Source organism: Tenrec ecaudatus, chromosome 11 (assembly GCF_050624435.1).
Source record: "Tenrec ecaudatus isolate mTenEca1 chromosome 11, mTenEca1.hap1, whole genome shotgun sequence".
NCBI classification, from domain to species: Eukaryota; Metazoa; Chordata; class Mammalia; order Afrosoricida; family Tenrecidae; genus Tenrec; species Tenrec ecaudatus.
In genome coordinates, this window is record NC_134540.1 from 143,939,474 (window position 1) to 144,227,831 (window position 288,358).

Genomic DNA, 288,358 nt, shown 5'->3' on the forward strand with positions numbered 1-288,358 from the left:
CAGTTTTCCCTCATAGCAACATCCTATAAAACAAGGAAAGATTCTCCAGTCCTGTGCACGCCTCACAATTGTTTTTTATCATGCTGAGTTTCTAAAATTTAAGATACTTAATTTCACCTCTTCACTTTTTAAAGAATGACCCGCATGTATTTCTCACTTTTTTTCTGCTCCAGATAATTGTTGCACATATACTTGTACCTATTTTGCTATTTAAGATTTATATTGTCATTTTAGAAGTAGTTCATACGCCACAATTTTATATTCCAAACTCAATGTTCAATATTCATTAAGCCCATCCCCTTGTTTCCATTTTTCTTCTTTGGTTTTCAAGGTGAACATTTGCTTTTGAGTTATCAGATACCCCAATTATTATTTCCTAAAGCAAATGTTCTAGATGGTGCTATCAATAAATTTTTGGATGGCTAAGTGCCAGGTCTACGGTTCAAAGCCAGCAATGACCTTCAAGAAAAAAGATGAGACTCTTTGATTCTGTAAGTATTTACAGCTTTGGAAACCCTATGTAAGATAAATATATTTACTTGATGGCAAAATCATTATTATTAAAATATTTATAAATAAATTAATAACACTATTTATTAAAAGTATTTCCCCTGGCAAAACTGTTAAGTGTTCAGCTGCTAAACCAAAGGTCTGAAGTTCAAATCCACTCTACATCTGAGACAGGAAAGAAAGTCTGCTCCTATGATTGGTGTTGTGTTGTTGGTAGGTGTCATTGAGTTGGTTCTGAGTTATAACTAAATAGTGTTTCAGGAAGCACCATTCAGACAATTTGTCTCTATGTCTGAAATCATTGTTGCTGTCTTTACTGGTAATTTTCAACTTTGCTAAGTGCAATCTTCTGCAGAGATTGTGCTTCATAAAGGTACATCCAAAACAGGTGAAATATAGTCGTCTGCTCCTTGCTTCTATGGACATTCTGGCAGTATATCTTCTGCGATAGTTTATTGTGCCAGCCTGGTCGATAAACACAAGTAGGATTACATTGAAGGGCAGAGGGATAAATGTTTCGGTGAGCCTCACCTTGCTTGTTATGTGCCTCAGTTTAAAGGGGTACACTACCTGTGGGATGCCTAGCCTGTAGACTGTGTCACTGTAAGTTGAGGTCCCTCCAATCCCATAGGATTGGAATGTTCATCTCTGGAGCTGGGGACCGACAGTTGGTGACAGTTGGTGACCTGCCTTGCTGTTTGCTGCCTGGGTATATATAGCCCAGCTCTCTCTACAGAAAGGGACTGGCAACTGGCGGCTCTCAAGCCTTAAAGGACTGCTAGTGTCTCACTGCTTTATAATTTAACTGTTAATTTCTTGTATCATCTATCTGTATATAATTTAACAGTTAATTTCTTGTATTATATATCTATCTTTATAAATATATTTATATATAATTACTAGCAATCTGGTTTGTCTCTCTAGAGAACCCTGTCCAACACATATTCCAAGAGAGGTTCATTCATTTTTCTGACACTCCTTAATAGATATTAAATTCTTTTTCAACAGCTTAATCCAAATTGATGTTCCAAACTCAATGTCAAGTTTCCACATGCATATGATGTGTTTAAAAATACTAAAGTGAGATACACCGTAGTCTTCAATGTTATATATATCTTTGCTTTCCCACACTGTAGAGAGATATTTTATACCACATTGCCCACCTCATTTCCTTATTTGATTTTTTGGAATGCTACGTCCATGGGCATTGTGTTATTTTGGCTTGGCTAGAGAAACAAATCCGGGAACATTCATATGTGTCTAAGAAAACTCTTTACAATAAGATAATTGCATATTAAGAAAACATAGCAGCTCAGTCCAGATCAAGTCCATATGTACAATATTAGTCCATATATCTGATACTAGTCCATAAATCCCTCTTGAAACTCACTGCACCACTAGCAATGATGCTGAATGCAAGAATATCACAGGCCAGTGGGTAGAAAGTCTTGTGGATCCAGTGGTGGTGGAAGCATCTCCAGGGCTCAAGCTGCCTTCAGTATGGTTCCATGTTGCTTGTCAACAGGAATGTCAAGCAGAGTGTGTGAGCCACCTCTAGGGGGAAAGAGAGGAAGTTCCCAGAATCTTCATGAGGGGATCACACCCACAAGGAGGCATCATCAGGCTGTGACCTAATTGACAGATTATATTCCACCCTTTCACTCTATATATCAAGTTGAAATGAAATTATGTAACAGCCACAGGCATTGATTATGGACCTGGATAAAATCAAATCCTTGCCGATTTCATTCCCCCCCCCCCTCTCTGTTTACATGATGTTGTTTATCAATTCACTTGTGAGCACTTTTGTTTTCTTTGAGTTACCACTCTATGGTCGTTACATAATATGTTGTCAATTTGGAACTTCAGAGGAGTAAGAGTGAAGGGAGGGAGTCTGGTCTGTCAATCGGGTCATAGCCAATGAGGTCTCCGTCTTGTCATGTCCTCTCCAAAGAATTCTGGGAACTCTAGTATTTCCTCCTGGAAGGCAGGAGACATCCTCTTTCTTGACTCTCTCCCTGGGAGACATTGGAGCCGACAAAACCCATGGAACTATGCTAGTGCCCTGAGCTGGGAAAGCCACATGGACTTACCCTGATGCAGCCCTGGGTGCTGGAGAAGCCACGTGGAGACCCCTGCCAGTCCTGAGATGCTTACAACACCACTGGACCCAGAAGATTTCCATCCCACTGGCTTGTGATCTTCCTGCACTTGGTGTCATTGTATGTGTTTTGTGAACCAGAAAATGACTTTATAGATTGGTGTCAGATATATGGGCTAATATTAGATTTATGGACTTGATCTGGACTGGGCTGGGATGTTTCCTCCATATTTAACTGCTCTTGTATATAAGCCTCTTGCTTATATACATATGAGTTTCCATGGATTTGTTTCTCTAGCCCACCTAGACTAATTCACACTCATATTAAATCTTATAGTATTCAATTTTAATCACTAAGTACATTGTCCAAGCAATCTATTAATGAATCTTCTTTCAATCCTGAAACAATATTCTTCTTAATAAAGCCCATTTTCTAAAATTATTTGTTTAACACTCAGGTAAAATACATATATCAAAATAATAAAACCTAGCACACACCTTTTCAGATTTTCAACTAGACTTTATCCCCCTTGTTCTATATACACATAAATGCTCATTCTTCTTAATACTTTGATCTGATACAAATATTCAAAAGTCTTTGTATCATAAATAAAACATAAATAAAAAATGTTGTTCTATATTTATCTTCAGTCAACATCCAGATAATATCAACAATAATAGTGCTCACTCCACACCCTATTTTTTGTCTGTTTTGAATTTTAGGCAGGTCTGAATTAATGTAATACTGCAAACATTTTAAAATTATCTTCAGCAAAATTTTACTTGATTGTGATATTAACGGTACTAGTGCATAATTTCCATATTCTCATTGCTTTTCTTTGAAATGAGCATAAATATGAACCTCTGAACACTTCCAGTATTACATCTATTTGTTGAAGCATTTCAAATGACATCCTTTCAGTTGCTTGAGAATTATTTTTCTTTAATGTATTTGGTATAGATTCGACTTTTTCTTTCAGTACGATCAGTTCTGGATAATATGTGATCACTTCAAGTGGTAGAATAGTGGCCAATTTTTGGTAAGATGACTATGTGTACGCCTTGCATTTTCCTTAGACGTTACCTGCATTTTCAAAATTTTAGTCATAGAATGCTTAAATATTTCAATTTGATATTTAGATATTTTTTCAATCCTTTCAGCTTGAGAAATACTGAGCATAAGGTTACAATTTAGAAAACAGAAAAAACTAGGGGGCGTTCGACCATGCCACCCCACAACCACATGCGACTTGTTTAGAGTAACTAAATCGTATTTGATTGTAGCTGTCCAATTCATACTTACAGGGCTAGATATTTAACTAATTTGCCTTGTCTCCATTTTTAAATTGGATTCTTCTTTTAACCCAATTGTTTATCTGTTTTCATGTAGATAATCACCTGAAGTATTTTGTAATTCTTGTTTGTCAGTTCAAGTGAAAGATCACTCACTTCAACACACACACACACACACAAATTGTTTTCTTGCATATAATTAAAATTATCCTTAAACACTTCGAAACAAAAACGGGAATTTAGGTGAAATGAAGCTGCTAAACATTGTGTTGATCTCTATAGAGAACTATAATTTTGGAAGAAATGTGTCTCTGCCAATCACAGCAGCCAAACCTGACCTAAGGTTGCATTCATGTTCGCTTTTAAACAGGAAAATCCATTTGTCACCTACAGGCAAATAATAATTTTCTTAGTTTTTTCTTTACATGGAGCATTATCTAAAGTATAATGAATTATGTAATTTGTAAATGATACTAGATTTGCATCATTTAAACAAACCTATCCTATAATTGCTGATAATAACTTCTATCTATAGTATTGTTTGTCCAAAATTTGGGTTTTTATTGACTGCATCTTTTTATTATTTATTTATTAGTCTTTTATTATTTCTAAATCCATTGTGTATGTTTCAAGCTTTAAAAATCTTAGAGTCAAATCAATATACACATTGTGGGTTCTAAGGAAATATACACAAAAGGCTGAATTTGAAATGCAAGACATTTGGGGGGAGGGGACAAAGAAGCTCCTAGCTAACATAAAAGAATGAGAAAGCAGGTGTAAGTAGGGGGAGGTTTCTAAGAAGACAAAGAAGGAAGAAAGAAGCATAGATCACAGAAAGTCTATGATTGCAATGTAACTTTTAGGGTGTTTAGGAAGATGAATGAATGACCAAACCCAAATCCATTTCAACAGATGACTTAGCGCTAGTACCAAGATCATTCGTTTTAATTGCCCTTATTAACCCAGGAAAGCGTAGTCTGTGCATGACTGCTGCAGTGGACTCTTAAAGCTATCAGTTCAAATTGTTCCACCAGCCAGCTTCTCTGGTGAAATAAGGTATCTGTGTTGCAGGCCAAGGTCTTTGACATAAAACATTTTAGAAATTCTTCCATATTATGGATTTATTATGTGGTTTTCAAGAAGAGCATAGTAGTTAATATTTATAGCTTTTATTCTATGTGTAAGGAGTTTCAATATATTAAATAGTAAATCTGTCCAAGATGAACATATTTTAGTTGATTTGTTATCAATTACCATGAAATTTATATATACATATATATGGAAATTTAGTCTTCTAAGTTAATTAATTCCAACAAGGTTTATTCTCTTTATTAAGACCTGGCTTTCATGTGTAGACTCTGATCAGAAATAATACCAAGAAATGAGAAAATATCTATTGATGTTTTTTTCTAATTGGAAACAAGTGAAACACGGGTAACAGCATTTATGGAAGGGAATGCTAAATTAATTGAATATTGTTGAAATTCTTTTTTTCCTATCTATTCTAATTCAAACACTGAGCAAGCATCTCTTTTTATATATTTCTCTCTGAATATTCATTGCATATTTGCACATGTTGTTAAAACATAAAGATGTTTAAATAGTTTCAAAGTTAAGGCATATAATTGTTTCTATTTATTTATACTTCACACAAAATGTTATCTCATTTTCAGTAAAGTATATCTATATCTCATTTTCAATATGTATATCTATTTTTTAACTTGTGACAATTTAAGAAGCATGAGTTGCTGCTGGTAAGTTGCTGATAGGAAGTTAAGAAGCTGTTTCTATTTTTCTTTTGTACTTATTAACTGCTGAGCTTGTGCTCTGTCCTTTCTTTATTGTTGTCCTACTTGACAGTCACATAGTTTGACCCATGTATAAAATATATGTTCACACACCCAAAAGTATAGCTTCATATCCAAATTAATGCAAAGCTTTCTCAGGATCATTTCCCAATGCATGTTCTCTGATTCATAGCACTTAGCCTGGAAAAGAAAACCCACAATGCTGTCAAGTAACACTTTATGTAAATAAATAAATAACAAACAGTTAAAACAATAAAACTTAAAATCATGATTCACTAATTTGATTTTCAAGTAATTATTTAGTTATATTAAATATAAAGATATTATATCAATATATAGTATAGTCTTAGGGAAAACCTAAATTTGATTTGAAGGAGTGAACTATATCTTTGGAAAATACTATTTCCTCCAGTTTATTGCAGTATTGAAGACACACATATGGATCCTAAAGCTGCTTTTTCACTCAATTCGCTTATGACTTTGTTTACTATCTTCATGCCTCTGCACCCCCTCAGTAAAATGCCAGAGAAGGTAGAAATGTGTGCCTTTAAAGTTTTCCATACAATATAGTTGCATATGCCTACGTATTTTCCTCTGAAATATTAACTACATTATTCCCATTTTAGCTTAGATGAACGAAATGATGAAAAAAGTCTTAATTTTCAAAATTTCAAAGAAACATAATAGTTTAATGACTAAATTTAATGTACTTCTTTAATTTTTAAAAATAAATCTACTTTCTGAATTTGATGTGGTCTACTCATAAGCCTATCTGCTTATTGAATGTTCAGAAAATAGGGAAAAGTTTCAAGTTACTTCTGAAGATATGCTTGATAATTAGGTGATGAAGAAAGATACCATGAGTAAATTTCTACACAATTCTTATGTAAAACCCAAAGTTTATATTTTAATTTATATTTTATAGGTGAGCAACCTGCTTGCTGTCAACTGAAATGGAATAGACCTTACACCATGTTCCTCATAAATGTCTTCATAGAAGTTAACCAGCTGTTATTCTGTGAGTATACACTGATGTTATTGGAAGCATTTTTATGGTCAAGATAAAAGAAAACAATAGAGCACAGTTAAATGTACTTATTTGTCATTTATAATAAGGAAATGTTAATCCAACAAGATATTACCATAAGCAGAGCTCAAAAACATAATAAAAATATATAGTTCAATAATGTAATCTATCTCTAAAAGAGCTAAGAAAAAAATCAGAGAAAAGAAAATGTATAAAATGCAGAGCGTTTGAGCAGTAGAACTAAAATTATTCATGAGGTGATCAAATACATAAATTACTATGGAAACACAAAAATAAAACAGCAATTAAATATCACTGCTGTAGGGGTGCTCAATTGAGATTTCTTATGAGCTGACATACCTATTCCGTAGCTTGAGGTTGCAACGAGGAATCAGTGATTGGCTATGCAAATGCCAAGGTTCTAGCTCTTTTTCTAGTTTGATCCCAAGTTCAAGAACTCCACCTAGAATACACTCGATGGCAATAATCCCTTTGGTACATCCCTCAATCACTTTCTTTGAGATGTTTTTCCTCAGTGTATTATTCAAGAAATCTCATAAATGGTATTCTCCATTTTATCACTAAAGTACCATTATTAGGGTGACCCTGTGATACATTTTTAATGTGATTTTGGAACTATATGTCTTGCTGTCTGCTCCATCCATCGCAGTACGATTGTTAAAATGTTTACCAGTAGAAGGCAAAACACTGGCTGATAAAATATCTCTGAGATTGGATAGATTGGGGGCATTAAACTTATAATGTCAATAATTGGTGGCTGTGTTGGAAGATATTTGATCCAGATAAAGAAAATGCCTGACTCAATTGACTAATAATCAATGAAAGGGGGAAATACAAGATCTATCTTTCACTACACATTTGAATATAATTCACACATGTTCTTGGCTACTGCATGAAAACAAACAAATAAAACATTGTACAACTTACATGTTAATGTTTTAAAGTATCACCACAAGCATATTGAATATCCAGATTTCTGAGAATATTCTGTCACTGGTGTCATTTGTCTTTTTTAACACGATGGAGACTTTGCACAATGGCTTTTCTTACTTCCCTCAAAGACCTTGAGCTAGTTTGGATCCTTAGTTGTTTTCATAAAACTTGGCAGCTCCCATCTTCATCTAGGTTGCTTTTTTAATCTCTCTTTTATCTCAAAAAGATTATGACTCAATAACATTTGACATGAATCCACTTCTGTTATCTCACATAGATCATCAATTCTTAAATAATATTATAATTGCCACCATTAGTGGTAAAAACACATGTTTTTAGGATTCACTAATAAAGAAATCAAGAATAATTTAAGACAAGTTCTATTCTTGTATTTTAGAATCAGCTCATGGGATATATGTTAGTTTTTATCTTTCCAGTTACAATGCCAATATTATTTATTTCATGATAATTTTGAAAATTTCAAACATTATCATTATAAATAATTATTTTGTAATAATAGATTATAACTCAGACTTATCACTATTATTTCTGAAAGAAAATTATGTTAAATAAAGATGCTTCATATTTTTTCCGGATAGGTTTATAAGTGTGCCAACCTATCAAATCTTCAGAATTTATCATTCAAAAATTATAATTCTAAAATATTCAGAGTACAATCAAAATAATATAATAGTATTAGAATTTAAGGAATCAGGTAAAATGGAAAAAAATTAGTGTTCAAACTCTTGTGATTCTTACTGGCATCTATCTCATCTACCAGGACTGCATTCCATATTTTATAGGGACAGACACCAAAGGACATACTCTGCGATTGCCCACTTTAGGTGACAGATATATACAGACTTAACCATATTTTTCCAGAATTTTTATGAACAAGGTATCCCACTTTCATTTCTACATGTTCTGTTTATTTTTTCTAACTCAAATTTGGCTTCTGAAAGAAGACTTTGTGTTGTGTAAAAAGAGGAGGAGTCTTATATTGAACACATAAAACATCATTACATGACATTTAATTATAGAGAAAAAGATATGTGCTCTTTACTTTCCATTCTGTCACTGTCTAAGTTACAAGCATCAGGTGTAACTTCATTTAAAAGAGAAATAATACCTTATTGGAAAGGGATATATTAACAATTTTAAAAACTGTTTTTTAACTGTATACTATTGCTCCTTGACACAAATTAATCATGTTAGGAGATTTTGAATATATATATATATATGTAAAGAAATTAGATAAGATGAACTTAACACATTCCTTAAAAACTTTCAAGTCATTTAATAAATCTCAATGACTTTTTAAATAGTGCATAGTTGTTTTTAAATAAAATAAGTTGTATTTTAAAGAAAACATACATTTGTTCATATGTTAATTTGAATAGGTATATAAGAAACATCCATAAATCTGGTGTTAAGGGGAAAAAAAGAAGACTTAGAAAAACTTCTGATCCTTCCCTGGGAAAATGGTAGCGATAGGGGGGCAGCTGTCTACAGTTCCCTTTGAGTGGTTGCCAGATCTGCAGGGGAGGGAAACAATTGGAGGAATTTGGACCTTCCTTGGTCTTGCAATGTCCAGGTTTTTAGCGGTTTCCCCACAGATGGCTGAGCTGTGCTTACCATGACACATGTCCTCCTAGGTTTCCCTTCTCCAGAGACATGTGCACGATGGTACTATTGCCTCCCAGCACCTTGAACACCCAGACAGGGCTCCCTGGTTCTCTGCAGCCCCAGAAATCTCTGCACCTTTCTTTCTTGCTGGTCACCTCACCCACCCACCCACCCACCCACCCACACTATTGCCCATTATGCCTAAATCCCTTGAGAGGCTCCAAACCCCTTTGCCCAGAGTCTCTGGGCTCAAACACTACCAGGAGCTGCTTCCTGGGAATTCTGCTCTCATTCCCTCCTCTCTCCCAGCAGTCGCCTAAGCCCAAGCACTGACAATGGCTGCTTTCTGGTTTTTCTGTGTCTGCTCCCTGCCCAACACCTACCCTTTACCAGGGTCACCAGAGCTAAGTGCTACTGGGACCACTTCCTGCCCTTTCTTTGCCAGCTCCCTCCTCCTCCTCCTCCCTCTATTGCCAGAGCCCAAGCACAACTGACAGGCACTTCTTGGGTTTCTCAAGCCTGCCATCCACTCTCTGGTCTTTCTCACAGCCCTTGGTTCTTTCCATGCCTACCAGCTACTTCTCAGGCTCCCTGTACCACCAACTCCTTCCTGCACTAACAGGCTGCTCCTTAGGCAGCCCCCTATACCCACCAGCCATTTCCCTACACCAGAAAGCTGCTTCCCAGGCCCCCCCACACAAGCTGGCAGATGTCCATGTCTCCAGAACACTTGGGCTCCCCATGCCATCAGGCCTCTTTCTACACCCACGGTCCGCATCCCTGGCCCACACATACCCACAGAGCATTCCGGTGCCCACCAGCTGCTTTTGGGCTCTCTATGACCATTGGCTTCTTCATGCCCCCACTGGTTGCGTTCCAGGTCCCCACACAACCCTCCACAATGTCCAATGTCCATCTGACATGTCCCAGACTCCCCATGTCTATGTGTAGTGTTTCACACTATCATCTGCTTCCCAGGTGCCCCACATCCACTGGCCCTTTCCCATACACACAAGCCCCCACCTTTTTTCCCCACATAAACCTGTCACTTCTGTGCCTGCTAGCTACTCCACACATTCACTAAAACTGCAAGTTGTTTCATACACACACGGGCCATTTCCTGAGCTTTTGGCAACTTCCTGAGTCCCATAGCCACTCTGGCCACATCCTGTACTTGACGGCTGCTCACCAGAACCCCAGGCTTGCAAGCATTGCCTGAGCCCACTGGCTACTTCCCACACATGCCACCCACTTCTCAGGATTCCCGCGCACACCAACCATTGCCCGACTCTCCCCTCACCTGCCAGCTGCTACCTGCAGGAGCCCCCATATGAGGAGAAGGCCGAGGATAGGCTGTCACTGTAGGGTATCACAAGGATAGCTGGGTGGATTTCTTAAGGCCTTGCATGCTGGAGATCACTGTGCCTAATTCACCTGAAACCACTGAGGATAATCCCATTGTAGTGCTCCCATATGTAACCCACCCATCCCCCATCCAACAGCAAGGGTCTAGCTAGGTCCTCCAAGTAGCTAACCCCAGATTTCTAGGGTGAGAGTTACTTCCCTATCTGTGAAACCAAGCAGACCAATTCAGGGCCTATAGAAGCAAATCTCAGACTCTGGGCACCTAGGGATTCTTCCAAACTTTCCACCCAGATTCTTGCCAAGATGGAATGCAGAAGAACCATGCTGAGGTTCCCCCCCCCCCCCCAGCCCCTATCCTATGCCCCTCTCTGGATGCTGTGGTGGCCCACCATATACCAACCAGGCTAATCAGGGGACATAGAAATATGACGCTGACTCAGAACATGAAGGGATTGTGGCTCAAGGATGTGGCTGGCTCTCCACATAGATAACCCAGCTTTGTAGAGTGAGAGTCAGCCCCTAAGGAGACAGAGACTCAACTTGAACAATCAGCAAACCTGGCTTCATATAGTTGCTAGACCTATTCTTATTAACTTTTGAAAAAGAAAACACAGGGTTAACTTCCCCATCACAGGGATTGGGAGTCAGCATGTTAGGGTGATTTGGAGACTTTCCTCATTTCTGGTGAGGTAGACAGCGAACGTGGGGTCTACTGATGCTACCCAGACCACTGTCTGATCAGAATCCCCTCCTCCCTGGGCACCCACTACAATAGCCTGCCTTAGGATCATATATAAGGAGTAGAGAATTCAGAGTTGTGTAGCAAGTTATTATAAATGGGTCTCCTGTTATAAACACAAATAATTAAAGGACTGTACTCTCAATTTCATGATTTACTGGGTTGATAAGGGACTACGGTAGATTTAATATACCCTTCACACACCACAACCACCACAACATCTAGAACCAGCTTCCTGCACCTGTACAATACCTATTCTCCAGCAACTTAACAACCAAATACATATACCCCATACCCCTCTGCATCCATGTCCCTTGACTAGCTCCCTCCCCCACCGTGGTCCATGAACATGTTTGCCTGGGTACAGATGGCCTGCCCAGTGTGTCCCTTGCTGCTCATGACCAGCCTTGTGCTGCTATATGCAACCAGTGCCTTTAACCGGGGTGCACACATGTCCCTGTTTTCTGCTCCTCCTGCAGTGGCCCATGAATTCCTGGCCCAACTGCATGTTTTGGACTGCCCATGGCCACCCTTGTAACTTGCAATCAGTCTGACACTGCTGCTTATGATCAGCACCTGTGACCACCTTGTGTGTAAGTTCTCAGAATAGCGCTCTCCCACCCATGGGACAGGAACTGTGTGTGTTTGTTGTTGGCCAGCCCAGCACCACATTTGTTGCCTGCATCTGCCCTGTCCATGCTACCTGAGAGAGTGAGCCATACTGTCCTCCAAATAGATATTCCTAGCTGCATAGGGAGTGTAAATCACAGTGAAATAGAGACCAGCTCAAAAATCCAGCACAGCAGGATCCAAGTTGTCCTTAGTACTTTTCTTACTAGCTTCAGAGAAAGAAAACAGGGCCCCAGGATTCCCGGGGAAACATCACCGAGCTCCACAGAATTTACATGCAGACAACAACTCACCTCAGCAGCCACTACAAGAAAGCAAGAGAAGCAAAGCACAATGTTGCAGGAGGATATGCACCTAGTGGTGTACGTAGGAGAAGCCGACTTAGAAGCACCACAGAAAGAAATCTTCAGAATGTTCCTTAGGGTCATACAGGATATGAAGAAATCTGGACAGACAAAGGATGAAATAATAGAGAGGATAGAAATACCCAAGTTAAGGGACAATGCAGCAGAAACAAAGAAGATGGCAAACACCCTCACTAATGATTTGGAAGCAGAGAACCATATAAGCAATCTCGAAAACACCCTAGAAGAATTCAGTAAACATGAACGACAAACAGTATAATTAAAGAAACTGAAGAAAACCTGAAACAATAAGTCATGCTACCCTAAATAAACAAAATAAAACAGTGTCATATTAATTTTTGCTCCCAAAGATGAGGTAGGTCTTATTTTCAGGAAATATCTTATTTTTTCCATGAAGAAAAATACAGTACATATTTATTGTTTTATTAAAAGCGACCTCACACTTCCTGTCTGCTCTGGCTACGTTGTGGCCAACAGTGAGCTGGCGGTGGCACTTGCCGCTACAGTCCAGAGTCCAGAGTTACGGTAGCTTTGTGGGGGCTTATTTTCTGGGTGGTCTTATTTTCACGGGTATGCCTTATATTTCAGCAGGAGGCAAAGCTGTAAGTAGGTCTTATTTTTGGGTGCAGTTTTACTTTTAGGGAAACAGGGTATGAAGAGAAACAATATTTGAATAATTGGGATAGCAGAGCAAGATGTAACAAAGAAATCGATGGCTAAAAGAGCAAGGGCATTCCTGGAAGAAAACTTCCCCAATGTAATAAAGGATGACCCGGCAGTCACTAGGAAGCAGAGAGGACACCAGCTGGACTGAATGCCAACAAGAACATACCAAAACATACAGTAATCAAATTATCCAACATTGAGGAAAAGGACAAAGTCATTAAGTGGAGCTAGAGAGGGGAAAAAAAGCAGGGTAATCAGATAAGAATATTCTCAGATTTATCAGCAGAAACTAAGAAAGAGGAGACAATGGAGTAGAATGTCCTGAAGTTGAAAGATAATAACTATAATCTGGAAAGCCTTCATCCTGCCAAATTCTATCAAAATATAAGTTCAGTTTTTTCTGATAAGGAAAAAAAAAGGATCTAGCACTACAAAAATCATTCTTCAACTCCCTTTGGACAGAAGACCAACATCCACAGAATACAAATATAAAACCATCACATAATTTAACACCACCACACTGAAAATAATCCATAAAACCTCTTTGACCCAACAGAGAATAAACAAGAGTGAATCACCAACTAGTACTTAACACACAGCTAAGGAATAAATAAGCAAATGTCTAACGCAAAAAGTACAAAATGTCAGCAAACTATCCAGATATGAATATACCATATATACTCGAATATAAGGCAACCTGAGTATTAGGCTAGTACCTAATTATTACCTGGGAAACCAGAAAAACTGATAAGCCTAGAGTGGAAAATTCAGAAGATCTTGGTGATTTTCAATAATCAAAACAAATGAAAATAAAATTACTAAAAATTGAGACATCATGGGGTAATGCATTTAAATATTTATTTAAAATAAAAACATAAATAAAAGGACAAGTCAGTTAACATTAGCGAACCAACACAGTAAGTGAAAATAGGTTCAACAAAAACAATAAGCTATCAACAATGATACCTTAAGAGTACTATTCCCTGAGTTCAATCAGCAACCAAGCTAAAATGTAAAGAGTTAAAATCCTTCCAAACTGGATTCATCATCATCATCCGTATCCCAATGCAGAGCTTCAGCTGGTGTGAGGTCATCATAGACGCTGTCCTCATTGAGGTGCTCTCATCACCATCACTGCTTTCATTTTCATACAGAGCGCAGTCTTCGCTGCCATCCATCCATTACTAATACTACATTTCTGGAAGGCATGTCACGCCATGTCTTCTGGAATGTCTTCCCATACATCTTGAACCCACTTTGCTATTAATTCTATGTAGGCTTCATGAGATTTCCTCCTTTTGTTAGTTGGGCTTGACCAGATGGCATCCATTCATGCCATATCCTTCACACACAGTCTTTAAAGGGCTTATTCAAAGATACATCCAAAGGCTGAAGTACAGAAGTAAGCCCACCTGAAATAACGGCTAAGGAAACTTTACTAGATTTTGCCAATGTTTTTATGTTATCTGATAGGTGAGTTCTGAACACATCCCAAACAAGAAACGATGGTTTTTTCTTTAAGGTTGCTCCTGGTCGTCGCTTCCAAATTTCTTCCAGCCATTTTTTTGTTCTGTCTTCATCCATCCAGCCTTTGACATGTGTACGCACTGTAATTCTTAGTTGGAAATTGATCTTTTTAGGCAAGGTATTTCTTTTAAAAATAATGAGAGGATGCAGCTTAGTTCCATTAGCCAAACATGATAGAACAACTGTAAAGTGTTTTTTATTTTCATTTCCTGTGGTTTTGAGAAAAATGTTTTTTCTTGCCATAGTTCTGTTGCTTGGAAGATCAAAAGTCATGGCAGTTTCATCCATATTCCCAATATCTGTCAGGTCATAATTATAAATCCTTTTTTGTTTTATAATAAATGACTGGAATGACATAATATTTTCATCAAGGTCTTGTCGCAATTTCTGGGAAATCTTAGTTCTTTGTCTCAAACATAGTAGGCCAAACCTATTCATGAAGCGGGTACACCATCCTGCTGTTGCAGCAAATTTTTCAATGCCTGGTGCTTTATATTTGTCATCCTTAACCATTTGTAGAGCGCATATATGGATTCTTATGTGTGTTAAGCAGCAATCATTTTGACGACACTCCATAGCCCATTTATGCAATTCACTCTCTAGATCCCCATAAAAAGACATTAAACCATGGCGAACTTTTTTAGCTTTTGGAATCTGTTCCAAGTCAACCTTCAACCTTCAATTTCTGCCACTCCCTCACTCACTTTTCTTCAACACGGAATTCCCTGCTTGCAATACTATTATTGCTCTCTTCTGCTCTTGACACAACCTTCATTTTGAAACCAGCTTCATATGACTGGCGTTTTTGTTTTGGTTAAAGAGTATCCATTAATAGGATAAAAAAACAAAATTGAAAAAGAGCTTTCAAAAAAAAGAGAGAAAAAGAACTTTCATGGCAATGCCCCTCCACACACACCCCTCTTCCCTCAACGCCCCCCCCCCCCCGATGTGCTAGTCAGGAGGAGGGGGAGGAGTCCGTGCCGCTTGGGGATGCAGGATGTGAATTAACACAGAGACCACAGGGGAGAGATGGAGTGCAGCCACAGACACATCCTTAGCAGTTCAGCTGCCGGCATAAGTAAATCACTGTGGGTGCTTCTGCCAATTGAAGCCGTCCACCTCATAGGATGGCTATGATTGGTTAGATGTGAGTAAACAAGCATTCGAAGTCCTGCAGTGTCAGTGGGGTTTTTACTGAACAGCAGAAAAACGTCAATCACCTGTGAGATAATGGGTGCTTGTCCCGTTACCTCAGAGGTGGAGGCGGGGGCGGTGGGGGGGGGGGACCAGCAAGATGTTACACCTTGCTGGGGTACCACTGACCCGTGTATAACCCAACCCCAGTTCTTCAGCACATTTTTTGTGCTGAAAAACTCAACTTATACACAAGTATATATGCTAATTACTCTGCATGTTAATCGTCTCAACTTACCTAGAAAAGATTCACAGACTGGATTAAGAATGAAATCCCCATCAAGCTGTTGTCTATAAGAAACATACCTCAAGCTCACACACAAAAACAGGTTGAGTACCACCAGATGTAGAAAATTTAACAAGTGAATGGCAATCTAAAAAAGTAGGAGTTGCAAATCTAATATCTGACAAAATTGTTCTCAAGGGACTAAAAAGATCATTATGGGCACTGTATAATGCTTAAGGGATCAGTAGATCAAGAGACAGTGAACTTAATAAACGTATACAAGCCCTATAAGAGACCAGTGAAATTTATCAAACAAATCCTTCAAAAAATGACAAATGAACTCACAGGTTTCACAATCATGGTGGGAGGCTTCAATATACTACACTCCAAGAAATATTAGTGGGAAAGAAGCTCAACAAAAAGGTTACAAAACTCAATACTGCAATCAGACAACTGGACCTGGTAGATATACTCAGAGCTCTCTACCCAAAAAACGACAAATTTTTATTCAAACCACATGGTAACACACAAGTCATGCTTAAGTAAAGAAAGATCAAGTCAAGCTTGAGAAAGAGATCACATAGGTTTCCTCTCCGATCACTCCATCATAAAGATGAAAATCAACTAGAGAAAGAACAAAACAAGTGCCAGTATATGAAAGCTAAATAACTTACTTCTTAAAAAGGATTGGGCATTTGCTCAAATTAGAGATGAAATTAGGAAGTTTCTAGAGACAAATGAGAACGAAAATACAATATAATAAAAACTATGAGCTATAGCAAAAGCAAATCAAAAGATGCTTGTCAGTAATAAAGGCACATATGAAGAAGGAAGAGAGACGTATGGCTGAAATCCTATCACAAAACCTCAACAGCTGGAGTAGCATTTTCTATTAGCTGAAGAACAGAAATTATAAAAATTAGGTGAGAGGTACATTATTGAGAAAAAAAAAACAAGCTGAAAAAAATCAACTCAATAAAAAGCTGGTTCTTCAAAAGGATCAACAGAATTGACAAACTGCTAGCAAACCTACCAAAGTATAGGAAGTAGCAAACATCAGTATCCAGAGAGGTGAAACAGGAAATTACAATGAACCTCAATGAAATTAAAAGACTAATTACACAAACTTAGGAAGGACTCTGGTCCAATGAATTCAACATTGTGGAAGACATGGCCAAATTCTTCGGGGGGTGGGGTGGGAGGGAAGCCCAAATTCTTTGGGGGGGGAGGAGGCTCCCCCATGGAAGTCAGCTAATCTGGTGTAAATTTTAGAGGATTTCGAGTGAAGGAGTGGAGTCTAGTCTGTCAATCGGTTCATAGCCAATGAGGCTTCTATGTGGGCATGGTCTTCTCCTGAGAATTTTGGGAAATTCCATCTTGGAGGTGGAAGACACCTCTCTCTCTCTCTCTCTCTCTCTCTCTCTTTCTCTCCCTCTCTCTCTGTGACTTCCTGGGACACACTGCAGAAGACAAGCCACATGGATGCAACCGGACCTCTGAACCGGAGATACCATGTAAAGACTCCTGCCAGCACTGAGATGCTTACAACACTCTGGACCCAAAGACTTTCTACCCAGTGGCTTGTGATCGCCCTTCATTTGGCTTCATAGCATGCTGTTTTGTGAGTCTGAAGAGGGCTTTATAGATTGGTATCAGAAGTATGGACTAATATCAGATTTATGGCCTTGGACTGGACTGGGTTGTGATGTTTTCTTAATGTACAATTGCAATTATATATAAAACTCTTTCCTGCACACATGTGAGTTTCTATGTATTTGTTTCTCTAGTGTACTTGAACTTATACCCTCCCCAAATGATCTCATATGGATGAAAAGAACTTGAACAGACCCATAGCAAAAGAAGAAATAGATAAGATTATCAAGGAACTATCAAGTAAAAAAAAAAAAAAGCCCCTCCCCAGATAGCTTCACAGGAGAGTTCTCCTGAGACAATATGACACCAATCATACACAATCTCTTCTAGACTTAGAAAAGACTGGTAAACTCCCTAATACATTCTCTCAAGCTAATAAACCCATTAAAAAGGTGGGAAAGGTTCCCAGAAGAATAGAGAAACACACACCTCTATCTCTAATGAACATAGATGTAAAAATCCATAACAAAATCTTGGCCAATAGAATACTTGAATACCATGTATAAAAATAAATAAATAATCCATCAAGATCAAGTGGGATTCATACCAGAAATGCAGGGATGATTCAATTTCTAAAAAGCCATCAACATTACCCATCACTTAGACAAGAAAAAGGACAAGAACCACATGATGATATTAATAGATGCAGAGAATGCATTTGAAAATATTCAAAACCCATTCCTAATGAAGACACTCAAGAAGATAGGATAGATGGAAATTAGCTAATACAATAGATGAGTGGGATCTACAAAAGATAAAACACTTGCTTATAGAGAAAGATTTAATCAAGGGAGTTAAAAAAAGAGAGTCCACAGCATGGAGAAAGATATTTAGTAATGACATATCAGATGAAGTGTTTATTACTAAACTCTAAAGAATCCTACAAGGTTATAAGAAAAAAGATGAATAGCCACTGAGGAGGTGGGCACAGACTTGAATAGAAGATTCACAAAGGAGGAAACACAAATGGCCAGTAAGCATATGAGAAAATGCTCCCAATCATTAGCCATCTAGAAAATGCAAACCAAAGCTACAATTAGATGCCATCTAACACCCATAAAGATAGCCCAATTAAAAAAAAAAAAAGGAAGGGATAGAGGTGGGAGGGACTTTGGTGAGATAAGAACGCTCATTCACTGCTGGTGATCATGCAAATACCTACAGCCATTGTGGAACCAAGGAATTCAACTACTTGGCATATACTCAGAAGAAATAAAGAAGAGACCATGGCCAGACATCTCTCTAATGTACATTGCTATGCACTTCACAGTCTCAAAATATTGGAACCAACCTACTGTATATACTCACGTATAAGCCGACCCAAATATCTGCCGAGGCACCTAATTTTACCACAAAAACGGCATTAAAAATGTGCTTAACAAACTTGGCTTATACCCTAGTCTATATAGTAAATGTCCATCAATAGATGGATGGGTAAAAAAATGAGGAGCTGATATCAAGTTTTCAAGTAGAAAGCAAATGTTTTGAGAATGATGATGGCAACAAATGAACATGGGTATATGTATGGATTGTGATAAGAATTGTATGAGCCCCCAATAAAATGATTAATTTAAAAAAAAAGAAAAAGAGAAAGTAAAAAAATAAGCCCTGGTATGTACACAAAATGGATTACTACACATCCCTAAAAAATAGTGATGAAACTATGAAATCTCATTTCATGAAAAAGAGTTGGAGGATATTTTGCTGAGTGAAGTTAACCGAGCACAACATGCAAAGTACAACATAAATCTACTGAGGTAAGTTCAAACTGTAGAAAAGGTACAAGGGTCAATGCACACAACACACAATTCCCAGGCAGGGACCAATATTCTGGCATGAGCCAGACCAAGTCCAATGATTTCATACGTCATAAAAAAAAAAAGATGAAAATAGCACCTGTGCTGAACGGCATCTTCTCCTCCCCCCAACCTCCCCCCAGCCCCATATGCCTTTCAGGGCCACAGACAGGTAGGGTAAGAAAAATGACAGCAATGGGGGCCTGGGCACTAATCAAAGCAACGGAAGGGTACTGTTTATATCTCCACAGGAAAGATGGAGTGAGAGTAGACCTCATGCCAATCCTTGAGGCAGTTCATTTGCAGAAATGACTGAAGGGTTGTCCCCAGCTCAAGATATCATGTCCTCTCCCAAGATGATAGTGTTGCAGAGGACAGCCCTGAAGATACAGCTCTGGGAGAGTGGTCGATCTGACCTGCACACATGGGGACAAATCAAGCAAAACAGATCAGTGATGGTAGCAAAGCCATGAAGTCCCCAATGTATCCCCATCGTCAACTTCTGAGTGCGGGGCAGCACTTGGCACTCTATCCAAACTGGTTGGGGATTACTCCTAGGGGGCAAACTGAATGTTTAAGGTGTAACTGGAGGGACACGAGACTGCTCCATCCTTGAGTGCAGGAATAGCAAGATGAATGTTGAGGATGCTTGCCTCCTTTTGGAGAGGAAGAAAGATGATGGTGCCCAGCAATTACAAGTTATAGCATCTGCGGCCTTAAAAGCTTTTAGTCAAGCAAGCTGCCCTTTAGCAGAGAACAACAAAGCCCACATGGAAGAAGCATACCAAACTCTGTGATCATAAGGTGTTGACATGGAGAGGTAGCAGAAATTAAAACACAGCAACCAAATCTATGTGAAGGGGTGTGGATGTAGTGGATACCCAAAATGCACCTGTAAGATTATGGGAAAATTCCTCTCCAAAGGGCCATATGGAAGGGATGATAAATCCATGGTGTGGTATAGCAATGATGAACCATATAACTATCCTCTAGCTCTCTAATATCCCCTCCCTTGACTATTAGGGTTTTATTTGCTTTACCTCATTAATCATGCTAGACTTGTGTGTCTTCACTTGTGGATTTAAGAGTGTCCAGTACATTAAATCCAAGATAAATAACCTTCAGAAACAGTAACAGTAATAATGATTCCCGGAGGGTACAGAAAGAGGGAGTGGGAGGGGAAGGGCAGCATAGGGAGCTGATAGCATTGAGGACTGCACAATCCCACTGGAAGGGATGGAACAACAGAATTGTATGAAAATGAATATAGTGGATTGTTTAAGATATGGAAAAAACAAGCAAACCCCAAAAACTATTATTGAAAAAAAATATGGGCTCTTGGTGGGTAGGCTGTGGGGGAAGAGGATAAAGGGAAGCTGATATCATGGAGTTCAAGAAGAAAGAAAACATTTTTAAACTGATGGTGGTAGCAATTTTTCAATACTGCTTGTTGTGCTTGAACTATGGAATGTTATGATATCTGTAAGAGTACTCAATAAAATGATTAAAATGAAAAATAATACCTTCAAGGCACATATATATAAACAAAGAAATACATAAACAAAAAATTATGTTATCAGATAATGTGATCAAATACTAGAGGGCTAAATTAGCATGACTTAAATTAAAAATAAAATTTGAGTATATATTTCTTTCCAAAATCAACTTATTTTTCATATCTATGATGATATCCATCTATAATTTGAACATTAGCAAAATGTGATTGCATTTCTAACAACTAAAAGGAGTTTATTCCAGAGCCAAGTCAATGATCCTGAAAATAGCTTTACACCAATAGCTTCTAATTGAAACTTAAGAGAATAACTTTAATTTTGCCAGCTGTTCTTAATGGAATAGAGTCTGAATGAAAACACAAAGTAGCATGTAGAGATTTAGAAACACATGGAATATGTGGTCAAGAATGATCTTAAAACAACAAACTTTTAAAATCAAAACCAATTTTTTAAAATACTAGTAGGTATCAGTATTTCTTTATGTAAGGATATTTTTTAAAATAACAGGAAGGCTTTAAGAACATAAATGTTTATAAATGAATATTTAGATAATTAAGAATAGTTAAAAGTAGCATATTGCATTTATCTTTTTATTGATACTATTTATGAATAAAATTCTCTATTGATACTGTTAATAAAACATGACCCAGAGGCTACCATAATATAGAATCAAGTTATAACTTTTCATAAAAATCTATATTAAGGCATTTTGCTACATACTTAAATCTGCTCCAAATATGGAAAAAATAAATATTATTGAATATTTAACTAAGAGATTTACTTTATAATTTCTGGGAACCATCAGTCCTGTTGTTATTTCCTCCAGATTGTTTATCCTGCCTATCTTACATATATACACCTGCAGAGATAATAATATGCACAAGAAACAAGACAACGAAAAAAAGCCATAAAACAAAACAATAACAGAAAACCAACAACAAAAAGGGAAATCCTGTAAATATTTCAAGGTCTGTTTAAAAATTCCATAATAAATAGTGATTTTTATTTGCCAAAACCAATGGCCAGTTTTCAGCCCTTATATTTCTAACCTCTAAACCTCATTCATCACTTTCTGCCGTTGGCTCCTGAGACTTAGTCATACTCATCTCTGATTAAAAGGACTCATTTCTTTCACCAGTCTTTCACTGGGTCCTGCTATGTTGTTCAACTGCCATGTTTTAGTTTGCTTCGTTTTGATTCTGAACCTTCAGTCCCAGGGACTCATTTTCTCCAGGTTTTGGTTATGACTAGGACATTTTATTAACTTAAAACCCTGTATGTTCTAGTATTAGGAGGAATATATTTGGAGCCAAGGTAAACATATAGTATAGAAATATGTTTTGTCATATCTCTATAGATCCATGTTTATTTTTTACATTCTTCATCTCAAACTTATCCAGGCTTGACAGTGGGAACTGCTCTAATTGAATTAAGACACCTAATTACAATGGCACTAATTGGGCCATACAATTGGGCCCAAAATGGGTCAAGCAGCAGCATTTGATTGACATAGACAAGATGGTTGTGATTACCATAATGAATAATTGACTTATTCATTATTAGTAATTAGAATAGCCTGGCCCATAAGGACTTAAAGCATTGGCTGAATGTCTCTAAAATTGAAACAGATATTGATTTTTATAAGTAGAATAATTCTAGATCAGATGAAAGGCAGGTTAACTCAAATCACTAGATGGGAGAATCATAATGATTCAATCAGTTCCTGAACAGTAACCAATTACAGCCCCGCAACCTATTAAATGAAGAAAGAGCATGGTCCCTTTGAGGAAGGAATGCACAACACCAGCAGAATTGTAGACTGTTTACCTGTCTCCTAGATCCAAAGGGATCTGTGACTGCGATAGTTTATTGTGCCAGCCTGGCCGATAAACACAAGAAGGATTAACTGAAGGGCAGAGGGATAAATGGCTCGGTGAGCCTCGCCTTGCTTGTTCTGTGCCTCAAATTAAAGGGGTATACTACCTGTAGGATGCCTAGCCTGTGGACTGTGTCGTTATAAGTTGAGGTCCCTTTAAGCCCACACGATTGGAATGTTCATCTCTGGAGCTGGGGACCGACAATTGATGACAGTTGGGGACTTGCCTTGCTCTTGCTGCCTATATATATAGCCCAGCTCTCTCTACAGGAAGGGACTGGCAACTGGTGGCTCTCAAGCCTTAAAGGACTGCTAGTGTCTCACTGCTTTATAATTTAACTGTTAATTTCTTATATTATCTATCTGTATATAATTTAACAGTTCATTTCTTGTATTATATAGCTATCTTTATAAATATATTTATATAAAATTACTAGCAATCTGGTTTGTCTCTCTAGAGAACCCTGTCCAACACAGTGACCTTTCCCAAGAATGACTGCTCATTAGAGGAAAACAGGTAATCGGACTCTTAGTTATCACTTGATACTATATGAGAATTGATACTAAGCCCAATAGTCCAAACTATTTTAAGGCTCACCAGTCAACATGGAGCCTAATTTATTAGTGAAATCTTAGTTCAGATTCATATTTAATGGGTCCTTGAATCCATCTTTTAGTAATTTCCCCCGTTCTAGAATGTATACTGGGAAGAAACATACTCAACAACTAACTGGCGAGATCCCCACATTTGATCCCTAACATGTGTGATAAGGGTGAGGTAAGTGTAGCACAAGGGGTGGGGGAGCATTAAAATTACATCTGCCTATGAAAATAGTGATCTGTATTTCTAAAGGGCTTGCATGGTTTCAGTGATTAGTGCTAGGAAGAAGGGGGAAGCAATATCCCCATCTAACTCATCCATGTGGCCTGCGTAACAAGGTGATGGCTCTAGGAGAATGACAGTGGATTATCATAAATGTATCCAGATGGTGACTCCAACTGCAACTGCTGTTTCAGAGATGGTTTAATTTCTTCTTTTTTTCCAACAGTTTTATTGGCACACAATTTACATATCATACAATTGAATAATTCAGTTGTTCAATCATCTCAAGGTGAATTGTATAATGAGCACAGCATCTCTCTTAGAACATTCACCCCACCCCATCCCCCAGTGATTAGTTTTCCTTCATTTTATATAATTTTGGTGGGATCTGGAATGGTATTGCATTTGTAAATCTCTATGAGCAGTACTGGCACTTTCCCAATGTTCAGTTCTTGTATCTATGGGCCTGGTACATTCTGCCAATGACTCAGGTCTCTCTTTGTCTCTGACAGTCATATTGTGAAGTATCTTTTGCACCGGACTTTTATTTCTCTGGTCAGCTTTAATCCTATGTATTTAGCCTTTCTTTGGCTAATGTAAATTTTATTGTTTCATGGTGGCTTTTTCCCCTCTCTGTTAGTGTAATGGAATTTCACTGATTTCTATATGTTGACCGGATACATAACCACTTTACTGAAACTTTCAATTTGTTCTAGTAATTTTCTGCTAGTTTATAGGATTATCTGGGCATAATATAATTTGCAAATAAATATAGTCTTAGTTCCTATTTGAAATTTGCATATTTTCATCTGCCTATTATTCTGACTTTGACAACAATATTAAATAGGAGTTTTGATGAAAGGTATCCTTCTCTGGTTACTCTTTGGTTCAGTCTCTCTCCATTGAGCCAAAGTTCCAACTTCTATATTTTGATTTTCATCTAGGCACTATCTTGTCCTCCCTCTTTTTTTTGTTCTATCTTTGTAACTCATCACAGATAAATTCACCAATTTCATGTGCTAAATGGTATCTGCATGTTGACAAAATATAATATTCTAAATCAAGAAAAACTCCTCTTGAAATTCCGATTTCTAAGTTGTTCATTTATCTACAGCACATATTCAGTATTCAACATTTGATTTTCCTATGTACTTTTGGATCAGCCAATCCTGTTTTAATCATGCTGCAACTGTGTATCAAAATATTCAAGTTAGTGTCATTAGAATATTTCTGGACATCTTTCATTATATTCATAATTGAACACATGTTTGAAGTGTGGCATGATGTTCTGCTCCGGTTTAAAGTTTGAGACATTAATGACATGCCCTAATGGCACTCATTCTTCCAGGCAGATGCATAGTAAGCACATATTATCCAATATCTTTTGCTAAGTACAAATTAAGTCAATGCACATTATTTATTAAGAAAGAAACACACAAAAAATCAAACACAACACATAAAGCAAAAAAGGTCTCCAAATAAATTAAAGAAAGCAATAGAGTACTTGGGGTACATGCAATGACACAAAAATAAATCATAGGTTTTATTTTTACCTCGTTATATGAAGAAGAATGCAACATTGGAACGAGAGGAAGGCTTATTAATAACCTTATTGACAAACTGTACTATGCATATGACACAACCTTCCTTGCTGTAAGGGGGAAGAACTTGAAGCATTTGCCAATGGAGATCAAGATGGCAACCTTAATTGTGGATTATGACTCAATGTAAAGAAGACCAAAATCTTCACAAATGGACCAATAGGTGACATCATGATGAATGGAAAAAGCTTGAAATGCAAGGATTTTTTTTTGCATGTGTCCTTGAATCCACTTCAATGTTCTTGGAAGTGACAGTCAGCAGATCAAAAGAAATGTTACATCAGGAAAATTTGCTGAACAAGACTTCTCTAAAGGATTGAAATGCCAGGATATTACTTTGAGGTCTAAGGCGAGCCATGGCATTTTCCATTACCTCGTATGCATGTGAAATATGGACATTAGTAAAGAATGACCGAAGAACAAACAGTGCATTTGAATTGTGCTACTGGATAGTAAAACTTAGAGGCAAGAATGGCTGAACTTCCTCTTATGTACTTTGGACTTGTTTCTGAGGAGAGACCCGTCCCGGGAAAGGACATCATGCTCACCAGAGTTGAGGAGAAGTGAGAAAGAGGAGGGCTCTCAACAAGACGGACCGACACAGGGGCTACAACACTGGATTCAAGCACAGGAACCTGTGTGTATGGGGCAGAAAGTGAGGTCTTCTGTTCTGTCATGCATGGAATCGCCTCTGTCTGAACTGGCTTGATGGCCAGTAGAAATATTTTGTATTTTACATCTTTAATTTTTATGAATTTAAATAATAAAGACACAATTTGTGAAATAGTAGTTTTACCTGACTTTAAAAAATTGTAAAAAGAATATACAAATCCCTAAAATGTGTATTAATTAGTAAAAGTATTTGTACGAGCAACTGTGAGCATTAAAACCCGTGTCCAATTCCACAACTGACATTGATCTTAAGTAAGCTCATTCTTTTCTTCCTTTAAAAAGACAACAACCTAAAAGTGAAAACAAAAGCAAAAAAGCAACAACAACAACAAATTGCATCCTGTTTCTTAAACAAACTCAGGGGCATGAGAATGGAATTATGTGCTTCATTTCATCTCCTTTTACATTCTTTCCCATTCTGTCCCTTCCTATTTTCTTTTTTATCACTTTGTTTGAAAGTGCCACCTGGTGCCAGAAAAGGCCTGATAAAATACGTGAGAGGACACGTTTTCTATTGCCTTTTTGGAAAGATTTCTCATCTAATCATGAGTCAATATGAGTACATAAGATCCTGTGCCTCTTCTCCTTATTTAATAAAAAAACAACCTTATATTAAACTAAGAAAAAATATCAACTCAAAATAATTTGTCAAAAAATGTGTGTTTGTGTTTAATGAGCAAAACTTACATTTGAATCCATAGGCTTTTTTCATTCAAGTAAGCATGAATGAAATTGCACATATCTAGCTCAGGCCCTCATGTATTAGGATCATTTTTGTTTTAGAAAGATCATTTTAGGACTAATTTCTTTGCAGTCAGGGAAACACATCCTCAGTCTTTTCTTTTCATGATTCGAAATCTAAATCCACTCATGCTCTGAAAGTTCTTTACCAATATGCGATGTGTTGGAGGAGTTATAGACCAGGCAGGATGGCAGGGGGGAGGTGAGTCCTCATTGGGTACTGTTTTCTATTCGACAAGAGGCCTTGGTCGCCCATATTTTATGCTCTTCTATTTCCCTTGCCACGATCCTGTAACCCGTGACAGGAGCTCAGCCTGTGGCACGCAGCGTCTACTGAAAATCAGGTGCTGAAGGAACTCAGCATGTTTTCAATTTTGGCTGTCAACAACAGCGGTAAGCAAAAAGAACAGTGACAGCGTAGCGGCATAGCAAACCATCTGGAATGTTACTTGTTCCCTTTCTATGTGCTCCCAGATGAAGTTGTTAAATTCTTGTCAGTGGAAATGCCATTGTTTCTCACACAAGAGGCTCATGTCACAAAGTGTGTGAATACGATAAATAATTATTCTCAGGGCATCTGTATCACTCATGATAATGTTAACAGTTAACTGATTGCATGATGGAGCATTTGTGTGTTCCACAGTTTATAATTTTTTCTTCCATAAAAATCACATTTGATGATATTTTATTTATGATTTTCTGGGCATTTGACATGCACTCTCTGAAATTCTTCATATATCGCCCCTTTTCAGACTCTGAGGCTCTGCTAAGGAAGTCTTCTCTCCCCGAGATGTCGCTTTTCGGAGAATTAATTTGTACAAAGTTTCCCTAACAAGAACTAGAAGGCATTAAGTTGAATAGGTTGCTAGATAAGAAATGACCTTGCCTACTAGATTACATTGACCTTGAGCACAGCACTTCCACTTGAGTGCCGGCCTGATATACAAACTACATTCACAAATACTTGCTATATGAGATTGAGAAGACTTGTTTTAAAAGAAGGATATTTTTTACTAGAGAATTAAATCTACCTCATGAGTGAGATCTCTTTTTAATGTTAGTTCATATTTTCTCTCTCATAATCTTCAAAATCAGTTGAAATTATTTCAAAATCAGTTGAAGCTTATGTATTTATTGTTTCCGAAGTGCTCATAAACCACTTTTATTCCCTGTATCCTTTGAGAAAATCTGTCAGGATTATCTCTTCAATCCTAAGAAACCTTCAGAACTGCTTTCTGGATATTATTGGCAAATGCAAGATTCAGTCCTGGTTATGATTTGTTCCATAAAATGATTTTTTTTTAATCTTGTTTAAAGAACCAATGGAAAGAGCTGCTCCCTGAGTTATCACTTTCCCACACACTTTTGGCCCTCACTGTTCCAAAGCATACTGACTCCAAGAAGTTTATTTCAAATTTCAAATACCTAAGCATGTGACAGGAGTCCTGGTGGTATGCAGTTACATGACAGGCTGTGATCCACAAGGCAGCAGTTCAAAACCACCATCAGCTCTGCAGGAGAAAGATGGGGCTTTGTACTCCCATGAACAGTTACAGTCTCAGAAACCCACACCCCGGTCACTATGAGTCAGCATTGACTGCATGGTAGAGAGTTTGTTTTGGAAACATGCTATCTCAACATCTCTTTCTAGTACACCAGTGATAATTCTATGATCTTCATCCAGCAAATTTCTGGTCTTCTACCAAAAGTTCCTCATTCACTGAAGTTGAGAATCTTCCCTGCCTTACCCTGCCCTCCACCCAAACACACATATTTTGTTTTGTTTTCTTGGTAGAGGTAAAAGAAACTTATTAGGCATGTGTTGTAAGAGAAACAGGTGGGAAATGGGCGGAGACACCATGAACGTTAAGTTACCTAATCCAAAGAGCAATTAAAGATCATTTATATAGAAAGTTGGTGATGGTTTCATCTTTCAAGACAAGCTAAACACAAAAACTAATTTCAACATTCTTTGTTAAAAGCTTTTTGTAGGATAGATGACCAGGAGGAGTCTTTTGTTGATGATCACCAGGTCAGAAATTAGGGAGGGGGTAATAAGGAGATAGCTCTCTTCTATTATCATGTCTTATTCGGAGTTTTAAGCCATGCCTCCTTTTTCTTTGCGAATGTTTTTGCTTCGTGTCACTGTCTTTCCTATAGAAAAATTGCTCACCAATACCTTCCTGGATCACCAGGAGACTGCTCAGGGCTATTGCCCTTCCTTATCTCCTTGCAGCTTCACCTTGGCTGTTTGAAGGTCAGAAGTGAATGTGGGGTGCTTAAGACAGCATTACATCTATTTCAAAGTTTATGACGAAACTCAGGCTCTAGATGAAATGAGTTTGGTTTTAGAGCAAATGCATTCCCTCCTCTTGACCAGAGATGGAAGGTAGCACATTAATAATAAAACCGTGGTTTACAGGCTCCTAGATAGCATTCATAGCAGGCACTTTAACCTTGTGATGCAGAGTTTACATTAGATACCATCCGTTTCTTTACCAGGACTTAAACCTGAATGAGGTTTCCATCAAGCCTTGTAGCAGTGTTGATCAGAGCCAAGGCAGATTACTTTGGTCCAAACCATTTTCTTTCCTCTACCATGTGTGAGATCATTGGGATCTCCCCGACTTTCCTTAAAGTTCTTGATTGAGGGATCAGGTATCAGTCGTCAAAGAACAAAAAATCATATCATTGTGTTCCCACATTCCCAATATGATCACTGAAGACAAATGTGTGCTTAAGCAAATGTAGCAAAGAAAGCTGATGGCGCTCGACTATCAAAAGATATAGTGTTTGGGGTCTTAAAGGTTTGCAGGTAAACAAGCAGCTATCTAGCAGAGAAGCAACAAAGCCCACATGGAAGAAACACACCAGCCTGTGTGACCATGAGATGTTGAAGGGATCAGATATCAGGCACCAAAGAAGAAAAAAAATGATATTATTGTAAATGAGGGTGAGTGCAGAGTGAAGACCCAAAGCCTATCTGTACATAACTGAACACCCCTTACAGAAGGGTCTCTGGGAGGAGACTAAGCCAGTCAGGGTGCAGGGTAGCAACAATGAAACATACAACTTTCCTCTAATTCTTAAATGCTTCCTCCCTCCCACTGTCATAATCCCAATTCTACCTTACAAATCAGGCTAGACCAGAGGATGTACACTGGCACAGATAGGAACTGGAAACAGGGAATCCAGGACGGATGATCCTTTCAGGACCAGTGGTGAGAGTGGCGATACTGTGAGGGTGGATGGAAGGTGTGGAAAAAAGGAGGAATTGATGTCAAGGATCTACATATAAACTCCTCTCTTGGGGATGGACAACAGAAAAGTGGGTGAAAGGAGAAGTCAGACAGTGTAAAATATGAAAAATAATAATACTTTATAAATTATCAAGGTCTCATGGGGGTTGGAGAGAGGGGGAAAATGAGGAGCTGATACCAAGGGCTCAAGTAGAAAGCAAATATTTTGAAAATGATGATCTCAACAGATGTACAAATGTGCTTTACACAATGGGTGGATGTATGGAATGTGATAAGAGTTGTATGAGTCTTCAAATACAATGACTAAAAAAAAAGAAGAAAATTTTCATCTCTAACGATTTTCTTATGCCTGTCCAAAAGTTTATCTTCATATTCCAATAAATTCATGAGATGTAGTTAATTTCTTACATCTTCTAGCTATAGTCATCCTTTTGTGATTTCTTATAAAGTCTACTCACTACATCTATGTTACATCTACATTTTGGAAAGAGTTATCTGTTACAGGATTAAAATAGGATACATTTAGATCTCCAGCCTCACTGGATGGTGTGACTCAAGTCACTACCCTTTGTTTCTTTGGAGTTTTGTTCTGCAAATGACAAAAAAACCTACAGTTGTCAAAGACTTCTTTGTGAACTTCCCTTCTCAATTGCGAATGCACAGAAAGCAAGTACAAACACCATTCCAATGTCAATTCCCACTCAAAAAGACCACAGGTCCAAGACTCTGAGCCATCATGATATGACTTCCTATGGCCTGTCTAAACAAGTGAACCTTGTTTTCAGTTGTATCTGTTTTTCCTTAAAGGACTTCAGGTTCTCAGGACATGAATGCAGCTGTCATCTGGCCTAGTTCTACATTTGCACAGCCTTGTTGATGAGGAAAACACTCCAGATGACTCTGAAACTTCATATTTGGAGTTTATCAAGCTCCACAAGCCCTGGTGATATATTAATTATGCATTGGACTGCTATCTGCTAGACCAGCCATTGAAAACCATCAGCCACTATGTGGGAGAAAGAAAGGGTTCTATTCCCATAATAAGTTACAGTGGGTTTCTGACCCATTTGGTTGCTATATATTGGCAGGGACTCATTGCAGTGAGTTTAACAACTACATAAGCCATTTCCTGAAAGCTACAAGATTTCTGCTAGACATTATCAGGGATTTCAGGACCCTGGGAAGTAAATGAATATATAGTAAAGGAAGGAGTGGTGGTTGGCACCAGGGATAATTTAGTGAAATAAACATTTTAATATAGTTAGACATTTGGGTTCTCTTTAATCTCCACCTCATTGGGACTCTCAAACCTCAAGAACAATCTCACTGCTATCAAGGGCATTTTCACAGGATAATATGACCCTTGTGGGTTTCCCAGGCTGTAAATCTTTCGGAGAGTAGAAAACTTCACCTTTCTCTTACAACATGACGAAGGGCGTTCCAACCGCTGATTTTGTGGAGAGCAGCCCAATTTGTAACTCATTAGGCCACCAGGACTATCTTATATTGAAAGATATCTGGGGGAAATATATATATATATAATTTTTCAGCAGACATTAGAAGTGGTATTTGTAGCAAGGCTCCAGACTTATGAGTGTATTGGATTGTGAGAGAAAGAAGAAAAGAGCTTGAGATGTTAAACTTTTGATTGCTAGATGGTTATTTTGGTTGTTCTTCTCTGTAAGGTTGTAAAAGAATGTAAGAAATGTTCGATTGCAGCTGAGGGGAGAAAAGATACTTTAAAATGGCCTGGGGCAAAATCTAGGCTGATTAAACAAGAACATTCAAACAAAACTCACAAGCAAGTCTATGCTGAGTCGTAGCAGTGCTATAGGCAGTGCAGGGCTGCCCTAGTGGATTTCTGAGACATTCTCTCTTCACAGGAATAGAAAGCCCCAGTTTTTCTCCCAGGGATGGGAGATCCTAAGAAAACAAGAAGGTAGCCAGAAAGGCAGAACATACTGCATAAGCTCAGCTAGACAGAGGTCTAGGGCCATATGTCTATGAATGGACCCAAAATGCCAAACTCAGAGTGACACGCTGTGGGTTTCTGAGCCTGTAAGTGTTCATTGAAATAGAAAGCCCATTCTTTCTCCCATGGAGCACCTGATGGTTTTGAATTGCCAACCAACTGCAGCCCACTCAGAACCATTACATCTCTTGGGATCCTTTGCTTATTAATAGTATAGTTTACTGCAAAAGAGATAAGATTGAACTTGAGTGTTTTAGGAAGGATTATGTATTTAGGATTATATGTTTAACTGGCTGTACTATTGGATATTTGTTTCCTCTACCTCATGTTGTAAATCCAACATAAATGTGTTATATAAATGGATATTGCCGGTTATAACTAGAGAAAGCGTGTATGCAAGCCTTACATTTATGCATGATTGAGTTTGTTAAAGGGGGAATTAGAAATTTCCTAGAAGAAATAGATTCTGTTTTATGCCAAAGCAGAGTATGGGGACTTAGGTTGACCTGTCACACCTAGAACTTTTAGTATCAGGGTATCTGCATTGGAAAACACTTGACAGATCCATCCAGCTTTGCATGGAGAACAAGAAACTTTTGAAGAAGAGCTCTGCAGATAAGCAAATGATTGTTTTGTTTTATTGAATTGTGAGCAAATGTTGGTTTGAGTTTGAAGGTATCTTTGCAAGAAATGTCCGTAGGTCTGGAAGTCACATTGAGCCAGAGAGAAGCTTGTTGTCCCTGCTGTGGTGAGCATGTCCCTACACTTATTGAGTGGAAGTGGGGTAAACACAGCCTTGTAGAAACTGCTTCACAAAAGCTTGAAATGTGAGGGTGTGGGTGGGGAGTGGTGTGGAGAGGGATTACTAGTAGGGAGTTTAAATAATTGTGCAAATCTCTGGTGATTCGGCTGAGGAGAGTGTGATGGGGCCAGCCTGCCTGAAGTTTAGGGAGGTGTGTGTGAACTTTCAATCTTGCTGCTAGCTTGGTTGGCTCTGTCTGAGTTGACCTGAGCCTGATTGAAGAGACAGACATTTTCAATGTGAGCTAGTGTACATTACAAAAATTCTTAAGGCTTGCTCTAGACTGAACTATACTTACAGAGACTCAAAACAACAATTGAATTTAAAATTTCTTCACATTACAGAACACCCTTCTCTAGTTCCAAGTCTCTTTGTTGACCTTTACGAGTATTTTCTGGTTGAGTATGATGGGGTGCCATGCCCTGGCCCCAAAGTCCATTTTTGGTATTCCTTGGGGCCGTCATTGCTTTACTCCCCTTGCTGCCCTGTTGCACACCCTTAGTGTTTCTCCCTAGTGTAGTGGAGTCAGACTGGGCACTGTGTCTCCAGTGTTGTCACCCTTAGTGCTATGGGTCAGTGAGGGACATCATTTCTTGTGGTGGGACCAGCCCTATGGTCCTATCTGTGCATTGGCTGCTCTGAACAGGGATATTTTCCTTGAGCATGGTGGGCCAGGATATGTTGCAGCGGGGAGGGTGTCCAAGCAGTTGGGGCAGAGCCTGGCCCACAGACCTCTATTGGTTTGTTGCTTCATGGCAGTATGTTGTATTCAAGTCTTGGCACACATGCTTGCGGTCTGGTCCCTTTCTCCCTCTCCTGCGGAGATATAAACAATACCCTCCCCTTGGGTGGTTAGTGCCCTGTTCCCCTGCTCCCTACACATGTCTTTTCTTTTTTACTTTTCTTTCTTTTCCCTCCCTTTTTAGTTGGCTGCCATATGTATCCTATCCCTGGTTTGGGTCTGGCTCCTGCCATGGTACCTGGACCTCACCCCAGGAATGCATGTATGTAGTAGCTTTTCCCTTATTCCCTTTTTGCATTTTTTAAGCTTACTTCAGCTGACTCATGCTGTACTTGTCTTATTAAAAAAGGTGCACCTTTCTTCTCAGAGTACTGAGACAGGTAATTTCTTAAAGAATTATAAATGCATGAAGTGGTGGGTTTAATACTCTTATATGTGTACTTAGTCTCAGAACTTGTGTTACAGAGAGGATGTCCACTGAACCACTTTCCTCTTTGTGACTAAATGGCCAGATCGCTGCCAGGCTGGCTTCTAGCAGCAAGCGGCCTTGAATATCCTACACACACCCGCAGAGCTGACCAGAGCTGGCTATGTAACCTGTCAGCAACTTTGTAAGCTTTTTTTTTTTTTCTTTCTTTTACTCACAGCCCGTTTTGTTCATGACCCGTTTTGTACATGGCCCATTTGGCTCAGTGCCTATTTTGTTCTCACCCACCGCTCTGCACCCGGCACAAATACACCCGGAACCAGGAAAACCCCTTACATTCCAGTAACCCGGACATACCTGTCCATATATAAGCACCACCCCTGTAGCCTGCAGTGCGACTCCCCCGCCCAGACACTGTAGACCGTGGGACTTCTCCCAGGCTGGGTTTTTCTCCCCAATAAAGCCAGTTCGCTCTAATTCAACTGATTTGGTCGCTGGCGTCTCTTGATTTCCTTACAGTGATGTGCATTGGGAAGAAAGTATCTGAGAAAATATTGATGGAATTATATGGTTCAGGTGTGAGTAGTAAAATTTTTAATTATAGAAGATATAACTGAAAAAGAGGAAATTAATTCTCCCTGTACATAGGAGACGATAGTTAGAAGAGCTAGAGGATGACTTGTGAAGAAATTCCTTGATATGGCTCTTCTCTCTAGTCTTCCTAACTTTCAAAATTGGACCCTAATGGGGTCCAAAACCAAGCCAAGTTCATAGTCATCAGATCCTTTCAGAGTCATAACAACTCTATAGGCAAAGTAGAACTTCCCCCTGCGGATTTCCAAGGCCGCAAATCTTTACAGGAGCGGAAAACCTCACCTTTCTCCTGTGCAGTAGTTTGTGGGCTTGAAATATTGACCTTACAGGTAGCATTCCAAAGAATAGCTCACTGTGCCGCTGCAGAGCAAGAGAAGATCACTGTGTGAAGTGGGAGGATCAGCAGAGGTCAGCAGCATCCAAGGCCATGAAATTTGATGTAGTGGCTGGCTTCCCATCCCATAGATGGAGAATAGCTGAGTAACTCTGGGCAGGATTCTGGCTTGAACAGTTGGTTGTGTTTTGGGCAACTATTAGCACTTAAGGAGCATTTACTAGCCTAAGAGGGGTACCTTTTAGGCTTTTAACAATAGTCTAAGTTAAGGGGTTATGTGGCTGAGAGACTGAAGACCAAAGAAAGAATGAAGAACAGAACGAGGTATGGCTAAAAACAAACAAACAAAAAATCTAGGACTGTATGCCTAGGGTTTTCTGATCCTAACTTGTAATAATCTTCAATCTTCCTAATAAACCCTCATCATTATAAGGCTTATCTGTGGTGAGTTCTGTGTGACCATTATAATTAATTATGGAAACCAGCAGAGAAGTTGAATGCCATGGAAAGAATGCTTGGTGTCAGAAAGGGTTAAAGAAGGGGGGGGTTGGAAGCATGCTTGACATCTGCCTTGTAGTGATTGACCTTGGGCTATTGATTCTTCTTCATCCTGAAACTGGAGCTCAGATGTGATTACTGTCTATCATTTCTTCAATTTTACTACTTAAGAAATAAAAAGTTCCATGATCAATTTTAATATTTAGCTATCCTGTGTATGATCTGAGATTCAGTCCAATAAGAAAAGTGAGAACATACACTATTGTAAGGATTATGCAAAAAGGATTAAAAAAGTTCCTGGAAAATGGAATTAAATGATCATTTTTTTCATTAATACTTTGAAGTCCCTATTTGTGGAAGACGGCAAGACACATTTTCTAAGGCTGTTTCCTTTTCATCTAATTCTGAATTGTGATGTATTTAATGTACAGAGTCAAGAAGAGAAATTAAATGCAATGTGGAAGAACAACTTCTGGTGGCCCCATACATACAGAATTGAATCGCTCCAGGGGGATTTAAAGGCTATATATACACTGTCTAAAGCAGATGACCACGCATGTCTTCTGAGGTGCCCCTGATTAAGTTTGAACTACCAGTTTTTCAGTTACTGGTTGGAAATGGGAGCATTTAGGTTAGCCAGGAACTGCTTTGGAACAGTACGCATAGTACCAAGGGGCATTTTACAAGGTCACTGTTCATAGCACTTCATGTGCTGTTCTGATTCAACAGTGCACACTTTTCTGGAAAAGCAGTTAGGGTTAGAATAATTATTTAATGACCTTTTAAATCATCCAATATTATTCTCAAATGTATCTGTGTCTGCAGAGGTTAATAGGTAACTAATTTAGATCTGTGGTAGGAAGCATCGTGCCTACGTTTTTCAAAAGCTTGCTACTGACACTGATTTCTGTGATCCTTTTAGAAAAATGTGCTTTTTTATTTACTGTTTTAAAAAATAGCAGCAGTTCTAATGAATTTCATTTTGGCTTTGATTCTACAATAATCCTTAATCCTTAATTCAAGGTCCCGATGTGAAGGTGGTGCAAGTTTCTAAATCAATATATTACAGTTATATGATTCAGAACTAGTACAATAAGCTCCAGTGAGTTCTAGATACAGCCTGGGCCAATTGTGAAGTAAGGTTAGCAAAATCTTCATTATGAGGAGTGATCCTACTCTGATTGGTGAACCACAAAAACATATCAAGTCTTATGGAGATAGCAGTCATTCAGAGAAAGTATTCAATTCACAAAATTCTACTGATTTATCCTTCTCTAATTCAGAATTTTACCTTGAAGAACGACTTCAGATACTTTTTGGAAAGGCAGGAAGGCATATAGACTTCAGATCTGTGAACTGTCTGTGGTAGTTACATAATCTAGTGTTAATTTGAAGATTAAGAGTGGAGGGGTGGAGTTTAGGCTGTTAATCAGGCTATGACCAATGAGATCTCTGTGTGGGTATTGTCTTCCCCAAATGATTCTGGGAATTGCTGAATTTTCGTCCTTGGAGGTGGAAGACTCTTGGCTCACACCCTGGGAGACATAGCAGCTGACAAGACAAAAGAACCCACCGTGTCGCAGCCCTGGGTGCTGGAGAAGCCATGCAGAGACCCCTGTTAGCGCTGAGATGCTTCCAATGCCACTGGATCCAAAGACTTTCTACCCACTGGCCTGTGATCTTCTATATTTGGTGTCATTGCATGTGTTTGGTGAGTCTGAAGAGGACTGTAGAGATCGCTATCAGACATATGGGCTAATATCCAACTTATGGACTTGATCTGGGCTGGGATATTTTCTCAATATTCAATTGCTCTTATATATAAATCTCTTTCTTATACACACTGTGTGTCCATGGATTTGTTTCTCTGGTCTACCCAGAATAACATACTGTAATAATTAGAGAGCTGATTGAGGAAGCCTGGTGGCATATTGGTAATGCCCAGGGCTGCCAATCTCACGCAGTTTGAAATCACCAGCTGTTCCACAGAAGAAAGACAAGCATTTCCACTCCCATCAAGACTTAGAATCACTGAAACCCACAGGGGCAGTTCCAACTCTTCTATATGGTTGCTATGAGTTGGAATTGACTCAACAACAATGAGTATAACACTATCTACTTAGGTAACTGAAGTCATTGCTTTTATGTTGACCTGAATATGGTCCACTTATTAAAAAAAATAGAGAAGGTTCATATAAAAGCTATTATGTTCTTCCTTTACTGCTGCCAATAGCTCTCGTGTTTGTTCTGACTCATGGGGACCTTATGTATGTCAGAGTAGAACTAGGTTCCATCAGGTTTATGATGACTGGATTTTCAAAGTAGATCTACAAGTCCTTTTTGAGAGTTACTTCTAGACAGACTCAACCCTCTCAACTTTTCTCTGTTGTCAAGATTGTCAACTTTCTGAAATTCTGAAAGACGCCCCCTCCTGTTCTAGAATCTCATAATCAATGACTTACCACCCACGATATCTGTGATTAGATTATTCTACCTTCTTGACTCTGAAATCCTTCCAGGACTCACACTCACTCTGTGTTTGGGGATTGAATGTGGTCACTTGGCTTTGTCAACATAGGTTTAGGAAGCAAGTTCATTAACGGATTAACCGGCCTATTGAGAACAACCATGCAGATTTTACAAGATGCTTGTGAACTCTTATTAAATACATTTCTCATAGCTGTAGGGTAGATGGAGAACTTTTAAAACAGCTTTATTGACATATAATTCATGTATCATATAGTTCAGTTATATTCATATTTTAAAAGACTGGTGCAATCATCACCACAATTAATTTTAAAATATTTTTTCATTTTTGTGCTCATTATTATTACCTCTAGCCTCCTCTGACATGAACTGAAGAAATGATTAACTTAATTATTCTCTCTATAGATTTCTCTTTTGGGGACTTCACATAAAAATCAGAAAATAGAAAAGAAAAGAAATCACAGAAAAAACTCAATTCAAAAGGACAGAACATAATACTAAGTCAAAGGGAAAAATGAATGAATAAATGATGTTAAAATTAACCTAATTAACCATAATCAAACTCATTGCCATTGAGTTGATGCCAACTCACAGTGGTGCTATAGGACAGGATAGCACTGGCCCTGTGATATTCTGAGACCCTAACTCTTTACCAGAGTAGAAAGCTGTATCTCTTGGAGCAACCTCGCAGATCACAGTCCAACTCATAAACACTCAGCCAGCAGGGCTGGGTCTACATTAATTCACCGTCTCCTGCCGTCTATCTGAGGGCAACACTACTCACATTCTTGGTCAATCATCACAGACATTCAATGGAAGCTTAAGGCCCATGTGAACCTTGCAAATGGATTTGGGGCTTTCACTGTCATTTATAGTCTTCTGCAAATCAAGTGCTCAGAATGTAAGCTCCTTCATGATTGGATTCTTTTTTTAATTTGTAATCCTTGGATCACACCAGCTGGTCTGCTGTTTCTGTGTTGACTTAACTGACACCTACCTCTCTTAGATGGCTGCTTGTTTTAGAGTAAGTCTATAACGTCCCAGATATTATTCTTTCTAGTAGCCAGGCACCCTCTGATTTCTATATCATACTTTGTTATTGCACCCATATCTTCAGAGATGCCTTCTTGAGGGCAAGCATTGTGTAGAGAAATGTGAAAAAAAAAAACAACCACAAAAAACAACCAAAAGATAAACAATTGTTTCTCAATCAGGGCTATGATTATGCTCAAGATCAATATATACATCTATATATCCCCCTGGTCCCCTTTAGAAACATCACTGTCATTTTATTAGGCAACATTGAAGTCATCCCATGGGGCAGATAGTAATTAAATTGACAGTATCATCAATGTAGCCAATGGTATATACATTATACTAGTGCTGAGAAAAGAAGTCTACACCTGTATAGGACTTCTTTGAGCACGATACAGGGTTTTTTGACTTGTGCACAATAAAATCTGTAGTGAATGGAAATGATATAAACCTATAATGAAGGTTGCAGAGAGGGTTAAAATTTCAATAATCCTCATTCTCAAAGGCAGAATTATGATTGCTGGACAAAGACAGGTCATAAAAAATCAAAAAGAGTATGAAAAAAGCAAATATATAGTAGGCTGGCATTGCTATTTTGGGGCACCCACAAGGTAAGAGAATTGAGCCCAAAGCCCCATGATTATGAATCCATAATTTTGGGGTAGTACTCCTATGCTTCTTCTCACCCTGGGGCACTTAAACCTTAAGACCAAAAGTGTATTTCAGTTCTTTAACAACAACACAATCTGTTGAACTTTTGTTTAAGGTAAATACCAGTCTGCTTAGGAAGGTTTCCCAATAAGATCCTCTGGTGTGGCCTCTGAAGGATGTTGTGTCACTCATATGGACAGAAGATATGGCCTGTGTCACAAAGAACTGTATAGAAATTGGGTAAAGAGTGCCCAATTAGGAGCCTTATACAGGGCATTCTCTCCAATTGGGGGTCTATATATTAATGTTAAGTGCTTCATTTTGATATTTTAAATGGCAGGCACCTGGTTTATCCACCAACAGAGGTGAATCACAATCACCTTTTCTGAGGCAGATATTCTTCCTACCCCCACCTCTGGACTTGACTTTCCTTCAAGGTGCAATGAACATCCATGTTGGAGCATCTGTGGATTTGTAATGTCTGTAGGAAAATGCTATAAGGTAGAAACTGGTTGGTCTTCTCCCTTTCCCCACAACATGAAAACTGACTCCAACTGAGGCGAAGCTTCCTCTTTGGAAGTGATTTTAAAGATGTACAAATAAGCGATTTACGATGTATGACAGAGAACTGCTGGAGTTTCAGGCTGCATTCAGAAGAGGACATGGAACAGGGAATATCATTGCTGATGGCCGATGGATCTTGGCTCAAAGCAGAGGAGAACAGAAGGACATGTACTTGTGTTTTATTGACTAGGAAAAGGCATTGGACTGTGTGTACAATAATAATCTACAGATACACTTGAGAAAAACTGGAATTCCAGAACCCATCATTGTACTCCTGCAGAACTTTTAAATGGACCAAGAGGCAGTTGTGTGAAGAGCAAAAAGGGATGCTGCATGGTCTTAAAATCAGGACAGATGTGTATCCTCTCACCATACTTTTACTTCCTATGTTGCCTTATTTTATTTGGTGGGATGTGTATGTACTGCATTAGGGCCCAATGTTTGTCCCATTTTTTTAATTGATGATATTGAACATTCTTAGAGCCCTGGCATTTACATTAGGTCCATGATTGATTTTGAGTTTGTGTGTTTGTTTGTTTGTTTGTATGTGAGGTGATGCCTGGGTCCCGTTTCATTCTTGTGCAAATGGAGACCCAATTTTGCCAGACGATTTGTTGAAGAGGCTGTCCTTTCCCTTCATCATGAATCAGCTGTCGGTTGGTAGGTTCATTTAAGAGTTTCTTAGTCTCTTCCATTGGTCTGTGTATCCGTCATTGCATTGGTGTTAGACTCTTTCGACAGATGTCACTATGTAATAGGCTTTTAGAGTACGAATTTTGGTGCCATTTTGTTCTTTTTTATCAGGATTTCTTTGCTTATTCTAGATCTCTTGTTCTTCAGAACTCATTGACAATGCGTTTCTCCATTTATTTAAAGAATAGTTAGAATTTAGATAGAAATTATATTGTATTCACGGATAGCTTTGAGTAGTGTTCATATTTCCACAGTAGCAAGTATTGCTATCAAGAACACCAACACAACTGTAATTTTTGTTTTGGGGTGTCTTGTTGAACTCCTGGAATGTATGTCCCTGGTATTTCAAAGATCAGCAGATAAACCATAGGGAACATGTTTCAGAGGAGTTTTCAGACTAAGACTAGACCACGAAGTGGGAGTAATCTGCCCACTTCAAAGGAAGTAGTCACTGGGAAGCTTATGGATAGCAGGGAAACATTGTCAGGTTTTGATGGCCTAACAAATGGAAACAGAGCATTGTCAGAGATAGTTATGAAGAATGGCACCGCGTGGGGCGCCAAGTTCCCAAACTGAGTGAGCAGGTCCTACTTTCTGAGAGTTGACCATGGTAACTTGAATGGAGTAAGGCCTCTGCTAGTAAAGCCTTTGGGATTTACACTTTATAATAGGATGGAACTCAAAATGAGAAGGAAAGAAAACCCCAAACAGCTGAAAATATTGATTCATAATTGGAAATTGGAATAGAAAATATGAATCTATGAAAATTGGAAGTCATAAAAAATAAAAAGGAATATACAAATATCAATGTCCTAGGCATTGTTGAGTAGAAAAAGCGGAGAATTGGCCATTTCGAATCAGGAAATCATATGGTTTACTGATCGCAAAAGTACACAGTAAGAAGAATGAGGTCACATTATCATCACAAAGGTTACTTCTGGGTCTATCCTTAAAGACAATACTGTTTAGCATAGGATTATACCAATTCACCTTCAAGGAAAATTTTCAAATTAAAATTTATACACCAATCACAAAAGCTATTTTTGAAAAAAAAAATCAGATTTCTACCATGGTAGAATCAGTCAGATGTTGATCAAACTTGTGATAAAAATTAATTGATAATTAGTGAAAATTCAAATGCAAAAATTGGAAATGAAGGTAAAAGAACAGTGGTTGGAAATATGGTCTTGGTGACAGAAAGGAAGCTGGAGCTTGCAAAACAGAATTATACAGGATCAACGACTTCTTTGTGGCAACTATCTTTTTACAACAGCACCCATGGCAAATATACACATAAATCAATTTGACCAAATATATGGGAAGCAAGGATGAGAAACTTGTTACTAGCAGCGTAAACCAGTCCAGGAACTGACTGTTGAGTAGACCAGCAATTGCTCATATGTAACTTCAGATTGAAAATGAAGAAAAATGAAAACAAGTCTGCCAAAGTCAAAATATTTCCTGGAGTCTATCCTACCTAAATTTTGAGAACATCTTAAAAACAGATTTTGCATTATACCCTATTATTAGGGGAAAAAAAAGCTCATGGAGGACATAACAAGAGCATCATTCATGAAAAAATCATTTGGACAAGGAAAGACAAGAGAGAAAAGATCAAAGTGGAGGTCAGAGACTATAAAACTTTCTTAACCTGAGATTAGCTAAACCAAGTGGAAGAAACAGTGGCATCAGAGAGGGTACAGACATTTTCAAAGGGCAGGTCAAGATTACAAACTAAAATATGACGCTGAAATGTTCAAGGACCTAATATAAGAAAAATCACAAAGGAAGGAGATTATATCTTAAGCAGAAAGAACTCAAAAAAAAAATCCCAGCCTCATGTTGCAATACTGAAATATTCTATGGACAAAACTTTGAATGATGCAGGAAGCATCAACAGAATGTGAAAGGATCAAACAATCACTGTACCAAAAATAACAAGTCAACATTCAAACATTTTGGGGGTAGCACATAAATGATTTCATGTAGTCCATGAAACAATGGTACAAAAAAGAAGTTAATGCATTGATAGCTTTAACAAAAACAAGGCTCTCAGGCCAAGATGGGTAGACTTCTCATGTACTTTGGAGATATTGTCATGAGAGACCAATCCCTGGAGAAGCCCACCATGCTTGATAAAGTAGAGGGGCAGCAAAAAGGAGGAACACCCTTAATAAGATAGATTGACACCGTGGCTGCAATAATAATAACAATCCCAATAACAACTATCATGAGGATGTGCAGAAGTGGGCAGTGTTTTATTCTGTTGCCGATAGTGTTTTTATGAATTGGAAAGGACAAAACAGTATCTAACAGCAACAGGATATCCGCACACTAGTGCCTGCTATATTTGTGTCCTCTAAGATCTTTTTTTCTGATCCTTTGCTGTATAAAACATTAGATCTTCATGGATACACAGTCCCATGGGATGATGTCTCACACTCCTTTCTTCTAAGGAGCATTCTAGTTGTTCTTCCAAGACAAATTAGTTAATTTCTCTGGTAATCTGATATATTCAATAGTAGTAAACAATATACTAATTAAAGGAATAAATCCTTCAGTCCTCCTTATTCATTATCTAACTTCCTTACATAAGAGGTCATTGAAAATAATATATCCTGGGTCATACTCATTGTGGCATCATTCCAGTTTAATACCTTAAAAAGTTTAATTTACATTAGCATGCGTAGGACTGTAACACTTATGCTCATTACCTGTGGCTTGCTTTCCACTGTAGTTAATCTACTGGCAGCCACGCAGCCCTTCAAACAGTCGAGATAGCGTCAGTGTGCGTGAAGGACGGACAGCAGTGCTAAACCGCTGAGATAAGAGTGAGACTCATGCAAGAAAAAAATCAGAAGAAAAGTACTGAGGACACAGTGAAGCCCCGTGGGAAGCATGATAACTTAACTCCCTGTAGATAAGAAGTAACACAGTACAGCATCCCGCGCAGTAGTGCTGGTGTCTGTGATGGAACAACTCAATTTGAGCCAAAAACCATGCTGTGAGAGAAGAAAAGTGTTGTTAAAAAAATGGTACTGTGAACCATGATCAGAGTGACTATTAAGCTTCCAGTTTTACTCTACTGCTCTTTTTCTCTTTCTAGACAGGGGATTCTGTATCTTATTGATCTTTTAAATTTATGTTTGTTCCATTGATTTTTTCTCTTACTTTTTTATCCTTTTTATCTCCTTACCTGATATTTACTATATCTTTTTTTCTAGCGTAATCACCAGGCATCTTCATTTATGGATTGAAACGTGCTTAGCTTGTATTTTCAGCATTTAAAAATAAGTATTTCTCTTACACACTTAGTTACATTGAAAAATTTCTAATAAAAATAAAGCATTTTATTATCTTTCAGTTAATCACACTTAAAATTTTATTTTTAATTCTTCTTTGAAATATGAATTACTTATAACTCTAGGTTTAAATCCCAATTGTTTGTAGAATTTTCATGTGTCATATTTTTACTATTGCTCAATGTTTCTGATCAGAGGATATGCCACTTATGAAATGCATTCATTTAAATAAGCTGCCCTCTTAAATGTCTTGAATCATATTTTATGACCTCTCGTGATGAGGCTTGTAGAGTTACGAAGAGTTGGTGTCTGTATTTTTAGTTAGCTTTGTTGAGTGCCATTGATTCAATCTGAACTCATAGTACCTCTTTAGAGCAGAATGGAAATCCCTTCTATGACTCTAAGGCTGTCATCTCTATGTAAGCAAACTGCCACCTGTCTTGCCAGGGAAGCAGTTGATGGGTTCAAACTGTTGATTTTGGGGGTGCAGGTTGTCAAGTAGATGAACTTGGTCTATACTATACATATTTTACTTATTTTTTTCTCTTCACAGGTTTTAACAATTAGAGAATCCCCAAGTATCATTCTGTCTTGTTTGCTTTTCTTTTCTATTGATTTTTTTTGCTGAATGTATTTTGAAGTGATGAATAGATACTATTATTTTAATGAACTGCTCATGTATATTCCTTGAAATACTCCTTGCCCTGAAGTCTTCAGGCATCATTTTGAAAACTTATTCCTGTTTGTATATGCTCTCCTTTTCCATGCTTCTCGTTTCTATATAAACAATTATATTTACCTTGTAATTGAAGTATTTAAGTCATTTATAATGTAAATACATAGCTCAAAAACCACCCATTTTATACTTTTTAAAATTTTAGTCTTTCATCATTTTCTCTGTTTCCTTGACCTATGTAGATTTTTAACGTACTTTTGATTTAATATTCCATTCTATCTCTCCTGTTATTTTATGCATAGTGGTAAAACCATTCTCAGTTGGCTGCTAGGTAAGGTTAGTCGCTTAAATCCATCCATGGACATTATGGAAAAAGATTTAACAATCTATTTCTGAAAAGATTGTAGGCAAGAAACCTTATGAAACCATTCTACGCTGTACCACAGGGAGACTTCGGGGCCTAGAACTGAATTAAGGAAAGGAGTGTTTGGATGTTGGTTGATTCTGATAGTATCATTAGCTATTTGGGATATAGAGCATTATATCACTACACTTCCTAAAATTTACTATGTCTATTTTTAATTAACATCGTATACCTAACAATATCTTATCATTTTACATTTAAATATGTAACAACAGTATTCTATTCTTTCCCATACTCAAAAAAAATTCACGACCATAGAGTCAGTTCTGACCTACAGCAACCCTGCATCATATATATGATTTTATGGGTGATAAGTTATAAAATGTCATATTTTTAATGGCAAATTTCTTTAAAAAATTTAAATATAGAGACAATTTTATAGTTACATATTCACATTTCTATTTATTCTGCATATATTACAGTTTTAACTCATATTATTTCATTGTACCTTCATAATTTCCCTTTAACATTTTAGATAGTAAAATTCTTATAGAAACAATTTTCTAGATTTTTTTTCTTATTTTTCTTTCTGAAATGTATTTTTCTGAATATAGAATTATAAGTTGACATATTCTACAACAATCATTGGTATTCATCACTTTTAGTCTGAGAAATCTATGTATTGTTTGTTCTAAGTCTATTCTTCCTGGAATTTGAGTCTTGATTATTATTTAAATAAATATGGAAAATATTCAACATTTTTTCTCAAAAAAATTACCCCTTGTATTTTTTTCTGTACTTCACTTACGCAAAGTATAAGTAACACTTTTGCTCTTTAGGTTCCAGTTCTTTGATGCATGAATTTACTCCAAATAAAACGTATTTAAACATATCTGAAAGTAGTGAATGGCTGAAAGCAAGTTCGTCAGTACTACCCTTCTGCATCTCATTAGTTTGCCTTCAAACTTTTCGTACCATGGAAAGTTGAATTCAACGAATGAAGAAACGATGTCTGGAGTTCAGAAACTGGCAGAAGTCAGCAGAGTCACCATTGATGTGCTAGCCACTGTAGTTAGGGACTCAAATAGTGAAGCATTTTTATTTTCAAGATGCATTACCGTCTCAGCAAACTTTTAGCATAATAGGTGCCAAGGGAGTTGTCAAAGATGAGCTAGCTTAAATTGTGGGTTTTTCCATCAGCTTTTAAAGCAAGATAAAAACTAATGAAGACACATTCGTGGAAAGAGGAGATCTTGAATTTAAAAATATGGCCCATTATATCAAGGTTCAATCAAAGCAGTTGCTTCAAAGGGAATCTACTAGGCCAGTTAAATTCAATACAGAAAAGTTGAGATTTCGAATGTATAATTCTAATACATTTTCCCAAAGGTCCCAGGTCCATCATGGAAGATTATCATGAAAAAGTTTTAAGAAAATTGAAAACTATATTGATGTGGAAAAGACAGGAACATTGAGCTGAGGAATTTGTTTCCCAATCATCATGCTCTTTCCCATCTGTTAAAGGTAGCTGTCCTGTGATGATATCATCGGGAAACCTCCCTATTTATCCTGTATCCCTAACCTTGTAATTTTACACTTTGTTTTGTTCTTCAAACTAACAGAATATTAAAAAAAGGATAATTGGCATTCTTCAAATATTCCCAAACTATTATTTGTCATGGTATAAGTCAAAGAGGGAAGAATTATTTGGGGGACGGGTTCGAGAGATAGAAACACTTTATTTCAAAGTGTGTAGACCTAGATAGAAGAAATATCAAGATAGGATAGCCTCACATTATTTTTTTGTTCAACAAAGGTTTGTTTGCTTTTATAGGAATAATATTCTGCTTACTCTCCTGTTGACGGATGTGTGTTTCATCAATTTTCTGAGTCTTTGTTCTTCTTTTCATCTAGTTTGTGGGGCTCGAGTTTATATCGTTTCATTGTCTAAGTCTTCAAATTCACACACCTTGACTTCCAGGGTTCCTAATATTCCCTTATGCAAAGTGGCTGCCTTTATGTCTGTCACGTTGTGTTTTATCTTGATAGATGTTACATTTAACATGTTTTATTTATCTCCTTATTAGACTGTTGAGCATATGAGTAATAATTACATTATAGTCCTTGTTTGCTACTTTCATCATTATTTTCATACTCGATTCTCTTGCTTTTGCTAATATTTTCCCCTGGACAACAGTCATGCATTCATGCTTTCCTGCAAGTTTTTTTTTCAAGTTTCCAATGGATATTTGTCATTAAATGTTACATCTTTGTATTTCAGGATGCCTTCTTTCTTTCTTTTTGTTAAACATATTTTTGTGGTGAGAGTTTACATAGCAAATTAGGATCCCATTACACAATTTATATACATAGTGTTCAATGACATTGGCTACACGGTTGTGTTTTATTAACATTCTTTTGTTATATAATTAACCTTTGCAATGGCAAACATTTAAGGAACTTCCATAACAGCTTAATGTTTTAAAAACGATTGTTTGAAGATTATTTGGTTAAGCACAAAGTTTATTTTTATAGAGTTACTAAATCTCTCCTACTAAAATTTGATTGTTCTCGTGTTTCCTGAATAAGCAAGGCTTCAGTGAGTTCTCTATACTTTGTTCAGAACTCCAATATTGTCCTAACCTCTGTGACCTGTTAGAATTGTGTACAGCTGCCCGGTTTTGGTTATTTGCTCAACCTAATGGAGTCTTTCTTTACACAATCGTGACTCAATAGTCAGCCGACAATTCAGTGAGAGCCATAGTAGATGTCTGTAGCTTACACTGCATATTTGTCTTTCTGTTCATTTGGCCTGACAGCTCAGGCTTATCAGCTTCTCAACACTCAGCTTTGACTACATTTTGTCAATTGTTTTTGTAGTTATATACTGTAATGTGTTATATGCATTTTGTCTGAAATCTGAGACTACTGTTGGGCTCAACTTTTCTCTTAACCTTCTTTTGTCATCAACCAACCGTTTTCAATGAAAACTGTTATTTTATCTAAATTTTTAATCTAAAAAGTAAGACTTCTATATCAGATTCTATTTATATCATTAATATTTTCTCTTGACTATATATACAGATAGATAAATGTGTATTGCATTCCATTATATATCAGTTTATGATACGGTGGTAGCTTATGTGGTGCTGTGTTGCTCTCAAATCTATCACTTGTATCTCAAATACCAGAAGCTTATCCAGAGCTGATAGATATCAGCATTATTTTCAGACAAGAAAGACCAGCAAGAAAGATCTGATGATCCACTTTCAAATATTAAACAATGGACACGTTTTTGGACCACAGTAGTATTGTCTAGTTCTCTAACTTCATATAGTCTCAGCAGAGATGAAGAACTGTAGGAAGATATCATGCTTATGAAATTAGAGGAATAGTCAGGATGAGGATGACCCATGAAAAATATTAGGATAATAACTGCTATAACAGACTCAATGGTGCTGGCATTCATAAAGGTGAGATAGAACCAGTCATCATTATGTTAGATAGTGCATAAAGTCAACATTAATTGGAATCAACTTGATGGCAGCTATCTATCATCTATCTGTTAGTCTAAATGTTACTATCGCATCAGTTAAATATAATCATGACTGCCAAGATGAATTCTAACTACTGATGATACTAGCAATTATTAGTTCACAAATTACATAAAAGGATATACATGTAATGGCCTAGCTAACCGTAATCTAAAGGGATGTTTTGTATTATTTTAAAAAATGCAAGATTATACAAAGTCTATGAGGAATACATTTTATTTGTGCAAACATAAATGGAGTGCGTGTACAGCATAAGCTTCTAGCAGTTTCTTGTACATAGGGTACATAAGAAGGAGTGTGGATTTTTATTATGAGTGGGGCAGAAAGAGGTAGAACAAAAGCAGATGGAAAGGAAACAAAAATCAGAAGAAACTATTGAAAAAAAGAGCTATCTTAATCATGTAACTAATTTCATAAAGTTTCAGCCATAATCTTTTCCTTGAATATTGTAAAAGCATCATTATATGTAAATATATTTAAACATAATTTATTAGTGTGACTGTTCATAAAGGTGAGAATTTAAATTAAACCTTATAAATATATTAAACTAAGTTTTATATAAAAGCCAGAATATGCAAATAATACTCAATAGTGTCTTTTTCAATTTTGGAAATATTTGAAAGAGAAGAGATACTGGTTTTAAAATATTATAGCCCATAGTATTTAGTTAATATTATGACTCCAGACAACCTATTGTGTCTATATGCCTATTAATTTTAAAATGTGCTTGCAATACTTGCAGTGAATGCAACTGAAAGTATTTCAGCTTATAAATGGAATTTGTAACTGCCTTCATCTAAAATACTGAATTTCCATTTTGGAAGCATCATAAAGCATGAAATTTCTCTGTTTTCCAGAGTGCATTAAAAATGTATTTAAGAGAATGATATCTTATGTATTTAATTAATAATCCAAAAGGGCATAGCTTTATGATTTCTTTTTTGGGGAGGAATAAAAAAATAAGAATAAAAAATAGTATATCTATCATTTTACAAAATAGTTATTTTATAGTTGTGTGTATCTTATTAAGAATAATCTGTTCTAAGACACATCATTCTTAGCTTTGTACTGCAATATGAATGTGAAACTGGAAGAGTCTCCTAACTTCCTGTTTTAATGCCCCCCCAATGCTTATCTAATAGAGGCATCTGTGGAAACTTACACATGTCTAATTCTGTCACCACCCAGTAGATGAGTAAAGCAAAATAACTAATTAAGGATTATTCTTTATGTTCAGTCATGAAAATTAAAATATTCCTCTCATTAAAAAATCACAATTTTATTTTAATATTGCAAGGAATTTTGGGGCGTGAAACAGAACCAAAGATCCAATCGGCAAAATTTAGAAGCAGGCTTTATTGGGAGGCTTGCGGGTGGATTCAGCAACTCAAGGAATTGAGCTATTGAAATTGCACTTTTGGGAAATTTAGGCTGTGGTTTTTAAACCCCTGCTGGCAGGCACGGCTGGGAAGGGTCCAAGCTGGGGAGGATCTGTGCACACAGGTGCTTCAGAAGGGAGAAGGTCTTTGACCTTATCTATATGCCAAGGATGGCTAGAGTGGAGTGTGCATATCTTCAGAAAACATTCTGGCTCCAGGAGGAGCCGGCTCCAGGAATTTGATGGTTGAGCAGGGGAGGGGGAGATCAGTGAGAGAAGGAGGTCAGTGAAAGGGAGGTCTATGAGAGGTGAATTCTGAGAGCCAAGCTGAAGGCACTGGATTCAAAATGGAGTCCCTTTTGCCAAGACCAGGCAAATATCACTTGGTGAATAAAAATTGTCAAATCCTTATAGTGTTAAGCTTCCTTTTCAAGTATATTTGTACAAATAAATTAAAATAACAGATATACTAATTTTGTACATAAGTTCAATATAATACCTTTACTATCTTTGTGTAACTGAACTACTGATTAATTAAAATATACTTTTGAATAATAGCAGATATTTGGTTCTGCTGAAATTTACCTTTGCTTTTTATGGAGACAGTTCCTTCATTCAGTCAGTCACTCAGTCTCAGAGTCATGTAGTGAACACTTACTCTTTCACAGTAAATCATGAACTGTAACAAAATTCATTGTGGAGACACGTAATTCTCAAGGGATGTAGCATTTAATTGCTTGAAAACAAGCATTGGATCATGCAATAATGTATAACTTTAGAAAATTACTGTGAACTTTCAAAACAAATTGTGTGAAGAAATGTCAAATAACTGTTAACCAAAATAATCTTGATTAATAAGATCATTGTTAATTGAAATGAGGTTAGAATGGTTCCTGAAAGATATAAGTTAGAGCTTGAATGAAACAGGTGAAATGTTAAAAGAGAAGTTATTAAAAAAAACACAAACGAGGGCAAACCTAATTACTCAATAGTCCAAATAACAGTTAAACAAAATCTTATTGCTATGAATCAATTTAATGATTTATTTATTACTCACTGTGTTCTGTTCAAATGGCCCCAGTAACAGTGGATTAAGAATTAAATTGCTAATTGCAAGTTTTGTTTGGAGATTTAAGCCATCAGCCACTTGAGGGGAAAAGATGAATCTGTCTACTCCCACAATGCTCTGCGGTATCCGAAAAGTCAAGGTGCGGATCTGTTTCCCTGAGAACCTGCTCCGTGGCAAAGAGGTGTGGTCCATTGCTTAGTCACCTGTCACGGAATGACAATTAAAATCAAAACACGTTCAACCGTGCCATGAGTTTCTTTGCAATTTCATTATTATTTACTCATTTATAGTAGTTTTATTGGCATATTGTTCATATATCATGCAATTTAATTATTCAGTCTTAAGAAGATGTGTGCCATCATGACCGCAATCAAATACAAAACATTATATTTTTTTTAACATTTTATTAGGGGCTCATACAACTCTTATCACAATCAATACATATACACACATCAATTGTATAAAGCACATCTGTACATTCTTTGCCCTAATCATTTTCAAAGCATTTGCTCTCCACTTAAGCTCTTTGCATCAAGTCCTCTTTTTCTCCCTCCCTCCCTGCTCCCCCTCCCTCATGAGCCCTTGATACTTTATAGATTATTATCTTGTCATATCTTTTCAGTTGTCCTTCCCCCAGACATTATTTTCTTATATTCGTTGTTGTTAACCTCCAATTTCTACCCATCCTCCCTTCCCATACCATTCTCCCACTACTACCTCTACATATCTACCCATCCTTGATTTCATATACAGAGTATCATACAAAGCAAACAGTAATCATAAAACAAACTAGCAAAGCAAACAAAAATCAATGATTAGACAAAGCATAGAAAAAGATTAATCAAAGAGAAATAAAAAAATTGAAAACTAAAACAACTTTAAAATGCATCAAAGGGGAGATCAAGGGATAGAGTGTTATATTTTGTCTTAACTAAATCTGCCAAAAATGACTGTAGAGTGCTGTCTCTCTTTAGGAGTGCACAGCATTGCGCTGTATGTATAGACTCAAATTTCTTTTTCCGTTCTTCTGTTGGGCATTGAGGTAGTCTTCTTCTTCAGTGCTGTAATGAACATGATGTTGACTGACATGTGAGAACACTGTGCCAAGGAAAGAAGCAAGGTGCGGGTGGGGTGTTGTGGGGAGGTGTTTGGGGAGATAAGGATTTGCAATCCAAAGGGAACAGACTTTGGAAGTTTCCAGGACCAGCATTAAAGGACATAGGGGAGGGGAGGTAAAGCAATAGAGTAGGCAATGGTGTTAACTTGGGTGAAATGCAGGATGGTGGCTCACAAGGAGGAGAAGAGAAACCCAACAGTGAGGGAGGGGTAAACTATTGAGAGGTTTGACTGGTGTTTTTAATGGTTGATTGCAAAATTGATGATCTGAAATATAAGCCCCACTAATTTACAATAAAAAAGTAATGAAAGTTTTCATTTCTACATGAAGCCTACTGTCTAGATAGGAGGTCAGAGAAAATCTAGCCAAAGTTATGTTGGTTGTTGTGGTAACTACATAATTTTATGTCAACTTGAAGTTGTTTAAAAGTGTAGGGGTGCCATTCATCCTGTTAATCAAATCACAGCCTCCTCGTACCTCCTTCTAAGGGTGGCCTTCTCATAAGGAAGGGCCCAGAAAGCATCCTTCTCTCTCTGGCTTCATTTTCCTACTTGCTGAACCTAAAAGCTGTGGGAGTCGGCCATCTTTTTCACTAGCTTTGCACCTACAAGAAGATTGTCATATTTCTGTATTCTGCAGCATTGCATGTAACTGTGTGATGTGTTCTTGACATATATTTACCTCTTGATATAAAGCTTTTTCTTACACATATATGAGTGTCGCTGGATTTGTTTCTCTATTAAACAGCCTAACAAATGTATATTCAGTCACAAGATAATAATAATAAATAAAAATTCAGTAAATGAGTAGGCATTCACCAGAGAATGAAGCAAGGTGTGACCTACAGAGTACAGGAAAGCAGAAAATGCTCTCAGGGGGATGCAAAAGCATCCACACTTTCAGAAGGAATTTATGGACTCTTTTAAGGTGTGGAGTAAAGGATCCCTGATGGTGTGGGGGTTACCCATTGGGTGGCGATACACATGATTAGCAGTTTGAGCCCCCCAACAGCCCCCAAGGAGAAAGACTGGGCCCTCAACAGTGTCAGAAACCCACAGGAAGTCACTATATTCAGCAATGACTGTTTAGCTCTGAGTTTTGGGGGTTTGGGGGAGAGAATTAAAAATTCTGTGGTCATTGGATGTGAAGGTCTAAGCAAAGGTGAAAGGTCTCAGTTAGAGGTGAATCATGAAGACTGGAAACAAAGGGGATAAAATGTTTGAAGACATGTTCTGATCATAGGCACATCTTTTCTGTTGAGGACTCAGAATAGCAGTGGACAATAACTAAACAAATACACATGGTTGCATAAGGGTTCAGTTACTAAGCAAAATAATGATTATTAAAACCCATGCAAAAGCTCCTTGGAGAAAGGAGATGTTTCTCAAAGGTCAGTGCTACACAAAACCTTTACACTATAGTCCTACTCTGTCACTCATGGGCTTTCTGTGAGTCAACACATGCACTCATCCGCGCCTGCGTTGCCGTGGTGTTCCAATGGCGCTTCCTTGAAGGATACTGGAATTTAATTTTATATAATCTCTTATGTTGTAATATATTATTCTTAAATTTTTAATCATTAAAAAGGTAAAAAAAAAGTTTAACTTGTATAGAAATATGACTTGGGCCAGATCTGAATCAGAGTCATATCCAATGATCTCTGATCCAGAGTTGTCAATAAAGACTTTTTAAATGATATCTTAATTTGCCATTCAAGGGAAGTAAAGTTGCTTAATGTAGCTCTCTCTATTATTTGTAACTCCCACGCATTGAGTAGGTTGTTGTCCTTAGATGCCTTCAACTTGGTTCTGATTCATAGCAACACTACGTACAGTGGAATGAAACACTGCCACACACTTACCCAATGCAATGCATCCGTTGACCTGACCGATGCTTTCATGCACATTGATCGCAGACCTAATCAAGGTGAAATCTTTAACAATTTCTATCTTTACTCCAATTATGACGATGCTACCTATTGGTCCAGTTTTAAGAATTTCAGTTTTCTCCTCATTGACTTATAATCTATACTGATGGCTGGGATTCTTTATCTTAATCACAAGTGCTTCAAGTCCTCCTGTTTTTTCATCAAGCAAGATTCTGCCAACTGTGTTTGAAAGATTGTTAATAAGCCTTCCTCCCATTTCAATGTTTCTTCACGCTGTCTAGTGTGTTAGGCCAGGTAAACTAGGGAAACTAATCCTGGGACACACATATATGTATAAGGAACAGCTTTATATAACAAAGTAATTGATATTAAGAACACATCCAACTCCAGGCCATATGAAGTCCTTACATCTGATATTAGCCCATATAGCTTGTATTCGTCCATCAATTACTCTTCAGACTCATGCAGCATGTACAATGATGCCAAATTTAAAAAGGCCACAGTCAAGTGGGTGATCAGTCTTTGGTATTCAGTGGCAGTGGAAGCATCTCAGTTCTGGTTTGATGTTCATCCAGCTCTCAAAGTGTGTCCTTTCAACAGGAAGGTGAAGCAGAGAGATAAAGGAAGTTCCCAGAATCCTCCTGAGAAGGCCAAGACCACTAGGAGGCATCATCAGGCTATAAACTGATTGACAGGCTAGAGTCCAACTCTATATTTATTTATCAAGTTCACATGAAATTATGTAACTACCCCATCCAGCTTCTCTGATTCTCTGCTTAGCATACAAGTTGAATAAGTATGGTGAGAGGTTTGAACCCTGAAACACAACTTTCTTGATTTTAAAACCTTATTCTGTTCCCACAACTGCTTCTTGATCCATGTGGATGTTCTAAATGAGCACAATGAAGTGTTCTATAATTCCCATTCTCATTGTCTGTTATAATCCCCACAGTTGGACAGTTTTGCATAGTCACTAAAACACAAGTAACATCTTTCTAGTACTCTGCTTTCAGTCAAGACCCATCTGAGGTCAACAACAATATCTTTTGTTTCAAATCCTCTTCTGAATCTGACCTCCATTTCTGGTATCAAGAACAGCATATGTGAATAAAGCAAAGCATTTTTAAAAAGGAGAGAATGTATATATTTTAAGAATGTCAATACATTTTAAGTATTTCAGAAGAGACTGCAACTTTTTCATATTAGTAGAGTTTGTTAAGTAAATTGAGAAAGGATGAAACTGAAGAGCCGTCAATGTACTGTTGCAACCATTCGTGGATGCTCTTCAGTACAAACTTACTTGCATGTGATATTTATGAAATTGTACTATACTTTGCACATTCTTTGGGGCCTCCTTTCTTTGATATGGATACAAATAGAGATCTCTTCCACACAGTTGACCACAAAGCTATATTCAAAATTTCTTGGCCTAGGTGAGTGAGCGCCTACAGCAGTGGTTTTCAACCTTCCTGATATAGTTCCTCATGTTGTCGTGACACCCCATACATAAAATTGTTTTTGTTGCTACTTCATAACTGTAATTTCGCTACTGTTATGAATCAGGAAACCCATGTGAAAGGGTCCTCCGACCCTCAAAGGGGTCAGCAGCATAATTTTACTTGCATATGATATTAATAATAGTGTTCAAAAAGTTCTGCACACTGTTTAGCCTCTTTTCTTTTGATTGGGCACACATTTGGATGCCATGCCAGTACAGCAGCTGGCCATCTTCATTATTGTTTAGCAAACATGAATAAACTCTTCTAGCATTTCATTCATTTGTTCAAACATCTTAATTGATTGTTAATGAATGGAGCTTTCTTTTCACCAAGCCTTCAATGAAGCTTGTATTTCCTATAATAACACTAGTTCTTGAATGCATGCTACCTCTAGACAAGTTTGAATGCCAGTAAATATCACTGATACACTGGCTTTATATGCTTTCTGCTTTGAATGCTTCTTGAGTCATTCAATTTTACGTCCATAAAATTATTCTACATTGCAACTTGAAGCTTAACTTTTTACTTCAGTTATTCAATTTAGAGAAACACCGAAAATATTCTTTTTTGGTTAGTTCAGCTATAATATGTACTTTATAACTTTTCCATTCATTTTTATCTCTTCTGATATCCATTTTTGGTCTTTAGTTACCTTTCTATCTGTTTTACCGATCATTTGCTCTCTTCATATGTGTATGATATCATCCCAGTGTCTCATTACTATTCAATGTAAAAAGTGAATTCTTGAGGTGGTTTTTAAATTCAACTGGGATAAATTCAAAGTAATAATTAGACTCTCCTTGACTTGTTTTAATTTGTTTCAGCGTCAACTCAGCCTTGCATATGAGCAATTGAGGGTTTGTTCCTTAGTGAACCACTGGTCTTGCTTTGGCTGATGCTTTTGGACTTTTCCCTCACCTCTTCACAGAGATATTGTCCCTTTGGTTTTCATGTATTCCTTTGATGATGTCTGTATGTATATTTTCTCTTTATGTTGTTGAAAAAAAGGATATTGACAATGAAGAAGTAACTCCTCTTGCAAAGTTCTATCTTGCCATGTCCAGCTTGGTTTCTACCAGAAGGCTATATTTTCCAAATACAGATCTTTCTTTCTGTTTCAGAAATTCACATTCCATTGTAAGTACTTATCATTGAATCTTCATAACATATTTGATCATTTTCATTAGCAGAAATAGGGAGAGAGCTTGCATTTCTTAATAACTGAATTCAATGTTAGGGGAATAAATTTGAGTAATTGTTGTATTAACTTCCACGGGTATAGGCATTATCCTAGCACAGAAGAATGGTACCGCAAGATTGATCTTTTAGAACAATGAGGTCAAATATACCAATTGTGAAGATGGCACAGATCTGGGTGGGCAATGCTTCATTCTTTCATTAATAGGCTCACTATGACCCTGACCCAAAAAAGCACCCCCAAGCAAATAAAACATTTATTTAATGATATTTCTCTTATATAATTAATGTGTGTGCGTGTGTGTGTGTATGTATTTAAACTAACTACGATGATTTCCAAACCTGGAAGAGCAACCGGATGAGGCTTCTGGGGATTGATTTTCGGGAAAAGGATGGGGACTGGATGGAGAGGGGGCTTCATAAAAAGGAGTGCAGTTTCAGTGGGGGTGGGTGGTGGTGGTGATGGGGTGCCAGGGAAAGGCAAAGTAGGAGTCTTGAGAGAGAGGAACTGATAGAGGAAGAGGAGAAGGATGGGTGGAGTTGTCTGACCTTGCATTCAGTCCCCTTCTCCATTCTTTCACGCTTCCTCCTGTTTTTAAAGAGCAGGGTGGGAGAGGGGTTTGGGGTGGGTTAAGTGGGAGAGGGAGCTGCCGTTGAATGAACATCTTGGTACTTCGTGAATGAGGGGTCCCCATACCATTTTGAATTGATCTCTGACTTTAGGGTGAGCCCCAACCCAGCTGCTTACAATCATTTCTTGGTGATGCCATCTGGCTTCTGCTTCTCCAGGATCAGCCATTTGTCCACCCCGCAGAGGACCCAGGAGTCAATGGAGATGAGGTTGGAAGCCAGAGAGAGGACCATATTTTATTATTTTTAGCCTTTGACTACACTCATTTTTATCAGGATTGATATATAATTTTATGCCATAGACATATAATTTTATATAATTGACATATATATTTATTTTAACAGTATTGACATACAATTCACAAATCATACAACTCAATAGTTCAGTCATATTAAAGCGAGTTGTGTAATCAACACCATAGTCAATTTTATAACACACTCTTCTTTCTGTATCATTATTATAAGTTCTCCATTCTCCTTTCCCCCACCACCCCTGTCAGACCTCCAAGAACTCATGAAAGGAGTGACTATATTATAGATACACCCATCCTGGATGTCACATAAAGAAAAGCAGACAAAATAAAACAACGATAATGAAGGAAAACCTCAATGAGAAGAAAGCAGAAAATAATTAAAAGCGAGAGTAAATCTAAAATGGATCAAAGGGGGGGGATGATATGATAAAGTGTTAATTTTTATACAAATTGCATCTGCAATAATCCACTTTCCAGTGCACTCTGCATGATAGCAAGACTATTCATACCCCTGATCTATGGTCAGTGGGGTTTAACTAGAATCTTCACCCATCTGTGGATCCTGCAAATGTATTTTGGGCTTCCACAAAAAAATAATCTGTAAAAAACAATCATGTTTTAATTTGCTAAGCATACTTTCAGTTTGAATCTATTTGTTTAGTGTAATTATTAATAATAATTTTTCTGATTGAATATTATATAAACATATTGATTATGAGAAGCAAAGCTTTCTACAATATGTTTTAATCATTATTTTGAAAACTTGTTTATTATGTTGAACATTGTTTCCTTAGCTCTCAAACTTCATTAGCAAATGTATTAAAGAGGAAATATTTTCATAACTAAATGTATAAACTGCTTAGAATTGTAGCTGTACTTTCCTTAAATCCTCATCATATATTTATTGACATTATTATCCCCAAAATCACATCACATTATTTAAACAATTTATTGATAGATATTTTTCATTTAACTTATCTTAATTTGTTAATATGCTAACACATAGTTTGTAACACACAAATGAAACTCAGGTATTAAAAATCCTATATCAGTTCAAAATACCAACCTTTAAAAACTGTCAGAAGACTGCTTCCCTGTATTTGGTAAAACAACAATAGTGATGATTAAAAAATGCCAAAGAGCCAGATTTCAGTGAGCTGTTGACTAGGCCTCAAAAGAGGAGGAAAGATTTCTATAGAGTCATCCTGATCATGTTCCACCATTCTTGGCCTTTTGATTACAAGATTCAGTCAAATTTTACTGGTATCACATACATAAAAAATATTGTAATGACATAAATGTTTCTCCAATGTACACTATTATTACAACCACTTTAAATAGTGAGACTTGTTTGTCAATTGAGAGACACATATTCCCATTCTGTTGAGTCTGACAAAGAAAACCATCCTCTATATTACTACCATGTTACATTACAACAGGTACTTTCTAAAGGAGTTCCAATAACTGTTAAATATTACTAAGCATTTTAATTGAAAAAATAAACAATATGACATTGAAGATGTTCTATACTTAGAAAGCATGTATTTCACCAGCTGAACAAGAGTTGTCACCACTACTCAAATGCAGACTCTCTCGTAGGAGCCAAATTGTGTTTCTGGAACGGTTGCTACTATGGGTGTCATGATCCCCATTTAGTCTTCAATGTCAAATTTAAATTTATTGAAAGCATTACCAAATAAAATCGAGCATTTCAAGTGAATATTATTAAACTCTTGGACGAATATGAAACCCATTATTATTATTATTATTATTAAATTAGTTTAAATAATTTGGCTTTTTTGCCAGAAAAAAAAATTTTACAATGCACCCAAACAAAGGTATGAATCAAAACCTTAATTTTTAATAGATGGATATAAACTCCTTGATAATTTGCTTGATCATTTATTTCTTAAGTACACATAATTTTGTTTAAAATGCACACACATATACAACAGGCACCTATCTTTGTAATTCTGTTTATTAAAAAGCATATAATATAGTGAGTTCATATATATAGGATGCTGCTGTTAGATGCCACTGAGTGAATTCTGACTTATAGCAACTCTGTGTACAACAGAACTAATCACTGCCTGGTTCTGTGCCTATGGTTGAAGCCACTGCATCAGTCCTTCTTGTTTAGAGTCTCCCTCTCTTTTGCTGTCCCTTCTACCAAACATTATATTCTTCTCCAGGAACTGAGCTCTCCAGATATCATGTCCAAAGTATATGGGGCAATGTCTCCTCTCTGTTTGCCCTTTGGCAGGCTGTGGTACCTTAAATATTATTCTCCAGCACCATTTTGCAAATTTGGTCTTCCATAAACATTGTCCAACTTTGACATGCATATGAGGTAATTGAAGACATCATTGGCTTAAGTCAGGTGCACTTTAGTCCTCAAAGTGTTAACCCTGCTGTTCAACACTTCGAAACGGTTTTGTGCAGTAGATTTAGCCAATGCTAATCATCCTTTGATTTATTGACTGCTGCTTTCTTGAGAATTGATTATGGATTCACTTTATTAATCATGGATTCAATCAAGATGAAATCCCTGACAGATTTAATAATTTCTTAATATAGCATGATGTTATCTATCCGTTCAGTTGTGAGGATTTGGGTTTTCTTTACATTAAGTAGGCTACAGTCTGGATTGAAGGCTGCAATCCTTGATCTTCATTAGCAAGTGCTTCAAATCCTCCTCGTTTAAGGTAATTAAGGTTGTGTAATCAGCAGTCGATGATTATGAATAGCCCTTCAATTTGGTTGCCTTGTTCTTCTTCATATAGTCTAGCTTCTTTGGTCATTTGCTCAGTATACAGATTCAATAAGTATAATTGGAGGATACTACCCAGACACAAAAGTTTCCTGATTTTCATACATGTAGTATGCCCTTGTTCTATTTGCACAACTGTCTCTTGATCCATGTACAAGCTAGAGATAATTTTCCTGTGATAGGTTACATGATTTGTGTGTTGTCAATAATTCTTTTCTTTAAGGATAAGCAAAAATCAAAGCAAAAAACAATTGTGTTCCATCTCTGAATGATACAGCTCTACAAAAGGTAATACACGAACCCCATTCAGTTTCCAAAGTTATAATATATATAGAAGGCAGTTACATCTTTTTCCCATAGGGTAGCTGATTGGTTTCAATTACCAAACTCCTGTGTAGCAGGCCAGTGTGTAACTACTGAACTACCAGGATTAATGTTTTTTTGAGGATAGAGGAGAACTTTATCTAACGAAATACCAATCCAAGCACAAACACTTGCAAAGCACGGGATTTTTTTTTTTTTACATTTTATTAGGGGCTCATACAACTCTTATCACAATCCATACATATACATACATCAATTGTATAAAGCACATCCGTACATTCTTTGCCCTAATCATTTTCTTTCTTTCTTTTTCTTTTTTTTTTTAAATCTTTTTATTGGGGCTCATAAGGCTCTTATCACAATCTGTGTATACATCAAATGAGCAAAGCACCCTTATACATTCGTTGCACTCATCACTCTCATAATTCACCTTCCACTTGGGTTCCTAGAATCATCTCGGTTTCCCTTTTTTTCCCCCATCCCCCTCCTTCCCCAATCCCACCCCTGGTCCCTTGATAGTTTATAAATAATTATTATATCTTATCTTACACTCCCGGGCGTCTCCCCTCACCCGCCTCCCCCTTGACAATCTCCCAGAGAGGAGGTTACACATAGATCTCCGAGATCGGTTCTCCCTTTCTACATGCCCTTCCCTCCTGGTGTCACCTCTCCCACCGCTGGTGTTGAAGGGTTTGTCTGTCCTAGATTCCCTGTGCCTCCAGATCCCCACTGCACCGCTGTACAACCTCTGGTACAACCAGGTCCGCAAGGCAAGGTAGGATTGGGGTCATGATGATTGGGAGGGGAGGAAGTGTTCAGGAACTAGAGGAAGGTTTTGAGTTTCATTGTTGTTACACTGAACCCTGTGTGGCTCATCTCCTCCTCACAACCCCTCTGGAAGGGGTGTTCAGCTCTCTACAGGTGGGCATTGGGTCCCCATCATGCACTCCCCCTCTTTCACGGTGATGTGATTCTCACCACCACCCCACCTTTGATGTTGGAGACCTGGTCTCCTCTGTCCTTCATGGTCACCTATGTTGGTGTGCTGCTTCCGTGTGGGCTCGGTTGCTTCTGGGCTAGATGGCCGCTTCTTTGCTTTCAAGCCTTTAAGTCCTCAGACGCTATATCTCTCAGTAGCCGGGCACCATCCGCCTTCTTCACCACACTTGCTTATGCACACTTTCGTCTTCAGCCATTATGTGAGGAAGGTGATCACACAATGATTGTTTTTGTTCCTTTGTATCTGCTACATGGTCCATTCAACACCTTGTGTTCGCTTAGGCCGTGTGCTTCTTCTCTGTGGGCTTTGTTGCTTCTGAGCTAGATGGCCGCTTACTTGCCTTCAAGCCTTTAAGACTCCAGACGCTATACCTTTTCTTGATAGCCGGGCACCATCAGCTTTCTTCACCACATTTGCTTACACACACAGTTGTCTTCAGTGATCATGTCGGGAAGATGGGTATCCTGCAATGGCTGCTTAGCAGGGCGAGGTGCTATTGTATTGGGGGATTATGCATGAGGAGGCCCAATGTCCATCTGCTACCCTACTACTGAACCTATAAATATATGCATATAAATCAATTGCCCCCATAAACATAAATATATTTACATATGTACATGTCTGTATTTAGGCTTCTCTATATGCACTTTGAAGCACGGGATTATTTAAGTCAGCTCTTCCAGCCAAAGTCTTGTAGTTCCCAGCAAATGACCTCTTTTCTGCACAGGTCTGCATAAAAAAACGGGAGGAACAAACTGATAGGATTTACCTAGATAAATCAAGTGGCCAGGATTAAATGTGATTGTCATTTTACTGGGTATAAAATGAGCCCTCCGAGAAGGGAAGTGGGTAAATCAAGCTGCCAGTAATATCAGCAAGATCTTAGGAGCACTGGTCACATAGTTGTTCTGTATCAGGACTGTTAACCCAAGGTCAACAGTTCAAAACTACCTGTGTTCTTTGGAGTATAAGTGAGGCTTTCTACTATCTTAAGGAGTTACAATCTCAGAAACCCATCAGTTTTAACCTACCCTATGGGATACTGTGTGGTACTATATTATAGTGTACATCCCTTACGCTTTGACTCAGCAATGACTCAAAGGCAGTGATTTAATTTACTTATTTTTGTTATTTGAAACAGGTCGCCCCTTCACTTTAGTTAAATCATATCAATAGAAATCACCATTTTTCTCTTTTCAATAAGATATTTTAAATTGTCCTAATATATTTCATATACAAAGGCATGCCAAAACTATGCTACAGAATTATGTGTTAGTCTTGGTTCTGACCCATGGGACCTATGTACAACAGGGCTCAGTACTCGCCAGTTATAATTGGAGTTATGTTTGAGATCTTTGATGTACTCATTGTGTCAATCCATCTCACTGGGTTTTTTCCTCCTTTTCTCTCTACCACGTGTAATGCGCTTTTTAAGGTATCAGTCTTTCCTGACAGTATGTCCCAAATACCTGAAACGAATATTGCCATCCTGGATTCTAAGGCGCATTCTGACTACACTACATGCCAGCTAGATTTGTTTGGTCTTCAGGCTGTTCATGGTGTTTTCCATATTCTTTGCCAACACTCTAATTCAATGCAGGAGCTCATCTAGACCCTTCTTTATTTATTCTCTAGGCTTCACTTTACATATGAAGGAATTGAAAATGTCATGGCTTTGATAAAAATTTCTTAGTATTTTGCTGGGTCTCTTTTTTTCAGAATGAACACAAATAGGGATCTCTTCCACCTAGTTGGCTAGGTGGTTTAGCTAAGCAGCTGTCTTCCAAATGTATTGGCCTAGGCTAGTGAATGTTTCTAGCAGACCATCCATTTGATGAAACATTTCCATTGATAATTTGTCAATTCCTAAGACTTATTTTTCCCTGTTTTTTCAGTGCATCTTGGACCTCTTCCATCATTACTATTGGTTCTTGATTATGTCATTCACCTTGAAGTGTTTGACCATCAATAAATTATTTTTTGCCCAGTAACGCTATGTATTCTTTCCACCTTTTTTGGAATATTCCTGCATCATCACCATGTTGCCCTTAGAATACATCACTATGGCAACATGAGGCTTAATTTTCTTTGTTCAGTTATTTCAGCTTTAGCTCTGCATGTTCTTCCTTTCTTGGCTTTCCAATTCCAGACATTTATTATCATAGTCTATGTTGTCTTCTTGATATACCTCTTGATTTTTCTATATTCATCATTTCTCCCTTTTACTCTATATTCAAGAACAAGTTTCAGATTATCTCCTGGCATCCACTTTGGTATATTCTTTCTTTCCTATCTCTTCCCCATCTTTTATTTTCTGGACTTCTTGATGTCATCTGACAGTGCATCAGGTGTGGGATTTATGGGGTAAAGATAGCCTTTGCTATTTTGGAAAGTAAACAGGTATATTGTTGTGATGGGAAAAAAATCCCAGGGCCCAACTTTGATGTACTTTTCCTTACTAATACAATTTACAGTTTTCTTAAAATGTCTTAATTGTACTGAGCTATATTCTTTGAAAAGACTATTACTCCTGTGAGATCCTCAAATGGTCACCATAACCTCTGATCTAACATCTCTGCCTGAACTGAACCAAGAAGATATCTTTGGAATACATTTCTTGATTTTTTGAAATTATAGCAGGTTTTTTGACAAAAAATTCAATGCCATACAATTTGATTATTTAAATATTTTAAAGTGTTGTGTGATCAGCACTAACACTTTATACATTTTCTTCACTCTTATAGTCATTATTAGCTCTCTAAGTCCTTCAATCTCCCCTACCATCACCCTATAAAAACTATTCATCCAATTACTGTCTCTAGATTTACCTCTCCTGCATTTCATATAAAGAAGGACATAAAACAAACTCCACAAACAATTTGACAACCACCACAGAAGAGAAAACACAGAAAACTCTCCATCCAACAAAGCAGAAAACAATAAAACCTAGAACAATTTAAAATGGGTAAAAGAGAAAGCAAAGGACAATGTGCTAAAGTTTATGGTAACCATATCATCATTAATCCACTTCCCAGTGTACTCTGTGCCAGGGCGAAGCTATCCACATGCCTGGTCCTTGGTCAGAGGCATTCACCTGAGCCTTTATCCGCGTTGGAGCTCTGCAAATGGGGTCTTACTCTCCTCCCTAGCCTTCTCAAACCAGAAATGAACCTATTATTCTAATTAGACCTTTTTTCTTTAAAGCCACACTAATGAGACTAAGAGAAGTGTACTGCTGAAAGAAAGCTTGTCTGTAGTCATCCATTGATCGCAGAGATATGATAACACGTTTGTTTGCAATAAACACATAATCACAGGAACTGGACTTCTACTAGCAATACTTTTCACTAGCCTTCAAATGTCTATGCTTTATGCCTAGAGCATTGTATGGCTTAAAATGTTGATTCATATGCATTCATGTGTATGTGCACACCTATATTATGTGCGGTTATATGTGTCTTATGTTTCTCCTACTAAAAGGTAAAATGCCCATGAGGAATTGTCTGTCTGTCCTACTCACTATCGAATCTTTACTAGCCAGAATAGTGCCTGGAAAATCATGTGTTTAGTGAATATTGCTTCAACAAATAAGCAACACATTGAATACATTTGTATCTAAAACACATTGCTCAAAAGGGGTGAATGTGGTTGATATCACCTCCTGATTCATAAGATGATGCTGATTATTCACTGATGCTTATTTGTATGAACAATTTAACTAATGTTGTCGACAGATGTGATCTGACTACTTGTGAAAAGTACCTTTTCTATTAAAATATTAATCACTGTAAAATATTTCTGTAATCTATAGTTGGTGACATAGAATTCATATAGCTAAGTAGAATGTTGCATAATATATTTATAGAGAAAATATAAATATCTTTCACTATGATGAACATGCTATAAAGGATATAAAAGTTCTTTTGCCAAAATAGATGGCTTCCTAGATCTCTTGTCATTGAATAGCAGTAGCAAATACTGACACTTCCTGTTCAAAATTTAGTTATTCCTCTCATTTCTCAATACAAGAATACACCAAAAATGTCCAAAATGCCCTTCATGAGGCATGGAGGGCTGTTCTGTCCCAAAATAAATTTGAATGATGATTAACTGAATTTAGTAAATGTCTGATTATCTTAATGAGAGCCACTCAGATCAAATTACATGAACTCACCCAATAGTCAGATTATCAATAGGTTAGTTAGACTGAGTATATGTTTCATAGAAGCAAATGTGGAGAAGAAAGCTGATGGTGCCCAGCTATCAAAAGAGATAGTGTCTGGGGTCTTAAAGGTAAACAAGTGGCCATCTAGCTCAGAAGCAACAAAGCCCATATGGAAGAAGCACACCAGCTTGTGTGATCACTAGGTGTGGAAGGGATTGGGTATAAGGCATCATCAAAAAAAAAATCTTACTATAGTGAATGAAGGGGGAAGTGCAGTGTGGAGACCCAAAGCCCATTTGTCAGCCACTGGAGATCCCCTCACAGAGGGGTCTAGGTGAGGCAATGACTCAGTCATGGTGTGATGTAGCACCGATGAAGAATACAGCTATCCCCCAGTTCCTAAATGCTTCCTCCCCCTCTCCCCCACAACTACCATGATCCAAATTCTACCTTGAAAGTCTGGATAGAGTAGAAGATGTACACTGGTACAGATAGGAGCTGGAGGCACAGGGAATCCAGGGCGGGTGATACCTTCAGGACCAGGGGTGTGAGGGGCGATACTGGGAGTGTAGAGGGTGAGTGGGTTGGAAAGAGGGAACCGATTACAAGGATCTACATGTAACCTCCTCCCTGGGGGATGGACTACAGAAAAGGAGGTAAAGGGGGACATTGGACAGGGAAAGATATGACAAAATAATTATTTATAAATTATTGAGGGCACATGAGGGAGGGGAGAGAAGGGTGGGAGGGGAAAAAAGAGGACTTGATGCAAAGGTCTTAAGTGGAGAGCAAATGCTTTGAAAATGATGAGGGCAAAGAAATTAAAGATGTGATTTATACAGTTGATGTATGTATGGATTGTGATAAGAGTTGTATGAGCCCTTAATACAATGTTTAAAAAAATTAATAAATTTCTGAAACATAGCAAGATCTTTTTTATTTATACCAATATAAACTTATGTGTGTCTGTGTGATTATGTGTGCACACAAGTATATGAATATCAATCTATATACATATAAAAGAGTAAATCATGCATTTATTTGATGACTATAAAAGCATCACCAATTTTTTTCAAGTTCTAAGTTATATTAAATAATCATAACACTCATTACTCTGATTATAGTTCCACTAAATCTTTTTTGTTGTTTTGTTGCCAAATTAACCTCCATGGCTTAATCTAGGGTAATCATGATAAGATAATGATTAATTAATACCAAAAAAGAGAAAAACATTCATTTTTAATCATGAACTATATATTTTTGATGTCAAGCAACATATACCAAAAGTAAACTTTTGAGAGATGCTTACAAATCAATATAAAATAATTTGAAAGTAATAGGCTAGCCTTGAAGAATAAGCAACTCCTGAAAACTGTTACGACACAAGGGTGAGGTAGTCAGTTTATTGTGCCAACCTGGCCGATAAAGACATGTGGGTCTAATTGAAGGGCAGAGGGATAAATGGCTCAGAGAGTCTCACCTTTTTAGCCTTCGGGTCTCTTGCTTTATGATGGTCAGACCAGGGTGCAGCTGCTTTAGCCAGTCCCCTGCTTCAGCTGGCAAGACTCATTTCCTGAAAGACATCCTCAAGGAAAAGCCACATGGACCTACCCCGATGCAGCCCTGGATGCTGGAGACCCCTGCCAGTACTGAGATGCTTACACACATTCACTGATTCAGCTTTCCCCCTACAACCGGTATCATTGCATGTGCTTTGTAAGATGGAGGAGGACTTTGTGTCGAACATATGGGTTAATGGTACTTGTAGGCTTGGGCAGTACTGGGTTGAGATATTTTCTTGATGTGCACTTACCCTTTATAAAACTCTCTCTTATACATATGAGTTTCTGTGGATTTGCTTCTCTAAACTACCCAGACTAATACAAAGGGGGTAATCCTCCCCCCCCCAACAAAAAAAAAAAACTCAAAACCAAACAACAGCAAAATAATGGGAAAGAGTTCCTCTGGACAGAACTTTCCTAGTATGTATTTTTCCCTCTAGGTGAGTATCAGGGAACTTGCTCCAGCTGCACTCAGTAGTGTTGTCCGGGAAGGTGCTCTTTGATCACAGTGAAATTTTTTTGTAAAAGTAGTTTCACTCGAACTTTGTGTGTGTGTATGTGTGTGTGATGGCTGATTTAAGAAACAAGCGTGTGTCTGGGAAATTTTTTTCTTGCTTGGGAGAAATTCTTCAGAAATATTTGTGATGTTCACACAGCTTTCAAGGACATTGCCATGCAAAAAACTCAAGTGTAGGAGTGGTTTTCTTGTTTAAACAAAGTGAAATGTCGATTGATGACAAACCTCATTCTTTCTGAACAGATGAAAATGTCAACTACTAGTGCATTAGGAGTTCATTACACCAAGTGAGATTGCTAACCAAACTTTATATTTAGAGTTTCTGAAAGGATTGCACAGTTGAATGTGACCGAAAAGGCCTTATTTGTGGCAGAGATTGGTCTGGTTTTGCTATCACAACAATGCACCTGTTCACATCTTTGTGGCCATTTTGGGTAAACAAAAGTCCCACATGTTGCTTCTGTCCCTTGCACCTTACTCACCCAGCCTCACTCCATGTTACTTCCTTTTGTTTCTGAGAATGAAAAGGGACATGAAAAGGCAGCAATTTGATAACATAGAAGAGGTGAAGAAAAAAATGAGGGAGGTGCTGTCAGCCTTCCAAAGAGATGGCTTTGAAAATTGTGTCCAAGAATGGAATTGCAGATTTGACAATTATATTAAGTGTATTAGAGTATTTTGAATGTGATAAAGTTATTTTGTTAAAAATTAAATATATAGCTTTTGGGGGAAAATAACGAAAAGTAATTCTTTTTTTGGGGGGGTATCCTTATATTTCTCTGATTAGTAAGCAGGTCACTTGAATAGCAGGGGAAAAAAATTAAAACACAAAGCAAAGAAGCAACAACAACAACAACAAAAAACACGGTAGTAATGTTTTTTTGTCACCATGGAAGATGGATTTTGTTTTTTTTCCTACTAGTTTATTTGGAATCCTCCTGTTAATAGCACATAATTTGTATAGAATTGACTCGACTTTGGCTTTTTGTCTAATGCATCAGGTTAGATTTCAGTTCATTTGCAATGGTGATTTCTACACAAGTGTGTGATAGCTAGGTTTATTGTGCCAGCCTGGCAGATAGAAACATGTGGTAGTAACGTCCTGCCATCCTTTGCAGACAACTACTCCCCTTTTAACAACAGCTGTTGGCCTGTTACTGGGTCTTAGTGGAGATTTAACACCTCACCATGGGCCAACAAGTCACCATGAGGACTGAGCTGCCCATCGTGGTATTTTCTGACTCACAGGATCTGAATTTGGATGTGCACAATGGAAGTGGTATATACAAGATCGTGCTAGAGCAGGACCTGAAGGGACAAGTAAGCTCCATGAAGTAGTGGCCCAAATGCCCACAGTCTTTACTCCTGTCACAGTCACTTCCTTCTCCCAGTCTGCATCTATGGCCTCCTGGGGAGTCCCTTAGGATAATTTAATTGAAGAACAAAAGAGCCATCTTTGGTTTATTGATGCCTCTGTTCCTTTTGCAGTTGCCTCTTGTAAGTGGACAGCAGCAGCACTACAGCCCCTTTCTGGGATCTCCCTAAAGGACAGTGGTGAAGGGAAGTCTTCCCAATGGGCAGAACTTTGAGCAGTGCACCTGGCTGTTCAGTTTTCCTGGAAGGAGAAATGGCCAAATGTGAGACTGATGCATGGGCTGTGGCTTGGCTGGACGGTCAGGGAAATGAAAAGAACATGATTGGAAAATTGGTGACAAGGAGGTGTGGGGAAGAGCTATGTGGATAGACCTCTCTGAATGGGCCAAGAAAGTAAAGACACTCATGTCTCAAGTGAACACTCACCAGAGGGTTACCTCTGAAGAGGAGGACTTTAGCAAGCAAGTGGCTAAGATGGCACACACTGCGTCTTTGCTCTTTCCCTCCTGACATTGCCCAATGGGCACATGCACAAAGTGAACATGGTGACATTGATGGAACTTATGCGTGGGCGCAGCAACATGGACGGCCACTCATCAAGGCTGACCTGGTCATTGACACTGCTGAGTGCTCCATCTGCTAGCAGCAGAAGCCAACATTGAGTCCAAACTATGGGATCATTCCTCGGGGAGATCAACCAGCAACCTCGTGGCAGGTTGATTACATAGGACCATTTCCGTCATGGAGGGGACACCTACTCTGGATATGGATTTGGCTTCCCTGCGCGTGAAGCTTCTGCCAAAACTACTATTCGTGGACTTACAGAATGCCTCATCCACCAGCATGGCATCCCACGTAGCATTGCTTCAGATCAAGGAACTCACTTCACAGCAAATACAGTGCGGCAATGGACCCATGCCCATGGAGTCTACTGCTTGTATCATATTCCTCATATTCCTGAAGCACGTGCCTTGATAGGATGATGGAATGGCTCCTAGAGACACAAGCATAAGCTATGTGGCAACAACTTGCGGGGCTGGGGCAATGTTCTCCAGGAGGTTGTATACGCCCTAAACCAGTGGCCAATATATGGTGCTGTGTCTCCAATAGCCAGAATTCAAGGGTCCAGGAACCAAGGGGTAGAAGCTGGAGTGGCACCACTCACTATTACTCTTAGTGATCCGCTTGCAGCATTTTGCTTCCTGTCCCAGCAACCCTGTGTTCCTCAGGCCTGGAGGTCCTGGTCCTGAAGGAAGGGACTCTCCCCCTGAAAATAGCACAGATTCCACTGAACTGGCAGCTGAGAATGCTCCCTGGCCACTTTGGGCTTCTCAGGCCTTTGGATCAACAGGTCAGGAAGTGTGTCACTACACTGAGTAGTATGATTGAGCCTGATTACCAAGAAGAAATCGGATTGGTGCTACATAATGGAGGTAAAGAAGAATGTCTGGAATCCAGGAGATCTCCTACACCATCTCTTAGTGCTACCGTGCCCTGTGATTTAAGTAAATGGTAAGTTATAGCAACCCAATCCTGACAGGACCTCTAATGACCCAGACCTCTCAGGAATGAAGGTCTTCCTCACCCAACCAGGCAAAAAACCACAGCCCATTGAGGTAATGGCCAAAGGCAGAGCTAATACAGATGGGTAGTAGAAGAAAGTCATTGTACTTGTCAGTTATGACCACGTGATCAAAAGTGAGGTCTGTTATTGCTAGTTTATCTTCTTTATATGTGCTTCTTGAATATATTTCTTTTGTCCATGTATGATATACCAGATGCAATTAGATCTAGTGTGTTTTCATTTATATGCATGATAGATGTATGATTAAGTGGGTGATTTCATTGTTTGGAAATTATATATGGCTAAAGAATTCTGTACAGGTGCTAAGTTGGCAAGGGGTAAATTGTGATAGTTTATTGTGCCAACCTCACCAGTCAGAAAATGTGAGATTGATCATGCTGCAATTTGATTGAAGGGCAAAGAGATAAATGGTTTGGCAAGACCTGCCCCTGACTCTCTTGCTCTCTAGTAATCACACCAGTCCAAGGCTGCTTTAACTAATTTTCTGCTTCAACTTGTGAGTTGCATGACCTGTGGGACAAACCAACCCATGGATCGTGTCTCTAGAGCTTGAGGTTCCTTGGAAACCTGCTTTTCCATGCTGCTGGTATACATTGCTTGAGCTTGAGGCTGGTGGATCCTGTCATATTGCATTGCTTGAGTTCAATATCCCCTTAGGTCCTGCTTTGCTAAGCTCCTGAGCTGCTGACTGCTGATGATCTGCCCAGCTGTGTGCAACCTGTGGCCAGACTCTGCCTGCATTTTGAGGGACAACTCATCCGTCTGCTTCCTTGACCTTGGACCTGGCAGCCCTCATGAGTTGACAAATTTCCATATTAACTGTTCCACAGAAGTGAGTTTAACTTAGCCCTCTGTACTGCTGTGTGGACTAATATTCCTCCATGTTGTTATTTTCCTTTATGCTGTATAAATCACCCTCTTGTATATATATTTACTCGTAAGTGCCCTGGTTTTGTTTCTCTAGAGAACCTTGCCGAACATTAAGTACCATATATATTCGAGTATAAGCTGACCCGAATATCAGCTGAGGCACTTAATTTAACCCTCCAAACTGCATAAAACTGTGCTGAACAACTTGGCCAATACACGAGTATATACAATAGCGCAAGGCACATTTCTGCATCAGGAATCCAGCTTCATCTCAGAGAACCATGGAATTAAATCATAAGGAGTAGCACTCCATATAAAGAATGGGGCATTTGTTCACCGCTGGATGTTTATATGGGGCTCACGTGAGGTATATTTGATATCAAAACAGTGTTTACAAAAGGGGAACAATCCTCCTTGTATGATGGCTTTTAAAAATGAATGTAAAATTCTTGACTATTATTATCATTTCACTCTTTCAATAGTGAATCCAGTGCCAGTCTAATAAGTAATAGAATTTTGTCTCTATCCAGGTCTCTGTGACATTAAGAAATTATTCTTTGTTGTTGTTTTTCACAAGCACACCATACTTCCATAAACTCACTTATAATATATGGTCTGATAAAACATTATTGAAAGATTTTTTATCATAGCTTCATGGAGGAAATATCATGATTTTTTTGGTAATATCACAGTTTTAAAATTAGTTTAAAAAATTTAATGTGTCCTATTATAAATACAAGCCTTGCTCAGTTAGGTTGTTTTGATGTTACAAATGAAATGCTTTTTGTAGGTTTTTATTTAAAGGTCTTTGTGCTTTGATTTTTTTGAAAAGAATAAAAAAGTTTAATTTCTTTGCTTTACAGGCAAGACTAAATACACTTTTTCTTAAGCTTGATATCTACTTATATCCCACTTGATATCGTACCCATCTCAAAACTATTCTGCGGAATTAAAAAATATTGAGAGATATGGTACCTTGTTTTAGGATAAAAACATCTTGTTTTGAAACAATTACAACCTAAGAAGTATTGCTGAAATTAGCACATTTAGGGTCGAACTACAAACTAGCCGTGCATGACAAGGATGTTGTGCCACCGTCCTAGAAAGAGTGAAGTGGATTAGAGTGGAGAGCAGGGGAGGTCTATACAGCTCAGAAGACATCCCGACCTTAGTTATCCTTATTGGCGATTCTAACTTATAAAACGAAAATGTTCTTAACTTTTCCAAGTTCTAACCTTTCAGTGCATTTCCAGTGTATGATTAGAGCTGAAAAGAAATGTGATTTAAACTTTTCCCAGGGCTCTTTAATTATTGAAAACTGGTGGGTTACTTAATTATGACTCTTAGAAACAATGTAAATGAGGAAGGAAAGATGCTTTGTTTCAAATAGCCCCTGACAAAATTTTTCAAGGTTATTTTTCATCTTCTCAAAGCTGTCAGTGATTTTATTTTAACAAATGGGATTCTCTTTGGCTTGGAGTTGATTCTGACTCTTAACACCTCAAAAGGGGTTGCAAAGTTATAGATTTTTATGGAAGCATGTAGCCTCATCTTTTCCATAGGAGTGACTGGTGAATTTATATCATTAACTTTTCCATTTGCAGTCTGAAATTTACTCAATAGCACCAACAGAGTGCCTTAAATAGGATAGTAGACATTTATAAAATGAGGTGTTTACAAATGGAATAGTTGACATTTATTAAATAAGCTTTTACTTTAAGACAAATGGAAGAAAGAATGAAGTCAAAGAGCTGAATAGAAAATTTCAAAGCGCAGCTCAAGAAGACAGAGCCAATATTTTAATGAAATGTACAAAGGCCTAGGATTAGAAAACTGAAGGGGAAGAACCTACAGAGCATATCATATGTTACCCAGAAACAACTAAAGAAAAGATTCAAGTCATAAGTTGTAATATTGAAGGATTATATTGGCAAACATTGAATGATGCCGGAAGCATAAAAAGCAGATGTAATATACAGAGTCACTATTCCAGAAAGAACTAGCTGGCATTCCATCATTTCAAGAGGTAGCATATGACCAAGAATCAATAATACTGAATGAAGAAGTTTAGACTGCATTGAAAGGATGAGCTAAAATCAAGGCTCCAGGAGGTGAGGGAATATTAATTGATATGCCTAAGAAGCTGCTTAAGCACTGGAAACACTTTTCTCAGCCAGGAACCCTGGAAGACAGCTACTTGGTCAACTGACTGGAAGAGATCCATATTTGTACCCTTTCCAAAGAATTTGACCCAACAGAATGCTCAAATTATAGTACTATATCATTCATATCCAAAGCAAGTAAAATTTTGCTAAATACCAAACAACAACAGCTGCAGCAGTACATTGACAGGAGGATGCTGTTGCGGTTCAGGCAGGATTCTCAGAAGAGGATTTGGAACAAAGAATAGCATTGCTTATGTCAAATGGTTCTTAGCAAAGACCAGAGAGTTCTAGAAAGATGTTTATTTGTGTTTTATTGATTTTGCAAAGACATTCAATTCAATTGAATGGGAATTTCAGAATATTGATGGTGTTCCCACAGAGATTTATCGAGAGCTCAAGAGGCAGTTGTGGTAACAGAACAAGGGAATACAGATTGCATGATTTAAAATCAGGAAAGATGTGTCAGGGCTGTATCCTCTCTCCATATTTATTCAATCTGTATGCTCAGTAGATCATCAGAGAAGCTGGATTCTATGAAGAACAATGTGGCCTCAAGTTTGGAAGAGGACTTATTAACAGCCTGTGGAAGGCAGATTATACAGCCTTTCTTGGTGAAAATGAAGCCTTGAAGCACTGGCTGATGGATAACAAGATTGCAGCCTTCAGTACGGATTACAACTCAATTTAAACACTGTCTCTCATTGACATTTTTTTGTTTATATTGTTTTACATTATGATTATATTATTGCCAGGTTGTTTAACATTATAGTAAGTTTTTAGATTTGTAAGTTTGAGGCTTCTTTTGTTTTTTGTTTTTTTCCCACACCTTGGTAGTACAATGATTATCTGGGGTCTTTTCTTTCCATATAAAGTTGGTGGTAAGTTTTTCTATGTTCTTAAAAACTGATGTGCAATTGCATTTTGTCCTACAATACTCATCCCAGTATTCTAATAAAGTAATTCTAATTATATATAAATATATATGGAGAGAGAGAAATAAGGATTATCACTGACATCATAGGACACTGAATTTTATTCACATTTTTCTTATAATGACAATGTATCCTTTTTCTGCTTACAAGAAGAGAAATTCATGAGCTGCACCATTGAGTGGAAACAATCAACATATTTTTGTTCTGCTCTGTAATTGTATGGCAATATATCTGAAGGGTGTGAAAAAATAATGTTCTTTGTTGTATTACATTTTGATCTAATATTTATATAACACATAGGTAAATATAATGGTGTTTTTATATGTGTTATCTCTATACCACAGCCTTAAAATGATGCTGTGTACCCAAGCTATTAGGGCTTAAAGGATTTAGATGTATTGCCATTTAAAATAACATTTTAAAACAAGTCAGCTTGCAAATAAGAATAGTGAGATATGTGTGCACATGCATCCAAATATTCTTATAACTAACAAAACATTATTTTAAGTTTAATAACTTTCCACACAATGTTAATTTTCTATCCAATTCAATTATTACATAATCAGTTGTATTAAAACACAAACAATTAATAACACCAAGAAGCTTAAATGTTTGGGAAGGTTTTAATTTTCTGGTATCCATATTAAACGTTTACAATATTGGTAAGATATCCTTGCAGGATATAAAAGTTAAAAATTTAAAATAAGGAAGTCATTTGTAGTGACTAGTCAAGTAGGGGTTAGAACAAATATTCAGTCTTCTGCCAGCCAAAGTCTGTATTAGTGCAGGTAGATAAGAAGCTCTGACCCTCTAAAGGCAGATGCTTTGGTTGAATGGTTTTGCGCTTCGTTTATCATAACAGTGGGTGATAAGGCTAATAAGAAGTTGTGCACGGCTAATGGCACCGATAAGAAAAGACAGGACATTACTCTTGAGCAAATCCAGATATGATCAAATACTGGACTGGCTGACTGTTTCCTGGTGAAGTGTCCGTTTTGAGCACACCCAAAAAAACAAACTTACAATGTAGAATATACCTTTGGGGAAAAGTAACTTGAAAACCTCTAGTGCTTAATTGAAAATTTTTAGAGACAGCATTTTTATGATTCCATTTTTGGTAATAAGTGTTTTTGTTAATATGTCAGCATGCGACTTTTGAGCAGTTTGCATCCATTTGCTCTTACAAGGAGCTCAGCATTGATGAGTGGACATTAGAAAGCACCCAGCTCTGCAATGTGAACTGAGTAAGAAGCAGGAAAAAGAAAATGCTGGCTGAGACAAAGAATCACTCACTTCCATCACAGAGGAGATAATGTTTGGGTTGGTATTGGTAGGTAAGGAAACATATCCAGAAGAGAGTAGAGAAAAAGCAAAGACACAAGAAATGTTATGATATTAAAAAAACCCAAAACTCTGCATATTATAGTTTACAGAAATAAAAGTCTAGTAATGGGGTTGGCAGTGATAACTTATTGATTACTAGCATTGCAGTAAATGTTGAAAAATGATTTTACTCCAGAATTTGGCTTTCTGCTCCCAAATCTGGAAATCATCATCATCTGACCAGCCTTATAAGATTATTAAAGTTTCAGAATCCAAGGTCTATCTTTGCTACGTGAATTCTGAAAGTTGGGTTGCCTCAAAGATGAGCACTTCAATACAGCCTTGGACCTGATGTCCAATGAAGTTTTAGATCCATTTCCAATCAATGACTCCAATGTAAGAAGTGTAAACTCCAGGTGTTGCTCAATGTAGTAGAGTTAGAAGAATGTATTTTCATTCTTTTTAGTTATTATTTACAAGAAAGGAGACCTCAAGACAGAAACAGATACAGAGAATTTTTTATTGTTGTTGCTATGTGTTTTTTGTTTGGGGTTTTTTTGTGTGTGTGGTGTGTGTCCAGGAAGATAGTATCTTTATTTAGCACATAAGTAACAGTATGGCAATTTACTTCCATGCGTTGTGATTCATTTCATTTAGGTATGCTGCTTTTTAATATGCAATTTTTAAAAGTCATTTTATTGGGGGCTCATACAACTCTTATCACAATCCATACATCCTTCATTGTGTCAAGCACTTTTGTACATTTGTTTCCCTCATCATTCTCAAAACATTTGCTTTCTACTTGAGCCCTTGGTATCAGTTCCTCATTTGTCCCCTCCCTCCCTGCTACCCCTTTCCCCATGAACCCTTGATAAGTGATAAATTATTATTATTTTGTCATATCTTACACCATGTGACATCTCCCTTCACCCACTTCTCCCCTCTCTGTCCCCCAGGGAGGTGGTTATATGTAGATCCTTGTAAGCTGTTCCCTCTTTATCCCGCACCTTCCCTCCACTCTCCCAGTATCGCCACTCTCACCACTGGTTCTGAAGGGATCATCTGTGCTGGCTTACCTGTGTTTCCAGTTCCTATCTGTACGACTGTACGTCCTTCAGTCCAGTCAGATTTGTAAGGTAGAATTGGGATCATGATAGTGGGGGGAAGATCAATTTATGAAAAATTTGACCATATTTTAATTAAATGTAATTCAAATATATACATATATACTATTTCAAACTATAGTTTTTTTATTAATCATTTTATTTGGGGGGTCTCACAAATCTAATAGCAAGCCATCATTCAATTTTATTAAGCACACTTGTGCATATGTTGGTATCAGCATTGCCAAAACATATTCTTTCTACATCTTGGTTTCAGCCCCTCTTTTCCCCTTTAACTCCCTTTGCTCCACTATCCTCCCACCTCCTGAATTATTGAGCAGTTACATATTATTGTTTTTATTTTGTATCTTAAACAATCAGTTGTCCCCTTCACCCACATGTCTGATTATCATCCCCCTGAAGCCGGGGTTGAGGGGGTGCTAGGGGTTTTATAGCCAACCTTGTGATCTGTGCCTCCTTTCTCCCTCTCCCCTTCCAAATTTTCACCCTCCCCTTACCATCATGGTAGCACTACTCCCACTTCTGTTCTGAGGGGTTTATCTGTCCTGGATGCCATGTGTCAAGAGCTCTTATATGCACCAATGTGTGTATTCCAGTCTATCCAGATTTGTACGGGAGAATTGGGTCATGATAGTGGGAGTGAGGAACTAGAGGAACGTTGTGTTTCTTTGGTGATATACTGCACCCTGGTTGAATTACCCTTGTTCACATCAATATAATAGTTTGTTTTGGATCTTTTGATACTTGATACATGGGCTGGTCTTTACCTTATGACCACACAGGCCTTATGATCACACAGGCTACTGCGTTTCTTCCATGTGGGCTTTCTTGCTTACTTGCTAGATGGCCATTTGTTTAACTTCAAGCCTTTAAGACAGTGGTTTCCAATCTTCCTAATGCTGCGACCCTTTAATACAGTTCCTAATGTTGTGGTGACACCCCAACCATATAATTTTTGTCACTACTTTATAACTGCAGTTTTACTAATGTTATGAATTGGGCGACCCCTGTGAATGGGTCATTCAACTCCCCAAAGAGGTCCTGACCCACAGGTTGAGAACTGCTTCTTTTTTTTGAGACCTGCTTCTTTAAGACATCAGATGCTATATATGTTAATAGCTGGGCACTGTTGTCTTTCTACACCATATTTGCGTATGCATCATTTTGTCTCCAGCGATCATGTCGGGAAGGTGAATATCAAACAGTGGCAGGTTAATAGAACAATGTTTTCTTGTGTTTCAAACTCTAATTTTTTGTGAATTAAGTTTCAGCTCTAGAAATTATTGAAATGAATATCAAAAGACAAACTAACAATAATTCAAATAACTAAATGAATACTTGACAATAAGGCAAACATGTTTATATGATTAGTGCATATTTAGGGATTGAATTGATAGAATTGCCTAATCACTTAATTAGAAAATACTTTGGATTACCAGGACTTTCTTTGTACACATATCACATTTCAGTCAGAAGGAAGATGGCTTAGGGAAGGACTGTAGAAAGTACAATTTTAAATTTTAAATTTTAACTTAAATAATATTCTCCCATTAGCTGTAATACTTATCAGTATACTTCTTAAAAACCACTGAAGCCATCATTAAATCTGTGTGATCACATACTCAATGACTGCTCGCTTATATTTCTGTACATTCCCGTTCATACCGGCACAGTAATAAACATTGCATTCTTATTTTTAAAACTAAAATAAAAGGAATAAATAATGATGAAATACAGTAATTAACATACTCAGGAATGATAATGCAATCTATTCAAGCTTAAGTATTCATTTGGTGTGGAGTAGCCAACATTACTTACAATGTACAAACAACAGGCTATACAAAATGATTAAAGTGGCCTTCCAAGCACAGAATTTGAAAGGACGAGAAAAATTCAAAGGAAAAAAAATCTTTTTACAAAATGCTTGAAGACCCCGTCATGCTTACGTTCATCAGAAGACTTCTCCAACACAGTAAAAAGAACCCACATACTGGAAATGAATATTATTTCCTACAGCATATCAGCAAGGATGTAATAGCTAAACGTTATTGAAAATGGTAACATGTCAGTATCAAATAGAAAACCAATTCAATTGGAAAATAGTCAAAATGATAAAGACACTTCACCAAGGAGGCCTTCCGGTGGTTACAAAACAGATGAATACCTGCTCCTGATCTACAGCCAGTAGAGAGAGGAAATCAAAGCTAAAATAAAATGCCGCCTATTCCTGATGAGAGTGACCTGGGATTAAAAAGTAATGCAGCTTACCGAATACTGGTGCAACTGTGAGTAGACTCAAACTGTGATGCCGGCCTTGTTGTGAACGCCAGATGATACCGTCGCTTTAAGAACCTAGAAAGAGCAGGCCAACAATCACACTTCAAGGCATATTAAAGAAAATTCCAAATCATAGCAATCATCTAGGACACAGTGGAACTACCTTGCGGATTTCTGAAACAGTAAATCTGAATGAGAGTATAAAGTCCTCCCCCCACTCCCCCAAACACCTGGTGCTCTCAAACTGTTGACTTTGTGTAACTACTATGCTCCTAAACAATGAGAATTCATCGTGGTAACTGGAATAGACATTTGCACATCTATGTTCATTACGGAATTACTAACATTAGCAAAAAGATTTTAAAGAGCCTAACCTATTAATGGGGGGATAAATGGTGTACCATTGCTATGCAGGAAAAATCAAGGAAAAAGCTTTACTTACAAAAGAAACAGACTTAGTTACCATGGGTGGGAAAGTAAAATAAGGGGATTGATGAGTTACAAGGTAAATAGTGTTAATTGGATAAAGTGTTATCACACTGGAGTGAGAAGTAGAGGGAAAAAACGGAGTGGGAGGGACAGGGCCACGTATTGGGATGTTTGATAAATGGTTTAAATTGTTGAATACACAATGATGATCTGAAATATAACCCCCCATCTAATTCACATAATAAGTAAAGTTCATAGAAAAGAAGATGGATATCAGAATAGCCTTTGAAGCTTTTCCTTGAACATAAAATAGCTAAAGTGAAAAGGAAAAAGACTAAGTAAAATGGCTGAACCGAAGGTTTCAAAATGTGGCTTAAGAAGATAAATTACTTTAGTGAAATGTGCGAAGATCTGGAATTAGAAAAACCAAAAGTAACATTTGGCATCGCTTAAGCTGAAATAAGTCCAGAAAAACTCAAGCCTTTGTCTTCAAACAACCAGCCATCTAAGTGAGACATCAACCAAGCCCACATAGAAGAAGCACATCAGCCTATGTGTTGCAAGAATCCTAAACAATAACATTGAAACCCTGAGAAGAGAATAATAGTTCCAGAGATAAGATTGTGAACACCCAGTTTGCAGAAGGCGATGGATGACAGTGAAAGCCCAGTCCAGGTAGAGTGCACACAAGGATGAAGCCTACCGGGATCTCTTCTGACCCCAGACTATGGTTGTGAATAACCTTGCAGTCACATAGAGCGCACTGGAAACTGCATGATTGCAGATGCAATTAAGTTAAACACCAACACTCCATCATATCATCTTTCTTTTACCCCATTTTAAATTTGCACTCGTTTTAATATTTATTATATGTCTCTCAAATTTTTTTTCTCTCTGTTTTGCTTTTGTATTATCCTTGCTGTTGTTTGGTGGCTGTTGTTTGCATATCTTTCTGGCGATGAAATCCACGATTGCTAAAGGCAGAGAGATATTGACTGAGTGATGGTTTCCTGGGGCTTATGGCACTAGAGGTTAGGGTGAAATGGGGAGCTGAGAACAATGAATACGAGAAAGAAGAGAATGTTCTGAAATCAATTGTGGAGATCACTGTACAACTCTTCTGAATATAATTGCACTCTTGAGCGGTATGATGTGTGAATTATATACCAATAATTCCTTTAAAATCAATCCTGGAGTTCCAGCAGTGAGAAATTATTTTTAGCAAAATACTGAACAACGGGGGAAGTATCACCAGAAGAGGAAAATATTTAAAGCCACTGTACAAAAAAGGAATTGACTGATGTTCAGCACTTGTAAGAGGTAGCATGTGATTGAGAACTGATGGTATTGAAATAAGAAGTCCTGTCTTCTATGGAATCATTGGTGCAAAAGAGAAACCCCAGACCAAACTATGATAGAATAGCACCCAGATTTGATGAAACAGCAACTGAAATGTTTCAGTGAATGATGCTATTGTGGAGATACTAATTTCTCTATGCCAAGAATTTTGAAAGACAACTTGGCCAATGAAAAGAAGAGTTCTACAGATGGGCTTTGAGTCCCCACTCTGCCCTCCCCCTCATTCATAATGATACTATTTTTTGTCCTGATAATGCCTGATACCTGATCCCATTGACAGCTCCTGTTTGCACAGGCTAGTGTACTTTTTCCATATGGGCTTTGTTGCCATCTGTAGGCAATTGGACATCCCCTTACAGAACGGTCTCAGGGGAGATAAGCCAGTCAGGGTGCGGTGTAACAATGATGAAACATACAACTTTCATTTCATCTTCCTAAATGCTTCATACCCCCACCCACCCACTTTCATGATCCCAATTCTACCTTACAAATCCGGCTAGACCAGAGGATGCACACTGGTACAGATAGGAACTGGAAACATAGGGAATCCAGGGCCAATGATCCCTTTAGGACCAGTGGTGAGAGTGGCGATACCAGGAGGGTGGAGGGAAGGTGGGGTGGAAATGGGGAACCTCTTAAAAGTATATACATATAACCTCCTCCCTGGGGGATGGACAACAGAAAAGTGGATGAAGGGAGACATCAGACAGTGAAAGATATGACAAAATAATAATTTATAAATTATCAAGGGTTCACGGGGTGTGTGTGGAGGGAGGTGTAAGATGAGGTGCTGATACTAGGGGCTTAAGTGGAAAGCAAATATTTTGAGAATGATGAGGGCAATGAGTGTACAAATGTATTTTACACAATTGATGTATGTATGGATTGTGATGAGAGTTGTATGAGCCACTAATAAAATGATTTTAAGAAAAGAAAAGAAGAGATCTATATTTTTAATGAAATGTATTTGAATATATTGTATAGATTATTGAACAATATTGTTAATATCACATGCAAGTAAAATTTTGCTGAAAACATTTCAAAAGTATTTGGAATAGAAAATCAACAGGGAACTATCAGTAATTCAAACAGTATTAAGAAGAAAATTTGGACCACGTTATATTATCACTGATATCAGAAAAATCTTGTTTAAGAATGTATGGATGGTGATAAGAGTTGTATGAGTCCCTAATAAAATGTAAAAAAAGAAAAGAGGAGAAAAAAATGATTAGGGCAAAAACTGTACAGATGTGCTTTATACAATTGATGTATGTATATGTATGAACTGTGATAAGAATTGTATGAGCCCCAATAAATTGTTAAAAAAAGAATAGAGATTTCTAGAGTAATGATTCCCTGTGCTTTATTGACTGTGCAAGACATTTGATGGTATGAGCCAAAACAAACAGTAATATTGTGAAGATGGCATTGCTAAGAATGAGAGTTACTGAACATTTGCTTATGCTCATGTAGAATTCGTACATAGATCAATAGACATTAGCACAAATCAAACAAGGGAAGCACGACATGGGTTAACATCATAAAAGTTATACATATTTTAAACCTGATTGTGTCATTCTGTATGCTGAGAAAATAATCTGCAAATTTGGATGTCTACGTTGGAAGAAGTAGAGGTAGAATAGTCCTTAGAATCTAGGATAGTGAGACTTTGACTTGCAAACTTTGGGCATGTTTACAGAATGGACTATTCACTGGAAGAGAATATCATGTTGTTAAAGTAGAGGGCCAGTTGGAAAGAGTAGATCCTTAGCAGGATACACTGACACAGTGGCTATAACAAGGGGCGTAAACATGGCGGCGACTGTAAAGATGGTGCAGGTCTGCATTTTCTTCTCTTCTACATGTGAGAACTGAATGGCACCCAACACTACCACCTATTACTTGATGATTTATTGGAATCCCATTATAGTTATAATATGTGGGGTATACAGCTTTTAATGTATTTTATTAAGATTAGTTAAGTGTCTTATTCTTGGTACCCTGGAGAAGCAATATTAGGGATATATACATATCACTAATTTTTTCTTGTTTTTAGTCATTTTATTAGGGGCTCATACAATTATCATAGCTCATACATGCATCAATTATTAAAAGCACATTTGTAGATTCATTGCCCTCATCATTCTCCAAACATTTTCTGTCAACTGAAGCCCCCTGGCATCTGGTAATTTTTTTCTAAGAACTTTTTGAAGTCCGTGTGTGTGTGTGTGTGTGTGTGTGTGTGTGTGACTGACTTCTAGAAACTTCTTAGAAAAATATCATTACCTTTTAATTATATCTGTCAGCAAAACCCCTTGGGTATAGAGAGATTTGATTCTAGGGACTGGTGGGAGATGGACAATCTAGGGTAGGCTGGCAGATCTAAAACTAGCAAGTCAGAGGAAAGCTGGAAAATTTTACATGTTCACATACCCTGTGGGGTACCAGCCCCTACAATCAAATGGGTCCAAAGAGCGGTTGTGTAATTGAGGGGTAAAATTAAAGAGACATCAGACAAGATAAGGCATGCAATTTCTTACCTATGGGACGGCCATGCTCTCAGCAGCCAAGTCCACGTGGAGAGAGAGAATATATTTGTAACCAAGGCTTATATATTATTGGGGGAACACGAGCCCCCCTGAATACAAGTAACCACATATATAATAGGAAAGGAATGTACAATTGGCATACACACAACAGAAAAGGGACAAGCTAGTGGTGTACAAGCAGTAGGAAGGGGAAGTACTGGGGGTATATATATGACAAGATGGTAGACTCTAGAGTCAAGCTGGCAGCCTTCCCTTGGTCTGCCCTGAGTTGCCTTGAACTTATCTTTGGGCTTTTGTTCAGGGGAAAAGTTCACTACACGTATTAGCAGGGAGTGGGCCCTACCTGGTGTTGGACAGATTATAGGGTCTGATTGCTCTAGATGGATGATAACCATCAGGTAGATAACTTCTAAGCAGTTGACCTCCAAGTATATAGTCATTGAACATGTGTTAGCAAGCAGGTTTGGCATATAATATGGGGGTGAGGGGAATAACCTTTCTGTATCCAACAATGCCCCAAATTAGAGGTTTCAAAATGGGAAGTGAGGTAGTTAGTTTATTGTGCCAACCTGACTGGAAAACACAAGTGGGATTCACTGAAGGGCAGAGAGATAAATGGCTTGGCGAGCCTCATCTTTCTTGTCTCTTGCTCTTTGATTATCAGACCAGTGTGCTGCTGCTTTGCTTGTTCTGTCCCTCAATTTGCAAACTACACTACCTGTGGGACCCCGAATCCATGGACTATGTTGATGTAATTTGAGGTTCCTTCAAGACCTGCTTCACCACACCACCATTGGAATTTACATCTCTTGAACTGGGGACTGTCGGACCCTGTCATCTGGCTGACTGTAGGTGACCTGCCTTGCTGTTTGGTGCCTGAGATGCTCTACAGAGGACTACCTGGCAGCCCTCAAGACTTGAAGGACTACCAGTGTCTCACAACTCTCTCATGGGAGTGAGTTGCACTGAGCCATTTATATTGCTTTATAAATTAATTAACCATTTATTTCTTATGTTATATCTATATCTATCTATTTGTCTATCTATCTATATTATTATCACTCTGGTTTTGTTTATCTAGGGAACCCTGTCTAACGCAAGAAGAGTACAGGATTTTGAGAGTGAGCTTTTCTCTGGCACCTTTTTATATAATCAAGGCAGCTACACCCCAAGGAAATGCCCCCATCTACTGATTAACTGATCACATCCAATCATTTCTTGTAAACTGATTGGAGTGTACTGCTAAATGGAAGAGGACGGACTAGTGTCTACCAAACCTCTGTGATTATGGCAAAACTACATCATATTGGCCATCACAACAGGTAAGTAACAGTTATAAAATGTAAAAAATATTTCCTAAACTAACATGGTTTCTCATATCTACCCTTTTTTCATCATTATAACATATAACTAGGACCAAATGAGGAAAATGACATATATTGCAATATACATTCAAAAGTATTTCAAGACTTGATCATTTCAGCTTATTTGAATAATCTATAAATTATATTCAGCTTATTATACAGTTATACTATTAACATTATTTCCTAGGAACATTAAGTACCATGGAATTAGTAATCAAGTGATTCAGTTGAGGTTTATTTTTAAAATATGAATTAATTAATATCAATAAAATATCTATTATCTGCTATTACTACTCCTTTATAAAGGGTATGGGGTCTCTCCAAAAAACTTTTAAATATTGAAAAAAAATCTAGCAAAGTTATCCCACCTTCTAAATCTGTCTTTGTTATGGTGAACTAGGCTCATGAGAGAAATAGCAGGTTTCAGGAACAAGACAGGGAAGCAAAATTTGAGCCTGAAACATCTTCTGTACCAGAAAGTAATGAAATATTTTAAAATATGATTTTATTTATTCATAGATCATCTCTAGAAAATTGATTATTCTCATTGAAAATATTAAGGTTCAATTGTTTTTTTTCTAATGACTAAAAGAAATCTGTTCAATTTTAAAATTGATTTCTTCCCCTAATCACTTACTTATTCAGAAAATGTAACAAATTTTGTGTGTGGGTGTGCCAGGAATGACAGTATACTTTGAAACATATATAGCTATCGAAAGTAAGATTGCTTTTGAGATATTTAGAAGTAATTGATTTATTTTGTAAGTTCTTATATCACTGTGGAAGCTTCAGCTCCTGGATAAGACACAGACTAACAATAATACTAGGATGCCACAAAGTACTGTTGGATACTTAATGGAACGCGTGTGGGTGTTTTTACCTTGAGTTTTTAATACACACAAGGTTATTTTATTAAATGACATATCATGTATCAAACAAACTTAATACATTTTATATAGGCTTAAATAAATCACTACAAAAATCACAAAAAGGAAACTCCAAAGTAACAAAGTAGTACATTATTATTTCAGTTTTAATTGAAATCTAAGGCTATTGGAAATATCTTGTATTTAGGAACACAGCGTAGTTATGTCTTAGGGGAAGGGTACCCATTAGTAAGCACTATGATTGATTGATGATTTTAAAATAGTTCTGTAGCCAAAAGGCTTACTGATAAGTTTTCCTATTAGAGATTAAAAATGATATTTACATTCATTAAGCAAATAAGATACAAAATTCTTACCCCTTAATACATAAAATATTACCTGAAAGAATATATAGATTGATATTTTAAAATTTTATAGTTCTGAATATATGCTCCATTTAAAACAATCTAGCTGATACCAAAACCAACTCCAATTATTTCAAACTATGTACATAAAACATCATTCTCTACAAATCATTGAAATATTGTCTTTCTTACTAACTAAACGTTAATTATGCTAATTTAGCACTGATGTAGGATTGATTCTTATGAGCATAAAAATATTAGCAGCATAGCTTATGAGAGATAGTTGACTATTTCCCGAGGCTTTCTGAGGATTGTTGTTATTTTTTGAGTCCAGCATCCACATCTGAGACTTAACTTCCTCACCCACAGGACTGAATATTGACTCACCCATTTATATCACAGGTTCCAAACCACAGACTGGTTTTAGGGTGGACATGGACCCATGCTAGGGCAATCAGATTGTCTGTCTTAGAACCACACAATTGGGAAAAATAACTTTCTTTTTTAGTTTACTTGGATTAAAGACTAGGGAAGTCAGAAATGGTGATTTGTCATATTTCAAAGATGAAGGAAATAAAATTCAGAATACAGAGAGTCATGAAGTAGACACATACATTATAGTTGTGAGTTCACATAAATGAAAAGAAAACCAATTCAAGTTGAGAAAGACTCCCATGTTCCTGAAAACCAACTACTTCCTGAACATGTTGCTGTCCTGCTATATCAGTCCATATGCATCCTGCCAGTACTTGCTGGTCCTAACTTAATGCTGAAATGTTATGTCAATTACCTATTTTGCTTTTAGTATTTTTCTCAAATGATTTGCATGGAACAAAGCATGTTGGATATTTAATCAGAAATTAATAAATGATAAAGTGCGTTGCTATCTAGTAATAAGGAATCCTTAAATAATTGTTATATTATAAATACAAGCAATAATTGATTATAGTTTGCTCATTGAGTCAAATTGCATGGTTTGATTGATCTAAAAATCACATTTAATATTACTTAATTTATAAATGATCTGGTTTGAATCAAAGGATCCCTGAGTGCATAGTATGTTCTCATTGATTAGCAATTTAATACTACTGAAGTTCAGAGGGACAAAAACAAGTCATTCTACTTCTGTAAAGAGTTAAAGTCTTAAAACTCAAAAGGGACGCTCTTCCCTGTCTTATAGGAGCAGAATCAAATAGATGGCAGTGAGTGATTTCTTTTATTTATTTATTTAAATTAATGAATATTTTTATTGGGGCTCATACAACTCCTATCACAATCCATACATACATCAATTGCGCAAAGCACCCTTATACATTCATTTCACTCGTCATTCTCAAAATTCATCTTCCACTTGGGTTCCTGGAATCAGCTCATTTTCCCTCCCCCCCCCTTCCTCTCTCTCCCTGCTCCCCCATTCCCCCTGGTCCCTTAATAGTTTACAAATAATTCTTATATCTTATCTTACACTGCCCGGCGTCTCCCCTCACCCACCCTCCCATTGCCCTTCTCCCAGAGAGGAGGTCACTCATAGATCTCCAAGATCGGTTCTCCCTTTCTACACCCCCTTCTCTCCCAGTGTCGCCACTCCTACCACTGGTGTTGAAGGGTTCATCCGCCCTAGATTCCCTGTGTCTCCAGATCTCTACTGCATCGCTGTACATCCTCTGGTATAACCAGGTTCGCAAGGTAGAATTGGGGTCATGATAATTGGGAGGGAGGAGGCGTTCAGGAACTAGAGGAAGGTTTTGAGTTTCCTTGTTGCTACACTGAACCCTGAGTGGCCCATCTCCTCCCCACCACCCCTCTGGAAGGGATGTCCAGCTGTCTACAGACTGGCATTGGGTCCCCATCATGTACTCCCCCTCATTCACAGTGATGTGATTCCTACCACCCCCCACCCGCATTTATTGTTTGAGACCTGGCCTCTTCTGCCCTTCATGATCACCCATGTTGGTGTGCTGCTTCCGTGTGGGCTTTGTTGCTTCTGGGCTAGATGGCCGCTTGTTTGCTTTCATGCCTTTAAGTCCCCAGATGCTATATCTCTCAGTAGCTGGGCACCATCAGCGTTCTTCACCACACTTGCTTATGCACACCTTCGTCTTCAGCGATTATGCGAGGAAGTTGATCACACAATGATTGTTTTTGTTCCTTGGTGTCTGCTACATGGTCCATTCAACACCTTGTATTCTCTTAGGCCATGTGCTTCTTCTCTGTGGGATTTGTTGCTTCTGAGCTAGATGGCTGCTTGTTTGCCTTCAAGCCTTTAAGACCCCAGACGCTATATCTTTTTTATAGCTGGGCACCATCAGCTTTCTTCACCACATTTGCTTACACACATGTCTGTCTTCAGTGATCATGTCGGGAAGGTGGGTATCATGCAATGACCGTTTAGCAAGGCGAGGTGCTATTGTATTGGGGAAGTATGCACATGATAAGGCCCATGAGTGAGTGACTTCTAATCACAGATTAGACCACTAAATTCCATAGCTACAAACACATTTGTTAAAAATCAAAGAAAATATACTGGTATCTTAATGAAATTCTATTATGTGACAGCAATAAATTAGAAAATTTCTCTGGTATTGAAATAAGTTTGAATATACATTAACACAATATTATATATATATGTATGTATATATACTCATGATTATATTTATTAAATGTGGTGCATGATCTATAATTTTTATTTTAATATTTGAATGAAGATTTCTTTCTTTAAAAAAACTAATAAAAACTTGCTTGAATAATTTATTCACACTTTGTTTCTTAAGCACACAGTTTTGTTTTTAATACTTTTATTGGAGGTAGTTAGATCGCTTATCAAAATCCATACACTCCTCCAGTGTGTCAAGCACATTTGCACACATGCTGCCATGATCATTTTCAAAGCATCCTCTTCCCACTTGAGCCCGTGATATCTGCTCCCCATTTCCCCCCCTTCTTCCTCCCTCATGAACCCTTGGTAAGTTATATATATAATAATATATATTTTTTTTTTTCATATCTTACATCATCCTCTGTCTCCCCTCATGCATACAGTTTTGATTAATATTCTCTTTCCATTAATGCTATATCCTCATTAAAAAATCCATTAAGTCCTTATGATAGTTGTTTTAGAGATAGCCTCTAATATGTCAGAGTTTTAAATAATAAATTCATATGATGAGATTTTAATGTGCAATTTAATAAGTTAATAATATTTGAGAAAAAAGGTATTGCTTCTCAGCTCAATCAATACAAAGTTTGTTTTATGCTTAGTTAATAGTTTTACTATTCCCAATCTCTCATGAATATTCTAAGTGTTCTTCAAAAAAGGGAACATCTTAATTTAGTGTAATGTCTTTGCTGAAAAAATTAAGTATTCATGGCCAATTACCTTAGTTAAAAATATGGCTTTCCGTAGTTTCGAAGTTCTATCTCTATGTTAAATGTGACAATGATAACTTTTTTTTAATTCCCCAGGAAATTCCATCGCTTTTAAAATGAAAAACTTTGTATAACCCTCTTTCATAATTATAAAGAAGGTGATATTTCAAAGATGCCAAGAGGAGCACAATCTGTGAGTGATCAGCAATTAGCTTGACAATTTGGAAACAGTAGGGTATTTTCAATTCCTAATATACTTGTAAATACAGTACAATGAATAAGGACAATTGAAGCAGAATTGATGGATCTGAATTTTGGTGTTGGTGAATACGGACAGTATCATGGATTGCTAGATGGACAGCAGAAAGAAGTACGGCTAGAATGCGCCTTATAATGAGGATGAGATTTTGTCTACCATATCTGGGACCAGTCATCAAGAGAGACCAGCCCATGCAAAAAGGTATCATGCTCGGTAAAAGATAGATCATTAAAAAGAGGAAGACTTTTGCTAAGATAGATTGTCGCAGTGAATACAACAATGGGTTCAAACATAATACTTGTGCAGATAGAACAGGACAGGGCAGTGATTTGTCCTGTCCGACATAGATAGGCTCATGATGAGTAAGAACTGACTCATTGTCACAAAACACCAGCACCATGTAGACTTGTAGGCCTGCCACAAACTGTTTGTAGGCATTGGTTTCTTTATCTGCAAAATAAAGTAACCTTTCCAGAATAAAAATCTATTTTGTCATGTAGTTGATTCCATTTAAAATATATGTTACAAATACACATATAATCCATTAATGTTTTGTCTTAATTTTTTGGAAGTCATCATCAAACACCTGCTTGCATTTTATGGTAAAATTGAAATATATTTGAATTAAATATCCAATGTGTATGTAAATGAGAATTCAAAAGGACATTTTAATATTGGCATAATAAAAAATCCAACTGAGTTTTAAGACTTGGTTGATTTTTATCATGAAAAATATTTTATCGCGAAAGAAAAAGTGAGGATTGAACCAGGCTGGGGGATTAAGGGAGACAATATATCAATGTTTTGGTTATACAAGTGTTCAGTAAATATTTGTTTTTCCAAGTATTAACAAGAGTATGAAATTTTTTTTTTCTACGCCAGAACCCAAGAGCAAGGAGACAGCACCGCTAGAGTACAGGAGGAGCCCAGCACGACCGAGGTGTGCTCTGCGCTATGACGTAACCAGGTTTTCTAGCTCTCCCCGGACTAAGAAAGACACACGCGATGGCAGGCATTATGAGGCGAGTGTTGTGTTTATTATTATTACTAGTGTTAGTTTAACTTCTTAATTTTAAATAATGCCAGATATACGGAAGATTGTAAAAATAGGTAACTAAACACAACCAAACTCAATTCCATACGGTTGAGGCTGTCTTATAGAATAGGGTAGAACGACCCAGTGGTTACCAAGACTGAACATCTTTACAGGAGTAGAATGCTTCATCTTCGGAGGCTGCAAGTGGCTGGTGGTTTCCAAAGACTGACCTTGCAATTAACAGCCCAATGTATAGCCCACACCTTTACATCATCCACCTAGTTTAAATTAACATCTTTCAGAGCCATACTACATTGAATAAAACTAAGATATAATGTTCTTATGAGAAAGAATCTGGGCTAATCGTTGAACTGAAAGTTTAGTAATTTGGAACTATCAGCGGCTTGGAAACCTATGAAGTAGTTATCCTCTGTCCTGCGGGCTCTTCAGGACTCTGAATCAACACGATAGCAGTAGGTCACGTACAACATTTTGATGATTCAGGATTTTTCCACATTGGCCTATTTCTGTTCCAGGATATAATTCAAAATAGTGTGTGGCTGTTAATTTTATTTGTAAAATTGGCTAAGTTACCATGTCCCGTTATAGGATCAACCAATAATATGATGAATGTAATGAAATAGTGTAATAGGATTAAATCAGTTGGCTTTAAGCCTATACCCCTATTAGTTTCAATGTTCATAGTAATATATTTCACTTCCCCTGTATGGCGTGGTGGTTTCATTCTAATCTTTAGCTCCTGATTATTTCTCACTTGCCTGATCCCCATTATACATGTTTTTTTCTTTACTGATTCACACTTTCAACACCAGTCTTTACTTAAAACAGTTTCAGCGTTATTAAACCGCTTTTGAGAAACAAATGAACTAAATACAGAATCAACTCTTGTACCATCTTTCTCTTTATAAAACATTATGTCATGAAAAACCTTTGAAAAGGTATTAAGTCAACGCTTTTTTGCCCACTCACTTTGGTAATATAACATACTTTGTTAACTTAGCTAAATTCATTTGTCACAATCCTCATTTCCTCCAGACAGCTGCAGAGATGAGGGCTGGATTTTTAAATTCTGTACATATTCAATTTCACTTACATGATATTCAGTTCTACATAGAGCTTCATGCTGTTAGTTGATATGCCTTTGGGGATCTCCTGCAAAGAGTCAATGGTCAGACTTGTGGGAACTTTTGGTGGCAATGAGAACCGTTATGAGGTTATTCTGTAATCAACGGATGAAATGAAAGCTACTGTGACAATAAGATAATGATCAAGGACCTTTTGACTTAGGGTTGATTTGTGATATATTTGAAAAGGAGAGCTAATATTTCTGCTAATACATAGGATGTCGAATGTGAGGTACGTAACACAGTGTCTAAACATTTCCTCCGTGGGTATTTGTTCTTCAAGGTACTTTTCTAAAGAAAGAATACCAATAGTTAGTTTTGCAGTTCATTTTTATTTCAAGAATTGCTATATATTTCTTAATGTACAGTATAAAAGATGAACCGGCCTGAAATAAAATTCATTTGATAAATTTTATATCAGTCACAACATTTCTATAAAGGCACTCTTTGCACCTTGCTACTATAGAAATAGAAAGCAAAATAAATTTGCCATCTCTATTGTGAGAGAACATAAAATGTGCTACAATATTTTAAAAAATAATGCAAAGACACTTTTAGAAGACAATTATGTACTCCAACGACTAAATGTTATTACAGAGATCTATTATTCCTTTTCTTTTTAAACAAAGTTTAATCAGGAAGTATGTCATTTGAGTTAATAATTTCTACTTCCACATTTATAAATATAAGGTCAATATTATTAGAGGTACATTTGTTATTTAAGTAATCTTCATTCCTCAGTCTCTAGGAAGCTACCATCATTTTCCTATTAACTTATTATCTGTAACTATTCATCTGTACAGTTGATAGCAAACTTTAAGATAGGAATCTCACAAATCATCCCTCATCTTTTATTTACCTATTATAAAATAAATTTTATATCTATTCATATTAATTTTATTGTACTATTATGATTGAAAACATTTTTTATTTTTAGCATTTTATTGACACCAATCAATTTAATTTACAGAAGAAATAACAGGTGATTATTTTTAAAAGAAGCTACCAAGCTTCAATTTTTACCAGCTTTGAAACTGCCTAAACTGCATGCTTTCGATTTTTAAATGTTTTGGATCTGTTTTAAAAATGCACTAGTGATAGGTAATTTTTTTTTGTCTACTTGGTCCGGTCAGAATTCAAACTAGTTTGGCAGGTGAAGCCTCCCCCATGTTGTGATCCAACATAATGTCAAGAGCTCCATAACTGCACATACGTTGACAAGGAAATACAGCTGTAGCAGGAGCAGGTCAGAAAGTAGCTCTTTACTCAGGTTATCACTCTGCTGAAATTAAAAGGAAGTTTCCTTTTTGGTGGGTCCGTGTGAGAAGGGTTCTTTCTCTCTCTTCTTGCTGATCTGAAACCTGCATCTGGCCGTAGATCCACCCCATTTTCTGCTGGTCCTAGGAATCATCAGAAGCCTGCTGCACGGTCTGTTAATCTTGGATGCATTGTACTCTGGAGCCATGAATTTGATGCATGAATCAGGAAAGCCACTAACTTAACATCAGATCCACAAACTTGAACCATACTGAAACTAACCAATTCCATGAAGGTGTGAGCCACTTTCCAGATACAAAATACCTTTAAATAAATAGATTCATATATACACAAACATAAATATATATTTACCTATGCTGTAAAATGTAGTTCCACCATATCATTAAGAGTTGTTCAATATTCAGCACAATCAATTTTAGAACATTTTCTTTTCCCTATGCTCATGGTTGCCTATGAAATTATTTTTTTCAATTTTGGCAAACAGATACACTACAAAAGTTTACCAATTCAACAATTTCTACATGCATAATCTAATGTCATTGATTATACTCTTTGTGTTGTACAACTATTACTATTATCACTCTGTAAATTGTTCTACCACCATTAAAACAAACTTCATGCTCACCAAGCAAAATTTCTTCCTTGCTCAACCACGGTAACCATTGTTCAACTTTGGTTTCTTTCTCTTTTTTCAAGTAGTAGTTGTCTTTATAATATTCATATATCAATACACTTTCATATTTAAACTGCTTGTTAAAAGACCTGTATGGACATCATCACAACCAGTGTTATTTGCCCTAATCATTTTCAAAGCATTTGTTCTCTACTTAAGCCCTTTGCATCAAGTCCTCTTTTTTCCCCTCCCTCCCTGCCTCCCCCTCCCTCATGAGCCCTTGATAATTTATAAATTATTATTTTGTCATATCTTGCCCTGTCCAACGTCTCCCTTCACCCCCTTTTCTGTTGCCCATCCCCCGGGGAGGAGATCACATGTATATCCTTGTAATTGGTTCACTCTTTCCAACCCACTCACCCTCTACCCTCCCAGTATCGCCCCTCACACCCCTGGTCCTGAAGGTATCATCCACCCTGGAATCCCTGTGCCTCTAGCTCCTATCTGAACCAGTGTACAAACTCTGTTCTATCCAGACTTGCAAGGTAGAATTTGGATCATGGTATTGGGGGGTCTGGGGAGCGGTGGGAGGAAGCATCTAGGAACTGGAGGAAAGCTGTATTCTTCATCGGTGCTACGTCACACCCTGAATGACTCATCTCCTCATCTAGACCCCTCTGTGAGGGGATCTCCAGTGGCCGACAAATGGGCTTTTGGTCTCCACTCTGTACTTCCCCCTTCATTCAATATGGTATATATATATATTTTTTTTTTCATGATGCCTTATACCTGATCCCTTAGACATCTCATGATCGCACAGGCTGGTGTGCTTCTTCCATGTGGGCTTTGTTGCTTCTGAGCTAGAGGACCACTTGTTCACTTTCAAGCCGTTAAGACCCCAGGCACTATCTCTTTTGATAGCTGTACACCATCAGCTTTCTTCTCCACATCTGCTTATGCACCCATTTGTCCTCAGTGGTCGTATCATGGAGGTGTGCAGCCAATGATATGATTTTTTTGTTCTTTGATGCCTGATAACTGATCCCTTCTAAACCATGTGATCACACAGGCTGTTGTGTTCTTCCATGTGAGGTTTGTTGCTTCTGAGCTAGATGGCCACTTGTTTATCTTCAAGCTTTTAAGACCCCGGACGCTATCTCTTTTGATAGCCGGGCACCATCAGCTTTCTTCACCACATTTGCTTGTTCACCCTCTTTTGCTTCAGCCATTGTGTCAGGAGGGTGAGCATCATAGAATGCCAATTTAATAGAAGAACGTGTTCATGCATGGAGGGAGTGCTTGAGTAGAGGCCCAAAGTCCTTCTGCCACCTTAATACTAAACCTATAAATATAGGCTCACTCATATGGAAGGTCTGTTGATCTCACCCAGCCCGTGTCAATGTTGTATAGCATCAAGTGGATGGTCTTCTCCCTTTCCCCACTCCTTGAAGGAGTGATCCCAAACAAAGTGAGTGCTCCTCTTTTGAGGTGGTTCTTGCCACGAAGCACAACTTCAGTCAATCTTTCAGTGAGTTTAGTTTTGGGGGTTATTATCATTACAATTATAACTTTACATATGTAATGGTTTTCTTATGTATCGGAGGTACCGTTTAATGACGTATGGATAGAAACTCATTTCGTTTCCAAGCTAACCAATGTGTATCTATTACTCATGAATATTCCATGGCTGTCCCATTCATTAACCTATTAAAATTTTCACAATAAAAATGCATGATTACGATATCACACATGAAATAAAAATATATATATACAACACTTTATGTTAGGCAATCACTACATTAAATAAAATGTCAGCCAGCATCACAAACTTCTGATTTCAGAGGTATGCATTTTTAACTGAACCACTAATGTGTCCATGTGGAAACCGATTAGTATATTTGGAATGATTTACAAAGTATGAAAATGTTCAGGCTAAAGAGAGCAGTTTTAGAGTGATAGGGATTTTTAAGGAGGGGAATGATGCAAAAGCATACCGCCCAACAATGGGAAGGGGTCCCATCAAAACACAGCGTCTGCCTTGTCATTCTTCTTAGAATTACAGATTACGTAAAAATGATGTAGGAGGAAGTAACAGAGAAGCCAGGCCATTCGGAAGTTGAATTGGACTTGAAATTAAACACGTGTCATTGCTGTGCTAGCAGATCTGTTTGAACTGAACTCATCTTACAATTCAAGCCAATTCAAAACTGTCAGACTCTGAACCTGTTCTGTCATGCACACTTAGAATTCTAGGTGTTATACCAGGATAATGAAGAATCACTCCCTGTTCCCTGAGACCTTATCTTGTTAGAAACTATTGTAAGAAAGAAGGATAGCAAAATAAGAAAGCACTGAAATGAGAGCAATACACTAGGATTCAAAATGTAGTTGATATTTTGGAGAAGGAGGAAGATTGTCAAACTCAATAGAGAAGTCATAGGGAGGTGCCAGGAACAGGTTGCACATGTGTTGAATTTTGAATTAGGGACAGGAAGCTTAGAGGATTGATTGTGTAACAGGTGTCTTTGTGTAGCAATTAAAATGAAATAAACCAACATCAGGTTTGTCAGAGGCAGTCACAACTCAGGCATTTCATGATAGTCAATATTATGATCCCCAAAACAGTCATTGCCATCGAGTAGAGGCTGACGCATCGTGACCCTGAAGGGAAGGTTAGAAGCGCAGCTGTGGGTTTCTCAGACAGGAAATCTTTATGGAACTATGCGGCTTCATCTTTCTGCTCAGGGGTAGTAGCCTGCGGTGAATCCACTTAGACACTATAACCCTGCTCATACATAAACAAACCTGCATCCATGATCATCATATTTAACTTTTGGCAACCTTTTGGGATGGACTAGACTTGCTCCTTAAGATTTCTGAGACTGTCTATCTCTATGGATGCTCTTGGCCTCAACTTTTCCCCATACCGTGGTTAGGGGATTCAAACTTCTGACTTTTGGGTTAGTAGCCCAGTACTTAAACCACTGTGCCACCAGTGCTTGTATCTTAGCATATGCATCTGGGTAGTACTCAATGGCAATATTGAAAGGTATTAAATGAAGGAATAAGGCTGTCTGTGGATTACCGAATTCACATTATCTAACGAGTGTTTTTTTTCATTAGCCATAATATTCAAGTCCATGTGAAGCCGAAGGGAAAAAGAACAAAATGGTAGAGCCTGTTTGAAGAATTGTCCCACAGGGTTTCCAAGGCTGTGAACTTTTATGAAAGCATACGGCTGTCTTTCTTCTGAGTAGCAGCTTATAGGTTCAAACCGAGGACATGCTGCTTAGCAGCTTAACTCTTAACCACTTCACCACCAACATTCTTAGAAGTCGCTGAATGCTATTATATTGGGTACTCCTTGTGATTTCATTCCTATCTACTACCTACAAAAAGTTTCTATTTAAACAAGTTTTATTAAAACATTTGATGATGTACGAAATGCATTTCCTTACAAACGAGTGCTAGGTCCTTTTGCAAATAGACTAGATGTACTGCATGTAAATATTAAAGGAGAAACCTGCTTGTTTGTTTTAGGCACTTGCCTAATTTTGTTTCTTTGTCTCTGGAGTTCTGACCCAGATTCAAATTTTTAATTATTTTCTTCCTAATAATTTATATTCTGTTTATACACTAAAGGGACACCCTTTTAAAAAAGATATGCTATTGTGAAGTGAAAAGAAAATATTGACCATATCTTCATTGTTTCATGTTCTATCCAACAATCTATACATCCGAGATGAGCACAGCAGACCAGATGCCTGGCACAGTGGTATTACATTTTAAGGAAAGAAACATAAAATGATGTTGTTATTCCTACATAAATACAGAGGACTTAAATGTTAAGAAGGAGATATTAAAATGATGTGATAGAGAATGAGGAGGAGGATGCCGTCTCTAGGCAAAAACCTGTAATGGCATTCAGGTGGGTTGACTAGAGAAATAAATACAGTGATATTCATATATGTGTAAGAAAGAACTTCATATCAAGAAGTAATGATATATTAAGAAAATATCTCAACCCAATCCAACTTAAGTCCATAAGTCCGATAAGACTCCATAGTCCCTCTTCAGATTCATGCGATCACATGCACTGATGCAGAATGCAGGGAGATCACAGGCGGGTGGGTGCAGTCACGTGGATGCAAAGTAAGTGGACCTGTGGCAGGACTTGAGCAGCTCCCAGGGTAGCCAGAGAGCAGAAAGGTGAAGAGCAAGAAAGAGAATAGTCCCCAGGGTCCTTTTTGTAAGAGCAGGAGGCCCCGCCATGGATACAGAGTCAGGCTGTGTGCTGATTGGCCACACCCCCAAGGATCCAGCATCAAACTGTGACCTGATTGTCAGGGTTGACTGCACCCTTACCTAGGATTTATCTAATTGACCTAAAATCATCTATTGGCCACCTTTTAAGCTTAGATTTGAACTCACCCTGGTGGGTAAACTTTTAGGAAACAATAGACAAGCCTATAGGATGAACCATAACACTAGAGATCTTTCTTTCGGTTTCCCAATTCACATTCCAATAGTAACTAATTACCAATGAATCTTCATAACATATTTGATCATAATTAATTTGCAACAATCCACTTTCCCCTGCACTCTGCATGAGAGCACGACTATTCATATCCCTGATCTATGGTCAGTGAGGTTTTACTAGAACCTTAATCCATGTGTGGATCCTGCAAATGTATTTTGGGCTTCCACAAGATAAAAAAATAATCTGTAAAAAGCAACCATATTTTAATCTGCCAAGAATAATTCCACTTTGAGTCTATTTGTTTAGTGCAATTATTATTAATAATATTTTCCTGATTTAATATTATATAAACACATTGGTTATGAGAAACAAAACTTTCTACAATTTTTTTCATCATTTTGCAAAGTTGTTCATTATGTTGAACATTATTTCCTTAGCATTCACATCTCTCAAACTTCATTAGCAAATGTTTTAAAGATGAAGCAAGATTCAATCAAATTATACTGGTATCACACACATCAAAAAGTATTGTAATAACATAAAGGTTTCTCCACTGTGCAATAGTATTACAACCACTTTATATGATGAGAAATGTTTGTCACTTGAGAGACACATCCACTTTCTGATGAGTCTGACAAAGAAAACCATCCTTAATGAGAGGAGCGTGTGATGGGGACCCAATGCTCATCTGTAGACAAATGGACATCCCTTGCAAAGGTGTACAGTGGGGAGGAGATGAGTCACTCAGGGTTAAGTGTAGCAATAATGAAACTCACAACCTTCCTCTAATTCTTAAATGCTTCCTCCCCTCAACTATCATGATCCCAATTCTACCTTGCAAACCTGGTTAGATCAGAGGTTGCACAGCAGTACAGATGGGAACTGGAAACACAGGGAATCTAGGACAGATGAACACCTCAGGACCAATGGTGAGTGTGGTGATACCTGAAGGGAAGAGGGGGTAGAGAGGGGAAACTGATCACAAGGATCTACATATAACTTCCTCTCTGGGGGTTGGGCAACAGAAAAGTGGGTGAAGTGAGATGCTGGGCAGTGTAAGATAAGATAAAATAATAATTTATAAATTATTAAGGGTTCATGAGGGAGGGGCGCAAGGAAGGAGGGGGAAGAGAAAAAGGAAATTGAGCTGATTCCAGGAACGCAAGTGGAAAGCGAATGTTGAGAATGATGAGGGCAACGGATGTATAAGGGTGCTTTACACAATTGATGTATGTATGGATTGTGATAAGAGTTGTCTGAGCCCCAATAAAATGATTTAAAAAAAAGAAAATCATCCTTTATATTACTACCATGATAAATTACAACTGGTACTTTCTAAAGGAGTTCCAATAACTGTTAAATATTACTAAGCATTTTAATTGAAAAAATAAACAATATGACATTGAAGATGTTATATACTTAGAAAGCATGTATTTCACCAGCTGAACAAGAGATGTCACCAATACTCAAATGCAGACTCTCTCATAGGAGCCAAATTGTGTTTCTTGAACGGTTGCTACTATGGGTGTCATGATCCCCATTTAGTCCTCAATGTCAAATTTAAATTTATTGAAAGCATTACCAAATAAAATCGAGTTTCACGTGAATATTATTAAACTCTTGGACCAATATGAAACCATTTATTATTATTATTAAAGTAGCTTAAATAATTTGGCTCAGTTGCCAGAAAAAATAATTCTACAATGTACCAATAAAATATGAATCAAAACCAATTTTCTCTGAAGACTTCACCCAATTTGGAATTAAAAAAAATTTAGAAGGAAAACATTAAAGTAAGTTAATAACATATTTATGACTGATAAACTTGTAAAGTAACCAGCATATTTAGAAAATAAAGTAATTTAATCAAAATGTATTTTCAAATAATATTTGCAAAGTTGAGAATGTTAATAGTAATTTGTAATAATCAAATACTAGTCCTGTGTTACTCATTAATTTGCTTTCTTTAATTGTCTTCATATTTAATATCTTCAGAAAAATATATGATTAAAATAATAAAAATCTTTGAACATTTAATTATTGAATTTTACTCACAGTGTATATTCTGTGAGTTCAAAAATCAGTTTTAAGCAAAATTAAAAGATGTTATTCATTCTTTTAAATTATGCCATCTTCAGCCAAAGGCACTGTAACAAAATTTTATAATTATACATTTAAAATTCAAAATTTCCAAAACAACTATTTTTCTGTATTATCAATACAGCTAGGATGTCTAAAAAAGAACACCTCAATTTTTTCTTACAGAGATAACTTAAAAATTGTCCTTTTTTTCTAACTACAAATAATTTTTCATTTTAAAATATCAGAAATGCCTTTTTTTGAAAATAATCAAAGCTGTCAATTGCCATAGTTGTCCATCTGTATAAATGTTAAATTGAAAAAAATTGCATGATAAATTTACATCAATAAAAAATCATAATTCAATAAAATGTGAACATAAATTTTATTCTTCCCAAATATTCTCTTAGTATAAATTAGAAAGTATTGCTAGTAGAGTTCTAATTCATACATATATGAGTTTTTCTAAACAAAATCTTAGAAAATAAGTCTCAGAAAGTGGTGGATGGCTACAAACAAGTTCTCTTAGTAATACACTTTTTTTTATGGAAGACTGGTGGTCGAGTGGGTTAATTGATGGGCTGCTAACTGCAAGGTCAACAGTTTGAAACCAACATCTGCTCTGTGGATGGAGAGACTTTGTCTTACTTACATTGGACATGTTTTCAAGAGAGATCAGTCCGAGAAGGATATCATGTTCAAAGTAGAGGGTAAGCGAATGAGAGGAATATCGAGGAATATCCCCAACAAAATAGAACAGCACCGTGGCTGCAAAAATGAGCTCAAGCCTCAGAACGTGAGAATTGTGAGGACGGCATAGGGCACAGCCGTGCTTTGATCGCTTGTGCACAGAGCTATGCTGGCTTGGAACTGACTGTACGGCACCTAAAAACAACAGCAGAAGTATTACAGTCTCAGAAACCCACATGGCCCTCTCTACCTAGTTCTATAGAGTCACTATAAATCAAAATCAACTCAATGGCAATGCATTTGAGTTTAAGTTTTGGTCGCATTCTAAAACATTCGCTGGCATGGAGCCAATGTCGACTCCTTATGGTCCTTTCATTCTTTAGGGCAATAGAAAGCCTCCTCTTTCTCCCACCAAAAGGCTGGTGACTTTGAACTGATGACACTGTGCTAAACAGCACAACACATTACCTGCTACCACCAAAGCTCTTAAAATCTCTATTCAAACAATCAAAAGCGATCAGTCAATGCCAACTCATGGTGACCCTGTAAGACAGGGTCCAACTACCCCGTGGCTTTCCACCAGGGAAGTGGAAAATCAAGGCTTGTTTCCAGAGAAGCTGGTGATTTCAAATTGGTGACCTTTTGGTTAGCAGCCCAACCATGCCAACATGGCTCTCTTAGGATGCCTTAAAAAAAAAAAAAAAAAGGTGGAATCAAAACTGGCGCCACCTAGAGTACATGCTGGGCAATTAAATTTAAGACAGAGACAGAAGCTCAAAAGGTAATGGCAAATGTTTTACTTTACTTCAAAAAGGTCATATTGATAAGTTCCCTTGAAGGACACAGGGTAAATATGGGATATAATTTTGAATAATTTTTAAGAAAATAGAAAGATGCTTGGTGAAAAATAGACCAGGAAAATTATGACAAGTAATTATTACACACTACATAAGGTCTTTTGATTTTTTTTTTTGGTGGGGGGACAGGGAGGGAATTTTTCTCTGAGTCCTAAATCCCTCACCTACACCTTTTTTTGTTCCCAAATTCAAAGAATATTTAAAAGGAAGACAAATTGAATCCCGTGTAGATGCCAAAGCTGCCATTTAGGCAGTGTAAATAAAAGAATATAGAATTCTTTAAGGAAGGGTTAAAAGGTTGGAAACACTACTTTGAAAATTGTACAGAAGAGGGATATCTTGAAAATCAATAGCTTCATATTTTGACCTTTTCTTTGAGAACAATCTCTATGTTTTTTACCTTACCCTCCTATGTGCATTAGAGAGACCAGTTTGATTCCCGAAAAATAGACAAAAGCAAAATGATGGGGGAAAATATAGATCAGCATTTGGCTCATCTTAATATACTTCGTGGAACATTCTCTTTCCCTTCTTCCTGAATTCAAGCAAGAGCTGGTCACAAGACAGTGGCTGGCCCTCTGCTCAACCATATCTTTTGTAATTACAGTTTAATAAGTCTTGCTATTTCCAGCTTCCAAAGGAATTACAGATCAATGTTCACTTTTAAGAAATTCTTAACAGAAGTTAATTCACTGTCTCATCTCTTCCTGGGCCCTCCTGTAAGGGGATGTCCAACTGTCTACAGATGTGCTTTGGGTCTCCATTCCACCTCCTGATCACACATACTGGTGTGCTTCTTCCATGTGGACTTTGATGCTTCTCTGCTAGATGACCACTTGTTTATCTTCAAACTTTTAAGACCCCAAACACTATATCATTTGATAGCAGGCACCATTAGCTTTCTTCACCATATTTGCTTATGCCCCCATTTTGTCCTCAGCAATTTTGTCAGAAAGGTGAGCATCATGGAATGCCAGGTTATTAAAAAAAAGTGTTCTTGCGTTTAGGGAGTACTTGAGTGGAGATCCAATCCCATCTGTTACCTTAATAGTAAATCTATAAACATATGTACATAGATCGATTTCCTTATTGTCACATATAAATATATTTAGAGTTAGCCTATCTTTCATAGGCTTGTGGTCTGACAATGCCTTTTATTCCTTAGTAATGAAGATTCTATATAGCTGCCCCCAAACCCACCCCTCCACCCACCCCATGCCAAACAAAACATCGGTCGGTTTCCTTGAACACTTGCTAAGGAATAAAAACATCAGCCTTCAGAGTCAACAAACTCAGCCACCAATTTATCAGTTTCATCTTTATTTGCACTAGCCCCTTCCTGATGCCTCACCACACTACGCTTGCCTGTTCTTTTTCGGACTGCTTCCAACCAGTCATGGCGGCCTTTGAACACTGCTGGCTGCTCAGCACAAACTCCCACAGAATCTTTCATTCCATCACTGTGGGGGCTGTTAGCCTTCTCCCATCTCACCGTCGCCATCGAGCTGTTTCTGATGTATCCAAATCAACAGTCACTTTCCAACCTCTTCCATGGCCTGGGTTCTTGGTTTCGTGGTTAACAATTTCACACCTTTTGCTCCATCAGCCACTGGAATCTCATTTTTTCTCCCACAAAAATATTGATAATGTCGACAGCCACAAATCAGACAAGTGGGACCTGATTCCAACTTCCAGATGATTTCTCTCTTCCCTCGGAGCTTTACTGCTGGTAGCGCTAACGTGCTTTGGAGCCTTTGTTGCGATGTTTTCAGCTTTAAAAATGCACAATGATGAATGTTTTAATGCTGCTGAGGGACTCACTCTGGGCCCGTACAGGCTTTTCCTGGTAGGATTCTTATTTCCTCTATCAAGCAAAGTTATAACCACCGAGCTGTTTTTTTTTTCCAAACTTGGTTGCTCCAGTAGTGGACAATTCAAGCTTGGCGTCACTCTACAAAGAAGGTATCACAACCATCGCTTGTGTATTAGCTGCTAACTACAAGATTAGGAATTCTAATTCACCAGCCACCTGCAAAGATCTCTAGTGTCAAAAAGAATCTGCTGATAATCGTGGGTGGTATAATCGTGTGGCTATCAGTCACTATTACATTATTACAAAAATAGTTCCCAGATTCTTCCTTGTATATTACTTGACAATCTATTGGATCTTGTTTGTTTTGGCAGTCATTATCTATGACAGGTACAATTTATTTTTCATTTACCAAAATCAGTGTATAGAGAATTTAAAATAGTTTAATATCAGGAATTGGTGCATAGTATTCCTATTTCTTTTCTAGTATTTTCAAAATTAATGACCAAAGGAGTAGAAATTACATGAATAGAAAGCCAATTATTTCTACTCCGTGGGTCTTTAAAGACATGGAGAAAGGAAGGTTGCAAGATGTTTATTTCCTCATGTTGCAAAACTTAAAATTAGGAGAAACAACAGCAGTAAACATACATTAATAATCAGAACATGGACAATATAAATCCAGGAAGACTGGAAATCATCAAAAATGAAATAGAACGCACAAAGATCAAAAACCTAGTAATAACTGAACTAAAATGGAGTGATGTTGCCATTTTGAATTAGATAACCATATTGGGTACTGTGTTGGGTCAGAGCATAGGCTTGTTAACACAATAAATTCAGACTTCCAGCCCCTAAAATTATGAAATAACCAATTCCAGATCTTAGTATATATCAATTTAATAAAATAGTATGATATATAGCACATAAAAGGTATATGTGTTATTATATGTTGCATCTGATAAGTTATTATTAATGTAGAATACTTGCATGCTAAATATAGCATAAAGCATACTAATTTTTCAAACCGACAAAATATAAAATAAAACAACAGTGTAATGACCTCTCTGGGCCCTATATTGCTCCTTTGGGCTATTTCTATTCTGGCCACAGAACAAATGGCTCTTAATGTAATTATGTGCAAAGGAAGGATGAAAAACAGTGGAGCATTGCAATGATTTTACCTTTAATGACTTTGACACACAACAGCTTTTGTCATATAGATGATGCTGAGCTGTACAATTAACTTTACCTAATGAATTTGGCCTTTGTCTTTGGTTCCCAGGAAATAATCTTTAAATCCTGGGGATTATCTAAGTGAGAGAATGCGTTTCTTACTAATGAGATGATTCAAAGTTTAAATTTTATTCGAGTTAATCTGGAAGGGAGCTGGACGCAGAATTCAATGATATGAGCATTATTCCATCTTTAATACCTATGTAATGAAAACAATCACAAACTCTGGACACTGAAGCTGGTGTGGACCTTCTGGCTGGTGAAAGACATCAGTGTAATCATGCATCTTTGAAAACCTTCCAGGCCTCATCCAAATTTATTCTCTTCAACTGATTATATAGTTTATTCATTTTTAAGAATAAAATGTAATCATTAGGACAGCTGTTCCCTAAGGTATATGATTTATTTCAGTGACATCATATCTGAGTAGCAGTGGTAAGTACAAAGTTTGTAGTCAAGAGTTTAGTTCTCTGGACCCCCTGATCCCATGGCACCTATCTGAAATCTTAGGCAGACTTAACATTTGAAAAAAAATTGCACTCCCTTTCATTTGAGAGGTTTAAATGCACTCTCTGTGGTGAGTGGAAAAAATAAAAGAAGAGAAATCGCACTAGGAAATGAGATGCAGCAGTCTTACTCTATCTTAACTGGATACAATGAGTCAGAATGGACTCAGTGGCAATGGTAAGTCACAGTACAATCAACAGAAGATATTTAAATAAACCATTAGAAATACTTTTATCTACAGAAGATAAATATAAATTGTGTAGGTCCATTAAATATAAGATTACTACGGTGATAAACATTTCACTAAAATAAACATCTAAAGTCCCACTTCTTTTTTCTAATAATCCATAAGATCTAGTAGGTAGGATTAAAGGAATACTTAATAGGTATACAATTTATAAATATGGTTATTTGTCACTACAGGATAATATTATGTTGATTTTATGAAAGCATTTGCATATCTATCTATAGTGATTTGCTTTTGTGATAGTCAGGTTTATTGTGCTAAACTGGCCAATAGGAACCAGTGGGATTAATCAAGCCACAATTTGATTGGAGGGCACAGAGGTAAATGGCTCTGCAAGGCCAGAGTGTGCTGCTGCTTTAGCTAGTTTTCTGCCTCAACCTGGGAGCTACAGTACTATGGGGCAAGCCAGCCCATGAACCATGTGGCTAGAGCTTGAGGCTACTTTGAGACCTGTTTCACCGTGCTCCTGGTATATACATAGCTTGAGCTTGAGGCTGGTGAATCCTGTCGCTTTGCATTGCTTGTGTTCATACCATCCAGGCCAGCTTCACTAAGCTCCAGAGTTACTGACTGATGGTGACCCACCCTGCTGTTTGCTGCTGTGGACAGAGGCTGTTTACCTTGCCCAAGGGAGGACTCCACTGTATGTTTCATTGACCTTGGACCCGGCAGCCCACATAAGTTGAAGACTTCCATTATATTAACTCTTCCATGGAAGTGAGTTGAACTGATCCATCCTCATTTTGTTTCTATAGAGAACACTGCTTAACACAATATTTATCTTCAGATTTATAATATTTTGTTATATTATTTTGGTCTTCGCTAAAATGTGCTAGAAGAAATGCATGTGCATTTTATTACAAAATATAATGGGAAATTAAACTCAAAATGTGTAAATAAACATTCTAGGGAACCAATAACATTGCTTCTTAAAATAGAGACCATCCATTCATAAACCCCTCATAAGGCCATTTATTGTTACTTGAAATGAATATTGTTTACTGTTACAAAAAATCTTAACAGTTTTGAAGTGAGTAATATTTGTTAAACAGCATTAAGTTTAAGAACTGCTTACTTTATGACATTTGACTTATATAATTTAATAAAGTAATACGACAACATTATGCTGGGTATATTTCATAAAAATTAAGCTATAACTTAAATCCAGATATTGTAAAAGACACCATTCTTCGGATCCCTGATTAGGCAGTGTGCCTAGCTCCTACCAAAGAGCCAATAAATTGAAAAACCAGAAATTGTGTGGAAGAAAGGCACAGCACTCTGTTTCTGTAAAGGATGAAGTCTTGACAATTCTATTGGGAAGTTCTACTCTGTGTCATATAGTTGCTATGAGTCACAAACAAATCAAAGGCAAAAGTTATTCCTGATTTAAGAATTACAACTCAAAATTGGAAGCAATATACAAATCCCTTGAAAACTAACAGTGAATCTTATTTCATTGGTGAAGTTCTTCAAGGAAGGCAGTTTCATTGGGATAATAAGACTTTCTTTTTATGCAAGAAGCCAAGAAAGTTTAATGGTAATTTTTCATGAAATAATAAATTAATGCAATCTCAAAATCTTCCTTACAAATTATTTTAGTAACTTATAATTTTCACAGATAAAAATGAAAATATTTTGTTCTACTAGATAAATTAAGGCATGTACTTCTTTTACTGAAGTTTGTGAAACATTTAAAGTCAACAAACCTAAATTACATGTCTACATGTATATATTCCTAAATATAAACTGTATACTATAGATAAAGCAAATTCTTACTAACATATTGAATGATCTAACTATTTAAGATGTATTAGAAGATGTAGCAAAGAAATTAATAGCTTTACATAAAGGTGTCACAATATGTAATTTCACTGATAAAATTTATAACAAGCTGGTTAATATAAGTGTAATATAGTTATCTGTTAAATTATTATTATCTTACTGTAGATTCAAAATTAATAGTTTACTTAACATGCTTATCTTCCCCAAAGGTCAAGTGGTAGACAGTCACTCACTCACTCACTCACTCACTCACTCACTCACTCACTCACTCACTGCCATTGAGTCAACTCACTGCCATTGAGTCAATTCTAACTAAAAGAGACTATAGGACAGAGTCAAACTGCCTCTGTGGGTTTCTGAGACTGTAACCCTTTATGAAAATTGAAAGCCTCCCTTTCGCCGTGTGGAGCAGCTGGTGATTTTAAACCACTGACCTTGCATTCTCCAGCCTACAATATGTAGCAACTATGCTACCAGGACTCCAAGTAGACAGTCTTGTATCAGTTATTTAGAAACACAGCATGAGTAAAGCTTATATATGTATATATACTAAGACATTTATATTTTAAAAAATGGTTTACAGAATTGTAGAAATGTAGAAAAATTTAAATTCAAGCAGATTCTATACCATAAGTCAGATGTTAGGTAGGTATCTTCACTCTCATAATTTCTTTGATTGATGTCTCCAAGATCAGCAAGAAGCTCACAGGTCGGTGATATTGAAGCAAATAAATCTAAGTTTAGCAGGTCAGACTTGTAGCTCCAGACAGAAATGAATCCAAGGTCAGATGGCAAGTTGTTGACAATTCCCAAGATTGGCAGGCAATATGGTTGGTAGTTAGTTCAGAGGCCAATAAGCCAGATGCAAAATTCAGACCAGCAAGTTTTTCCACAGAATCCACTTTATTGGAAACAGACCACATTCCTAAAGCAGTTAGCTGCATGAGAATTAGGACCTGAGGAAGGATGGTCCCCTCTACCCTAATCTTATCCCAATATGGAGGCTTAAAATTGATCCATTGTGATTACATCATATTATTTCAGGCCATTGGGGATTACTCTGAAACTACTGAGGACCCTGGCCTCTTCAAGTTCACATAACTATCACAGAGACCAAAAACAGAGGACTAGGTTACAGCCCCACTATTTCAATTCGCACAATAGATATTTGTGCTTACAGCACAAGGGCATACTACATGATTTAAGATCGGCATAGTTGTGCATCAGGTCTGCAGATCCTGAGATATTCTTATCCTGAGATATAGATATTGATATCCTGAGATAGGCAGATGACAAAATCTAGCTTGCTGAAAGTGAGGTGGACGTGAATTTACTGATGAAGCTCAAGGATTGCAGACTTCAGTACGCATTGCAATTCAATGTAAAGGACCCAAATCCTCACAACTGGACCATTATGTAGCCTATGATAATTGGGGGAGAGATTGAAGTATAAAAGATTTTTACTTGCGAGGAACCACAATCACTGTTCATGGAAGCAACGGTCGAGAGATCAAAAGAAGCACTGTATTCATTCAGTGAATCTGCTGCAAAAGACCTCCTTAGAGTGTTGAAAAGAAAGGATGTTACTTTGAAAACTCACATGTGCCTTTCCTAAACCATGATATTTTCAATCACCTCAGATGAATGTGAAAGCTGGGCATTTGGTAGTTATATAATCTGGTGTCAATTTGGTACTTGGGAGGATTAAGAGTGAAGTCATGGAGTCTAGTCTGTCAATTTGGATCATAGCCAATGAGGCCTCTGTGTGGGCATGGCCTTCTCCTGAGGATTCTGCGATATCCGGTATTTCCTCCTTGGAGGTGGGAGATGCCTCTGTCTCTCTGCTCACTCCCTGGGAGACATTGCAACTGACAAAACCCATGGAACTAAGCTGGTGTCCTGAGCTGAGTAGCCACATGGACCTACCCTGATGTAACCAGACCTCTGAAGCTAAAGAGGCCACGCAGAGAGCCCTGCCAGCGCTGAGATGCTTACATTACCACTGGATTAAAAAAATTTCTACCCCAGCAGTTCTCACCTCTGGGTCCTCACCCCTTTGAGTCACCCAGGGGTCACCCGGTTCATAACAGTAGCAAAATTATAGTTATAAAATAGCAACGAAAATAATTTTATGGTTGGGGTTAACCACAACATGTGGAACTGTATTAAAGGGTCTCATCATTAGGAAGGTGAGAATCACTGTTCTCCCCACTGGCCAGTGATTGTCCAGCATTCGGCATCATGGCATGTGTTTCATGAGACTGAAGAGGACTTTGTAGATTGGTATCAGACATATGGGCTAATTTTGGAATTATGGGGTTGGACAGGACTCAGTTGGGATGCTTTCTTAATATACAATTACGCTTTACGTAAAGCTATTTCTTATACACAGATGAGTTTGTATGGATTTGTTTCTCTAGTCTACCTGGACTAAGACAGGCATTGAATAAGGAATACTGAATAAGAATCGATGTATTTTCATTTTGCTGCTGGCACAAAATACTGAAAGTTCCAAGGATTGCCAAAAGGACAAACAGATGTCTTGTGGAAGAAATACAGCCTGAGTGTGTCTTAGAGGCGGTCATAGGGAGACTTTGTATTACATACTTCGGACATGGTGTCAGGTGAGTTCAGTCTCTGGAGAAGCTAAAGTGAAGGGGCAGCAAAAGAAGAAGGCCGTCAATGAGATGGATTGACACAGTGTTTGCAACAATGGGCTTAAGTCTAGGAAAAGAGAGGATGGCACAGGAGTGGGCAGTGATTCTTTCTGTTGTTCGTAGGGTTGCGATGGGTGAGGACTGACTCAATGCCACCTAACAACAGCAATAACAACTCTGAGTCTCTCCCTCTACACAAGTAGGGGAACGCATCACCTTCATGAGACCATTTTTACTGAGAATGCTGTAGTGGGTCTTGTGGTTCACATACTCCTGCATGGACCGGAGTCAGTCTTGCTTAGCACCTGAAGGTGACCAGACGTCTGATTCTTAAATGTCTCATTTCTAATTCAGAACACTATAAATGACAGTTCAAATAAAGTTTGGTTTTTACAGACTACCTTGAATGTTGCCTTTAATTTTTATTGAAAATGATCCTATTAAGATCACAGATTTACTTTAATAAAATATGCAAATGTTATGCTCACATATCAGGCACATATAATGTTTGTAAAGTTGTGTTAAAAGAATGTGGACATTTTTATTTATTCCTATGAGCAGCTGTTAAGCTTACCTCCATATTTCATGGAACCATATAAAAAACACACTCAAATACTTTGAGTTCACTTTTACACACCAGGGTAATTATTTACTTAATAATATAATACACACCAGTTAATAATAAAATAAACCATCCACTAAGTTTTCTATCTTCTACTGCTATCATACTTAATTTTTGGTATATTATTCAATTTTAAACCATGCAACACAAATTTGGCTAACATAGTGATACCTGAAAATAATTTATTTTGAATAATTATACAAAACTGATCATATATAATAGAGAAATATACCAATGTGAAAGAATATAATAGCATTCTTCTTATTGTGAAATAGGTTGCTATCTGTGAAGGAAAAATGTGTCTTTCTTTCTTTCTCTTAAATATAATGAGTTCTATTCAGTGCTATGAGTTTCCCTACCACAGAACAGAATTTCAGAAAATATTCTCTGAATGCATCTTCTTATTGATCTGTGCTGTAACTTATTTTTATGATATTAAGAGAGTCACTTTTCTTCTTTTAACACAGTGCTGATAGGTCACAAGTGTACACATTTTCATGTTCATTCCTGACTGTTCCTGACCAAGACTAGATTTTCTGCTCCCATAAACAGTTAGTCTCAAAACCCACCAGGGTCCCTATTAGTCCACATTGACTCAATAGCAGTAATTTGTGGGGTTTTTTTGTTGACTTTTCTTTCCCCCATTTTTCTTTTGTTTTTGTAGTGTATAATTTATACAGAGGAACACACACTACATTAGTTGCAAGGCTATCATGCTAGAATAGTGATATTTTTCTAGGAAACACCATGTTCCTTTTATTTTCCCTTGGCTCCTCCCACCTCACCCTTCTGCATGCACCTCATCACACTCTTGAAAGTAGGTTCCTTTGATGTTAAAGCTACTTTAAAAAAATTTTTAAATAATACTGGTGTCATGGAATGTTTTCCTTTGTGAGACTGTGTCTTCCAATATTGTCCATATCTTAAGGTGTTTGACAGTACCATCAGTTTGTTTTTATAATCTTGGAGAGGAGGAGGCCTAATATTCCAGTTAGTGAGATGCTGGCTGTGTTTTTATATGTGTCCTTGATTATCTTGGCCAATGTGCCTTCCATTTCTATTTTATTAAGTATTTTTTATGAATAAGCGAAGTTAAATTATATCAAATGTCTTTTTAGCATCGATTGAAATAGTTTGCTTATATGGTGGATTATATTAATTGTTTTTGTTGTTTATTTTCAAATATTGAACCATAGTTACATAACAAATCCCACTTGAGCATATGTATTTTAATACTTTGTTTAATTTTTATATTGTATAACTACAATTTTGATGAAAATGTTGGTGTCTATATTAATAATGGAAATTAGTCTACAATTTTCAATAATGGTGATGTCTTTACTTGGCTTAGCTGTCAGGCCTAAACTTGCTTCATAAAATGATTTGAGGAGTATCTTATCCTTTTCTATATTCTGAAATAGTTTGTGTGAGATTGGAATTATTTTTTCTACGTGCCAGGTCAAATTCCCTAACAAAACCATTTGGTCTTAGGTTTTAGGATGTGGAGAATTTTTTTTAAATTATCAGATCTATTCCTTGTGTTATAAATCTGTGAATGTTTGCTATGATAATCTGTGTTATTTAGGTAAGTTTTTTGTTTTCAGGAATTTGTCACAATCTCTAGGTTTTCAATTATTTTGGAATAATTTTTTATATTGTATAATTATCTTTTTTGTGATCTCTTGTGATGTTCCCCATCTTGTTTCTTACAACAAATATTTGCTTTTTCTTCTTCTTTCTCTCTTCTTAGTTTCCAGGCATTTATCAATTTTGTTAATCCTTTGACAAACCAACTTCTTTGCTTTTGGCTTTTTTAATTATTCTGATTTATCTCTTATAATTTTTACTTCTATTTTCTGAGGGTTTGTTTTGTTGGTCTTATTCTAATTTTTGTAAGTTTTGTGTTAAGTTTTCTATTTCAATTCTGTTTTTTTTGGTGTGTACACTTATTGTTTTAAATTTCTCTCTGAGAGCTCTTTTGTTGCATCCCAGATATTTTGGTGTGTTTTATATCTCTTATAATTTGTTTCAAGAACTTTTTAATTATGCTTTTTATTTATTCAACTTCTCAGTGGTTCCAATGGTTTTTAAATGAAGTGTTGTTTCATTCCATGTAATTTCTTTTTATGGAAGGGGTGGTCTTCTTATTGATTTATAATTTTATAGCATTTTTATACCAAAGGATGGTTTATCATATGTTTATTTTTTAAACTTATTGATGCTTGTTTTTTAATCTAACCTATGATCAATTCTGGAGTATATTCCATATGCTTAGGAAAAAAATTCATCTTGTATTTTGTGCTATTGTTTGGTGAATTTCTGTCTATGTCTTATAGATCAATTGTGTTGTTCAGTTCTTCTGAATTCTTTTGATTTTCTTTCTAATTCTTTTCATCTATTTTTCTCCAAAATAATATAATAGGGTCTCCTTGTATTATTGTCCATTTGGCTCATCAATTATTTAAGTATTTGATTAATGTATTTTAGGATATTTTATAGGGTTCTCTATGTTTTTTATAGCTGTTTCTTCTATTTATTTTAGTTACGTCTTTTTGTTCAATTGCAGGTTATATCATTATATAATGGTCTTATTTGCCTCTCAGGATGGCTTTTAAATTGATATTTATTTTATCAGATATTAATGTTGCTATTCCTGCTTTTGCTGACTACAATTAGCTTTATATATTTTTCTTTCTTTCTTTTTTTAGTGTGTTTCCTGTCTTTATATCTTTTAAGAAGCATATTTTATAATTATTTTGATAGATATTAATATTGCTATTCCTATGTTTCTTGGACTACTATTAGGTTAATATTTTTTCATTTTTTATTTATTTAAATTTGCTCTTTATAATTATGATGGTTAATGATTATGCCAACTAGACATTCTTGGCTAGGGTCGTAGTCAAACCTGTCAAGTTGTAGGTGGACGCCAATTCCTTTATGTTATAGGCCTTTTGTATAAACAGCAAGATGAACAGCGATAATTTCTCTCTGCCACTTCAGTTCCTCCTCACTGGGACTCTGTGTCTTCCTCCAGGGGAGCACTCTATGGACTGTCCACAGTGCTCTGTCATGTGCCTGCTAACCTTGAATCCATGTGACTCTGCATAAACTGGACTGTGACCTTTCTACTTCCAATTTCTACTTTTTACATCACTGGTCTGCAGTGATATACATAATTCTGAATCAGGACTTATACAGTAGTAACTGAATTATAGTTTTGAATTGAGCTGGGCTGAGAGGCTTCTTGATATATAATTACTTCTGGATATGAAGTTCTTCGTATACATAGATAGGTGTCACTGGATTTCTTTCTCTAGACAAACAAGCGTAACATAATAATTTTCTATTCTGCTTTCCTTTTTAAAATTATTTTTCTTGAAACCTTTCCTCTGCCTTTTTATTTTTTATCTTGATATTTACCAAGGTTTTATAATTTTCCACTGTTTATTTTGTTGAGATTTTGCATTTTTAAAATAAAGTCTCTTATTTTTTCTTTCTAATTTGAAGATAGTTTGCTGTCTCTTTCAAACAATATCTTTTCTACTCCTGTATTCTATCTTTACTCTATTCCTTATATAATATTAATTGCTGTCATCATTTAGAATTTTATCTACAATTACTGATTTTTGAATTCTGTATATACTCAAATATAAACCAACCTGAGTATAAGCCGAGGTACCTAATTATTACCTGGGAAACCAGAAAAACTGATTGACTTGAGTATAAGCCTTGGGTGGGAAATGTAGGATGTGAATTAACACAGAGACCAGAGGGGAGAGACAGAGTACAGTCACAGACACATCCTTACCAGTTCAGCTGCCCGTGTAAGTGAATCACTACAGGTGCTTCTGCTAATTGGAGCCATCCAGGTCATAGGACAGCTCTGATTGGTTAGATGTGAGTAAACAAACATTCAAAGCTCTGCAGCGTCAGAGGGGCTTTGAATGAACAGCAGAGGAATGGCAATCACCCAAGAGATGTTACACCTCGCTGGGGTACCACTGACCCGTGTATAAGCCGAACCGCAGTTTTCAAAACATTTTTTGTGCTCAAAAACCTGGCTTATACATGAATATATATGGTGTATGGTTTTGTTACACTTTGTGTATTGCTTAAATGAGATATTTTCTCAATAATAATGTTCTGTATGATAAGTGTAGGCTGTTGGCTGATCTTGATGTTAACTCTCTTTCCAAGGAACTCCTATTTGTATATTTTTGTAATGAGGGTCTTGTCTTTACAAATCCCTTTAGTATTTATTTTGTGGAATATTATTTTATTTCTCCCTAATACTTAAGGGATCATTTTTGCTTGGTATAGAATACTTATTTGGCAGTTCTTTTCTTTCAAGATTTTGAATATATCAAACCATTCTCTTATTGCCTGCATAGTTCCACAGAAAAACTGAGCTTAATCTTATTGTTTCCCCTTTACAGTGGTTACTCACTTTCTCATGTCATCCACAGGATTCTTTCTTTCCTGTGATAGAAGTTTGACTATGATGTATCATGGTGATTTTGTGGGGGATTAATTTTGTTTGAGGTTCTCTGAGCTTCTTGGAGAGCTATTTTCTGTTTTGTCATAATATTAGGGAAGTTCAATCTAATGCTTCTTCAATTATTTTCTGTTATTTTTCCTTCTTTCCATCTGGAATGTGTCCAATATAAATTGTTCTTTTTTGATAGTGCCTTAAAGAAGTCTTAAGTTTTCTTCAGGTTTTTTTTTGGCCTTTTATCTTACATCGGTGTGTCTTCCATTCAATTTTTCCATTTAAAATTGTTTTTACATGTGCACAAATTTTAGCTACTTCTTCTCACACATGAGCTTTTTATTTTTGTCTCTTAAATTAACAGGGATACTTATGCCCCTGCCTTAGATCTTGAAGAGTCAATAGTGACTAGGCTGTATGGCTCTAGCCTATCCGGAACAGGGATCTATTTCAGGAGACAATAATCCTGGTCTCAAGATTGGTTCTCAGGTTTTCAAGCAGTGAAGGCCAATGATCAATACAACTGATCTGAAAGGGGATGAAATATACAAGACAGTTTGTCTGTTCACCTGCATGAGCTATGGTCACTGATTCCATGTCAGAGTAGGGCCCAGCAGCATGAGCCAACAGATGTCTATCCCTGTTTTAACCCTGAATTTCTGGAGAGATGATGTTCAAACTCTCCTTTGACAATTTTCCTTGACACAGTTTCACCCAGTGTGGCATTCCGCCAGTGCTGGCACCTCTGCTGGAATGCCAGGGATGTTTTCCCACAGTCTACAGTGGAATAGGTCCAGTCACGAGAGTTCCAGCCGGTCATTGGGAATAAGCCTCCCACTGACTTGATTCATTCCTGACTTCCAGGAATGTTGTGAGAATGGGATGTGACTCTCTCAAGCCTAGGGTTTGGGAAACCTAGGAACTTTGCTGTTCAGGTTCAATCACATTTGTCTTTCTCCAGGGTGGACTTAAGAGCCTCTCTCTCTCTGCCCAATGCCAAGTATGTTGGGGGGGAAGTGAGCGTGTTCTCCAAGGGGCTGGTGTCAGAGTTGGTGTTGAGACGATGTGACTGCTCACCTTTCCCTTTCTCTCCTGCTGCGGTCTCCAACATGAGGCTAAGGGGCATCTAGGCAGGGGTTCTGTCAGGTAAGTCAATAATTCACAGTTTTTTGGGGGGTACTTTTTGTTGGTTCCTCTCTCTGAAATATCAGACTATAACTAGCACTTTTCTGTTCTTGGGAGAATTAGAATTCAAGTTTCTACTTTTATAAAGAAAATGTTTTACAGAGCCATGGCTCCATGGCTGTGTTAGGCTGACATGTCCAGAGAAAACAGTCACTGAGGTAGTTAGTTTATTGTGCCAGCCTAGCAGATAAATACATGTCGGTTTAATTGAAGGGCAGGGGGATAAATGGTTCAGTGAGCCTCACCTTTCTAGTTCTCGAGTCTCTTGCATTCTGATGATCGGACCAGGGCGCAGCTGCCTTAGCCAGTTCCCTGCTTCACCTGGCAAGGTTCACTTCTGCAAGACATCCACAAGGAGAATCCTCATGGACCTACCCCGATGCAGCCCTGGGTGCTGGAGCAGCTTGCTGGAGACCCCTGCCAGTGCTGAGATGCTTACACATTCACTGACTCAGCTTTCCTCCTGCATTCGGTGCCTTAGTGTGTGTTTTGTGCGATGGAGATTGGTGTCAGACATATGGGTGAATGTTGGACTTGTGGGCATGGGCAGCACTGGGTTGGGATGTTTTCTTGATGCACACTTAACCTTTATATAAAACTCTCTTATACATGAGTTTCTATGGATTTGTTTCTCTAAAGTGTCCAACTAGCACAGTGACACATACATATGTATAAGGAAAAACTTTACCTAAAGAATACATTTTATATCAGTAAGGCACCCCAGCCCCGTGCAACCTGAATCTGTAAGTCAGTGGCTAGCTGGGTCCTTCTTCATGCTCACATGATGATGTAGAAACACGTGGCTGTACTCAGGGAGATCACTGACCAATGGATCCAGTCATGTGAATCCAATTTCAATGGAAGCATGGCAGGACACCAACAGCTCCCAGGTTTAGGTAGCCCCCATGGGGTTACCCCTGGAACAGACAGAGTCAAATAAGCAGGAAGGCACAAAGGCAGAGAGACAGAAAAGGAGAGCTCCTTAGTGTCTCTCTTATACACAAGCTACACCTCCCAGGAGGCGTTATCAGCCTGTGACCTGACTGACAGGTTGTACTCCACTCTTCCCCAACTGCAAGTTGACATAAAATCTAACTACTATAGCTTCCATGTGCTTTCCTTCCCCAGGGAGCCAATAGGAGGATGTGCTATTCCGGGTAGACTAGAGTATTGAGCACATAGGCACTCATAGGTGTTTAACAAAGAGCTTTCTATACAAGAGCAATTGTATTTTGAGAAAACATTGCAGCCTAATCCAGATCAAGCCCATAAGCCCTATATTAGCCCATATATCCCATACCAATCTTTAAATTCTTCTTCAGACTCACAGAAAACATGCAATGACACTGAATACAGAATGATCACAGGCTAGTCAGTGGATAATCTTGTGGATCCAGAGGCAGTGGAAGCATCTCAGAGCTGGCAGGCATCTCCACGTAGCTCCTCCAGCTCCAGGGCTCTAGCCTAGCTCCATGTGTCTTGACAACAGGACTATCTCACAAGGTGTGTGTGTGTCCTGCCTCCAGTGATCTATATATCACCATAGCATCTCCAAAATGAGGTCAGCAATTGATAGGCTAAATTCCACCCTTTCAATCTTAAGTCTCAGATGACATCAGACCATGTAATTACCACAGATGTATGTAACTATCACAGTGGATTTGAACCACCATATTTTGTTTCAGTCACTGAGAATTCAACCATTTAATCACCCGCATTTCTCTCTAAGATTTCACAGCCATTGGAAACTCTTTGTAATGGAGTTCTACTATGACACATACAGGATCATCCTAAATTGGAGTCATCTCCATGGCAAATAAATGAATATCTGACTGCTGATTTTTCCATAGGAACCTGGTGTGTTACAAATTGGGCTATGATAAAAAGGTCTTCAGTTCAAAACCACCAGCAGGAAAAAGATGGATGTTTCTAATCCAGGAAAGAGTTATAGTACTGGAAACCCACAGGGACAGTTCTATCCAGTCCTGCAGGGTCGCTGTGAGTTGGTATTAACTCAATGGCAGTGAGTTAGAGTGAATTTTGCCATATTTTCAGTGTCCACTTCAACATTTACAATGAATATTTCTCAGGACTTATCTATATTAGATATCTTGATTTTCAATGGAAATTCAATTTGATAACAAGTGTAGGACCCTCATATGAGGCAAGGCACATACAAAAAGCTCCACACTCAGGATTACTTCAACCTTTGATTTATTAGCAAATATCTTTTTCCCCTCCAGGCATGCTTTAATTTTTATAGACCCACTGCCATCGGGTGTATTCTGACTCATAACAACTATAAATCCCTATGAAAGCAGACAGGTTTATTTTTCTCCAGTTGAGTGGCTGATGGGGTAGAACGGGCAACCTAGCAGTTCACAAATTTAACTATTAGATGATTTCTTGTTTGTTTGTTATTAAAAGAACAAGGCATGCTCCATGTCTCCCCATAGATATGGATATAGATATAGATAGAGATAGCTAGATATGTTTGTCAAGAAAGAAATCAAGTGAAAGTTTCATAAGATTTCTTATGTTGTTTAGTAGATAAAGCACCTTTTCGGGTTATTGGAACAAAACTAAGTAGTTAATCAAAGACCAAATTTGCATGCAGAAGAAAAAAGTGTTATGCTAATCCACTGCTCAAGTTATAAGTCTTCCAAGAAAATTTATGCTTTGTTTCTTTCTTGACAAATATATATCTTAGAATGAGCCATGCCTTATATTCTTTTAATGTTTTTCCTTTGAAATAATCAACTTATGTTATAAAAAGTGTAAAATCACAAAATACATGTTATGCAGTCAATTTAATTCATTATAAATGGACAATTATTTAATATGTCATTTTTGTTTACTTATATACAACTTTCTCATCTTTAACATCAATCTTTGGCATCATTGCTGCTACTTTTGATACCAAAAAATAGTTGTCTGTTTATTGTCATGTCTAAATTCCAGTCATCCTTAATGGACAATTAAGTTTTATTTCCTTAAGAAAATTTTGATTTCTCATCAACATACTGAAAGGATTAGTTTATAAATCTATTGTTTTTCCTACATTTAGCATTATGTGTTAATTATCTTTCAATTACTTGATTTTTATTGTGCTGAGGTCATTCTTTCCTCTTCTTAGTATATAGTAAGCCGGAGGCTAAGTAGGGAATACTAAGATACGGAGATCATGCTAAAAATGGCTGTAAAATAGATTTAAAATACTGTTTCTACCCTCTAGAAACATCAAGCTCTTATATAGTTTGCTCTTAATTTCCTGAGTGTCTTGGATTTTAAAGACAGTTTAACATCTTGGATATTTTATTTTATGCCTATTAATTCTGTTCGGTTGCTTTAAGGCATAACTCAATCTTAGGCATCCATTTTCTTTGACACCAAGCTCTAAATAAACATAGCACCAATATGTAACATGACTATGAAATAGTATGATTTGATAATGTTTTGCTATTGCTAGTTCTGATGATGCTATTGAGTGTGGAAAGCATAAGAGAATGAAATGAGAAGTCAAGGTCACACTGCCAATTATGCTCTGCCTTCTTGTGTTGTTGGCTTCAGGTTCTCTCAATCAATAACAAAACTCAAGACACTTTAGGAATCTGTACAACCCATAAAATATTTACAAGTCTATAAATATCTCTATTTGTCACCATATGTGTCTATGCTTAGCTAAACTAAAAAAATTTAGACAAATGTCTGATTTTAATTCATTGCCCCAATAGTCTACTTTAGTCTCTTCCCTTGAATTGATGCAATTACACTTCACAATAAATTTTGAAGCAAAAATAATTGTTATTAAGGGAGCATCTCAGGTTTTAAAAATATTTTCCCAAATGCTATCAGAAGTGTCTTATTTATGTTTCATTGGAAGTTCTGATGAAGCTACAAATATATAAATTAACATGAGAATCTTATTTTAATAAGTGTGGGTGATAATGAAGTAACATGGCTTTGGGGGACAATCAAATTAGTGAAAATTGCAGTAGTAGTATAACTCAATTTATAACTCTACTAAAAGTAGCTAGCCTTCAGAAAATTCTATGTTTTGACCCATTAGTATGTGTTATAAACTATTGGCAGTTAACTATGTCAAGTTAAGCTTTTTAAGCATCTTGGTAAAGTAAGCTATGGAAGCTTTAAGGTGGAATGAAGCAGCTTCTTTCTCACACCAGTTGATTGAGGGCTTCAGGTAAAAGACAATATCATTAATACCACATGCATGTAAATTTTTTCTGAAGATAATTGAACAATGGTTTTAGTAGTACATGGATAGGGAGCAGCCCGAAACTCAGGCTGGATTCATAAGAGGACATCGAAAGATAAAAGCCCTTGCTAATTTCAGATGCAGCTTGGCTGAAGGCAAAGCATACCATATAGATCTTTACTTGCGCTTTATTGACTAGGCAAATGAATTTGACTGTCTGGATAGTACCAGACCATGAATAACATTGGGAAAGATGGTAATTCCAGAACCTTTATTGTTCTCATTCGGAGCATGTACATAAACCAAGAGACAGGGATTCGAAATAAGGAAATACAAAACAAGTAGTTTCAAATCAGGAGAGTTTTATTGCATCAGAATTAGATATTCTCACTAAGTAATCCAAAGAGCCATACTCTGTAAAGGAGTACATTCTTTCTGCATTAACTAATGGTTACTAACAACATGTAGTATGGAAATAACACATTCTTGTTTCTGAAAGCACGTTCTGAAAATTAAGGACTGTGATTGCCTCTATGAATTACTATTTAATGTACATAAAACTAAAATCGTCTCGACTAAACCAATAGATAACATGATGATAAAAGAAGAAAAAACTGAAAATGTCAAGGATTTCATTTTATTTCGATCCAAAATCAATGCTTATGGAAATAGCAATCAAGAAATCAAAGAAATTATCGCATAGGGAGAGTCTGCTCCACAAGACCTCTTCAAATGACTGAAGAGCCAGGATTTCACTTTGAGGATTAAGGTGCATCTGATCTAAGCCATGATGTTCGCAATAACGTCACAGGCAGGTGAAGGCTAGGCCATGGATAAGGAAACCAAGGAGTTGACTGATACCTTTAAATGAGGGTGCTGACTAAGAATATTGACAATATCATGAACTTCCAGAAGAACAAACACATTTGTCTTTGAATAACTACAGCCAAAATTATCCTTAGAATTGATGGCAATTGGTATTGTTTTTTGAGTTTAATCAGGAGCGACAAGTGCCTGGAAGATAACACCATGCTTGGTGAAATAGAAGGGCAGTGGAAAAGAGGAAGTCCCGCAGTGAGATGTATTGACAAGGTGGCTGTAGCCATGGGTTTCAACATAACACCAACTGTGAGCATGATGAAACACAAGATGGTGTCCAGTTCTGTTGTCTACAGCAGGGTCATTATGAGTGTGGACAGGCTCAATGACTCCCGACAACAACAACAACAACAAGACTGTTTTAGTATTCTCTCAAAATATTATTCCCACCTGTGTTTTGTTGAAGACTAGAAGAAACAAGAGACAGTGAATCTGTGTACACATTTTCATGTGTTTTAATGTAGAAGGCCTTGCAGCAGATTGTTTGAATAGTTTTGCTTCAAATTAGCAGGCACTCTTTTGTCAGCCTAACAAATGCATTTTTTTCAATGGAGAAAAAAATTAAAATACTTTTGGAAGTTTGTGAAGCCCATCCACTCATGTAACTGATAATATTAGTTAATATTCTATTATATTGGGGAAATATTATTTGTAGAAAGTAATTTTGAGAAAAAGCATATATTCCCAATTTAACATAATTTAAAGTTTTCGGAATGTATGAACAATGAATTTTGGAAAAGAGGAATCTAAATTGGACACGCTCATCTTTCATTCTACCATGCTATGCACCTAGCTCAACAAACATTATAGAGAATAATAAAATCCTACTGATGGTATCATCAATAAATGTAATGACCTTTACAATGTTTAGGGTATACTGGCTCCTAAGGATTTGGGTCAAAAGAAAATATTCCAGGATTAAAAAAAAAAAGAATCAATGACAAAATAAAAGTAACAAAGGTATTAGTTTGATGCATTAAAACCATGTGATAATCACAGACCCTTTCACACCTAAGGAGCATGTGTTTCAAAATGGCCTAGAGAGCATATGTGAGACCATGCATTTATGCTTCAAATGGCCTCTTCAGGGATGTAGACATTTCTAAGGTGTCAACTTGAACTTGGGCCAACATGAATTTTTGTATCTCTCCATCACAGATTGTCAGTGGGCCACAGCAAATCCAGAGGCATTGTGCATGCTTCCTGCTCCCTCCTCTTTATCTGAGTTGTGGGTCTATTAGCCTCCCGTGCTTGATTGCTTCAACAATTTTGATACTACAGCTCACTGTCCAGTGGAAAAGGGAATTCCAGGAATCTCCCTTTCAGCCAAATCTCATCTATCCAGTCTCCTCCCCAGTATGAAGAAGCAGGGTTTTTCATTCAATAATACATTAAAAATCATGTCTCTCACATATATTTCTGGTCCGTTTTTCAGTCTTGTGGATTTTACATATAGGGATTCTCTCCATCTCTTGGACTTTAGTTCATGCAGCTGGCAAGCCAGCCAGAAAATCAAAACATCCTAGAGCCCCAGAGACAGGATAAGGTTAGGACTTTATGAGAGTAATGTAAGAATATCCATTGGCGTTCAAGTTCTATCCCTTGGCAAAGCTGTTAGAAACCCGAGGATCTGGTGTGAGGAAAGCTTCCCCTGAAAATGAAGAGAAGATATTTGGAATAGAGGAAGATTGTTTGAAAGGAATAGAGGTTCATGTGACTGAGATAGAAATCATAACACTGGTCCCTGTGGTATCCTGGTCATGCCACGCCCAAACTGAGATGATTGCCTGACCAAAGGCCCAACTGGAGGAGTTGAAATCAGAATGTCTCAGAAAGGTTATAGGGCAGTACATGGTCCCTCTGAGTGAAGGGCAGTTCTCGTCCATAGCCAGAGTCTCTAACCCCTTCTCAATGCCTGCATAGTGGACCCCGACACTTTACCGCCTCAAAAAACAAAAACTAAAAAAAACATGTTTTAGAGAAACCCACCCCCCCTCTCCTTGCTGGTCCTCTGGTGCTACAGCCAATGGGGGATGGTGGGAGATCCGTTTAGACATGATTATTTATTTCTGTCCCCAAAGTTTACTAACCTGGGATTCCTTTGTTCTCTTTCTCTCTCTCTGAATTTGTTCACCTTCTGTGACCTCAAGTCCCTCTTTCTTCCTCTCTCTAGCTCTCCCTTTCCTAACTCTCAGCTCTTCTCTCTTCACTCTGTCCTGCAATCTTCCCACAGCCTGCCCCTTGACTCTCATTCCAATCTAAACATCCCAGCAGGTCGCTAACTCGAATAAAACTTGTTAATTAAAACCCATACTCTGGCTTCGCTTTCCTTTTATTTATGTTCAAACAGGCAGAAGCTAACTTCTTTCTGCTCCCAAAATTCAGCCGCAGTACAAATTTTAGCATGACACCTAGCTCAACGAAGGGACAGTACCTGCCTTGGGAAGGTGTGGAGAACTAATTGAGATACCACCTTCCGGGGCCACCTAGAGTCCTCTGGGGATTCAAAGGGAAGAGAAAGGAGATGACTCCACTACAGGTCCATTTATCTTGGTGAACAAGATTGAGACAGACAGGCCAGGACAGGCCAGCCAGGTTTTATTACCCAGGGCCTGTTTGATCTGGTAAAGGAGAATCTAGCTGCTGAATGGCTACCCTCCTGAAAGCCATGTACAGAGGAGGCGTCCTTAACATCAGTCCTGAAACAACACAGTGAGGTGAGAATCTGCTCCGCTGGCGTCCAGGACATGACTGCTGCATGTTCACCTATGCAGGCCCCTTGCCAGTCACACCCTACATCCTGGTCAGCCCATGGCAGGCCCAGAGGCCCAGTTGCCACTCACCTGCCTCAGCCCCATACAGGGGTGAATCTTTGGAGTCCTCTCTGAGTCTTTGATTGAACAGCTCAGTGCCTGCCTAAACCCCCCAAAGATACTGGGCTATGGATGTCTCTTCATTCACAAACGAGTCCTCTTAGTGTGCCCTGTGCACACACTAACAAAGAAAGTAGTGATGTAGGACTGGTCACGTAAGTCAGATCCGATTGTAAAGGCTGTTAAGTAGCAGTACGGAAAATATAGGCCTTTACACAATTGATGTATGTATGGATTGTGATAAGAGTTGAATGAGCCCCTAATAAAATTATTTTAAAAAGGAAAATATAAGCTTTTAAAGATTATTAATATGACGGAAAGTGTGGATTGCATTTTGCCAGTCAACTTGATGGATACGGCTCTGGATTGAGGCAACTGCCAGGATAACATCTTTCCCTGAGCTTTTGGTCCCACCTGTGTAAAGGTGCAGAAACTAAGTACAGGCCTACAGAAAAACAACTCTATAATACGCACAATGGTTTGCAACTGGTGGACAGCATCAACCCCCAAACAGCTCTGATGATACAAAGATGCTCTTTCTCTGAGTGCTGGGTTCCACCAGATCTTTGTTGGAACTAGAAACATATCTCACTGAGAAAACAACACGAAATGCAGAGCCTCCCGTGAAGGAAAGCCCCACAGGTGAGGGCACCAGGCCATACCTGAAATGGTCAGGTACACAGAGGGCACTGCCCAATTCAACCCTCCCCAGTGGAAGGCAGTGGCTATTCAACCAGAGATAGATGCTCTGCAGATCAGCTGGAAGAAGGAACAAAGCTGCTGGGCTAAGAGTTGCTAGGATGGTTCCAATGAATGAACCCAGCCCCCCAAGCCTTGTGAACTAACAAAGAACTCACATTGTGGTTACTTGTAAATGAAGTCCACTCTAATGTCCAAGTCCCATTATGTGAAGTCTTTATTGTATCAGGCTAGCATGGACTGAAGTGGGGACATTCAGAGGAATGGTCTGCCATGCTACAGTGAGGGATGCTTCCATGGCTGTACCTTTTTAAGAATCAAGGAAGCAAGTTGGGTACAGAAAGCAGAAGAAGCAAATTAAAATTTCATGTCATTAAAGAAACAATATTGACAGAAGCAAAAAATAAACCATATTTAGGTAACGTTCTCTGGTGCCCTGTTTTATGGCTTGTCTCTGGATCTTGTCTTTAGTTAAGCCTCCCTGGAAATGGAAGAACAAACACACCTAATGATTGATAGGTTTATTGTGCCAACCTGGCCAATAGGAACATGTGGGATTAATCAGGGCAAAGAGATAAATGCTTGTATAAGGCCCGCCCCCCTTGTTCTTGCTCTCTGGTGATTGGAGCATTCTGGAGCATGCTGTGCTGCTACTTTATCTTGTTCTTTGCCTCAGCCCGTGAGCTACACTACCTGTGGGCCAAGCCAAGCAATGCATCATGTTGCTAGAACTTGAGGCTTCTCAGAAACCTGCTTTACCACACTGCATTTAGGCAACATTAAGATATTAATTCTTATTACTTTTAATGTTCATTTGCATGGATTTCCAGAGAACATAATTCTATGAGAAAAACAGATTGCATTTTTAGCTTTCATATCTGATTGTAAAACTCTACAGTTGTCAGCATACTTAATCAGCAATATAAATAGAAAAGGACACTAGCTAATTCAAATAGTAAATTATTCTATTGCGAATTCTTTTAATATGTGAAGTTATTTTCATGCTGCCTATATTTAGAATGCCAGGGAAGCTCATTTTTCCTCAGTTCAGTTAAATACCTAACAGAGCAACCTATTTTAATGCAGATATTTTTGAGAAATTAAAAAATTGCATAGAAGTGGATGAGGGGAGACTAAGAAAAAATATACAAGTAAACCACTTTACATAAAAAGATAACATGAATTCTAGCCTAAAAGCCAACTTGGAGAGTTTGCCAATTTCAGGCAATGTAGAAGACATGATAGTTCTCTCATTTTCCATAGAGTCTCCTAATACTCCTAGTGCTTGGTTGACATGTGACAGTGGATGAATAATTTCATTTACTTCTCCCTTAAATTGTTCCATGTCAATGGAAATGTAGACCCTATATTAAAGATCATTTCTTCAATAATGAAAATTAATATATAAAATATGTGCATTTTATTGCACCAAACCATAGTCCATGCCTGTGGAACGTGGCTCATTGATAGTTCTTAGCATGGTGAAAATGGAAATTATTATAATGCCTATCATAGTTGACCTTATTAAGGAAGCTTGTATAATGATATCAGAAAGAACCCCTTCCCAGGAAAGAAACCTATAGCTTCTACTTTCTAGTCTACCTAAACCATTCTGGTTAACCTAGACCTTTGTCTGTCTGACATTATTCGCCACCATGAGAAGTCAATGTTTCATTTATAAGTGGACAATATAATTGTCCACTGGCATCAAATCAGATATGTAGTAAATTTAATACGATGCGGTTCAGCGTTCTCTAATCAACATTCTGTGTCAGAAAGACAATATTTATTGTGATGGCCCTTATGAATGCTGTAACATATCTATGTAGGAATAAATGGCTTGAAGATCAGGGCAATAGCATATATCTTTAAAATTGTTACTAAAAGAGACATAACTTTGGATTTTAGAGAAATAGTGACATACTAAAAGTCAAGACATAATTACCAAACTATAAATGAAGGCATAATTTTGTTCACTTGCTGACTTTTACTTTTATTCTTGTTACAGATAGTATTATAATAATAATTTTCATGCTTATAATATGAAAATGCCAACAGGAAATATTGTACAGTACTTTTTTCTAGGTTTCAGAGTTTAACTGGTCAGTTATAACTGATAAACCACACCCATGTTAGTGTCTCACATTAAAATATTCTATGCCTAATATCCTTGCCACCATTGTATGTCATTTTGTCATACTGAGGTGATGTGTGTTACTGCGATGTTAGAAGATCTACCAGCGGTATTTGAATGCCATTGGTATTGCAAATATAAGTAGAGCAGATTTCAGTGGAGCTGCAGAATAAGAACAGACTTTACAGAAAGAATAAGCCATCCACCTCTGAGAGATTAGCAGCAAAAAACCTGTATGAATAAAAACAAACATTGTCAGCTATGGTGCAAAAGGATCAGCCAATGAGGTTGGAAGGCATTCAGAATACAACTGGGAAAGAACTTCTCAAAATAGTGTTATCAAAATAACTTGGGGAGAGTAAAGCATTCAGGACTTTAATTTCCTGTTGGGGAACTACTCACCATGAGAAGAAACAACAATGTCTATTAATAATTTGAATGTGCAAAGGATCTAAGAAAATTGGAAATCATAAAAATTAGAAGTAATGTCTATAGATTGAAATCCTAGACATTAATGAGCTAAAATAAATTAGGATTGAGTATTTTATATCAAACAATAATAAATTTACTATGTAGGGAATGAAAACTACATCTTCAAAAATAATTTCTAAATCTATCTTAAAGTACATTGTATGTGTTTAGATGGTATCTATACATTTATAAGAAATGCAGTTAATACAACTATTATTACAATTCACATATGAATCACTAAAACTTGTAAGGAAGAAACTAAGAATTATTTCACTTTTCAGTTTGAAATTGATACTACATGCAATTAAGATGCATAATTATTGTAGATCAGAATGCAAACGTTAGACTGTAACTCACTCACTCTCTCACTAACTCCCTAACTCACTCACTCAATTTCTCACTAACTCACTCTCTCACTAACTCACTCACTCACTCTCCCACTAACTCCCAAACAAACAAATATAAAGAGGAAGAAATGGTCATTTAAAAATATTGCTTAAGTTATATAAATGAAAATGGATATTTTATAGAATTTTATAATAAAAAGTACTTCATTGCAAGTATATTTTATTAGCAACATAAATCATGACTGTACATCTGTACTTAGCCAGATGAAATACAGGCATCAAATTGACTTTATTTGTAGGAAGACTCATTGGAGAATTTTAGCAGTCATAATGAGGTCATGGATTGACTGTGTTATTGACCATCAATTGTTTTATAAGATAAAGTTGAAGAAAATTAAATAAAGCCCATGATACCCAAATATGGCTTTCAATATATCCAACCAGTTTTGAGTCTATCTCAAGAACAGTTTTAGCACATTGAAATTTAATGTTAGACCTGATAAGATGTGGAAAGACATTAAGAACAGCATGCATGAAAAAACTAAAGGTCCTTAGAAAGACAATAAATTGAAAACTATAAAAATCATTATCAGAAGAGCCTCAGAAAATTTTCTTGAATTCAGAGTAGCCGAAGCAAATCACAGAAACGCTGAACTGAAAACCTGAAAAGAAAAGTTCAAAGGGACAGATCTAGAAGACAAAGCGAAAACTTATGAGGAAATGTGCAAAGACCTGGAGTTAGGAAAGAAAGAAGGAGACAAGGTGAAGTTTATCTCCAGTTAAAAGCAAAAATTAAAGAGTTCTGCCTCAAGATGAACTGTGGAAGGATTCTATAGGCAAAATATTGAAAAATGCAGGGAACCTCAGAAAGAATTGAAAGGAGTAACCAGACTCACTGTACCAAAAAGAATTGGTTAATATTCAACCTTTTCAAGTGGTAGCAGATGAACAGGAGCTAATGGTACTGAAGGAAGGTATCTAACCTTCACTGACAAATTACTGGAAATTGAAAGACTATAAATTGAAAGGTTTCCACAAGCTGATGAAGCATCGATGGAAGCATCTATGTCAGGAAAATTGGAAGGCACTCATATGACCAGTGGAAGAGAAGAGATCCATTTTGTGCACATTCCAATGAAAAGGGACCCAACAGAATACAGACATTACCAGCCTCAATAATATTATGTGTAAGGAAATGTTTTCTGAAGATAACTTATGAAACAGCTGCAGTTGGACATCAGCACGGAGCTTCCCGATAGTCTACCTGGGTTAAAAGAGGATGTGGCAGGAGAATATTAATACTGAGGCGAGAGAGATTTTGATGGAAAACAGAGACTACAAGAAAGAAGTTGTGGTTTTGATGGAAAACAGAGACTACAGGAAAGAAGTTGTGTTTTTTTTGATTATTCAACAGTGTGGATCACAACAAACTATGGATAATATTGAGAAGAATAAGAGGATACTTCATTGCCCCCTGGCAGAATCTCTATCAGTACAAAATGCCACTTATTCAAACAGAACAAGATAATACTGAGTGGTTTAAGATGAGGAAAGACGTGGCTGAGTTGTATCCTTTCACCAAATGTATTCAATCGGTAGGATAAGTAAGTACGCTGAGAAAGTGGAATATATGAAGAGGAACTAGGCATGAAGTTTGGAGAAAGGTTTATTAACCTGTGAAATGGAGATGGCACACCCCTGCTTGCTGAAAGCAAAGCCAGTAGCACATAAAGAACAAGCCCAGCAACCTGAAGTATGGATTACAGACCAGTTGAAAGAAAGCCAAGATTCTCACAATTGAACATTGTGAGAGAGAAAAGATTGAAGTTACAGGAATTTAGTTTTGTTTGAATATGCCAAAAAAATGCTTACAGAAGAAGCAGTCAGGAAATCAAATGAAGGCAATCATTGGACAAACCTGATGCACAAAGCTACTTTAAAGTGTTGAAGAGCAAGGATGTCGTTATGAAGAATAAGGTACACTTGGTACAAATCATTATATATTTTAATCATTTTATTAGGGGCTCATACAACTCTCATCACAATCCATACATACATCAATTGTGTAAAGCACATTTGTGCATTCGTTGCCTTCCTCATCCTCAAAACATTTGCTCTCCACTTAAGCCCCTGGCATCTACTCCTCATTTTCCACTCCCTCCCCACTACCCCCTCCCTCATGAAGCCTTGATAATTTATAAATTATTCTTTTGTCATATCTTGCCCTGTCTGACGTCTCTCTTTAGTCACCCTTCTGTTGTCCATACCCCAGGGACGAGGTTATATGTAGATCCTTATAATCAGTTCCCCCCTTCCAACCCACCCTTCCTCCACCCTCCCAGTATCGCCACTCACACCACTGGTCCTGAAGGGATCATCTGCCCTTGATATATTTTCAATATTCCCACATGTATCTGAAAGTTGTGCAATGAATGAGGAAGATTAAATAACAATTGATGCTTTTCAATTACTGTGTTAGGAAACAATATTGAGAATATGAAGATTACCAGAAGAATAAATAAATCTTTCTTGGAGAAAGTATAGCCAGAATGCTGCTCCTTAGAAGAAACAGCAAAGAGATTTTGCATGATGAACTTTTAAAATGGACCTGAGAGAAAGACCTGGAAATGAACATAATGCTTGGTAAAGCAGAGTAGCAATAGAAGGAAAGATCCTTGAGGAGATGGATTGACACAGTGGCTGCAATCACGGTGCAGACATAAGGCTGTGAAGATGTTGCAGGACTAGACAATGTTTTCTTCTGTTGAACAGTATAGGAAATGACTTAAAAACACCTAAAATGGAAAACAAGAACAACTGTACCACTATACTTGGTATTTTGAAAATCAAGATAATATGTTACATTTTTCCAATATTAAAAGGCAAATAGTGAAGTCAAATTCATATTTTGCTTCAGAAAATGAAAACATGTTGCTATTGCAGTTGTCATAAATACCTACTTCACAATATGCGTAAGAACCCTGGATACCTAGTGGTTATGCGTTAGGCTCCTAAATGCAAGGCCAGCAGTTCAAACCCACCGGTTACTCTTGCGTGTGAAAGACAGAGCTTTTTATTTCCATAAAGAGTTATCATATCAGAAACTCACAGGAGCAATTCTCACTTGTCCTATAGGGTTGGTATGATAAGGCCTCTAGTCAACAGAGTGAAATTTTGGTTTTCAAATTTTGCGTATTTTGACTGAAGCTAAGTTATAAATGTAATGGTGTACTTGTTGAGTTCAATTCTGGAAGAGAAAATTTACTCACAATTCAGAAACATTTAAGTGCAAGTTCTTAAATGTTCTCAAAATGTTCTTTTAAAATGTCTCAGATTGTTCCCGACGAAACACACAACTTTCCTCTAGTTCTTTAATGCTTTCCACCCACCCCACCACTATCATGACCCCAATTCTACCTTACAAATCTGGCTAGACCAGAACATGTGCACTGGTACAGATAAGAGCTTGCAACCCAGGGACAGGATAGATAAAGCTCTCAGGCCCATTAAGAGGAGCAGCGAAAGTAGGAGGGTAAAGGAAGGAGGGAGAGTTAGGGGAACCTGCCACAATAATCGACCTATGGCTTCCTCCCAGGGGGATAGACAACAGAAAAGTGGGTGAAGGCAGAGAGTGGTAGGTATAAGATACGACCAAAACTTTTATAAATTATCAAGGGTTCTTGGGAGAGAGTAGGAACAAAATCAGGAGCTGATACCAAGGGCTAAAGTAGAAAGAAAATGTTTTGAAAAGGATCATGGCAACATATGTACAGATGTGCTTGACACAATGGATTGTGATAAGCTTTAAGAGTCCCCCTAACCCCGAACCCCATCCCCCCAAAAGAATGTCATGAGTTTTAAGAACAGAGGCCTAGACTCTGTAGGTCACACCCTGTGCTAGTTATCTATCTATCTATCTATCTATCTATCTATCTATCTATCTATCTATCTATCTATCTGTCTATCCTAACTTCATTTGTTTTAGTCAGCTATGTATAATTTTAGATTAATATACATAACTTATACATGGGCTTTGAAAAGTTATATGCCATTATGCCATAAATTCTATTTTGTCACATCTACAGTATCTCATACCAGGTTGACCCTGGATTTTCTTTCTCTTTTTATTAGTTATATAACTCTGTTCCAAATACCTCAACATATGTTTGGTAATTTTTCATTTCTATGCTAGAATTCTGCAACTAAATATGTGGAACAAGTATTTAACATTTTAAAACATTGATTTCATATTTGCATGCCTCCTCTTTCATCAGTGCCTTCAGCCATATCTGATTTACACAAAGGAAATGGGGGAGTCATTGAATCAACAGCTCAAGGTTTATTATTCTAAGGCAGAGGTGAGGCGTGCCTCTACCTTCCACTCCTTTTGTTCCTTGTTCTGACTCTTCAGACAACAAAAACTCTGCTTTTGGGTTGTATTTAATAATCCTTTACAAAGGCTGCGCAGAACTCACAGACAATACACACGATTAAGAGGGTTCATTAAACAAGCTAACAAGTTACCACAATCCAGGATCAGAAAGCATTTAGGGTACATTCATTGGTCTATGGCAACACTTCTCAGCCAGAAACCAAGTCTTTCTCTAGTCCTGAGAACAGTTACCTGTTCGCTTGGTCTCTGCTTCCCTGGGCCAAGAAGCCAGCTTGATGCCCTGTTTCAGAGTCACATAGTCTTAGGGCGGCTGCTCCTCTTTTCTGTCTCATGGTCTCCTTGCCTCAGCCTCTAGCCTCAAGCTGGATTTCTTGTTCTGTCACATGATCTCTGGGCCACAGTTTCTGGTACTCCAGTAGGCCTCTACCATAGGCAGAGCTCTTGAATGTGCACAACTGTCGATTCTACTTCATCGCTGCTTCTGGGATTTCTCTCTGTTCTTGCTTCTGTAATAGCTCATTCTTATAAACAAAGGGGTGGTAACTAAATTGACTGGTACCTTCTATTAATAACAGGAAGTACCCCACCCCCTAAAAATAGTAAAATGATCTGCTGGGTGGAGCTTTCTATATCACATGTTTCCCACTATGCGATCAATCATCAAAATACTTGCTCTAAATTAGTACACTAATTCACCTGGTGTCACCTGGGAATGTTCTCTTTGGAGACCATAGCATTTTCATAAAAGCAGTTTCACTTGAAACTCCTTTTTTGTGTGTGCTAAAACATTGTGCAGCTGTTTCTTGTTTCCTGTTTGGTAAGAGTGCTGCAGAAACCGCTGCAATGCAGAACACAACTTACAAGAACAGCACTATGGGAAAAACTCCGTGAACAAGCGGTTTTCTCATATCATAAATGGTGAAATGTCGATTGATGACAAACCTCATTCTGGAAGTCCGTAAACTTCCCGAATGGATGAATGTGTCAACGAATTCATGCACTTGTGCTCAAAGATGGATGATGGACCATTGAAGAGATGGGGAAGTCATCTGGACTGTGTTGGAGCTTGGTTCAGCGAATTTTAATGGAAAATTGGAGAATGAAAAGGGTCTGCAAAATTTGTGTCTCAGTTCAGACGGACCAGGAAAAAGAGCATCAAGTGGAAACATGCCATGTTTGGAAGAACAACCCCAAAGCAACCCAGACTTATTTTCCAGGGTTGGTCCTGTTGAAGAAACATGGTGCTATTCTGACAACCCCAAAAGCAAACATCAGTCAATTCAGTGGAAGACACCATCTTCACCTTGCCCCCCCAAAGCTCAGGTGAAATCAAAGATCAAGGTGATGCGCGCTCTCTCTCTCTCCCTCCCCCCACCCCCAACTAATTTAAAAGGCATCTGTATATGGAGTTAATACCATCAGGTCAGACTGTTAAGCAAGCTTTCTATTTAGAGGTTCTGAAAAGATTGCATAAGTGTGAGCCAGAAAAAAAAAAAAAGACCTGATTTGGTGCAGATTTTAGTGCAGACTGGTTTTGCCACTATGACAAGGCATCTACTCATGCAGTCATCTTAGTTCCCCAGTTTTGGCAAAAAACAAACAAACCAGGATGCCTCTCTTGTCCCATGCACCTTACTCACCTCACCTCACCTCACTCCATGTAACTGCTTTTTGTTTCAGTGAATGAAGAGAGCCATGAAAGGACTACAATTTGACAACGTGGAAGAAGTGAAGAAAAAAATGAGGGAGATGTTGTCAGCAATTAAAGAGATTGGTTTGAAAAATGGTTCCAAGAATGGAATTGAAGACTTGACAAATGGAAGTTATAAGGTTTTTTGTGGAAAAATATTAAATACATAGCATTGAAGAAAATTCCAGTTTTTGTGGGGTAACCTCTCTCATCCACGTGTGTTTAATATACATTTCAAGTTATTTGATGCATTATAAAATAATTATGATATATCATATACTAATATATCACAGTGTATCTCTCTTTAATATCATTGTTTCAACCCTAGTTTAAAATAAATAAGGTGTCAACTTAACCAGAATATATTATTGGATCTCACTGCTTTTATCGTGTGTTTCATATTAGCAATCAAATAGATACTTTATAGAGGAGCTACTATTTTCTTTGATTAAAAATGAAGTAACATTTCTATACTTAATTAGCCAGAACAGCATTATATTACTTATTTTTCTTTTACTATTTTACTCATCTAGTTGCAGTGTCCTAACACATAAAATATGTCTATACTATAAATCATCCTTGAAAATCAGTCATAAAATTCCATAACATTTATAGGAAATGTACCTCATTTTCTAAAACTTTTACTGCAAAATTACCACCTCTTTATTTTCTGACAACCTACAATAACAGATCACTTCCACTCTAGTTCTAAAGGCAATTTATGCGTTCTTCTGGCCACTATGTCAACTTTCATTCATAGTTAGCTTATCTAAGGTTTCCAGGAATGTAAATATTTTAAGTAAATGGATATTCCAATCTTCTTCCCACATTTTAAAAAAGGGTCTTCTTAAGAAATGTGAAAGTTCAAGCTATATACTGATTATTGATTTAATTTGCATAAAAAAGAAAACATTTATTTCGCCCTGTTTTCCATGAAACTGTTTTTGGTTAATGTCAAATTGACTCTGAATTGTTGTTAAGATTAAAAAAGTTTTTTTCCCTCTGGCTTTCCTTGATGAAATATATATATATATATATATATATATATATATATATATATATATATATACACACACACACACAAACACGTTCTGATTTTTCATTATATAGAAAATGCTATTCTATTCAGTTCTAATGCCCAACTTGAGTTTCTTATACTCTAGAACAAGCCACCAGCCACTTCTTCATTCCATTTATGAGAATGCGCATCTGGGTTTGGTGATGGTGAACCCATGATGGCACAGACATTTGTAAACAGAAGGCACTTGTTCTGCCCAGAGGAGCTTTTATTTGCTATTTTATTCCCTTTTCAATTGCAATGAAAAGCCATATACAAGCATTTTGTTTCTATTACAAACATGATGTAGACAAATACTTATTCTTACTTGGACGTTATCAGCTTTTAACAGACATGAATTAATGAGACCGTGTTGTAGGCAATTAACCAATTCAGTAATCTACAGAAGCAGAAACACACAAGTACCTAAGGGAGAGTGCAATACTTGAGACGCTAAGTAATTCCTTTGGAATACACAGTGTATATGTAATAAAGATCTTCAAATTAGTAACTGCTAGTGCAACTAGCAGAAAATATTAAAAGACTCTTTAAAATTAGAGAACTTTCAACCCTGAGGTAAAGCTTTGTTGTATCATTCACATATTTCATTTTAAAGGTATTCACAAAAGAAAATTAACTTTAAATGACTTTTATTAATCATTTAAATATTGGCAAAAATATCCCAATTGTTTTATGTGGTGTTATCAAATGTTTCTACCTCTTTTCATCAGTTTTTATGGTGGTGGATCGCATGTTGTTGTGATTCTGGAAGCTATTTTACTGGTATTTCAAATAGTAGCAGCAGCATCCAAAGTGAACAGGCTTCAGTAGAGCTTTCAAATGAAACACAGACTACAAGGAAAGAACAGGCTGTCCACTTCTGTAGAACTATTCACTGAAAACTTTGTAGATAACAGTTAAACACTGTCAGATACTGACAACCTCATTTATAGCAGCATGTCGTTGTTAGGTATAGAGTCAGAAGATGAGGCCACATTATGATTATAGAAGAGATGCCTTCGCAAAGTAGCATCAGACACAATGACTTAGATGAAGCGGACAACCTAAGGTTAGTAGAAAATTCTCAGCACATCTTAATCTTAAAGTACTGAAGAAACAATTGAAGCCCAAAGTGGCAATATTGAAATATATTACACAGAAGATATAGAATGTTTGCAGAAGCATGAAAAGATGGGAAGGATACGAATCACTGTACCAAAAAGAACTAGTTGACATTCAACCATTCCACGAGGTAGCATGTAATCAAGAACCAATAGTACTGGAGGAACAAGTCAAAGTTTTGCTGAAAGAATTACCCATTAACAAGGTTCTAAGAATTAAAATGATAACAGGTGAAATGTTTCAACAGGCTGATAAAGCAGTGCAAACACTCACTGGTCCAAGCCAAGAAATATGGAAGACAGCTACCTGGCCAACTGACTGGAAGGGATTCATACCTGTACCCATTCCCAAGAAAGGTGACCCTAAAATTATAGAGCAATATCATTGACATCATATGCAAGTAATATTTTATTGAAGTTCACGCAACAAAAATTACAGCAGCAGGATATTGACAAGGAACTGACAGTAATTCAGGTTGAATCCATAAAAGAAAATGGAACAAGAAATATCATTGCTGATGTCAGATGGATCTTGGCTGTAAGCAGCGAATAAAAAGTAAGGTGATAAGAATTGTACGAGCCCCTAATAAATTATTAAAATTAAAAAAAAAGTAAGGTCTTTACTTGTGTTTTATTGACTATTTTTGTTTTGTTTCTATTCTGTTTAAGGACATTTGACTGCGTGGATCATAACCGTGGGTAACCTAGAGAAGAATGGGAATTACAGACTATTAAATTATGCTCTTTGGGAATCTGTACATGGATAAATAAGCAGTTATACAAAGTAACAAGGGAGTAAATACTGTTTGTTTTAAATCAAGAAAGATGCGTGTCAGGGTTGTATTCTCTCATCATACTTATTCAAATAGTATGCTGCGGAAATGGTCAGAGAAGTTGGACTATATAATACAGAGCGTGACATCAATATTGAAAATAGACTTATTAACTACCTGAAATATGCAGATGACACAACCTTGTTTGCTGAAAGTGGAGAGAACTTGGAGCACTTTCTGATGAAGATCAAGGATTATAGACTTTAATATGGAATATAACTTACTGTAACCAAAACCAACATCCTCACAACTGCACACATATGAAGCATCATGATAAATGGAGAAAAGATTGAAGTTGTCAAGGATTTGGTTTGGCTTGGATCCACAACTAATACTCACAGAATCAGTAGTCAAGATATAAAAAGACCTGTTGCATTAGGTAAATCTGCTGCACAAGACATCTTTACACTATCAAAGAGCAGGAATGTTTCTTTGAAGACTAAAGTGCACCTGACCCAAGCCATGGTATTTTCAATGGCCTCAAATGCATGTGAAAGTTGGACACTGAATAAAGAAGACCAAAGAATAATTAATGCATTTGTATTGTGTCGCTGGCAAACAATATTGAAAGTACCATTGTGATATTTGGGTTTACTGTGCCAACTAGGGTTCTATAGGAACCTGTGGGTGAAGTTTAATCAGGTCACAGCTTTATTGGAGGATGTCAAGATAAATGGCTTTTCAGGCTGGCTCTCTTTCCTCTTTCTGCCTGGTGATCAGACCAGCACTGTGCTGCCTGAGCTAGTCCCTTTCCAAAACCATGTGCTGCGCTACTGTGGGCTGAGTCAACCCGTGGATCGTGTTACCTTGCTGTGCAGCACTAGAGCTGGAGGTTCCACTGAGACCTTCACCACACTTCTGGAGACTCCATCAGGACCACTTTGCTATGCTTCCTTGCTACTGGCCTCTGCTGTGCCTCAACCTCTCATCTTCCTGCTGTTGCTGCACCACACTGCTTGTCTTGCCTGAGGGCAGATCACTGTCTGCTTCCTTTGACCTGGGAACAACAGTCCATGTGAGTTCAAGGACCTTCCATAAAATTGAGTTAGAAAAAAAGTGAGTTGAACTGGAGCCCTCTACACTGCTGTGTGGACTATTTAGCTGCTATATTCTCTCTCTCTCTCTCTTTCTCTCTGTGTGTGTGTGTGTGTGTGTGTGTGTTGGTTTTGTTTCTCTAGAGAACCCTGCCTAACACAGCCATGAACTGCTAAAAGGACAAACATAAGCTGTCTTGGAAGTAGTATATGCAGGGTGCTCCTCTGGTGCGACTTTACCTTATCTTTTAAAGAGATTATCAGGAGAGATGAGTTCCTTGGGAAGGACATCACAGTTGGTAAAGGAGAGGGGGTGCCAAAAACAGGAAGGCCCTAAGGAAATGTACTGGCACCGTGGTAGTTACAATAGCCTCAAGCATAGAAACACTTGTGAGGATTGCCCAAGACTGGCCCGTGTTTCCTTCAGTTGTATAGAGTTTCATTATGAGTCAGAATCAACTTGATCCAACATCAACAATAAGCTTGTCTGCTGACTCTTGGAACTTCCTTCAAATACCTGCACGAACACATGCAAATAAAGCTCATGGGGGTCTAATGATGGGGTTGGTCTGTTTGCCATCACAGTAGGTTTAAAATGCACAAACTCAAGAAGGATGAAGTATCTTTCTAGCATCAAAATATGAGTCAGCAGTAGGGTTTTCCATTTAGCCCCAGAGATTCCTGAATTCAAAACCTCCGTAATCCAGGAGCTAGATTGTGGTGATAGCAGTGAGACAGAGGAAGGGCAGCAGTAGAGGCACCAGTTACGAAATCATAAAACAAGACCCAGTGACATGTTTCCCTGGCAACAGAGTGAAAAAGATGAGTGCCTTCAGGCAGGAGGCTCACTTGCAGAATGGAGTGCCTTCAGGCACTAATCAGGGAAAGATGGGTTTCCTTCCCCTGAGGTTCGTAATACTACTGATGCAGTGTCGAAGCCAAGGGACCGCATGGCGGGGACACGGAGGGCCAGAGAAAGTCATGCCTGTAGGCACAGCTGAAAGGAGACACTACTTATTGGAATAAGTATACCCTGAGCATTTCTACTCCTAAATTATAACCTGTTAACTTCCCTAATAAACCTGGACAGAACCCTAATTTTGGATGTTGTCTCTGAGTTCTGTATGTCCTTACAATGCATTACAGAACTCACTAGACCAGCAAAGACAGGGGATAGGTGTTACCATAACCAGAGGAAATTGGAAAGTGGAGGTTTGAGCTCAGTGTCTTAACAATTGCTCTTAGGCTGGTGTTGAGTTTTGTTTTCCTTCCACCTTGTGAGCTCAGAGGGGGTGAGGCATGCATCTACCCCTCTTATCCTGATTGATTCACTTTGGCATTAGATTTGCTCTGACTTTTAGATAGTGCTTATAGATACCTGGGAAAGTTGATCTCTTGGGAAATAATGAATGGTGTGCTTCTGAGGCCTCAAGGAAGGCAGGTGCGCTGTACATTCTGTACATTGTGAGCAGCATAGCCTTCCTCATCAAGAAAGATGAGATATTTTGCATCAAGCTTTTGCTTTTCAATACAAGTGTTAGCCCTTGGTATCGGTTTACTCGACACAAGTTATAAGCAGGGAGAGTGTACCTCCAATAAAAAGAAATATATCTTTATTTTCCTCATTGAAAGGACATTCCTTTGTTGTTTCTGTGTGTCATCAAGTCAATTGGACTCAGAGAAACCAGACGTCTCCGAGTAGACTGTATCCCTAGGGACTTCTGTGCAATCAACTCTGGAAGAAGGTAGCAAGGATCTCATAGAAAAGTTGGAAGCCAGGTTTAGAAAATATTGAATATAGAACTATTGAAGAGGAAAAAAATGAAATGCTTATGAATTTTTTAAAACCACATCAGACAAATACAGTTCTAAATGAATCAATTCCTTCATAGAGTAATTCTAACCATTTCTGGCAATAGTGAGGAAAATGGCCACATTGAGGTTTCTCTGGGTAAAATACATGCTACTCCCTCTATTGTCTTACTCAAAATATTTGCTATTTGAGATCCTCAGAATGGAAATGCTCAGGGACAAGAGTTTATGCCCTTGAGCATTTCTAAATTGCATCTGTGTATTTACAATTGTCAGGGATTGTTCTTTAGGGCGTAGATGGAAAGGAGCTAATTAATACTTTCTAAGATATTTGAACTGCTCTGCTGGCCCCCATGAACCTCCTAATTGAAAAAAAGTTATCAATAAAGCCTAAAATCATTGCACTCCAATGTGTTCTGACTCATAGCTACCTGATGAAACAGAGCAACATTGCCTCCATAGGGATTCTGAATCTATACAGAGGCAGACTTTCAAATCTTTCTCCTACAGAGCATTTAGTGGGTCCAAATCCCCATTCTTTCTGTTAGCAGCACTGCGGCACAAATGAGAGAAAAATGGCTGCGAGTATTAATAGTAAAAAAAGGTTGCTATTCACACAGCCAGCATAGTCTTTATATTGAACAATGCTTTTATTCAGCGCTCTTTTAACTGATAAATAGCATTTTGTATGCATGCTGGAATAAAACAAATCATTAAAAGCCTTATAACTGATTATCACGAAGCAGCTATTGAGTATTATATGTGCATACTGGAATAATTCCACTTAAAATGCTACGACAATGAGAATAAGAGCAGAAATATTTTATGTATAAGAAACCTGACACTATTAGATTGAGGAATTCAAATATAGCAATTGCTCATCATGTCATCGATAATAATAATATAGTTCTACCCAACTGTCTTTGCAGCTTTTGAAGGATTAAATGCACCATTCTTTTTAATTGAAGTGTTCATATGCATTAAGATGTGGTTATTTCACTTTTAATTGAGCTTATTTGAAAAAGTTAATTACCAGCTACTAAAATTGTTTCACATACTTTTTAATTACAACAGATTGTCAATGAACCAAGAGACAAACATGTTAATAAATAAGTCATAAAATAGGAAGCTCAGTTTGAAGAAATTGTATTTCAAGCTATTAAATATATGCAGTGTTTTGTTCTATTTTAATTTTTTGAGATAATATACAAACAATGTGCTAATTTTGTACTAAATGTAATAAACTTCCATTTGACCATGCATCTATACTCCAAATGGTTTCCCATCAGGTTCATTTGTTGCTTAGGGAAATTACCATTATAAAAGATAATTATTGTTACATAAATAATACAAATGTTATCACATTCCATAAAAATATTCATTGAAAAAATAGAACATCAAGCTTCTATAAATATGTGGTGCCCTGCTGGTATTCTATAAACCAAATTATACAGCCTGGTACTCTATAAACTGATGGTCACTAAAAAAAGAACACACTCATATAACCCTGCCAATAAACATGAGCAGGAATAAACTCTTAGAATGAGCATACATACCAATAAGAATTATCACTAAAATGCTTATTCTAGTAGAATTATTCATTACTTCACAATATAGAAGAAATAAGATATTAATACCACCCCATCTTTATGAATTACTTAATTAAGTTTAGGAATTCCTTAATTAACTTTACTAGCCATTTCTACATGAGGAAGGCAAAACTATTCTGATCTCATAAAGAACATAGAGTGCTGTACATTTCATTTCTTTTCATCCAGCATGCTGTCTGATTTCAAATAAAACCTGCACCTCAACAAAGCTTTGAAGAATTCCTATGCTCTCCCTTTTATGCTTACAACGTTACGAACAAAAGGCAAGCTCACACACTCTCCTGCAAGAGGCATAGTTGGCTTCTTTGGCTGGACAGGCATGTTCAGAGAAGTGAAGAAATCATGTAAATAAAGAATAAAGAGCTACAGAAAGCCCAAGTTATCTTGATAAGTGAATATAGAAAGTATCATGGACTGAAAAGGACCAACTAATCTGCCCTAGAAGTACAGTCAGAATGCTTCTTAGAAGGCAGAGTGGTGAGAGTCTGTCTAACATATTCAGGTATGTTGTCAGAAGAGACCAGCCCCTGGAGAAGAACATCGTGTTTGCTAAAGTACTGCGGAATTGAAGGAGAGAAAGGTCGCCAAGGAAACCCATGGACACTGTGGCTGCAATAGGCTACATCACAGGAATAATGATAAGGATGGGGCAGGACCAGGCAGCATTTCCTTCTGCTGTGGATAGGGTTGCTAGTGGTCAGAACCAACTGGAGAGCACCTATCGAAAGGCCAGCATTGTTAATGAGCGCAGTTTCACATGTGAGGATACATGCTCAAAGCTCTGAAATAGCCCACTATTATTGAATTCAGAAGAGAATTTTCATATTTCAGGAAAGTTTTCATCAGGTCTCATTTATTAATACTTTATGAGCTAAACCTGATGTCAGACATAATGTGAACATCTAAATTTTATAAATCTATCCATTCTTTCAAGTCAAACATATATTTATATTAAAAGAATATATATATATGCTTTTGACCCATTTTAAAGTTGTATCGGTTTTTGTTTTTTAAGTGAAGAGAAAAGATCTGTGGATTTAGCTCCTTTTGAAGTCCTCCTGACCATGAACTAAGGATATGAATACTCTTGCTGTCATGCAGAACTCATTGGTAATTGGATTATTGCAGATGAAGTTGAGTTAAAATTTAACACCTTATTATCTCCATTATGATCCATTTAATTTTTTTCTAATTATTAAGATTCTCTACTTACTTTTCAGATGAGGTATTTTTCTCTTTAAATTTGTTTTATTGTTAATATTTTAATGACTGTATCATATTTTTTGTTCTTGGGGTTCTTCAGAGACCTTTTACCCAATACTGTTGATGCTCCCATGATCACAGAGGATGGTGTGCTTCTTCCATGTTACCTGGTTGCTTCTCTGTAGGTGGCCACTTGTTTAACTTCAAGCCTTCAAGACCCCAGATGCTATATCTTTTAATAACCAGGCACGATCATCAATTTGCTAATGCACCAGTTTTGTCTTCAGCGATTATTTCGAGAGGGTGAGCATCACAGAATCCCGAGTTGTTAGAACAACGCGTTCTTGCGTTGAAGGAGGGTTTAAGCAGAGGTCCAGAGTCCATCCATTTCCTTGATATATTGACATATAAATGCATGTGCATAGGAAAATGCCTCTATTTTTAAATTAACATATTTACATGTGTACACACCTATGTCTATACTTCTATCCATAGCTCTGCTTCCTAGGTCTTTTCTCTATTTCCTTTAACTTTTCTCTTACCCCACCATAATGCTTGCCCTTATTCCCCCTCTTAGTAATTCCTCTCAGCTAGATTACTTTTGCTCCAAAACCACCAAGATCTCTATGTCCTCCTCATTGTTGATCTTAAATTCCTGGTTGTTCCCCTGTCTATGGCTTTGTTTGCCTTCAGCTCCCTTCTTCCATGACCTCCTCCCCACAAATCCCTGTGGAACCATCAGTCCCATTCCTTCTCCTCAGGATTGCTTCCCTGCCTATCTTTTATGATTAGGGAAAATGATAAAATTGGAGATAAAACAAAAGATTGAAAAAAAAGAGAAAAATATATACATAATTCCAGGTCTGTCTGCTGACCTTTATGACTAGCTCCCCAACAGACCTGGGGGAAACAGAAAATATCCCTCATAGCTTGGAGGTGATTTTGGGGACTCCTCATGAATCTTGTGGCTTGGCTTTGCTCCAGTTGCTGATCTGTTATGTTCCCTTCTTGGTATGCCCCAATGTGTGTGTGTGTGTGTGTGTGTGTGTGTAGGGGGGTTCAGGCAGGACCTAATTCCCTGCTGTGTGTCCCAGGATTGTCTTTGCTGCAGTATGCTCCAGTGAGGGGACAACATGTCCAGCCATTGTCAACCGCACAATTCTCTCTGTGCCTTAGCAGCTCTGGGCTGGGGCATCATTCTCAGGGCTTGGTATGCCAAGTGCAATCTAGTCTCCCATTTTCCTTCTTGGTTTGCTTCTGTATGGGTGGGGCAGGCCAGCCCCTCTCCGCAACCTGTGGCTTTAGTATTGTCCTCTGTAGCATATATTTCGGGGGAGGAGGAAGTGCTCTGATTGGGGCTTTCCCTAGAGAACTCTATTCATGAGTTACTCCATGTGGTCATGCTACCCTCAAGGTTTGGCTTGCCCTGGTGAGGCAATTATGCACACACCCTCCAAATTCTGTGTAAACAAAAACAATAGCTTCCTACTGGGAGGATTAATGTACTGCTCCCACAGTGCCTTCCTCTTCCTCTTTTTTTTCTTCTCTATTCCAGCCACCACCTCTTTCCCTTCTTTGTGTTGGAATGACATATATACATATTTGGGTTTGGTCTTTCCCCTGCCCGCTTGCCTGTACTTTAACCCATATGGTGTGAGATAAATTGCTTTACTTATTTTTCCCATTTATTCTAATTTTTTTATTGAGGGCTCGTACAGCTCTTATCACAATCCATACATACATCCTTTGGGTCAAGCACATTTGTACGTATTTTGCCATCATTTTTTTTCCTAATTGAGCCCTTGGTATCAGCTTCTCATTTTTCCCCTTCCTTCCTGACCATCCCTCCCTCATGAACCCTTGATAAATTATAAATTTTTTCATGTCTTATGCTGACTGATGTCTCCCTTCACCCATTTTTCTGTTGTCCAGCCCCCTGGGAGGGGTTATATTGTACCCAGTACCCCCTTTTTGCACACCTTCCCCTTACCCTCATTGTATGGCTACCCTCATTAATGGTTTGAAAAGTTTATGTGTCTCTTATCTGTACCAGTGTACATGCTCTGGTCTAGCTGGATTTGTAAGGTAAAATTTGAATCATGATAGTGTGAGGGAGGAAGAATTAAAGAACAAGAGGAAAGTTGTATGTTTCATTGGTGCTTTACTGCACCCTGACTGGTTCAACTCTTCCTTTTGACCCTTCTGTAGGGGGAATGTCTAGAAGGAAGAGATGGGCTTTATGTATCCACTCCATACTCCCCCTCATTCACATCAATATGCGTTTTTTGTTCTGAGTCTTTGATGCCTGCTAACTGATCCCATCGACACCTCATGATCACACAGGCTGGTGTGCTTCATCCATGTGGACTTTGTTGCTTCGCAGCTAGATGGCTGCTTGTTTATCTTCAAGCCTTTAAGACCTAGACACTATATCTTTTGATAACCTGGCACTATCAGCTTTCTTCACTGCATTTGATTATTCACCAAGTTTGTCTTCAGCAATCATGTAGGGAAGTGAACATCACACATTGCCAGGTTACTAGAACAAAGTGTTCTTGTGTTGAGGGAGTACTCGAGTAGAGGCCCAATGTCTATCTGCTACCTTAATACTAAACGTATAAATATATGTACATAGAACTATTTCCCCATCATCATATATAAATATATTTACATATGTACGAGTTTGTATTTAGACCTCTATAAATGTCTTTGCCTCCTAGTTCTTTCCTTTATTTCCTTTTACTTTTCTCTTGTCCCACTATCATGTTCGGCCTTCATTCAGGTTTCAGTAATTCCTCTCAGCTGATTACATTGCACTTAATTAAGCCCCACTAGGCATCCTATACCCTCCTCGCCATTGATTTTAGATCATTTGTTCCCTTGGCCCTGGATTTGTTGACATTGCCCTCCCTCTCTCCTTTCCCCACCTCCCTCTCTCCTGTGTCTCCCAGAACCATTTATCCCATTGTTTTCTCCTCTGGATTGTTTCTATACCTACCATTATACTTGATTCAGTGGACTCTTGTACTTGTCTTTTAGTAATTGGCTAACATCTCATAGTATAATTTCCTCCAACCCTTTCTATTAGATGACATGCCTCATGCATTCATCAGTGATATTTTTAGGATATGGAGTACTCCATTGGGTGTATATGTCAGAGTTTCACAATCCACTTATCTATCAATGGAAATTTAGGTTGTTTCTAATTCTTTGCAATTGTGAATTTCCCTGCAATAAACTTTGGGGTGCAGAACTGGTCATGATTTATTTCTTAACTCCTCTGGATATATTCCCAGTAGAAAGATAGCTGGGTCAGAGGTAGCTCCATTTCCCTTCGTTTTAAATCTTGCCAGGTATTTTTTCACCGTGGCTGTACATATATCCAAGACCACCAGCAATAGAAGAGTGTTCCCACTTTGCCACATCCCCTCATTTGTTGCTTTCTTATTTTCTGATTTGGGCTATCCCTGAGGGTGTTAGGGAATATTTCATAGTTGTCTTAATTTGCATTTCTCTGATGGATAATGATCCTGAGCATTTTCTCATACGTTTATTGGCCATTCATATCTCCTCCTTAATGAAACTTCCATTCAGGTATTTTGTCCTCTTGCTTGGGGTAGCTGTTTTCTTCTTTTTGACGCTTAGGAGGGCACTATAGATTTTAGTAATAAACCCTTTGTCTGTTGTGTCATTGCTAAGTATCCTCTCCGAGACTGTGGGTTCTCTTGTTCCTCTCTTGATGAAGTCTTTCAATGCACCCAGGTGTTTTATCCTTAACATATCCCACTTTTCTATTTCAGCTTCATCTACATGTATATTCTTTTCTATTACAATTAGCCTATGTACTCCCAATGCCAATGTTCTTAGATTTATCCTGATTTCTTCATTGATGATCCTGACAGTTTGGGGTTTTACTTCTAGGTGTGTGATCCACCTTGAGTTTTTTCTTGTGCGTGGGGCGAGGTAGGATTCTTGTTTAATCTATTGTTTCCAGCACCACTTATTAAAGCCTGCATCCACCTCCCACTTGGTTCTTTTCGGCCTGTGTTGAAAATCAGTTGTTCATATGCTGATGGTTTTATTTCTAGGTTTTCTGTTCTTTTCCATTGTTCTGAGTACCTGTCATTATTCCAGTACCATGCAGTTTTGACTACAGTGGCTGTATAGAAAGGTGTTAAACTTAGGTAAGTTGAGCCCTCAGACTTTTTTTCTTCTTCTTGAGGAGTTATCTGCTAATTCTGGGCTTCTTCTTGCTCCTGTGAAATTGGTGGTCAGTTTTTCTAATTCTTTGAAGAAGATTGTTGGCATTTGAATTGGGATGTCTTTAAACTTATATAGTGCCTTGGGTAAGATTTTCATCTTTACTATTTTGAGTCTTCTAACCCACAGCCTGGAATATTCTATTTGTGGAGGTTGCTTTTCTTTTCCTGTAGTAGGGTTCTGTAGTTTTCCTTGTATGCCTTTTTTTATTTGTTTTTTTATTAGATATATCCCTAGATATTTCATCTTGTTTTTGGCTATTGTGGAGGTTACTGTCTCCTTGATATCCTCTTCCGTGATCTTGTCCCACGTATGTAGCAAACCAATAGATTTCTGTTTTTTGATCTTTAGCCTGCCACTCTGCCACATTCCTCTAATGCTGCCAGAACTCCTATTGCTGAACTTTTGAGGTTTTCAATGTATAAAATCATGTCATAGTTACCCAGAAGAACACACATTTTTCTTACTATTTTTTTTTAAATAATGGGACTGTCGGGTTCCCTGGTATTGAGGCTGTGCTATGGGAAGGGGCACCAATATAGCTGAGTGGGTGTGTGGCAGACTGGATCTAAATTCTCCCCCAGCTGCACTCTTGTGTGAAGTTGGGGATAGTTCTCAGAGGCTTTCTGTGAGCATGGGATTATGGCAACCTTTAGACAGCTTCCTAGGTATACTATTGCATGATGTGGGTGTCTGATATTGGGTGCAGGAAGGGGTAATGGATGCTGCCCTGCTGGACCTGACAAGGGATTAGCAGAGAGTTTGGGCAGACACAATTAACCTAGAGCTTTTCAGTGGGTTCTTGAATCACTCTGTGGGGACATATAACAGTGGAATTTTGACTCATAGACCCCATTTCACTGAATCTATTATTAGCAGCCAGCCTCCAAATATGGTCCTCCTAACCTCTTAATTTTCTGATCCAACAAGAGGAGCACCAGGCAGGTGATTCTACCTGGACACCATTTTGCCTCCTCCCCACACCTGTTATTTTTCTTTAAATGTTTTCTGTATATGAAATCTATGACTTGTTAATCTATATAAACAGTAAGTGAATTAATAGATCTTTGGTATTATGTCAACAGACATTGGGGGGTGGGTGGAATAAGAAGCTAATAATGACGAGTACAAGAGTGAAGAAAATGATGTAAAATTGAATGTGGTGATGATTATACATCTCTTATGATAGGTGAATTGCATACCAATAACACTGTTGAAAAAATACTTTAGCTGCTATATCTTGTCCTCAATCCACTCCCTCCAAATTTGTAAGGCATATTTGTTAAGATACTAAAGTCCTGTAATAAGACAATACACCACTGGTCTGTCAATATGTTGTCCTGTATTGGTTTGTGCATTTCTGTGATGCTGGGTTGTATACCACTAATATTTTTAATATCAGCATGGCCAGCGTATGGGATAAATTTCAGCAGAGATTCCAGAATAACAACATGCTGATAAGAATGATTAGACAGTCAACTTCCATGGGATTCGACACTAAGGATGATATAAATAACAGAAGAACATTGATATAGCACCAAAAGACGAGTCCAGGGTAGACGGCACCCAAAATATGCCTCGTAGAGTGAAACAGTCTGTCTTCATAATATAGATAGAGCAAGGTCTGCAGGACCTTCCTTTCCTATGATGTGTAACTCAAAATGAGAAGCAACAATTGAAAAGATCCAATAAAAACTAGAATGAGGACCATGATTAGATTAAAAATACATGAACATTGGAAGTGGTAAAAAAGATAAAGGACTCATACATTTTGTTATCTTAGACATTATTGAGCCAAAATAAACTGATATTGGCCATTTAGCATCAGTTAGTCATATGATTGACTATGCAGGAATAATAAATTGAGGAAACATGGCATCACATTTGCCATCAAAAAGAAAAATTCGAGACATGTCATCCAGGGCCATGCTGTCTATGATATCTACATATATACAACTTGTTGTTGTTGTTGTTGATAGGTGTTATCCAGTTGGTTCGCACCCTTCGAGAGTCTATACACAACAGAAGGAAACACTTCCCAGTCTGGCATAATCTTCACCATTCCTATGCTTGAGCACATTGTTACAGCCATGGTGTCGATTCATCTCCTTGAGCGCCTTCTTCAATGTCCCTCAACCTATCCTGTGCAAGGGACTGGTCTCTCCTGACAACATGTTCAGAGTACGTAAGATGGAGTCTCACAATCATTGCCTGTAAAGAGCATTATGGCTGTACTTCTTCCAAAGCTGATTCGATTTTTTACATTCCAGGATACTTTCAGTATCCTCCTCCAACAGCACAATTCAGATCAACTGTTTCTTCTTCTGTGTAGCTTATTCAGTGTTCAACTGTCACACGCATATGTGGCAATTGAAAATAGTACGACTTGGGCCAGAGGAACTTTAATCCTCAAAATAACACAGGTATCCAGTTAATGTCCCTATTTCGCACATTTATACCAACCACTAAATCCAATGTTGAAAACCCCTTAACAGGTTTGAAACTCCCTACGTCAGGAATTAATCACACAAGCACTCAAGATGTTTTAATACTTAATGGTGATTGGAATGCAAAGGAACACTGGTGGCATAGTGGGTTAGGTGTTGGGCTTTGATTCACATGGTCAGCAGTTTGAAACCACCAGCTTTTCCTCAGGAGAAAGATGAAATTAACTACTCCATAGAGAACTGCAATCTTAGAAAAACAGAGTGGCAGGCCTACCCTGTCCTAAAAAGTAGCTGTGAGTCAAAATTTCCTAGAAGACAGTGTTTTTAAATGACTTTTTTTGGGGGGAAATTCAAACTTGGGGAACAAAACAAAGATGAGATATCAGAAAATATGGGCCTGGTTTTTGAAATGAAGCTGAAGATCACATGATAGGATTTTATGGAATCAACAATTTCTTCATTGCATGTTCCTTTCCACAAATAGTCTACTTGTCAGAGAGTAATTACACAGTGATTTAATTGACTATTGCTTTAATTGGCTGTTGCTAAGGGAGAAAGATGATAGAGAGATTTCATATCACTATTCAAACGAAGGCCAGGAACCATCAGTGGGAATGATCACCAATTGCTTATATGTGATCTTAGGTTGATGCTAAAGAAAATTAATCAAATCCACATGAGCCAAAATATAACCCTTAGTATACCTTACTTGTGTTGGTTAGGATCTGTATTAATTTGCCACACTTGTGGAGAGGTATGTATGTCATCCAATATTTCAATCAGGGCACATCTTAATGGTGCCACCTTGGTGGGGCATATAATTGGCCTCTCATTTTACCCATCTTCTCTCCTACTTGATTGGATCCTTTGTCTGGCTCCTGGGGTTGGTCGTTCATTTGGCTTGCTGACCCTGGCAGTTGTCGACACGCTGACATGTTCCTGCCAACCTTGGGTCTATTTGGTCTGTGATCTCCCAGCTTCCCACTTGGCCTTCTTGTTTCATCAGCTAAGAGTTGATTGAGTCTGGAGAGACCTCAAAATGAATGAACTGAAGGTAAAATCAGGAGGATATGCTGGGAAATATATTAAATGACACGGAAACATCATATGAAGGTGAGAAAAGTCACAGATAGTTATACCAAAATTAATTGATGGGTATATAATTATTTCAAGAGGTAGCTTATGATCAACACATGATGATCCTGAAGAAGTAGGTCCAACCTTGATTGAAGGTAGAGCAAAGAACAAAGTAAAGCAAAGCAAAACTTACTGACATCAAGTTGATTCCGACTCATCATGGACCTATATGCAGGGCTTCCTAGGATTTAAATCTTACAGGAACAGAAAGTCTCGTCTTTCTCCAATGCAAAAGCTGATCGGTTTGAACTTCTGCACTTTGAATTAGTAATCCAAGGCTTACCAGACAGTGCTACCAGTACTCCTTCCAATCCAATAATTAACAAAATATCAATTGAAATGTTTCAGCAAACTGATAGAATTCTCTCCAATCCAAGCCAAGATCTTTGGAATATGACATGTTGAACTACGTAGAAGAAATTTTGATGTGTGTTCATTCTAAAGAACAGTGACTGAATAATATTACAATCACATTCAAATAAAAATTTACAGGAGTCAATTCAAAAAATGGTTGCAGTGGGGTGTTGGCAATATGCTGCCGAAAATTCAAGCAGGATTCAGAATAGGACATGAAATGAGGAATTTCACTGCTGATGTCAGATGGCTCTCAGCTGTAAACAGAGGATATAAGAAAAATGTTTACTCTTGCTATATTGACTATATATTTACTATACAGATATTTGACTATGTAAATCATAAAAAATATGGGTACTGCTATAAAGAATGGGAATTTTAAAGCAGTTAATCATGCTTACAGGGGACCTGTACTCAGATCAGACAGCAGTCACTAACTAGAACAAAGGAATACCGCATGGTTTGAAATCAGGAAACGTGTGCATTATGTGCTCAACAAATAATCTGAGGGACAGGAGTCTTTGAAGAAGATATCAGACTTTGAGAAAGACTCATTAACAACTAGTGACCTGCGGAGAGCACAACTGTTCTCGAAGAAAGCCATTGCACCTGGAAGCACTTGATCATAAAGATAAGACTGAAATATGAAGGATGGATTATAATTCATTGTAAAGAAAACAAACATCCTCACCACTGGACCAACAGACAACATCATAATAAACAAAGCAAAGATTGCCCCTCTCAGGAATTTATTTCATTTGGGTCCACAATTTATGTTGGAAACCATAGTTCAGAAAGGATGAGTGTTAAAATTGAACAAGGCATAAAGAAGGCAGAGGAAAAACCAATGCACTCGAATTACATTGTGGCCAAAGAATATTGAAAGTATTATGAATTGCCAAAAGAACAAACAAATCTCTTAGAAGTATGACCAAAATATTCCTTAAAAAGAAGAATTGAAAAACTTCATTTAATGTATTTATTTTGGACATAGGTTCCATAGTTCAAACCACCAGTTTCTTCTTGGAAGAAAGAAAGATGAGGCTTTATACGTCCATAAAGATGTCACAGATGGAGTTCTACACTCTCCCAATCGGTCGAGTTCCATGACTTGGAATCAGTTCAATTGTAATGAATTGTTGCTTCTTGTTTTTTTTCGAGAAGGGAGCAGTCCCTGGGAAATGACATCATGGTTGATAAAGCAGGAAGTCAGAAAGAGGAAGGCCCTTAATGAAATATAATGAAATAGGGGCTGCAACAATGAACACCAGCATAATAACAATTAGGAAGATGCTAATATTTAGGAAGAGACAATATTTGATTCTGTTATACATAGCTTTTTTAAGTCTGAAAAAACGCAATGGCATCTAAAAGCCACAATAAATCATAGTATAGGATTTGTATAATAAGATATTACAAAATGTGAATGTAACCATTAAATGCAAATTATTAAAATGCTCATAAATATGATTATTTTTACTTATCATAATCTTTACCAAGTAAATTATATTATAATTTGTAATATATTAATAATAATCTATGTCATTAGTATTTAGAAAAAGTAAAATATTAAATATTAGCGAAAACATATTATTGCTTTAAAGAAATTTAATTGACAGTATCTAACATACATAACAGCCATAAAATACAGAAAATGAGCAGGCTATTAAGATAACTGTATTACAAGCTTGACATTCATGTACAGCTGGAGTTTCAATTATGTTCTTAATTATAAAGATATCCTACTGTATCTTTAGCTTTATTTTGAAAACATAAACACTCCATGTGATACATAAACTAGGTAATAACAAACATACTAATTTCACATTTGGTTTTGCATACTTTTCTATTGGAAACACTAGAAAAAGCATAAAACAACATGTACTTGAATTGAGGTTATAAGGCACACATACACATCTCAATTGTCTACCAGCTGCTTCAGCTTACCACTTCTCATTCCAGATAACCCTTCTAACATCATAGCCTTGTGACTGACACCCTTTTAATGTCCAATGCATAAGTCAATTTTAAGTTTCATTCGAAATGAAGCTCCATATATATTGTGTTGCTGGGTGCCAGTGAGCCACTTCCAACCCACAACTACCTTATGTACTACAGAAGGAAACATTGCCTGGTCCTGTGGCATCCTCATAATTATTCCTATGCTTGAGGACATAGCTGTAACTATGGTGTCAGTCTATCTCCTTGAGGTCATTGTTCTCCTTCATTTCCACTCTACTTTACCAAACAGGGTGTCCTTCTCCAGGAATGGTCTCTCATGACAATATAGTGATATTAGGTAAGATCAAGTCTCATCATCTTTGCCTGTAGTGAACATTCAGGCTGTACTTCTTCTAAGACAGATCTGTTTGTCCTTGTAGAAGTCCATGGTACTTTCAATATTTGCCAGCATCACAATTCAAATGTATGTATTTTTCAGTCTTCCTTATTCAGTGTTCAGCTTTCACATGTATGTGAGACCATTGAAATTCCATGACTGTGTCAGGAGCACCTTAATTCTTGAGTTTTTAGTGTTCAGTGCACAAATGTCTTCTAGAGAAGTTCTTGAAATTCAGGTGTGATAAACCCCTGGTCTCATACTAGCTCCAAAGTTATTCAGCTTTATCCTGAATTTATATGTGAGTAATTGATGGTCTATTCTACTATCAACCCCTGCCCTAATATAGTTCCTGATATTAGAAATTCTCCATGGTCTCTGCCCACAGATTTAGTTAATTTTATTTGCGTATTGCACCTGGGAAAGTCCATATATGTATTCACCTTTTGTGTTGTCGAGAAAATGTATTTGCTCTGCACCTTTGTTGATCTTGCAAAATTCTATCATGTGACCTCCAGCATAATTTCTGTCACCAAGGCCATATTTTCTAACTACTCTTCCTTCCTTTTTGTTTTCATCTTTTGCCTTCCAATCACCCAAAATATCAATGCTTTTTGATTGTTTGTTTGATCAATTTCTGACTGAAATCTCTAGTAGAATTCTGCAATTTCTTCATCACTAGCTTTTGTGGTAAGCGCATGTAGTTGAATAGTATTTGTGTTGATTGGACTTTCTTGGAGACAGATAGATATAATCTTGTCATATATAGCATTGTACTTCATGATTGATTTTGCATTTTACCTTTTGACAATAAATTCCACTGCATTCTTTTTTATTGTGATATTCCTGGCACAGTAAATTATATGATTTTCTGATTTGGAGTTGCTAATACTAGTCCATTTCAGCATAGGATATCCATATTTATAGTCATAGGTGTACTAGAATTTTACAAATTGATACCCCAAAACTTCATCCAAATAGTCTATGTCTGAGCAAAGCATTTAAATTATACATGAGCTTTGCTGTTTCATTTTTTTCCCTTGGGAAACAGGAGCGCTCCATATTTTCACAGCAAGTAGGCAGTTATTTGACTTTTCTGCTACACTGCTGCGGATCATAAAATTAATGTACCTTTTAACTGCTTCAATTTTGCCCAGCCACTGAAAAAAATCTTAGGTGTTATTTAAACAAATTTGTGACAGTACGTTTTGGATAATCTTATTTGTGCATATTGTTCAAGACAAATAAAAAACTTACTTCGAGTGCTCCCCATGATAACCATCCTATTCCATGTCTCAAAAAAAAAAAATTTTAAACCACCTGGAGAAAACCACGTGATGCAGGAAAAAGGTGTAACCAAGTCTTAGTTATCTAGCTCTCCTTTGACAGAAAGATAGCAAGTGGACGGCTTTCAAAGATAGACATTCTCACATGATTTAGGAGTTTAGAAAGAAGTTTCCTAAATTCTAGAGGAAGCCAAATTGAAAGCAAGGCTTTCTCTCTCGACCAGCTCATCACAATGTTAAGAAAATTTTAGTATATTTCAGTATCTTTTCGGTAGATCCCCACTCCTTGGTGATCTCTTTGGGTCTTGCCGTCTGTAATACCTTGGATCACTTGGATCTAAAGGATGGAAGCTGCTCTGGCTTCTTCATTTATTTTGGTAGTCAGATCTTTGCTCCTTTTATTAAAGGTCTTACAGGCCACAGACTAGGAGAAAACATCTTAGTTGGGATCAGGATTGACAGAATTATTGTTGTTACATCTCACACTTCATTCTCTCTCTCTCTTTTCACTTCCTTCTCTTTACAATTGATTGTAAGATTACACGTTACTGAACCATCAAGTTGCAAAATTACAAAGCTGACAACCCACTGAGAAACATGACCCTGCCATATTGACAAAATGTTGAGGGAACGCAATTGAAATGGTCCCAGATAATCAGATTTTTAATATATATAGTGGACTGATAAAATCAAGTTAATTTGTGTAATATGAACCCTAAATCAAAAGGAAAAAAATTTAGATTGTGTATATTGGCTTATTTTTGTGGTTACTTCTTACATAGGCAACTCTGCTGAAGTATTTTACCAAGTTTATAGTAAAAATGATGTATATAGCTTTCTCTTGTTAATTATTCTTCAAAAGTAACATTTGCTGAGGGATTCTTGTTATGTTATTTAAATTTTCAGAATATTGAGTCATTGATTCTGTTGAAGAGATACATAATCATTAACAATTTAATTGTGTTGAGACACATTTTTAAATCATTAAGGGTGAAGAAAATCTGCTTGTTGTTGTTTTTCCCCGTTTCGGCAAATGAAACATAAATAGAGCATCGAGTAGTGTAGTGGTTAAGTGTTCACTGCTAACCTACGTGAGAGTGGTTTGAGCTCACCGATTCTCCAAAGAAGGCGGCTGTAGCAAACTCTTTTGGAGATACAGCTTTGGAGACATTATGAGGAAGTTAGTTATGCTCTGTCTTGCAGGGTTGCTACCAGCCACGAATTAATTGTGTGGATGAGTTTTTGATGACAACTTCTAAAGTATAAATGCTACTTGTTGGTTGTTTAGTTGTGACTCATTGTGATTGACATTCCTCCTAGAGATATAATATCTGAAAATGTACAAGCATTCACTGTATTTTCACATGGATTTTTAGCAAAACAGTATGCACACAAGTATAAGACTGCCTCTACTTCACTGATGCACATATTGATCAGAACATTAGCATGGGTGAATGAAATCCCAAATATGCTTTCTGGCTTGATTTAAGCTGCTGAAATACTGACTGTATTGCCAAGACATGGTCTGCATGCTGTTTGTGTGAATGTTCCAGGGACATTCGGTTTCCAGTTTAGAATGTAGCTATGACTTTAGTTATAAAACGGCATCTGTGTTGTAAGAGAATTTATGATGCCTTTGCTTTCCAAAGACCTCAGTCTCAGAAGGGAATGGTAAAATTTACCAGTTCACAGACTTTTGATCAATTCTATAACTTCAATGTTTTATTCTGTTCACACTTGTGTAAAATGGTGTGTTCGTACTTATTATCCCGAAAGAGTGCTGAGAGAACGCAATAAGACGTCATTTACAAAGGCATGCAACAAATGAAAATTGCTAAGTAAGTTTTTCTATCCTCTTTCAACTGCTCACGTTGCTCTAGTCACAGAGGCATCTGGGATTTTCCTAGTCAGCATGCCACAGGCCTTTGCCCCGCGGATTCCGTTCTGTCAAGACATTCACACACTGCCATGGTGGGTTTCTCGACTGCCAGGTCACAGCTGACCCACACCAAGCCAATGGAGGGATAAAAGATGTTATCGTCTGTAAAGATGCACAGTTCTAAAAGCCTTAGGAGCTCTGACCTACAGAGTTACTATGAGCAGGAATTGAAGAAAGAACCATTAGACTTTTTACTGAGTGGCCCTCCAGGCTGGAAAGGTCTTCATCCCGGTCTATTCTGAAAGACATTCTTCTCAATTTTCTGGTTATTCTGTCTAAAATGCCTGCCTTCCCTCAAAGCTACCCGCAGACATGCACTTACCCTCTTTTCAGTTAATGTTTGCTTTTAGCATTTATTTATATAGTACCTCCAGAATGTTCCTTAGAAGCAAGGCTAATGCAAGTTCATTCCAGGTATTTAGGGTTAGGGAGAGAAAAGAGACATCACTCTTGGTAAGATAAGGGAGTCCTCATCGAGATGGATTGACACAATGGGTTCAAATATACCAATGGTGAGGATGCCAAGACAAAGCCGTGTTTTGTTCCATTATACACCGAGCCTCTGTGAGTCAGAACTTACTCGATGGAATCTAAAAATAATAGCAATACTACGTTACATGGAAAATGTATTCATCCTGTTCACTATCTGTCTCACCAATGTTGATGTAAACTCTAAAAGCAGTGAGTTATATTTCTTTATTCACTCTTAGACACAAATTCCTCGAGCAGTGCTATTCACAGAGCAAAGCAGACTAATTTATATGAAAATGGAAAAATAGGGCCTATGTTTCACAGAATTTGAAGTGAGAGAAATGTGAATTTTGACTTTTCAAGGGAAGCATACATAGAAAATAAAGGGAAATAAAGAGGGGGGAACTGTGACAAATTTACTGGCCAAACAAAGGTGGCGGCTGTAGGTTTTGTTATCCTGCCTCAGGCTGGAATGATTGGCCCCTGTCTGAGATAAAAGCACCTAAATCCATTAAAATAGTTGCTTTCGTGCCAAATATTTGGTAAGTTCCTGGTACTGTATTTTAGTAAATTTTGTCTGTATCTGTGAACATATTTGGACTGTGGTTTCCTAGGGTGGACTGCTACTTGCAAGGTTGTCAGTTCACACCCACCAACTGCTTCTCAGGAGAAAGATGAGACTGTCTGCTCCGGTCAGGATTGGCAGCTTCAGAAACCCTAACTAAGGTCCCTGCAAGTTTTATCTTACTTGATTTCTTATTTTAAAGCAATGTGGTGCAGGACAGAACTGACTTGGCTCAACATAACCATTCACCCAGGCCATCTAGCAGCTAGTTTAAGCGTTCCTTTAGCTCACTGACAATTGCAACTTCTTCTTAGAGAAAGATTCCCACCTACGCAATTCTGATCTCAAAGCCGTTTAGAGCCTCTAAAACTTTAATATGAAATCAAACGAAACTCAAGGCTATACCATTGCTTATAATGAATAATGGCCCTATTGGATAGACCAGAACTACTCTATAGGACATGGATCATCAAACTACGGCCCGCGGGCCACATGCGGCCCCCCAAGGACATTTATCCGGCCCACCAGTTGTTTTTGCCTCTTTTGTTTTTTTACTTCAAAATAATATATGTGTGTGGGTAAGATGCACTCGGAGCTGTGGGAGTGTGAGAGCCGGTTGGGAACCTGGTAGCACTATGTCTTTGCGCAGCTTCCCTGAGGGCGAGGTTTTCCAGAATCATTTTGAACCCGCTGTCTACGTGTGTGCCAAGTGCGGCTACGCGCTGTTCTCCAGCCGCTCCAAGTACAGCACTCATGGCCGTGGCCAGCCTCCACGGAGACCATCCACGATGACAGCGTGGCCAAGAGGCCCGAGTACAATCAGCCCGATGCCTTTACGGTGTCCTGCGGTAAATGCGGCCACCGGCTTGGCCATGAGTTCCTCAATGCTGGCCCCAAGCAGGGGCAGCCCCGCTTCTGAATATTCAGCAGCTCCCTGAAGTTCATCCTAATGGCAACACATCTGCCTCCCAGGGGAAGTAAGCGGGCAGCCCAACCCCAAGCAACCACAGGCATTGGTCACCCCCCTTTAGAACTACAGCCTACTGACCTTCAGGCAGGGAGGGCTGGATGTGGGGAGGGAGGGCCCTGACGACCCTACCCCCTGTGCCAGGATGGGACCAGGGCTGGTTCATCTTGGCCTCTGAGGCTCGAGGCTGGGACTCTGGTCTTAGGGTGTCTGTGTCTTGAAAGACATAACACCCTTGGCTTCTCTCCTCAGCCTATCTGGTCTGACCCCTATGAGCCCCAATTCCCAAAGGGGCTCCAGCCCTCACCAGGGCCCGTGTTGACCCCCTAAGTTGTGTGAGCAGATGCAACCACGACAAGGCCATGTCCCAGTCTCCCAGTCAGTGGCTCCAGCCCGGTCACTGCATGAATCGCTCCGGTCAAACCCTTCCAGGCTCACTCACCAGGATACTGATGGTCTGTGACCTGCTGGGGCATGCAGGCCCATGGCACCACCCCTGAGTCCCAGGTCTCCATCCGTGTGGGAGAGCAGCCACTGATCCACAGTCTTCCTACCAGTCCCCGGTGGGTCCTGGAAGGTCTTGTTCCTCAGTCTGTACCTGCCAAGCCTGCCCCAGGAGAGTCAGTCCAGAGCTGCTGGTGGCGGCCTCACCCTCTCCGGCCTCACCCTGTCCAACTTTCTGAACTGATCGGCTGGAAACTAATAAAGCAAGGAGGCCCAGCAGGCTGCCGTGTCCATGACTGGGTCTGTCTCCACCCTTAAAAAATGTGCAGTGTGCATAGGAATTTGTTCATGGTTTTTGTTGGTTTTTTTTAACTGTAGTCTGACGCTCCAATGGTCTGAGGGACAGTGAACTACCCCCCTGCTATATTGAAAGCTGTAATCTTTATGAAAGCAGACTCTCAAATCTTTCTCCTAAAGAGTGAGCTTTGGGTTCAAACTGTCAACATTTTTTAGGAGTTCAAATGTTTTAAATACCACACCCCCAAATCTCATTTTTATTCTTTTTTTAAAGGAAATTACTTAACAATATAATTTGCAATATATTAAAGTAGTTCACCCATCTCAGAATGGGTAGTTGACATCTCAGAATGTTCACAGTGTTCGGAACCTAGAGTTTTCAGGCGGTTTAGTATTATGAAATAGATATATGAATACACAAAGCCAGGTTAATGGCGCTGCAGAGTTAGTATATTCTAAAGTTTTATTTCTGATAAAAATAAAGTACTGATCTATTCAAAATGACTTAGATATTCACCATTTCAAACTATCATTTTGAGCAACCAATATATATCAGTGGAGTTATTCCACCTAGGCCAGGGAATGTGTAGTGTTACATACTAGTTTTATGACATATAACATATTTCATAATTTATATGGAGAAATGATAAGATTTGTTCTACAGATTAGTAGTAGGTGAATTTTCTTTGTCCCTAAAAAAGTACAAACAGAAACAAAATCTACTGTCACCAAATCAGTTCTGATTCAGGGCAACCTGGTATGGGACAAGTAGAAATACTTCTTAGGGATTTTACGATTTTGATCTTTAAAGGAGCAGAGAGCCCCATCCCTCTCCAGATATAGGATTGATGGGTTTGACTCACCAACCTTGCAGTTAGCAGACCAGCTCCTGTATTTGAAAGCATGAGGGCCCTTCTGAAGTGAAATAGTCTTAGTAGACCACCTATCAGTAATCTCTGTCAGTTATGACAATATTTTACATGGGGATCACAAAAATAGTTATGGAGTCTACATCTCACCTTGAGTCTCTAAGAGGGAGGATACCCCCGTTCCATATCCTGCTGAATTTTGAAACATGCCTTATCCCTCCAACTTTCTTTACATTACTCAGCATAGGACTCTCAGGGCTCAAAGGACATACTTCACTCCTGGTACTTCTTATTTAATATTCTTGAGATGTCCCATTCTTGTTTCTGCCATGACTCACTTTATACCCAGTAGATTATGAGTTATGCCTTATTTGCATACTCCCACTCCTGTCATTTCATAGGTATTTAAAATATGTTTAGAAGCAAGATACCAAGCAATTTAACTACTCCATATAGTATATTTCTGTATTTATATCGAATCTATCTTCCCCAACTCACCGTGGACTTTTTCATTCCTCCCCCAGGGCATTTGTCTTTTAATCTGCCAGCCCATATAAGCACTGTGGTTTCAATACTCTGTATTGGGGGGTGCCCCTCACTGCACCCCTCCCATGGCCCCTGATGCTGATTAAAAGTCTTCTATTGAAAAATATAAACTTTCTGGGAATTTACTTCATACTACATTGCTTTGTAGAAAGATGACTTAACATTTTAAAAATCATTTTATTGGGGGTTCATACACCTCTTATCATAATCCATATATGCATCCATTGTTATGTCAAGCACATTTGCACATTTGTTGCCCTCATCATTCTCAAAATATTTGCTCTCTACTTACGCCTTTGGTATTAGCTCCTTATTTTGCCCTTTCCCTCCCTGCTCCCCCTCCCTCATGAGCCCTTGATAATTTACAAATTATTATTTTGTCATGTCTTACACTGTCTGACGTCTCCCTTCACTCACTATTCTGTTGTCCATCCTCCAGAGAGTAGGTTATAAGTAGATCCTTACAATTGGTTCCCTCTTTATACCCCATCTTCCCTCCATCCTCTGGTATCACCACTCTTACCACTGGTCCTGAAGGGATCACCTGTTCTGGATTCCCTGTGTTTCTGGTTGCTATTGGTACCAGTGTACATTCTCTGGCCTAGCCTATAAAACTCCCACCTGCCTAAGAATTTCTTCCAAGTTAATAAACAACCATGGAAACTTCTGAACACACACACACACACATATATATATCCAGGGCTATCAAGTGAAGCTTATGTATATATATATAAGCTTCACTTGATAGCCCTGGATATCTGATCTCAGTAAAATGCATCATCTAAGGGTCTCATATGCTTATAATCAAATGTCCATTCAGGGATTCTATTATAACAGTTACATTTGCTTGATTCTTATTCATGATGACCTCATGTGTGTCAGAGAGCAATTGTGCTTCCTAGGGTTTTCAATGGTTGATATTGTTGCACTGTTTGCAAAGACTTTTTTGAGAGATGCATCAAGACGTGCCGTACCACCTAGATTCCATGCTAGCCCATCCTAAAGATGAATGTCTGACTCAAGAGTATTGTTAAGGATCTTGTATTGTTATAGAACTTGAGTAATGCAACTCCCAAAACAGATAAACTTCAGATAGATAATCCTGAATTTCACACCTGTTTTGGTCTTTTTTATATAAAGAAAAATTCAGAAATATCAGGCAAAATTCAAAAGTGCACATAGATATTTTTGAGTCACTCTTTCCAAACCAAATGGCAAGGTTTTTCTTTTCTTCTCTTTTTTAATCGTTGTTCTTACATATTTGTAAGAATACTGTATTCTTATAAACTCTTCTGGACTGAGAGAAATATTCTAGGCCCAATTTAAGTACTCATGTCAGAAAAGATGATGTCTAAAGGAAAATGTGTTCTAGTCAGCCAGTTTTAAATTCACAGAGAAACTTTTATATTTCATTAAGACCTCATGACCTCATTAATTCAGAACTGCTTATTTGGAATGCATGATATTCATGCTTGACTGAAAACTTGTTTTAAAGTTGACTCCCACCTCCCTCACAGAAAAGACTTGATGAGGCAAGAAAAACGTGAATAAAGACTTTTTAAATTATGCTGTGTTAGTCTGGGTACAATAGAGAAACAGATCCACAGAAACTCATGTATGAGAAAGAGTTTTATATAAAGGTTAAGTGCATATCAAGAAAACCTCCCAACCCAGTGCTGCCCAATCTCCCAAGTCAACATTAGCCCATAAGTCTGACACCTCCATCTCACAAAATATATGCAATGACACCAATTGCAAGAGGAAAGCTCAGTGAATGAGTAAGCATCTCAGCACTGGCATGGGTCTCCACATGGCTGCTCCAGCATCCAGGGTTGCATCGGGGTAAGTACATGTGACTTCTCCTCAGGGGTGTCTCACAGGAAGTGAGTCTTGCCAGCTGAATCAGGGAACTGGCTAAGGCAGCAGCATCCTGGCCCAAACCATCAGAAAGCAAGAGACCTGAGAACTCGAAAGGCGAAACTCACTGAGCCATTTGTCCCTCAGTCCTTCAATTAACCCCAGGTTGGCACAATAAACTTTAACTATCTCATTTGCTCACAAAATTCATCTGTTTTCAATTTTTAAATCTTTAAGAAAATCATTTACACATAAATGACTAAATAGAGGAATACGTAACTCTTATATATATGAGTGCTGACCTGGAAGGAAAGCAGTTTGCTTTTAATATGTGTTGCTTAACTGCGGTAATCCTGAGTGTGGCTCAGGGTAAATGTTAACTGTGTATTAAAGTTGATCATACGTGGAATATCTACTAGAGAGATTAAAATGAGTAATGTCTTAAGAATTACAGGCCTACAATATAAAATAACGAATTTTATGCAAAACAATGTAATTAGACCGCTAGGGAGGCTAACTTATAAATCAATGTAAATGTAAATGTTGATTTAAAAATTTATCTCTGAAATAAGCTACCAAAGTTTACCAATATATCTGATTCCTACTTTTCAATTTTTTTCAAAATACCTTTTAATTCCTACTTGATAAAATGTGTTAGTCAAAGGCTTTCCACAGAAGAGTTTATTTTCAATTATGATACAGATTGCTCCTGATATATGACTTAAGTATCCTTAAAAAGAATCTGTCTTTATATATGGTCTTCATATATACTTTTATATATAATCTACCATATATGAAAAACATAATGTATCAAGCCCTCTTACATGTAAATGCATTATGTTAACATCAAAGTACAAATTTATCCAGAAAAATAGAGCAATATAATATAAAATATAGAGTCTCAGGGAATATGGCAACTAAATAATAAGAATGGAAAGATTCCACTAGGACAGATAACTTGCATTTTCTGGCAGTGAGAAACTCAACTCAAAAGGTATGTAGAACCCAGTTTTTAAAGTGGGAAAGCTGCAATGCCGGCGGACAGACCACTGACCAGCGACACCAGTCCCCATTGTGAGTTCTGCTTTTCCCCAGCACAAATGATTTTTGGGGGGCCTTTTAGGGAACCCAGCCAGTCAAACCACTTACTTCTCTGGAGTCCGGGGGTTCTGGAGGATAGCAGATCATGTGGACAGCTGGATGAAGGCATAAAAAGTATCCAGCCTTACTTAACTTTTTGCGATTATTTTTTTCTTTTCCTCTTTTTTCCTGAATTATTCACCAGCGTCCACTCTCAGTGTGCCCCACCTCCCCCAGGTAATAACAAAACTTCCCACTTACAGGTGGTTTTATTTCTCACTTTATGTTATTGGATTCTTATCTTTGGGGTCCTTTATTGCATTTGTTATTTTTTCAAGTTCTCTCTGAATTCCACTTCATGTGTTTGTTCTTTTGAAACCCCATCTTCCTAATAATAAGAAGTCCCCCACCCCCACCCCAACACACACACCATGGCAAAAAGAACCCAGCAGGCCTGCAAAATTTTGCACATCCACAAGGACTTTCCTTCCACTTTGAGTGCTGAGACATGCCCCAATTTACACTGCTATAATTATTGAATTTCAGCACTCACACCCAATGCACATGGAGGCTTTTGTCTTTTTTGTGTCCTCTTTTCCTGCATATCAACCCATTAGCTATTAATGTTTGTTGTTTCTTTTTTCTAGTGAAAACTATTTCTATGAAATTTATTAATTCCTATAACCCATCTTAAAATATATTTCCTACTCTTTACAAATCTGTTGGAATATCCAGACAAGTGCTTATTACTAATATTATTACTTTTAGTTCATTCTTTCACTTATTCCCACCCACCCCTACTTTTTCCACTTACTCATCTCTCTTTCCATTCTGAATTCACTACCACATATATTTTACCTCTATTTAGGCATCTCTCACATCCCTAGACAGAGCCAAGGGGAACTCTACATAACCCAGTCACTCACACAAAACTGAAAGCTGTACCACAATGCTGGGGAAAGAGTCAACCACAATAAGTCCCCCAAGTCAAGAAAAACAAATACAAACAAACAAAATTCACCAGAACTAAATGGAGTGCTCTGGATAAGATTCCCTGAAAATACCAGAGATAAAATTCAGATGACTGCTTTTTAGATTCTTTCAAGAGATGGGGAGATAACCCAGGAGGAAAAAGGAATATACTGGAAAAATGGAAATCCTCAAATCAAAAGGAATCCCAGAAAATAAACAATGAAATAACAGAATTAAGCTCTAAAGTCACAGACCCGAGGAATATAATGATAGTAAAGAGAAGCAAATCAATGAGCGCCAGGACAGTCACTGTAACTACAATGGAGGAAAGAAACAATCAACAACAACAATAGGAAGCATAGGGACAAAAAGACAAACACACAGGGATGTGCTTTATACAATTGATGTACGTATATGTATGGATTGTGGTAAGAGTTGTTTGAGTCCCTAATAAAATGTAAAAGAAGAAAAGAGAAAAAAAATGATTAGGGCAAAGACTGTACAGATGTGCTTTATACAATTGATGTATGTATATGTATGAACTGTGAAAAGAATTGTATCAGCCCCAATAAATTGTTAAAATAAAAAAAAAGAAAAACAAAAGAACCAGGGGGTTATTGATCATATAAGGGAATCAATTCTTTGAAATAAGAAGGATAACATATCACACCAATACTGTTGGGGTCAAGGGTTCCCCAACACTTGTAAAGGTCCTCAGGTGAAACTTTGCAATTGTAGAAAATAATAATGACAGACAGACAGATAGCTTGGCAGAGGCTCCTGGTCACATGTCAAGTGAATGTATTTTACAATGGATATTTATAATAGGGCTTATAGATCTTTCATAAAGCATGCACACCATAGAGCTAACATATAGCATAACATACTATGCCCATGGTTGCAAGTGTAGAAATAAGGTCAAATACTTTCTACCAAGTCCTCAGTTTACCACATTAAACCTTTTAGACACAGCAGAAGGAGTTATCAGAGGGAAATTTATAACAATCAAAGAACATGTGAAAAAAAGAGGAGAACTCAAAACTCAATACATAAGACAACTCCAGTAACTACAACAGCATCCAAAACATAAACCGTCCCAGCAGCAGGAAAAAAAGAAATCACAAAATAAAGAATAGAAATAATGGAATTGGAAAATAGAAAACAATGGGGAATGCCAACATGACAAGAAGTTGTTTATTGAAAGGATTAACAAAATTGACAAACCACTCTCAACTTAGCAAGGGAAAAATAGAGAAGATGTACTATCTAGAGGTAGATATGAAAAGGATGACATCACAAAAGATTCAAATGAATAATAACACAGCACCATGAAGACTGTATTCTACTTAGCTTTATATTTTAAAAGAAATGGACAAATATCTAGAAATACACCCTTTACGAAATGAACACAGACAGATGTTGAAAATGGAGCAGACCTATAAGAAAAATAAATAGAAAAGAACTTCAAGAAACTCCAAACCATTGAAACGGCACGACCAGATGGCTTCACAGGGAATTCTCCAAAGTATTCAGGGAAGAGTTTTCACCAATTCTACACAGAATATAACAGATAGAAAGAGACAGAAAACTCACAAACTCATTCTATGCATAGAGGCGAAGACTTCACAAGGACAGAAAACAACAGCACATCACCTTCAAAATCCTCTCCATTACACTTTATACATTTGTCAAATCTGCAATTCCATTCTGGGAAACCTTTTTCAAACTCATCTTTTTGGATGACTGACAGCATCTCCCTAGTTTTGTTTTGTTTTTCTTTCACCTGGTCTTATATGGTCTAATCGCTGTCCTTTTATGTCTCTCTTCATTCTCTGAAACATAAATAAGTCTCACGGAGAGAGGTCAGGGGTGTATGATGCGTGGGGCAAGCAAGGCATGCTGTTTCTTGCCATAAACTGGTGCACTGAGATGGCTGCGTGATCAGGTGCATTGTTGTGGTGACAAAACCAGTCCCCCGTCTGCCACAAACCAGGGCTCTTTTTTGGTTGCATACTATTATGCAATCTTTTCAGAACCTCTAAATAGAAAGCTTGATTAAATGTCCGACCTGGTGCAATGAACTCCAAAAGCACCATGCACATTTTCTTCTGTTAAGAAAGTTGATGGCTGTCCATAACGAGGTTTGTCCTCAATTGATATTTCACTGTTTTTGACACCAGAAAACCACTTGTACACTTGAGTACTTCCCGTAGTGATGTTCTTGGAAGCCATTTTCAACATCACAAGAGTTTCTGCGGCATTTTTCCCAAGCAGGAAACAAAATTTCCCAGCAGCTCACTGCTCTCTTAAATTAGGCATCACAAAAATCTAGGTCTGAGCGAAACTGCTTTTACAAAAAAAATAATTGTGAACAGAAAGAACCTTCCCAGGTGATGGCTACTGGGTGCACTAACTCAAAACGAGTTACTGGATGCTGGCCTAGTGGGAAAAATCCATACTATGGAGGCTCCCTCTCAACCAAGCTCAATTTCAGTTTTTAGTACCCTTTCGTGTGTGTGTGTGTGTGTGTGTGTGTATCTCAGAATGAACAAAAATGGTTCAACATTTGAAAAACCATAATTCAATCTACCACATCAATAAGACAAAGAGTAAGAATGATACGGTCTTTGGGTTTAAAGAAACAAATCCAGAGACACTTATGTGTCTAAGAGAGAGCTTTATATCAAGGAGAAATTGTAAATTGAGAAAACATTCTGCCCAGCCCGATACTAGCCCATACCTCTGATATTAGCCCATAGTCCATTAATTCCTCTTCAGACTCATTCAACACATGCAATGATGCCAAATGTGGAAAGTCACAGGCCTGTGGGTGAAAAGCCTTATGGATCCAGGGCTGGTGGAAGCATCTCAGCACTGGCACAGTTCTCCACATCTTATCTAGCTCTCGGTGTCTCAATTGCAGGAAAGTGTAGCAGAGAGTGTTTCCCAACTCCAAGGAGAGAAAGTGGAAGTTCCCAGATTCTTCATGAGATGGTCACACCCACAATAAGGCAGCATCAGGCTGTGACATGATTGACAGGCTAGACTCAACACCTTGACCTATTTATTAAGTTGACATGAAATTGGTGTATCTACCACAGTATCCAACACCTATTTCTTATAAGAATCAACAAAATAAGAATAGAACGGAAATTGGTCAACATAATAAAGACCATATATGAAAATCCAACATTCACTTAATAGTGAAAAACTGAAAAGATTTCCCCTTTAAACTAAAACTAAACAAGGTCGCCCTGTGTCATCACTCTCATTCAGCATCATGCTGGAAATATTAATGAGTGCTATAAGGCAATGAAAATAAAACAAGGGATTACAAGTGGGCACAGAAGAAATGAAACTCTCACTATTTACAGATGGTATAGTTTTATAGAGAGAGAATGCCTGGGAAGCCACAAAAAGACTCTTGGAAACAATTGAGGGATTTGGAAAAGTGGTAGTATACAAATTTAACAAACAAAACTATCTGATTCCTGATTTCCAGTGATGAGATCTCTGAGAAATACATCAAGAAAACGAACAATACTTTTTAAAAATATTTGAACAAAATATTAAATACCTAGGAATAAACCTGACCAAAATACAAAGAAAACTACAGAACATTATTACAAGATATCAAAAGGGACCTATCGAAATGGGACCAAACTATGTGTTCATGGATAGGAAGAAAATACTGTGGAAATATCAACACTACCTATAGCAAGCAACAAAGCCAACATAATTCTGATCCAAATCCATACCTCATTCTTTTAAAAACCATAAAATCTAAGTACCACCTTCATATGGAGTGGGAAGAGGCCCAGGGTAAGCAGAGAACTTCTCAAAAGAAGGAGAAGGTCTTTTACTACCTAATCTCCACACCGACTACACAGCCACCAGGGTCAAAACAACCTAGTGCTGGTGCAATGATGGATACATAAACCAACGGATCAGGTCAGAAACCCCAGACATGCAAGCATCCACCTAGAGACAAATGATTTTTAACAAAGGATCAGAAAACAAATGGGAAAAGAACACCATCTTCAACAAACGGTGCTAGAAAAATTGGTTCTCCATGTGCAGATGAAACGGGACCCCAACAGTACCCTGTGCATAAAAACGCACTCAAGATGCATTGTAAACCTAGATGTAGATAAATCACAGTGCTAGGAGGATCATCAGTAAGAAAACTGTGACAAACTTAACAGCCTATTGCATGGCATGCATGGACGACCAAATATAATGAGGGAAGCACACACAGTGAAGAGAAAACAGATGACTGGGACCCATTAAAAACAAAAGACATGCAATTAGAAAGACGTCATCAAAAGAGTAAAAGAACAGCTCACATTGGGGTAAACATCTTCAGCAGTGACACAACGGACAAGGGACTAATCACGAAATTCTATAGAATTTTTACGATATCTAAATAAGAAAAAGGTAATCCAATAAAAAGATAAAGGAAATTAATAGACAATTCACAAAAGACAACATTCTAACAGCTAACACATGAGCAAGAAATAAACAGTGATAGATATACAAGCAAAGTTTAGATAAACAATACAGATGCCCTCAACTATTCTCTGCTTTGTCAGCTACTTCTGTCAAAGTAACAACAAAAATTGTGTATTGCTCAGCCAAATTAATATAAATATTAACATAAATTAATGTAAATATTAAATATGTGTGGGAATATCTGTGTGTTTATGCCAAATTATTAAATTTTATTATAACATTCTAAAATTCTATACAGATATAAAAATTAGTTTAGACTGAATACCACTTATGATATAAAGTGGTACCTATTCAACCCATAGATAATCAGGATAGTAAAATAATTAAATGTTGGCATCTAAGATATTGGATTTACTTTTTTGCAGAAATACAGTGTAATATAGAGAATAAGCATAGATTCTAGTGAGCTACTTTTAGATGTTTGTTCTTTAACATTCCATAGTACTTTCAATATTCTTTGCAAACACCATAATTCAAATACATAGATTCTTTTTAGGTCTTCCTTAGGCAATGCCTAACTTTTACATGTATGTAATAAGGTGGCTGAAAATACCATGGCTGGGGTCAGGCGTATCTTTTTCCTTAAAGTAGCATCCTTGCTTTTTAACTCGTGTGAAGCAGACTTAACAATGGAATGAATTTTGTTGTTACTTCCATGAGCATCGGTTATGGGACCAAGCAAGATGAAATAGTTGGAAAATCCAATCTGTTGTCCTTTATCATGATGTAGCTATTGGTGAGGATTTGGGCTTTCTTTACAGTGAGTCAATCCATCTTACAGGCTATCATCCTTGATCTTCATCAGCAAGTGTTTCAAGTCATCGCTCTCAGCAAGCAAAGTTGTGTCATTGACATATAGTAGATAAATAAGCTTTCCTTCCATTCTGATGTTCCGTTCTTCTTCATCTAATTCGGCTTCTCGGATTTTTTGCTCAGCGTACAGAAGGAATAAATAGGGTGAGAGAACACAACCCTGATGCACACCTTTCTTGAGGTTATATCATGCTGTAGCTCCTTCTTCAGGTCACATAACTGCCTCTTGATCTATGGACAGGCTCTGCATGAGCAAAATTAAGTGTTTTGGAATTCAATTTCTCAAGTCTATTCTTATGTCGCACACAGTCGCATGCCCTTGCACAGTCAATAAAACACAAGCAAATCTCTTGCTGGTATTCTCTGCTTTCAGCCAAGAACTACCTGATGTAAACAATGGCATCCAGTATTCCTTGTCTCCTTTTGAATTTGGCCTGAATTTCAAACAATTCCATCAATGTACTGCTGCAATTGTTGTTGCTAATTTTATTTGCATGTGATATCAATAATATTGTTTTATAATCTGAGCGATCTGTGGGGTCCCATTCCTTTGCAATGGTTACAAAATAGGATCTCTCTCAGTCTATTGACAAAGGACCTATCTTACAAATTTTCCAACATAGATCAGCGAGTGCTACTAGTGCTTCATCAGTTTGTCGAATCATTTCAGTAAATATTCTATCAATTCCGGGATGTTAGTTTATTTATAAATTTAATAGTTTCATTGGCATATGTCACATATTAATTATTAACTATTCACAATTTAACCATTCAATTATATTGAGAAGTTGTGGAATCATGATCACTTCAAATCACTTAAGATTTGACACCATTCTGTCTATGGATTTGGGTTTTATTATTCACAATCATTGGATCACACAGACTGCTGTGTTTCTTTCATGTGCACTTAGTTAACACTTCACTTAGATGGCTTCTTATTTTTAAGACAAGACTTTAAGACCCCAGAGACTATTCATTCGGATAGCCAGGTATCATCCAGTTTCTTCGCCCTTCTTTGCTATAGCATCTAGTACTATTAAAAACTATAAGAACTAATTGTTTTTAGATTGGAGCTTGATTCAAATGTGAACCCAAATCCATTCATATATCTGTGGTTTGAATATGTCTACAGTTGATTAAGAGAAATATTGTCACTTTATGATACAGAACATTATAAATCATCCTCCAGGGCATAAGTAATTCTAATAATAGTGTCATTAATTTGGCCAATGGTATAGAATTGAAACCATTGTTGAGGAAAGTAAATTATGAATATATGCCAACTTAAAACAGTAATACATGAATTATTAACTTATACAGATTAAGTACTTACATAACTGGCCACTATTTACATGAACCTCGTAGGTTGACAATAGGGTAGAATTTTCAATAACAGCCATTCACAAGTCAGAACTATGCCTGCTGGACTAACATAAGCAAGGAGAGCCACAAAATAGTAAATATGTGGTAGTTACAGGCCACCATTCATCTATTGGGTTCCCTCAAAAGTATAGGTCCAAACCAGAGCTCAATGCCAGTTTCATACTGAATTTTGGGAACATATTAGGTGGCATAGGCCTGTGGTATTTTGGTTTTTGTGAAGTAATTTAATTTTCTTCAACTTCAATTTGAACTTACATATGAGCAATTGATGTTCTGTTCCACAGTCACTGACCTGGTTTAGCTCTTGATATTGAGCTTCTCTATCATTTTTCCCATTTTTACTATAAAAAGAAATTTTGAAGTAAACTAGGAGTAGCTGAAAATTGTAGTAAATTTGAATACTGTATTTTCCCTCTGCAGAATTCCAAATGTATAGTCCTACTTTGTGTGGTTGAAAAAAATATTTGCAATGAAGATATGAAAGATATGAAATGATATGATCATGAAAAATTCTATCATGCCATCTACAGCTTAACTTCTATCCAAGGCCATACTTGCTGTGTTACACAGGGTTCTCTAGAGAGATAAAACCAGATTTCTGATTATTTTATATATATTTATAAAGATAGATAAATATATAACACAAGAAATGAACTGTTAAATTATATACAGATAGATATATAATATAAGAAATGAACAGTTAAATTATAAAGCAGTACAAATGGCTCAGTGCAACTCACTCCTGTGAGAGAGTTCTGAGACACTGGCAGTTCTTCAAGTCTTTAGGGCCGCCAGGTAGTCCTCTGTAGAGAGAGCTAGGCCATCCCAGAATAGGCAGCAAACGGCAAGGCAGGTCACCAATAGTTAGCCAGGACACCAACCATCAGTCCCCAGCACCAGAGATGTACATTCCAATTCTCTGGAGAGGCAAGTCTTTTTTTTAAAAACATTTTATTAGGGGCTCATACAACTCTTATCACAATCCATACATATACATACATCAATTGTATAAAGCACATCTGTACATTCTCAAATTACAGTGACACAGTTAACAGGTTAGGTGTCTCACAGGTAGTGTAGCTTGCAAATTGAGGCACAGAACCAGCAAGGCAGCTGCACACTGGTCCGATGATCAAAGAGTGAGAGATAAGAAAGTTGAGGCTCACCAAGCCATTTATTTCTCCTCCCTTCAATTAATCCCATATGTGTTTATCAGCCAGACTGGCACAATAAACTAACTATCTCACTTGTCAACTTTGAGCCCTTGTGATGTTGTGGTTACAAGTTGGGCAGCTAACACCAAAATCCAAAGTTTGAAACTAACAGTCGATCAGTAATAGGAAGACATAGTTTCCTGCCTTTGTAAAGATGTACTTTCTTAGGCAGTCCCAGGGGCAATTCAACCTTATCCTATAGGGAGGGTCACTATGGGTTGGAATAGACCCCATGCCATACGTTGCTTCTTGGTTTCCAACTTTGGAATCCAGTCACCGGTAATTTTAACTGAATCTTGACTAGGTGTTTATAAAATTTAAACTGAAGATATTGGTAAAACTTCTCAAATTCTTCATTCGCTTTAGTATTTGATACATAAAATTGAATAGTAGTTATATTGACTGGAGTTCATTGCATGTGGATAAATATTATCTAACAGTATTGTACTTTAAGAGAGACAAAAAACTTCTTGTTTGATGATGAATGCAACATCATTCCTCTTGAATTTGTCATTTTTGGCAAGGCAAACCCTAGTATTTTCTTATTCAAAATTCCAAACCTAGTCTATTTCAGCTCAGTAATGCCTAGGATATCTGCTTTTATGTGTTTCTTTTAATTAACTATGACTTCCAGTTTTCCTTGATTCGTATTTTGTACATTCAAAGCTCTGCTTATTAATAGATATTTCTAGCTGTTTCTTCTGACTCTCAGTTGTGCCTCATGCAAACTAAGTTTCTGGAGATTTACTCTATCCAAAGCATTGTGGTAGTCTCTGTTGGGAGAAGGTAGCTCTTCTTCAGTTATATTTGGAGTGTCTTCTGACCCGAGGGGCTCATCTGGCACTCCATCTGACAAAATTCTGATGCTATGTGAAAAGGTGTCAGTATCTGAAAATGGTCTGCCGCTGCTCATAAAGTTTTCAGTGACTAATTCCTCAGAAATGAAAAGTCTGTTCCTTATTTGTAGTCTGTTCTTAGTCTGGAAGTGATGTCTGGTGAGCCCTGAGCCATTTGACTGACTTGCTGGGATTTGAAAGACCAGTGCCTTAGCTTGTGATAGCATGGCACAATACAAGCCATCACAGGACAGCAAATTGATAGACAAATAATGGAGCAAAAAGAAATACACATGTATAATTCTCTGTTGTTGTTGTGGGTTTTAAATCATTTTATTCAGGGCTCTTGGATCTCTTATCACTATCCATCCATCCATCCATCCATCCATCCATCCATCCATCCATCCATCCATCCATCCATCCATCCATCCATACATTGTGTCAAGCACATTTGTACATTTGTTGCCATCAACATTCTCAAAACATTTGCTTTCTATTTGAGCCCTTGGTATCAGCTCTTCATTTTTCCCCCTCCCTCCTTGCTCCCCCTTCCACCATTGATAAAGACTTAGAGTTTGATTCTCAGTGATTTATATCTCATTTCCAAAAGTTTAACTACTGTGGCTAGATATAAAGGAAATAAGAGCAAGAGTAACACACTAGAGGTGAAGATTTCTGAATCTACAATTATTAATGAAACCAATGAATCCAGGAATTCATAAAATATTTAAAATTTCTTATTATTCATGTGATTTTTTAGCTTGATGTAAGAGTATATTAGTTTACTATAGGGACAGCTAACATCGCTGGAGAGTGTTGCCATAAGTGGTAAATATTTCCTGACAACAGTTTAAAGCTAAATGAGTTGTAAAGGTGGTGATTTAATTTAGTTCTCCCTCTCAGTTTAACATATAAAAAGGCAGTGCTTATGTTGATTGCCTACTTTCTGTTGTAATTACAGAACAATTTCCTTGGAACAGTGTTTGTCTCTTAATCAGAAGTAAGTGCAGGGATTGAGCAATTTGTATACTACACAAAGTGTATACTCTGCAACACCTGAGAACGCAGTCTGAGAAAAACGCTAAAGAATTCCAAATTAACTTTCACTTTCTTGTTTTTGATAGCCGGTGATTTTATTTTTGGCTCTCATTTGGTATTGGAAAAGTTGAGCAAAACTATGGGAAATTCTTTCTTAATATTTATGTTCCGCTGGAGCTCATTTCACTTTTAATAGTTTGTGTGTGTGTGTGTGTTACTATTCATTCTCATTTGATACATATTTTCAGTAAAGAAAACTGAAAATCCTATAGCTCATAAAAATGGCTATTCGGCCTTTGTTAGGCTGTAAATCAGAAGGAAAAAGAAAGTTATTTAGTTACTCTTAAACAAGAAACAATACAGAAACAAAAATGATAGTTTGGACTAATACATAAATAAATGGGCACACACATACTTATTGTTAGCTGCTATTGTGTCACTTCTAACTTGTACTAAAGTTAAGCATAGCAAAAAAAAATAGACTCTGATCCTTTGTCTTCCTTACACACTACGAACATGTTCAAGTCCATTGTGTGGCTACTGTGCTCATCCTACTCACAGAGTCGTCCATGACTTTATATGTCCTTATTCACCAAGCATGCATGGCATTATCTTCTAGTGACAGAGGCCACCTGATAACATGTCCAAAGAAATAGTCACACAGAAGTAGATCACGAAGCCTTTCCTGATATTCTAGCTTATTCTGGTAACTATGCTGAAACCTGTCCCCTAGAGATGTCCCTGCTGGTATTTGATACTGGTGAAATATATTTCCACTCTTCAGTCACACACAAGCTACCACAGTGTAAAAATGGTTAGAGAGGAGATAGGTAAAGTAATCTTAGGACTTAAATTCTGAGCTCTAAATTTATACAAGGGTAGAGTTTATAGTGTCTCCTAAATCTATTTTGAATCTTCACCTGAATTTAGTATCCGTTGAGCTCATTTTTCAAGCACTGACTAGAAACGTAGATAGTTTTGTCACCTGGCAGAATGTCTTTGAAAATGATTGTGGGTATTCCTATGGCCATCTTAGGGAAAGAAGACCTGTGTAACACTCTGGGACTTGCCTGGTGTACCCTTAGTATAAATTGGTGGGGTAACAGGGCCTCTGGGTCATGATTCATGCCCCAGTATCCCAAGCAAGGTAGTCAGAGGGACACATAATCAAGCTCAATGGCTTTTCAAATCTGCAATAGTGTACAAATCCCACTCATGGTCTATTGTAGTTAAATGCCGTAGCTTCCATAGTACTTACTGCCTGTGACTGTGATGAATTGCCATGTTGACCATCATAATTTTATGACAATTTCATTTTCCTGCTTCTATAATTAGCTACACAGCAATGGACCTTTCAGGCACCTTTGTTTTCTCACAGGTGTTCCTCACCTAGATGACTTGTCTTTGTGTTATCCTTCTCCTATTTCATGCTAAAGAAAGAGGTCTCTATAAAATACATTTTAATGTGTGTTATTTCTTTTCCTATATTATAATACTAAAAAGTACATGCTATTTTTTTATGTTTCTCTCAAGTTGATTCCAGATTATGGTAACACAAAGAGAGGAACTTTTCCATAGAGGTTTTCTTTTTTTTTTTTTCAAATCCATTTTTAGGAGTTATTCAAGTTATCATAATATTCATAGTTTAGTCACATCAAGCAGTATTGTACAATTGCTAGCACAATGAGTTTCAAAACATTCTCTGTGTTCTTTAACTCGTTGGTACCAGCCCCTCTCCCATTGTACCCCCAAGGAAACCTGTAGGCTTATCAATCCTGAGTCTCATATACTGAAAAACAGAAAAAAGTATAACAAAGCTCAATATGACTATCCATAATGACAAAATACACCAGAGACAGACCCCAACATGGAAAAGAAACACACACACACACACAGAGAAAATGTTGAAAAGCAGACTAGGCCCAACATGTATCAGAGTGCGTGATCAAGTGACTAAGTTTTAACCATTCAAAGTCAAGTTTAACATTTTGATCTCCTAGAGGCATCTCTTCAATAATATCTGTTTGAAAACCAGTTTATTCCTATCTTTCCAATATGGATAGAGGGAAATACTGGAGACTTATTTCCTATGTAGATCTCAAAAATGTATCTTGGGATTCCATTGTCACCCACACCTTTCTGCAAACTAGAATCTCACAGCTGGTATTTTTCCATCTTTCAGCTTTGGATTATAAGATTTACAATTCTTGTGTCATGGATGTTGGTGCGCTTCTTTCTTGTGGACTTAGTTAACTTCTCACTTAGATAGTTGCTTGCTTGGAAACATGCTTTTAAGATCTCGGACATCAATAAAGGCTATGATAGTTCAAAACCATATTGCCAGGCCTGTTTTCTGAGGCACATCTGCATAGATTCAAGATTATATATACTTTATAGGAACAACAAAAAACAGCTTTAGGGGTAAATTTGTTGACATAATATTTTGAAAAGTTACTCATAATATTTGTTGTACTTTAAGAGCACATTCTTCTTGAAGCACCACCCTGATTTGATCTTACAGAAATTAAGCTCTATAAAAATGAATGTTAATTTATAAATTATATAGAAAAACAAAACATTCAAAAATAAAATAAAAATACAAATCATACTGCCAGATTATTGTGATAGTTAGGTCTTGTGTCCATTTGGCTGGGGCAGGATACTCAATCATTTGGTCGTGAGACTACTTCCATGATGTGATTTCACGTAAGGTAATCAGATCCATGGTGTGATCTCTTGTGAGAAGTTAAGCATTGTGAGCTGGAGTGTCATCTCTTACTCGCCGCTCAAATGACGTTTCCTTGTGTTGTTGTGTACTTTATACGTAGACACTGTAGAACCCTTCACTTCTTGCTGAATCCCAAATCTGACTCAAACTTCCAGTGTTTTTTATATTGTGGAAACAGCCTGCAGTCTTTCCTACTGGCCTGTACAAACTTATGATGATGCTGTGAAGTCCATTCATATGACATGGAATTCTTCTGCTTGTACAGATCAAGTAAATATTTAGTAGGTTTCCCACATGTTTTCCACTTAGAGACGCCATGATTAATAAGGCCAAACAAGTCTGGCTATTCTGATTACTATTTTGACCTTGTCTTTGTCGATTAAGTGTTGCCACTTGGCCGCTACCACCATGGAGGCAAACAGCTTCATTCCAGTTAGATGTCTTAATTAAATTACAACTGTTTCCTTATCAAACATGGCGGACATAAAATAAAAAGCAACTACAGCAGTTTTCAGAGATGCTGAGACTCCCTTCACAAATACAATCCTCACTCTGCTGGTAAGCTGTGTCCTTGGGACACTCTACATGTGGATCTATGAGTCTGTTGATAAATCCACAGTCATGTGGCAAGTTCTCTACGCTTTGAATACTGTCTTCTACAGGTAACTTGTATTTCACCTTGAGTTATTGTCGGCCATGTAACAAACCATGCTTCCGCAAACCAATCAAACAAATGATTCGATCCTCTCTTGACGTCTTAAGCTGAGACGCTGACTGAAGAACCTATGCTTAGTGGACCTGTATCACCAAACTCAGACAGAGCCTGTCCTTAGCTCACATCCTTTATAATCATTGCCATACATTTTCTCCGTGTTTCTGTCTTTACATATTAATAAATACTCATGGTTCTTCAGCAGTATGATATGTGTCTTCCTGGGTCATTTGTGCTTCATCTTCTGAGACTCACTGAGACTTATCTAGTTATGGTTCTAGAAGCAACAATGGGTGGTGAGGGTATTTCCTTAGAGCAATAACGTGTAAGGCATCTTCTCCACGCAATGCTCTACTTACCACCTTAGGTATCCTATTAGCATGGGCAGTTGGACCAAGCTCCTTAAGTATGGGTGAAGCAGCTAGTCATTTTACTATTGATATATTAACAGGTAGAGGTAGTGTAATCTCTATTGAAGGGGTGTTGCTGTTGATTGATGTGATTCAATGGGATTTGGGAGCTTAAGGTATGACCCTTCTTTATTATCTGGACATGTGTTTCTCTCCCACGTTGCAGGGTCCCATTTCTTACTGCGGAATGTCTTTACTTTAAAATCAGATTCTATGCTGAGAATTCAGATGGAATTTTCATGCAGTTACTTTTGATTACACTCTGTTTAGTTTCTGACAATATAATCTCTGATACTGTAAAAAATCAACCACTTTCTTTCTTGCTACAATTAGGAACTTTGGAATCTTTTATGTGACACGAGCTGTGTCACCAAAGCCTTGAGCTCATCTCTTTTCTTTATCGTGATTATTTATGTCCTCCCACAGCTCACCAGGTCTTCTGTCATTAGGGTTCACTGCAGCACAGCTGTTCTTAGAACGTTCTCTGATTTCTACTGGAATAGACTCAATGTCATATTTTGGCTCCTATGGTCTTGTTGTCATTGTCTACAGCTTTTTTCTGACTTTATATACGAACAATTGATGCTTTGTTCCACAGTCAGCCTCTAGTGTGGTTTTTTGCTGTCCATAGTGAGCTTCCCATGTCTTCCTACAGGTGTTTCATTTGAGTTCTCTGTATCCCATCTGGGGAAATCTAAAAATGGTTTCTGCCTGCAGCAGATACCAACTATGAATCCATGTTCTAAAACCATTTATTAGTGAGATCAACCAGCAACCACTGATTCTGATTACTTAGGACTACTTCCATGATGGAATAAAGCACTATTTTGTTCTTATTGGAATAGACTCTTACTCAGGATTCAGATTTGCCTTCCTTACATGCAATGCTTCTGCCAAAACCATCATTTGTGAACTTACAGAATAGCATATTCCTCATCCTAACATACTGTCCAACAATGTCTCAGATCAAATAACTCACTTCTCAGTAAATGTAATTCAACAATTGGTCTGTACTGATGAACTCATTGTTCTTACCATATTTTCCTTCATTCGGAAGCATTGACTTGACAGAAAATTAAATGACCTTCTGAACACACCACTAGGATGCAAACAAGGTGGTATTCCCAAGGCAGGTTAGTCTGATGTTTTTCATGAGGTTGTATATGCTCTAAACTAGCATGAGCTAATTGCCAAATGCATCGGTTAAAGAATCAAGAGGTTGAAATGGAAGTGGCATTACTCAATAGTACTCCTCCTATGCACTTATACACCACGTTTGATTCCTGTCCCTGTGATTCTATGATCTTTGTAGCTGGAGGGCGAGTTTCAAGAAGAGTCATTTGCTCACCTACAGACATGAAATCAAACTCATTGCAGTGGAAGATAAGACTGTTGCTTTGCCATTTGGGACTCACCATGCCTCTGAATTAATAGGCAGACACGGGTATTAGTCTTTAAGTGATGTGATGGATCCTGGCTTCAAAGGAAAAACTTGTATTACATAATGAAGCAAAGATTAATATTCTAGAATCCAGGATATTCCTTACCTTGCCTCTAGTACTCCTGTGCCCTGTGCTTAAAACAAATGGCAAACTACAGCAACCTAATTTTGACATGACTATTAGTAGCTCAGATCCTTTAGGAATGAAGTTTGGGTCATCCCGGAGCCAATGAACAATGATCCATTGTGGTAAATTCTGAAGGGAAAGGAAATAATCGGTGAAGAAGGTAGTTCTAAATGCCAACCATGCTCAGATGCAAACACAAGGACTGTAACTGTTATGAGTAGTCTCTCTTTGTATGTCTATATCAATATTTCTGTTTAGTCCTTCTAGAATATAAGACAGAAATTTAGTTAAAATGTTATTGATTGTACATATGTTGATTATATAACGTTAGACGCAACGATGACTTTAATATTGTTTTTGGAGATGTGTACGGGTGTCAACTTGACAAAGGGTGCATGCAATAACTCTTTTGCCAAGTTGACTGGGGTAGACTTATCAGGAGTTTGGGAGCTGAGGCTTCCTCCATGATGTGACCTAACATAATGTAACCGACACCATAATGGAGTCTGCTGCGAGAAGCCAGATTAGGATGGAGTGCAATTCTCTTACTCAGGTCACAGCCCTAAGGACACATCCTCAGGAATGTGGCCTACTCTGTGTATCAATAGACACTGTAGAAAGTTTCTTCACATCTTTCTGGAACAGGTTGTGCATAGGCTCATAACTCTCTAGTACTTCTAACAGAACTCAACAGTCTGTCATTGTGTTAGACAGGGTTCTCTAGAGAGACAAAACCAGATTGCTAGTAATTATATATGTATATATTTAAAAAGATAGATATGTAACACAAGAAATGAACTGTTAAATTATATACAGACAGGTAATACAAGAAAATAACAGTTAAATTATAAATTATAAAGCAGTGAGACACTAGCAGTCCTTTAAGCCTTGAGAGCCACCAGTTCCTTTTCTGTAGAGAGAGCTGGGCTATATATACCCAGGCAGCAAACAGCAAGGCAGGTCACCAACTGTCACCAACTGTCGGTCCCCAGCTCCAGAGTTGAACATTCCAATTGAGTTGTCTTAAAGGAATCTTAACTTACAGAGACACAGTCCACAGGCTAGGCATCCTACAGGTAGTGTACCCTTTAAATTGAGGCACAGAGCTAGCAAGGCGAGGCTCACCGAGCCATGTATCTCTCCACCCTTCAATTAATCCTACTTGTGTTTATCGGCCAGGCTGGCACAGTAAACTATCACAGTCATGTTGCTTGTCAACCCTGGGGACCATTAGAGCCTGTCACCTGACCTGCCAACTTTGGATTTATCTTCAGTAGCATCCTCCAGTCATGAACTTCTTGCGCTCTCTTCCCGCTTCCTTTTTCATCAGGCTGTGTAGCTACTTGAGCCATGAAAAGTCTCCAGCTTGGCACCTGACTCAAGGACTTAATCTGGACTGAGTTTACCCTCTTCTACAAAAATGCGAGTCCAATTTTTAATGTAAACGTGTTTTTCTTTATATAAACATTGTGGCCTTTGATTCTCTACAGAACCCAGTTGAACCTAACTATCAAATAATAAAGCAGGTGTTAAGCAAATTATGAATATATTCATATAATATAACCATTAAAATGAATGAATTAATAAGAAGATTATGACATTTGTTTCTTTTTGTACTTGGCCTGATAGAGAGAAAAAATTCAACTAGCACAAAAGAATGAATTATTCTGCTAAAACTAGTGGGGGAATAACAAAACAAATAAATTTGAGTTCTGTTAAATTAAAAGTCAGAAATAAAAATGGTAAGAAACAAGACTTATGAATAATAGCTAGGGAATAGAATTCAAGACACCTTTAGAAGGTCGCAAAACCCCATTTCCATTGAGTCAATTATGACTCACAGTAATCTTTTATACAATTTCTGAGGTTTTAGATATTTATGTGATCAGGTAGCCTCTGCTTAAGTCTAATTGTCTTGTAGGTTTTCAGCACTAACTTGTCAGTTAGAAGTTCAATACTTATCTATAGAATCCCTACGACCCCCAGGTCATCTTATAATTGCCAACAAGCTAATATCTGAAAGGAAAAACTTTTCATACACAAAAATCATTCCGTAATTGGCAGATAAAACTAGGAAGCAAGCTAATGAAAATATAGGCTACTTAGAAAAACTGAGAGGATCTGCTACCTCCCACACCCAGGACATTTTGCAAGAACCAAATTTAACTAAAATCCAATTGTGACGAGGGGAAAACACGTGTATGTTTGTTTGTTGTACAATGACGATGTGCGGTGCTGTAAGCCATGTCATTGCTATTTCATATACCAGTCTCACTCTAACTGCCATCGAGTCGGCTGGCTCAAAGGGACCCTGAGGCCAACAGAATAACCCAAATGGAACAATTTTCCGCAAAGCTTCTAAACTAAGTACAGACTATGAAGAAGGAATATTGTGTCTAATTCTGAGGAATTAGCCACTGAAAGCCTTATGACTTGCACTGACAGAGTGACAGTTACTGAAAACCTGAAGAAGAGAAGCAGACCATTGTCAGACGTAGTGCCGGAAGAAGCACTTCTCAGATCAGAAGACATTCAAAATATGATGGAGCAAGAGGAGCCTTCTCGGGGTAGAGTTGACCATAATGAAAGAGATGGGGAACTACCAAAACTGAGAAGAAAGAGCTGCAAACATCAATTACAATCAGAACTTGGAATTTAAGAAGTATGAATCTAGGGACAATGGAAGTTGTCAAAGTGAAATGGAGCACATAAAGACCGAGAATCTGGCATTAATAAGCTGAAATGGATTTGTATCGGCCATTTGAATTCAGAAAGGCATATTGTTCACTCTGCCGAGCATGACAGAATTCAAGAGGAATGGCATGTATTCATCATCTAAAAGGACATTTCAAGGTAGATGTTGTTGTACAATGCTGTCTACGATAATATAATGTCTATTCATTAACAGGAATATCATGTCAATGCAGCTATTATTCAAAGTTATGCGCCAACCACAAAAGCAAGTGCTGAAGAAATTGAAGAATTCTAGATGTCTAAATTCTAAAGAATTCTAAATGTCTTTAGTTTATAATGTGCAAAAAGCTGAAGAAATCTACTAACGTTTTCAGTCTTAAAATTATCAAACATGCAATCAAGATGCATTAATAATAATTGGCTTATTGGCGATTGGGATTCTAGCATTAGAGTAAAAGAGGAAGAAGCAGAAGCAGGAGATCACATGGTGGAATTTTTCAAGACTAAAAACGTCATCACAATCCCCCCCTTTTTCCCCAGCAGCACAATAGTGAGGATACACATACACTTCTCAAGAGGGAATACGTGGAAATAAAATTGTCTGCATTTGTGGGAGGAGATGATGGGGAAGTTCAATATCAGCGGTTAAACTCATACTGTGCATTTGACTGTGGAACAGACCATTCATTGTTCATCTGTAACTCAGGTTGAAGTTGAAGAAAAGTTTAAAGAAGTCCACAAGAGCCAAAATATGACTTTGAGTATATAGCACCTGAATTTTGAGAATATTTCAAGTACAGATTGGACACATTGAACACTGATGACATAAGACCTGATGATCTGTGAAATGACATCAAGAATATCATTCATGAAGGAAGCAAAAGGCCATTAAAAAGACGGTGGGAGGAAAGAATAAACTGCATGTCAAAGAGACTTTGAAACTTGCTCTTAATTGTAGAATAGTTAAAGCAAACAGAAGAAAGGATGGACAGCTGGCAGAAAATGCCAAAGGCCAGTAAGAAAGACAAACTAAGGTATCATAATTAAATATGTGAAGACTTAGAATGCCAAAATGGAAGAATATCCTCAACTGATGGGGAAATAGATCTATGTGCATATATTTATAGGTTTAGTATTAAGATAGCAGATGGACATTGGGCCTCCACTCAAATACTCCCTCAAAATGCAAGAATACTTTGTTCTATTAAGCTGGCATTCCATGATGCTCACCTTCCCGATATGATTGCTGAAGACAAATGGGTGCATAAGCAATTGTGGTGAAGAAAGCAACGGTGCCTGGCTATCAAAAGATATAGTGTCTGAGGTCTTAAAGGCTTGAAGGTAAACAAGTAGCCATCTAGCTCAGAAGCAACAAAGCCCACATAGAAGAAGCACACCAGCCTGTGTGATCATGAGGTGCCAAAGGAACCAGGTATCAGGCATCAAAGAAAAAAAAATCAAATAACTGTGAATGAGGGGGAGTGCAGATTGGAGACTCAAAGCCCATCTGTTGGCAAATGGACATCCCCTTACAGAAGGTTCATATGGAGGAGACAAGCCAGTAGGGTGCATTGTAGCAACAATGAAACATACAACTTTCCTCTAGTTCCTAAATGATACCTCTTCTACACCTACCCCACCCCCCCAACACACACACTATCATGAGCCCAAATTTACCTTACAAATCTGGCTAGATTAGAGGATGTACACTGGTACAGATAGGAACTGGAAACACAAGGAATCCAGGACACATGATCCCTTCACCAGTGCTGAGAGTGGTGATACCAGGAGGGTGGCGGAAGGGTGAGTAGAATGCGGAAACAGATTACAAGGATCTACATATAACCTCCTCCCTGGGGGATGGACAATATAAAAGTAGGTGAAGGGAGGCGTTGGACAGTGAAAGATATGACAAAATAATAATAATTTATAAATTATCAAGGGTTCATGAGGGAGGAGGGAGCAGAGAGGGAGTGGGGAAATGAGAAGCTGATAGTAAGCACTCAGCAGAAAGCAAACATTTTGAGAAGGATGATGGCAACAATGTACAAATGGGTTTGATACAATGGATGCATTTATGGACTGTGGTAAGAATTGTACGAGCCCACAATAAAATGATTTTTTTTAAAGAATAAATAACTCAATAAACATTCAAACCAAAATTTTTGAAAGATTCTATGAGAAAAACATTGAATGGTGCAGGAACCATCAAAAGAAGATGAACAGGATATAGTGTCATCCTCTCCAAAGGAACTAGTGAAGGTTTCACCATTTCAAGATGTAGCATATAAGCAAGAACCAGTGGTACAGAAGAATGAAGTCCAAATTACACTGAAAGCACTAGCAAAAACAAGTCTCAAAAATTAATGGGATACCAATTGAAATGTTTCAAAAAGCTGATGAAGCACTGAAAACACTCACATGCCTATGCCAGGAAATTTGGAAGCCCGCTACCTGGTCAATTGACTGGAAGAGATTCATACTTGTGTCTATTCCAAGGAAAGATGACTTAACAGAATATTCAAACCATAGATCGATATCATTGATATTTCAGGCAAGTAATATTTTGCTAAAGATCATCCAATAATGATTTAAACAGTATATTGAATGGAACTGCCAGAGGTCCAGGCCTGTTTCAGAAGAGGAATTGAAACAATGGCTTTCACTGCTCACATCAGATGGATTTTCATGGTATTTCAGCCACCTCTAATTGATAGATGTCATTGAGTCAGTTCTGACCCATAGAGAGCCTGTGCACAACAGAAGGAAACACTGCACAATCCTGTGCCATCCTCACAATTGTTCCTATGCCGGGGTCCATTACTGCAGCCAGGGTGTCAATTCTTTTGGTTGAGAGCCTCCTTCCTCTTTTCCAAGTATGACGTCCTTCTCCATGAACGGGTCTCTACTGGCAACATGTGCAAAGCATGTTAAACGAGATCTCACCACCTTGCCTGTAAGGAGCACTATAGCTGTGCTTCTTTCAAGACACATTTGTTTGTGCTTTGAGCAGTCCCTGGTGCTTCAAGTGTTTGCCAGCATGACAATTAAAATGCAAAAAACATTGTTTGGCCTTCCTTATTCATTGTCCAACTTTCGAATGCATATGAGGTGACTGAAAATACCATGACATGGGAGAAGCACATTTTAGTTCTTGAAATAAAAGCCTTGCATTCCATTACTCTAATGAGTTCTTGTGCAGCAGATTTATCTAATGCAACATGTATTTGGATACCTTGACTGTTTCTTCCATGAACATTGATTTTGGATTTAAGCAAGACGAAATCATTGACAACTTCAAATTTTTCTCTATTTGTCATAATGTTACCCACTGGTACAAGTATGAGAATTTGGGTTTAGGGTTTTTTTTGTGGGCAACTAATTTTTGTTTGTTTGTTTTCAAGTCATTTTATTGGGGGCTAATACAACTCATCACAATCCATACATATAACCATTGTGTCAAGGACATTTGTACATTTGTTGCCATCATCATTTTCAAAACATTTTCTTTCTACTTGAGCCCTTTGTATCAGCTTCTCATCCCCCCCTCTTCCCCACCTCACAAACCTGTGATAATTTATGAATTTTTATTATTTTGTCATGTCTTACACTGTCCAACATCTCCCCTCATCCACATTTCTGTTGTCCTTCCCCCAGGGAGGGGGTTATATGTAGATCCTTGAGATCCCTTCCCCCTTCTACCCCAGTTTTCATTTCCCCTCCTGGTAGTGCCACACACATTATAGACCCTAAGGGTTTTTTTTAATCTGTTTTGGATTTCCTGTGTTTCCAGTTCCTATCTGCTCCAGAGTGCATCCTCTGGTCTAGCCAGACACCAAGGCAAAACACTAAGGGTGTGCAGCAGAACAGCAAGGAGAGGAGAGGCAAGGAAGTCCCAAGGGAGTACCAAAACATAGACTTTGTGGCCAGGGCATGGCACCCCATCAGATTCAACCGGAAAACACTCCAAAAGGTCAAAACACAGTTCTTGAACCATTAACAGTCTTTTCTTTTGTTGTTTTTGTTTTATTTTATTTTGATTCTTTGTTTTGCTCTGTCTTGTTTTTGTTTTGTGCATATTATTATCTCTGCAGGCCTATCTAGATAACATAGGCAGGATAAACACTCTGGAGGAGAAAACAACTGGACCAATGGTTCTGGGGGGACATGGGAGAGTGCAAGGCAGGGGAAATTAAGTGGGTGTTAACAAACCCAGGGTCAGGGGAACAACAAGTGATCCAAAATTAGGCCCAAGGAGGGTGTAGGAGCTATGGTAGGGTTTGATCAAGGGTAATGTAACCAAGAGGAATTACTGAAACCCAAATGAAGGCTGAGCATGATAGTGAGACAAGAGGAAAGTAAAAGAAAATAGAGGAAAGAAGTAGGAGGCAAAGGGTATTTATAGAAGACTAAATACAGGCATGCACATATGTAAATATATTTATACATGAGGATGGGGAAATCGATCTATGTGCATATATTTATAGGTTTAGTATTAAGGAAGCAGATGGGCATTTGGCCTCCACTCAAGTACTCCCTCAAAGCAAGGACACTTTGTTCTATTAAACTGGCATTCCATGATACTCACCTTCCTGAAATGATCACTGAATACAAAGGGGGTGCATAAGAAAATGCGGTGAAGAAAGCTGATGGTGCCCGGCTATCAAAATATATAGCATCTGGGATCTTCAAGGCTTGAAGGCAAACAAGTGGCCATCTAGTTCAGAAGCAACACAGTTCACATGGAAGAAGCACAGCAGCCTGTGTGATCACGAGGTGTCAATGGGATCAGGTCTTAGGCATCAAAGAACAAAAAAGCATATTATTGTGGATGAGGGGGAGTGCAGATTGGAGACCCAAAGCCGATCTATAGACAAGTGAACATACCCTTACAGAAGGGTCCTGTGGTGGAGATGAGCCAGTCAGTGTGCAGGATAGCAAGGATGAAACATACAACTTTCCTCCCTTTAATTCTTCCTCCTCACCACCCCCAGTATCATGATCCTAATTCTACTTACAAATCCAAATTTGGGTCTTTTTTAAATTGAGGTCTAATCTGTACTTAAAGGCTGTATGTAATCCTTGATCTTCATTTGTAAGAACTTCAACTCCTCCCCACTTACAGCAAGCAAGCGTGTACCATCTGTATATCTCAGGTTGTTAATAAGCCTACCTCCACAATATAACCCAGCTTCTCTGATGATTTGCTCAGCATACAAATTGAACAAGTACAGGAGATACAACACTAACACATAAAACCTTGGATGACCCAGGGCATGTGCCTCATTTATGTGGACTTAGCTGATGCCTAACTTAGATGGCTGCTGTTTAAGAAAAGCCTTTATGACCCTGGATACTATTTTTTCTGATAGCTGGATATCATCTGATTTCTCCATAATGTTTGCATTAGCACTCCTATCTTCAGTGATCTAATTATTAGAGTGAGTATTGGGTCGGGCCATGACATAAGAACTAATTTTCCTTAAAGTCGGGCAATAATTACGTATGAACTCAAAATCCATTTATATATCTATGGTTTATAGATGTTCCTGGTTCAATTTACAGACATCGGTATCAATTCATTGGAGAACATTATAAATCATCCCCATTGGGCACAAGGCTATTCTAAAAAAAAATTAGCCAATGCTTTAGAATTTAAAACACTCTTGAAAAAAATAAATTATAATGTACAGGGCGGCTTTTAGACCAAATACATGAGTTGTTGACTTGTATGGATGAAAAAGTCAAGTGACTAGGCACTATTTACACATTGGGAATTAAAGAAGGGGCACAACTTTCAATAACACTCATTCTCAAAGGCAGGACCATGCCTGGTAGCCTATTACATGTTGCCATAGTTTATTGTGCCAGCCTGGCCGATAAACACAAGTAGGATTAATTGAAGGGTGGAGGGATAAATGGCTCGGTGAGCCTCGCCTTGCTTGTTCTGTGCCTCAATTTAAAGGGGTACACTACCTGTGGGATGCCTAGCCTGTGGATTGTGTCGCTGCAAGTTGAGGTCCCTTTAATCCCACACGATTGCAATGTTCGTCTCTGGAGCTGGGGACCGACAGTTGGTGACAGTTGGGGACCTGCCTTGCTGGCTGCTGCCTGGATATATATAGCCCAGCTCTCTCTACAGAAGGGGACTGGCAACTGGCGGCTCTTAAGCCTTAAAGGACTGCTAATGTCTCACTGCTGTATAATTTAACTGTTAATTTCTTGTATTATCTATCTGTATATAATTTAACGATTCATTTCTTGTATTATATATCTATCTTTATAAATATATAATTACTAGCAATCTGGTTTGTCTCTCTCGAGAACCCTGTCCAACACACATGTGATAAAAACCAAGGAGAGCATTAAAATAGTAAACATGCGGTAGAGCCAGTCCCACATTCATTGGGAACTCTCAAAGCAAGAGATTTGAATCAAAGTACAACCATCAGCAACTTCATACTTCTGGGAAAGCAATCATCGGTTTCTCACACTAAGGCATTGGAACCCTGAGTCCAAGAGATTATTTCAGTTCCTGAAATGCAATAAATTTTGAGGGCCCACTGTCAACCAGGGATCTTATTTGCAATTAAGTAATTGTTCACGTACATAGCTCACAGAACAACGTCTCACATATGAAGCAACACTAATGGAGGTTTGTGTGCACAGGTGAGTGTCCGTGTCCAGTATTTTCCATGTTCATGTCCCTGTGCTTGAGGGAGAGTCAAACTATATTACTACTGGCTTTGAGGGCCATGTATGCATGGAATATGTATATTCCAAACAAAACTTGATGAAATATGTCTCTGTACCCAGGGGGTGGCTACGGACAAGTTCCCTCAGCAATGTACTTACTTGTCTTAGTCCTATAAGTGTCCCATTCCCTGCAACAACAACAACAAAAAGAAGTAAAGTGCAAGCCAAAGGGCAGTTTCTCAAAAACAAACAAAGGGCGGTTTCTCATGTAACATGCTTGTGCAGTCTAATTCAAGGCAGAGAGGGAACCTCGGAAGGTCATGGAGACTGTTTAAGGAATCCCAAAGTTAAGGTCTTTATGGGTTTTCTTGAACCTCGGCACCAAGGAATCACAGTGGGCTTTTTATGAAGATGTTTTGAGAAAATTGAAAGCTGCTTCGGTGAGAAAAATGTCAAGAATCTTTCACAGGGACAATTTCCCCCTTCAAGAGTTGCACACCTGCTGATATTTTCCATGGGCAGCACTGGCTGTCCTACAATAATTTCTGTAGGAAACCTTAATCTATTCGTGCTACTACCCGGAATTTGCCCTTTCAGATTTGTTTTTTTGTTCCCATAATTCAAACGATTAAAAAGGACCATGATTTTATACTCTCGACTATGTCACCCTTTCCATTTCAGTGCTCTGCAAATAAAGAGGGTAGAATTTTTCAGGGGAGAGTTTATGATATGGGAACATTGTTTTCAGAAGTGTGCGTAGCTAGTTGGAGTGGAAGCTATCCTGAGAAATAATATCCACATTTTGGTATTTGTGCTTAATCAAGGTTTCCATGAGTTTGCAGCAATGCTTTTTAGTGACGCTCACACATGAGTGCATACATACTTAAGCAAACATGTATACATGTATGTATATATATAGACATACATTAGCAAACGTACATATAAAAGTGCACACATATGTGGCCCTTGAAAAACACCTGTTTTGAATTACTCCTTTGTACTTACAGGAGGAGGGTGATTTCTTCTTAATGCCATGTGGAGGCAATCACTTCTGTGTGAGCAGTTTGTCTTTTCAAAAAATTGCATATAAAAAAGTGTTCTCTCATCGTTAGAACACCTTTGTCTTCGTGAGCAGTGAGATACTGTAAATCCTGGGACCCATACAGACTGTCACAAATTATACCCTCAGTGCTCCCCCCAATCCGAGACAAGTCATAACATGATAAGAAAAAGCTTATTTGCACTCTACAGACAGTAGATGGTTGTCTACATCTGCAGCAACCTGCTATTTGAATATATATGAATCCAGCATAGGACCATTGTTAAATAAGAGAAAGAAATCGTGACATGGTTACAGCACTCTAACAGCAAGCACAAAAATTGTTCCCTATTTCCATAGCACATTTTAATGTAGTTTGCATACATAGCTTTTTCGTGGAGGCAATTTATAACACATGCAAAATATGTGCTAACCAGCTGCTTATGTTACTGTTTATGCTTCCAGTCAACAATAGGCTGCTACTAGATAAGCTTTTGGGGACTTGAAAATTAAGAATCAAATATGTATATATATTTCACCACAAATTTTACCTCCACAAACACATATTTACTCCATTTTATATGCATGTGTATATTTTAAAAATTCAGCAAGTGCTTGGAAAAAGGGAATTAAAAGATACTAGAAGCACTCCATGGATTTTTGAAGTCATGTACGCATATGTGAAGGAGCTCTAAGGCTGCTATGGGTTGAAATCAACTTGATGACAGGGAACTTCTTTCGTGATTATGTGTGTTTGTGTTTGTGTGTGACTGCATGTGCATAAATATATCTATACGTGTGTGTAAATGCCATAAGCCTGGTGACATCTTTTGCTTATGGAGAGGCTTTTAACCCAAAGGTTGGCAGTTCAATACCACCAATTACCCCATGGGAGAAAGATAAGTCCGTTTGCCTCTGTACAGATGTATAGTTTCAGAAACCCAGAGAAGCAGCAGGCCTGCTTTGTCCTCTATGGTTGCTATTAGTCAGCATTGGTTAATGGAAGTGGGGTTTTGTTTTGTTTGCTTATTTTTGGTTTTACATCAGGGCTTGCACACTTACACACACACAGACACACACACACACTCAGGAAGGCTTCAAGTAAGTCATAGGTGTCTATGCACATATCATAATATTGTTGCAAAATGACTAAGAAGTATATATGTGCTTCATAATTTACCATGTAAATGCAATAGAACAATGCAAAAATAGGAAAGGCTGAAGGGAAATACAGATGCATAGAAAGCCATATAAATTCACTCATAGCTTTCAGACTGCAGTGCCATTTCTGGTGGATCTGTCGTTCCTGGCAGTGTGAATCCTATAATTTCCGGATTCAAAATGGCCAGTACCAGTCCATTTCGGCTTATTAAAACCTGGAATGCCAACTTTATGCAATCCATTTCATTTTCTATGAGTTCCAATTTGCCTACTTTCATACTTCTATCCTTCCAAGTTTTGATTATGAAATTCTGTTAGCAGATATTGCTTCTCATTTTCAATTGTGCGCTACCAGCAACTGGGGGCCGTGGATGCTTTACTCCCATGGGCTTTACTTCTTCCACATCAGTACGGTCCACTTGGAGAAGGCGGCTCTTGCTGAGCCAAACGCCGAGTGCCTTTGTGTGCTCCCTTTGGCAATGTTCTGCGTCTAGCCATGAAGTTGTCGGTGTCGGACAATGTTTTCATGCTATCTATAAGACTTTCGGTGGTTAATTCCTCAGAGTTGGATAGCTTATTCCTTCTTCATAGTCTGTTCCTTGTCTAGATTCTCTGTTGAAACCTGTTCATATTGGGTGATTCAGCTGGTATTTGAAACACCAGTCACATAGCTTCCAGCATGAATAGAAAAAGCCACCACGTTAGAGCAAACCGACTGAGTGCTCCTTAATACACTGTTATCAATGAAATTTATTTTGAATACTACATAGGTAAGAAGAGCTGTTAGTGCAAGGGGGTGGGGACAAATATTAGCCATGTGTATATGCTTGTTGAATCCAGCAGATAATAACTATGATACAAACCATAGCTAACAATTCCAAGGCTTTAAATTTTTATGGATGTAGAACCCACCTATTTCTCACATGAAGCATCTGATGGGTTCAAAATGCTGACTTTTCAGTTAGCACCTGAGTGCTTAACCACTGTCCCACCAAAGCCACGGCCACCGGGTGGATTCTGACTCATAAGGACATTACAGGACCAAGCACACATCTCCCTTTTGTTTCAGAGGCAATGAATCTTTGTGGAATTAGAAAGCCTCATCTTTCTCCTGTGAAAAAGCTAATGGGTTTGAATAATCCAGTTTGGAACCCACTATACCTCAAGGGATTAAAGAAAGGCAAACAGACATGTATGGTATTTCCTTAGAATCTATAAATACATCCTTTTAAATATAATTTTTGTGGGAGGGGATGAATTCTTAGAAGTTTCTTGTCTTCATCTATGATATGAAGGAACACAATCACTCAAAAGTATATGCAAGATAAAAAGAAGTCTCACATATCTTTAGCATGTGCCCCACGAGATGAGATTACTTGATATCTATGCAATAGGCACATGCACAAAAAGGAAAACACCCGAGTAGGACAGAAGGATGCGAGGTATGAGTAAAAAAGTAAGAATGAAAGGGAAATGTATACCAAATGACAGGCTTATAAGAGTACTGAATTTGAGTTGTGCAATGCTTATTTAGTGAAATAAATCACATATTTGATTATTGAGAGGAAAAAGCAAACGAATAACAGATATTAGACATCAAATGTTAATAAAGAATGCAGGTCATAAATAACTAATAAACCCAAAACTAATTTACTTGACAAAGCCAGACTAAGTGGTGTAGAAGCAAGAATTATATTATGAAGAATATTTCTGAAATAAAAATAAGATCATCGGTTTGTGTAGACAGAAAAAAATGCCGTACTTAGAAACATACATTTTCTCAAACATTTCAAATGCTTTTATAAAATGTATTAAAAACCAGAAATAATATATCTACTCAGTGGTAAAGTTTCCATATAGATTTACCTAAGTATATTTCACTGGATTCAAATTTACAAGATTTCCAAAGACAAAAATTTTAGATATGATCGGTCAATATATTTTAGATACTAAATATGAAAATGCTCTCTATGAAACTACTTTTATGATACTAAATATGAAACTACTAAAATGCCTAATCCCTGGTAGAATACAGATTAAGATCTGTACCAGAGATTATGCATATACAGGAGAATATAAATTTTATTAATTTGAAGTTGGTTTATTATATCACAAAAAATGAACTAGAACATCCTGATCTATTTATCTCTATTTTTAGGGTAGCTATGAATCAATATTGATCAGATGATAGTGATTTTTTAATATATATAAATTGTTTTGTTGGCAGCTCTTATAACCATCTATACATCAATTTTATCAAGCACATTTGTACACCTGTTACCATCATCATTGTCAAAACATTTTCTTTCTACTTGGTATCAGCTCCTCTTTTTCCTCTCCCTCTCCCTCCCTCCCACCTTTGTGAACCTGTGATAAATTATAAATTACTGTTGCTTTCATATTTTACACTGCCCACCCCTTCACCCACTTTTCTGTTGTTTTTTCCCCCCTGGGTGGAGGGGTTATATGTCCCCCTGTTCTCCCTCTTCTTCTTCCACCTTCCCCTTATCCTCATGGTATCACTACTCCCATTACTGTTCCTGAGGTATTTATCTGTCCAGGATTCCCAATGTTGAGAGCTCTTTTCTGTACCAGTTTATGTACGTGCTCCAGTATACAGGTTTGGAAGGTTGAATTGGGGTCATGATAGTTGTGGGGAGAAATGCTGTGTGTTTCCTTGGTGCTATACTGCACTCTGGCTGACTTATCCTTTCCTTGTGACCCTTCTGTGAGGGAATGTCCAATTGTCTACAGATGTGCTTTGAGTTTCCATTTTGACCCCACTCATTTGCATTGGTATGATTGTTTGAGGTCCTATGATGCCTGAAACCTGATCCTGTACATACCTAGTACCACACACACTGGTGTGCTTTTTTCTATTTTTGCTTTGTCACTTCCCTGCTAGATGGCCACTTGTTTAACTTTAAGCCTTTAAGACCTGAGATGCCATATCTTGTAATAGCTGGACACCATGAGCTTCCTTCACCACATTTTCTTATGCACAAATTTTGTCTTCTGTTATTGTGTCAGGAAGGTGAGTGTCGCAGAATGCCAGGTTATTAGAACAAAGTGTTCTCGCATTGAGGGAGTACTTGACTAGAGGCTCAATATCTGCTTGCTTCCTTAATACATAACATAAATATATTTACATCAGCCTATATCCCTATCATTATATATTAATATATTTGCATATGTGCATGACTATATTTATGCATCTATAAATATCTTTTGCCTCCTAGTTCTTTCCTCTATGTCCTTTTATTTTCCTCCTCTCCCACTATCATGTTCAACCTTCATTTGGCTCTCAGTAGTTCTTCTCGGCTACGTTGCTCTTAATTGAACCCCACCAGGCATTCTATGCCCTCCTTACAATCACTTTTAGATTTCTATTTGTCCCCTTGTCCCTAAGTTTGTTGGCTGTCCCTGCTTCCCACCCCCCACCTCCCTCACTCCCCTGTCCCCCACTCCAGAACCATAAGTCCCATTGTTTTATTCTCAGGGTTGTTTATTTTGCCTATGTGATGCAGATAGACATGAAAAATAAAAAAAGAAAAGAGCTTATTACTAGTTCCAAGTCTGTCTGCTGGCCCTTATGAAAGTTTTCTGATTGAGGACAATGAGGTTTTAAAGGCTGTCTTCTTAGACTGAAGTCTATTTGAGGGCTTCCTTGGGGATTTGTTGCTTTGCTCCTCTTTCTGCTCTGGTGCACCCTGTTCAGGTTTCGCCTTGGTGTGGAGGTTCAGAATGGCTAAAATTCCCAAACTGTGTCTCCAATGTTGTCCCCTGCAGCACTGTGGGTCCGTGAGAGGATGGCATGTCTTGTGGTGGGCCAGCCCTGCAGTCCTCTCTGTGCTTTGAGTGCTCCAAGTAGGATTATCATCCTTGAGGTTTAGCTTGTTCTCATGTGGTCTAGTTTATGTTTAGATTGTTCTCATGTGCTCTCCCCAGGATGTATCTTCAGTGCTGTCCTCTGCAGTACAATCTTCTTACTTGTCATTTTCTGATTTTTTGCACTGGGCTCTCTTTGAGAATATTAGGTGTTATCTCATATTGTTTTAATTTTCATTTCCCTTATGGCTAATGATAGGAAATATTTTTTTCATGTGCTTATTGGACATTCAGATTTCTACCCCTGTGAAACTTCTGTTCAGGTCCTTGACTAACTTCCTCAATGGCCTATTTGTTTTTTCTTATTGTTGGCCAGCAAAGGTTCCAGTAATTTAGTAGGTTTTAGTAATAAAGCTTTTGTCGGATGTGTCATTGGTAAAAATGTTTTCCCAGTCTGCAGGCTTTTATTGCTCTCTTGGTGAATTCTTTCAGTGTACATCATTGTTTTTATTTCAATATATTGACTTGTCAATTTGTTTTTTCCTCTGTGTTTGTGTCCTTCCCTATTTCCCATGACCTATATATTCTCCATGTCAATGTTCTTAGGTTAGTCCAAATTCTCTCATTGATGGCCCTAATAGTCTGGGGTTTTACCTTGAGGCCTGTGGTCAATCTTGAATTTATTCTTGTGCATGGAGTGAGGCAAGGGTCTTGCTTCATTTTTCTATAGGTAGTTATCCATTTTTTATAGAACCACTTGTTGAAGAGAGCATCAGCTTCCTATTTGATAATTTTGGGGCCCTTAACAAACATCAGTTGCTGATTATTTCATTTCTGGGTTTTCAGTTCTTTTATATTGTTCTGAATAGACTTATGATTAATATGCTGGAACAAAATCTCCACCATTTAGGACAGTGTCAACAGGAAAATCCTACTAATAGCAAAATAAAAGAAGTAATAAAAACCAGGGCCAAGATGCAGAAGAGAAAAAATAAGAAAATAATTTTTAAAAATCATTGCAGCTAAAAACTGGTTCTTAGAAAGGATAAACAGAAATGATAGACCATTGACAAACCTAACCAAAGAAAGGAAGGGACAAAATTCCAAAGCCAAGATTAGGGATGCAACAAGGAGCATTATAACAGATCTTAATGAAATCAAAAGACTAATCACACAATACTATGAAGGCCTGTATTCAATGAATTCTACAACTTGAAAGACATTGGCAAATACGTGGACAAATAATTGTTCCCTAAATTAGCCCAGCTGGGCTTCAAGAACTTCAACAGAGCCATAACAATAGAAGAAATAGAATAGGTTATCAAGGGATTATCAACCAAAAAAAAAAAATCCTCTGGGCTGGACAGGTTCACAGGAGAATTCTAAGTAACATTCAGGGAAGAACTGACACCAATCCTACAAAAACTCTTCCGGAGCACAGAAAAAGACAGAAAATTCCCAACTCTTTCTAATATAATATAATATATATTATATAATATAATTCTGATACCAAAAGTGTGCAAGGATCCCACAAGAATTGAGAACAAAAGACCTACATGTCTCATGAACATTGATGCAATAATCTTTTATTTTATTTAATGCTGGCCAGTAGACTAAAACACTGCATAAAATGAATAATTTTATATTAATATCCATGTAGGGATGGTCCAATATCTGAAATTCCATAAGCATTATTCTCCACATTGTCATGAAGAAGGATAATGACCGCATGATAATATTGATAGATGCAGGAAAAGCATTTAACAACAGCCAACATCCATTCCTGTTTAAAACACTTAGGAAGAGGAAAATTTCTCAATGTAACAGAAGTTCTCAATATAATACAAGCTATGTATGTATACTGTTGAATGCCAGGAGAATTCACAAATGCGTGTTATAAGTAGGACATTCAGAATGCTTCTTAGAAGTAAGGGGAGCAAGATATTTCTAATGTGATTTGGGCATGTCATTTGTAGGGACCAGTCCCCGGAGAAAGGTGTTGGGCTTGGTAGAGGATTAGCCAAAACAAGGAGGACTTTGAACTTGATAGATTGCTACCACAATTTCAACAATTGTCTCAAGCATAAGAAAATTCTGAGGACCGTGCTTCCTTGAAAGAGTCAATAGTGTCATACATAAGACTGCTTTAAGTTTGAACTGACTAGAGGAAACCAGACAGTAGCATCAACAAATACATTTTACAAGAGCACAATGCTCAAGGCAGACATGCTTGACTATTATTGCTAGGTACTGTTGATTGTGTTTTGACTTACTCTGTTACTATGTTAGATAAACTGTTGTTTGGTTTAGGAAGTTGTCTGGGGACATTTAACTCTAGTTATGGGCCTACTTCTAAGACAAATGGTAGAGCAAGATACTGAGATGTATGAGAGACTGTTGCCTTGTGAAATATTATGTTCTATATAATTTTCAATCTCCAACAGAAAGCAGTGGGACAATTCTGCAGATATAGATGTGCAGTTACCCAAATATCATGCTTCCAACTTACGGGATCCCATTTCTTTTCTCCTAGTGAAGGTTTGTTTGCCCAGAAAATAAAAAATTCAACCTCCTCTAGAACTCTACTATTCTTTGTTGATCACCTAAGAATTTTAGGACTGATTTAATTCCATTTATTATCCCACCTTCAGGGTAGAGTTGCCATGCCTTCAATTCTACATATATTTTAAATGCCACACATTATAATTATGGCTATTTTATATTACTAATTCTCATTTTTATTTATCTACAAATTCATCTTTACTATTTCTTTTTATAACGGCCTGCATTTCTCTTCTTCCATATAAAATCATCTTCCTCTGACTGAAGAATTACCCTTAATTCCCCACCCTATATGGCTTCTTTTTAAAAGAAAATTAATACTTTTTGACATATAATTCACATATGATAGAATTTAATATTTTAAACATATTAATAAAGTGGTGCAATCATCACTAAAATCAATTTTAGAACATTTTGTTAATTCTTATACTAATTATTATTAAGCCTCTATCTCCACCCCCCCTGCGAACCACCTCTGTAACAACTCTAAGAAAATATTAATTCAGTAGTTGTCTCTATAAGTTTGCCTGTCCTGGATTTCATATAAAGAAATATACACACAAATTAACAAACAACAATAACATTCTCTGACAGCAACAGAGAAAAACCTCATAAGAAAAATAACGAAGAAAACAACGAACACTAGGAGAAATTTACAATAGATCAAGAGGGAGAACAAAAATATGTCCGATGTTAACCTAACTACATATGCACTACTCCGCTTTCCAGTGCATTCTGTCTGACAGCTCTGTTATTCACGTCCCTAGTCAAAAGTCAGAGGGCCTCTCCTGATGCTTATTTATGTGGGAATCCTGAAAATGAATTTGAGGTCAGCCACGCCCTTCTGAAAACGTGACACCCAGAATTTAAGCACTAGCATAGTTCCCTTCTCCAGACTGGATTTTATTATTTACAATCATTGGATCACACAGGCTGGTGTGCTTCTAATGTGTGGACTTAGCTAAAACCTCACGTAGATAGATGCTTATTTTAAGACAAAGCTCTTAAAGTTAGATGTTAGGGAACATCTTCAGGGGTTTTTTGTTTGCTTGTTTTGTTTTCTCTTTACAAATATGTTCTTCTATATACTTCAAAAATGATCCTTCACTTCAGCTACCCATTCATAATCAGTTATCAAGTGATTATTAAAAGCCATTCACATTTTATTTTATTTCTCCTGAAGAGTAGTATTGATTGTTTTTAACCAGTCTTCTTTTGAACTTTAAAAGTCTTTGCTATTGCATTCATTGGCATCTTTTCATTCACAGTTATTTCATACATTTTCTACTAGAAAAAAGTAATAAAAACTGTGCGATATACTGTGTTAGTATGGGTAGACTAGAGAAGCAAATTCACAGATATTCATACATGTATAAGAAAGAGCTTTATATACATGAGAATTGAATATTGAGAAAACATCCCAAACCAAGTCCATATACTCAGTACTGGCCCATGTGTCTGATACCAATCTATAAAGTCCTCTTCAGACTCACAAAACACATGCAATGATGCCAAATACAGGAAGATCACCGGCCAGTGAATGGGAGATTAGTCTTGTGGATCCAGTGGCTTTGTAAGCATCTCAGCACTGACAGGGGTCTCCATGTGGCTCCTTCTGTTCCCAGGGCACGGGCAATAACAAAATAGCACCCTGTGTGTTGTAAGCAGAGCGTTTATCAGAGAGTGATCAGCGTGTGCGAGAGAGTGTCTCCAACCTCCAAGGAGGAAAATCCAGGAGTTCCCAAGATACTCAGGAGAAGGTCATGCCCACACCGAGGTCTCATTGGCTATGACCCAATTGACAGACTAGATTCTCATCCTTGACTTTTAATCTTCTCAAGTCCCAAATTGACACCAGATTATGTAGCTACCACAGACCACCCCTTGTCAATTGACACTTTCACATAACTCTGTAGCCATATATAATTTCCAAGCAAACAATAATAAAATCATATCTGTACTTAGCAGGATAAAACTAAAATGCATATAATTCAATATGTGCAACCCTCAATGAAAAATAATATTCTATAAGTGACAAAACAAAAATGTGCTATGCCTAACAATTACAGTTAAGTAACTCCTACACCTTAATTCTATAATCCTATGAATATATTCCCCCTTACCTATTAAAGTTTGTAAGCCAGCCACTTTATGCCTGTATCCACCCAATTTTGGGTTTCCAGTTTCTAGACTGCCCACTTACATCAATCAGTGCTCTGAGGCGACAATCGTATTATTTGATGTGAAGAATCTTCATTCCAGTTGGAATCTTCTGAAACCCACATGCATAGGCAAAGTCAAATCAGGAGAGCCCTTCCACAAGGCCTGCAGCAACTTGCATCAGTTCACAGGCTCAAAAATCTTCTCTTCGTCTCGTCTGGTTCTGGTCAACTCAATGTTGGTTGCCTCACTTAGCCTCACCAGGGTGCCCATTGGTTGCCTTGCCTTCAGACCATGAGCTTATCACAAATACTCAGCAAACCTAGCGCCCTCCTGCTAGGTCAATAACTTCAGACCAGTCAGCCTGCTCTCATCTTCTCTTCTAGTTCCTGTAAACCAGATCCATAGGTGTCAGTGGCCAGACTCAACCTGTCTCTCTCTCACTGTTTTTCTCCCACTTCCACTCAACAGGTGGATCCTGGTGGTCACCTAGCAGGCATTTCAGCCTGCCCACAGGCTCCCTTTAACATTCAGTCTTAGGGAGGAGTTTTCTTTATGGTTCCAGACTTTTTACAGCTTCTGACAAAAACCATAATGTATAAACTTCAAATTCCAAAGAATTTTTTCCCTTCAATCGGACAACAACAGGCCCTTATGGAAGACTCTTCCAATACAAACATCCTGAGTACTCCAAAGTACTGGGTGGGACTTATATTTTCCAAGCCATATTTGTAGGTGTGGCACTAACCCATTTAAGGATCCAATTTTATTGACTGGAGACAAGTGAGCTTACGAGTTATTTTCATACTTCCCAGTAAACATTTCTATAAATCATTACATCAGTAATAAGCAGAAGATATCAGTATAAACAAAGTAGAATCAGATACTAAACTCAATTCTTAAAACAGTCAAAGTAAATCCTTATTTAGCTTATCTTAATCCTTATCTAAACCATTCTGTTGATACAAAAATATGGGTTTAAGTCTCTGGGAGCATTAAACCAGAGCCAGGCTTTCTCTCAGTCACTTTCCCTAAGCAGCTCTGAGAAATTCAATGGGCATTTTTGTCCCCTGCGCTCAAACGATACATTATTCACATTCATATTCACCATTTCAAATGGGAAGAACAAAAGACAATAACCAAGGAAAATAATCAAAACTTTACCTTTCCATATTCTTTTCAGAAAACAGCCCAGTAAACTGCATGGCCAGATATGACTTCCAGCTAGCCTAAGAAGAAACACTACCACAAGGCAGAAGTCAAATTAAAATCTGCTCTCCAATTTTATGATTTGTTTGCCTAGTATCCCACTCCTGGTAACATAATGTGTCATTCTGGGTAGACTACAGGAACAAATTCACACTTATGTGTGTAAGAGAAATAGCTTTAATGCAAAGAGCTTTATATACAAGAGCAATTGAATATTGAGAAAACATCCCAGCCCAGTCTAGATCAATTCCATAAGTTCTATATTAGCCCATATGGCTAATACCAATGTACAAAGTCCTCTTCAGACTCAGGAAACACAGGAAATGACACTGAATATAGGAAGATTACAGGCCAGTGGATGCAAAGTCTTATGGATCCAGTGGCGTGGTAAGCATCTCAGCACTGGCAGGGTTCTCCCCATGGCTCCTCCAGGTCCCAGGGCATGGGCTAAATCAGTGAAGTGTCATGTTTCTTGTCACTGAAGCTTCTCTCAGGGAGTGGATCAAGAGAGACAGAGTCTCCTGCGTCTGAGAGGGAAAATCCAGGAGTTCCCAGAATCCTCAGGAGAAGGCCATGCCCACAAAGAGGCCTCATTGACTGTGACCCGATTGAAAGATTAGAGTGCACTCCTTCACTCTTAATACACTCTGGTCCCAAATTGACACTGGATTGTATAGCTATCACATACACCAAAGTCAGGGTAACACTTTCCATCATTAGCTGGATAATTATTGCCAGCTCCCTAATGAATGACTCAGCTTCCAAGACCCATTATAGTGTCTGCTTCCTTGAATTTTGCCAGTCATCGACTTTCTTGGTAGGACTTTTAGTGAAATAGCCTTTATCACTGATACTTGCCAGAAAAGAGTTTTCGAAGAATGTTATTGAAGCTATCTATTGAGAAGGTGACGGTACAAAGGCATTTTTTACCCCAGGCAATGCATGTCAGTTTCACCAATTAATATAATAGCACCACAAAAAATTATTTAATTACTCTCAAATAAAGTACTGACACATCATGGAGATTAGTGTAATAAAAGCATATGCAAACTCTTATCAAATACATTCAGATGGCTTCCTCTGATTGCTTAACACAGTAATCATGTGAAATGTATATTTCTGATCCAGTTGCTTTCAAAACCCCTTTCAAAGCCCAACACCTTGTAAGTTTTCAGGCATTGTTCTATAATAGGACTAAGTATTTTACGAGTAATTAAAATAATAATTAGGGTCTTATTAGAAGCATATTTTCTACACTTGGCTTTTTTGTCACCCTTTATGTTAATAGGAGGCCTGGTGGCACTGTCATATCAGAGCTAGATGGCTAACTTTGGTGATTCAGACCTACCAGCCATTCCTCACAAGAGAGGCGGGGCTATCTGCTCCTGTAGAGATGTATAAGGTTGGTTGCTCTGAGCCAGAATGGACTCCAAAGTAATGGTTATTATTTATTGGTTTGTTTGTTTATGCCAATGTGCCCAAGCCATTTGGAAACATGTATTTTAACTTGTTAACTACTTAACATTTCATTTGTTTTTATAATTATTCAAATTATTTAGACACCTATTGGATTTTACATTTGATACAGTGGAGACTCTCCACTCAATCTAGCATTGATTGGGAAAGAAGTCAGATGAACAGTCAGTACCTGAGTGGCATGTGGTCATAATGAAAGTCTCAGTCAAGTCCATGAAGATCTTTGAGCTGGTATGATTATTTAGAGCAGTCCCAAATTAGATCAAAGAAGTTAGGTGTTTAGAATTTTAGTAATAATTAAAACAAACATTCTTCTGTGATACTAGTAGGTAGAAAGTGATAGTTCTACATTGCTAGAGAAGTTGTGACATTTCCATTAATACAACTCAAAATCATTATACAGGTTGGTTGTTTTCTTCCATTTCTTCATTAAGAACTTTACACTCTAATATAAAATAAGCAACACTTATGTGAAAATATCAAACTTTCACCTTTGGTTGATTAGAAGTTATATTGGCAGCTGTTTTGGTATTTATTTTTTCTCTTGGTTTTATATATTTTTCTACTTTTTTGAGAAGCTAGAAAAATTTTGGACTTAGGAAGTGCAATTTCAGGTTTGATATTTGGTTAAATAAAAATCAAAATGCTATTATTGGAGCTGAATCAGGAGAAAAAATAAAAAAGAAGTTTACATATTTTTCTCTTGGTCCTAACTCTCAAATATTTAAGCAATAAATATTTCTGAGGTACTTTAATATATCCTTAACCCAGTTCTCTGCTCTCAATTTCAGAGGAATATTTTAAAATTTAAAAAAAACTGCACTCAATTTTTATTTTTCATATTTATTTTCAATTATTGTATTGGGCGCTCATACAACTCATCACAATCCATATATACATGGATTTTGTGAAGCACATTTCTACATTCTTTACCGTCATCTTTCTCAAAACACTTGCTCTACACTTAAGACCCTCCACATCAGCTCCTCATTTTTCCCCTACCTCCTGTTTTCCCCTCCCTCATGAACCCTTGATAATTTATAAATTATTATTTTGTCATAGCTCTCACTGTCCAATGTCTCCCTTCACCCACTTTTCTGTTGTCTCTCCCCCAGGGAGGAGGTTATATGTAGATCCCTGTGGTTCCCCTTTCTATTCCACCTTCCCTCTACCCTCCCTCTATTGCCACTCTCACCACTGATCCTGAAAGGATCATCCGTACTGGGTTCCCTATGTTTCCAGTTCCTATCTGTACCAGTGCACATCCTCTGGTCTAGCCAGATTTATAAGGTAGAATTGGGATCATGATAGTGGGTAGGGAAGAAGCATTTAGGAACTGGAAGAAACTTGTATGTTTCATTGTTGCTACCCTAAACCTTGACTGGCTCGACATCTCCTCATGTCCCTTTTGTAAGGGGCTATTCAGTTGCCTACAGATTGGCTTTGGGTCCCCATTCCACACGCCCCCTCATTCACAATGATATGATTTTTTGCTTTTTGATGCCTGATACCTCATCCCTTCAACAACTCGTGTTCATACAGGCTGGTGTGCTTCTTCCATGTGGGTTTTGTTGCTTCTGAGTTAGAAGGTCGCTTGTTTACATTCAAGCCTTTAAGACTGGCTATCAAAATATATAGCAATCAATTTTTATATAGGTTTTCTAAACATAGCTTTCATGAGTTCTGATATGTCACTTACATATTAACAATTTGTAATAACATTTTTCAGAGCCTTGATCTTCTGATTGGGCATGACTCACAATGAAGGGGATAAACAGTTACAATAATTATAATCAAAAGATAAAATGCTGAACTATGAATCTAGGAAAATTGGAAGTTGTCAAAATAAAATGGATGTACAATGATTGATATTTTCAGCATTCACTGACATCGAATCAACCTGACTCATAGCAACCCCTTATGGATGTCTGAGACAACTGTTTATGGGAGTAGAAAGTCCAGGTCTCCCTGCCACCCCACCCCCCTCCATGGAGCTGCTGCTGGTTTTTGAACTGTTGACTATGCGGATCGCAACACAACGTGTAACCATTACACAACCAGGGCTCCATCTCCTCAGCAGAGTGAGCTAAAATGAACTGATATTGGCTACATTCAATCATGGAATCATATAATTTGCTATACGGAGTGTGATAGTCTGAATACTTTAGAGAAACAAATCCACAGAAACTCGTATATATAAGAGATAGTATGGTAAGTGTTCATTAAGAAGGTATCCTGACCCAGTACAGCCCAAGCCCACAAGTCCAACATTAACCCATATGTCCAACACTAATCCACAAAGTCCTCTGCCATCTCACAAAACGCACGTAATGATGCCACCTGCAGGAGGAATGTCGAGTCAGTGAACTTGTAAACATCTCAGCACTGGCAGAGGACTCCACACGGTTGCTCCAGCCCCGAGGGCTGCATCAGGGTAGGTCCGTGTGGCTTATCCTTGGGGATGTGTTGCACAAAGTGAGCCTTGCCAGCTAAAGCAGGGGACTGGCTAAGGCAGCTGCACCCCTGCCCAAACCATCACAAAGCAAGAGAACTAGAAAGGTGAGGCTCGTGGAGCCATTTATCCATCCGCCCTTCAATTAATCCCACATGTGTTTATCAGTCAGGTTGGCACAATAAATTACCTCATGGGACATGAGATATTCCTTTGAAGGGAAGCTGATGATCAGACTTTATATTTCTGGTTATCAGAAGAGATCAGTCCCTGGAAAAGGATCTCGTGCTTGGTAAAGTGGAGCATTAGTGAAAAAGAAGAGACTGTCAAATAGGCAGATTGGCACAGTGCCTACAGCATGAGACTCAAGTACAGCAATTGCTGTCAGGACACAGCAGGATTGCCAACTCCATAGCACCTCACAATAGCAATAGTTTATGTCCCCCATGGCAATTTCCCACAGAGCCATGCAAATGAGGTTGATGGGTTCACATTTGAAAGGGAGCCATTGCATTTAGCAAACTCAAATCATTTATTGAGGGCAGAAAGTGTGTCTGAATATTGTTTCAGCAAGCAACACTAATGTTCAAGGATGTCCACTTCACTAGACAAACTTGATTGGAAAAAGTCTGGAAGGAAGATCAGTCCGTGATTCTGCTGGCACATAAGAAATCCTTGGAGAATTTTCTCTTGAAAGCCATTAACCCAAAGCCCAACCCATTTCCATCAATGGACACCAATCCACAGTGACCCTCCATGTAGGAATTCTAGACCATAAAAACCTTAAGGGAGCAGACACCTTCATCTTTTTGCTGCTAAGAAGATGGTGCGTTTGAACCTAGTGTCTATCCAACAGATTCACCATGGCTCTCAACAATCATTGCTTCCAATAAAAATATAAATTACTTAAAACATATGGTATCTTGATTCTAATAATCTATTTATCTTTCAGAAATGAATTCTAAAATGTATAATAAATATACTTTATGTATGTACTTTTACACAATTACTCATAGAAATATATGTCATCAACAGAGCAGCAAGATAGATTCAATGATTCATTAAGTTATCTTTTGTTTTTGGCTTAACTTTGCTCAGGCTGGCCCCAGTACCAAATATTAAGTGGATGCCTGCCCTGCTTAAGAATTTGTTTCAAAGGATGACATTGAGTCTGCAGCAACGGGAGAGGGTCATATCTGATCAGAGCACATGGGAGCAGATGAAGGGGGAGGAGGAGAGAGTGGAACACAGCCTGGCCCACCAGGCCCTGAGGATGATGACCCCAATTATAGCAGCCAGTCCACAGAGAGGACCACATGGCCAGCCCCACTATAAGATAGGATGTCCTTCACTGACCCATGGTGCTGCAGGGGACAGCACTGGAGACACAGTGTGCGAATTGCGCCCGACCTGACTCTACCACACCGAGACAAAGCACTGGGGGAGTGCAGCTCCGGGGAGACATGTGATGGGGGAGGTGTGGGTAAGGAAGTGATGTTAACAAACACAGGGACAAGGGAACAACAAGGGATCCAAATTAGTGGTGAGGTGGGTGTGGCAGGCCTGGTAGGGGATGATCAAGGGTAAGGTAACGGAGAGGCATAGCTGAAACCCAGGTGGGGACAGAGCATGATAGTGGGACAGAGGAAAGTCAATGGAAATAGAGGAAAGAGCTGGGAGGCAAAGGGCATTTATAGAGGTCTAGACAAAAACATGTACATATGAAAACATATACATGAGGATGGGGAAATAGATTGATGTGCCTATATTTATAGGTTTAGTATTAAGGTGGCAGAAGGACCCTGGGCCTCTACTCAAGCATTCCCTCAATGCATGAATACTTTCTTCTATTAAATTGTCATTCTATGATGCTCACCCTCCCAACACAACCGCTGAAGCCAAAGCGAGTGAACAAGCAAATGTGGTGAAGAAAGCTGATGGTGCCCAGCATCAAAGGAGATAGTGTCTGGGGTCTTAAAGGCTTGAAGACAGACGAGCAGCCATCTAGCTCATAAGCAACAAAGCCCACATGGAAGAACACACCAGGCTGTATGATCACGTGGTTCCGAAGGGATCAGTTATCAGGCATCAAAGAACAAAAAAATCATATCATCGAGTGCACACCTCCATGATACAATTGCTGAGGACAAACGGGTGCATAAGCAAATGTGCAAAGAAAGCAAATGGTGCCTGGCTATCAAAAGAGATAGTGTCTGGGGTCTTAAAGGCTTTAAGGTAAATAAGCGGCCATCTAGCTCAGAAGCAGCAAAGCCCACATGGAAGAAGCACACCAGCTTGTGCGATCACGAGGTGTCGAAGGTACCAGGTATAAGAGATCACCAGGAAAAAAAAATCTTACCATAGTGAATGAAGGGGAAAGTGCAGAGTGGAGACCCCAAAGCCCATTTATCAGCCACTGGAGATTCCCTTGCAAAGGAGTCTAGGGGAGGAGATGAGTCAGTCAGGGTGTGATGTAGCACCGATGAAGAATACAGCTTTCCTCCAGTTCCTAAATGCTTCCTTCCTACCCACTATCATGATCCCAATTCTACCTTGCAAGTCTGGCTAGACCAGAGGATGCAAACTTGTGCAGATAGGAGCTGGAGGCACAGGGAATCCAGGGCGGATGATACCTTCAGGACCAGGGGTGTGAGGGGTGATACTAGGAGGGTAGAGGGTGAGTGGGTTGGAAAGAGGGAACCTATTACAAGGATCTACATGTGACCTCCTCCCTGGGGGATGGACAACAGAGAAGCGGGTGAAGGGAGACGTCGGACAGGGCAAGATATGACAAAACAATAATTTATAAATTACCAAGGGCTCATGAGGGAGCGGGGGAGCAAGGAGGGCTGGGGAAAATGAGCCGCTGATGCCAGGGGCTTAGGTTGAGAGCAGATGTTTTGAAAATGATGAGGGCAATGAATGTACAGATGTGCTTTACACAACTGATGTATGCATGGATTGTGATAAGAGTTGTATGAGAGTCCCTAATAAAATGTTTTATAAAAAGCCATCCCTTTACAAATAATCATTATTTTTTCCTATTTTTTCTACAAATAATCATTATTATTTATTCATTTAACATCAGTCCTTAATAAATATATACATGGTAGGAAAGCAATATACAAATTATACTGTTGAACAGTTTCTGGTTTGACTTATAAGTTTAATATTTTAAATTATATACGATAGACGTAAACTGGCATTCTTAATAAAATATTACAATGTCCAGTCTATTTATGATTATTATAATTAAGCATTAGTCACCTACCTTGAAATCAATTTCATTGTTTCATTGCAATCTATTACCTGAGTTACTTACTATTCACCATAGTTCAAACCACTATGATACTATCATTTGTTCTATGTCCATGTGGTAGTTACCTAATCCGGTGTCAACTTGAGACTATTAAGAGTGAAGAGAATAAAAAAAGTATGAAGAGATGGAGTCTAGTCTCTCTTTCAGGTCACAGCTTGATGATCTCATTTGGAAGCACTAAGGAGATAAGTAGCTCCCTGGAGACCAGATGCACTACCTCTGTTACACAATCCTATTGACAAAACAGATAGAGCTACACTGATGGAGTCAGAGCCCTGGAGCTGGAGGAACCAAGTGGAGACCCACCCCAGCACTGAGATGCTTCCACAGTCACTTGACCACAAGACTTTCCACCTACGGGTCTGTGATCTTCCTGCATCCAGTGTCATTGCACGTGTTGCATGAATCTGAAGAATAAATTATAGACTGGCATCAGACATATGGGCTAACATTGGACTAACGGACTTGATCTGGACTGGCCTGGGTTGTTTTCTCAATATAAAATCACTCTTTTATATAAGGCTGTTTTTTATACACTTATGAGTGTCTGAATTTGTTTCTTTAGTCAGCCAGGACTAATACAGTTCACTTAGCATCTTTGAACTGAAAACACTTTTGCTTAGCAAATGTTTTAATTTAAATGAATAATTTGACACATATTATCTGTATCCTCTTCATACAACTGGTTCAAAGAATGGAAAAATTATTTTGGGGAAATTTAGAGCAAATTTAAGAGTGTGTTTTTAGTTTTCAAGGTCAGCAAGAGGAATAGTTGTGACCTCATACATCAAATGGGAAAGATAAATTATGTTTATTTTTGTCTAGGAATTCAAGGATTATTACACATTTGTTTAGATTCATTATTTGATAAATCAATATGAGATACATAGCAAAGACATGACCAAATAGTCAGTATTTTATATTTTAAGAATTAATATGAGAACCTTCCTGAGTATGCAGTTCTGCATTAAATAATCACACTGGAGGTGTTGTGTCTATTAACCTTATTGATAATCATGTATAAACCTTGAGAGTTAAATTATATTTACAAATTATCAGGTGAGCTTAAAGGTGAAATCAAAATCAGAATGACTTGCATGAAATTGAAATTATAATTATCCAAAGCATGTATAAATATAAATTGCTTCCAGAATGATAATGAAAAACGAATGCACTTTGGCATTTATATTTCTTAGCATTTGTAGCACCACATTGTGCTTTGCTTATACACTAACATATCCCTAAATATATATTTTAATTAAAAACATTTGTTTCTGTGCAGCAACTTTTTCCTTAGTAATTTGAGGTGCAAGTTAATATGCCCCAAAGCAAACTGAGATTTGACATACTGTGTTTCATAGTGTTTGATGAGAACTTTTATGTGTACTGAAAATGTTAATTGCAAGTTTCGTTCCACTAGATGTACTGTGAAAAAATGCACTTCTCCATAAATAATTGGTTATTGTTCTAAGCATATACATTATTTACACTAAAATACGGCACATAATAAAATCAATTATAGGTTCACAGTCACAAAATATTAATCAGTTCATTATTAATTTAACAAATAACTTTACAGAACACATTTGGCGGCATTACATAACTGATAGAAGAATTTTACATCACGAGTGTTTAAAGGGAACCTGAAACTTAAACATTACTTAATTCAACTTAATCATTAATTTACATCTACATTTGCTACAATTGCACTAGTATTGACTAATTATTAAGAAGAGTGTATCATTTATATTAGTGTTTACTCTTTTCATTATATGGTTATATTGATTTTGGTAAATGCATTGAATCATGTCCACCAATACAAAATCATATTAAAGAGTTCCACACCCCTAAAATTCCTTACACTCCACCTATTTTTCTCGCGCCTTACAATGGGCTGCCGCTGATATTTGTACTGCATTGTCTCTGAAACTCACTAAGCAGCTGCTGTGGTGTCAGTCATGTATCATAGTGACCCTATTTGCGCCATAGGGTTAACCCCAAACCAAACTCCCTGCCATCAAATCGATCCTGATTCATGGACACCCTACAAGGCAGGGAAGAACTGCCCCTTTAGATTTCTGGGACTGTTAGCTCTTATTAAGAGTAGAAAGCTCCATCTTCTTCCCCGCAGCATGGCTGCTAGTTTGGAACTGCTGACCTTGAGGATCGTAGCCCAAAGTATAACCGTGACTACACCTTCAGGACACTTCTACTTATTATTAAGGATACTTTAAAATTTTAGAGAAGCAGACAACCGCGTGTTTCTTCTGCTGGTGGTTTGAATCAACTATTCAAGGGTTAGCTGCTGCATGTTTGCCTCACTCTGGCCCGGGAGTGGCATTCAAACATAAAAGAACTCACAGCCGTTGAGTTCTTCCAGACTCATTGAGTTGAATAGATCCAGACTCATAGTCACTTATATAGACCATAGAACTCCCACCTGGGTTTCAGAGACTGTAAGTCTGTATGGGAAAGGAAAGCTTCATTTTTCTGCTGCACACCTTGGGGTTAGCAGCCCTGCCTGTAACCCACTGAGACACCAAGCCACTTAAGGATCTACTCTGTATTGTTTTGCCTTTTCCAGGATGCCATGTATTTGAAATTTTGTAATATGGTGTCTTTTAATGATTTAACTGCATATTTTGTTTTGAATAATACTCCACTGTATTATGTATGAGATTTACCCATTTCTTTATTGGGTGCTTCTAGGTTGCTCCCAGTGTGGGACATTTATGAGTAAACTGCTATAAATATGAGTCTGATGCTTTTTCTCAAGCATAATTTTAAAATCATAGGGTAAATCCCTGGAAATTCAATTGTCAGAGTACAAAGAACCTTATGGTTATCTTTGGAAAACACTACCAATCTGGTTTCCTAAGTGGCTTCCTCATTTGACCTGCTTGGCAAATGTGTGAGAATTCCTACCACTCCGCATCCTTACCAGCATTTAATGTTATAGTTTGGAATGATAACCATTCTATCTATAATGATTTTTCATCTTTTTTTATGTTTAATTCACAATTCCTGTGTCATTCTGTAAAATAGGCAAAAAGAGGAATTCCATCAAGAAGATGGATTGAAATAGTTGTTTTAACAATACCTGGAGGGTGGAGGGAAGGTGGGTTGGAAAGGGGAAACTGATTACAAGTATCTACATGTGACCTCCTTCCTGGGGTACGGACAACAAAAAAGTGGGTGAAGGGAGACTTCAGACAGTGCAAAAATGACAAAATAACAAGTTATAAATTGTCAAGTGTTCATGAGGGAGGGAAAAAGGGGAGGGATGGTGCTAAGAATGAGGAGCTGATGCCAGGGGCTTAAGTGGAGAACAAATGTTTGGAGAATGATGAGGGAAATGAGTGCATAAATATGCTTCACGCAATTGATGTATGTATGGATTGTGATAAGAGTTGTATGAACCCCTAATAAAATGATAAAAAAGAAAAAAACAAAACAAAAAACAATGAGCTATAACATAGGAGCTATTGTGTAGCAACAATAGTGTTTCACTCTGTTGTACATAAAGGGTCACCCTGAGTCTGAACCTATTCCAGCACATGTAATGACCTAACATATGCTAAGGAGAATCTCTTTACATGTTTATTTGATAACCTTATATTTTCATTGGTGAATATTCAGGTATGTTGCTCATTTTTAAAATTAAGTTTTTATTCTTATCTTTGAGTTTGAAATGCTCTTTCTGTGTTTCGTATGCACGTTCTGTCTCATGTAAATAATTTGCAAGTACTTTCTCCTGATTTGTGGCTTGACATTTTATTCTCTTAACACAGTCTCTTGCAGAAGGGGGGGGTTCTAATTTTAATTCAGCCCAGATAATGAGTTTTGCTTTCATACACTGAGCGTGGATGTTGCACTAGAAAGTTATCCACAAAACCAAGGCTACCTGGATTTTCTCCTATGTGATCTTCTAGAAGTTTCATATATTTGCAATTAAAAATAGGCTATAGTCCATTTTTTACTTAACATTTTAGGCAATATAAGGTCTGTGCCTAGATTCATATCTGCTTTGTATTTTGATGTTCACTCACATATCTGATTTTTCCCAATTCCTTTTAGCATTTCATTTCAGATATCATATAATTAATCATATAGATAGAAGACACTTTAAATGACTATTTGACATAAGATAAAGTAGAATCATATTTTATCATATGTGTTTTTAAGACAGCTAAACTCATCGTTTCTCCTTTTGCTCATAGTCTATATTTACAATTATTGTATTACTCATGTAGCACCCTTCGCTTTCTGCTTTTAATCAAGGCTACCCTTCTGTCAAACATTCTGCCTCATTTCCTTGCTTTTAATGTAAACATGGATCTCATCTTAAAGGAGTCCTACTGGTTGATGGTTGAGTGTGGGTTAAGTAATGGTTAAGTGTTAGGATTCTTGCCAAGAGTCTTGAGTTTGGAGTCACTGAAGGATCTACAGGGAATAGGCTGCATGATCCGTTTCCCCAAAGGTTTCTAAGGGACAGTTGTAGGGCTGGTGAGAGACACAGGTATCATGTGGAGCCTCAAGTCGCAAGCCGGTGGAGACCCAGTTGATGGCACATGACCAGGCTAAAGAAATGGCGTGCATGTTCATTGTGAACAGAAACTGGGAGGGTATATCCAGGTAAGTGTCCAGTATTCTTGAATAAGGGAACAAAACGGGATGTTGAAAGAAAACTTGAGAATATTAGTATACTCCTCCAACAAACAAGCAAAGACATGAAGTACCCGGGTGATTTTATTGAACCAGCTGTGTACTTAAATATTTGGCACCTTTGAAACTCTGAGTGCGGAAAAGGGTCCTTCTAGACACCGACTTCTTTTTTTAACTAAAGTTGAAAAGTGATTCCAACCTTGGTTTTTACAGCCTTAGCATGAACTTCATGGTTGGCTGAAATAAGAATGTTCAAATAATTTGTTTTATATTTTCTCACGGGATATAATAGTATGTGCCATAGAAATAAAATTGATTAACTGTTAAAAATTGGGGAGTGCTACTGGAATTCAGGTTCTTGCCTTACCAGAAGAAAGATTTACTTTTATAACCTGTAGGACATCACAACAGAATTTTATTGTGTAAATATAAATACATATATAAATATGAACATAAATGTAAAAACAAATATAAATATAAATACAAAATAAATATAAAAACAAATACCAATACAAATACAAAAACAAATGTAAATATAACTATAAATGTAAATACAAAAACAAATATAAAAATATAAACAAATACAAATGCAAATACAAATATAAAATATAAACAGATACAAACATAAATATAAATACAAAAACAAACTTAAAAATAAAAACAAATACAAATATAAATATAAAACAAATACAAATACAAAAGCAAATATAAATATAAAAACAAATACAAATATAAAAACAAATGTAAAGGTAAATATAAATGCAAAAACAAATATAAAAACAAATACAAATATAAAGACAAAAACAAATACAAAAATAAAAACAAATACAAATGCAAATATAAATGTAAATAAATATATAAATATAAGTATCTAAATATATGTAAATATATAAATATATATATATCTCTATATAGTGAGTAGTTATGTATTGGGTTGTGATGGAAAAAGACTGAGCTTTCTACTTCCATAAGCAGTTACAGTCATGGAAACCCATAGTGGGATCGCTTATTAAGCACTTATTCAAAAGCAGTTGCAATGCCAGATATAAGTATATTAATGAGGTAAACAATGACATTGTGGTTATCAACAATAGCAAATTTGGAAGACATTGTTCCAATGCAAGGATGTTGAAGTCTTGAACAATATTGTTGTCATCAAATTTCCTCTAATTTTTACAAGTAGGTCACCAGGGCATTCCTCCTAATCCACCTCATTGTGGATGCTCTGCGGAAACCCATCGCCAAGAGCGAACCCTTTGGGATATGAAATACTGGCGGCACAGTTTCAAGACTCATGGCAACCTGAAAGCCTCAGAGAATGATAGATGGGTGGTAGCACTATGAGGCAAGCTTCAAAATGTCTGTAGAAAAAAATGGAACGAAAAGATAACGTAATTTTTCTGTGAAGGTTTGAAAGTGTCTTTATATTTTTATCTAGACTCTCTATGTATGTAACACACACCCATATATACCACCCAAATATATCATCTTAATAGTTATAATGATATGCTTCTTTTGGAATAGAAATATACAATATATACACCTCTGCTCTGTGTCAAGAGTATCGACCTTTTTTGCTCTGTATCTCACAACACTCTCCTTTTCATCTCGATTCTCTATTCAAGTAAATGATCACACAGAACTCAGATGTTACTCATGATTATTAAGTTTATTATAGAAGTTAACAGATTACAATTCAGGTGGAAAAGCTCAGGATGAGGTTCTTCCATCTGAACATGTCACAAAGTTCTTTTATGGCTGCTAATAAATGCCCAAGGAACATGCTGCCGTAAACTTCACCCAAGGCCACTTGAAACTTTCTCTAAAAGAGCCATGTTAAGTAATCCATTGCCATGTAATCTTTATGGAATAATATCTACATATGTTCATATATTCAATATGATAAATATATGATTGGACAGATGTAATAAATGCTAATGGTGTAGCACTCTAGATATATTTAAAATTTCTATAATTTTATTTTTTATTAAAATATATATGTAAGCAGATATTTTATTAAATTTAGTTATCTCAAAAAGGTCCCTTTCTCAAGAATATGATAAGAATTATGATAGGCAGGGAACTTTAGAAAATAGGAAGATGATCAGAATATCATCTTAAAAAACAAAGCAAAAACAAGAGTGAACAGAGCAATAATCTTGTGGGTAATTTTAGCAGACAGAAAACAGAAACAACTTCTAAATACTGGAGGGTATGCTTTAGGGAGCTGTGAGAAGCAATAAGTAGGAGATAAATTTCAAAGGGTAATAACTATAAAATTGACATGTGTAAACTTTTCTCTAAAAAGAAATTTTAAAAAATTCTTTAGCAGAAAATATATTTATTCAAAAGGTAAATCAAAATTGGAATTGAATTGCTATGGAACTTAAAAAGAAAAAGTGACAGAATTTGACCAATCTTCACCTAAATTGCTGTATCTATTTTTGGTCATCTTAACTTTTGAATAATATTATTTTAAAAGGTTTTTCATGGATCAGCTGTAATGAATGATGAATCATTGATTCATTCTGAAAAGGAGTAGGCAACACTATTTAGCTGAATGAAGAGCTGCTTAAAGGAAAGGAATCGGACGTATATGACTTTATAAGACAATGGAAGAGGAAGTCCTGGTGGTGTGTGGTCACACGTTCTTCTGTGATCTGAGCACGTGGCTGTTGGAAACCACCAGCGGCTCCATGGGAGACAGACTGAGCTTTCTACTCTCACAAACATCCGACATCCACAGGGGGGTCAACAGTGATTTGATGGCAATGAGTTTGGCTTGGAAGATCATGTAAAATGTTTATTTCTTTCACTGAAATGCTACTCACTGCTACCAACTCAATTCTGACTCATAGCTATCTTTAGGAAGGTAGAGAGCTGCCCTGTGGATTTCCAAGACTGTGACTCTTTTTGGAAATAAAAAGACTTGTCTTTATTCACTTTATTCATCAAGGTACAGTGCTTTCTCCTTTATATGTGTCACATTGAAGTCATTGGAGACATCAGGCAAAATGGGCAGTGGGATACATGTAGCAATGAACAGCCTCTAGCTGCACTTTGGCCTCACTTATCACCAGATGTGGCGAGAAAGCAAATATTCCCCATTTCATATCAAATTTAAGAGCCACTGAATATTCTGTAACACTCTCGGTAAGTTGTAGTTAAAAAAATACTTTTTGGGGAGGGAGGGGGACGGGGGAAAAAAGGGAAACCGAGCTGATTCCAGGAACCCAAGTGGAAGGTGAATTATGTGAATGACGAGTGCAACGCATGTATAAGGGTGCTTTCTCAATTGATGTATGTACAGACTGTGATAAGAGCCTTGTGAGCCCCAATAAAAAGATTTAAAAAAAGAAATAAAGAACAAAACACAAACAAAAAAAATACTTTTTGTAGCTCTGATGTGTGCTCCCTTTTGTCGCAGGGATTTTAACAAACTGCTGTCATTCATCCTTAACCGATGACCTCACTCACAGGGAATTCCAAGAGCCTGCGAAGCAACCTGTGCAGGATCAGATCCCGAACTGAATTCCATGAATGGGTGTGTTCCTCAAATTACTTCCAGCCCTGGAGACAGGATACGTAAAGTCTATCAATAAAAATTATATGACAAAAATAGACGATACGTGGTCAATAATCAGAGACATGCTCAAAGGCACAAATGTTAGTTTACATATAACTTATCTCAAAGTTACTAAAAATGAATTATTATCTAAGATGAGTTAGGTTTGAGTCAATTTTTTATTTTTAATGGAAAATAATATTTAATGAAGTTTTAATCATCTATAATTAACTCAATGCGGAATGCTGTAAATGGCCTAAAACTAAAGTCAAAACAGCCACGTTTGTTAGTTTTTGTCAAATCGTTTGTCAAGTTATTGTCAAGTCATTTCAGGTGGCAGCAGAGTAGAACTTCCCCTTAGGGTTTTTTTGTTGGTTTGTTTGTTTACTTACTTCCTTACTTAATTTATTTTAAATAATTTTATTGGGGGCTCGTACAATTCTTATCACAATCCATACATACATCCATTATGTCAAGAACATATGTACATTTGTTTCCATCATCATTCTCAAAACATTAGCCTTCTACTTAAACCCTTAATATCTGCTGCTCATTTTCCTACTCCCTCCCCACTCCCCCCCCCACCTGATGAACCCTTCATAATTCATAATTATTATTTTGTCATATATTGAACTCTCTGACATCTCCCCCAGCCTTCTTCTCTGCTGTTCTTCCCCCAGGGAGGAGGCTATATGTAGATTCTTGTAATCAGTTTCCGCTTTCTACCCCACATTCCCTCAACCCTCCAGGCATCGCCACTCTCACCACTGGTCCTGAAGGAGTCATCTGTCCTGGATTCCCTGTGTTTCCAGTTGCTATCTGTACCTATGTACATCCTCTGATTTAGCCAGATTTGTAAGGTAGTATTGGCATCATGATAGTGGGGGGAAGGAAGCATTTAAGAACTAGAGGAAAGTTATAAGTTTCAACGTTGCTACCCAGCACCCTGACTGGCTCGCCTCCTCCCTACAACCCTTCAGTAAGGGTGTGTTCATTTAGTTACCAATGGCCTTTGAGTCCCCACTCTGCACTCATCCACATTTACAATGATATGATTTTTGTTCCTCAATGCTTGAGAGCTCATTCCTGTGATCTTTCAGAAGCAGATTGCCAAACTGCTCCAGCGTGCTTCTGCATGGGTGCTAACCATTAACCTTTCTGCTTATAGACACGCTTCTAACCACCTGTGTCACCCAGAGATACAGAAATTAGAAAATTAATGTACACGTACAACTATGAATTTTAAAATTCAAAAGAATATTTTAGATTAAAAGGAATATTTTATTAGGGGATCATACAACTCTGATCACAATCCATACATCCTTCAAGTGTGTAAAGCACATTTGTACATTCATTGACCTCATCGTTCTCAAAATATTTGCTCTCCACTTAAGCCCCTGGCATTAGCTCCTCATTTTCCCCTCCTTCCCCACTCCCGCCTCCTTCATGAAGCCTTGATAATTTATCAATTATTATTTATTTATTTATAAATTTTTATGATATCTTGCACTGTCTGGTGTTTCTGCCACTAACTGTTAATCAATGATGTTTAAATTTACTTGATTAATAAACTGTTTATTTCATTTTATTCTCACTGTTTTCATTGCAGAGAAATCATCCTTCCTTTCAGTGACATAAAGAACCAACATCACCATCTTATCCTTGTATTTGAAACTTTTGATTTATTAAATTAATATAATTTCTATATACATGACTGGTACAGCTACTGCCATCATAAATTGACAAATGATTGACAAATGACATGTAGTACTATGTCAACAAAAGGTCAAACAGCAATATTAATCAGCACCAACAAAAGAATTTGAAAATTTTAGGAAGAAATTATCTTAAGATATATTTTAAAACACAGAAACCTCAAGTAATCAAGATTTCTATGTGTCTTTGGAATAAAGCACTGTTTAACAGAAACCCGTAGGGAGTTGGCTTCAGAAATCAGAAACAAATATTTAACAGTTTAGGAAGCTAAAAATCCAGAGTCAGTGTGCTGGATCTGTTGTTTGTTCTTCATGGCTACAGGGTTGGTTCTGATTCAAGCGACCCTATTGTGCAATAGAATACATCTCTTCCAGACTTGCACCATCTTCACAATTGTTCTTATGTGTGAGATAATTTTTGCAGCCACGGTGTCAATCCATCATGTGGAAAGTCTTACCCTGTTTCACTGTCCTCCACTTTAGCAAGAGTCAGGACCTTTTTCCAGGGATTGGTCTCCCCGAATAGCCAGTCCAAAGTATACAAGGCAACGTTTCCCTATCGTTGCTTATAGGAACATTCTGGTTATCCTACTTAAGATGTGTTTGTTCATTTGGCAGTCCATGATACTTTCAATCATATCTTTACCAGCATCGTAATTCACAGTGCTGGCTTTAGGAGAAAGCTTTCTTTCTCTGTAGGAATGGCACTTTTAGAGCAACCACTCCTTCCTTGGAGATCATCAGGTGGCTTCACATCAATCTCCCTCCAGGTCTTCAGGAGGTTCCCCGCACAGGTACCCTAGGTGCAGAGGCTTCTGTTTCTGGCTCTTTTTCCTTCGTGACACTGGGTTATCCAATTCTCTGCTTTCTTCTCTCGTTTTATTTCTTAAAAAATAAAGGATAGTTCCTATTACACCTCAATGAACATTCTCTTATATCAGATTAATGTTAGGATCTTAGTAAGGTTATTACATCCCAATGTTGGGATCTTAGTAAGGTTATTACAACCCATTGGGAGCCCTGCTGGCTTAACCATTCCACCGGAGTTACCAGTTCAGAACCACCAGCTTCTCCCAGGAAAAAAGAGAAGGCTGTCCACCCACATAAAGGTTGACAGTCTCAGAAGGCCATAGACGCAGTTGTACTCTGTTCAGTACGGTCACAGTGAGTGGGTCAACTCAGTGGCAGTGAGTTTTGACATTGCGTCCCATCCTAATCCTCTTAGCACTGATTAGACAACAACACCAAAACAATTAATTAAACAAGTATTATAATAATTATTTATACTATTACTATAAATAATAACAAGATAATTAATAATGAAACAATCCAAGTTCTATCCTTAGGGGGAAATTATTTTCATATGTTAATCTAGATTACAGTTATCTGCTTCTGAAGTACAATGGTAAGTAGCCATACTCATTACACATAGGGGGAATTAAAGGAAAGTATGTGTAAGAGCATGAAGCAAGCAAAAAAATAAAACTGGAGGAAAAGAAAGCATTAGCTCTGATAGTACTCCCAAATTCTCTCATACCAGCTAAACTACAGACCTACCCATGACACTCTGTGTGCTGGCCAAACTGTCTGTAGTCTGAGGGAAACCCCTTGACTTTAGGATTTAGATCCACCTTATTTACCCAGAGGGATTGCATCTGTGATCCCTCAACCTTATCTGGTCCTCTTCTTTAACTCCAATTTGGTAGCAGGTTCAAACTCCTCTGTAGCTCAGGCATGGAAGTACCTCCCCTTCAGCTTTGGTTTGCAGATTTAGACCATCCCTGTGGCTTCCCAAATAACAATCTCACTGGCTGGAACTTAATTGGTGAGAATATGACACTTTGAATCATAGTAGGATGTGGAGCCAACATTTGAGACCCAGTAGAACAGATTTGACATATTGAACACTAATTACAGATCACCTGACAAGCTGTGGAATGACATCCAGAACATCATACAAGAAGAAAGCAAAAGGTCAAGAAAAAGACAAGAAAAAAATGATGATCAAAGGGGATATCAGAAGCTCATCTGGGACTTGTTATCCCACAGGAATGTGATTCCCCACATGGTCACTTTTCTGCTGTAATTTATTGCAATGGCCACAAGTAACTCACAGAAGACGCTCCTGATTATGAGATTTATTTTAAAAGATTAAATGTAAAAATTCAAGTGAAAATCCTCAGGATAATGTGGTTCAGTCAGAGCAGTCTCTTTGTCGTGCCCACAGAAAGGCCTCTACCTGACCTTCTGACACTGGTTCTGACCTTTGAGTTACTTGAGCAATGTGAAACACTAAACCAGGATTTGAAAATTGCCATTTGTCATATACTACATAAACAGCAAGATATATGATTTTTTAAACATTAGCAAAACAATTTTGATCATTTTAAATCACACTCTCTTCACATAATGGACACTGTTTTTCTATAGGGTATAAATTTTTCATTTAAAAAAGGTAAGAGAGGTGGTAACTCTGAGATGGGTGTTTCAGATGCTCTCACAGAATTCCCTAAAGGATTAAGCATCAGCTGCCCATAGCAGTAACTTCCCTTTTGGGGCCTTACCGTTTATGTCTCCCAAGCTATCCTTTACCAATGTTTGTCTTCACCTCCCCAGGACATTACCTGCATCAAAGTCCTTGTCTGAGTCTGGGGCCCGGGGACCAGAGGCTAAGACATCTTCCTCCCCCTGAGTCATATCTCTTCCCTTTTAGCTATTGGGTTGCCAAAGCTCCCAACCCCCTACCCCGCCTTTCCCCCTCCTCTCCCCACTAAACTTTCCCTGCAGAAAAAAAAAAAGAAAAAGGTAAGAGAAATAAATGAATTAAAATTTTTTCCTCTACAATAATGATTTAATAGGCAATTTGGGAAAATATTAGTAATTTATTTTGAAATAATACATTCTGAGTGATTATCTTCTTATAGAACCAAGTACATTGTTAGTATTTATAATTAAAGTTATAGGATGTATTCAAATAAATGATAAAATGGTAAAAATGTTCAAAATCAAAACAGTTTGCACAGCATAATCATTTTATAAAGTTATGCCTTTAAAACAATTTTTGAAAACGTCAATAAAAAAGATGTTCTGTCATAGTACAAAGTAACAGATTACCTCCAAAATATGAATTATTGAGCACAGCGATTAGGGGAAAAGAAACACTATTGAAATATTCATCAAGTATCCTCACTATAAGCACTTGGAGAGATGAAATACACCAGGAAGAGAACAAATAACCACTCCTGAAAGGAAGACTTCTTTTTTTTTTTTCATAGCCTTAGAGGAAAGTATCAGTTTAGCATAATTTTCAAGTACCTCATTGTTCTTTACTTTTTTAAAACATGGGTATATTGTAGAAAATAAAAATGTTATGAAAATTTTATTTGATGTTTATAGTAAAATTGCTATGGGGGAGTCACCATGCATTATATGTAATTTTAAATAAATTCATTACTTTTTAGGTAGGTATAGCCAAATTTAAAGACTACATGATGTTACAAAATACACATTTCACTGAGACAATCTAATAGATTATTATCATATATAATATGAAATTTCTGTTTCTGTCATTTACTACTTAGTTTTGTAAATTTATCCTTTTTGGGTTGAAAGTAACATGTATAAATGATAAAGTTTTCAGAGATAATTACATATCATTAATAACTTTCTACTTCAACATTCCATGAAAAATTTCAATATTAGCATATCTGATGTGCTTTGAAAGTGTTTTTTTATTAATCATTTTATTGGGGGCTCATACAATTCTTATCACAATCCCTACATACATGCATTGTGTCAAGCACATTGTGTCAAGCACATGCATTGTGTCAAGCACATACATTTGTTCCCATCATCATTCGCAAACATTTGCTTTCTACTTGAGCCCTTAATACAGCTCCTCATTTTCTCCCTCCTCCCTGCTCCGAAAATGGTTATTTTTACAACATTAAGACAACATCAACCATACTGATATAGATACCAAAAAAAAAAACCAAAACAGATTACTAATGGTTAGTAATCTGTTTTGTTAGTAAAAACAAAATAACCAGATTACCAATGGTTAGAATTTCAGGAGTGCTATGCATTGGCCTGCTAACCCTGAGATCAGCAATTCAAATTCATCTGCCTCTGTGAGGGACAAAGACTGGTCTTTCTACTCCAGTAAGCAGTTACAGTCTCAGAAATTCACAAGCGAATTCTACCCTTTCCTGTAAAGTTGCTGTGAGTCTGCTTCCACCTGATGTCAGGGGTAGTGGTTAGAATTTAGCGAAGGTTGAAAACGTGAATGTTTTGTAATATTTCTATACTTTTCAATAAAATAGATGATATTATACAATGCATTGTTAACACATTGCCTCCAATGAGCTTTAGTGATAAAAGGGCCTCAATTTACCTTCAGGGGAAGAAACTAGCAACTCAAATCCATCGGCTCAGTAAACAAAACTCTATATTTATACCCAAAACTGTTCCTATGGAATCAACTTTACCTCACTGGATAGAATCGAGCTTCCTTAAGGAAGCACACTGCTGTATCTTATTCCTGTCAAATGGCTGGGAACTACCATTTTGGTTACCACTCTACTGCAGTCAGGGCTCCTTTATGCAGAGTGGCCATTAAATCTCTATTGTTTTCAAAAACCTCTGAATGTTTTCATAAATGTAGTCAAACATTGACAAGATTGAAATTTCTATTCTGTTATTTTTAAATATAGAGAAACTTGGTAGGATTAATTATTTCTGTGAGTTATGCTTCATAACTTTTCAAGTTAATATTTTCATAAAACAGTAAAGTCTTTACTAATTTATTAAAGTGTTTATTTTCATATTCCAATGTAACAGAACAGTACTTTAAAAAGAAATAGCGAAAGTTCAAAGGTGGTAAATTATCTATTGTTAATATTAAAAAGAGGAAAGCATAATAATATGTTTTTGTTTTTAATAAAATTGTAAGAAATATGAGGTTCTAACTAAGTTAAATTAAATAGAGCCTTGTAGTTAAGTGAAATTAGTTGGCATGGCTTTTCTATCAACATCTTTGCAACTCTCACCAAGTCACTAGGTGGGATGATGTAAACAGGGTGTATGAAACAGTAATAGAAGGGATTGGTCAGTTTAGCTATTTCTCTGGATATAATAGAAGCATCTAAAAAGCAGAAACAGAGGGAAACAGAGGGAATCCATGACCATCAAAGAAGAAGGGCCATCAGGTGAGCACATACAAGACCCCTTCCTGAAGTGGCAGAGGCACCAGGTACTTTGACACTTAGACCATGAGAACCACTGAGGCGAAACAGACACCATGAGACCCAGTAGTGGAGTCATATCAAGATCTTAGACAGGATGGTGGGTTTCCAGGCCCATGTAACGAAACAACGGTAGCTGGGATCACATGGCTAAGAGGATGCAGTCTAGAGAGAAACAATGGCTGATAAAATGGTTGAGCAAAGGTGCAACTGTGAACAATTGAACTGTAGTTTTCAAATTTCTGAACCTGAAGTGCTTTCCTAATAAATTCCAAAATTATAAATATTGCTTTAAATTCTTTTAAAAAAATCATTGTATTGGGGGTTCTTACAGCTCCTATAATATTCCATATATCAATTCTATCAAGCATATTTGTATATATGTTGCCATCATCATTTTCTAAACATTTACTTTCTAATTGAGCTCATGGTATCACCTCTTTTCCCTACAACCCCAAACTCGTGAGTCCTTGAGAATTATAAATTATTATACATTATAAATTATTTTCATATCTTATATTGACTGCTTTTTTAACCCTGTCCTGATTTTTATCATTTCTTTTCTTTGCTGTTGGACAGGTGGTTCTGTTGACGCTGTTCTGGTTGCTGGGGGTTTGGGGATAGCATATCAGTCATAAGTCTCACTTTTTCATGTATGCATTAATGGCTATCAAATTTGCTCTGAGAACTGCTTTTACTGTATCCCCCTGGTTTTGGTACATTGCATTCTCATTCTTATTAGTTTATAGAAACTTGCTAACTGCCTCCCTACTCTCGACCAGTACTGGTTCTTATCACAGAAGATGGTTATTCATCCTCAAGTTGTGAGCCCCTATTTTCCTGGCCATCCTTTTGCTGATCTCCAGCTTTATAGGATGGTGGTCCAAAGGGAGGTCTGAGTGCTCATATGTGTTTGAATTTACTCAGGCTGGATTTGTGTCCCAGCATGTGATCTATTTTCGAAACGTAGCCATATGCATTCAAAAAGAATCTAATTAATTAATGTTTTTGCATTTAGATGGAGAGTTCTAAAAGTGCTTATCAGGTCCAGTTTTATAATTGTAGTGTTTAGCTCCTTAGCCTCCTTGCGAAGTTTCTTTCCAGATGATCTGTCTTCCTCTGAGAGAGGTGTATTCAAGTCACCTATTATGATGGTTGAGTCTATGATTTCCTTTATCCTCTTTTGAATAGTGTTTGATGAATTTTGTGGGTCTCTAAATATTTAGTTTGCTTAAGGTCTACTGATCCTTTCAGCAGTATATAGTGCCCATCCTTCTCTCTTGCTATGGCTTGCATCTGGAGGTCAATTTTGTTGGGGGTAGGATTGCAACCCCTGCTGTTTTTAAATTGTGGTTTGCCTGATCTATCCTCTACCAGCCTTTTATTCTTAGTATCTTTTTGTCTATGAGCTTGAGATGTGTTTCTTGCAGTCAACAGTTTGATGGGTTGTGTTTTCTGAGACAGTCTGCTAATCTTTGTCTTTTAATGCGTGAGTTCAGGTTGTTGAAATTCAGAGTTATTTCCGCAATCTGTGCATTCATTGCTGTCATCTTGGACATTTTATGTTGGGCATTTTCCTATCTCCCATCAGATGGGTGTGCTGTGTTGATGTGAGGGGCTTCATTTTGCCCTCTGTTCCCTCTGAGGCAATGTTATGTTGGTAGCTGTTTTCGGTGCATTGACTGCAAATAGAGTTGTGTTACATGGCATTCTCCTGCTTGTGCATGGTCGATGTAGGTTTTCTTTCCACGGTGAGTTGGCAAGTATTTTCCACAGAGTTCAGTGTCTTATGGCATAATTTTGGAGTTTTTCCTTGTCTGGTAAGATTCTTGCCTCACCAGCTATCTTAATAGATTTTTTGGCAAGTTTTAGGATTTTCGGGTTCATGTTTTTTCTTTCAGCATTTGAAAGGCATTACTATACTCTCTCCTCTTCATGGTATCTGCTGGTAGGTCTGAACACAGTCTTACCTGAGCACCATTGTGTGTGACCTTTTTTTTTCTCTCTCTTAATGCTCAAATTTTCTCTTTTACCTCGAAGTTGGATAATTTAACCATTATGTGCTTTGGTGAATTCTTTCTGGGGTTTAGTCTTATCAGTGTCCTCTCTGATTCCTCTATGAGTGTCTGATTCTCATTCTTTAAGGTCAGGAAGTTTATTTCCAAGAATTCCCTACACAATTTAACTGTTGATTTCTTCCTTGTGTATTCTTCTGGAAGACAAATTATTCAAATAATGGTCCCCTTTGCAGCATCTGTCATTGTTCTCAGGTTTTCTTCTGTCTCTTTGATTATCTTGTTTGACTCTCTTTCCCATTTGTTGAAGTTTTTCTGATTGTCATTGAGATTGCTGGCATGGGTCTACACCTGTTTTAGGTGGTTGCTGAGATCATTTATCTTGTTTTTTGCTTCTGTTACCTCATCCATTAGTTTTTGTGTTTCTCTTTGGTGCGTGAACTTCACCTCCTCTATTGTGGATTTCATCTCCTCTATCATTGCATCTATTAGGCAGACTAGCGCAGGGATGGAGAATGTCCCTTAACACATGCCCACAGAGCCAAGCACGGGAACAAGGAATGGCGCACTGCACATGCTCAGAGGCTCAGGTTTCCTGCCGGTAGGCATGAGTGGGCGCTAAACCTGGATTGGCCCATCTGGGCCAGGTGAATTCAATTCAGCTAATTCCACCACGCCTCCCTGTGGAATCCTTGAAAAGGCAGGAGCCCAGAGTCAAGAGGAGAGAGAACTTTGTCTGCGTGACTCTGGGCAACTTCTGCCAGGCTGCATGGTCGGGAGGAGTCCTATGGGTGGCGTGTAAACCTGAAACTTCTTCTAACTCTCATGAAACTCACTTGGATCACGAACCAGGCTTCGGTGTGAATTCTTTCTTACACGGAGCCAAGGACTGAGGTACAACTCTATCTCCAGAGAGATTTAACATATCCTTATTCTATGTTGCTTCCCTCATATACTGTATTATTTTAATCGGCATTCTGAAGATTTCTTTTTGTTGCAGATCTATGTCTGTTTCTTCTATGAGTGTTCTTAAGTTTAGGACTTTGTCTGCTGTTGCATTTTGTTTTTCTTGTTTTCTTGTTGGTGTTGATGTATGTAGCTGTCTACTTGTCTTTTTGGAAGAACTGTGTGCCATATTCCCAGTAGACCAGGGCCTGAGCTCTTTCTCTCTGTGACTGGTAAGAGTGATTTGGGGGACTACCTATGACTTACTATGGTGGTGAGTCTGGCTGCTGTGTAGGAGAGGTGACATGCCACTCTGTGGCCAGGAGTGTGGGGCCTTTGAGGGTGAGTTGAGGCTGGCAACTATCGGTATGGTACTGGGTCAGGCCTCCAGTGTGTGCATGGTTCTGGTCTGGATCCTCTGGCAACAATTTGAAGTTTTTTAATGACTCTCTGTAGAGCCAGTTTTTGCCTTGGGTTGTGGATTTCAGCCCCTGGCTTTTCCTGTTTTGTTATGTTAAAATCCTAGGCTGTGCTATGGGGATATGGGGAATTACAATTCTTCCTGTCTGGTTATGTTAATATTATGCTAATGGAGCAAGACCAGTTCCTCTTGGCTTACATTCAAACTTACACAAAGGTACATAATCTAGAATGGTAAACATTAAAAAAAATGCTTTCTTTTTTTACGATGGGCTTGTGAAGTTCCCTGGCTTAGGGACTGTGATGTGTTTTCCCACAGGGAAGGGGGACCAGAATAACCAAGTAGGTTAGGCGTCAATGGGATCTGAAGTCACCACAAGGTGCACTCCTGTGTCACTCCAGGCTCTTTCCACATAGCTTTGCAGGCTGTGCTCCAGGGATCTGTGCTCTTTTACAGGTAATTGTTCCAGGGGCTCTTCAATTGCTCCAAATTAGTGTCTAATTATATATTGGTGCCCATGCTGGCAGGCATGGAGCTGAGGAGAGGGAAAAATGAGTTAGCAAATGTAGTCATTCTGTTTCTGACTGGGAGTGAGGATACAAAACTCAATAATGCAGGAGTGCAGTGGATAGCAGAGATGGGAGTTCTGATGTGAGGTCTTGTGGCTAGTTCTTAGAGGTTCTCCATGACCCTGGGATTATGACCAAACATAGACAGCAGCCTGGGTACATTATTGTATGCTATGGGTCCATGTTGGATCTTGGGCATAGGAAGAGGTCCCACTGGACCTAGTGAGGGATTAGTGCTCTCAGGCAGACTCCGTTAATGCAGAGTGTTTCAGCAAGTTCTCAAATTATTCTGTGGATGAAAATCACAGGGGGAGGTCTGAAACAGACCCTAGTACATTGAATCTGTTTTTAGCAACCAGCCTTCTAATATTGGCCTCTGTACCTCCAGACAGGTGATTCTACCTGGACACCATTTTGACTCTCTCCTCTTGCTGTCAATTCTGACTGGTCATTGTAACAGATTATCACACCTACTAGAGAGGCAGTATGCTTTGGGAGAGTTGGTGTCAGAAAAGAGTAAAAGGGAGATGTAGAGGAGAGGTATGTGTGAATTCTGTCTTATCTATATCGCCCTTAAGCCCGTGTATTGTTCTATTCTCCTTCTATTTTGTGTAGTCAGAGATGCTCAGACATGTTATGTTCTCCAGATATTCCTACACAAACACTCACAAATTGTTTGAACCTTAATGAGTTTGTTAACCTCTGTGGGGGTTGGGTGGGGGGAGAGAGGAAGAATTCACTGACAAAAGAAGGAACAAATACAATCAGAATGCTACTTAAAAGCAAAAGTGTGTGACATCATCTCATTTGCCTCTGCTATTGTATCAGCTGGTACCAATTACTTGGTAAAGCCCATCGTGCTTGAGAAAGTAAAGAATAACAGGACTGAAAGAAACCCTGAATCAAATGACTGCTACAGTCAATGCACAATGCATTCCAACTAATGCAAGCACTATGAGGCTTGTACAGGAGCAAACAACATTTCTGCTTCCTATAGGTCACTATTAGATAGTCTGTTTTACATAAGACCATTTTACCATATATACTCATGTATAAGTCAAGCGTTCAGCACATTTTTAATGTAGTTTTGTTGTAAAATCAGGTGCCTGAGCTGATATTCGGGTTGGCTTATACTCGAGTATATATGATAAGTTGAAGCCAGTTGGACCTTACCTAGAAACAAAAAAATTATTTTACCTCTTCTCCATAACATAGGAGTCCTTTTGTGGCACAAATCCATCAACTGCCAGTTGGAAGATTGCGGATGAGAATTTAGAACAGGCATTTTTTATACAACTAGAAGTACCTAAGGGCATAGTCGTAAATGCCTGTTTCCATTGCTTATATCCTTGAAAACTTTATGCAATATTTGTGCTTTGAGGGAAATAGGGTCATCATAAACTTAATAGACATGGTGGTAACTAATAGCAACATCTACAATCATGATAGAAACCCAAACATTAGATTATGACAACTGACACCTAAGCAACCGCTCTATTACATTGAATGCATAAATCTCCTCAAAATTATCACTAAGCATGATCAATTATTATGTGTTTTGACTTCAATAAAATGTATGGCAATCATCTATCAATTTTATTAATATGTTCCAGATTATTCTATTATAAATATAATGCATAATATCGCACATTAGAGAATGTCACTCCAAGAAGATCATTACAAATAGAATATGGTGGAACGTAGTAAAATAATTTCAGGATGATAAATTTTGCTGCTGTAATTTTAGCGAGTTTTGGTCCAACATGATACTAAAACCAAAATTGGATGTTAACTATCCAGCCTTATTGAATTTAGAGACGTTTAATTGAAAGATTTCTTGAGCCTCACACATTTAGAAATTACTAAGAAATTAGAACAGGCATTTTTAATGATGCAAATTGGCAAATTGCTTATCCTGGTAACCCCTTTCTTTCACGCTTCATATATTCATAGATTTAACCATCATAGAATATACATTATATAAGCTGAGCAGTAATTTTGCATTGACTTTTTTAACCATTACTCAAATAATACAGTTCTCTTCAAATTTAAAGGAATAAAAACATTAACAATAAGGCACAATATCTTTAAAAATGCCCAGATTTGAATCTAATTAAGGTCTTAAGTTCTCACTGTTTCCTCTACATGGAACATAGGTTAATTCTATTAGGCTATATATAAACCAAGCAGAATGGTTGGCTTTGGAAAACACGATTTGAAGCAAGAATTCTCATGGTGAAACCTTTAATTTTATTCAAAAATAAGGAGGATGCATTATAAAATCAGATATTAATGTAGAAAATAACTATTACATACTCAAGTATGTCATCAATTAATGGAAAGTTATATCATTACTTAGCATATACCATATTTTGTTAACCTGGGTTGACTAGAGAAACAAATCCAGAGAGACACTCATATGTGTATAAGACAGAGAGAGGTTTATATATAAGAGACATTGAATATTGAGAAAACATTCTAGCCCAGTTCACATCAAGTCCATGAGTCAGATATTAGCCCTTATGTCTGATACCAATCTATAAAGCCCTCTTCAAACTCAGGAAACACATGAAATCATGCTGAATGTAGGAAGATCTCAGGTCAGTGGGTGGAAGGTCTTGTGGATCCAGTGGTGGTGTAAGCATCTCAGTTCTGGCTCCTACAGCTCAGGGCACTATCATAGCTCCACGTGTCTTCTCAGCTGGAATGTCTCCCAGAGAGTCAACCTGTGACTCACCTCCAGTGAGCTGTTTATCTCCTTAGCACCTCCAAATGAGGTCAACAAGCTGTGACCTGATTGACAGACTAAACCCCACCACTTTACTCTTAACTATCTCAGATTGACAACAGATTATGTAACTACCACACATGCATAAGAATAAGCCTATCAAAAGGTAACAATGATAAGAAAATGAAATTATAAAACCTGGATATTCTTTTATAAGTCAGCAGAAATATGAGAATGAAGAAACACATCAGACCATGAAATTGTTAACTCCAGTGGGATAAGAATCAGTGGTACATTTTCTTCCTTTGATATATCTTTGTTTGTTCCACTAGAGTCAATTTCATTGATAATGTTTTGGGAATGTTATAAAGAAGCTCGGAATAAAAGGGAAATCCCTCACTATGAGTCTGGACATATATGAAAAGCCAACAGCCTACATAATGATGAAAGACTGAGTGATCTCCCTCTTGGAATTGAAAACAGGAAAATGGTGCGAACTCTCATTCCGTTTTAATATTGAATTTGAAATGCTAGTTAAAGAAATAAAAAGGACCGAAAAGTACCAATATTGGAAAAGAAGAAATAAAGTTTTCTATGTTTGTGGATTATATATTTCCATATATAGGAAAACCAAGAATACACATAAGAACCTAGAATTAATTGAAAATGTTAGTTAAATGTCAGGATACACTTTCAACAACAACAACAACAAAATAAATAAATTAGGTCTATGTACCAGCAAAGAAATATCTGTAAGGAAACTAGAGAAACAATTCCATTCACAACAGAATCTAAGAGAATAAAATACATAATAATAAATCTAGTCAGGAAAGACAATAGAAAATATAAAGCACTTGTGAACGAGACTTAAAAATACATAGTGTTGTATGTTCATAGAATAAAAAGTTTATTAATATATCAATGCCATCTTTAGTGCCTTACCTATTCAATGCAGTCCCAATCAAAATGTCAACAACAGAATATATAAAACAAAGATATAGGAATGGATTTTGGGTCACACTTAATCCTAACTCTACTCTAAGAACAATTATTTGTTGCAGTATGACCCTGCATGATATTCACCCTATGGAGAAAGCACTGGATATGGGTGCTGCCAAAAAATGTGGTGAAGGAACTAGATAGTGCCTGGCTATAAGAAAAATAGCTTCTGGGGTCTTATAGCCTTGCTTTCAAACAAACATCCATCTAAATGATGGGTAAATTAAGTCTGCATGGTAGAACACCAGCAAAAGTGATCCAAGAATTGGAAAGGAGAGAATGGTATCAGAGGTAAAATTGTGAATCTCTGTTTTGCAGAAGGCTATGGATGGCAGTGAATTCCCAAAATACACTTGCAATATTTACCCACAGGCCTCTTGTAATTTCCCTCTAAGTATAATAGACAGATGTGAATAACCTTATTATCAGACAGATTGAAATATTGGAAATAACAGATTTATATGAAACCTCTGAGTTTAAGTGATTAAAACCTCATCATTTGATCTCCTTTTTGATGTATTTTGAGTTTTATCTAGTTTTAATATTTTGTGCTTTCTTTCAAACTGGGGTTTATTCCTGTTGTATTTTGTTATAGTTTGGAGCCTTTTTGAGTCTGCTAGGCATTTTTCTGTTTTTCAATATATGAAAACAAGGATGGATGAATATATGGAAATCAATCACTAGATTAAGGGTCCCTTGAGGGTACAGCAGGTGAGATTGAGAGGTGATGGGGATGTAATAACAAGGTGCAAAAGAAGTAAGAAAATATTACAAAACTGATTTTGGTAGCAATTGTACATTTCTGGATATTCTTGAATTATTGAATTGTATGATGCTTGGATTATTTTCTAATACTGTGTTAAAAAATCAATAACCGGCAAGGTCATTACATTTCTCTTGTTAGGAAAACACAGATGAGGAACTTCCCAAGGAGGTGGTTCTTCGAGCAGTGTGTGTGGGGGGGATGGGGGTGGGGGTTACTTACCTTACATAGAACTAAAGGGAAGAATACTCACATGCTGTGTGTTGTGTTCCTAGTTGTAACTCTTGACTAAGCTTTGATTCAGTCCTTGGTGAACAAGGCTGTGCTCTCCAAACGACTGGGGCTTTAGACACTGTTATTTCCAGGTACATGCTGTCATCAAGTATATAGGCCACACTAGAAGTACTGGGTGGAAACACCACTAAGTAAACTGAGCTTTTACTCAAATTCACCTTTAGCCTCTGGACTTAAGGCTGAAACTCCCCCATGAAAGGAGAAGGAGATGACTGCTATCCCCAAGGGTACAGTACTGGCAGTATTTGGACTCTGATTTGGATCTCTTACCTTGAGGTTACCCCAAACAACACTATACTTACTATTTTAATGCACTCTTAGCTTTATTATAATATTAATATAGTAGGCATAACTCTTCAATTGTGAATGAATAGTATTGAAAATTTTACTCTATCGCCAACTCTCATTGTCTATTTAAATAGTGTCCTGTCACTTAAGAGTCTAATTTGTACAAGTCAACAATCCATACATTGTGGTTTATAGCTGGCCTATACTTGTATAATTCTTTTTCTCAATAGTGCTTTAAATTCTATAATATTGGATAAGTTAATGACATTATCAATCAAATTTCCTTATGCCCAATGTGGATATTGATAATATTCTCTAAAATAAAATGACAACGATGTCTCTACAGTGAACTAGATACATACATAACCGTAAATATATGAAGGGGTACTTGGCTTACACTTAATTTTAACCCCAACCTAAGAACAATTATTTTTATGAAATGACCCTGCTTGCTGCTCACTCCTATTGATTTCACTGAAGATATGGGTGTTTTTGCAAAAGTGTGGTGAAGAAATTAGATGGTTCCCATCTATCAGAAGAAATAGCATCTAGATTCTTAAAGGCTACACGCAGATATCTAAGTGAAGCTTCAACTAAGTTCACATAAAAGGACCCCGCCAGCCTGTGTGATCCAAGAATTGTAAATAATAAAACCCAACTATGAAGGAGAGTATGATTTCTGAGCTTAGTTACTGAACACCCGATCCACAGGCTAGGAAAGATATTAGAAGCTCAAAGTCCATTTGAGTGTCCACGCATGGAATAAGACTCTAGTGAGTCCCCTCTGACTACACTTGAGCGACGTGAAGAGCCTTGTCAGCAGATAGAGTATCATATGATCTCCCTATGGACACATTTAAGAGTTGTTTCTGTTTCAAAAGGACAAACGAAAAGTGAAGGAGAAATAAATTCACATTGATGAAACTTCTGGGGAACCCTCTCTAGCCACAGATAAGGAATGACTATTCTTGCTATCATGCGGAAACCATTGGGAAGTGGATAGGTTAAAATATAACACAAATACATTATTTGTTCTCTTTTTATAACCATTTAGAATGTGTTTTAGTTTTTAATATTTTCCGCTTTCTTTCAATTGAGGTTTTTGGTTTGTTTTTTGGGGGGGGTTGTTTTTCTTTATATGAAATTCAGGATAGGTAAATCTATAGAGACAGATTGGCATGGAAGGTTGGAAAGAAATTAGAAGCAAATGATGATTACAAAAATGAAGAAAATGTTCTAAAATTAATTGTGGTGACAGTGGTATAACTCTACTTAATATGATTGAGCTATTAAATTATAGTATTTATGAATCATATATCAATACAACTTCAAAAATTCGACAGGCTTCACTACAGAATTAGGAAATCAATCCTCAACTTTAAATACATTGACAAATAGCCTCAAATGCCTACATCAGTGTTGAAAGGGAAGAACAAAGAATCACCTTTCATATATTTAAACAAAAGATACTATACATTTGAGATCATTAAACTCTCCAGGTATTTGTATAGCAGTAGATACATATATCAATAACATAGAACTAAGAATCTAAAAATAGGCCAACACAATTTTGCAAACTGATTTTTGACAAGGATGACAAGCTCATTTTATGGAGGAAAAAGCGTCTCTTTAGTAAAAGGTTCTGGGAAAACTGGATTTCACTCCCACAGAATAACTGCTTCACAGAATTCACAAAAAGAAACATAAAGTGGATTAAGGATTTATAGGTGCAAACTAATCCAATGGATTGTCTAATAAAATTACAAAAATACATTCAACAAAAGAAAAATTAATTAAATGAGATCTCATAAAATGAGAAGATGTTATTTATCAATAGCTTACAAAAAAGTATAAAGATGTTTTACTGTTAGACTACATTCTAGAACCATATACCTGACAAGAATCTAATTATACATATATTTTCAACAATATAACAACAAACTAAGCAAATAACCTAATTTAAAATAATGTTCATCAAGGAGGACATTAAAACTGGATAACAAACCCATGAAAAGATTTTCACGAATTAGTCATCAGAGAAGCAAATCAAAACCACAAGAGATACCATTTAGTTCCCATGCGCATGGCTAAGTTAATGCAACAATAACAAGATAAAGCAGAAAACAATCAATAATGACAAGTATATGGGCAATTAAGAATTATTAATAATTGCTGATGGGAAAGCAAATCAGTGTGGCCATTGTGGAAGCGTGTCAGTTCCTTATGATACTAAAAATAGAACTACCATAAGATGTAGCGATTTCAGTCATGCATACTTCAAAAAAATTAAACAGATCCTCAGAGAGCATATATCAATGCTCTTTGAAACACATTACAACAGCTAAAATGTGGAAACAAGTTAATAGTCCATAGATGGATAAGCAAAATCTGACACATACATACACCGTTATACTCCTCAACCGGTAGAGGAAACAATTAAGTCTTCATGTACACTACAAAATGGGTAGTGATGGAAGACCTTAGGCTGAGTGGCAAAGTCAGTCATAAAAATAAACATTGTATGAACCCATTTAAATTAAAATAAACATGAAAGGATGAATCAAAGAGAACAAAGTTTATTAGTGAGCCCCAGAGGCAAGAGTGAGAAAGAAAAGAGTATTGTGATGAAAATATCACATTGAATAAGGGTCAGGGACATTTTATTGCAATTATTGTGATTGCTAACAGTAAATTGTAAATCTGGAAAAGGTTGAAATGCCAAAAGTGTTCTGGTAGATATGTTCATAGCAGTCATAAAATCTATCTACTGAGGTTAATTTTGTACAATAAAAAACGTAATATGATTTTGATTCTTAGTGGAAAGGTTTATAGTGCTGCTTTTATGAGATACCCAAAATTAACTGTCCTATTTATATGTTTAGTGCCTTTTTCCTACCCCCATTACCACATATGTGCATGCATAAGCCGAGTTTTTTGGCACATTTTTATGCAGATTTTGTGGTAAAATTAGATGTATTGACTTATACTTGGGTCGGATTATACTCACGTGTATACTGTATATTGCATTCTCTCTGGTGTCTTAGAAATCTGCATACAACAATTGGTCTCTATTTGTCTGGAATAAGAAAGAAGGCGTTAAGAAAAGGAGAGACAGATGCAATGAGTAGCTAATTGCCTTTATAAAAAAACGGTTTCCTATGTTATAAAACCAGAACTGGATGGTTGTAGGGTACCGTTGCTGAACTTTACTAAAAAACTCCATAAAAGAATTTTAGTCAAATTGGGAAGTGGAAATTAAAAATAAATCACAAATTCTCATGGATTTAACATCATACCAAAGCATGAAGAAAGACAAAATCCTTAAATAAATAGGACTGTTATTGTTAGGTTCCATCTAGTTGGTTCCATAGTGTCCCTATGTACAAAAAATACAAAATTAAATTTAAAAAAACACCACCTAGTAATTGTCATCCTCACAATTGTGTTGTTTGATCCCATTGATACAGTCACTAAGTCAATCCATCTTTTCAAGAATCTTCCTTATTTTGCCACCCCTCTATTTTGCTAAGCACAATTTCCTTCACATGAGACTTGGCTAACTTGATAAATTGTCCAAAGTACATTAGACGACATCTAGCTGCACTTAATCCAAGACAGATTTGTTTGTCCTTTGGAAGTTCATAGTATTCTTCCCAGACCCAAATCAAGAAGCGTTTATTGTTCTTTTGTGTTGCTTGGTCAAAGTCCAACTTACATACATATGAGGTGATTGAAAATACCACAGCTAATAAAATGCCCAGGGCCAACAATGAGAGTAGAGATACCAAGAGGATTAGGGGAGGGTGGTGGAGAAGAAGGGGTAATCAATCACAAGGATCAATCTATACCCCCCTCTCAGGGGGACGAACAACAGAAAGTGGGTGAGGGGTGATGGAGGACAATGTAAGATATGGAAATAATAATCTATAACTTATCAAGTGTTCGTGAGGGAGGGAAGGCAGGGTACGGAGGGGAAAGAAATTGGGAGCTGATATCGGGGCTCATGGGAAGAGAATGCTTTGATGGACAACTTTCTGATTTGAAGCTGTGCAATATTCCTTTCTTCTATTTGCATGACTGTATCTTGATCCATGCGCAGGCTCCCCATCAGTACGATGACGTGTTTTGGAATTCCTATTCTTCTTAAGGTTATCCAAAAAAATTCATTATTTTCCACGCAGTTGAATGTTTTGAGATATTCCATAAAATGCAAGTAAACATTATTCTGATATTCTCTGCTTTCAGCCAAGATCCATCTGCTGTGTTAGCAATGGTAATTCTTTTCCCATGTTCCTTTTCAAATCTGGCCTGAATCTCTGGCAGCTCCTTGTCAATGTATTGACACAACTGTTCGCAAGTGATCTTCAGCAAAATTTTACATTCATGTCTTATCAATATTATCGCTTTATGATTTGCACATTCAGCGGAATCCCTTTCTTTGAAATGAGTTCAGCTATGGATGTCTTCCAGTCAGTTGGCCAGGTAGCTGTTTTCCAAAATTCTTTACCTAGACCAGTGAGTGCTTCTAGTGCTTCATCAATTTGTGGAAACATTTCAATTGGTATTCCCTCAATTTCTAGAGTTTTATTTTTGGCCAATGCCTTCAATGTAGCTTTGACTTCTTTTTCCAGTATCAATGGTTCTCGATAATTTTCTGCTTCTTGAAATGGTTGAATGTCAAATGATTATTTTTAGTACAATGACTGTGTGTATTCTTTCCATTCTCTTTTGATGTTCTAACATTGCTCAATAATTTTCCAACACAATCTTTCAAAGAAACAATTTTTTTTCTTGAATTATTCGAGTTTAAGAGATGCTGAGTATTTCTTCCTTTTTGGCTTTCTGACTAGGTAGTTATACTTTTTATTGCACTATTTTACATTGTTATAGTAAACTTGCCTTTTGAAATGTTCAATCCAGGGTTAATGAAACACAATTAAAAAATAAAAGCAAAGTAAGAAAATTTTACCTCTCAGATTTTAAAGTCACTTAAAATCTGGAGAACAGAAAAGTGGGTAAAGTGAGATATTGATTAGTATAAGATATGAAAAAAATGATAATAATTTATAAATTATCAGGGGTTCATGAAAGAGGGAGTGTGGAGAGGGAGGGAAAAATGAGGAGCTGATACCAAGAGCTCAAGTAGGAAGAAAATATATTGAAAATGATAAATATTTTGAAAACGATGTTAGCAACAAATGTACAAATGTGCTTCACACAATGGATAGATGTATGGATAATGATAGGAGCTGTACGAGGCCAATAAAATGATTTATTAAAATAATTTTTAAAAAGAGAAAATAATAAAGTACTAATCTCTAATATGTATAGAAAACTACAACATAGTAACAAGAAAAATACAGATAACCCAATCAGCAAGTGGTTGAGAAGCATGAATAGCATTCGTGTCTGATAGGTGAGCATCTTAAATGTCCCCTTTGCAATTCCTGCAGTCAAGATGGAGCAGTCTACAGGAGCAGCCCCCCAGTTATGCCTTTAGACCAGGGCTGCTCACACTCTTTCAGCATATGAGCTACTTATTAATGATCAAGTCAAAATGATCTACCAACTACAAAAATGCAAGACGTATGGTTTATTTATTTATTTATTACATGTATTCATAAATGGATTGAGAATTCCTTATATGTAAAATGTATGTTTATGTACCTCGCATAACCGCATGTGTCCATATTGTACCACACAACACAATTAACTATGTGCATTTTTCGTCATGACCTGAGTTTACTCTGATGACTTGCACTGAATGGAGTGAGCCAGGAATGCAGTCCGGACAGTAGCTGCTGACAGCCAGCCTCAAGCACACTTCCGAATGATCATCAGTCATGGTGGACGGTACTTGGACTTACTGATCTTTATGTGGGAAAAGGCAGACTCACATAAATAAGTAGAGTTGAATCAGGCAGTCAAGGAGGTAGCACATTTTCTCGTGTTTGGGTATTTTCCCTCTGCGAGAAAGTTCCAGAACTGTTCATACACGCTAGAATTCAGCTGAATGTTGGCTTGTAGTGTGAAAATCTCCCATTCCGTAGGAAAGTGATATGTTTTTGTCTTCTTACTTGGTCCAGTTCCCCCACTCATTTTAATACCGCCCTTTTTTACGTTGAAGAAAGAAAAAAAGGTCTAACGATTGGCGATAACTTAACTGATCAGTTTTGGTGCACTTACCGCTGTTGTTTGCACATGTGTTTGACACCAAGATTGCAGCTGATTGGCTGCGCTGTATATCAATTAAGTGACGGGATGGATGTTACGCTGATGTCTATTTTTTTAGTGCCATGGGATCTACCCACACTACATTTGTGATCAACTAATAGATCATGATCCAAGTCTTGAGCACCCCTGCTTTAGACATTCAGTTTGGCTCCCTGTGAGTAATCCGCGAACAGATCAGATAAGGGTGTCAAGTGCTGTCCCTGAGTCAGAAGTCTACGATTTGGGTATTTCGGGGATTTCGTGGCTTGATGGTGAAGCAGGCTGGGGTATGCTGCTCTGGAAGAAAGGGGGTCTGGACTGATGGTTTATAACATGACTTTCTCTCTGTTTAACAGGAAGATATTCGTCTGCTCCCTCAGGATCCCAGTTGGTATTGTGACTATCTTTAGGTTGTTATTGCTGTGTGGGTGTGGATGTGTGGGGGCCGAGTATCTATACTAGATAGGCAGGACAGGCCATCTTACGGAGACAGCGACTGGTCCAACAGTTTCTAGGGGACATGGGAGGGGAGGGGATGGGAGGTGATCGAAGAACCAACAATAACAGGTACACAGGAAAAGTGTTCTAATATTGATGGTGAGGAGGGTGTAGTTTTTCTGGTCATGTTTGATCAATCGAGTTGCATCTGAGAGTAATTAATGAGAGGTGAATGATGGGTAAACATGATAATGGGACAGGAGGAAAAAAGAAAAAGGGAAGAAGAAAAAATATGTATATATATGTACATATGTAAATACATCAATATAGGTGTACTTGTTTATATATGTATATATGCAAATGAAACAAGGAAGCAGAGGGACTTTGGGGCTACTTAAATCTTACCTCAGTACAAGCATGGTTTGTTCTAATAATGTGGCATTGTATGATACTCACCTTCCTGAAGAAAAAATGGGTACATTAGCAAAGGCGGTAAAGAAAACTGATGGTGCCCAGCCATTAAAAGACATAGGGTTTGGGGTCTTAAAAACTTGTTGTTACACAAGCAGCCATCTAGAAGGGAAGCAACAAAGCCCACATGGAAGAAGCACATCAGCCTGTGTGATCACGAGGTGTTGATGGGGAGAGGTAGCAGAAGTTCAAAAACAAAGGAGCAAACCTATCTGAAGGGGCATGCCTGTATTGGAGACTCAAAACCAACCTTAAAGATTATTGGACAGTCCCTCTGAGAAGGGCCACAAGGAAGGGATGATAAATCCAGGGAGCAGTATAGCACTGATGAATCACATAACAATTCTCTAGTTATCTAATATTTCTTCCCCTTACTATTACGGTTTTTATTTGTTTTACCTCATTAATCATGTTACATTTAAGTATGTTTATTTGTATATTTAAGATAGTTAGGTACATGAATATCAAGATAGATAACTATTCAAAAGCAGTAACAGAAGTAATGGTTCCAAGAGGATATGGGAAGAAATGGGTGGGGGGGATAGGGAGTATAGAGCATTGATGACTCTGTAACACCACTTGATGGGATGGAACAACAGAATTGTATGTGAACGGATGTGAACCAAAAACCAACTATTATAGGTGGAGGGGGAACATTCCCGAGGGGAAGGATAGGGGAGGGAGGAGATAAAGGGGAGCTGTTATCAAAGAGTTCAAGGAGAAAGATAATGTTTCAAAACTGATTGTGGTAGCAATTGTACAATACAGCTTGATGTGATTGAACTATGGAATGGAATATTATCTGTAAGAATTCCCAATAAATGATAGAATTTTTTTAAAGGATAGAGAGACATGAACAGATCATCTACAGAGTCATTTCTCTCTCTGCCCTTCAATTAATCCAACATGCGTTAATCAGCACAATGAACCTCTATCTCAACTATGTGGGAAGGACAAACGCAGGAGGAATGAGGTCACATGCATCATCAAAAGGATATTTCAAGATCTATCTTAATACAGTTTTGGGTCTATCCTACCTGAATTTTATCCAAAATAATTTAAAATGGAGAAAATTACACATTTATTTTATAAAAATATAAAATTGTTTTAAATCTCATGTCTTTATAATTGAAGATCATTCAAACATATTTTGTAAAATATCTTTCCCTCCTTAAAATATCATAATTTGAGTTAAACAAATTATTTTTACTGTTCTGAAATAATTTGCTTAGGAACCTCACCAATCTCTTAAAGTATATATCAAACCACTCAAAAATAAAAATTCTGTTCTATTTATCTAGCATTTTAAGCTTGCTCTTCAATATGAACTAAGTTCAATGAGATAATTTTCAGACTCAGTAATTGGATAGGAAAAGGTGAGACTATCCCTAGGCTTTCAAAGGCTGTGTTATTTATCAAATCAGCCTGACACATAATTCCTACAACCACGTCTCTCTCCTGAGTACTGGCTGGTGGTGAGTTTTAAACCTCAACATTTTGCTCAGTGGTCAAGTGTTTAACGAATGTACCACTGGAGATTTTTCTTGATGTTAAGCAAGAGGGAATAACAATAACAAAATTAACATACCTCTTAAAATAATTTAATGAATCAACTCAACTAAAAATAGCAAAGGCAACAGTAAATATAATAGAAGGATCTTGGAATCACTGAGAACTTCTAAAGGAGGACTGAAAATAAAACTTTAGAAGAGTAGGAATCATTCTGAGCAATTAATACAAGGTCATGAAGATTTCTTCTAAAGGCCTTATTATTAACCATATTGGTGCATGCCTTGAGTATGTCAGGCTAATATTCCATATGTCATCGGAAGAACAACAATATTGAACTATGACTTCTATTTCCAGGTATCCCTTACCCTTGTTCATGAGATAGCTGCTGAAACCACTTTTGGTATATTAAGAGAATTTCTCAGAGGAAATGAATTTGAAATTAGTTAAGCAGCCAAACCAAGATGTAGCTAATGCATTTGTATGATAGGGGATGCCAATATTTGCTCTGATGATTATTAATTATAATGTTAATCATAACATGTTGATCCAGATGATACATTTTATACAGTATCTTCTTTAATCCTTAGAGTCACTCTGTAAGGTTTGTAAGATCACAATAATCCCAATTTAATATGTAATAAATCTAAGGCTTAGATTAATTCAACAGTGATGTACTAATGTTCTCCCCTGTGTGTAATTTTCATCTCTTGTGACATTTATATTAGAGGGTTTTAGATTAATTGTGTTATATTTTACTCTGTTGTCTTTAATATTATTTTGTGGCAAATAAAATATTACTAATATACTAAAAATCAATGCAAACATATCTACTAAAAGCCACACTTCTTATAATTAAAAAATTCAAAAACATCTCTCAAATTGCTTTTTTATAATAAGATATAAGAAAGTACCCTTGAATTCTGTATTATCCTTGTAACTCCATTTGTATCAATACTTGTATCTATGTGTGTATATTATATATATACCTATTCTTACACACATATAGTTTTATTTCTGTATCACTATCTCTATGTCTGTACATCTATATCTTTAATTTTTCCTATTTTCAATTTACCACAAAACAAATTGATCTTGCTTGAAATTATATCCTTGCCACAAAAAAAGAAAGGAATTTATATTATGACACCAAAACAATTGAGTTGAGATTCCAATAAAGTAAGCCTTTAGTACCAATCCATATTACCTTCATATATGATCATGTCAGAAATAAGTTAACTACAGATCTGTTCAAAACCGAGTGTTCTTTTATACGATCCCATCTTTTCTGTGTTCATTTAACAGCCATCTTATATATCTCTCATTCATTCTTTCTACTCTTCAATTGATTTCCCATGCTATAATAAGTACATAACTGCTATTTTATCATTCTTCAGTTAACACTCCTTCAATGTATTCCTTTTGCTTGTCCTACTCAGAAAGAAATTATATATAATTTATATATATTTATATACACATATAAATCCAAAGTCAAGCCCATCAAATCAATTCTGACTCATATCCACTGCAAAGGACATGTATAACTACCATTGTTTCTGAGACTAACTCTTAGCAAGAGTAAAAATCCCTGTCTTTATTTAGCAATGCAGATGTTAGTTTCAGTTGAACTTGTACTTAGAAATCCAACAAGTAGCTACTTCACCACCAGAGGTGCCTCACACATATAAGTACATACATATAAAGTATTACAATTGGAATTATTACATAGATAATTGTAACATTACATAGATATCCATTCTCATGTTATCAATTAAGTAACCCTCTTAGAAGCAAAATAACTGAAATTTAATTCAGACTGCTAGTCTCCACTGCTCTCAGTTTGTCGTACTGTAGTGGCTGATGGGTTGCTCTGTTTTTAGAATCTATTTGTAATGGCATTTGAAACCCCAACACAGTCATCCATCGTGGAGGTTTCAGCAGAAATTCCAGAGAGGGAAGGAAGAATATGTTGTCTGCTTCTGAGAAAATAGACCTGAAAACTTCATAAACTTAACCTTGTGCAGCCAAATACAGGAATATTTGTTGTCTCTTTATTGTTGGCTTGTGGATAACCCAAATATTATCATAAGGACCGTTCTCTTTTCATTTTCTGTGTGCTCATCAGAATATAGATTTTAATATATGGAACGCATCATCAAATAATGCTTCCTGATGAACAGCTTGGAGCAGCTTTAGTTTCACACAGTTTCAAATCTAAAAGAAAAGTAGGTCCCCATCTCCTGCTGCAGTACAAAAAAAAAGGTCATTTAGCTGAATCTTCAGTGACCCAAATTATCTAATGTAGCTAACCTCAGCAAATGTTAAAGGATTGATATGCATGTTAGTTGCAACTATTTATCTCCAAAAATTAAGCGAGGATGATGTTTTGCTGTTGTATCAATTCCAATTCAGGGAAAACATTGGTATCTTTCGTCATTGCTACGCTGCACCATACAACTGTCCTCTAATTCCAAAATGCTTCTTCCCCATCCACTATCATGATCCCAATTCTCCCTTACAAATCTGACTACACCAAATGATGTACACTGGTACAGATAGGATCTGGAAACACAGGGAATCCAGAATGGATTATCCCTTCAGGACCAGTGCTGAGAATGGTGATTCTGGGTGGGTCAAGGAAGGGGCAGGTAGAGAGGGGTAAATTGATTACAAGAATCTGCATATAACCCCCTCCCTGGGGGACACATATCATAAAAGTGGGTGAAGGGAGATGTCAGACAGTGCAAGATATGACAAAATAATAATTTACAAAATAACAAGGGTTTATGAGGAAGCAGGGAGCAGGAAGGAGGGGGAAAAATGAGCTGATGCCAGGGTCTTAGGTGGAGAGCAAATGTTTTGAGAATGATGAGGGCAATGAATGTACAAATGTGCTTGACAAAAACTATGTATGGAGTCTGATAAGAGTTGTATGAGCCCCCAAATAAAATGATTTTTAAAAACCCAAGCAAATATTCGTATCATAGTAGAAAAGAACTCAGTAGGATATTCATTAATTATAATTTTATGGAAGGAACCCTGGTGATGCTCCAGGTTAGACAAAAGATTCAGTAACCAAAGCATAAACCCTTTTGGTATAAAATCTGTGCATATATGGAGTGAATAAAGCCCAGTTACTGAGCACTAAATACATTTCAGAAAATAAATGATTGCTCAGGTTTTTCAAATGTCAGTTTCTCTATAAAATGAGCTACTTGCAACACGAGGTTTTTTAAAACAACAGAAAAATGAATAGTTAAAATATCTAGACCTCAGGCTATAATTCAAAAGAAGTGAGTAAATGATATCAGATAAAATGAAAGCACAGTTAAAAAAGCATGAAGAACACAGCTTTCCCCCAGATCCTGGATGCTTCCTCTCCCCAACTACCATGATCCGAATTCTACCTTGCAAGTCTGGATAGAGCAGAGGATGTACACTGGTGCAGATAGGAGCTGGAGGGACAGGAAATCCATAGTGGATGATACCTTCAGGACCAGGGGTGTGAGGGGTGATACTGGGAGGGTAGAGGATGAGTGGTTTGGAAAGGGGAACTGATTATAAGGATGTACATGTGACCTCCTCCCTGGGAGACGGACGGCAGAGAAGGGGGTGAAGGGAGACTCCGGATAGGGCAAGATATGACAAAATAATCTATAAATTATCAAGGGCTCATGAGGGAGGAGGGAGCAGGGAGGGAGGGGGGAAAAAGAGAACCTGATGCAAAGGGCATAAGTGGAGAGCAAATGCTTTGAAAATGATTAGAGCAGAGAATGTACAGATGTGCTTTATACAATTGATGTATGTATATGTATGGATTGTGATAAGAGTTGTATGAGCCCCTAATAAAATGTTTAAAAAACATTAATATTGAACCTAATATTTAACAGAGCAGCTTCAGTGTGAACAGGATGAAACTAACGCGAGTGCAGTTTTGGAAATATCCAAGGAAAAAGAAAAGGAAGCGTCAGAACATCAGACATTTAGAACTCCCAGTCTCGATACACAATATATAGAAGAACTTTGTATTTTTAAAATGAAAAGAAGAATTACAAAAGAAAAATACAAAGAAGAATAAAAAATACAAAGAACTTAAAGAAGAACTACATTTGACCTACTCTATCCAAATAAGGAGTCAAAAGGTAGATTGCCAAACTCTGGGAGATATATGAATATACACCATAACAAACTTTTGAATAGATTATTAAAAGTATTGTCAAATAGAACACATTACAATGAAATTAGCAATAAAGCACAAAGACACGTCTTCAATGACTGCAGTTGTTCCTTCATGAAGCAATGACTAAAGAAATGAGTGCTATGCACAGTGTGGTGATGAAACTAGATGGTGCCCAGTTATTAGAAAGAACGAGATCTGAAAGAGTTGTCCTTAAACAAGCAGCTATCTAAATGAAGCCTTCACTAAATACACATAGAAGAAACACCCTTGCCAGTGTGATCCCAGGATTGTAAAAAAAATAAAAATCCCAAATATAAAGAAGAGAATGGCATGCAAGCTTAAATACTGGATTCTTGAATACTTTGCAGAAGACTAGAAATGACAGTGGAAGCCCAAAATCCATTTTTAGAAACCATGAGATGGTGATGGGGAGGACGGTCGAGTGCCCTTGCTATCTCAGAAGTTTGATCTATCTCATCTCCTCCTGCTGGATCTGCTCATGAGCCTTTCGTGTAATGGAAAAAATAGGACGATATGACTCTCAGGCATCGTAAGCAATTGAACAAAGCCTTTCCCCATTAACATATGGGCAATGCTTCTGCAATCAGTTTCAAACATGCGAATAGTTAGGTTCCTTAATCCCTCCATCCAAACTGGTGCTGAAGTGACAGGGTGGGATTAACATTTCCTTCCATTTTGGGTGCCAGAGATGAGAGAACATCAGGTCATTTGAGTCAAGCTAATGCTCCGAGACTCATTTTGTACAAGAAAGAGACTTATAACCAATTTCTTGCTTCCCAACACATGCTACTATTTTAATCTAGAGGAAACATAGTTGTTCCCAAATTTCTTATTTACATAAACATGATTTTTTTAAGGTTTGGAATTTTCCTTCACCCTCAGGTACTGTAATAAAGGCCAATGCTTTAAAAATCAAAGCCTGCTTCAGCTGTAGTTTTATAGTCACGGCTTTTTTAGGATGACATCATTAGTCTGAGGTCAGCATCCCCAATGGTTTCTGATACAGGCAAGTATGAAAATAAAGGCTTAGACCCTATCATTTCTTCATTAGCATAGACTAGCAAACCTAACAGAAATCAACATGATTCTTCATATATTGTAAAGCATAATAAACGATTCAGTCATGTTTGCATTTTTATGTACTGAGCAAAATGTCATGGCTTGTGGCCAATAAGTGTCCTTTCAAAGGTTTCATTGTCAGAGCAAATGAATTCCTGGCTCCCTCTGTGCTCTGTCAGCACATGTTAGGATCTTCTTTCATCTTTGCTGTCATTCAGATTAATAACACAAATGCTGCGACATGCTTACAGTTTTCTTCGCCTAGTCATTTAGCTCAGAATCTCTTTTGCGCAAGTAATTTTTCTTCAGCAAATTTAAATGTGCTATAATATATCTATGTTTAGTTGAAAGTGCTATAGAATCATTTATCTTCCTGACTATTCTTATTAAAACTTATTTAATACAATTTTTCATGTTGTAGATTTGTATTTCATAAATACATTCCTACAGGACAAACCTGAGGTCATACAATCATTTGGGGGTATATTCCTGGTGAAAACTATTGTACAATTTTAAGAGCATAATTTTAATAAAATATAAGAAACCACCAAATGACATTCGGAATGTTTTTCTTAAATCCTATACCTGTGAAATTCTTGACACCTCTTTTTGGAAATTATCCAATCAAGATTAGCATATGAGTGAAATTTTATGAAAGGATATATTCAAAAAAGAAATACAATCCAAGATATACACATTTTAAATGTGTGGGTGCAGCATTTGAAAACAATTCAGAAATTTATCCAATGAGAAAGGAGAACACAAGACCTCTGAATTGTTTTCACTCCTAAATCTGGGATTTGGCAGAGTGGGACGGACAATACATATTAGACTTAAGAGGTTCATCCACACACTTAGTGAACCAGACATTTGGAGGTCATTGGTGCACACTTTAATATGGGAAACTGAAACTACCTTGGCTCTTACAAACATTGCAATTATTGGAAGGGCTCAGTTTGATGTACTATCAGTAGGCGACACACTCAATTCACTGCAACTATTGCTGCAATCCAGGAGTCCGCATTCTGTCATTCCAAGTTCAGGAAAACCACTGCTAATATCTGAGCTCCCTCACAGCCACAAAATCTATCCTACACAGTGAACAGAGAGTATGCATCCTGTCCCAGCATATTGCAGCTGGGGAAAGAATAATTTCTGCCTTCCTGTGATTCCCCAATTTGGCATCATCACATTTCTTTGAAGCAACTGAACTCACCTGCTAAACTTTAGTGGAAAGAGAGTTTTTAAAATAGTTTTTAATCCCTCAAGGTTCTGAAATATGTTGAGAGTTGGAAAAAGATCAGACCAGACATGTATGAAAAAATCAGACATGTATATTGAGAGTGGAAAGAATATCCAAAGACTTCATCAAAAAAGTTAAAATGGAACCTATGGAGTAGGGAAATCGTTAGTGTCTTGTCCCTTGTGTTTTTGTTAAAATAATACTATCTATAAAATCTATAGAAACTCTAACACTTCAATATCAAAACTACAAACAGCCCAATTACAATTGAACAAAGGATATTAACAGGCAATTCATAAAAGATGACACCCAAAAAAACACACAAAAACCTAAAAAGAAATGCTCATGAACACTATCCATCAAGGTGATGCATATCAAAGCCAAAAAGAGATATCAACTTACACCCACAGTCAACAGCAAAGTTAAAAGACAGAAAATAACAGATGTTGAAGAGGCTATAGAGAGCTTCAATCCTTCATACATAGCACTTCATAGCAGTGTTCCTAGTGGGAATGTAGTCATGTGCGACCACTGTAGAAATTTATATGGAACTATCTCTAACAACTAGGAAGGAAAATTCTTTAAGACACAGCAATACCTCTGCTTGGTATATATTCTCAAAAAGTTGGAGTCATAACACAAACCGACCTGTGCCTACTCATGTTCATTGCAGCATGATTATAATCATAAGATGGAAACAACCTAAAGCCATTCAATGGAAGACTGGAGAAAGAAACATTGGTACATGCACACAATGGAATACTATACATTGCCGAAAAAACACTGGCAACACCAAAAGCACATCAGAGCCTGGATGAACCTAGAGAACATTAAGCTGAGTGAAGTTAGGCAATCACACAAAGATTAACTTTATTTGAGACCACGGTTAAAGGGTAAAACCTACATGTTAACGACTTCTGTAACAAAGGGAACAGATTTTGGTATTTCCTAGGGTGGGGAGAACTGGGGAGGGAACATAATATAGGTATTGATAGGTATTGATAGTTTTAATTTAGATTAAATGGAAGCTCATAGTCCACAAGAGGGTGAAGACAAAACAAGGCCTGTGTAACTGTGAACTATTGGGAGGCTCCATGAGTGGTTGACACTGTTGAGGAGCTCATGATCTGAAATAGAAACCCTTCCTAATGCACACTTTTTAAGAAGGCCATATGATTAGTGTCAGAGGTATTTCCTTAGCACATGAGCTACTATAATTGTAAGAGTTGTGTGGAATTTTCCCCTTTCCAGGTTCAGAAACTTGGATACTTAGATGATTGTTCTGAATGACGTTCCAGTCAACTTGACTTCACATATGACAGAAGCAGACAGTCTGTTGGCCTTCCCTCATCTTCAGGATCTCTGCTATGTCCCATCCCTCCTTTTGTTTGCTTTTTTGTTTGTTTCAGTCACTGTGAATTTTGAGTTCCTACTAAGGTAGATGGCCCTATCGGAGAACACTGCATTGGACCTGATTTTATTGTACTCCATGAGGTGTTCATTGGCTACTATTTGGAAGCAGAATTTCTTTTTTTTTTTAAATCATTTTATTGGGGCCTCATACAATTCTTATCACAATCCATACACACATCCATTGTGTCAAGCGCATTTATACATTTGTTGCCATCATCATTCTCAAAACAGTTGCCTTCTACTTGAGCCCTTAATATCGGCTCCTCATTTCCCCCCTCCCTGCCCACTACGCCCTACCTTATGAACCCTTCATAATTCATAAATCATTATTTTGTCATATGTTACACTGTCCGACATCTCCTCTTGCCCACTTCTCTCTTGTCCATCCCCCAAGGAGGAGGTTCTTGCAATCAGTTTCCCCTTTGACCCCATCTTCCCTCCACCCTCCAGACATCACCGCTTTCACCACTGGTCCTGAAGGGGTCATCTGTCCTGGATTTGGAAGCACAATTTCAACCCGTTTTTTTTCAGTCTGACTTGTTTTAGCTTTGCTAAAACCTGTCCACTTTGGGTGGATCTGCTGGTATTTGAAAGGCAAGTAACATGATTTTCAGTGTCTTAGAAACAAGTATCTGAGTTAATCTCACAGCAGATGGTATATAGTAATATAGCGTCATATGAGGGTAAGACAAGAAATATTGTTACAAGGTCTTTAGTCAAACATGGATAGGTTATTGCAAACAAGGCATGGTTAAACGTGTCCCTGCAATCAGTGGAAGGCTGCAGGAAACTCATCTCAGGGATGCACTGGCCTTAGACTCTCATTAGGTTGCCTTCAATATGAAGGTCCTGTCAAAACAATTGCTTCTGCTTGGAATTTCTGAACCAATTAAATTCAGGGCAAACATATGTGGTTGTTACATAATCTGGTGTCAATTTGGGACTTGATAAGATTAAGAGTGAAGGGGTGGAGTCTAGGCTATTAATCAGATTATAGAAATGAGGCCTCTGTGTGGACATGGCCTTTTCCTGGGAATTTTGGGAATGCCTATATTTCCTCCTTGGAGTTGAGAGAGATTCTCTCTCTGCTGACTTCCTGCAAGATATCCCTTAGGAGAAGCCACATGGACGTACCCTGATGTAGCTTTGGGTGCTGGAGGAGCCACGTGGATACCCTTACCAAAATGTTAAGATGCTTCTACCACCACTGACTTCCCACCCACTGGCCTGCAGTCTGCATCATTGCATGTGATTCATGATTCTGAAGAGGCCTTTATAGATTGTCATCAGACATATTGGCTAATATCAGACTTATGGACTTGATCTGGACTGGGCTTGGCTGGGATGTTTTCTCAAAATTCAACTGCTCTTGTACATGATGCTCTTTCTTATATATATATGAGTGTCTATAAATTGTTTCTCTAGTCTATCCACACCAACACAACAGGTCAGCATAGAAGGTAATGGCAACTATTTATTGGGATTCCAAAAGTAGAACATTGATATATTTTGTTGAAGGACAATTAAAATGTGTAATTATGAAATTCTAGAAAATTGAAAGCTGTGTTTGTGAGAAAATGGACAGGAAATTAGCGCTGATGAATTTCTTTCCTTTTTAAATCATAACATATATTTTCTCATTATTCCAGCATAGTAATTCCTCTGAGCATTTCTTGGGAAACCTTGTCCAAAATACTATATAGCCATAATAATTCCTCACTAGGCTTCTTTATCTGCCCAGAAACTTGATGAAGAGTGTAAAGAAACACACTCTAAATCCCTTTAAAATGTTGACACTGCACTATTGACATGCTGTAAATGAAATACCACAGAATTTTTGGTGTGTTAGACAGATGGAAACACTTTTGAAAGGATAGACCAGGATGGAGGAGAGGTAAAAAAACAACAGCTACAGGTTTTAATATTTTTGCTTAATAAAGATTCCTATGGCTACTCTCTCTCAATTATTCCTTTCAGGGTAAGAAAGAGGTCAGCTATATTGACAGTTTTGCAATGATTGATATTGCATCTTTGTTCACAAAAACTATTGTGAGGAATAAATTATGACATTGATTAGCTGCTATTGAATTGGTCAGCAATTTCAAGAATTATAGGAAAGAATTTTGGGATCTGTAGGATTTCCATTGGTGGAATTTCAGAAATTGATCACCAAACCACTCATTCTAATCCGGAAATTTCTAGAACTTGATTATGAAGGAATCAAAGTCCAAGACATCACTGACAGATGCATAGCAGTAATGCTGACAAACATGGGCCAGGAATCAAACCCCACGTGCATGAAAGGCAAGAGTCCTAATCCTCAACCACAATTGGCCACCAAATATGATTATTATACTATATTAGTTCATAAAATTTACCATGAAAGTTTTCTATTTTAAATTATTAAGATATTTCAATGTTTAGTCTGTTAAAGAGTTTCATCAATGATAATATAAATTAAATTAAAATAATAAAAAATCATAGAAAACATTTATTATAAAATAAAAACATATTAGAAAATAATAGTTGATTTTGAATTAAAAAGCTACCATATATTGAAACTACACTTCACTTATACGAATAGATTAAATCTCAAGAGCTATAGGTTAATAAATAATAAATAAAACCCTAGACAACAGGTAAAGGAAGGGAGGCTAGAATATTTTATTGAATGGTTTGCCTGAGGCCAAACCTATGATTAGTTTTGTTGTTAGTATCCATCCAGTCTGTCTGATACCCTAAGCACAACAGAAAGAAATACTGCCCAGTCCTACATTATGCTAATAAGCATTTATGTTTGAGACAATTATTGCCGCCATTGTGTCCATTCATTTTGTTGCTGGTCTTCCTTTTTTTTTTTTTGCTACCCTTCTATTTTACCAGGCACGAGGCCATTTTCCAGGGACTGATCTCTCTTGATAACGTGGCTGAAGGACATTAGACAGTCTTTCCATCCTCAGTTCTAAGGAGCCTCTGGCTGTACTTCTCGCAGATTTGCTTGTTCTTCCAGCAGTCCATGGTACTTTCAGTGTTTTACAACAGCGCCATAATTCAAGTGCATGTTCTACTCATGGTCTTCTCTGGTCTTCCTCATTCAATATCCAATCTCACGTGCATATGAAGCAATTGAACGGCTTGGGGAAGACACGGCTTAATCCTCAAAGTGACAGATTTGCTCTTCAATACTTTAAAGAGTGCTTGTGCAGCAGATTGGCCCAATGCCATGTGCCCTGTGCTTCTTACACTGCTGCTTCCATAAGCATTGGTTGTTGTCTGAGCAAGATGAAATCCTTTACCGTTTCAATCTTCTCTTGACAACTTCAAACGTGTCTCTGTTTGTCATGAAGTTAATTATTGGTACAGTTTTGAGGATTTGGGTTTCATTACATTGAGTTACACTCTGCACGTAAGGCTGTGATTTGATATTCACTATCAAATGCTTCAAGTCCTCCTCACTTTCAGCAAGCAAGGTTAGGTCATCTATATATTCAGCTTGCTAATTAGCCTTCCTCCAACTCTGATGCCAAGTTATTGTTCATATAGTCTATCTTCAATTATTGTTTTAGCAGGAAAATTGAACAAATATGATTTAATAAATCATATTTTGAATTATATTGAATAAACAGATTGAATAAATATGGCCAGAGGTTACAACCTGACACATACTTTTCCTGATTGAAAACATATAATACTCCCTTATTCTGTTTGAGTGACCATTAATCCATATAAAGTTTTCACATGAGCAAATGAAGTGTTCTGGAATCCCCATTCCTCTAAATCCTATCCACACTTTGCTTTTATCCATGAGAGGAATGACCTTGTACAGTCAATGAAACCCAACCAAACATCATGCTACTAGAGGGTACCCCCAAAAACATGGAGAAAAGCTCCTCTGCGTGCAACTTTCACGATAGTATTTTTCCCACTAGGTGAGCATCAGCAACTCGCTCTGAGTTAGTGCACCTGGTGGCACTGCTTAGGAAGTTTCTCTCTTGTCACAGTGAACTTTTTCATAAAAACAGTTTCCCCCAAACCTCATTTTTGTTTATTTTGTTTTGTGATGGCACATTTAGGAGAATCACGTGCAGTTGTGAAATTTTGTTCCTGCTTGGGAAATATGCATCAGAAACTGTTGTGATATTGAACTCAGCTTACAAGGACAGTGCTATGGGGGAAAAAAAATCCAGTGTAAGAGGGGTTTTCTCATTTCAAAAAGGGTGAAATGTTGATTGATGACAAACCTCATTCTGGAAGTCCGTCAACTTCCGGAACAGATGAAAATGTCGACTAGCAGTGTTCTTTCCACTAGGTGAGATTGTTACTCAGGCTTTTTATTTAGAGGTTCTGAAAGGATGGCATAACAGTATGTGACCAAAAAAGCCTGCTTTGTGGCAGACGGTGGACTGTTTTTGCTACCACGACAATGCACGTGCTCATACACGTACTTAGTGTGCCAGTTTTGAGCAAAAAAACCAGCGTATCGCTCTTACTCCACACACCTTACTCACCTGAACTTACTGTTTGCAACTTCTTTTGGTTTCCGCAAATGAAGAGGGACATGAGAGAACAGCTATTTGAAAATGTAGAATGTAGAAGAGGCGAGGAATACAATGAAAGAGGTGTTGTCAGGCATGCAAACAGATGAATCTGAAAATACGTTTCTACGAATGGAATTGCAGATTTGATTACTGTATTAGTTGTTTTAAGGTGATAAAGTTGTTTTGTAAAAAAATAAATACATAGCTTTGAAAAAAAATCCTTTTTTTTATGGTGTGTGTGTGTGGGGGGGTACCCTCTCGCAATAGTCTCTACTTTCAGTAAACATCCATCTGAACTTAGCAATGATAACCCTTGTTTCATGTCCTCTTCTCAATGCAGCTGAACTCTGGAAGCCTCGGCTCATGTGAAGCTATAAGTGCGGAAGGCTCTTCAGCAAAATGTTACTTCATATGGTATTCATGGGATTATTTGTTACCTTCCACATTCTGCTGGGTTATCTTTCTTTGGAAGGGGTGCAAATATGGATCTCTGCCAACCAGTTGGCAGGCACTTGTCTAAATTTCTTGATATTGGTGTGTAAGTGCTTTATAATTGTTTTATACGCTTGTTGAGAGATTTCTTTATCACTATTGGCATATTTATTGTGAAGTAGGTGGTAAATTAACATTTCAGGCTATCAAATCTACAGCCAACAATTCAAAACACTCATCAGCCACCACTTCCAGAGTCTAGCCTTCCCCTTCTGATAGTTTGGTGAAACATTTCCATTGATATTCTGCCAATTTCCAGAAGCTTGTCTTCTACTAAACCTTCAGTGCAGCTTGAACATCTTCCTTCAGTACCATTGATTTGTGGTCATATGCTACCACTTAATATGTTTGAATGTGTTTTTGATATCTCATTTTGGTAGAGAAACTCTGTCTATTTTTTGCCAAATGTCATACTGTGGTGACTTACAGGTTATTTTGATGCTGGAAGCTATGTCACTGATATTCTAAATACCATCTGTGTACTTCAAGGTAAATAGCATTCAGCAGAGTCTCCAAATAAAAAGGAATAGTCAAGACATAAAAGCAATTGGTATTGTTATCTTCCAAAGCTAATTAGTTGCATTGCCACAGACTATCTCCATTTCAATATCATGCTTTCTTTTTCTCCCTCCTGACATTCTGCAGTCCTTAACAGTTTGAAATCTTGGAGGAATAATGATATGTGAATCTGTATCTTATGACTTAGTGCTAAGGGAAGAGTAATAAAACATATTAAGACTATAAAGCATGTATATTTAAAAATGAAACTTGTGAAGCTATAAAGGAATGATACTATTATATAGCATTTTATAATAAAATACACTAATATAATGGCACTTTAGAATATACCAAAATAGGATTTATACAAGCACAATTTAATATGAAATTACATTAGAGTTAAAAACAAAAGCAAAATTAATGTAATTAGTTGAGCATATTATGTAGGGACTAATAATAACCCAAAATGATGCCAATTATCCTTAATTATGTTTACTTCCTCTATATTTAATAATCTAACTATAGGGGATTTGATACTCTGGAGAACACTAATTATATTATTTCCGTATTTTGACTATTGCATGATGTTGCTTTGCCCAAGATATGTTACATTAATTCAAGTATGTATTTAATGTGTTAGTTTCAATTGATTCCAAAATGATGTCTCACAAAACACAATTCTGTGGTGCGAAAGAGGAAAAACAATATTTTACTAAACATCTGGCCAACACTGGATTAGATGATTTTATTTGTTGTGTACTTTGTTGTTGTTCGTATTGAAACATTTTTATCTTTGATTATTTAATCTTGGATGTCTGTAAACCTGAAAAAGAAGAGAATGTAAATATTAGTTTTTCAAATCTATTTGAGGTGAGGACAGTATCATCAGAGAATGCCTTTTATTGTAAATTGCTGAAGTTTCACATACCTGCTGGATCTTTTGCCTAGCAATGTAACTCAATTACTTCTTCCTAACAGTTCCAAAAAATTAAAGATTTAAAATATACACAGCATACTGCATAATAACTGAATAGAGCAACAGATTAGAAACTGAGTTCTACTAGCAAATTCATCAACATTATGTGGAAATGCTGCAGAAATCCCTCTTTATCCATAACCTTATTTTGTATAGCCCAAATTACCCAGAGGAAACACTGCTATGGAATCATTAAATAGAAAATGTAATAAATAAGCAATTCATAATTTAACTGGCACACTGTTCTGAGTAGCTGCGTCCAGTCTTGTGCTTCTCTTTTTGTCCACGTGGTACCTGCAGCACTGCTTTTTCCAGTGTTTCTATACCATATAAACTATCTGCCATTAGTTATATAGAGGATGCCTATCCTGCTCTAGTACCTTTTTATTTAACAATTGTACTAAATGTTTTTCTAATTATTTATTAGTTAATATTGTTAATCTCTGACTTGAATATTATATAAATCAAGTTTTCTCATTGATAGGCATTTGTTAGAAAGGCATACTATAAAGAACTAAATAGTCCATCATTCAGGAGCTAGCATATGAGCCAAGTCTGAAGAAAGAAGTTCAAGCTGGAATGAAAGCGTGAGCCAGACAAAGCTCCAGAGATCGATGAAATGCCAATTGAAATGTTCCAACATGCTCTAAAATTTGGAAGACATCTATTTGATCAACTGACTGACAAGAAAGTCATACTTTTACCCATTCCAAAGAAAGTGACCCAACAGAATGCTCAAAATATCATGGATATCACATGTAAGTAAGATTTTGCTGAAGATGATCCAAAAGCCAGTTCCAGCAGAACATTGACAGAGAGCTGTCAGTGGTTCTGGCTGGATTTAGAAGAGGACATGGAACAAGGGACATCGTTGCTGATGTCAGATGAATCTGGGCTAAAAACAGAGAATACCAGAAAGCTGTTACTTGTGTTTTATTCATTATACCAAGTTATTTGACTGTGTGAATCACAAACTATGGAAAACCATGTTAAGAATGAGAGATCTCGAACGCTTCATTGTGCTCATGGAGAATTTGTACATGAAACAAGAGGCATTGGTGCAAACAGAACCAGGGAACAGTGCATCAATTAAAATAAGGAAAGGTATCCATCATGGTTGAATCCTCTCACCTTGAAAATCATCAGGGAGTCTGGATGCAATGAAGAAGAATGTGGCATCAAGGTTGGAGAAAGGCTTATTAACAGTGATATGCTGATGAAACAACCATCCTTGCTGAAAGGAAGCAAGATTGAAGACCAAGGATTTCAGCCTTCAGTATAGATCACAAGGAAATGCAAAGAAGACCAAATTCCTCACAGCTAAACCCATAGGTAACATCATGATCAATGAAGAGAAAGTTGAAGTTGTCAAGGATTTTGTTTTCCTTGAGTCCACGGTCAATGCTCATGGAAGTAATATTCAAGAGATGACAAAATGTGGTTCATGAGGTTAAGCTGCTGCACAAAACCTCTTAGAGAACCGAAGAGCAAGGTTGTTACTTTGAGGAGTAAGATGTGCCTGACACAAGTTGCCTCCTATGCATGCGAAAGACGGACATTGGATAAGGAAGACTGAAAAATAATTAATGCATTTGATTTGTGGTTCTGGGGAGGAATATTGAAAATACCATGGACTGCAAAAAGGACAACCCAATTTGCCTTGGACAAATGATGGCCAAAGTGTTCTCTAGAGGCAAGGATGGTGAGGCATGATCTTACAAACTGTGGACAGGTTGTCAGGAGAGACCAGTCCCTCCTTGCTTAGTAACATAAGGGGCAGAGGAAAGAGGAAGGACTTCAAGGAGATGGATCAACACAACAACTACATCAATGAACACAGGCATGGGAATACATGTGAGCATGCTGTAGAACTGGGCAGTGTTTCACTCTGCCGTGCATAGGGTCCTGATGGGACAGACATAACTTGATGACACCTGACAGCAACAACGACCACCTGACCACATCTACAGGGGGTCAATGCTAGCCATGGTTGCAGGTATCCCATGGAGGGGCTGAAACATATTCTGCACAGATAAGTGGATATTATGATATACATTACTCTTGAATGTAGTATAGCTCTTGTGAATTCATAAAGAAATTATGACCTAAAAGGGTTAATAGAATCTTTCAAGAGTAAAGAAGGAAAAGTAAAATAAATGTGCAATAAATGTGCAAATCAGCAATTAAAGAAATACAAAATGGGAAATAACAATGTATAGCACTTCTCAAATGGAATGAATGGAAGAGAAATGGAAACCTGAAATTATCAAATTAAGGGACTCAATTGACACAATTATTACATTGGGTAAATATGCTGTATGATACTTCCTTACAGTGTTGAAAAGCAAGGACATTGCTTTGAGGACTAAAGTCTGCCTGACCCAAGTCATAGTAGTTTTAATTATCTTATATGCATGTGAAATTTTGGCATTGAAGAATGAATACACACCTTCAGAAAATAAGAAATATAAAGGTTTACTGAAACAAAAATATTTACTCTTTGGACATACTATATGATAAATAACTTATGGTACTGAAGGAAAAGTCTAAGCTTCACTGGCAGCATTGACACACAGAAGAAAAAAATGTCAGACATTAAAATCAGATTCAGAAAAGGACATATAGTAAGAGAGGTAACTACAGATAACAATGCAAAAGATGTGCATTCAGAAACACATACCTGCACCAGGTGGAACCAGTACATATAACAGGTCAGCCGTTTAGTAGAACAAAGGAAATGCATGGTTTAGAATCAAGGAAATTGTCTATCAGTGTTGCGTTCTTTCACTATAGTGAGTTTCTATGCTGAGCAAATAATCCATAAAATGGCACTATATGAAGAAGAACCTGTCATCTTAAGTTTGCCATTATTAATAACAATCATAATTATAGTTGATATGCTATAATTAATAATTATTGTTGATGACTCATTACCAATTTTCAATCTGAAAATGCTTGCAGAAAATTAATATCATTTGAAACACGTATTGTTTTAATTATGGATTACACCTCAGGATAAAGAATTCAAAGGCCCACATCTGGACCAATAAGCAATATCCTGGTAAATGAAGAAACAATGAAAGTCATCCAGAAGTTCATTTAATTTGGATCCACAATCAGCATCTTGGCAAGCAGCTGCAAGGACATCAGATTACATGTTGCATTGAGTAAATCGGCTGTACTAGACATCTTTAAACGTTGTAAAGCAAAGATGTCATGGTGACCACTAAGGTGTGCCTGACTCAAAGCATGTGATTTTTAATCTCCTCATGCAAAAATACCCGATGGATAGAGAAGGTGGAAGAAAAGTGATGTACTTGAGTAACGGTATTTTAAAGAATATTGGAAGTACTTTGTACTGACAGAAGAATGAACAAATCTATCTTGGAAATACAGCCAGAAGGCTGTATTTAGAAGTGAGCATGGCACAATTTCATCTCACATACTTTCTTTAAAATCACTCTTAGTCTGAAGGTTTCACTAAAAGCTATCCATCACTGATTATCCTTCAGGTATTTGAAATGCTGTGGCATATTTTTCAAAATCACAGAAACATAAATAATCACAATACAACCATTTAAGAGGTAGATGCTAATAAAATTGTATTACTTGATAATAATAGTCATCAATATAATTAAGATACAGAATGTCGCATGTAAGTGAAAATGTCAGAATATTTAGGATAAAAATGAGTCCGGTGATATAATGTTATATAATACACATCAAGTTTAGTAAAAAAAGATATTCCTAGAGAATTGTAAATAAAATTATCAAAATATGAAGCCATTATCTCTCAACATATTCTCTCTCTAGGTTTATACAGTTCTGAACATTCTCCGACCTTCCCTTTAAGAATTCTGTATTGATTTCACTACTTCAAATTGGCAGAGATTTGTCATCCTCCAAGTTAAATTCCTTTAGTCAGAATGGATTCAATGGTAGTGAATGTGTTTTCTTTTGACTTTGAGTCATGAAACTACAATAGCTCTGAAAGGGTAACATCAGGATGTGGTAAATCCCCCCCCCACCCCAAAATTGTCATAGGTGAACCCTTCCTAGCCCAGGACAAAGAGCAGATTCATTGTTGTGATGGGAAAAAAAAAATCCCTGTCATTTTTCTCTCCAGTACGGTTTTCAATTTCCTTAAAACTTCTTTATTATGTCCCTCCATGGTTATCCTCTGTTCTTTGAGAAAAATATATCACGATTATCCCTTTATTTTCAAAAAGCACAGTCACAGTACCTTTCTATGTTGAGCTCTCTGCCTCGAATTTACCTTGCCTATTAGATCATTCTGGAAGCCTATTTTGACAGTCATTTTTAAGGGTCCATGTAGAACTAAGATATGTACCAGTATTACATACCTGAAGCCATCGACTGATCTCAGAGATATTTTACAATACATGTCATTTTAAAATAAACCTATGCTTGCATCAAGTAGAACCCAGTAGCATCACTTGCTAACTTATTCATGCATGCTTACGTGGTTTTGTTGATATTATCCTAGGTTTTTCAATGACGTGTAATTGAGAAATAAAATATTAACCAATCTCAGTATATGCCTAAAAATGTGCTTAAAATGGCCTGTTCAATTCAGAGTCAGTACAAATAACCATATAACAAAGAGCAATATACCAGCATCTGTACAAATAATGCACTTGGAGCACTCTCTGAAATATATTTGAGGTTTCCCCTATTATAAACAAATATTATTTCAACAAATGGTCTATATGCCCAGGAGCTGATCTTGTTTGGGTTGTTAGGTGACATCAAGCCAGTCCCAATTCATAGCAGTGCACTACATGGCAGAACAAAACACATCCTCACAATGTTTATATTGGAACCTATACTTGAAACTACCACTTCGACCCGCCCTGTTGGAAATCTTCATCTTTCCACTCTCCCTCTAGTTGATCAAGCATGGACCTTTTTCCATTGATGGTTAACTTTTGATAATATGCCCGAAGTATCCTCAATTCTAAGGAGCATTCTGGCCGTATTTCTTCCAAGGTAGATTAGCTTATTCTTCCTACCTTCCATGGTACTTTCAATATTCTACAGTAACACCGTAATTCATGTGCATCCATTTTTCTGCAGTTTTCTTGATTAAAGGTCTATCATTCACATGCATTTGAGGCAATTGAAAAGACCATAGTTTGGGTCAGGCATACCTTATTCATTAAAGTGATATCCTTGTTCTTCAACACATTAAAGAGATCCTGTGCTGCGTATCTTCCCAATGAAACATGAACTTTCATTGCTGCTTCCATGAGCACTGATTGTGGATCCAAGCAAGGTAAAAATCCTCAACAATCTCAACCTTTTATCCCCTTATTGTAATGATTTTTTAAATCATTTTATTGGGGGCTCATACAATTCTTATCACAATCCATACATACATCAATTGTGTCAAGCACATATGTACATTTGTTACCATGATCATTCTCAAAACATTTGCCTTCTACTTGAGCCCTTAATATCTGCCCATCATTTCCCCACTCCCTTTCCCCTCCCCCTTCCCTCATGAACCCTTCATAATTCGTAAATTATTATTATTTTGTCATATGTTACACTGCCCAACATCTCCCCCTGCCCTCTTCCCTGCTGTCCATCCCCCAGGGAGGAGGCCATATGTAGATTCTTGTAATCAGTTCCCCCTTTCACCCCACATTCTCTCCACCCTCCAGGCATTGCCACTCTCACCAATGGTCCTGAAGGGGCCATCTGTCCTGGATTCCCTGTGTTTCCAGTTGCTATCTGCCCCTTATTGTAATGTTATCTATTGGCCTAGTTGTGAGGATTTTGGTTCTTTACATTGATTTGAAAATCCAACTGAAGCCTGTCATCTGATTTTCATCAGCAAGCGTTTTCCCCCCTCAATCAGCAAGTGTTTTAAGCCCTCCTTGATTTCAGCAAGCAAGGTGGTATCCTCTGAATTTTTTCTGCTAATTATCCTTTATTCCATCCTGATACCAAGTTATTTTTCATATAGTCTATTTTATTGGACTTTTTCTCGAATTATAGATTGAATAAGTGTGGCAGAAGGGTACAATCCTTATTTAAACCATTTTAAACCATTCAGTACTCATTTGCTCTGTTCAAACTATTGCCTCTTGGTCCGTGTATAGGTTCCACACGAGCACAATGAAGTATTCTGGAATTCCTGTTCTTCTCAAAGCTAGCTAGAGTTCTTTATGATCGACACAGTTGAATGTCTTTGTATAGTTAATCAAAGGTAAGGGAGCATTTTTTTTGGTAGTCTCTGCTTTCAGCTACAATCCACCTGACATTAGCGAAGTTCTCTCTCCTTTCAGTTCCTCTTCTGAATCCAGCTTGAAGCTCTGTGAGTTCACTGTCAATCCACTGCTCTGTCCATTGTGTAATCATCCTGAGAAAAATTTTACTTTCATGTGATATAAATTATATTGTTTAATAATTTATGATTTCTGTGGGATCACCTTTCTTTGGAATGTGTACGATAGAGCTCTCGCCAGGTAGCTGTCTTCCAGATTTTGTTGCGTAGACAAGTGAGTGCTTCCGGTGCTTCATTAGCTTATTGAAATCTTTCAGTTGATATTCTGGTAATTCCAAGAGCTTTCTTTAGTGACTTCAGTGCAGGTTGGAGGTCTTCCTTCAGTGTCATTGGTTCTTGATCAGATGCTAAATCATGGTATAATGTAAAGCGAAGCTAATTTTTTAATCATTTTGTTAGGGGATCATACAACTCTATGACGCTAATTTTTTAATCAATTAAAGAAAATATAAAAATTGGAAAATAGATGGATGGTTATTATAAATGGTTATAAAATATCCAGATTCATTTAATAATTGTAAATAATAAACCCTAAAATTTTAGTTCATATTAATGTTTTTCAATTCTATGCATTGTTTTGCTCTTTATGTAGTGTATTAATTCACTTGAATAATTAATTTAAATTGTTTTATAAAAGAACATTAAAAGTTGATCTTCACACTTGCCATCAAAAATGTTCCTTTTAATTTGGTTATATTTATGGTATTTATTAATGGTACTTACCTTTTCAGTGGAACAGAGGCCACAGGAACTTGTGTTTTGCTATTGTTTTGTTGTGTTATTAGCGATCATTATTAGTAAATTGAGACTGTTTATATTCTTCTGAAGTTATAGGCAAATGCTGTTGTAGTTTGATGCTAGTCATCAATAGTTTGAAGGAGAGAGGTCAGTCAACAATACACTGAGCATATTAATGATTCCATCTTTAGGAAATTACATCATAATCTTCAACATTATTATCACCAATATTAAGTACAGTAAATATATTTACCAGTATTACATTTTTTTATATTTCAAGTAGCATGGGCAAATGTATTAGTGATTTTACGGTATGCGTTTTCCTCTGACACATTAATTTAGAGGTTTAAGGTAATTTTGGTACGAATGACATATTGAGTGGTATTCTTAACTTGTATGAAACCCTAGTAGTGTAGAGGCTGCGTGTTGGGCTGCAATCCTCATGGTTGGTAGTTCAAAGCCCCCAGCATCTCTGCAGGAGAAAGCCGAGCCTTTCTACTCTTGTAAACAGTTATAACCTCTGGAACCCGCAGGGGGTTGCTGAGTCCATGTTGATTTGATATAGCAGTGAGAGTGGGTTTCAACTCTTAGATTTATTTGTACAGTACACCCTAGTGTGTTTTCTTTGATAGTATAGAGTTCATCTCTCATCATGTAATTTGATCTTACATTTTTTTTATGGGTTAGGTGCTGAGCTGTGGCCCACAGTTATTTGATGATCCAGTAACCTATGGAAAAATATTACTATTTAAAAATAAATAAAAATTTTATAGAACCAAATGAAAGTTTTTTCTTAGATTTTGATTAGGTCAGTGAGATAGCCACCAAACTACTACTGTAACTTTAGGGAAAAGTGGTACAATCACAATAATAAAAATGGTGTGCCAAAACCTGAAATCCCAAGTAACTTCTAGGAGGAAAATTTAAAACGCACTCTATTCAGTTTCACACTTTACGAAGAACCCCTCTGTCCTCAAACTCCAGTGGGAAACCTGAGTATTTTGGATAATATTTTCTGTAGCTACCATGACATTTACAAAAATAAAAGATAAAAAGAAAATCAAAATTAAAATATATTTAGCATTTCACCATATCCAATTATTTTTTAATCATTTTATTATGGGCTCGTACAACTATTTTTACAATCCATACATGCATCATTCATGTCCAGTATATAAGTACATGCATTGCTATCATCATTCTCAAAACACCTGCTTTCTGCTTGAGCCCTTGGTATCAGCTCCTCATTTTCCACTCTCTCCCCGCTTCCCCCTCCCCCCTCCCTCTTGATAATTTATAAATAATTATTATTTTATATCTTACATCATCTGATGTCTTTCTCACCCATTTCCCTGCTGTCCGTCCTCCAGGGGGGTTACATGTAGACCTTGTCATCGCTCTCACCCTCCCTCCACCTTCCCGATAACAACATATCCAATTATTGTGTTAATCTTGTCAGCAATAATTTGTATGCTGTCCTACCTGACTGCAAAATCGGAGATGATACTAAACTTTAAAATTTTTGTCTCGTATTTTCATGAAAAATAAAATACATCGAAAATAAGTTGAACAAAGAAATTAAAAATAAACTTTGAACATGGAGCTCCATAATGCCTGTTTACAGGCTCTAATTAGTGGATATCACATGTAATTTACTTTGAAGTGAATGTTTTATCAGACTATTTTTTTGCCTACAGCACAGAAATTGTCAAACAATAGATGTTTTGATTCTGTCATGTTGCAAAAAGAAAAACACCCAATTAACAGTCTAAGAAAATATTTTTACTGCTGCCAAGAGCTAAGACAAATGACTATTACTCACAATTATTTTTTCAAGATGTCTGTACATCATTCTCTCTCTATTTAAAGCGGAGAAAATCACATTATCATTTATTAATTTGTTAATACAAGTTTATTCTGCCACTCATGGTTATTTTATTACAGTGTGGTTATGAGGCTCAGAGCCAGAAAGCTGTCTGCATTCTGATTTCTTCTCATCTCAGTGCGATTCATGTCAGTTGTGAGTCGCAGTGTATATCCTCCCAAAGGGTGAATTCAAAAAATGAGACTTTAAGAAAGCCATCCAATATATTACACTGCATTTTCGAATTTAATTCTTTTTCTCTCCTGTTTAACCATTAAGAATTAGACATGTTTAGAAGTTTTTGAACTGATTTTCCAGAAATCAGCCAAGCAGATATCATGGTGTTGTTCATCGTGATATATGTGTGTATTTTTCCCCATTTAATAGAATTTGAGAGTAGATAGAAAAACCCAAGATGTCTACAGATGTAGGAAGCATTTGGCTGATCAAGGTATTTACTAATGGGTGACTATTTAGTCCCCTGCACCTCTGTGTCTCTGCAGACAAAAGCATTGCAAAAATGACTGTTATTTGTGAGTTTGCTGGTAAAAGCATTGAGGGATAACTCATTTGTTTATGATCTCTTTGAGGCTCTCTTGAATCTTGCATATCTGTGTGATTGTCTTTGAACCTAGTGCTTTTATTATTCTAAGGTTAAGAAACTGTGACTAGTTAAGTAACATTTGCATAGATAAGAGTTTAGGAATGTTTAAGTTCTTTGATGTTTGTTTTGTAACCAATTCCCTTGTGTAACAAGAGTATAAATACCAAGCTTCAAATACACTGGAGACTTCAGTCCATTAGATTGGAGTCCTCCCGATCCCATGCTTTGTACATAGCTCTTTCTTTTCCGTTCATCCACAAGCCTCAGTTGGAACCCAGCTTGATGCGAGATAGCTGGTCTAATTCCCCCCTGCCCCCCGCATTAATGGCGCCCAAGGTCTCATGCTCTACCGACTGAGCTAGCTTCCCCTGCATACAGAAACACATTAAACTTTAGCAATGGTATTATGAGATTTTTGCATGTCAGAACATTTAGAAGTGTTAAAATTTAGAAAGCCAAATAGTTTCTTATGCATTATTATTATGTTGATGTACATTAACTAAATTTAGATGGCTTCTTTGAAGGGAATATTTTTGTCTTATTAATGCAGAAATATTTTCCAGTGTACCATGAAATGAAACATTACATAAAAGTCTTCACTAAATGTAATTAAATGTCATTTAAAACCTGCTCTATTTCTTATAAATTCAATGCATTTCCTTAATTTCACTCTTTCTTCATTACTTCATATGCAAATTCAAATTAATGATGCTACTTATTAAGAGGATTGCTATGGGGACTCTTTTGAGGACTACCTAATATGAGATAACATATCCAAAGTACTGAGTACATTTCCTTCCCACGGGGATTTTCATTACCCAGACATACCCTTGACTTTATTTATCACCTCTCCCGGCATGCCACATCCCTCCTCCTCACAATATTTTTCTCCATAGTGTTAGCTGGACTGCAGGAATTACCCTGCAGTGGTGCAGCCAATTTACTTATTCCAAGTTAGAGAAAGAAATAAAACTTTATTCAAAGATGACTCCAATAGGGACTCTCATGGCAACATACTGTCTTGAAAAATTAATATTTGAGATCAGAAATCATAGAGATTATAGATATTACTTTGAAATTTACACTCTGATAAATCGCATATAAATAGTTTTCATTACCTCAGGATTTAGAGCAACTATGGGAAACAATTGTTTACCACGAGCAAGCAAAGAGAACAATTTTGGTCTCGGGCAAGTCTCAGGAAGTCTTTGTTGACTAGATAGTGAGGCTTAACTTTTAATTATGAACAGTCAGGTAAATAAGAGAAGAGTCTAAAAGCTATTTGCCCTTCTAGAAGACACCTGAATCCAGTCTGTTTGTCTTCCAACAATGTATCAACTATAAAAATTCCATAGAGGCTTCATTTAGTAAGGGGGGTTTGTAAAACTAAATCAAGTAAAATAATTGGGTTACAATGGATTTTAATATTTTCTAACACACTATATATGTTCATTTTGTGGACTTATTGCCGGTCCATGTCCAAAAATAATTAAGACTATTGTGATACTTGCCCCATCCCATAACCCAGAATACACTCGATGCTTAGGCCTTGAATCCATGAAAAAATGCTTTTTCTCCTTCTCTTCAGCTTCTCAAAAAATCTTATTGTTGCTTTTTGTGTTTTGAAAGCAGACACAGCAAAACACATATCAATTCTACAATTATTAAATGTAAAGTTAGAAGTCATTGATAATAACTTTCAAGTTGTGCAACCACATTCATATCATACTTTTCCTCTTACAAGAATATACTCACTGCAACTTAAGTTTCCCATCTAAGCTAGTAAGCTGCTATTGTCAGTTTGATCCCATATTGATAATTTTTTAATGAGCCCAATATTCAAGGTAAACATTCTTTGCTCTTTCAGCTATTATTGTCTTAAAGAGAGACTGCAGGAGAATATGTTGGGTCTATGGTTGAAAGATTATCTCAAGTAAATAGTTTCAAGAGTTCATCTATTCTCAATGGCTCCAGGAAGATAGATCAAGAGTTTTCTACTGAGTTTTGTTCAAAACAGGACACCATTCAGTTCTTCTGGTCTCCTTGAAAAAGAGGTAAGCATTTTTTAATAGTGGTCATTAATGATGCATTCCAGTTCCTCATTCTATTTCTGACTATCCTTTTAAAATCATTATCTTATTATTGCTTTTGTTGTTTTGAAAATATACGCAGCAAGGCACAGACCAATTCAACAATTATTAAGTGTAAAGTTAGAAGTCATGGATAATAACTTTCCAATTGTGCAATCATTTTCATATCCTGTTTTTCCTCCTACAATAATATACTCTCTACATTCCGAAATCTCCTATCTAAGCTATTCAGCTGCTGTTGTCAATTGCATGGGTCTCCTTGAGAAAGAGGCATTTTTTAATAGTGATCATTAATCATGCAGTCCATGTCCTCATTCTATTTCTGACCATCCTTTTTTATTTTTTATTTTACCAGGTCAGTAGACATGAATTGTTGCATCTTGGGTGGCCCTTTGCAACTTTTTAAGACCTTGGGGAATATGCAATGAAGCAGGAAGCAGACAGAAATAAATAACATATAACACCAAGGAATTGGGATGACCTTAAATTTCAAAAGTTTTCTAAAAAGTCAATTTATGAGGTAGTGGATAATATATAAGAACTCTCAGCAGCTTCATTCTCTCTTTTTTTTTTAATTTGCACAAGATTGTTCAATTTTAGGACCCTACTGGATTCCTAGAAAATTCACTGAAGTGGAGGAACTGAAATGATGCCAGATTAATTTCCCGACTACCCATTCTATGGTACAAATGATTTTATCCTGTTAGGATCCACGATCACTGCTCATGGCAGCAGCATTCAGGGGATTAAACTATGCATTGCGTTTGGTAAATCTGCTGCACATGACCTCCTTAAAGTGCTGAAAGGCAAGGATGTTACTTTGAGGACTGAAGAGCACCTGATCCACCCTGTGGTATTTTCAGGAGGCTCATATATATGTGTGAAAGTTGTACATTGAATCAATAAGACTGAAGAAACATTGATGTGTTTGAATATGATGTTGGAGAAGGAAGTACCGTGGACTGAAAAAAGAATAAACACATCTGTCTTGGAGGAAACCTAGCAAGAATGCTCCTTACAGGGAAAGATGAAGAGACGTGATTTACCTTTTATTGGAAAAATTATCAGGAAACAGCAGTCCCTGAAGAGGGACATCATCCCTGATAAAGGAGAGGGGCAGCACAAAAAAGACCAGTCTTGGGGATCTATGTGTAACCTCCTCTCTGGGAGATGGGCAATGGGAATGTGGGTGAGGGGAGACGCCGGCCAGTGTAAGATAAGACAAAATAATTATTTATAAACTATTAAGGGTACAGGGGGAAGGGGGTAGCGGGGATGCAGGGGGAGGGAAAAAATTAAACCAAGCTGATTCCAGGAACCCAAGTGGAAGGTGCATTTTGAGAATGACGAGGGCAACGAATGTATAAGGGTGCTTTGCTTAATTGATGTGTGTATGGATTGTGATAAGAGTTGCATGAGCCCCAATAAAATGATTTATTAATTAAAAAAATTTTTTAAAGGAAAGCCTTCAATGAGAGTGCTGGGTACAACGGCTGTAACAATGGGATCCACATCAGAACAATTGTGAGGATGGTGCAGGACCGAGTGGGTGTCCTTCTGCTGAAATAGGGTCACTATGAGTTGGGACAGAGGTGACGGCACCTAACAACAACCAAAAATGCAAGTATTTTACCAATCTATGAAGAGTTATTCCTGCTAGAAAAGCCAAATTCACTGCCTAGAATCAATGCCAACTCACGGTGACCCTGTAAGACAGGATAGACTGCCATGTAAGATTCTGAGACTGTGAATCTTTAAGGGAGATAAAGTCTCTCTCCTACTGAGCTGACTGGTGGTTAAAACTGGTGACCATGTGGTTAACTACCCCAAAGATTAATTGGTGCTTCATCTTAATTGGTCTAGTTAGCATACTGGCATCAATCCAATGAAAGTATGCCTTCTCTTCTGGAGGGAAAAGTCACCCAAGTTCACTTAACCAAGAACTGTTCAGTTTGTACAGATACGGCATGTAGTAGGTCCCTCCATCTATTTCACTCTTAAGGACACAAACAGCTTGAAAGTGAATGGAGAGGGAAGACAATATTCTATGCCAATAATAACCATAGAATAACAGCGGTGACCAACAATTTCAGACAAGGTTCTCTAAGTGTTTTCAAGACAAAAACTCCTAGAAGAGATAAAGAAGAAGATTACATAGCAATGCTATGGTTCTTCAGTGCCATGGAGTCAATCTAGAACAAACCTAAGCTCAACAGAGCACAATATTGCCTGGTATTGCCTCCTTCCCCAAATTGTCCCCATGCCCGAGTCCATGGCTACGGTCATTGTGTCAATCCATCTCCTTTAAATGACTTTTTTTTTTCATTGCCCCATCATCTCATCCTTCTGCAGGAACGGGTCTTTCCTGACAACTTTTCCATAGCATGCAGGACAATGCCTTGCTGTCTTTGCCTCTAAGAAGCACTCTGATTTTACTTCTTCTGCGATGGATCTGTTTGTCCTTTGAGCAGTCCATGGTATTTGAATAATCTTCTTCAGCCACACAATTCAAATGTATTGATTCTTCTTCAGTCTTTCTTATGCACTGTCCAACTTTCAAATATGAGGCAACTGAAAACATGGTTTGGGTCAAGCACATCTTAGTCCTGAAAGTAACATTCTTGCTTTTTCAATTCTCTAAAGACATCTTGTGCAGCAGATTTATCTAATGCAATGCTCCTTTTGATCTTTTGACTACTTCCATGAGGCCTGACCATGGATCCAAGTAAGAAAATCATTGACAACCTTTTCTTCATTTAACATGATGTTAGCTACTGGGTCAGTGAGGATTTGGGTCTTTTTGACATTGAATTGTACTCTGTATTGGTGTCCGCAAGTATCTCAAGTCCTCTTTCAGCAAGCAAAGTTGTATCGTCTACATATCACAGGTTTTTCATAAGCCTTCCTACAATCCTTATGCAATGTTCCTCTTCATTTTAACTAGCTTCTTTTGTGATTTTCTCAGCATAAAGATCGAATAAATATGGTGAGATGATGATACTGTTATGGGCATGTTTCCTGAGTATAAAGCACTCTGTATCCCCTTGTTCATTTCACACAACTGCCTCATGGTTCCATGTACCAATTCCCCATGATCACGATGAAGCATTCTGGGATTCCCCTTCTTAACAAGGTGCTCTATAGTTTGTTATGAATCCCATAGTCAAATGTCCCAGAATAATCAATAAAGAAAACATCCCAGCCCAGTCCAGATCAAGTCCATTAGTTCAATATAACCTATGTCGACACAAGTCTGTAAATTCCTCTTTAGACTCACTCAGCCATGCAATGACACCAAAAATAGGAAGATCACAGGCCAGTGGATGGAAAGTCTGGTGGATCCAGTGGTGGTAGAAGCACCTCAGTGCTGACATGAGTCTCCCTGTGGCTCCTCCAGCTCCAGGGCTCTGGCTCTATCAGTGTAGCTCCATGTGACTTGTCAACAGGAATGTCTTGCAAGGAGTGTGTGCCTCCCATCTCCAGCGAGGTATTTATCTCTGACCCCATAGGAAAGAATAGACTGCTACCTGAGAGCTGCTAAGACTGTCACGGAGGGAACAGAACTATTTTAAATGTAAAGCCGACCTGTCTACTGCAGGCAGAAACAAGGCAACCTCAAACACCTCTGTAGTCCTCGGACTCCGTGGGCGTTCATGTCCCAAGTTTGTCTAACAAGTGACAATTTAGGTCTAGCATACATTCGCCACCTGCTTTATCGTCCTCGCTTATGGTCTCTGCCCTAGGCCTGCAAGTAATGTTCGACAGTCTTCGAAAAGTCAAATGTGCTGCAGCAATACTGCATATAAACATTTCTAATTAATAAATCATTTTATTGGGGGCACTTATAGTTCTAAGGACTCCATACATCAATTGCATTGAACACATTCATACATATGTTGCCATAATCATTTTCAAAATATTTTCTTTCTGTTTGAGCCCTTGGCATTACTTCATCTTTTTTCCCCTCGCTCTGCCACCCTCCCACCCTCATGGACCACTGATACATTATAAATTTTTATTATATTTATATTTTATACCATCCACTGTCTCCCTTTGCCCATGCTTCTGATGTGTGTCATCCTGGGATGATGAGCAGGGTGGGGTGAGGTGGGGATGGAAGTCATGGTTTTATGTCGAACATTGTAATTGATTCCTTGTTTCTCCCCCATCTCTTCCTACCTTCCCCATACCCTCATGGTATTGCTACTTTCATTACTGTTCATGAGGGGTTCATCTGTCCTGGATTCTGTGCTCCAGTCTAGCAGGATTTGTAAGGTAGTACAGGGGTCATGATAGTGGGCAGGAGGAAGCATTAAAGAACTATGAGACTAGAAAAATATTGTGTGTTACCTCTGTGTTATGTTACAGCCTGGCTAACTCGTTCCATCTTAGGTAAGTCTTTGTCAGCTAACGAAGATACATTCTTAGTGGCCAAAACAGCTAGACTGAACATGAAATTCACAGATCTTGCTGAATCAATCACCAATCAGCCTCCTCTCTCCTGAGTGCCTCACCTGAGAGTACAATTTTAAAATTCCCACACCTAATTATTGTTACATTTTTATTTACATTATGTTAATTGTTTATATTTTTACCATTTGACCCTTGGAATAAGAGGGCTTCTCCTGCACTGGACAAGCCGTGGTGAGTGCCAGTAACCTAACGTGGTGATTGGCCCAAGAAACTCTGTTTTAAGCTCCTATTTAATTCTGGCCTCCCTTTGAAACACTTGCGAGCTTTTGCTTTATGCAATGAACGTTAAATTACAAGCTCTTTTTCAGTCACCCAACTACCTCTGCCTACTACCTTTTTAAAATTTCACTTGGGTTCTAGTTACATGATAATTTATGGAATGACTTATTAATAAATATATCCTTGCATGTCTTATGGAAGTAGATATGTGATAGCAAGGTACCAAGCCGTTTTTACGATTTAGGAGCGGGGTATGGAGATGGTTATGATAAACTGGTGAAAACGGCAGCCTGTTCTCTGTAACCCCCAACCTGCGTGCTAGTAAAAATGAATGCAGAAATAACCTCCCCAATCTGTGGCAATTACCTAGTGGAAACTTGATCGTCACGTGCAAAATTGTCTGTGCTCTGTGGTTTTTCTGGGTGAGTTTTATGTGCCTGTATGTTAATATGTTCCTGCATGGAGAATCCAATTACACTACTGTAAATGATGACCCTACTGCTGACAGACTTACATGGTTAATCTTGTGTTGAACATATGCACAGCGTACTTCAAGAACTCCGAATTACCTTTAAATATTCTTAGTAAAGGTGCCAGTAAATCTTGGAAGAGTAATGTCAAAACATTGCATATTACAAAACTAGAACCAGGAAGAAAACCCTTAGTTCAACACTCATGTTGATGTTGGTCATCTTAAAAAGTTTACATCTTAATTAGAGTACAGTTGAATGGGAATCGCGATGGGGAAAAGAGCAGAACAAAGCTACTGAGGGGATGGGAGCACAGCAGTGCTCCATGAACTTTTTGTCTAAAGCATCCCCGAATGATAGCTCATGTAGGCTTATGAGGAAGGCCAAGTCTGTGTAGTAGTCAGTGCTTCTTGCAGCACAAAGATAAATAATATAGGAAACATAGGACCAGATACACAGAGAATTAGACAAGAAGCCACAGGCTACAAACTATAACACCCTTAGAAACACCATACACTCTCGGGAGTGAGCACCTGAGTTAGGTCAACTTGACAATAGTCAGTCCTGATTTTAACCGCAGGCCACTCATCATGCTATTGTTCACTGCTGCCTCATATACTAAAGGAAAATGAAGGAGTTGGACCAAGGAGATGAACACAGGCCCTGCTGAACACTACAAGGTGCTTAAAGGAGAACTTGCTTGCATCTCATTCCTAGTGAAGAACAGATGGGATTTGATAGAGGACCAGCACTGTGAGTTTGAAGAGCTGCATGGCTGCCATATTGAAATCTCGTTAACCCAAACAAACCATCGGTGTGCTACCATCATTCTCTAATCAATAGGAGGGGGTTCATCAGGGCTGGAAATCCGAAGTCACTTCTTGTTAAAACATCTGTGAACTATCAACAAAGCCTTGTTTCTATTCTATGCTTTGAATTAGACCAAGAGAAATCTTAGGTATCTTACACACATATTTATATCTTCTAAACTACAAAGGTAACAAGGACGAATCCAAGAAAAGCAGGAAAACATAATATGTCTACAGAAAGAGATACAGAAAGAAATAGGGGATGTATCAATTAATAAAGGCACACACACACACAGAATTAGAAAGATTGGCCTTACAGTGTCCTCAGAACTAAAACACGTATGTTAAAGGAGTTATTCATCTCTCTCCTTTCATTCCAACCAAACTGCTGCTGAATATTAGTATGCTAAAACTTACTTTAATAATATTTTAGAGTGAGATGGAGGGAGGATACAGAAACCCAAATGGAGACCTGGGCCAGGGACAGAGGTAGGAATAATTTTGGACTACACTCACCAGAACCGCTTGCTAACCAATGTCATGTAGTGGGGACAGAGCGGGTCTGAATTGACTCCCTGATGGAACCCTTTAAAAACTCAGCATCATGCTTGCTGGAGCAAGATGCGCTTTGTCAGCAGGACAGAATGGATGCTGTCTCTTTTCTTCTGTTGTTAGCTGCCATCAAGTTGACTCCAACCCATAGCCACCCTGTGCACAACAGAACGAAACACTGCACTGCCCTGTGCCATCCTCACAATTGTTCGTTCCTATGCCTGAGCCCATTGTATTAGTGTGGGTACTTTAGAAAAGCAAATCCACAGAAAAGCATGTATAAGAGAGAGGTTATATAAATTTAAGTGCGCATCAAGAAAACCTCCCAATTCAGTGCTGCCCAAGCCCACAAGTCCAACATTAATCCATTAACCCATGTGTCCAACACCAATCCACAAAGTCCTCCTCCATCTCACAAAACAGACACAATGATGCCAATTGCAGGAGGAAAGCCAAGTCAGTGGATGTGTAAGCATCGCAGCACTGGCAGGGTCTCCACATGGCTGCTACAGCCCCCAGGGCTGCATCGGGGTAGGACCATGAGGCTTCTCTTCAGGGATGTCTTGCAGGAAGTGAGCCTTGCCAGCTGAAGCAGGGAACTAGCAAAGGCAGCTGCACCCTGGTCCGACCACCAGAAAGCAAGAGACCTAAGAACTAGAAAGGCGAGACTCACAGAGCCGTTTATCTGTCTGCCCTTCAATTAACCCTACATGTGTTTATCAGCCAGGTTCATACAATAAACTAACTACCTCACCAATTGAAGCAGTGAGAGCCATCGTCTTTTTTGCTGCCTGTCCACTTTATTAAACATCGTGTCCTACTCCAGGGATTGGTCTCTCCTGAAAATATGTCCAAAATATATTAGATAGAGTGTTGCCGTCCTTGCTTCTAAGGACGCACTCTAATATTACTTCTTCCAATGCAGTTTCATGTGTTTTTTAACAGTCCATGTACTTTTGATAGTCTTCTCCAACACAACAATTCAAATGCATTGATCCTTCTATGGTTTTCCTTATTTAGTGTCAAACTGCACATGCATATAATGCAATGGAGAATATCCTGCTTGGAGCAGGTCTACCTTAGTAACGTCCTTGCTCTTCATCACTCTAAAGAGATCATGTACAGCTGATTTACCTAATGCAATTAGTCTTTTTATCTCTTGACTGCTGCTTCCATGAGCATTCACTGTGGAGTCCAGCAAGACGAAATCCTTGCCAACCTCAACTATGTCTACATTTGTCACGATCTGACCTATTGGTGCAGTTGTGAGGATTTGGGTCTTCTTCACAATGAGTTGTCATCCCTACTGAAAGCTGCAATCCTTGACTGTCACCGCAAGTCTTTCAATTCTTCCCCACTTTCAGCAAAAGAGATATTGCCATCTGCATATCACAGGTTGTTAATAAGCCTTTCTCCTCTCCTCATGTCACATTATTTTTCATATAATCCAGTTTTCTAAGGATGTGTTCAACATACAGACTGATGAACTAAGATTAGAGGACACAACCAATGAGCATCTTCCCTGACTCGAAACCATGCAGCATGCCCTTGTTCTGTTCCCACAACTGCCTCTAGATCCTTGCACAAGTTCTAAATGAGCGCGATGAAGTCTACAGGAATTCCCAGGCTTCTCAAGTTATCCATAGTTTATTATGATCCCAAAGTCAAATGCTTTTTCATAATAAATGAAACCCAAGTAACCATCTTTCTGGTATGCTGTGCTTTTATTCAAGATGCATCTGACATCAAAAAAATGATATAATTTGTTCCATGTCCTCTTCTGAACCTGACCTGAAGTTCTGGAAGTTCCCTGTGATGTACTACTGCAAACGTTGTTGAATGATCTTAAGCAAAATTGTACTTGTTTGTGATATTAATGATATCATTCTACACTTTGAGCATCCTGTGGGGTCACCTTTCTTTGGAAGAGGCACAAATATGGAACCCTTCTAGTCAGTTGGGCAAGTCAATTGGCCTTCCCAATTTCCTGGCATAGATGAGTGAGTGTGTCCAGTGTTTCTACAGCTTTGGGAAACATTTCAATGGCTATTCCGCATGTTCCTGGAGCCTTGTTTTGGGCTAATGCATTTAGTGCATTTGGAACATCTTCTCTCAGCACCATTGGCTGTTGTTCATATGCTTCTCCCTGAAATGGTGGAATGTGGGGTAGCTATTTTTGGTACAGTGACATTGTGTATTCTGTCTTCTCTTTGTGCTTCCTGCATCATTCAATGTTTTGCTACAGAATCTTTCAAAATTGTAACAGAGGCTTGAATTTTTCACGAGTTCTTTCTGTGTCAGATATGCTAAGGCGATTCTTCCCTTTGAGTTTTCTACTACTTCTAGCTCATCAAAATTTTGTGGTAATATTTGGCTTCATCTTCTTGAGCTTCCATTACACAGTTTCTATTCAGTTCCTTGACTTTATCCTTATCATTTTACTTTAAATACTCTATGATGAAGAGTAAGTTTCAGATTCTCTTCTGACATCACTTTGATCTTTTCTTTTTTCCCTGTCACTTTAAAGACCTTTCACTTTCATCATGAATGATGGTCTTGATGTCTTCCCACAGCTCATCAGGTCTTCTGCCATCGGTGTTCAATGTTTTGTGTGCCAAATCTGTTCTTGAGATGTTTTCAAAATTCAGGTGAGATAGACTCAAGGTTGTATTTTGACTCCTGTGGACTTGTTTTAATTGTCTTCAGCTTTATCCTGACTTACCTATGACCAATTCATATGGAATATAGCCAAGAACCAATGGTACTGAGGGAGGCAGTCCAAGATGCACTAAAACCATTAGCCAAAACCAAGGCTCCAGGAATTGTTGGGCGACCAAGTGAAATGGTTCAACAGGCTCATGTATCACTCAAAGCACTCCCTTATCCATGCCAGGAAATGTGCAGTACAGCTACTTGTCCAACTGACTGGAAGTGATCCATATTTGTACCCATACTCCCCCCTAAAAAAGATGATCCAACAACATGAAAAATTATTGAATAATAGCATCAGTGTCACATGAAAATAAATTTTACTAATGATCATTGAAAAATAGTTGCAGCAGTGCTGTCTGGGAAATGCTAGATATTCAGGCCAGATTCAAAAGAGAATGTACAATAAGGGATATCACTGCTGATGTCAGATGGATCTTAATTGAAAGCAAAGACTACCAAAAATATGTTTATTTGTGTTTTATTACATTGTATGGATTAAAACTAAAGATGGATACCCTTGAGAAGAGTAGGAATCCTAAAATAATTCACTGTGCTTGTTCTGAATTGTACGCAGATAAAGAGAGAAAAAGGAGGGAATACTGCATAGTTTTAAACATGGAAATGTGCATGTCAGTTGCATCCTTTCACCTTATTATTTGATCTGTATCTTGAGCAAATCATCAGAGAAGCTGTGTTACATGGAAAAAAAATGAAGCATCAAGATTGGGGAAATTCTAATTAACAACTTGTGATGTGCAGATGACACAACTTTGCTTCCTGAGAGAGAGAGGGACTTGAATCACTTGCTCATGAGGATCAGAGATTTCAGCCTTCAGTATGCATTACAACTCAATATAAGGAAAACCCAAATTCCTCCAACTACATCAATATATAAAATCCTTATAAAACTCTTGAAGTTATCAAGGAGTCATTTCTGTTGGTTTCACCACCACTTTTCTTGGAAAAAGCAGTCAAGAGATCAAAAGACACATTACTCTGGGTCCACCCATTGCACAAGACCTCTTTGGAGTATTGGCAGATAAGGATGTTACTTTGAGGGCTGAGGTGTGCCTGCCCCAGTTGATTCAAAAACATATGAAAGTTGGACATTGAATAAAGAAGACTAAAGAGACTCAATCCCTTTGAACGATGATGCCAGCAATGAGTATTCAAAGTACCATAGACTGCCAAAAGAACAAGCCCATCTGTCTTGGAACAAGTACAACCAGAACGCACCATTGAGGCAAGAAGGTGGATACCCTGTCTCTTGTGCTTCGGACATGTTTTCAGGAAAGACAAGTCCCTGGAGAAGGACATCATGCTTGATAAAGTTGAAGGACAGTGATAAAGAGGAAAGCGCTCTACAAGGTGGATTATCACAGTGGCTATAAATGCGTGCTCCACCAAGATGATTGTGAAGATGGTGTAGGATCCACCATTGTCTTGTTCTATTGTCCAGAGACTGGCTATGGGCCAGAAGAGGCTCGAGGGCAGCTAACCAAATTTTTCTAAAACTCCTATTTTAACTAGCATTATACTTTTCATTTATAAAACTATTTTACTCCCCATAATGTCTATTTTTTCTTTATTTACTCTCTTCTCTCCTTCATTTCTTGTGTATCTTTTCTTCCATTTTGTTTTCATTTTCCTATCACAATCCTTGAAAATATTATCATATTAGAAAATATTTTATACTACTATTATATTAGAAATATTATTATATTAGAAAATTATAAACACACTATTGTAATTGTAATAAAGATCTACAATTGCTTCAGTACTATTGATAAGCCTCACTAATAATATTTTTAAAAGCAATAGAACTATTTATTAGACAGGAATCCAGATTTTTCTCAATTTTTCCATATTTATTCAAAGGTATCAATATCCCCTTAATTTTTTTGTAAAGTAAGTTTCCTCACTAAATTATGGCGTAATGGATGATCAAAAGCTTTAAATACAGTAGGCCATAATTTCAGTTCCATTTTTTGAAGTAATATATTCTTGCTTGTTATATATTTGTCTTAAATATGTTAGCACCATGTATTTTTATATTAATATGCTATATTTCATATTTTTAAATTTCTATAAAATTTTGCAGATCACACACCTAATTAAACCCAATGCTTTTTTTCTTCTTCTTTTACCACAGTGTTTTCCCTAAAAGAAAGTCAATCACAAATAAGGAATATAAATAATATTTTTAGACATGTTGATCAATGCAAAATCAACAACTAACTTATATAGATTGTAATTACATAAAACCAATCCATATAATTTATCAAAATTCTGTTGCATCATGGCCCAAATAAACTCAAACTTATACAAAAATGCTTTATTTAAATCAATATTTAATTAAAGGAGACACAATCTTTCTAGTTAAATTGGCCAAGAGTGCGCAGTTAAAGTGTATGCTAGATGGTTAAACTTGCTACTACCTATTATTAGAAGCAACTGTATGATGTTATATATGTTTAACTCATTTTTATTTTTGGCATTATTTTAGTTGCACAGAGCTGTTCGGTGAAGATAAACTTTGGACAGCTGACTTCAAATATGCTGCACATTATTTTTATATTACCTTTCATGCCCAAAGAGATTCGCATTCTTATTATTGTAGAATGCCCACAGATTAGCTTTGAATATCTAGCAGTGACATGTGCTTTTGATACATTGCTGGTGTGTGATTCAAAATCTTGGGAAGCTTAAATTGTATTAAACTTTTATTAACTAAAGATTTTCTGTGTATAATTAAATAACGTAAAGCTCTGACAGCTAACATGACTTAAGAGAGATTAAATCTAAGCATTAAGTTTTATATAATTCCCACATTTTGAGTTAACAAAGGAATAAGTCAATGTAGAATTTTATTGAACAAAATTTAATAAAAATAATATAAAATTTTTGTTTGCATTTACGTATATAACTTTTAGCCAAAATTATCCTTCATAAATATTCATTTAAAATATTTTTATACAAAGTTTTGGGTATAAAATATAAGTAATACAAAATGTATTTTACATTTTTATTAAAGATTCTTCAAATATGTTTTTATATTAACAGATGATATATGCATGTCTCAATAAAACTCACATGACATGTGATCAGGAATTCTACTTTGTGCAGTTATTACCCTTTAAATAATATAATTCAAACATTGTCTTATCACTTTTGCAGATAATTACACCTTTCAGTACATTTTATGTGACTTAGATTCCCAGCTGTCTTCATATAAGACCATGAAACCCATTGCAAAACATTAATGTTCTTTATTGGCACATTAATCTCAGAAATTTCATGTAAAGATGTATTTTTAGGAATTATGAGATATTATTTCAATACGCTTTGAGTCAGGAATTATGTATATTGATACATATTACACATAATAAAATGAGGGAACTGAGAGAAGTCAGACAGCTAAGGCTATATGCAGTAAAATTGCATTTTTATGAAGAATGCATATAAAGCACCCACAAAGAGACAGAGAGCAGGTTAGGGGCTGAAGGAATAGAAGAGTGACATGGGGAGTGATTGCTTAAGGGGTACAAGATTCTGATTGTTGCTCTTAAGTGCAATTGAGTCAATGACAAACCATAGCAATCCTGTGAGCCACAGTACGAAGCACGGCTCGGTCCTGTGCGGTCCTTACCATTGTTCTTAGGCCTCAGTCCACTGTTGTGCTATGGTGTCTACATATCCCCTTGAGAGCATTCTTTCTTACTCCCCATCTATTTCACCAAACATGATACCCTACTCTATGGATTGTTCTCACCCAACGGAAAACATATCCCAAGTAAGTAGGATGAAGTTTTGCCATTCTTGCCATTTTTATTAGGGGTGATGGAAATATTCTGCAATTAGAATATGGTAATGGTTGAATACTGTGAATGTTCTAAAACAACCTTTAAATGATATATATTTAAATGGTGAGTTAAATGGTATGAAAATTATATTTAAATAGATTTTTTAAATAACCTATTCTATAATTTGAAATAGTATTCAGTAACCTGTGAGAGATGGTTTCAGACTGGATAATTGTTACCCTCTCACTTTTCGATAAATTGAATAAATTCTGGAACCTTGACTTATTGTATGCATCACTCAGACCTACCTTCACTCACAATAAAATCCCATACTCACTGTCATCCAGCAGTTTTGACTCTCAGTGACCCTCGGACCCATCGGACAGAGAAGAATGACCCCAAGAGTTTTCAAGTCTGTAAAATTTTACTGGAATATAAAACATATCTTTCTTCCATGGAGCAGCTGATAGATTTGAATTATCTTCTATTAGTCAACCCAACTGCAACCCATTACAAAACCAGGGATACTTGCAGAGAGTCTCAATAAATAACAGTGTTGGTGACTAGTACAAAATTTAAAATAAATAAAAAAGAATCTACTAGATATTACACAACAATAAAATTCACCAACTCTTGGAAAAGATGGTAGAAAGCTCAATATTACAAACCAAAGCAAGGTAGGGTTTGACTGTGAAAGAGGTCATCAATTTAATATATTCAAGTATAGATTTAAATTGTAGAAAGTTCCAACAGTGCCAAGAGTAAAAATACAGCCTCTAGTATATCCAACCTGAATTTGGAGATCATCTAATGAACAGAATTAAGACATTGAATTGAATAAATAAGTTTTGGGATGTCAAAACAGCAACCTATAATATAAGAAGAAGGCAAATGATCATTAAAAAGGTAGAAAAGAAAGAAAAATAACAAACTTGATTTCAGAAGGGATTCTGACACAAGCTAAGAAAGAGTAGCTAAAGCAAATTAAGGAATGATGAAATAAAAAATCTGAACAGATAATTTCAAAAGGTTGCTTGCTGTTAAGTATTGTTTGATGAGATTTCAATCACAGAGATTCTATGAACAACAAAATGAAACACTGCCCGGTTATGCACCACTCTCACAATTGTTATGTTTGAGGCAATAGTGGCAGTCATTGGGCCAATCCATGTCCATGAGGTCATCCTCCTTAAAAAAAAAACAAAAAACCCTATACTTTACTGACTATGATGTCCTTTTCCAGAGACTGGTCTCCAAGGATAACAAGTGCCGAGCAAACGAGACAAAATCCTGCATCTCTGTTCTGAGGAATATTGTGGATGTACTTCTCCCTCATCAAATTTGTTGGTTCTTCTGTCAAGACATGGTACTTTCACTATTCTTCACCAATACCATAATTCAAGTGAATCACTTCTTCTTTTGTCTCCTTTACTCGTTGTCTTAACTTTCACATCCACATAAGGCAACTGAAACAATCATGGCTTGTTGAAGGTACACCTTAGTCATCAAGGTGTCATCCTTGCTCTTCAACACTTTAAATAGATCTTGTGTCGTAGATTTGCCCAGTGCCACACATGTCATTTAATTTCTTTACTGCTACTTCCATGAGCATTGCTTGTGGATCAGGCAAAATGAAATCCTTAGCAACTGCAATATTTCCTCCATTTATCCTGATGCTGTCCATGGGTCCATTTGTGATGATGTTGATTTTCTTTACATTGAAGCAATCCACACTGAAAAATGCTGTCTTTGATGCTGAGGAGACAATATTTCAAGTCTTCTCACTTTTAGCAAGGAAATGTTGTGTCAAGGCTGTGCCAGTGCATATCGTATTGCTTGCTGTGCATACAGATTAAATACGTACAGTGGAAGAATACAACACTGACACACTCCTGTCTTGATTTTAAATGATGCAGCATTCCCTTGGTCTGCTGGGAGATTCTCTTGTTCTGTGTGCAAGTGCCATATGACTATGATGAAATGTTCAGAAACTACTGTTCTTCCAGGGGTACCCATAGTTTGGAATTTTATTGGGGGACGGTTTTTTTTTAATATTTATGATCCTCGCTGTTGAATACCAATGCATAGTCAATAAAACACAAGTAAACATCTTTCTCGTGTCTGACCCTGAGAGCTGCTGGCACCCTGCTTTGTTGCCATTGGTTTGGGATCTTCTTGACTGTGTACTATCGTATGATCTTCTTGCATTCAGCCTCAATTTTCTGTACCCCATGAGGCTGAAGAGAGTCTTATGGACTAGCATCAGACTTACGAACTTGAGTTGTACTGGGCTGGGATGTCTTCTTGATACATAATTACTTCTTAACATAAAACTCTTTCTTATTCATAGTCTCACTGGATTTGTTCCTCTAGTCAACTTGGCATAACACAGTGTTCAGTTCCATGGTACCTGCTAACCTATGCATTACATCATGAAGAATGGCAATTCCAAAACTCTTCATTGTGGCCATAGGGAAAAACTATGGAACTGACAATTGGAAGTCTGTCAAGTCTGAAAAGGAGATACAGTATATACTAATGTATAAGCTGAGTGTGTCAGCACATTTTTAAAGCAGTTTTTGTGGTAAAATTAGGTGCCTTGGCTGATAATCAGGTCTGCTTCTACTTGAGGATATACAGAACTTGATGGCTTAAATCAAGAATGGCATGATGTGTCAGGGTTATATCCTTTTAGTACATTTATGTACTCTGTGTGCTGAAAAATAATCTGAAAAAGTAGACTATATGAATAAGAACTTAATATTAGGATAGGATGAAGCCTTATTAAGGATTTTAGATATGCAGATGATGCAACTTGCTAAAAGTAAAGGGGATTTGAAGCACTAGCTACTGGTGGTCAAATAATATAGACTTCAGTATGAAGGACATTTCAATGAAAAGAACAGAAAAATGCTCTCAAATGGACCAATAGACAACATCATGAGAAATAGAAGATTTAAAGTTATTAAGAACTCCCTTTTACTTAAATCCACAATCAACATTCATGGAAGCAATCATCTTGAAAGAGCAGGCTGTATTTCTTGGGAAAATCCCCTGCAAAAGTCTCTTTAAAGTGTTCAGAAGGAATGATGCCTCTTTGAGGATCTAGGTGGGCCTGACCCAAGGCAGGGTTTTTTCATTTCCATATGTATTTGGAAGCTGCACAAAGAGTAAGGCTGACCACAGAAAAATTATTCACGTGAATAATTGTGGGTGTAGAATATTGAAAGTACGCTGGACAGTCTGAACAACAAATCAATCTGTGTTTGAGGAAGTAAAGCCAGAATGCTCCTTAGAATAGAAATAGAAATACTTTATATTATACTTTCCACATGTAATCATGAAGATTTCAGTCACTGGAAAAGCATGTCATGCTTGGTAACATAGAAGGTCTTTGAAAAATAACTAGATACTCAGAGACATGGGCTGACACATTGGCTCCAATAATGGGATCAAAGACAAAAACTATCATGCAAAAGGAGAATAAACAACTCAATGGTACCTCCTTTAGTCTACATAGACTAGAGAAACAAATTCAGGGAGACTCATATGTGTATAGGAAAGAGCTTTATATACAAGAGTACCCAGATTAACACAGTACCTAACAACTCTATATGTGCAAATGACTCAATCATAGTCAAAGTCTGTGGATAAATACTCCTATTCTTTTTTATTTAATCATTTTATTAGGGGCTCATACAACTCCTATCACAGTCCATACATACATCAATTGTGTGAAGCACATTCGTACATTCATTGCCCTCATCATTCTCAAAACATTTGCTCTCCACCCAAGCCCCTGGCATCAGGTCTTCATTTTTCCCCTCCCTCCCCATTCCCCCCTTGCTCATGAATCCTTGATAATTTATAGATTATTATTTTGACACATCTTTCTCTGTCCCACATCTCCCTTCACCCACTTTTCTGTTGTATGTCCTCCAGGGATGAGGTCACATGTAGATCCTTCACATCAGTTCCTCCTTTCCAACCCACTGTCCTCTGCCCTCCCAGTATCGCCACTCACACCACTTGTCCTGAAGGGATCATCCACCCTGGATTCTCTGTGTTTCCAATTCCCATCTGTATCGGTTTATATCCTCTGGTCTAGTCAGATTTGCAAGGTAGAATTCTGGTCATGAGAGTCAGGGGGGTGGGGGATGAAGCATTTAGGAACTAGAGGAAAGTTGTGTTATTCATCATTGCTGCATTTCAAGCTGACTGTATCATCTCCTCCTCAAGATTCTTCTGTAAGGGGATGTCCAGTGGCCTACAAATGGGCTTTGGGTCTTCCCTCCGTACTCTGTCGCTCATTCACTATGGTAATTTTTTTGTTCTGATGATGCCTGATACCTGATCCCTTGACATCTTGTGATCAGACAGGCTGGTGTGCTTATTCCATGTGGGCTTTGTTGCTTCTTAGCTTGATGGCCACTTGTTTACCTTCAAGCCTTTAAGAGCCCAGAAGCTATATCTTTTGATAGCCGGGCACCATCAGCTTTCTTCAACACATTTGCTTATTCACCCACTTTATCTTCAGTGGTCATATCATGGAGGTGAGCACACAATGATATGATTTTATTTTTGTTCTTTGATACCTGATAACTGACCCCTTCAGCATCTCGTAGTCACACAGGCTGGGGTGCTTCTCCCATATGGGCTTTATTGATTCTGAGCCAGATGGCCACTTGTTTATCTTCAAGCATTTAAGACCCCAGACACTATATCTTTTGATAGCCAGGCACCATCACCTTTCTTCACGAAAATTGGTTGTTCACCCTCTTTGTCTTCAATGGTTGTGTCGGGAAGATGAGCCTCAGAGAATGCCAAATTAATAGAAGAAATTATTCTTGCATTGAGGGAGTACTTAAGTGGAGGCCTAATGTACTAATGCTACCTTACTACTAAACCTATAAATATAGGCACGTATATCTATTTCCTCATCCTCATGTATAAATATATTTGAAAATGCACATGTCTTTATCTAGTCCTATATAAATACCTGTTGCCTCCCAGTTCTTTCCTCTATTTCCTTTGACTGCCCTCCTATCCCACTATCGTTCTCAGTCCCCACCAGGATTTAAGCAATTCCTCTCAGTTACATTACCCTTGATCATGCCCAACCAGGTCTCCCACACACTCCTCACCACCGATTTGGATCACTTGTTGTTCCCTTGTCCCTGGGTTTGTTAACACTACTACCTTTCCTCCCACCTAACCCTCTCCCATTTCCCCACAAAATTATTGGTCCTGTTGTTTTCTCCTCCAATTGTTTATCCAGCATGTCTTATTTAGACACACCTGCGAAGATAATAACATGCACAAAAACAAGACAGAGCAAAACCAAGTAACAATATAAAACAAAACAACAACCAACCAACCAATGACAAACACTAAAACAAAACACAAGAAAGAAAAACTTGTAGTTATTGCAAGGATTTTTTGTTGACCTTTAGGAGTGTTTTCCAGTCCAGTCTGTTGGGGCACCACCCCCTGGCCCCAAAGTATACCTTCAGCATTCCCTGGGGACCTCACCGCTCCATTCCCTTGCTGTTCTGTTGCACCCCCTTAGTGTTTTGCTTCAGAGTGGTGAGATCAAATCGGGTGCAATTCCCACACTGTGTCTCTGGTGTTGTCCCCTATAGGGTTATGGGTCAGTGAGGGATGTCATGTCTCTTAGTGGGACCGACCATGTGGTCCTCTCTGTGGACTGGTTGCTTTAATTGGGAACATCGTCCTCACATCCTGGTGGGTCAGGATGTTCCACTCTCTCCTCTTCCCCTTTCATCTGCTCCCGTGTGCTTGCTCTATTCAGATATGTCCCTTTCCCAGAGCTGCAGAGTCAATGCTGTCCTTTGAAATAAATTATTTTGGGGGGAGGGGCAGGTGTCTACATAGTAGTTGGGATTGGGGCTGGTCCCCCAGACCTCTCTACTGGTTCCCTACTCCATGCTGGCATGTTGCATTCACATCTTGGAGCACTGGGTGGAAGTCTGGTCCCTCTTTCCCTGTGGAGACACAAACAATAACCTCCCCTTGGGTGGGTTAGTGCCCTGTGCTCTCACTAGCCCTTTCTTTTTTATTATTATTTTTTTCCCTTTCCCCACCTCCTTTTTAGTTGTGTACCATGTGTATCCCTGTGTTTGGTCTGGTCCCTGCCACATTACCTGATCCTCACCCCAGGAATGTTTGTATACCATAGCTTTTTCCCTATGCCCCTTTTGCCTTTTTTTTTTTTAAGTTTACCTCAGCAGCCTTTGAAGTCTTTCTATATTTAAATCAATGCCTTCTTGAGGTCTGCTTTCTCTTTTTTGGCCTGTGGTTGGGGTTGTTCTATGTGGTCGTCTCTTATTTACGCTTGTTGAGTGTTGTTCTTCTGCCCATACTGGTTCGGCAAGGATCTTTTGTAGGGCTGGGTTTCTTTGAACGTATTCCCTCAGTTTTTCCTTGTCTGGGAAGACTCTTACTTCCCCATCTATCTTGATAGATAATTTAACTGGGTAGAGTATTGGGTTTGCATTGTTTTCCTTCAATTTTTAAAATATGTTACTCCACTCTCTACTCTTCTTCAAAGTTTCTGCTGATAGGTCTGAGCATATTCTTATTTGGGAACCTTTAGATGTGATTGCTTATTTTCCCTAGCTGCTCTCATGATTTTCTCCTTTTTCTCAGTTGAAGAATTTAACTATTATGTGCCTTGGTGACTTCTTTTTGGGATTCAATCTAGTTGGTGTTCTTTCAGCCTCCTGAATGGTTTCCTGGTTTTCATTAATTAATCTGGGGAAGCTTTCCTCCAGGAATTATCTCATTATTGTTGCAGATGACTTCTTTTTTGTGTCTTCCTCCAGTAAGCCAATAATTCTAATGTTCAGCTTCATAGCATCAGACATGGCTCTTAAGATTTCTTCAGCTTCTCTGATGATCTTATTAGATTTTTGTTCGTGTTTGTTAAAGTCTGCTTGTCTGTCCTCCAAGTCACTGATATGGTTCTCTGATTCTTCCTGTCGATTTTCAAGTTCCCTGAGTCTGCTACTGGTTTTTGTTATCTCCTCCCTAAGGTCCTGTATTTCCCTTTGGTTTATGGCTTTTACCTCTTCTAACATTTCATCCTTTTTCTGTATTGGTTTCCTCATATCCTGAGTAGCATGCTGAATATTTCTTTCCCTGGCAGCAAAATGTCTGCTTCTCCTATGCATTTTATTATGTTCAGGACATCTTCTGCCATTGCATTTTGTTTCTCCCCTTTTTTCATTGAGGTCCTTGGGGCTGATGGGTGTGTGCGTAGCATTGTTTTAGAGAAGCCAGGTGCCATTTTCCAGGGAGTGAAGAGCGCTGGCTCTGTCTCAGAGACTTGTAGGAATGCTTCTTCTAACTGTTTATAGATTATTTCATTTTGGAATTAACCTACCACTTTATTCTCCTGTGCCTTCCCTCACAGGGGAGTGACCGAGAAGGCTGGTGGGTTGCCTGCTTTGGTGTTATGG